A 288,358-nucleotide genomic window follows, 5' to 3' on the forward strand; every position below is an offset into this window, starting at 1 on the left:
TGTGGTGAGAGTATGTTAATTATTGTATATTACTGACTGGATGTTATATCAGATTGCTAAAATAACATTACTAATAAATATAATTAGATTAGATAAATGTAGTATTAATAAATAAATTATATATAAATTAAAATTAATTAAATTAATACAGGCTAAGTGATAGAAGTTATATTAATATAGATTTTAATTATTTAGTATTTCGTGTGCGGTTGTGCAGGGCCCTTGCACCGACCACACCTTTAATGACTAATTAAAACAAAGAAGATAAAATACATTAAATAGATATAAATATATGCAATAGATAGCTGTAATAAATTGATGCAATGGATTGATCCAATAGAGATTGATGCATTAAAAAATTCATGCAATAAAAATAAATGCAATAAAAATTCATGCAATAAAAGAACAGCAGTCCCTAATTGCAGCAGCTGGAGATGAAGCTCTATGTGAAAGAATATTTCTTAATTCCTCAGGGAGGTTCCAGAAGTTGCAAATGGAACTTAGCTGATATCTAGCCCAATCAGCTAAGTCCCATTTGCAACTGCTGGAACCCCCCTGTTTTGGGACCACTGTTCAACCTAGGAGCACACACTTTCGCACGAGGAAGCGGCTCCGTAACCTTTACAGCACATCCACCGCTCACCTGCACCCGCTCTATCCATCGGCCAGACGCAGATCTGTGCCAGCCTCCGGACCATCCAAGTACAGCCTCCCTCCAGCGCAGAACATCGGCTCCACGGCATTACCGGCTCCCCGGCATCCACCAACTCCCGGTACCTAGATCCTGAGCCAGCGCAGGGCAGATCCCAGGTTTTTTCCACCAGGCCAGCTGCCGAGCTGTGCCAGCCTGAGAAGGAGAAGGACCATACTACAGATCGGAGCGCATCAGGGAAGCGGTGAGCGGTGCTGTGCACCAACAACTTTCTTATGTACTTGGACACAGTTGCTACAACTGTCCTCTGTTAAAACTGCTACAATTGCAACATTAACTTCTTTATAAATATCAACTTACCCAGTGGAGGATTGGAATCATTCTTTGTGTAGCACTTTGAACTTCCTATTTATTGTATAGCACTTTGAACTCTGCATAGCACTTTGAATTTTGCTACAGTGCACAATCATTGAGGAATTAAGAAATATTCTTTCACATAGAACTTCATCTCCAGCTGCTGCAATTAGGGACTGCTGTTCTTTTATTGCATTAATTTTATATTGCATTTATTTTTTATTGCATGAATTTTTTATTGCATCAATCTCTATTGGATCAATCCATTGCATCAATTTATTACAGCTATCTAATGCATATATTTATATCTATTTAATGTATTTTATCTTCTTTGTTTTAATTAGTCATTAAAGGCGTGGTCGGTGCAAGGGCCCTGCACAACCGCACACGAAATACTAAATAATTAAAATCTATATTAATATAACTTCTATCACTTAGCCTGTATTAATTTTATATATAACTTATTTATTAATACTACATTTATCTAATCTAATTATATTTATTAGTAATGTTATTTTAGCAATCTGATATAACATCCAGTCAGTAATATACAATAATTAACATACTATCACCACATCCCGACACCAGACCATTAATCACTACATATCCCATCTTGACATCCCACATAGAATATTAGCATATGAGTATCTAGAGGTCTGTATCTCCATATATTTTCCTATATTATACCTAGACATGTAGGGTTAACGTGTATCATACAGCACCTCGATACTCATTCATCACCTATTTAGTGTGAGCCCCCACCTCCAATTTCATTTTCTTTGTTTTAAAAATGTCCTACCATTTGGCAGCTAATCAGACAACGATTAGATAAGTCCACCAGAGTATGATGGACATGTGACAAGGCTTCTGCTTTCTCAGTGTTATAGATAATAGCAGGAGGGAAAGGTAATAGCCCAGCTCACATAGTAAATGTAAAGAGAAGACCAGAACCGGCGCCTCGTGTATTACCCTCAGAGACCAGAGGAAAGGGTCTGGTGGATGACCCAGGAACCATATAGATGGCCGCTCACCTTTAGGAAGAGTAAGCCTCTCACCCCAGTGAAAATGAAGTATTACAGATCTGGAGTCGCTGCTCAGACTTCTGGGTCACAGGAGTAAGCGAACTGCTGTCCTTATGCAAAGATAGGAAATTAACAGAAGAAAAAGACCCCTGTAGGTTAGTGCTACAGACTCCCAGGTAAGAATGCAAGTAGACCAGGTAATGACCAAGTAAACCGTTCATTGATCAAAAAAAAAAACTAAAAAAAACTGGTGATGATGCGCTTCTGGAGGAGCCCTCCCTTCCTCAGATCAGATACAAAGTAGTTAACAGTAGCCCACAAAGATAATGAAAAATTGGCACAAAATACACAAAAAGGGGCATTGCTAAATGATGTCATAGCACACAGAAACATTCAAACAGTAAGATACAGTCATTTCAATGCAGTATTATAACAACATCTAAGCTTATCAGTGAAATACATACTCACAGGGAAACAATATGTAAAACAATAAATAAATAACATTAGATTCGAGGGAGAAAGGTAGTCAGCTGAGCGCTGACTACCTTTGTGGGCCACTGTTAACTATTTTGTATCTGATCTGAGGAAGGGAGGTCTCCTTCTGAAATGCGTCATCCCCATTTAAAACAATTTTTTTTATCAATAAACGGTTCTGCTAAGAACCTTTGTACCATTACTTGGTCTACTTGCATCCTTACCTGGGAGTCTGTAGCACCATTCTACAGGGGTGTTTTTCTTCCCGTAATTCCACACATAGTAAATAGGATGGAAAGAACCAAGGAGGGAGGGCTGGGAATAGAGAGCAGAGCAATCTACTGGAGAGAATCATATAGTGGGAGATTTATCAAACCCTGTATAGAGGAAAAGTTAACCAGTTGCCCCTAGCAACCAATTAGATTGCTTCTTTCATTTTTCAGAGGCCTTTTAAAGCATTAAAGAAGCAATCTGAATGGTTGCTTTTGCAACTGTTCAACTTTTCCTTTGCAAGTTTTGATAAATCTCCCCCATAGGCTGTGTACAGGTACACAGAAATAAAAAGTTTAAACACCATATTGTACCGGCTGTACAAGCAAAATAATTCTTTAATAATAAAAAAAATAAAAAATAAATACTTTTATGACAGATTTTTTTTAGCAAAATAAATACAAAATTAGAATTAAAAAACATATTTTCAAAGTTGTCCACAGCCTTTAAGGAATCCAAAAATAAAACAGGATGATAGGGTTCAACTATTGATGAATCTTTATCACCTACCTTGCACATATGCCTATCTATATACTTCAAGTAGAATTGGCAATAACCTCTCTTGATGCTGCTTAAAAAATGCATAAGGGATATCACCAACACCTGTAGCCTTCTCGTTTGACGTTTTCACGGTCCAAGGTTCTTCCCATCCTTTTCTATTCTCCTCAGAAGTTAGTGGGAAAGCAAAATCCTTTAAGAAATCATTATCTAAATTAACTCCTAATTTTAAATTAAATTTATACAATTGATCATACAAACTGGCAAATTCTATAAGAGATGTCTATATAGTAGGAATAAAACACAGATTTATTTCAGTGGATTCTATGTGGGAATAAATGGTTGCACAGAGTCACAGTGGCTTTGGTCTAAAATGATCAGTCTATATGTGACAACCTGTTTAACTTGGACCATAGATTTTATGACTATGGCTTACTGCGTTACCTGTGTGGAATGGATTGACCCCTCTTCTGTCTTTTTATGACCCCCCCCCCCCCCCCCCAGGTTCAGCATTTCTCTGGGCCTTTCTGACTGATGTCACGAGCCTTTCCTGGGATTTCCCCTTTCCCAGGACTTGTTTGGCTGGAGACAACATATGATCACAGAAGGATTGGCTTCCTCTCTTCTTGTCTGAAATGCAAGCCCCCTAATGATGTGCACAGTCAAGCTGTATGTGGTGGTGGGGTGTGTGGTGCAGGGCAGATGTTGTTACCCTGGGGGCAGATGGTATTGACCCCTTGTATTCGTGATGCCAGGGCGTGGTTTAGCCTATAACCACTCAAAGGTATACCGCTGGATTCTGGGCTAGGCACGGGGACAATAAAGACTCCGACGCCAAGTTACGGACAACAGTAGCTTTACTGAGGGTAGACAATTGGTAATGTCTATACAGTGCAGCTTGGGCCCAAGAAGGTGACCAGTGACTCAGAGATCTTGCAGGCTCACTGGGACTTGTAGTAGGACTGGGTATTTTAGTGCAGGCCAGGTTAACTAGTTATTTGACTGGTGACAATTATTGCAGGTTTAGCTTACTTGAACTTGACTGTGGCTGCAGACTGGGCTTGAGGCCTCCAATGCTCTGGACACACACACACTGAGACAGCTTGACTGCACTGGACCTCAGCAACAAGAGAGAGAAGCTAGCTCCACCCAATGCTTAAATGGGGGAGACTAGCAGGGAGCCCATAGGTCACCCTTGTGGTCAGCTGTTCACTGATACCTCCTGGGTAACAATCACATGGTACATTTTATAAAAGGTATAACACATCACTTTATTACAAAACATATGTACAAATGAAACAACTACAGGGGGCGGGACACTAAAGGAGGCTGCCTGACAGGACAGCAGGAGCACAGGGTAACACCTCCCATACTGGGCCACCACAAACTCACCCTCTTAATTACAGTCGCCCTCAACGCCCAGTCCTGGAGGGCTGAGGACCGTTTGGACCACTGGTGCCAATGGCAGTTCCACAATGTCCTTTCCAGGTTTGATGACAAACAAAAATGAGTCCATGTGGTATGGTGAATGTCCAGACATGCTCTTAAACATATGAAGGGAATTTTGACCTTGTAACTGCTCTCTTGACACACTCCAACAACAATATGCATAACAATTATATACGACTTTTCGGATTGGGCTGCCGAAGGCTATCTACCCAGTGCCTTGGCTGCTGGGGTCCTTCAGTTCTACACACTTCCCCATAGAACTCAATACATTTTACACTGGACAATAAAATTACCTTGACATTTTCACCTGACATTGTGACTGTACATGTTCTGTTTAGATATCAGGAATACCTACTGGCCAGTAAAGTATCCTGGACACGTGTACATGAGAGAGAACATTTAGACACATTTCTACACACATTTAGAGCTAGGGGTCCATGACAGGTGACTCAGGATACCATTTTTCTTGAACGACTTTCCCCTTGTCGCTTGATGGCAGAAGACCAAATGGATCTGAGTCCCAATCTTCAGAGGTGAAATAAGCGAGGGGGATTTGTGTGGGATTCTTGGGTCTGGTGACGGCTGCTGCCCATTCCCCTCACAGGCTCTGTACAGGGGTGTATTCTACAAACTCCCCGCTCTCTAGGGAGTGTAGAGATGGAGGGAGGTAGTCTCTCTTCACTGTTCTCCCGTTGACTAGAATAGTACCACCTTGGTGGCAGTCCATTAATGGGCCATACCCCTTCACTCTTTTTAATTTGATGACTGTGGCTCTCCGCCACTCTAGGGGTGGCTTTCCCTCTTGGGGTTGTTCTAGCCTTCTGATGTACAAGGCTTCAAGGCTCTTAGTGTCCTGCTGCTGGACTTGATGGACTTGATAAGGCATGACTTGAGGGCCATACTATCTTCTCCTCTGCGCCCTTAATTCTACCATGATGGCAGCCACTTCGGTCTCCCGTTTAGCCTTCTCTGCCTTGGCAGTTGGGACAGAAGGATGTGACTTCCCTGGCTGGGGTAGGAGAAGATGCCTCAAGAACTGGATAAGTGCCGGCTCGTTGCCAAATAACAACTTGGGTAGCAGTGGTGACTGGGGACATGCTGGGGGCTGCTGGTGCTGGACCTGGGGCACTGGCTCTGGACTGGGGGTAGATGGAGGGGTGGAGGTGCGGCCTCGGCCAGGGTACCCACTTCTGACTCCTCCGTTTAGATCTCCGCCCAGGATCCCCAGGTCCGGTGATGGAGTGACAGCCTCACCGGCGACGGTTGTCGTGAGGACTTCTGCATACCTTCCGTCTGAGTCATAGGCCAAAACCCATCGTCCTCGGGCAAAGTAACCTTTAGGTGGGGGTCTTCGGCCCCGATGGAGAATCTCTGCAAATGATCTGCTAGCTCCTGGAACATCTGCAAAGAGGCTGCAGCAACTTGTCGGGCCTCTGGCGCCATCTTGGGACTCTCTGCACGTGTAGTCGGTTGCGCATCCACCATCTTCTTGCTCTCACCAGGAACTTCTGCAAGACTAAAGAGGTCTTGCTCAGCTCCACTTCTTATACCGGTCTCCAGCAAAATGGCCACCAGACGGAACTTCGTCATCAGCAGGGCCCGGGACTGGAAGTGACTCAGCGGTGCGTCCTCTTCTTCCGCCCCCTTGGCAACAAGTGGCGGACCTTTCAAGTTTCACTTGGGACTAGGAACTATGACTTGGCTTCCACACCCAGGGCGGGACACTGGCCATGTCGGGATCCTTTTGCGCACTTTTCTGCCAACAGATTAACCCTTTCAGGTATGGTGGTAGACATCTTGGCACGTAACATCAATTCAGTACAAATTTTGCACATAATGTTCAGGGCTTCAGGGTTATCCTCAATAGCAGATGACAGTCTTTTCTTCACCTCCCCCTCTATTTCACAAGCGCCTCGAGTAAAACACATTCCACTGAAAAAGTCCCGTACTCATTCTGGTGCAAACTTTATTCGCATCGGCATGCGATTTTTGCAGACAGTATTGGACACAGTTCAGACTAGGGGGGGACTTGCGGCATAAGGCGCACACCCGTATCCTGTTCGTGGTGGCGGGGTGTGTGGTGCAGGCAGATGTTGTTACCCTAGGGGCAGATGGTATTAACCCCTTGTATTCGTGATGCCAGGGTGTGGTTTAGCCTATAACCACCCGAAGGTATACCACTAGATCCAGGGCTAGGCACGGGGGGCAATAAAGACTCAGACACCAAGTTACGGACAATGGTAACTTTACTGAGGGTAGACAGTTGTTAAAGTGTTCAGCTTGGACCCAAGGCGGTGACCAGTGACTCAGAGACCTTGCAGGCTTGACTGGTGACTGACAATTATTGCAGGTTTAACTTACTTGCACTTGACTGTGGCTGCAGACTGGGCTTGAGGCCTCCAATGCTCTGGACACACACACTGAGACAGCTTGACTGCACTGGGCCTCAGCAACAAGAGAGAACAACAACACTGAAGGAGGCTGCCTGACAGGACAGCAGGAGCACGGGTAACACGTCCCGTACTGGGTCACCACATGTATATGCTGTTACGCTGGCAATCAATGCATCCCCTGATTTCTGCAGACAGTTGAAATCACATGACGCTGAGGAGACGCATTGAACACAGGTGCGGGGCATGTGCAGCTGGAGCGCACACATCATCAGGGGGAAAAGGAAGACAAGAAGAAGCCGAGCCCCCTGTGATCAGCTGTTGTCTTAGGCCAAACAAGACCCCGGAAAAAGTTTCAGGCAACAGCCATACAGAGGAGTGTTGAACCTGGGGGCCATGAAAAGATTTAAAAAAAAAAAAAGGTTTAGGGGCATGATACTAAACATGCATCAGGGGCATGATACTAAACAGATAAAAAAAAAAAAAACTGGAATATCCCTTTAAGGGTGGCTTTTCTGTTAACTGTTTCCTTTTGACTTTAATATAGCGTGACAGCACATGTACAGTTATTTCTCACCTAAAATTGGGGACAAGGCACCTCTTTACACTAGAAAAGCAAAGAAGTGATCTAACTGGTTGCCATGTATATTTTATACAGGAAATCACCTAGTAACTTACTGTTTGTATGGAAATACCGTATTAATAGGCGTATAACGCACAGTTTTAAAACCTAAATGTAAGGCAAAACCTTACCTGTGTGTTATATGCTGGTAAATGTTCTGGTCACTGATTTGGCTGCTGTGGGCAAACACTGCTTTCTCCATTCTTCATTTTATGTTTTCTATATTCCCTTACCTGGCCATGCTCCCACAGGCTCAGGCTAAGGTTCAGCCTGGTCATGTGGACTGTGCGGCCACATGACCTGCCGGCTACTCTGTGCAGCATCCGGGAGCCACCGCTGGTCACTGGTCTAAAGTGGCTGCGGAAGAGATGCTGAACTTTAACAAGCAGCCGATGCTGCGGCCACACTAACCAGTGACGTCCCTGACACTGTGCAAAGGAGCCGGCAGGGATGTCGATCATGATTCTTTACTAGCCGCACAGTCCACATGACCCGGCTGACCTTAGCCTGAGCCTGTGGGAGCATGGCCAGGTAAGGGAATACAAAAAACATAAAATTTAGGGGGGGGGGTGGGGGGTTTCATAATGAGCAGGGTGGGAGAATAATGAACAAGGGGGAGGAATAATCAGCAGGGGGGAATGATGAGCAAGGGGGCGGGTTGATAATGAGCAGGGGGGAATAATGAGCAGGGGGGGGAGAATAATGAGCATGGAGGGGCAATAATCAGCAGGGGGGAATGATGCGCAAGGGGGGGATAATGAGCAAGGGGGGCAATAATCAGCAGGGGGGAATGATGAGCAAGGGGGTGGGTTGATAATGAGCAGGGGGGAATAATGAGCAGGGGGGGAGAATAATGAGCATGGAGGGGCAATAATCAGCAGGGGGGAATGATGCGCAAGGGGGGGATAATGAGCAAGGGGGGGCAATAATCAGCAGGGGGGAATGATGAGCAAGGGGGCGGGTTGATAATGAGCAGGGGGGAATAATGAGCATGGAGGGGCAATAATCAGCAGGGGGGAATGATGCGCAAGGGGGGGATAATGAGCAAGGGGGGGCAATAATCAGCAGGGGGGAATGATGAGCAAGGGGGCGGGTTGATAATGTGCAGGGGGGGATAATGAGGAGAAGGGAATGATGAGGCAGGGGGAATCACATGGGGAAAGAAGGCACACAGGAGATCAGAGGGGGGGGGGGGGGGGTTAATGTGGCACAGGGGCTGATAATAGGAGAGGAATGATGTGGCACTGGGGGAAACCAACCGGACAGGGGGAATCAAAGTTGGGGGATGATGAGGCATTTAGTTCAGAGCTTCCAAGTCATTCATTTTACATTTATTTTTTTTCCTCATATTTCCCTGTGAATATGAGGGTGCATGTTATACGCCGATAAATACGGTATGCATAATTTAACCTACATATAATAGTGTGGTTGACTTTTACTGGCAGCTTTAAATTCCATAACATACCACTCACACATGACCTATGAAAACTGTGAAATGTAAACAGGCACAGTCAAAAAAAATTCAGAATGTTAATCCATTTCTTGGTAATGCATACTTAAGAATATGTGAGCTTTTTTAGACACAGTAGGGCCAGCAGTAATAACAGATAAATACAGTATAGAAATTAGGTCATAGTGAGGGTTGTCATTGTAGCAGATGTGCCACTTTCCCTAGACTGTGGGTGTAAGCAATTAGTTTGCGGTTATTTAGAATACACAATCACTAGAGGACTTGGTCCAACAAATGATCTAAGCATGTAATGAAAATGAACCAGAACTTTAAAAACAAAGAAGCAGAACATAGCACCAGACCAATCCACCGTGCTCTTGGCATTAAAAAAAGGCTAACACTTTACCGAAACGTTGCATTTGGGGAGCCAATAAATTATAGCAATTTCTATATGAAACTAAGTCTAATATTACTGGTGCACTTGTGACGTGGCCTTGGATTTCTTTTGAACCAAAACTTTATATATCCCTTAGCAATGATTTTCTAACAGCAGGGGCGTAACTAGAGTCCAGAGGGCCCCTGCGCATATTTTAGACCTACGCCTCCACAGCAGCACTATTAGGGTATGCAGCAAAAAAAGTTAATATATATATCTATATATCTATATATATCTATATCTATCTATCTATCTATCTATCTATCTATCTATCTATATATATATATATATATATATATATATATATATATTATGTGTGGTAACCCAGTACAGGAGTTGAACCCCTGTACCCTTGCTGCCCTATCAGGCAGACTCCATTCAGTGACCCCTGGGCCCCCCCTTCCCCCTTCACCTATGTGCCCTAACCAGTTAAGCAGTGCCTATGTTCTGTATTGTAATGTACATATTTTGTTATATACCTTTAAGTAATGTTGCTATGTGTTGTAACCAAGGAAGGTACCCGTGACCATGTGACCTACAGGGTGACCTATGGGACCCCTCCAGAGTCTCCCCCATATAAACCCTAGGAGGAGCTAGTTAGTTTCAGTTTAGAGCATGCTGAGCTACAGTGAGGTCAAATCCAGAGAGAGTGCCTGGTTTCCCGAGGAGGCTTGAAGCCTTCCACGCAGCCATGTATCCAAAAGTCCACCGCCCCACAGGTAAAAGTCAAAACCTGGTAAGCTACAAATGGGGTGAAGTCCGTCTAGTCAGTCCCAGTCAAGTCAGTCAAGATTTATCTGTGTCAAGTCAGTGTGGCCCTACATCAAATTGTCCAAGTCCACTACAAGTTCCAGCTAGCCCTAAAGTCTCTGAAGTCACTGATCTCCTCCTTGGGCCTGGCTAAGTTGTTTAGACTGTTAGACCTGTCTAACTCAGTAAAGCTGCTGTTGTTATTTGCCCCCGTGCCTAGCCCAGGATCCAGTGGTATACCTTTGTGTGGTGAAGAGGTTAAACCACGCCCTGGCATCGCGAACACAAGGGCTTAATGCTATCTGCCCCTAGGGTAATTCCATCTGCCCTCATGACACCATCACAACTTTTGGCATCCTACGAACAGGATACGGGTGTACGCATTATGCAAACAGTACCCCCCCCCCCCCCCCCCGTCTGAACTGTGTCCAGCATTGCCAAAAATTTGCACGCAGTTGCGAAAAGAAATTGCGCCAGAAAGTGTACGGGACTTTGTCAGTGAAGAGTGTTTATTCCGAGGCACTTGTGAAATAGAGAGGGAGTTGAAGAAAAGTCTGCTATCTGCCATTGTGAACAGTGCAAAGTCCGTGAAAGAGTGTGGGAAACACTGGTCCGGTGTTTCCCACACATGCAAGCGGTCGCAGCTCCACCCCCCGGAAGTCCCCTGTGGTGACACCTTTTTAATCCAGCAAGCAGAAACCAAAGAGCCACCCTATGTTGCACAGTGGAAGATTTTTCTGAACGGACCTAAACGGGAAGTTCCCTGGGCGCAGCCATATTGGAGGTTACGGCTGTTACCCACAAAGTCCACGCTGCATCGCAGGCTCTGCAAACACCACCGATCACCGGTATAAAGTCTCCAGTACCTGAATTTATCATTACTGTCTGCTGAATTTTCCGCAAGTCTGGTCGGAAGGCTGCTCATCACAGAGTACCGGCAATCAACAGCGCACTCAAAAATCAACATGATGTCTGAACCCAGAACCCCTTCATCTCCAGCGGCGAAGTTATCACCTGCTCAAGTAGCCAGGGTCCTGCCCCCCCTGCCTCCAGCCAGCATCAACAGTCCTGGTGTTTCCACGTCTGCACCGGTATTCATGGGGAACCCTGTTTTTCTACTTATAATGGAAATCCATTCACCCTGAGGGATTTCAAAGGGGGGATTCAGAGTTTGTCTTTTACTCTTTACTTCCTAACCAACAGTTGCAACTGTTAACGGGACAACTCCAGGGACCAGCACTAGAGGAAGTCCGGGACTGAGTTAGAGGAAGTTTGTACTCCCCTTACATCTGTTCAAGAGCAACTAGGGGCAGTAGCCAGGCCTATACCATCACAGTCCCCTGTCCCCGCCCCAGTGCAACCCACTTTTCCAGTCACCACAGCCTTAGATCTACAGATTGTTAGGCAGGACATTGAGCAACTGACTAAGGCTGTTAAGGAGCTTGCCACCTGGCCTACTCCACCTGACCGTGAACCACCCTTGCCTAGGAAACCTGCCCCTGCTCCTGCTACCCGCAATCCCAATTACCGTAATCCTCCACCCAATAGATATTCAGGGACTCAGAGACCTTTCTGTACCTATTGTAACAAGCCCGGCCATTGGAAAATGCAGTGCTAGGATTTAAAACGGATTCACCCTGAGGTCGAGGACCAGCCTTCAGGAAAACAGTCACCAGGTCCAACCCCCGAACTACCTAACTCAGGACTCACACTTTGTCGCCTCCTGCCCCTTTGTGAAAGTTATTGTGGAAGGTGTACCTTTAGAGGCATTAATAGATACCGGGTCACAAGTGTCTACCATATCTAACCGTGTTTGCTACCAACATTGGGATGCTAGTTTATTGTGTGAGCCTAATGATGTTAATTTCAGAGTAGATGCAGGTAATGGGCAACCAGTCCCCAGACATGGATACTGGGAGCCAACCATTCAATTGGGAGAGCATATACTTACCGGGCAGGGAGTGATTGTAACTAATGTGTCAGATAAGGGGTCTTCTGAGTTTATATTATGAAAAATAGTTTCACTGAGATATTAGATGCCTTGTATGCTTCTCTTCCCCATATGTCCCCTTCAGACCAGCGGGCTGTACAGCACCACTTGAAATTTCTACAGGCGGAGCAGAAGTTTGCTAACAAGCAAGGGGAAATCTGCAGAGTACGAGTTCAAGATAATCGGTCGGTGACCAGGGCCAGATTAAGGCTGCCTGGAAGACAGAGCACTTCGTTATGATGGATTATTGATAGTTATTAGACTATTAGACACTGTGGGTGTCACAGGAGTCAGGCCCCTGTTCAAATAAAATGGTCTGCATGGTTTAAAATCACTTCAGTTCAGGTCACTCTTTCCAGCTGTTGCAAAGCTACAACCCCCATTATAGGAGTTGTAGTTTTGTAACAGCTGGAGCCTCAAATTGGGGAACAGATTCATCCATTATTACAGCAAAACTTAGAAGTGAAGAGAGATCTAATGGGACAGTCAGGAGAATACACAAACATAAAACGACTCACAGGAGACGTCTTCTCTGTTGTCTTTCCTTTTCTTCTTCATCTGGTCCAGACGCCAGGTCTTCTTCCAGCTCCATCTTCCTCTGTAAATTTCGACACCTGGACATCATTGGTTCCTCACTCTGCCAGCCGCTCCTCATCCTCTGTATAAAGACAACAATCATTATAACCCTTCAAGAGACTGTGCTTCCTAAATATAATACTGCCAAACCCTGTGCACCCTGTATATTATACTGCCAAACCCTGTGTACCCTGTATATTATACTGCCAAACCCTGTGTACCCTGTATATTATACTGCCAAACCCTGTGTAACCTGTATATTATACTGCCAAACCCTGTGTACCCTGTATATTATACTGCCAAACCCTGTGTACCCTGTATATTATACTGCCAAACCCTGTGTACCCTGTATATTATAGTGCCAAACCCTGTGTACTCTGTATATTATACTGCCAAACCCTGTGTACTCTGTATATTATACTGCCAAACATCATGCCCTCGAAAAATAATACTACCACACACTGTGTCTTCCGTAGTGTGCACAGAGCAGCAGCATCCCATTGAAAATAAGCGAAATTCTGCTGGCGGAAGTTTGTAGTGTGGACGAGCCCTAATTCCCCCAGACCCCTCTGTCCTCCTCCAGACTCCTGATCCCACAGACCCCTAAGGCTAGGTTTCCCCCTTTTTTTTTTACCTGCAAAAAAACAGAACAACTGCTACTGCTTTTTCCTGTGTTATGGTAATTTTTTGGCACTTTTTTCTTGTGCTTTTGCCTTCTCTGGAAACTTAGCCATAAGGAATAGGGGAGGACTAAGGCTGAGTTTCTGGAGAAGGCAAAAGCATAAGAACAAAAATGCCAAAAATTACCATAACACAGGCTTCAACACTCCTGGTCCTTCTCCACTATTCCACTTTTCTGCACCCCCCCCCCTCAGTCCCTTCACCCTCCTCTGCCCCCTTTACCAAACCACCACTTACCTTACCTCACCCCACCTCACCCCCCCAAACAACCTCACTTCAGCGAGCCCCCAACCTTCCAGCCCCCACCCCACAAACCTACACCTTACTTTGTAGAGAAGACACGCAGTGGTGTCTCCAGCTTTTATATTTTGGGGGGGGGGGGGGCACTGGGGGACAAAATTAAGGGGGAGGGGCAATTATAAAGCACTATATGCTGTACATGCCACCAGGATATAATAGTGCAGGACACTGTTCCACCAGGATATAATAGTGCCGCACACTGCACTGCCAGGATATCATGGTGCCATATGCTGTGCTGCCAGGATAAAGTAGTGCCACACACTGTGCTGCCGGGATATAATAGTGCCACACACTGTGCTGCCAAGATATAATAGTGCCACACACTGTGCTGCCAGGATATAATAGTGCCACACACTGTGCTGCCAGGATATAATAGTTCCACACACTGTGCTGCCAGGATATAATAGTGCTACACACTGTGCTGCCAGGATATAATAATGCCACACACTGTGTCACTAGGATATAATAGTGCCTAACACTACACTGCCAGGATATTATGGTGCCATATGCTGTGCTACCAGGACATAATAGTGCCATATGCTGTGCTGCCAGGACGTAATGGTGCGACACACTGTGTTGCTAGGACATAACGCCACACAACGTACCCAGGACTTAAAGAGAAACTGACAGACTGTTCACCTGCACTAAACCCAATACACTGGGTCATAGTGCAGGTGAACTGGACTAGAAAAGGGTATAACGTACATACATTTGTGAAGTAGTTTAGAAGATATTGTCCCCTGTAGATTAAATGCAGAGCAGCTTTGTGGGCAATGGAGGCTGCTCCTGCTTCCCAGCCTCCTCCTGTATGAAGCGCTAGGCCTGCCCATTATTTGTATATTTATTACTATTCACTCTCACGTCATAGTGACTAGTGAATAGTAATAAATATACACTCACTATATACATGTCATCAGACATTATATATCCATGTACACATCACACATTATATATACACTCACTATATACATGTACTCATCAGACATTATATATACACTCACTATATCCATGTACTCATCAGACATTATATATACACTCACTATATACATGTACTCATCTCACATTATATATACACTCACTATATCCATGTACACATCACACATTATATATACACTCACTATATACATGTACACATCTCACATTATATATACACTCACTATATACATGTACTCATCTCACATAATATATACACTCACTACATCCATGTACACATCACACATTATATATACTCTCACTATATACATGTACACATCTCACATTATATATACACTCACTATAAACATGTACTCATCTCACATTATATACCGTATACACTCACTATATCCATGTACACATCACACATTATATATACACTCACTATATACATGTACACATCTCACATTATATATACACTCACTATATACATGTACACATCTCACATTATATATACACTCACTATATCCATGTACTCATCTCACATTATATATACACTCACTATATCCATGTACACATCACACATTATATATACACTCACTATATACATGTACACATCACACATTATATATACACTCACTATATCCATGTACTCATCAGACATTATATATACACTCACTATATCCATGTACTCATCAGACATTATATATACACTCACTATATCCATATACACATCAGACATTATATATACACTCACTATATCCAGGTACACATCACACATTATATATACACTCACTATATACATGCACATATCACACATTATATATACACTCACTATATACATGTACTCATCACACATTATATATACACTCACTATATCCATGTACACAGCACACATTATATATACACTCACTATAGGCATGTACACATCTCACATTATATATACACTCACTATAGACATGTGCTCATCAGACATTATATATACACTCACTATATCCATGTACTCATCAGACATTATATATACACTCACTATATACATGTACACATCACACATTATATATACACTCACTATATAAATGTACTCATCACATATTATATATACACTCACTATATCCATGTACTCATCACACATTATATATACACTCACTATATACATGTACTCATCACACATTACATTACAAGCACCAATACACTTACATTTTCCCCACATTGAAGTCAGAATCAGGTCTATGTCCTCCCGGAGGCTGCAGACTTCCTCCCCATACTCTACACCAGCAGATGGAGCCATGCAGTGCAGACGGGGCCAGCCGAGGGGGAGGGGGCTTGTTAAGGAAGCACAGCCAGGATCTCCTCTTAAGGCGGCAATACAACTGTGTTGTGAGATCTTTTTGATACAGTCTGCTGCCTGTGATCTCCTTCCCTCGGTCCACTGGCACCATGGAAGCTGCAGGAGGGGACCCTCAGGGTTTTTACTTGGGGGGGGCACAGCATGATGTAGGGGGGGCCTTGGCACCCTCTGGTCCCTCCTTAGTGATGCCACTGAACAGCTGTAGTGAGACTCTGGGGGCAGTGGTGAGGATCCCCCTCCTGCTGGGAGCACAGCTGGGGCAGGGATAAGCCGGTGATGTCAGCAGTGTCCCTGCCCTGGCTTACTGTGCATGAGGCCCGGTGAGTGCTGCACACACAGTATACATCCACACACACAATTATAATACCCCCGCCATCCTCCTTACCTGCGGCCGCCATGAAGGGATGATGGCTGCTGTTGGGGGCTGACTTCCGCCCTTAGTCAATCTATACAGGGTGCCTCCAGCTGCTTCACCACTACAACTTCCAGCTTGCCCTGACATCTATTGGCTGTCAGGGCATGCTGGGAGTTGTAGTGGTGAAACAACTGGAGGCACCCGGTGTTGAAAACAATATCTTTGTTAAGGTAGCAACTTGCTACCCTGAACCCCGCTGTGCAACCCGCTCTAACCGTCTCGCCCCCCCCCCCGCCCCCGCCGCGCAAACCCCTCTACCCCCCCCCACCCCGAAAATCCCTTACCGAAGTGCAAGGGTGCAGGACAGTCCTGAGGCAGCAGCAGCGGCACGTATCTGCTGGGAGGCGGGGCCGGCATGCGAGGCCAGGGAGCCAATGCACACATCCTCTGTGCTCTGTGCTCTCAGCGCTCACTCCCGCCTGTCTGATTGACAGGCAGCGAGCGAGCACTGGCTGACTGAATTAGGACCGATGGCCCGGCCGGCATCAGTCCCAATTCAGTCGTGACGTCATGGCAGGCTGCAGCTTGCCACTAGGAGGGAGACCCCTAATTGCTGGTTTTCAAATATAAAATAAACTATTTTAAAAAAAATTTTTAAATAATGAAAGTATATTAGAGATATGTTGTAGTACTACATCATATTAAAAAAGAAGGTTGTTTACAGTGCTCATTTAAGGACTGAGGGCATATGGGTACGCCATGGGAATTCCGGTTCCCGCCGCTAGCCGGTCGGGGACCGGACCGGGATGCCTGCTGAAATCATTCAGCAGGCATCCCGGCACATCACATGGGTAATTTTTTGGCAATTCCGTTCCCCGCCGCTCACCAGGCGGGGATCGGAGTCGGATGCCTGCTGAAATCATTCAGCAAGCATCCCGGCAGAGTGCCGAGGGGGATCCTGAGGATACCCCATATCGGCTATCGCCGCAGATCACCGGTAAATACTAACCGGCGGTCTGCGGCAATTCTGGGTCATCTGGATCACATGTGACCCGATGACCCGGAAAATGATGATGATCGGTGGTGTAATATACACCACCGATCATCATCCGTACAGTACTGGGGGGCGGCACTGTTGCAACCCCCCCCCAGTACAGCAGTGATTGGGCGGCCGTAGTGACCGCACCAATCACTGCAGTATGGGGAGGGGGAGGTGGGTGCAGGAGCATGCTGCTCCATTCTGCCCACCATTTCACAGAGATCTGGTGTGCAGGATGGAGCCCCGTGCTGCCATCACCCCCCTCATACTCTAAAAAGTGCCCCCTTGCCCCCTTTCTGTGGCCCCTTGGCACAGAAAGCAGTCAGAGAGGTAAAGCATTAGATCAAGTAAGGACAGTTAGGGGTTTTGGAGTACCACCTGTAGGTGTCTGCAGGACCGCAGCACCTTTAACTGCATGACCCCGGCCCTACAGGGTCGCTGCGGTCTGCCCCCAGTGTTTTTTGGGGGCGCAGACCTTTTTTCTTTTTGCTAAATGTGTGGCGGGCTCTCTTAGCTATAAAAGAGTGGTCTGTCACCATTAGCTAAAGCCCACCCATCGCTGATCAGTCCCATAGTACTGATCAGCGATCAGCGATTTTTTTTTGTGGTGAAGGCGCTTTTTCAGGGATTAAATGGGCACTGTCAGATACAAAAACTTTTGATATGTTGTAAAGCATGCACAACCAATAGGTTTTGCAATTGCTTTCATTAGAAAATTTTCAGTGTTTCATACTGAAAAAGCCAGCCAAACGCCACCATCTATAAAAGCCACATGCCGAGACAAGTGAAGCTCAAACTTGGTAATAGTAAGACACAAAGCGCCACCGCTGCTGCGCAAGATTAGCTTAAGATTAGCTAATTACAGCTTCAGCATCAAGTACAGAAGTGGCAAGTCAAACGTCAATGACGATGTACTGTCTCGGATGACCCCCGGCGAAGAACCACCTGTAGAAGACGTGTGGGAAGATGTGGAGATGCCCCCATTTTATCAACAGTTTGTGAACCAGAATGTTGTGACCGCCCTCATGCACAGGTCCAAAAGGGTTAAAGAAGAACTGTACACCTGGAAGACTCTCCAAGATGAAAGTCAAGTTATGGGGGATCTGTTGGACTACCTTTTGGCAAAAAAGTTACCAACCAGTCTAGGCTGGGCCCAGTGTGACTAAGAGTTGAAACGCCTGTGGTGACGCCTGAGGAAGTGACTGTGCACAAAGGACTGTTGTACCGAAATTCTTTGGATCCGGTCTCTGGTGATTGACTTCATCAGATTCTGGTTCCCCGAAGAGATGCTGCGATGGTCCTCAACGCATATCATGACCAGTCGGGACACTTTGGAGTCCACAAGACCAAAGCCACTGTCAGGTGAAGATTCTATTGGATTGGAATGCACAGCGACATTGAGAAATGGTGCAGTGAATGTTCTGTCTGCAATGTCATCAAGAAACCAACAAGCACCCCTCCATTCCATCCAGAGTGACAGACCCAACCAGTTGGTCGTTCTAGACTATGTGAAATTGTCTCCTACCCGATCGGGTATACTCATGCTCTCACCATGGTGGTTCATTACTCCAAGTATATTGTCGTGGTACCTGTCAAAGATCTCACAGCCAAAACAACAGCCCAGATGTTCTGCTCTAAATGGGTGCAAACCCTTGGATGTCCTGAGTCTGTCCTATCTGAAACGGCCTATATGAAACGGCCTTTGAGGCCCAACTCTTCCAAGAACTATGTCAATTCCACAACTACAAGAAAGCCCGAACTACCGCCTATCACACTCAGGGGAATGAGCTCTGTGAGCACATCAACCAAGTCTTTATCCATATGCTGCAAGCAGCCTCTGTGTCAAGACAAGAAGAATGGCCCATGCTATTGCCTGAATTACTGGAGATTTACAACAATACAGTACATTGCTCCACTGGGTACACCCCTTCTATTTGATGATGTGACGACACGGGCAACTGTGTCGTTCAGGTTACAGGCTCCCATCAACAACTCTCCACAAGCATACCTCGAGTGGGTTTCTGACCATCAGAGAAGGATTCAAGAGGCCAAAAATTTTTTTAAACAAAATGCTAACCTTGTAGAAACTGATGATTTCTCTTGGATGTAGTGTGCCTTGTAGATGGTATGCGCCATGCTCAGAAACTCCACTTCCAGGGATTGCATGCTTTGAGATGGAGAACTTGTACTCTCCCCAATGAGATCTTACTGTAATTCTGTGTTGGGGGGATATATATACCAATATTTGGTATGCAATAACTACTATATCGGGGATACATAACTTACTGTTTGGTGTTTAATAACTACGTGGTACTTAATGGTGAGATTGGAAACACATGTTACCTTGTGGTATATAATAACCAATAGAAATAAATGGATTGTATCCCACTTATGTATGGATTGTTCATCAGTTATGGGAAGATAACATAATCAACATAGAGGTGTGAAACTATAAGGGATCTGAGAGCAATAATATTACTACAATTATTTCACCTTGTTGTACTTCCCTTTTTTGTACACACTTGCATAATTATTTACTAATACACTTCCTGATACACTATAGTTATTAACATTTTCTATACATATATACCATAGTTATTTACCACCTGCAAGGTATTAACTAATACTTATGTTAATTCTTATGTGTATATAATGTGGAGGAGGTTTGGGAAGCACTTAACCCCTGAGGAAGTCGCCTTTGGGAGCGACGGAATGCGTGGGGTCATCTGTGACCCCGTCCTCTTGCTGACCCAATCTCCATATGGTCCAGTCCTCCATCTTTGGAACGCTTGTCTCAGTCATACATTATTTGCAAGTGTTATAGGTCATGTCAGTGTATACAAGACATTTGTTGTTGTTTATATGCTGTATGTCTGTGGGGTGGGGGGAAGCTGCCTACTATTGTGGGGGAACTGCTGACCTAATGTGGGGGGGAGCTGCCTACAAACTTTGAGGGAGCTGCCTAATATTGTGGGGGGAGCTGCCTAAAATTGTGGGGGAACTGCCTACTATTGTGGGTAACCTGCCTACTATTGTGGGGGAACTGCCTAATATTGTGGGGGAAATGCTGACCTAATGTGGGGGAGCTGCCTACAAATGTGGGGGGAGCTGCCTAATATTGTTGGGGGAGCTGCCTAATATTGTGGGGGGAGCTGCCTACAAATGTGGGGGGGAGCTGCCTACAAATGTGGGGGGAACTGCCTAATATTGTGGGGGGAGCTGCCTACAAATGTGGGGGGAGCTGCCTAATATTGTGGGGGAACTGCCTACTATTGTGGGGAACCTGCCTACTATTGTGGGGGAACTGCTGACCTAATGTGGGGGGGGGCTGCCTACAAATGTGGGGGGAGCTGCCTAATATTGTTGGGGGGAGCTGCCTAATATTGTGAGGGAACTGCCTACTATTGTTGGGGGGAGCTGCCTACTATTGTGGGGAACCTGCCTACTATTGTGGGGGAAATGCTGACCTGATGTGGGGGAGCTGCCTACTATTGTGGGGGAGCTGCCTACTATTGTTGGGGAGCTGCCTACTATTGTGGGGGAGCTGCCTATTAATGTGGGGGAACTCCCGACCTAAAGTGGGGGAGCTGGCAATCTAATGTGGGGGAATCTAATCTAATGAGCGGAGCGCTGCATTTTACCAGAAGACGGGGAGAAGTCATTTTCGGTTTCGGTATCAGTTTCGGCCGGACAATTTTTTTTTTTCGGTTTCGGTTCTGAAATTTCCATTTCAGTGCACCTCTAAGTTTTAACATAACTTTATTCTTTCATGAGTTATTTACAAGTTTCTGATTACTTATAAAATGTGTTTAATGTGCTGCCCATTGTGTTGGATTGTCAATGCAACCCTCTTCTCCCACTCTTCACACACTGATAGCAACACCGCAGGAGAAATGCTAGCACAGGCTTCCAGTATCCGTAGTTTCAGGTGCTGCACATCTCGTATATTCACAGCATAGACAATTGCCTTCAGATGACCCCAAAGATAAAAATCTAAGGGGGTCAGATCGGGAGACCTTGGGGGCCATTAAACTGGCCCACAACGACCAATCCACTTTCCAGGAAACTGTCCATCTACGAATGCTCGGACCTGACACCCATAATGTGGTGGTCACCATCTTGCTGGAAAAACTGGATAAAGAGGGAAACACATCATCATGTAGCAATTTTGCATATCCAGTGGCCTTGAGGTTTCCATTGATGGACCCACTATCTTTGTACCCCATCTACCATACCATCAATTTTTGTGTTCCAACAGTCTTGGGGGGATCTATCCAATGTGGGTTAGTGTCAGACCAATAGCAGTGGTTTTGTTTATTAACTTCACCATTCACATAAAAGTTTGCCTCATCACTGAACAAAATCTTCTGCGTAAACTGAGGGTCCTGTTCCAATTTTTGTTTTGCCCATTCTGCAGCACCTGAAACTACGGATACTGGAAGCCTGTGCTAGCATTTCTCCTGCGGTGTTGCTATCAGTGTGTGAAGAGTGGGAGAAGAGGGTTGCATTGACAATCCAACACAATGGGCAGCACATTGAACACATTTTATAAGTGGTCAGAAACTTGTAAATAACTCAGGAAAGAATAAAGTTACGTTAAAACCAAGTGCATCATTGTTTTTCTTGTGAAATTCCCAATAAGTTTGATGCGTCACATGACCCTCTTCCTATTGAAAAAACAAAAGTTGGATTTAAAATGGCCACCATGGTCACCACCCATCTTGAAAAGTTTCCCCCCCCCTCACATATACTAATGTGCCACAAAAAGGAGGTTAATATCACCAACCATTCCCATTTTATTAAGGTGTATCCATATAAATGGCCCACCCTGTATATATATTATTTTTCAATTTTCTATTAATGATAATATTACATACCTATGCACCCCTAGACAATTTTCATACATTTAACACCAGTATAGAAGGGGCAAATATATTTACCATTCATATTTCCAATTCATAAGGCCAATATTAGAAAATATACCAGTATACAGGGGACAAATAATAATGCCACACCATGAAAACATATCACCACATAGTTACTAGATGATACTACCATGCTGTTACTGAATAAAATCCACTATATAAGGACCAATATATCCCCTAACCCCCCCCCCCTCCCTCATAAAGTGACCCATATAGTGATATATACCAGCTTTATGCAGGTTCTGAATACCATACGACTAATCACAGGTGGTGTCTTTTCTAATCCATCTTACACTTTTCCTTTTCTTCTCCATATAGACCAAACTATCATAAAGATTTTCCCTGGCCATGACATGTAGTTTGTCTCAGCAGAATCTGGTGAAAAATTTTTTTTGGCTTCTCGTTCCAGCACTCTCCTCATCTCTGTACAAACTCTCCATCTATATTGCATCACACAGTAACAGTGCCCACTTTGTTTCACCATATAGTAGTTAGATATCCTTTGTGCCCCCAAAAAGTAGTTTTAAGGTTACTCTGTGGCCCCATACTGAAGTTAGGCCCCCTCTGTGTCCCATAATGTAGTTAGGCCCCCTATGTGTCCCATAGAGTAGTTAGTACTCTTTCTGTGTCCCCGTACAGTAAATAGGCCCAGTTCTGTGCCCACCAATAGTAATTAACCCCCTTCTATGTTCCCATATAGTAGTTAGGTCCCTACAGTGTGTTCCCATAAAGTGGATAGGCCCCTTACACTTCCCTATATAGTGGATATGCCCTCACAATGCTCCATATAGTAGATATGGCTCTGTGCCTCCAATATAGTGTATAGGCATCTACCCCCAATGTAGAATTAGGCCCTCATATGTGGCCCAATTAAAAAAAAACAAAAAAAAAAACACCACTTCCCCACTGCTCCTCTCTGCCTCCCCGCAGGTCTTCTCCTTTTTCAGCAAACAGTGCAGCCAGCAAAGAGAGAACTTTCAACTATCTGTGCATTGTAATGAAACTCACACAGCTAAAGTCATTGCTTGTCTGGAGATCCCTCTAGTTTAGGCTGCCACCCTTGTGACCCCCTAATGCTATGCCACTGTCTTACAAGTTGGGACAAGTATTAAGTTACAAATTGAATAACAAGGTAGTCATGTTTTTCATGTCCTTCACTGAAAGAAAAACAAACGTGCATTATGCAATAGGGAACACTGACTAACCACAACAGTATGCATTGTGCCAGCTATGATTAAAGCATTTAGCCAACTTGCTCATGGGAGTTGGCAAACAAGTTATAAATGCCAGTATGGGTGTGTTCCTATTTATTGAAAGGTAGTTTTTGTGCAAGCCTTACGATGTTTCATTTAAAGAGATTAAATGTACCTGAATATAGTACTTTATGGCTGAGGTCTACCCCTGGCACACACCCCTTAGGGATTAGCACAAAAAGACTTGCTTGTATTCAATGAAAAAAAATGCAAAATGCCAAGAGGGCATTAACTATCATTAAACTCTTTGTTGGTAACTTGTCTCACAATCATCAAATTACTCAGTTTCTAGATGCCACCCAAATCTTTTCAACCTCTCAGACTCCTTTAGTATGGAATGTTGGAACTCCTTGATTACCTGGAATATTGACACTAAATGACACTTGCACCATGGTGACCTGAAATAACATCATTTCATGATCTACTTGTAAAGAATCCATAATTATATCCATAATGGAAGGAATTATTTCACAAAGACCTGCTGCAAATAGTGTTATTACAAGAGGAGTCCACAGAAAGCCAAAAAATGTTATGTAAAATTACATGGCAGCCATTTAAATGTTAAACAAAGACATGCCAAGTCTGTTGGGCCCCCCTCTGTAACACTCTTATGCCCTAGTCAGGCATATGGACATGAGTTGTCATCTCGAGAGGAAAAAACCTACACAAACCAACCTTCTTTTTTAATATTTTTTTCTGTATTCCTCTTCATACATACAATAACAATGAAGCATCATGGACCGGATCTTCTGAAGCGCTAAATGACAGATTATTAGGATGATGGATTTTTGATTGTTATGTATGCCTAAATGTGACGATTCCATAAAAGCACTGTTTTAAGTATCTGCATGCTACGTAATGTTTAGTGACTACAATATGGTCCACCATGAACCTCATGTCATTTTTAACAATGCAGAATCCATAAAGCATACCTCTGTCCCAAAATTCACCAGGAGATGCAGAGTGGAGCTTGTGGAGTAAAGTACTGGAAGTCCCATATACTTGCATGGGACTTGAAACAAAAACCCATATTTTATATAAGGGTGTAGGTAAGGGTTAATTTAACTATCATATCTTTTTATTTGACATATAAGTAATATGTGTACCAGGTATTAATGAAATATCTCCAGCCATTCGGAATTTATGTGGGAACATACATTTCCCATTGATTTTCATGGGACTTTAAACAAAAACCCCAACCCTCACAAATGGGGGTAGTTAAGGGTTAAATTAAGTATCTTATATTTTAAGTGTACATATAAGTAACATGTGACAAAGTATTATCGAAATATCTCCAGCCGTTTGGAAGTTATGCAGTGACATATATTTCCCATTGACTTGTATTGAACTTTAAACAAAAAACCCGTCCTGGCAAATGGGGGTGAGTAAGGGTTAAATTACCTATCCTATGTTTGTTGTTGACATATAAGTAACATGTGTGCCAAGTTTCATGTTAATATCTTTAGCCGTTTGGATGGCTAAAATATGCAAATGAGTTCTTTAGGTGCAATGGGGGTGTGGCTTCATGAGCAGAGCGGGTGATGCAGGCGAGCATACCAGTGCTCCTGTACATGGAACCATATCCTCAGGGCACTTACATTTTTTTTTTTTGAAAATTCCTTAAAATGCTATTTATTAGAAAACGCAAGATTGAATCACAAAAAGAAAGAAAGGCATGTTCACTGCAACATGCCCTATTCATCCATAGAAACATGTTATTAGGCATGATTGGTCATAGATTGCATCAGGGAGTTTTCCATCATATAAAGTGGTGGTATATTGCTATATCTAACTGACAGGACCCCCACCAATTTTTAATTGAGGGGTGGAAGTAATTTACATGTGGTTGTGAGGTAAATAGGGACTAGGGACTCAGACCCCCCAATATAGTGGTGGAGACCCTAGCAATCATATAGTTATTACCTATCCTGTAGGAGTAAGGGAATTATTATTATTATTATTATTATTAATAAAAAGTGGCAAACCCCTTTAACTTTTTCAGCAATTTGTGGTACACTAGCCTTTCTGTAGGATCAAACAAGATGGACTAGATTTCACTTCTCATGCGTGTCAGTGATTCTTAAGCTTCCAAAATGGTATCACTGGTTCACTAATTGTCCTTCCTTGTATCGCTTTTGGTAAGTTATAACCATTGCATTTGCATATATCAGGAATAGTGTTGCTCGCGAATATTCGCAATGCAAATTTTATTCACGGATATAGCACTCGAATATCGAATGTTCGCGAATATAGCACTATATATTCGCAATTACGAATATTTGTTTTTATTTTTTTTATTTTTTTCACAGTACACATCACAGTGATCATCCCTCTCTGCTTCCAGCTTGTGCGGTGTAAAGAAGGCTCTATTACTACTGTGTGAGACTGGCGTGCGAGTTTTCGCATATGCCAAAATTTGCATATGCTAATTTTCGCATATGCTAATTTTTGCAAATGCTAATTTTTGTATATGATAATTTCTGTAAATGCAAATTTTCGCATATGCGAAAATAAAACGCGAATATTAGGAATATGCGAATTTAGCGAATATATGACAAATATTCGTCCAAATATTCGTGAAATATCGCAAATTCGAATATGGCCTATGCTGCTCAACACTAATCAGGAACACCCCAGAAGGCATGCTGTTTTGAGGATGCTCTAACCCAAACATCTAGCCACCACAATTTGGTCCTTGTCAAAGTTGTCCAGATCCTTACTCTGACCAACTTACACTGCTTCCAACATCAACTTTAAGAAGTAACAGCTCATTTGCTGCCTAATATAACCCACCCCTTGACCCGGTGCCACTGTCACAAAATGATGTTATACACTGCGCCTTTCAGTGTTTTTAATGTTATGGGGCTGGTTCGGTGTATGTGTACATTGCTTTCTCTGTACTTTGAGCCATTTCTCCTTTTTTGTGCTTGGCACATTTCCACCAATCAGATCACTTGCTTGTTTTTATTGTAAGTTCTAACCATGTTGATTCCAAGAAAACAGATTTCTTCGAAAATATTGCATATTTAGTCTACATTAGCACACATAAAGTTACCTATTTAATGTTTGCTTCTGTCTTTCAAACATAGCTTTAAAAGTGTGTGACAGCTTTGAGAACTTGATAAACCGTGCTGAGTAACATTTTATAATTCAGTTACAGGGAACACCTAAATACCTTGGTTTATCACTTGAAAAATGCAATAAATAAATAAACATATAAGTTAATAAATAAATACGTAAATAAATAAGCGCATACATAGCTGACATATTGCATTTGTTGCAGCATCACCTGTACAAAATACAACAGCTCTCCTGATCTGTTTTTCAGTAAATACTTGCATTCCATGTGAAATAACAATTCTGGAGCATCTTTTTTTATAGCTCTTTGATGTGCTGTTCATCTGGTATTCCTTCTGGTAATGTATGACTAAGTTGTTAACTAAGCTCGACTATTCAGTTTGGTGCATATCCCAACACAGTCCAAGACGTTCAGCACTAAGAAAGCAGTGTGAGACTGTGCGGGGGCATGCCCTATTCACAAACAGGATGAGTTTTCAATGCAGAATTCTGAGAAAAGAATCTCAACAACTGTTATTTTATGAGGAATGCAAGTATTAAACAAACATGTACAGAGTGCTGGGCAGTCCTATTTAAAGCTAGATGCTATTCAAAATCCAGGTGTAGCTTTGTTAACCCAAAAATCACGTTAGCAAACTATTATCCAGTGAGGTTTTCGGGTTTTACCCAGTTTACCTGTCCTTGTCATTCAAGGTACACTGTGGTCACCAGTGACATTTTTTTTCTGACATATCTCTGCTAGGCTAAGAAATCAAAAACAGGTTTTTACATTGCAGAGCCACAAGTACAGGTAGTCAAGAATGCAAACTCAGCAGTGACTGGCATGTTCCCCTGCCTGCCTATCACATGGAGGAATCATCTAAAGCAGCACTACACTCTGAGCAAGGTTGCCTACAGTCTGTAATAATAGCACAGAAGAAGCCATAATAAAAGATAGGCTGGAGTAGTTTGTTCATGTTACGATGCTGGATGTGGGGGAGCGGAGTCTAAGGTGCCATTGGTCTTCACCAAAGCCCGCCGCAAGGCAGGATGGGCTTGCTGCGGCAGGTGACACCCAGGTCGCTACCCCCAACACAGCTCGACCACACAGGTAGCTGGGCAAGATGAGGTACTAGAGGATGAGGCAGAAGCGTAGTCAAACTTAGCAGGAGGTCAAGGCAGGCAGCAATGGTGCATAGTCAAATAACGTAGCAGGAAGGTCTCGATACACAGGGAGAGGCAAGCAGGCATAAGGAATGCTTAATCTCAGGCTAGGTGCACTGAAGATCCGGCAGGTAAGTGGGAGAGGAGCTGGCATAAATAACGTATGGGATGGACCAGACACCAATTAGTGGTGCGCTGGCCCTTTAAATCTAAAGCAGGTGCCGCGTGCGCCCTAGGAGGCGGGGGTGTGCGCACGGGGAAGCAGAGAGCTAGGCAGTAGGAGGTAAGCAATGGACCGCAATTCGCATGCACCCACGTGCAGCGATGCGAATCACGGTCCCAGAAGGAGCTGGAGATTGCGGGCGCTCACGGTCAGGGTGCGGGACCGGAGAGCTCGCCGTGACAGTACCCCCCCCCTTTTGGTCTCCCCCTCTTTTCTGAAGACAAAAATTTGTGGATAAGGTCACAGTCTAAAATATTGTCCTGTGGCTCCAAAGACCTTTCCTACGGGCCAAATTCTTCCCAATCCACTAGGAAAAAATGTTTACCTCTGATAAACCGAGGTACCTGAGATGGGAGTAGGTGAGATGTTTTTATTTGAAAAGCGGTTGTGGATGGCAGGTTTCAAGAGGGAGACATGGAAAGAATTTCGGGATCCAGAGTGAGGACGGCAGATGGAGAGAATCTTGATCTTATAAGGACCCAGATTGCGAGGGCCCAGTTTATAACTGGGTACCTTAAAGCAGATATACTTTGAAGACAGCCAGACTCCATCACCAGGAGAGAACTCGGGAGGAGATCACCTTTTCTTGTCCGCTTGAGACTTTGTACATGAAGTGGCATACAATAGGGATTGACAAGTCTTCTGCCAGATGGTAGGGAAATTCCGAATTTGCTCATCAACCACAGGAACTCCGGAGGAAGAGGACAAGGGAAGAGGAGGATGAGGATGAAGCCCATAAACCACAAAGAACGGTGATGACCCAAAGGATTCAGAGTCTCTATGATTGTATGAGAACTCTGCCCAAGGGAGTAGATGTACCCAGTTATCTTGACGAGAAGAAATGAAATGACGGAGATAAGCTCCTAAAACCTTATTCCCCCTTTCGACCTGTCCATTGGATGGAAAAATCCAACTTGGAGACGAGAGCAGAGAGCTCTCCAGAACTTGAAGACGAATTGAACACCTCGGTCGGATACAATATGAGAAGGTAATCCATTAAGTCGGAAAATATTGCAAAGGAATAGCTTGGCAAGCTGCGGTCCTGATAGTAAACCTGGTAGAGGCACAAAATGAGCCATTTTAGAGAATCGGTCCGCTACAACCCAAATGACCATATTGCCGCCAGAAGAAAGGTCAGTACTAAAGTCCATAGCAGTATCGGTCCAAGGCTGCTGTGGCACTGGCAAAGGCTGTAGTAGACAAGCAGGCTTGGAATGGGGGGGGTCTTGTCCCGGGTGCAGTTTGAACAAGAACGGACAAAATGAACAACATCCTGCTTTAAAGTAGGCCACCAGTACTGTCGGGACATGAGCTGCAAGGATTTACGTATTCCGGCATGACCAGCTAGAAGAGAGGAATGACCCCATTTCAGGACTCGGGGCCTTAAACAAGGAGGTATGTAAGTCTTCCCAGGAGGCAAGTGCTGAAGACATGCTGAGGCTGCAGAGATGAGACGATCAGGAGGAATAATATGTTGAGGATGGGATTCCTGGTTGTCACGATGCCGGCTGGCAGGTAGTGGATCCTCTGTGCCAGAGAGGGATTGGCGTGGACCGTGCTAGTGGACCGGTTCTAAGCCACTACTGGTTTTCACCAGAGCCCGCCGCAAAGCGGGATGGTCTTGCTGCGGCGGTAGTGACCAGGTCGTATCCACTAGCAACGGCTCACCTCTCTGGCTGCTGAAGATAGGCGCGGTACAAGGGAGTAGGCAAAAGCAAGGTCGGACGTAGCAGAAGGTCGGGGCAGGCAGCAAGGATCGTAGTCAGGGGCAACGGCAGAAGGTCTGGAAACACAGGCAAGGAACACACAAGGAACGCTTTCACTGGCACTAAGGCAACAAGATCCGGCGAGGGAGTGAAGGGGAAGTGAGGTGATATAGGGAAGTGCACAGGTGTAAACACTAATTGGAACCACTGCGCCAATCAGCGGCGCAGTGGCCCTTTAAATCGCAGAGACCCGGCGCGCGCGCGCCCTAGGGAGCGGGGCCGCGCGCGCCGGGACAGAACAGACGGAGAGCGAGTCAGGTAGGGGAGCCGGGGTGCGCATCGCGAGCGGGCGCTACCCGCATCGCGAATCGCATCCCGGCTGGCAGCGGAATCGCAGCGCCCCGGGTCAGAGGACGTGACCGGAGCGCTGCCGCGGGGAGAGTGAAGCGAGCGCTCCGGGGAGGAGCGGGGACCCGGAGCGCTCGGCGTAACAGTACCCCCCCCTTGGGTCTCCCCCTCTTCTTAGAGCCTGAGAACCTGAGGAGCAGACTTTTGTCTAGGATGTTGTCCTCAGGTTCCCAGGATCTCTCTTCAGGACCACAACCCTCCCAGTCCACTAAAAAAAAATTTCTCCCTCTGACCTTTTTGGCAGCTAAAATTTCTTTGACCGAGAAGATGTCCGAGGAGCCGGAAACAGGAGTGGGAGGAACAGACTTGGGAGAAAAACGGTTGAGGATGAGTGGTTTGAGAAGAGAGACGTGAAAGGCATTAGGGATACGAAGAGAGGGAGGAAGAAGAAGTTTATAAGAGACAGGATTAATTTGACACAAAATTTTGAAAGGACCAAGATAGCGTGGTCCCAACTTGTAGCTAGGGACACGGAAGCGGACATATTTAGCGGAGAGCCATACCTTGTCTCCAGGGGAAAAAACGGGGGGAGCTCTTCTTTTCTTATCCGCGAACTTCTTCATGCGTGATGAAGCCTGTAAGAGAGAATTTTGGGTCTCTCTCCATATGATGGAAAGGTCACGAGAAATTTCATCCACAGCGGGCAGACCAGAGGGCAAGGGAGTAGGGAGGGGGGGAAGAGGGTGACGGCCGTACACCACGAAAAATGGGGATTTGGAGGAAGACTCAGAGACCCTGAAGTTATACGAGAATTCGGCCCATGGGAGGAGATCTGCCCAGTCATCCTGGCGGGAGGAAACAAAATGTCGCAAATAATCACCCAAGATCTGGTTAATCCTTTCTACTTGTCCATTGGACTGGGGATGATATGCAGAAGAAAAATTTAATTTAATCTTGAGTTGTTTACAGAGAGCCCTCCAGAATTTAGACACGAATTGGACGCCTCTATCCGAGACAATCTGCGTAGGCAATCCGTGAAGACGAAAAATGTGTACAAAAAATTGTTTAGCCAACTGAGGCGCAGAAGGAAGACCAGGAAGAGGGATGAAATGTGCCATTTTGGAGAATCGATCAACGACCACCCAAATAACAGTGTTGCCACGGGAAGGGGGTAAATCAGTAATAAAATCCATACCAATCAGAGACCAAGGCTGTTCGGGGACAGGCAGAGGATGAAGAAAACCAGCGGGCTTCTGGCGAGGAGTCTTATCCCGGGCACAGATAGTGCAGGCTCGCACAAAGTCCACAACATCCGTCTCCAGAGTCGGCCACCAATAGAAGCGGGAGATGAGTTGCACAGATTTCTTGATACCCGCATGACCTGCGAGATGGGAGGAGTGACCCCATTTGAGGATTCCGAGGCGTTGGCGAGGAGAAACAAAGGTCTTTCCTGGAGGAGTCTGCCTGATGGAGGCAGGAGAAGTGGAGATCAGGCAGTCAGGTGGAATGATGTGTTGCGGAGAGAGTTCAACTTCTGAGGCATCCGAGGAACGAGAGAGAGCATCGGCCCTAATGTTCTTATCGGCAGGACGAAAGTGAATCTCAAAATTAAATCGGGCAAAGAACAGAGACCACCGGGCCTGGCGAGGATTCAGCCGTTGGGCAGACTGGAGGTAGGAGAGGTTCTTGTGGTCGGTGTAGATAATAACAGGAGAACTTGATCCCTCCAGCAGATGCCTCCATTCCTCAAGTGCTAATTTAATGGCTAGAAGCTCTCGATCCCCGATGGAGTAGTTCCTCTCCGCTGGAGAGAAGGTCCTAGAGAAAAAACCACAAGTGACAGCATGCCCGGAAGAATTTTTTTGTAGAAGAACAGCTCCAGCTCCCACTGAGGAGGCGTCAACCTCCAATAGGAAGGGTTTGGAAGGGTCAGGTCTGGAGAGGACGGGAGCCGAAGAAAAGGCAGACTTGAGTCGTTTAAAGGCGTCTTCTGCTTGAGGAGGCCAGGACTTGGGATCAGCATTTTTTTTGGTTAAAGCCACGATAGGAGCCACAATGGTAGAAAAATGTGGAATAAATTGCCTGTAATAATTGGCGAACCCCAAAAAGCGTTGGATAGCACGGAGTCCGGAGGGGCGTGGCCAATCTAAGACGGCAGAGAGTTTGTCTGGATCCATCTGTAGTCCCTGGCCAGAGACCAAATATCCTAGAAAAGGAAGAGATTGGCATTCAAACAGACATTTCTCAATTTTGGCATAGAGTTGGTTGTCACGAAGTCTCTGAAGAACCATACGGACATGCTGGCGGTGTTCTTCTAGATTGGCAGAAAAAATTAGGATATCGTCCAGATATACAACAACACAGGAGTATAACAGATCACGAAAAATTTCATTGACAAAGTCTTGGAAGACGGCAGGGGCGTTGCACAGTCCAAAGGGCATGACCAGATACTCAAAGTGTCCATCTCTGGTGTTAAATGCCGTTTTCCACTCGTCCCCCTCTCTGATGCGGATGAGGTTATAGGCGCCTCTTAAGTCCAATTTAGTGAAGATGTGGGCATCTTGGAGGCGATCAAAGAGTTCAGAGATGAGGGGTAAGGGGTAGCGGTTCTTAACCGTGATTTTATTAAGACCGCGGTAGTCAATGCAAGGACGTAGGGAGCCATCCTTTTTGGACACAAAGAAAAATCCGGCTCCGGCAGGAGAGGAGGATTTACGGATAAAGCCCTTTTTTAGATTCTCCTGGACGTATTCGGACATGGCAAGAGTCTCTGGGGCAGAGAGAGGATAAATTCTGCCCCGGGGTGGAGTAGTGCCCGGGAGGAGGTCGATAGGGCAATCATAAGGCCTGTGAGGAGGTAGAGTCTCAGCTTGTTTTTTGCAGAAAACATCCGCGAAGTCCATATAGGCCTTAGGGAGACCGGTTACTGGAGGAACCACAGAGTTACGGCAAGGGTTACTGGGAACCGGTTTTAGACAGTTCTTGGAACAAGAGGACCCCCAACTCTTGATCTCCCCAGTGGACCAATCCAGGGTAGGGGAATGAAGTTGAAGCCAGGGAAGTCCAAGGAGAATTTCCGAGGTGCAATTGGGGAGGACCAAAAGTTCAATCCTCTCATGATGAGATCCGATGCTCATAAGAAGGGGCTCCGTGCGGAAACGTATGGTACAGTCCAATCTTTCATTATTTACACAATTGATGTAGAGGGGTCTGGCGAGACTGGTCACCGGGATGTTGAACCTGTTGACGAGAGAGGCCAAAATAAAATTTCCTGCAGATCCAGAGTCCAAGAAGGCCACTGTAGAGAAGGAGAAGGCAGAGGCAGACATCCGCACAGGCACAGTAAGACGTGGAGAAGCTGAGTAGACATCAAGGACTGTCTCACCTTTGTGCGGAGTCAGCGTACGTCTTTCCAGGCGGGGAGGACGGATAGGACAATCTCTCAGGAAGTGTTCGGTACTAGCACAGTACAGGCAGAGGTTCTCCATACGGCGTCGTGTCCTCTCTTGAGGTGTCAGGCGAGACCGGTCGACCTGCATAGCCTCCACGGCGGGAGGCACAGGAACAGATTGCAGGGGACCAGAGGAGAGAGGAGCCGAGGAGAAGAAACGCCTCGTGCGAACAGAGTCCATATCTTGGCGGAGTTCCTGACGCCTTTCGGAAAAACGCATGTCAATGCGAGTGGCTAGGTGAATAAGTTCATGTAGATTAGCAGGAATTTCTCGTGCGGCCAGAACATCTTTAATGTTGCTGGATAGGCCTTTTTTGAAGGTCGCGCAGAGGGCCTCATTATTCCAGGACAATTCTGAAGCAAGAGTACGGAATTGTACGGCATACTCGCCAACGGAAGAATTACCCTGGACCAGGTTCAACAGGGCAGTCTCAGCAGAAGAGGCTCGGGCAGGTTCCTCAAAGACACTTCGGATTTCCGAGAAGAAGGAGTGTACAGAGGCAGTGACGGGGTCATTGCGGTCCCAGAGCGGTGTGGCCCATGACAGGGCTTTTCCAGACAGAAGGCTGACTACGAAAGCCACCTTAGACCTTTCAGTGGGAAACAGGTCCGACATCATCTCCAGATGCAGGGAACATTGGGAAAGAAAGCCACGGCAAAACTTAGAGTCCCCATCAAATTTATCCGGCAAGGATAAGCGTATCCCAGGAGCGGCCACTCGCTGCGGAGGAGGTGCAGGAGCTGGCGGAGGAGATGACTGCTGAAGCTGTGGTAGTAACTGTTGTAGCATAACGGTCAGTTGAGACAGCTGTTGGCCTTGTTGCGCTATCTGTTGTGACTGCTGGGCGACCACCGTGGTGAGGTCAGCGACAACTGGCAGAGGAACTTCAGCGGGATCCATGGCCGGATCTACTGTCACGATGCCGGCTGGCAGGTAGTGGATCCTCTGTGCCAGAGAGGGATTGGCGTGGACCGTGCTAGTGGACCGGTTCTAAGCCACTACTGGTTTTCACCAGAGCCCGCCGCAAAGCGGGATGGTCTTGCTGCGGCGGTAGTGACCAGGTCGTATCCACTAGCAACGGCTCACCTCTCTGGCTGCTGAAGATAGGCGCGGTACAAGGGAGTAGGCAAAAGCAAGGTCGGACGTAGCAGAAGGTCGGGGCAGGCAGCAAGGATCGTAGTCAGGGGCAACGGCAGAAGGTCTGGAAACACAGGCAAGGAACACACAAGGAACGCTTTCACTGGCACTAAGGCAACAAGATCCGGCGAGGGAGTGAAGGGGAAGTGAGGTGATATAGGGAAGTGCACAGGTGTAAACACTAATTGGAACCACTGCGCCAATCAGCGGCGCAGTGGCCCTTTAAATCGCAGAGACCCGGCGCGCGCGCGCCCTAGGGAGCGGGGCCGCGCGCGCCGGGACAGAACAGACGGAGAGCGAGTCAGGTAGGGGAGCCGGGGTGCGCATCGCGAGCGGGCGCTACCCGCATCGCGAATCGCATCCCGGCTGGCAGCGGAATCGCAGCGCCCCGGGTCAGAGGACGTGACCGGAGCGCTGCCGCGGGGAGAGTGAAGCGAGCGCTCCGGGGAGGAGCGGGGACCCGGAGCGCTCGGCGTAACACTGGTCTCGTACATCTGAGGTTCTGGAGAGAGCATCAGCAAAAAGATTCTTCTCAGCAGGGCGAAAGTGGATAAAGAAATCAAATCTGGAGAATAACAGAGACCAACAAACCTGTCGGGGGTTGAGACGATGGACAGACTGGAGATAGAGCAAGTTCTTGTGGTCTGAATAGATAGTTAGTGGATGTACAGAGCCTTCCAAGAGTTGATGCACATATAAAAAAGAAAAAGGGGAGAGGGAGAGACAGATAGGAAGCGCAACTTGTGCCGTTACTCCGGTGGAAGCCAGTGCTGGTAAAGTAACAAGGTTATGCTAACCTGGGGATGTTTTACACAGAGTACAACATCTAATAGCGCATATCACCCAATTCCAGGGTAAGAAGCCAGGAGCTGCCCGAGGAGAATCCCATGTTGGAGATGATCTCTGAACGGTAGTGTGAAGCTGAAGGTATTCCGTGAGAACGGAGAGAAAAAAACCTTGTAGCAGCGCTCACTAGGCAGTGTTCTTGGAATAGAAACAGAAGGAAGGTATATCTTCAATGGTAAATAACCGATACGGACAAGTAAAATTTTAAAAACGAAGTGTGGTTTAATGAATCAAATGAAAGTAACGGACTACGCTTTGCGAGGGGCGGGACCCCCTCTTCTCCCACAAGGAGCAACGTAAGTCTTCCCATGAGGCAAGTGCTGAAGACATGCTGGGGCTGCAGAGATGAGATGATCAGGAGGAATAATATGTTGAGGATGGGATTCCTGGTCTCCTACATCTGAGGATCTGGATAGCGCATCAGCCCAGAGATTCTTCTCAGCAGGGCAAAAGTGGATAAAGAAATTAAATATGGAGAATAACAGAGACCAACAAGTCTGTCAGGGGTTGAGACGATGGGCAGACTGGAGATAGAGCAAGTTTTTGTGGTCTGAATAGATAGTTAGCGGATTTACAGAGCCTTCCAAGAGGTGATGCCATTCTTCTAAGGCCAACTTTATGGCCAAGAGCTCACGATCTCCGATAGTATAATTTCTCTTCACAGAGAAGAAGGTCTTCGAGAAGAATCCGCAGGTTACAGTTCTTCCCTTAGAAGATTTTTGCATTAAGACTGCACCTGCTCCAACCGAAGAAGTATCTACTTCTAAGATAAAGGGCTTGCTGGGATCGGGTCTAGATAAAACAGGAGCAGAAGTGAAGGCAGACTTTAACTGTTTGAAAGCTTCTTCAGCCTCTGGAGTCCAGACCCTAGGATTAGAAGTTTTCTTGGTAAGTGAAACGATGGGAGCTACCAAGGTGGAGTAGTGAGGAATAAACTGCCGATAGTAATTAGCAAAGCCAAGGAAGCGCTGAATAGCTTTCAAACCAGTGGGGCATGGCCAATCCAGAACTGCGGACAACTTGTTGGGATCCATTTGAAGACCTTGACTGGTGACAATATACCCCAGGAATGGAAGGCTGGTTTTTTTAAAGGTACACTTCTCAAGTTTAGCATAGAGATGATTTTCGCGGAGACGCTGTAATACTTGGCGGAGATTAAGGCGATGAGACTGGACATTGGGCGAATAGATGAGTATGTCGTCCAAGTAGACAACGACACAGGAGTAAAGAAGGTCACGAAAAATGTCATTGACGAACTCCTGGAAGACTGCTGGAGCATTACAAAGTCCGAATGGCATCACAAAATACTCGAAATGTCCATCACAAGTATTGAATGCAGTCTTCCATTCATCCCCTTCATGGATGCGAATCAAATTGTAGGCCCCTCGTAGGTCAAGCTTGGAGAAAATCCTAGTACCACGTAGCGTAGACAATCAAATAACTCAGAGATCAATGGAAGTAGATAGCATTTTTTTACAGTAATTTTATTCAGGCCGCGGTAGTCGATGCAAGGTCGCAAGGACCGTTTTATTTCTCCAAGAAGAAGAATCCGGCTCTAGCAGGAGAGGATGACTTTCTGATAAAACCTTTCTTTAGATTTTCTTGTGTACAGTTAGACATGGCCATAGTTTCTGGAACAGACAAGGGGTAAATTCTGTCCTGAGGAGGTGTGGTTCCAGGCAATAAGTCAATAGGACAATCGTAAGGACGATGTGGAGGTATAACTTCAGCTTGTTTCTCGCTGAAGACATCAGCAAAATCCTGAAGAAAAGACGTCAGACCAGGCAGAGAGGTGGAAGGAGACACCAACTTGGATGGAAGGGTATAAAAAAAGTTGTTATAGCAGTAAGTTCCCCAACGAAGTACTTCTCCAGTCAAGATGTGGGGCATGTAGTTGTAACTAGGGAAGGCCTAGTAGAAGAGTGGAGGTACAATGTGAAAGTACATAGAAGGACAATTTTTCCTTATGCAGAACTCCAACTTGCATAGACAAGGGTTCTGTGCGAAATAAGATAGTACAGTCCAGATTTTCTTCGTTGACCGAAGAGATGTACAAAAGCTTCAGAAGGCGTGTTACTGGCAGAGAATACCTATGCACTAATGAGGCATCGATAAAGTTCCCCGCAGAACCAGAGTCCAGGAAGGTCAGAACAGAGATAGTCTCTTTGGAGAATAGAGACAGCTGGACCGTCAAATTCAAACATGGAGAGGAGGTATTCACACCTAGGGAGGCCTCTCCTACAAACTCTAGGTGTGAGTGTTTCCCTGTGACTGTGGACGCAGAGGACAATCTCTGAGGAAATTATCTGTACTGGCGCAGTATAATTAGAGGTTCTCAGCTCATCGGCGGGTTCTTTCCTGCAGGGTCAGGCAAGACCGATCCGCCTGCATAGCCTCCACATCGGGAGGCATCGTAGAAGGTTGCGGTGGTTGCTGGAAGACGGATGCCAGACGAGGAAAGCGCCGAGGTCGTGCAGACTCCCTTTCTTGTCGAAGTTCCTCATGTTGTTCAGAGAAACGGATATCTATCCGAGACGCCAACTGTATGAGTTAATTCAGGGTAGCGGGCAATTGGTTGTGAGAGCATCACTGCGGTCCCAAAGCGGAGTTGCCCAGTCCAAAGCCCTTCCAGTTAGGAGACTGATGATGAAGGCCACCTTTGCTCGTTCCGTAGTGAACTGTTCCGCCATGAATTCAATGTGCATGGAGCCGCGACAGGACTTGGGATCCCCCTCATATTTCTCTGGAAGTGACAAGCAGAGTTTTGTTCAAGAAGAGACTGCAGCAGTGGGAGGCAGCACTGGAGCAGAAGGAGGCTGAGGCTGTTGCGGCTGTTGTTGAGCAGTTAGCAATTGCTGCATCATGGCGGATAACTGGCTCAACTTCTGTACCTGCTGGGCCAACTGCTGTGACTGGAGCGCCACGATAGAAGCGAGATCCGGATTATCTGGCAGTGGGATCCATGGCCGGATCTTGCTGTTACGATGCTGGATGTAGATCCAACTAACCTGTGTGGTGATGACTCGGACTATATCAGGGAGCAGAGTCTAAGGTGCCACTGGTCTCCCACCAGAGCCCTCTGCAAGGCAGGATGGGCTTGCTGCAGCAGGTGACACCCAGGTCGCTTCCCCCTCGACACGGCTCGACCACACAGGTAGCTGGGCAAGACGAGGTACCATAGGATGAGGCAGAAGCGTAGTCAAACTTAGCAGGAGGTCAAGGCAGGTGGCAAAGGTGCGTAGTCAAATAACATAGCAGGAAGGTCTGGATACACAGAAAGAGGCAAACAGGCAAAAGGAACGCTTAATCTCAGGCTAGGGGCACTGAAGATCCGACAGGGAAGTGGGGGAGGAGCTGGCATAAATAATGTATGGGATGGACCAGACACCAATCAGTGGTGCGCTGGCCCTTTAATTCTAGAGAAGGTGCCACTCGCGTGCCCTAGGAAGCGGGGGCGTGTGCGCGGGGAAGCAGAGAGCCGCGCAGCAGGAGGTAAGCAACGGGACGCGATTCGCATGCGGCCGCATTCCGCAATGTGAATCACGGTCCCAGCAGGAGCTGGAGACGGCGGTCGCTCATGGTCAAGGTGTGGGACCGGAGCACTTACCATGACAGTTCAGAGTATTGTTATTGCATCATTGTCATTTTACATTTCACAGAACAGTCCGCTAATATGTTCATATTAAAGAGGATCTGTAGCCAACCCCCCAAAAATGAGATTTTGTCATTAAACAGCTTAGGGGTCCCTGATTAAACTTTTTATAGTTTTTTTTTTTTATACGCCCTTCCGTACTTGAGGTATGTTGGTTTATAGTTTCTCTGAAAAATTAGGGAATCAGTCAGATGGGTGTGCACTTAATTTTCAAAATAGGAGTTGATAAAGTAATGGATGAGATAATACAGTAAAGGAGTGTGAATGTTTAACATTGATGGGAGTATATGGATAATAAACAACCCCTGAATGTATATTTCCACCCATCAAATTATATTCACTATTGTTAAGCCCATTGCGACCCATGACGGATCTGGTCCGTCATGGTGCCGCTCAGAGTGCATGGAGTGGGCTCCTGACTTAAGCTCGCTCCATACCTGGTGATCCCCAGCAGATATCAGTAGCTGGAGGGCTGCCACCAGTAATAGCCGGCATGCAGCAATTTCCCTAGCCAGCTATTAATCCTTTAGATAGCCACTAAAGGGAGCTTCAACCCCTTAACGACGCAGGACATAAATGTACGTCCTGGTGAACTGGTACTTAACGCACCAGGACGTACATTTAAGTCCTATACATAACCGCGAGCATCGGAGCGATGCTTGGGTCATGCACACCAGGTCCCGGCTACTGATAGCAGCCAGGGACCCACCGGTAATGACGGACATCCGCGATCACGCGGATGTCCGCCATTAACCCCTCAGATGCCGTGATCAATACATATCACTGTATTTGCAGCATCGTGGTCACAAAAATGGATGATTGGATCGCCCGCAGCGCGATCTTGGGAGCCAGAGGAGAATATCCTGGACCGTGACTTAATTCAGAACTTCTTAAGTCCCAAAAAGAGGGGGAGACACAGGGGGGGTATTGTCATGTCTCGCGCTCCGGTCAGACTCCCCGGCTATGAGCATTCTCTCCTATCTCCTCCTGTCCCTGGCAGTGCTGCGGTTCGCATTGCGGGACACACCCGCATGCGAATCCCGGACTGCCGCTCACCTGCCTCTACCTTCTTTGGTCATGTCCTTCTGTCCTGTGCGGGGCACGCTCGCTTGTGTGTCCCCGCCTCCTAGGGGACACGCACACCAACTCTTTTAAATTTAAAGGGCCAGTGCACCAATAATTGGTGCTTTGCAGAATCAGTCCCTATTTAGTTCTGGCACTTCCTGCGGCTCGCTGCCAAATCTTTGTGAGAAAGTGTATTTTGTGTCTAGTCTTGCCCTGTATCTGATTCCCTGCTACGTATACTGACCTTGCTCCTTTGCCGCCTGCCTTCTGACCTCCTGCTTCGTGACCTGACCTTGCTCCTGTGCCGCCTGCCTTCTGACCTCCTGCTTTGTGACCTGACTTTGCTGCATTGCCGCCTGTCCTGACCTCCTACCTGTCCTGACTATGTCTGAGTCTCATCCTACCTGTGCCACATTATACCTTGGCTGCCTGTAGGGACGAGTCGTATCCCGCTTTGAGGTGGGCTCTGGTAAAAACCAGCAGTATCTTAAACTCCACTCCCTGGTATGGCCCAAGCCATCTTCCTCAACAGGTCACCTACCATTTTGGGGGTTGGCCACAGGTATTCTTTAATATTCTCAAATGTAGAAAAATCTAATCTACATAATTCATTTTGATTTTCAATATGTCTGTACAGTTATATCCTTGTACATCCAGCTGCTCTTCTTTGAGGTGGAAAAAACAAAGTCCCAGATTACTAAAACTTTTGTATAAGTATGAGAGTATGAGAAACTGTTCCTCATCAAAGGATGTGACTTATTGGAAAGCGGTTCTATGCGCAATGGAAAAGAAAGCCGGCTTATTATGTTGCCCATAATATGAAATAACATTTTCTTCATTCTCACATCCTAGTGCATGAGAGTTGCTGGCACATGAGCTATGCTATTATAGCAAACCGTAAGCACGGCTCCCTCGTTACACTGGGAAGAGCGGCGTACGTGCTCTGAAACAAAAGCAAAGCACTCATGTGACCACTGACCACAGGCTCTCACGCACTAGGACGTGAGAGTGAAGAAAATCATCATATTCATAATTTGGACAGAGATATCAAATCATGTTGAGGAGGCAAGAGAGCTTGGCAACCTGGATCCCTGCCTCCATTGCACTCAGAAGCACTTTGGCAAAAAAAAAAAAAATAAATAAAAAAAAAGTAATGTGGGGACATTTGGGAACTTTGTAACTACTGGACCAATTTATGTAAGTACTTTAATGTGTTGAGTTTAGTGCAGGTGAACAGCCTGTCAGTTTTCCTTTAATATCTTCAAGCACTTTATAATTGACAACAGACCACATTCTGTCTATTGTCCAGTAGTTATAGAATGAGATATGCTCAGGTGATTCTCATATTTTCATATTTTAAGGGCTTCAAATAATCAGAACCACACTGATCCTGTGGATAGATGATACGTTATAGTCTTAGGATAAATCCTTTTAAAGTGTTATCCAGCAAAAGAAAAACAAAGTTAATTGCGTCCAAAAACAACACCACATCTGTCCATAGATTGTATGTGGTATTACAACTTGGCTTGATGAAACTGAGCTGCAAACCATACCCAACCTACAGGTAAATGTGGTGCATTTTTTCTAATGTTGGATAACCCCTTTAACCCTGAAAAACTAATGACATTTTTTGATTGAAAGAGCTTTATTTTCCGTTCAGTCATTACAAGTCGTACAATAAATTACAGTCACACAAAGCATGATAGTACAATACACAGCAAAGGTTCCCTAAGCTATACATCGCACACCATGCTACTCTAACATTCAGCTCAATCCTGCAATAGAAAGGCACAAGCGATCGAACAAAAACCAAATAATACAATCTGTGATCGGGGTAGGGGTGTGGGCGACTATGTGGGGGTAGGGAGGGGGCGGATCACAGGGCCAAACTGCTGGGCTGTATCTTCAGGGAGACATGGGAGAAGGAGAGGGGTCTTCACTCCTCTTCTTCCTCATCAACAGCCGAGCTGTCCAAGATGGAATAGTCTCTAAGCAGGTTCTTGATGAACCTGCGACAGTCCCGGACGGACATGTTTTCCCTGTTGATCACGAGGCGGTTCCTGGCAAGCCACACTGCGTCCTTAAAACAGTTCATAAGGCGCCAGGCCTCCTGGATGGCCTCCACGTCGTGGGTCCCAGGGAACAGGCCGTAAAGCACCGAATGGTACAATAGGCAGCTCCTGGGCACTGAGTCTCTGAGATCATGTTCTAGGGCATCCAACAGACCCTGTGCAAAGGGGCACTGCCAAAACACGTGCAAAGATGTTTCCTCCACGTAGGGGCACCGGGGGCAGTACCGGGTCTTGCACAGGTCGGGGGCATGCATGCATGAAAAACTAATGACATAGCTTTATTAATTTCACTTGGATAGCTTTTAAATCTAAACAAGATTAGTTTAGACTGTAGAGTTATGTCTCTGTACAATACTTCCCTCGTGAATAAGAGAGAGTTAATAGCTCCTGGCTTCTATATTCTGGAGTCCTACAATTCCTGGAAAGCTATAAGAAATCTGAAAACAATTCAGAGCCTGTATATACACAACACGGCAGCAGCTGCACACTGTATACAAAGCCTGCTTGAGTTCACACAAGTGTAGACTAAAGACCAGAAAGCAATGTAGAATACATTACAGAGAAATTAAAATGATGAGGATTGTCTCATTAATGGTAACACTTCTTCAGCTCTATCTGTTTTAGGAATCACATTATATGAGGACACTGCGCTATTTTTAACAAACTTTTGGACTTTATTGGTGAAAATGGATACAGATGTGTTGGTTATTTTTACCAATATATGTACATATATATATATATATATATATATATATATATATATAACCTTAAAATGGCAGCTAAGGATTTACGCATAGGGAATATTATTAAAGGGTTACTCAAGTAGAAAAATATTTTTTGAAATCAACTGGTGCCAAAAAGTTAAACAGATTTGTAAATTACTTCTATTTAAAAATCTTAATCTTTCCAGTACTTATCAGGTGCTGTACTGTATACTACAGATGACGTTTTGTAGTTCTTTCCAGTCTGTTCCCAGTGCTCTCTGCTGACACCTCTGTCCATGTCAGGAACTTTTCAGAGCAGGACAGGTTTGCTATGGGGATTTTCTCCTGCATTGGACAGTTCCTGGCATGGTCAGAAGAGAGCACTGTGGTCAGACAGAAAAGAAATACAAAAAGAAAAGAACTTCCTGTGAAGCATACAGAAGCTGAGAAGTACTGGAAGGATTAGTATTTTTAAAAATAAGTAATTTACAAATCTGTTTAACTTTCTGGCACCAGTTGATTTAAAAAAAAAAATGTTTTCCACTGGAGTACCCCTTTAAGACCAGACCATTGATGTGAAATGGGGGAGTTTATACTACTGCTCATTAAACAAGGAAGCAGAAAGCCTTTCTCAGTCACAGTAGTTTCCGTCAGAACAGGCTCACTGCTTTCTAATCTGAGGAACGTTTTGTGCTGCCTTTCATTCTAATATGCATTAATATGAGCAACTTTTTTAATGGCCTGATCCTCACCTGAAAGGAGGGGTGTGGGGAGCAGGGATGGGAGCTCTGCTTTTGAAGAGTGTGACAAGATGTCACAGTTACAAGCGAGAAAGGAACTGATATGGAGAGATCTGTGCCCTAAGGCTAATAACATTATATTAGTAAGTTGCATTATTATACTAAATATTACCTTACACTTTAAAGGGGTACTCCGGTGCTTACACATCTTATCCCCTATCCAAAGGATAGGGAATAAGATGCCTGATCGCGGGAGTCCCGCAGCTGGGGACACCCGGGATCATGCACGCGGCACCCCGTTTGTAATCGGGCACTGATTACAAACGGGGTGCCGCGTGCTTGATCCCGGGCGTCCCCAGCTGCGGGACTCCCGCGATCAGGCATCTTATCCCCTATCCTTTGGATAGGGGATAAGATGTGTAAGCACCGGAGTACCCCTTTAAGGCTATGCAGGAGATTTGGAGTTCTGGATCACAAAAATGGAACACTGGATGCTATAAAGATAAATTAAAGAAAATTAGGATTACTGCTTTTTAAGAAGTTGGTGAGTGCCATGTGATTCGTCTACACCCTTAAACTAAAAAATGTAATGGAGTCTGTGAGCTCATTTTCCCATTTATCCATGCTACAGACTGCATTGGATATATGTTACAAAATTAAGAATGTTACAATGTGATATGAATGGGATGATTTACAAGATTACAAGATTATTTATTTTTTCCATAGGTGCAAGTGTCCAGAAGGCAGGCCTGAGCTGCTTAAGTGCCACAGCATTGCATGCCCCATTGCCCCCCCCCCCTCCCTTCCTCCCTTTCTATCCTAACTGTCGTTTGGAGTAGGATTATGACTGGACTCAGCACTTTCATATCCTGAACTATAGGAGGTGCTAGTAAAGCATACAGTTGGGTTCATCCGCAGACAATATAAATTGTAATTCTATAATTTTTTGCAGATTTGTTGGTGTGAAAGAAATAACTGCAATGTAAAAATGTCAGAGCTTTATTATTGAACAATCTAGAACTACATGGTGAGCCAGTTATGACACATAATGCAATTTAAGTGCTGGTGTTCATTAAATATTACATTTACATCTTTTTAACAGGACTATGCCTACATATACACAGGGCATTAAACTTTGTTCATAAAGAATGTTACTTTAACCTTTTAGCACTGAACTGCTGTACTGCATCAACTCTTTATCTTATGAATAGATTTACCTCCATTGCTCTCAATCGCAATTGCTATACACTTGTAAAATGAAATAGTTCATTGTTGGCATACATTCTTATATATCTACTGTAGCAACACACAATTGCAGTAGATTTAAATATTGATGCTTTTTAAATGCTTCTATTGTCAAGACCTTTAAGCTCAAGGACAGTGATTGTATTAGACATTTATAAAATTATGTAACATTAAAGATGTAATATTTACAAAAGTATGAAAACATTTTTTTAAACAGAAATAATGCTAAATGTTGATATATCTGAAAATTAATTAATTTGGAGATCTTTATATCAGAACATATTTAACTTTAGATGCAGAGAAGTATTTTTGCAATTATTATTTCAAGCTTATTATTATTAGCTATCAGTGCACAGAACCAAGTCGAAGAGAAAGGTGAACAAGGTTATGCTTTATTAAAAATCATATTGTAGATTCAATGTCACAACTGGAAAGTTGTATTTGAGAAGGCAACTGTGTTCATTGGCATCAGAGATCATTCTTAGATGTTGTGATTAATAGGAATTTTAGCATCTAGTCAGTTATTTGAAAGGTGCTGCGTCTGTCAAGGTTTTGATCAGCACACCCAGCATGAAATTGTAGGGTGCCAATTGGTTGTTATGGTAGCCCAAGGCCTTCTGAAGATCTTCATGGATGCCTTGACAGATCTGATAGTACAGCCCCAATTAAACAATTCAAAGCAATGCAACAATATTGCATTGAAATTTATAAGCAATTGATAGAGCAAATTAGGTCAATAAAAAAAAAAGTTAAAAGAACAGCTTTAAAAAATATTAAAATGAAATCTCCCATTCCTAACTTTTAGCCAAGAAGAATGTGCAAACATTTCCCCATCTAGACGAGGAAAGCTGGTTGAGATGTACCCCAAGAGACTTGCAGCTGTAATTACAGCAAGTATTGACTTACTAAGGACCGAATTCCTCATGAATCTCCGCACAGACATTCCAGCTTTCAATGGGATTCTGCTGCTCTGTTCACATGGCAGAAATTCTGGCGTCTGCAAAAACATTGAACCTGTGAAAGGAAATGCATTGCCTTCTATGAGACTAGCACCGCTGTCTGTGGAAATGTTCCTTGTGGACATTCCACCATGGGGGAGTGAATATGCACCAAACAGATGTCAACTTTTTTGCTCTCATTATTGTTTGTCTCACAATAAAAGATATTTGGCACTTTCAAGGTACTATGCATGTTGTGTTGATTAAATGGTAAAATTCTATTTAAATCCCAGTTTGTAACACTAGCAAAATGGGCCAAAAAAAAAGTCCATGGGGCTGAAAAGTTATGCAAGGCACTGTATAACATAGCTGCAACAATGGCCCTCATTTACAAAGACTGGGGTGTCGGTTAGGTTTTTTTCAGTGTACTCGTCTTTTTTCCTTGTGATTTACTAATCTGTCGCATGTGTCAGGTTTTTTTGTGTCGCACGATATTAAATTCTGTCGCACGGGAATAAAAAGTGTTGCACTGGAAAAATAAAAATGAAACCAAATAAATAAAGTAAAGTTACTCTGCACAAGGATGTAACTTTACATTCATGATTGTTAATGGGTTAACAACCCAAAAGTTTTTTTTTAAATATATATATTAAAAAAAATGTATATATATGTATGTATATATATAAATAAAAAAAATCTATTACATAATTTAATCATTAAAGCATTAAGGGGTTAAAAATGCTTTTAAAGTATAAACCAAGTAATTTAATCATGAACCACAATGGTCAGCTGTCCCTTCCTCAAAAACACTCCATTTTTCCATTTTCACTCGACCCCTGGGCTGTCGGTTTTTCAGAGTTGAGAAATCACACTTTTTTCACAGTGATTTCACAATTACTCCGAGTGATTTTTCCATTTTGTCGGGTTAACGCCCATTTTTGAGTAAACCCCGCCCATTTCGTAGGTTAAATTAAACTCTCCGAGTGTTTTCGAAAATGTAGGTTGTGCGCCTAAATTTTGGGCGCAGATTTGGTCGCACGCGGGATGCAACCAAATTTTGGGCGCAATAACCGAGAAAAAACGTTGGTTCTCCTTTAGTAAATTAGGGCCAATGTGTTTCATTACTCTTTTTTTTTAATCAACTGGTGCTACAAAGTTAAACAGATTTATAAATTACTTCTACTTAAAAATCTCAATCCTTCCTTAGCTGCTGTATAAGTGATTCACAGGAAGTTCTTTTCTTTTTTAATTTATTTTCTGTCTGACCACAGTGCTCTGTGCTGACACCTCTGTCCATGTCAAGAACTGTCCATAGTAGGAGCAAATCCCCATAACAAACCTCTCCTGCTCTGGACAGTTCCTAACATGGACAGGCAGAGCACTGTGGACAGACTGGAAAGAACTACACAACTTCCTGTGGAGAATACAACAGCTTATAAGTACTGTAAGGATTACGATTTTAAATAGAAGTAATTTAAAAATCTGTTTAACTTTCTGGCATCAGTTGATATAAAAGTAAATGTTTTCCAGTGGAGTACCCCTTTAAGTAATTCTGGGAGATGTATATTTAAATCGTGAAAACTTCTTTAACACCTTCCCATTCTGTGGCAACTGGTATATCTGATTATTATACTGGAATTTCTCACAATGCGCTACAACAGTGGTGTCTGTCGCAACAGGCTAAAAACTTACTGGGTGGAGGGGGGAGGTATGGGGGTGACACCATTTTCTACCGCACCGTGTGACACCAACCCTAGCAACGCCACTGGATATGTGTATAGTTTGTTTTGTCTGACCCTTGTTGTTTGGAGGAAGTCTGGTAGTTTCAGCAATTTCCTGCTCATGCTGACCCCCCTCCCCTTTTTTTTTTTTTTTACCTTGCAGAGTTTCATTGATCGTTTAGTCATCATGCGGATGGGTTCCGTGATTTGAGCCTGCCTTCTCTGTTCCGCCTCCCGCTGCCCATCTGTTTATTATTCATACTTTCGTTCTGTGATCCTCCTTCTCTACCCACGGACATGATCACATGATTCTATAGCCTCGTTTTCGCTCAACCAATGAACATTCCGTAAAGTAATGTGACTTTAGAAAGCCTCGTTTTAAAAAACTCTGCGAGGTTTCTGCGAAAGTCATGTGACTTTTCAGCCTGGTTTATGCAATCAAATGATGCTGCCAGGCTGTGATGTGAATTTTGTGCTGCACCAATAACGCATCGTGCGCAGCGCATGCGCAGGTGCATGAAGCTGTTCCATGGTGGCTAAAGGAGGATCACGTGTTACGAGCCAATAAAAACAAGACAGCAACAGGGATGGGGAAGAAAAAAAAACACAGATGGTGGACTAAGTAATAAAGGAGGGCAAGCCAGGGGTGGACACCAAAAGGGAGTAGGAAAGGCCAAAGATGAAAAAAGGGAGGACGGACGGGAAGTATGGGAAATGTAGTTTCACCTAGCCCACAAACAGGAAGGAAGGGAAAGGAAACAAAAAGACGAACGCTATGTCAACTGAGGTAAAAAAAAAAAAAAAAGAAAAAAAGCACAAAAAGGTGACAAAAGGAACAGTGAGGCAGCTACAATACACACAACCATGAAAGCAAAATAATAAGAGCGGGGAAGTACCCCTTTACAGGGAACCTGTCATTATTGAAAAAAGTATATGAAACCAACAAGAACACAAATAAATTCTATAATACCACTTAACTGTGTCCTGAAGAGCTTAATTCGATTAAAATTAACTTTTAAACTGTCCCGTGCTGTATACTAATACCCCATAACTTGTCTTTGGGGTGGGCAGCTCCTGAGAACTAGTCACGGTCTACTGAGACATTATTGACCAGCCAGAGAGGCTGACATAATCCACTCTGTAGTGATTACAACCATGACAACGTGACTAGTTCTCGGGAGCTGCCTGCCCCAAAGACTAGTTGTGGGGCATTAGCATACAGCACAGGACAGTTTAAGAGTACATTTTCTGAACATTGTGGGATTAGGTTGAGCTCTCCAGGACACCATCAGGCACAGTATTATAAGAGGTGATATGTGTTCCTGTTGCCTGATTACGGGTTTCCTTAACCTCATCTCGACCCAGCTCTCCATTTACTCAGCTTCAACTCTCTATTTGCACTTTGCATCTTTCCTTCAATATTGTTGTTTCCCTCCCCAAAAGTCCTTAGTTTAAACACTTCTCCAACCTTCTAGCCATCTTCTCCCTGAGGACAGCGGCATTCTCCCCATTTAGGCACAACACATCCCTACAGTAGAGTCTGTAGCCAACAGAGAAGTTGACCCAGTCCTCCATGAACCCAAACACCTCACTTTCCTTCCTCTGTAGTGTAGCACATGGTACAGGTAATATTTCTGATAATACTATCTTAGAGGTCCTTGCTTTAAATTACAGTTTTTTTGTTTGTTTATATAGTGCAACACATTATTAAAGAATAATGTAGAGGTGCTTGTGTATGCCTTGTGCTTACCTTTATCTGATATGACATAGGTTAGGATTCATATTGCATACAATTTCATGACTGAAATGACATGATAATGCTGTCTACATTTCCCATGCATCCTCTGGCTTTGCAGAGAGATTGGGTGTGGCGCCTGATCACTGCACCAGGTCATTTAATTGAGTTGCTGGAATTTACCCAGGTGGGTGGAATGTGGTCAGATTGCATTATGTCATTATGTAACCTTTGAAAAGTAGCAAAATGTTTGCCTGATCTCCCTCCATTTAGTAGGTGGCATCCTGTAGATATATATAGATATATATAGATATATATATATATATATCCATAGGAAAGGACGGCAGCACACAGAAGTAATCAATCCAGGTGAAGTTTTATTTCATCCCCAGGCACAATACAAAGATGCTATGTTTCAACGGTCTCACATCGACTTTCTCAAGCATGCTTGATTGATCACCTGGATTGATTACTTCTGTGCTTCTGTGTGCTGCCGTCCTTTCCTATGGATATCTTTGTTTTGGGATCTCTAACCAAGGCCCAGATGATGGTGTGCACCGATTGACTTTTTTCATATTTTTGGATGTGCTGTTCTTCTTTCATATATATATATATATATATATATATATATATATATATATATATAACATGAGGAAATGTCTGGAGAGACATTGGGCCTTATTAATGACGGATCCAATACTGAAGCACTACATAACACTGAAAGCCACTATGACAGCTTGAAGATCACATAGCCTGAGGGATATATTGCTTAAAAGTGAGTATATACCATCCAATACACCCAATGTTTTTGGATCAGGAGGCCCAAGGAAAGGGTGCATGCCATGTGGGCATTGTATTGCATGCCCGAATGTAGAAAGATCTAATAATTTTTCCAATTCCTCAGGCTCCAGAACCTCCGCTCGAAGATCACATGTCAAACTAAAGATGTAATCTACTATGCCACCTGCCCGTGCTCCAAGATTTCGGGATGACATCGGGATGAAAACTCGTGCCTTAAAGGTACATGTTAGAGAACATGTGCAGGATATAAAATTGAGTGAGTCGGATTATATAAAACCTATCCCGCAACATTTTTAGAAGTTCCATAGGAGTGATCCCTCTGTATTGAGAATTAAAGCAATTGACTGCATAGATTTAGGTTTACGTGGGGGCAAGGTTGGCAAAATATTGGCACAGAGGGAGAGTAATTGGATCTGGACTTTGAATATGTTACATCCCCGGGGTCTCAATGACATGTTGGCATTGTCCCCATTTATTTGACCACTTTGTCCTCCAGTAGGTTGTTTTTAATTATGTGTGTTATTCAGTTATTAAAATTTGTTTGTATGGACCTATGAACTCTTCTGCATGCCGCTTCTACTCCTGGATGCAGCCCCCTCTCTCGGATTCCTATACCCATCCGTGGATGATTGGATTTTTGTAATCTTTTTACGGTGATCATGCATTTGATGTATGTGTTAATCTCCTTTTTCTTTCTTCTTTTCTCTTGTTCTTCTCTATTTCTATTGTCATTTTTTCTTTTCACTTTTCTTTTTCTCTTTTATTGTACCTGGACCCGAATTTATTTTACATTATTTGTACACTATTATATTCACGTATATATAATTGGTTTATATTTTATCATTATGTATTGTGATATATTATTTTTGACACTTCATTCACTTATTATTACACATTTTTTCTGTGATACAATATTTGGATTTCACGTGTGACACGTAATACCACTTTTATGATCATTTTTCATACTAAGTATGTGGATACTATTTATATTGTGAAGCTTGTAGCCTTCTTTTTGGGCACTTTATAATGCTTTCTTTGCATATTTGTTTGGATCTATCGTAATGCTTTTACATACTGTTCTCATGTTAGCTTCTTTTTGGTCCTGAGGGGTCACCCTGTTTTCTCTTTCCCCCATCTGGGTGGAGGTCCTCTTTTTATCTTCTATGTTTTTTATTTATCAATAAAGATTTGCATATTTTCTCTAATTTACTAAATTTTTTGTGATAAACAATTTATGTTTTGGGAGCTCATATTGATAGCAATTCATTAGTATATAGGACTATCTCTTAGAGGGACTCATTTTATCCCAGGTAACATTAGATTAGCATTGTTATGTGTTTTTGCCCCATACTCATAGTTGTCTGGTAATTCTCTATATATACACAGGGCAAAAAGGTGCATTATAAAATCTGCCAAATTCATGACAAATTTGACAATTCCATGACAATTTGATAAATGTATTATTGACATAAGGGAAAAAGTGCAAGCTAGAAAAGTGGAGTGAAAAAGGCACAAAACGATACATTACTCTTTATGTTTATCACAAGGGCCTCCGTTTTCATTATCGGTGGTCCCATCTGTGAACCCCTAATCCTGTAACTATTTGGTTTCATAAAAGAGAAAAATAATTGGAAGCCTGTAAAAGTAGAAAGGAGCTTTGTTCACCATAAAGAGATTTAACCCCTTAAGGACCACAGGTTTTTTCATTTTTGCACTTTTGTTTTTTCCTCCTCACCTTCTAAAAATCATAACCCGTTCAATTTTCCACCTACAGACCCATATGAGGGCTTAATTTTTGCACCACCAATTGTACTTTGTAATACTATCAATCATTTCACCACAAAATCTATGGCAAAACCATAAAAAAAAATATTTGTGGGACTAAATTGAAAAAAAAAAACATTTTGGAACTTTTTGGGGGCTTCCGATTCTACACAGTGCACTTTTCAGTAAAATGACGCCATATCTTTATTCTGTAGGTCAATACAATTAAATTGATACCCAACTTATATAGGATTGATTTTGTTTTACTTCTGTTAAAACAGTATAACTTTTTGAACCACGGCAATGTGTAGGGCTCATTTTTTGCGCTATGATCAGTCGTTTTTATCAGTACCATACAAAGTATACGGAGTGACCAAACAATTTGAATTGTTAAACAATTGAAATAGGAGCCTAAATTTTTTTCAGACCAATCTCCAAAGGTAATTGAAAATTTTAAAGAAAAAAATTGAGGTAGATTCATATCTGGTAAGATCAATGCTCATTGGTTTACTGTTCTTGACAATCTGAGAAGTAAATCAATGAATTTTGGTCTATTAATAGAGGTAAAAAGGATATCTGAGTAGTATGACTTGTGCAGAAAGCATTTCTTCGTGGGCCATTGTACCAAGATATGATTCAACTTTGAAAAAATGGAAAACAAAAGTCTGAACATTTTTAATAGGTTGTCTAGTATTTTTTTTGTGTCTCCTTCAGACAAAAATTGGTAGAATCTCAAAGATAATTAGAACATATAGAATCAGTCCCTGCTAGATGAAACAGCATATGCTTTTTTTCCAGGGTCAAAACACAAAATGAGCACACAGATCAATAAAGTGTAAAAAAATGTTTTAATAAAAAAAAAAAAAATCCATTAAATGTTATAATTTTTTAAAAGTACTAAAATAAAGCAAAAACCTATATAAATAGGGTATTGTTTTAATCATATGGACCTAATGAATAGAGATAATGGCCCAGATTTATCAAAGAATGTCTATGGTAGAGCTATTTTCCCACGTTTATTTGGGTGGTGGGTTTGACTAGCATGCATCTTATTTATTAAGAAGGTGCAGCAGGATGATGAATTTTGCGCAGCTCTGCTGTGGTGGGAAAAGCTCTACCACATACACTTTTTCTAGACGCTTGTGAGGGATGGAAGTAGACACTTTCCTGGGTCCTGAATTTGGAAGGTTAGGTTTTTTTACTTACTTTCACAGAGCTGCCGAGACATTTTTACTTGCATTTTAGACGCTACAATCAAATTTGATTGCAGTGTCTAAGGGGTTAAAGCCAGGCATCACCGTGATCGGTGATGTCTGGCATAAGAGATGGGTCCTGGTGACAGATAGCCGCCAGGACAATCCAGCTATGACCCAAGCTCAGCTCCTGAGCATGTCATAGAAGGGGAGTTGGACGCTGTCGTACACAAGAGGTTAAAGGTTGAATTGCGGAAGGTAGAGGTGATTCTCACACCTACTGGTAGGTGGTGTAGCTTTGTGCTACCCCACCTTCTATGGGTAGACAAAAAGAGTGAAACTGTCTATATTAAAAGTTGCATAAAAGTAGCAAAATTTCCTGCTTGCGCCTGAACCGTGCCAAAACATAGACAAAAAAATGCTCTAAAAGCAATGATAAATCTCCCCCTGTGTAATTTTTACCAAAAAGTGCACTGCGTAGAATTGGAAGCCTGCAAAAGTTTAAAAATGGCTTTTTTTTTAAATTTTTACCCAAAATGTATACAGTATATATATTTTTTTGTTTCACTGTAAATTTGGTGGTAAAGGAGTGTTATCTTACAAAGTTTAATTTTTGGCGAAAACTAGCCCTCATATGGATCTGTAGGTGGAAAAATGAAAATGTTAAGACTATTAGAAGGCAAGGAGGAAAAAATTTTTTTTTCCCTTAAAGGCGTTATCCACCATAAGGTGATTTTAGTACGTACCTGGCAGACAGTAATGGACATGCATAGGAAGGATCTGCGGTTGTCTTGGGGCTAAATGGCTATGTTGTGAGATTATCATAACACTGTGGCTAGCTTTTTGTGAACTGGTATTTCCTGAGTTTTTCTTTTTTGCCAACAAATCCCATAATTCCATTTTCCTCCCTCCCACACATCAGCCACCCCACCCATTGAAACATAAATGACCTGCATCCATTCAAAAGACCTGTGGTTTTCAATCAGGGTGCCTACAGCTGTTGCATTAGTTGCAGATTGATATCTCTCCCACTGAGCGATCCCTCCACCCATTGAAGCAGACAGTCTCCCTGTCATCAGCTGTGAGTCAGGTCTCGGCGGCATTGCAACCTGGGAAAAACCTGAGAAAAATATGCTGTTAAAAATAAATATTGGGGTGAAAATCACAGAAGAATTGTGAGAAAACCATCACACACAGGTACAGACACTATATTATGAACTACACTAACTTTACAGCCCCTGTAGCATAGTCAAATAAAAAAAATCCTGGAATACCCCTTTAAAGGGTTAAAGCCACCCCACTGTAGTTTTGCAACATATGGAAGCACGTTGGTTGTGGAACGCTGCTTTGGCAAGGCACTGTTCCACAACCAGGGTGCCTCCAGATGTTACAAAACTACAACTCCCAGCATGCCAAAGGCTGTCTGGGCATGCTGAGAGTTGTAGTTTTGTAACAGTTTAAAGGAGTAGTCTAGTGTAGACTATTTCTCCTCTGTTGTGCCCAGGCTGAATAAAAAAAATGAAAATAAACTTTCACTCACTTCCTGCATTTCCCCAGAGCGCCGCTACAGCTGATCGGTCCTCCGGTCCCGTCTTCTTCCTTCTTTCATGAATAGTCTGCACTATACTACTCCTTTAAGGTACATTGGTTTGGGAACACTACCTTAGCTGGAAGCTGCTCCCTTTCTATAGTAAAGATGCCATTGAGGAGGTACAGGTACTCCCTGGTGCGTTAAGTCTTAGATGGAAAAGTCGTACCTGTTCCTCCTCACCACCATTTTTATTATAGAGGGGGAGCAGCTCCCAGTCAATGCTGTGCGTCTTTATCTTTTATGACAGCTTAAGTTACATTGTTTGGGGAACACTGCCTTAGCTTGGAGCTGCTCCCTCTCTATAGTAAAGAGGTGAGGAGGTACAGGTACATTTTTCTATCTGGGACTTAACGCACCAGAGCGTACCTGTACCTTCTCACCAGCATCTTTTCTCCGTCTATAGCTTCTAAGGCAGTGTTCCACAACCAATGCACCTCCAGATGTTACTACAGGCCTTCCAGGTATAGTGTTTCTAGTCAGTGGTGATGGTGGTGGTGGTCATGGTATGGCAGTATTATATGTCCCTACCGGTAACACACATAACTAGCAGTGTGCACCTATGCACGTGTTTCATTTTGTTTGGAGATGCTGACCATTTTTTGTACTAGTATTATTGGTAATACTGGTCTTAGTTTTGGTTAGATATGGCCAGTAATAGTTTGGCGGAAATATGTATGATGATAATATTCATCCCTGTATACTGGTATTATTGGTAATATTGGTCTCAGTATACAGGATTTGATCAGTAACAGTATGGTGGTGGAAGTTGTGTGATTGCTGCAACCACACTGTACAATTGCCTGCTGGTAGTAGGGAGTATATTGAAGGAGGAGGCTGTGCGCGATTGGGTGTGAATGAGGGCGTGGCTAGAGGAGTGACTGGGGTGTGGTTAGAGGACGTGGCTTGGGCTATGGGTTCTAGCCCCTGGTCTTTTGGAGACATAGTAAAACCCCTGCTGCTAAGTGGGGGGGGGGGGGGGGAAACTTCTAAAATCCTTGACATTTGTTTTCCACAAATAATGATTTTACCTTTCTGAAAGAAGTGCCCTCTTAAGAACAATACATGTAACAGCTTTTTCTATTTCAATTATTTCTGACCATAGAATTTTAGATTTCATTGTTCTAATAATTTATATTCCTATAGCACCTATATATTTGCAGTACTTTACAGGATTATTGTTTCATACCACAGTATATCACTCATTTTAAGATACTTCAGTCCTTCCAGGGAAATAATTAAAGAGAGCCGTTTGTATGCAGGAAATGTAAGAATGTAAAGCTGCATAGTGTTACCACTGTCATATGTAAAATAATACAGGGCTGATTCATCAGCTGTTACTGGGAATTCCTCCGCTACAGTTATATGTTGCCCTAGCAGCAGTTGCCATTTCCTAGAGAATGGATTCCTAGAAAAAAGAAAAGGCCTAAGTTCCCTAGAAACATTAAACTAACACATGGGACCTTTAAATGGAAGAGCAGACATTTCACTGGTTTACCCTTTATCATTTCCTGATTTCCAGGAAAAACTGGCATGATTCACTAAAACAGATTATTTTACATGACGGATCAACCATGGAAATAATGTCATATTTCAGTGAAAAGTGCACTCTTTTTCCATCTCTGAGAGAGTTAAAGGCGTGTGATTTAATGGGAGAACAGAGAGACTTCCAGCATCTGCAGCATTTCCACCACTTCATAATGGCAATCATTTAGATCATGTCTTGTTACATTACATTTGTGATATTTGTCATTGTCATATCAGGCAGATTTCAGGACTCTGTAGAGGTGACATGAGCATGCGTTTATAGGCAAGTAATAAATTATAATGTTTATCAGGATAAAAATTACATCCGTTTAAAAACAAATGTGTACAGGACAATGTTATAGCGGTGGGGCATTAGTCTGTTATTTAGAAATTATGCTTTGGTTTCTCCCATTGTTGGGGATAGCTTGGTCTGAAGAACCTTACACAAGTAGTATTACATTTATAATAAGTATAAGTGTTAGTGCTCACAAAAGTGTCTACATGAAACAGATGGGTACTGCTCAGTCTGGAAAGCGCATGCAGAGCCTAAGTCCTGAGGACAAGTCCCTGCCCCCACGTCGGCGATCGCTGCAAATCGCCGGCGATTTGCGGCGATTCCGGGTCATATGGGACTCCGGTGACCTGGTAATCCGGAAAATAAGGGGGATCGGGGTTGTGCAAGACACCCACGATCCCCCTGAAGGGATAAGAGTGAGGTGGCCGACGGTGACTGGCGCCAAAGGTCCACTTCCCATTGGCAGCGGGCAGCGATCGGCGGCAGCAGAGGACGGCGATACGGCTCCCTGGATCCTACGGAAGCTAGTGCTTTGCCTAGCAACACCTGGAGGGCTACAGTTTGGAGACCACTTTACACTGGTCTCTAAACTGTAGCCCTCCAGATGTTGCAAAACTACAACTCCCAGCATGCCCAGACAGCTGTTTGCTTTGTGGGCATGCTGGGATTTGTAGTTTTGCAACATCTGGAGGGCCACAGTTTGGAGATCACTGTGCATTGGACTCTAAACTGTAGCCCTCCAGATGTAGCAAAACTGCAAATCCCAGCATGCCCAAACAGCAAACAGCTGTCTCGGCATGCTGGGAGTTGTAGTTGCGTACCTCCAGCTGTTGCATAAATACACCTCCCAGCATGCCCTTCGGCGATCAACTCCCAGCAGGAGTACAGGAGTACAGGGTACATTCACATGGGTGGGTTTACAGTGAGTTTCCTGCTTCAGTTTGAGCTGCGGCAAATTTTTCGCAGCAGTGCAAACTCCTAGCGGGAAACTCACCATAAACCCCCGCCAGTGCGAATGTACCCTAAAAATACTACACTACAATAACACATAATAAAGGGTAAAACACTACATATGCACCCCCTTATACTGCCCCCCCCCCCCCAATAAAAATGAAAAACGTGTCGTACAGCAGTGTTTCCAAAACGGAGCCTCCAGCTGTTGGGAAACAACAACTCCCAGCATTTCCGGACAGCCACTGACTGTCCAGGCATGCTGGGAGTTTAGCAACAGCTGGAGACACCCTATTTGGGAATCACTGGCCTATGTCCACCCCTATGCAATCCCTAATTTAGTCCTCAAATGCGCATGGCGCTCTCTCACTTCGGAGCCCTGTCTTATTTAAAGGAAACAATTTAGGGCCACATATGGGGTATTTCTGTATTCGGGAGAAATTCCACTACAAATTTTGGGGGGCTTTTTCGCCTTTTACCCCTTATGAAAAGGAAAAGTTGGGGGCTACACCATCCCATTAGTGTAAAAAAAATTACACTAACTTGCTGGTGTTGCCCCATACTTTTTATTTTTACAAGCGATAAAAGGAAAAAAAGACCCCCAAAATTTGTTACGCAGTTTCTCCTGAGTATGGAAATACCCCATATGTGGGCGTAAAATGCTCTGCGGGCGCACAACAAGGCTCAGGAGTGAGAGTGCAATATGTGCATTTGAGGCCTAAATTGGTGATTTTCAAAGAGGTGGCTGATTTTACAGCGGTTCTGACATAAACGCAAAAAAATAAATACCCACATGTGATCCCATTTTGGAAACTACACCCCTCACGGAATTTAACAAGGGGTATAGTGAGCCTTAACACCCCACAGGTGTTTGAAGAATTTTCATTAAAGTTGGTTGGGAAAATGAAAAAAATATATATTTTTCACTAAAATGCTGGTGTTACCCTAAATTTTTCATTTTCACAAGGGAAAATAGGAAAAAAGCCCCCAAAAAGTTGTAACCCCATTTCTTCTGAGTAAGAACATACCCCATACATACAGCAAAATATGTGGCCCAAATTCCACAGAAGGGAAGGAGCGCCATTGGGCTTTTGAAGAGAAAATTTGTCCGGAATTAAAGGCCACGTGTGTTTACAAAGCCCCCATAGTGCCAGAACAATGGACCCCCCACATGTGACCCCATTTTGGAAACTACACCCCTCATGGAATGTAATAAGGGTACAGTGAGCATTTACCCCCCACAGGTGTCTGACAGATTTTTGGAACAGTGGTCCGTGAAAATGAAAAATGGAATTTTTCATTTGCACAGCCCACTGTTCCAAAGATCTCCTTCAAACGCCAGTGGGGTGTAAATACTCACTGCACCCCTTATTAAATTCTGTGAGAGGTGTAGTTTCCAAAATGGGGTCAGATGTGGGGGCGTCCACTGTTCTGGCACCACGGGGGGCTTTGTAAACACACATGGCCCCTGACTTCCATTCCAAACAAATTCTCTCTCCAAAAGCTGACCATTGTAGTGCGCCAGCAGAGCACTTGACGTCCACACATGGGGTAGTTCCATACTCAGAAGAAATGGGGTTACAAATTTTGGGGGGCATTTTATCCTATTACTCCTTGTAAAAATGAAAATTTTGGGGGGAAAAACGCATTTTAGTGAAATTCTTTTTTCCATTTACACATCCAACTTTAACAAAAAGCAGTCAAACACCTGTGAGGTGTTAAGGCTCACTGTACCCCTTGTTGGGTGTAGTTTTCAAAACAGTATGCCATGTGTTTTTTTTTTTTTGCTGTTATGACACCACAGCGGCTTCCTAAATGTGACATGCCCCCCATCCCCCCCCCCCCCCCAAAAAAAAAAAAAACATTTCAGCAAAATTCACTTTCCAAAATCCCATTGTCCTTACCTGAGAGAAATTGGGTTACACATTTTGTTGGATTTTTCTCCTTTTACCCATTGTAAAAATTCAAAAACCAGGTCTACAAGAACATGTAAAAATGGAGATTTTGAATTTTCTCCTTTACTTTGCTGCTATTCCTGTGAAACACCTAAAGGGTTAACAGACATTCTGAATGTCATTTTGAATACTTTGATGGGTCCAGTTTTTTAATGGGATCATTTATGGGGTATTTCTAATATGAAGGCTCCTTAAATCCACTTCAAAACTGAACTGGCCCCTGAAGAATTCCGATTTTGAACATTTTGTGAACAACTGGAAAATTGCTGCTGAACTTTGAAGCCCTCTGATGTCTTCCAAAAGTAAAAACATGTCAACTTTATCATGCAAACATAAAGTAGACATATTGCATATGCGAATCAATATATAATTTATTTGGAATGTCTATTTCCCTTACAAGCAGAGAGCTTCAAAGTTAGAAAAATGCTAAATGTTCAAATTTTTCATGAAATTTTGGAATTTTTCAACAAGAAATGATACAAATATCAACGAAAATTTTAAAACTATGTTAATGTAGAATATGTCATGAAAAAATTAACTCGGAATCAAATTCATAATTAAAAGCATCCCAGAGTTATTAATGCTTAAAGTGACAGTGGTCAGATGTGCAAAAAATGCTCTGGTCCTTAAAATGAAAATGGGTTGGTCCTTAAGGGGTTAATGTCTAAACCTTGGTAAAAAAAAAAAAAATGAGTCCATCTTTAAGTGGAAATGTCCAAATTGGGCCTAATAAGCCTATTTCCCTCCCAGTGTAATGTGGCTTGTTAGTGTTACAAGGTCTAAATGAAAGTGTGAATGGAGAGTAGGTGTCTTAAATTTGGTGTTAACATCCTTATTCTATCTAATATTGGTTACTGGAAGTTCAACATGGCACCTCAAGGCAAAGAACTCTTTGAGGTTCTAAAAAAAAAAAGAATTGTTGCTCTTCATGAAGATGGCATAGGCTATAAAAAGAAATCCAAGACCCTGGAACTGAGCTGCAGCATGGTAGGAAAAACCATACAGCGTTTTCACAGGACAGGTTTAACTCCGAACAGGCCTCACCGTGATCGACCAAAGAAGTTGAGTGCACATGCTCAGCATTATATCCAGAGGTTGTCTTTGGAATATAGACGTATAAGTGCTTACAGCATTACTGCAGAGGTTAAAGGGGTGGGTGAGGGTTCAGCCTGTCAGTGTTCAGACCATACGCTACTCATTGCATCAAGTTTGTCTTGCCTAGAGCAGAGCATGGTGGTGGGAGTGTCATGGCCTGGGGCTGCATGAATGCTGCTGGCACCGGGGAACTACAGTTCATAGAAGAATACATGAATGCCAACATGTACTGTGACATACTGAGACAGAGCATGATTCCCTCCCTTTGGAGACTGGGCCACAGGATAGTATATCCACATAATGACCACACGCACCTCCAAGATGATTACTGAGTGAACACAGCTTAAAGGTGGTTCTACAAGCTCTTGATTCATGGGGGAGATTCTCAAAGAATTTTGTGCCAAAAAAAAATCCATTTCGTGCCAAAATTGTGGCGCAAAAAGTATCGAACACATTTTCAAAGACCTTTGCGCCACTGTTTACACTGTTTACGTCAATTTAGTAAAAGTGGGCGTGTTCACGTATATTGTCTGCTTTACATGATATTTTCAAAGCCTGTGAGACCAGATTACATCAAAAATATGGTGCAAATTTATATATATATTTTTTTTTTTACTATTTATACATATATTTTTTTTAAATCATTTTGGAATAATGTTAAATAAATAAATATTGGGGAAGGAGGGCGGTACTTGAGGACGGAGGGTGTACTTGTACGCCCTCCATATTAGCGATCACCGCTGCTCCCAAGGCGGTAATTGGAACGGGATGCCTGCTGAAATCATTCAGCAGGCATCCTGTGGCAATGCCTAGGGGAGGTCCTGAGACCCCCCAATAATGGTGATCACCGTGATTCGCCATTCATTTCTGACCAGCGAATCATGGTTATTCCAGGCTGATCGGGTCTCTGGATGACCCAATTGCCTGCAAAAAAAAAAGGGTGATCCGTGCTTCATGAGACAGCACCTATCACCCTGAAGGTCCGGAGTGAGGTGGCAGGGGTGCCATCTGCTCCAATCCCCTGCCATTGGTTGGTCGCAAGCGACCGACCCATAGCAGATGTTGGACGGGGGGTTTGAAAGGTTACTTAGCTCCTGCCACTGATCTCTCCCACCGCTGCTCGCCACTCCTGTACTGGTTCCCCCTGATCTGCCCAGACTACCATAGGTGGGCAGAGCGGGAGTAACCAGTACAGGTGTGGTGAGCAGCGGTGGGAGCGATCAGCGGCAGCAGGTGGCATTTAGGTCAGGCGGCAATCAGAGGTGCGGATGCACACTGTGGCCTTTCCGATGTTACAAAACTACAACTCAAAAACAAGAAGAATACTGACACTAAACGGGAGACTGGGAATAAAAGGGTCAAGAATAAAAGAAAACCAATATGGATGAATAAAAATGTTAAGGGGGCAATAAATGACAAAAATAAAGCATTTAAACTACTAAAAAAGGACGGTAGTGAAGAAGGATTAAAAAGCAAAAATTATAGTGAATAAATAGAGAAAAATGTAAAATATGTAAAAAAAAAAAAAATGATAAAAGCCGCAAAAATAGAGACAGAAAAAATCATTGCCAAAGAGAGTAAAACTAACCCCAAAATGTTCTTTAACTATATAAATAACAAAAAGGTTAAAAATGAAAGTGTAGGCCCTTTAAAAAATTATGAGGAAGAAATTATAGACGGGGATCAGGAAAAAGCAAATATATTAAACAAATTATTTTCCACTGTATTCACCGAGGAAAATGAAATGCCAGGTGAAATACAGCGAGATAAGGTAAACTCCCCAGTACAGGTCACCTGTCTAACCCAGGAAGAAGTACAGTGCCTCATAAAAAAAAAATCTAAGTAGACAAATCACCAGGTCCAGAAGGCATTCACCCCCGTGTTCTAAAGGAATTAAGTCATGTAATAGACAGACCCCTATTTTTAATATTCAGGAACTCTATAGTAAGAGGGACTGTTCCACAGGAATGGCACATGGCAAGTGTTGTGCCAATATTTAAAAAGGGGTCAAAAGGTGACCTCGGGAATTATAGATGTGTTAGTTTAACCTCCATTGTATGTAGATTGTTTGAGGGTTTTCTAAGAGATGCTATTTTGGAGTATCTTGATAAAAATAAATGTATGACCCCATATCAGCATGGCTTTATGAGGGATCGGTCCTGTAAAACTAACCTGATCAGCTTTTATGAAGAGGTGAGCACCAGACTGGACCAGGGGCAATCGCTGGATGTCGTATATCTGGATTTTTCCAAAGCATTTGATACGGTGCCACATAAAAGGTTGTTGCAAAAAATGAGAAGGATTGGGCTGGGGGAGAATGTATGTAAGTGGGTAAGTAACTGGTTCAGTGATAGGAAACAGAGGGTGGTTATTAATGGTACTTATTCTGATTGGGTGACTGTTACTAGTGGGGTACCACAGGGGTCCATCTTGGGTCCTGTTCTATTTAATATATTTATTAATAACCTTGTAGAGGGGTTGAATAGTAAAGTAGCTATCTTTGCAGATGATACAAAACTCTGTAAAGTGGTCAACACTATAGAGGACAGTGCACTGTTACAAATGGATCTGGATAGGTTGGTGGTTTGGACTGGGAAGTGGCATATGAGGTTCAACACTGATAAATGTAAGGTAATGCACATGGGCAGGAAAAATCCGGGCTGGGATTATGTATTAAATGGGAGAACACTTGGGACGACTCACGTGGAAAAGGACTTAGGGGTCTTATTTAATAGTAAATGTAGTGACCAGTGTCGGGCAGCTGCTGCCAAGGCAAATAAAATCATGGGGTGCATCAATAGGGGGCATAGATGCCCACGTCAAGGAAATAATTCAACCACTGTACAAATCACTAGTCAGACCACACATAGAATATTGTGTACAGTACTAGGCACAAGAAAGATATAGTGGAGCTGGAGAGGGTTCAAAGACGGGCAACCAGAGTAAGACGGGCAACCAGAGTAATACGGGGAATGGAAGGACTACAGTACCCAGAAAGATTATCAGAATTAGGGTTATTTAGCTTAGAAAAAAGAAGGCTTAGGGGTTAGTACAGAGATCTCTCCCATGATCTATTTATACCCAGGACTGTATTTATAACAAGGGGGCATCCTCTACGTTTAGAGGAAATAAGGTTTCTACACCAGCACAGACAGGGGTTCTTTACAGTAAGAGTAGTGAGACTGTGGAATTCTCTCCCTGAGGAGGTGGCCATGGGGAACTCTGTAAAAGAATTCAAAAGGGGTCTGGATGCCTTTTTGGGGAATAATAACATTGCTGGTTATGTATACTAGATTTATAGGGACAGAAAGTTGATCCAGGGATTTATTCTGACTGCCATATTTGGAGTCGGGAAGGAATTTTTACCTATAGTATAAGGGTTTTTTGCCTTCCTCTGGATCAACTCAGTAGGGACTTGATGGACTCTGGTCTTTTTTCAACCTTATGAACTATGTAACTCCCAGCATGCCCGGGCATCTGTTGGCTGTCTGGGCATGCCGAGAGTTGTAGTTCTGCAACATCTGGCCCTTCAGATGTTGCCGAACTACAACTCCCAGCATGGCTGGACAGTCAAGGCATGCTGAGAGTTGTAGTTTTGCAGCATCTGGAGGGCCACCGTTTACAGACCATTATGCAGTGGCCACATCTATTTTCCAACGTGTTTTAAAGGAGTACTCCCGTGGAAAACTTTTTTTTTTCAATCAACTGGTGCCAGAAAGTTAAACAGATTTGTAAATCACTTCTATTAAAAAATCTTAATCCTTCCAGTACTTTTTAGGAGCTGTATACTAAAGAGAAATCCAAAAAAGAAATGCATTTCCTCTGGTGCCATGACCACAGTGCTCTCTGCTGACCTCTGCTGTCCATTTTAGGAACTGTCCAGAGCAGCATATGTTTGCTATGGGGATTTTCTTCTGCTCTGGACAGTTCCTGAAATAGACAGCCGAGGTCAGCAGAGAGCACTGTGGTCATGATATCAGAGGAAATGCATTTCTTTTTTGGATTTCTCTTTAGTATACAGCCCCTAAAAAGTATTAGAAGGATTAAGATTTTTTAATAGAAGTGATTTACAAATCTGTTTAACTTTCTGGCACCAGTTGATTTAAAAAAAAAGTTTTCCATGGGAGTACCCCTTTAAAAAGTGTTGCAAAACTGCTAATTTAGGTGCAAGAATTAAACATTTTGGCGCCCAAAAAAAAAGGTATTTTCAAAGGGAGACAAGAGCCAATTGAAAATATGAGAAAAAAAATTAATAGTAATCGTTTAGCACAACGTACAAATACAGCAGTTTTTTTTAAATCTCCCCCAGTGTCTTTCTATTTTCTCTTCATTTTTGTTAATTAAATAATAACACATTGGAATCTGTTGTGTTCTGTTGTTCTTCAGAGGTTGTATTTACCAAATTTTATAACCTTCCAAGAACTAGATTTTATTTCATCATGTCCCAATACCCAAAATTCAAAGAGGGTGTATACATAAACATTGTGAGCACACACACATATCACATTATACAGTAAACATTACGTAAATGAATATATAATCACAAAAGAAAAAGAAAAAAATCCGGCACTGTCTCTTTAATCCTAGTAGGTGATACATGCAGTAATGGAGTGAGTGTTTGCAGTTAGGTTTGGTCCTGTGAGTGGTGCTACACGCCGAACAATAGAGAGCATAATGGAATCACATAAAGAAGGAAGCAGAGAAACTCACCTAGTCAAAGACGGTATAGCTTGTCAGGTCACGATCAAGCGACGTAGAAGCGGGGAGGCGGAAGGTGGAACGGGGGGGAATCAGACATCGGGCCACAGCCGTATCGCAGCTTATGGTGCCAAACGGCTGTGGCCCGATGCCTGATTCGCCTCCCCGCTTCTACGTCGCTTGATCGTGACCTGACAACCTGTACCGTCTTTGACTGGGTGAGTTGCTCCGCTTCCTTCTTTATGTGATTCCATTACGTAAATGAAACCAAACAAAAATGGCAGAATTGCAGTTTTTTTCACCCCAAAATTATTATTATTTTTTTTTTCAGTTTTTTTAATACATATGGTAAAAGGATACAAAAATGGTACCATTAAAAGTACAGCTCATACTACAAAAATAAGGCGCTTTTATATGGCAATGTCGATGAAGGAGAAAACTAAAAGGACAAAACAAAAACTGGCTGCATCCTCAAAAGGTTAAGATGATTATTTATTTCGATAGTACAGGCTATTTAAAACTATATTTTTACTCTACAAACACAAAGAAACCACAAATAATTCACACACACACATAGCACGCAGTTAAGGTCAGATTTAGTAAAACATCAGACTATAAAGCAAGTATATGATACTCGTGGGGAATAAAATAAATCAAGTTCTATTACCTCAGACTGTAAAGTGAGAGGAACATGGCTTTTTCAACCATTCCATTACAATTCCCTATATGTTAGGTTGAACATCTATTTCATAATATGAATTTACACTGAAGACCTCAGAGTACAGGGCAGATCAGTAGCAGTCTTCCTGGAATTTAATGTTTTGAGTGTTTATGCCTGAATATTTGAGAGGCACGCCTGGTAAAGTAAAGCTGTTAACACAATCATTTGGCTGAGTCCACCTGGCGCGTGACAGCTGCATACACATTGCCCTCCCAAGCTGCACCATTTCTTTCAAAGGGAGCATTTAAGGTCAGATGACTATACGGAGTCCTGAGGAGCACTATATGCTCCATACCTGCTATGCACATACTGTTTAGCATTGTTGCTATAGCCTAGAGGAGGCATTGTAGAAGTTGTTTATGAATTATGCTTTGGATGCGTCAATTATGGGGGAAAAAAATTGTATAATATGGATGCATGGATTCCCCTTCCAGGATAGGTGTCTGATAGAAATATCCTCAATCAGCTTAAAAGTTTCCCTTGACAAGCAATTCAACACCAAAGAAAGATCTCACAAAGCTACTGGTGATCTAGAGGAGGATGGAGGTTCTTAAGGGGGTTATTCAGGAATAGAAAAACACAGCTAATTTCTTTCAAAAACGGCTCCACCTCTGTCCCCAGGTTGGGTGTGGTTTTACAATTTGGCTCCATTCCCTTCAATAGAACTGAGCTTCAGAACCACATCCATCCTGGAGACAGACGGGGAGTGGGTTTTCATACAAAGTAGCTCTGTTTTTCTATTCCTTGATAACCCCTTTAATGTCTCTAATGAGGATTGCTAGAGAATCTTCCCTCAAACAGATGGTTGATAGCTGAGAGGTGTACCTTCAGAGTTGAAAATTTGAATCCTCTGTCAAATACTTCTTGCAGGAACTTGGAACAAATTTAGCTTTTGCTTTGTCTTTTTTTAATCTCCATCAGCACCTGAGGAACAAAAGAGAGAGGAAAGTAGGCATAAACCAGATTGTGACTCCAACTGATGGGCAGCATGTTCAAGAAATCAGGATGGTGCGAGCGAGCAGAACCTCCTGACTTTCCTGTTGGTTCGTGATGCTAGGACATCTATATATGCTACAAAGAAAATGGTAGACTGAAATAGATGTAAAACAGACATAATCTTTATTGAAGTCACACAAAAGCACAAAATGCTAAATAAAAACACATAAAACGCACAGAACAACACAGCAAAAAATACTCACAGGTAGATGGTGGAGTCAACTGGGTGGAGAAAGGAAGATTTTCCTCCCGGGATGCCAGATAAAATAATATATGAGAATAAAGTACTGATGATGTAAGGGTAAAAGCTACTGAATGTGTGTATTGCAATATAAAGATCCCGGCAATGAAAAAGTGCCACAGTGCATATAAGAAAATCAGTAAAGCACATTTGTCATAAGTCAGGATCTATTGTACACTCCCTTGGCCACAAGTGCATCTATGCTCATAAAATATATGGGCAGATGACAAACAATAAGCAAGCTGGCAAACTATGTCTCCCCCACAAATGTAAAAAAGTCCCCCCAGTGCAGAACACATTACCTGTGGGTCACACAGAACGTGGCTGAGCCAATCCGCTTTGTTGTTGGCATGTAAACCTGGGTATCTTTTTAAATGTATTGACTCACATAATATCACATCATAATAAGATCACATGTCATTTTTAGCTTAAAGTGCATTACGTAAAGATGCCCGAAAGTTGAAAAACTTAATTTTACTATGTATTCTCCTGGCGACTTCTGAGCTGAAATCTGCAGTAAAAGCCAAGGTCTCTGCACATGGCATAGCCTTGTAGCAAGCTCATACAGCAGGAGGCATCTGCACAAATACACCAAACACACAGCCTATTTTAAGTAAATTGAGTTTGCTTAAAGTGTACCTGTCATTTGCTAAAACTTTTAATATAATGTAGATTATAAAATTAAGTTTATATTTGTCACATACACTGGTTTAAAACATTTAAATTTTTGGGTGAAAAATGCTGTCTTTTCCCTGCAGTTATTGCTTGTGTGGGGACAAAATACAGGAATTGTGGACAGGACAAGCACGGCTCTGTGCATGCTCCTGGCTTCTCAATCATCCTGCTTTGTGAGTCAGAAGCGTGTCACAGAGCCTTACTGCACAGAGCCCTGCTTGTCCTCACTGCACAGAGCCATGCTTCTCCTCAGTGTACAGAGCCCTGTTTGTCCTCAGTGTACAGGGCCCTGCTTGTCCTCAGTGTACAGAGCCCTGCTTGTCCTTAGTGTACAGAGCCCTGCTTGTCCTTAGTGTACAGAGCCCTGCTTGTCCTCAGTGTACAGAGCCCTTCTTGTCCTTAGTGTACACAAGCCCTGCTTGTCCTCAGTGCACAGAGCCCTGCTTGTCCTCAGTGCACAGAGCCCTGCTTGTCCTCAGTGCACAGAGCTCTGCTTGTCCTCAGTCTACAGAGCCCTATTTGTCCTCAGTGTACAGAGCCCTGCTTGTCCTCAGTGTATAGAGCTCTGCTTGTCCTCAGTGTACAGAGCCCTGCTTGTCCTCAATGTACAGGGCCCTGCTTGTCCTCAGTGTACAGAGCCCTGCTTATCCTTAGTGTACAGAGCCCTGCTTGTCCTCAGTGTACAGGGCCCTGCTTGTCCTCAGTGTACAGAGCCCTGCTTGTCCTTAGCGTACAGAGCCCTGCTTGTCCTCAGTGCACAGTGCCCTGCTTGTCCTCAGCGCACAGAGCCCTGCTTGTCCTCAGTGCACAGAGCCCTGCTTGTCCTCAGTGCACAGAGCTCTGCTTGTCCTCAGTCTACAGAGCCCTGTTTGTCCTCAGTGTACAGAGCCCTGCTTGTCCACAGTGTATAGAGCTCTGCTTGTCCTCAGTGTACAGAGCCCTGCTTGTCCTCAGTGTACAGAGCCCTGCTTGTCCTCAGTGTACAGAGCCCTGCTTGTCCTCTGTGCACAGAGCCTTGCTTGTCGTCAGTGTACAGAGCCCTGCTTATCCTCAGTGCACAGACCCCTGCTTGTCCTCGGTGCACAGAGCCCTGCTTGTCCTCAGTGTACAGAGCCCTGCTTGTCCTCAGTGTACAGAGCCCTGCTTGTCCTCAGTGTATAGAGCCCTGCTTGTCCTCAGTGTACAGAGCCCTGATTGTCCTCAGTGTACAGAGCCCTACTTGTCCTCAGTGTACAGAGCCCTGCTTGTTCTCACTGCACAGAGCCCTGCTTGTCCTCACTGCACAGAGCCCTGCTTGTCCTCAGCACACAGAGCCCTGCTTGTCCTCAGTGTACAGAGCCCTGCTTGTCCTCAGTGTACAGAGCCCTGATTGTCCTCAGCACACGGAGCCCTACTTGTCCTCAGTGCACAGAGCCCTGCTTGTCCTCAGTGTACAGAACCCTGCTTGTCCTCAGTGTACAGAGCCCTGCTTGTCCTCACTGCACAGAGCCCTGCTTGTCCTCACTGCTCAGAGCCCTGCTTGTCCTCAGCCATAGCATAGCATTGATCAATGTTATCGGTTCTTTCACAGAGCTGCTGGGATGTTTTTATTTTAACATTTTAGATGCTGCGATCAACTTTGATTGTGGCATTTAAGGGGTTAATGCCAGACATCACTGCAATCAGTGATATCTGGTAGGGATGTAAGAAAAAATCGATTCTCGCGATAATCGCGATTTTTCATTTGCCGATACAGAATCGATTCAAAATATTTTTGAATCGATTCTTTTAGGGATGTGGAATTTTTATCTGCGGACGCCCGGAACAGCATGTCCTGTCCTGGGAATCAGGAGATAAAAGTTCCACATTTGTGGAGCCGGGCAGGCCGGATCTGACACGGCTATGGAGCGGGCTCCGACTCGTGCCCACTCCGTACTATGCGACCCCCGGCTGATTTCAGTAGCCGGGGGCCGCCGCTAATAGCCAGCATGCGGCAATCGCCGCGGCTGGCTATTAAAGGAGTATCCGGTGCGCACTTTTCTCATTTTATCCTATCCAGGCTGCAAAATAAAACGCACTTTATCTTACCTGCCAACGAGCCCGCGGAGCTCCGGTACAGGTGTTCGGTCCCCGGGCTGTATTCTTCTTACTTCCTGTTAGTCCGGCACGTCACATGGAGCTTCAGCCTATCACCGGCCGCAGCGATGTCCCGCCTCCGCTGGTGATAGGCTGAAGCTCCATGTGACGTGCCGGACTAACAGGAAGTAAGAAGAATACAGCCCGGGGACCGAACACCTGTACCGGAGCTCCGCGGGCTCATTGGCAGGTAAGATAAAGTGCGTTTTATTTTATTTTGCAGCCCGGACGGGATAACATGAGAAAAGTGAGCACCGGAGTACTAGATCGCCGCTGTCAAAGCTGACAGCGGCGTCTATTGGGATCTATGAATGCTCCCAGGTGGGCGATATATCGGGATATATCGCGATGTATCGTCACCTAGACGGTATCGCGATATATCGGGATATATCGAATCGCCACACTGGTATCGCGATTCGAATGGAATCGCCAAATTCTTGGCGATTCACACCCCTAATATCTGGCATTAGCCACAGGTCCTGGCAGCTGATAGCTGCCGGGAACACCCCGCTGAGGTACAACCTACGTCCTTAAGTGGTTAAAGAGTTTATGGTGGACATCAGCGTGATTGCCAATTGCCGCCATTGGTTGTAATAACAGCCATCATTAACAGTCCGCGCTCGCATCATAGACAGAAGTATATTTGAGGAAGTACAGCTTAAGTTTAGACCATTACTTGGGTTAATGTTCACCAAAATTTTATGCCAGAATTGGGTGCGTATACTCATACTCATGCCACCCCCCTTGCCTCCAAAGCCATTTCCCTTAAGGTGAAACAAAATGAATTTTAAAAAACACAAAGTATTGTTAAAGATTTACTCATTACATATTTTGCTATCACAATTTGATTATACTTTTGGGAAAGAATTGGAAATTTTCCATTAAGGCCAATATACAACAACAATAGATAACAAAAATAATTACAAATATTTAAAAGCAAGTTTTCCCTACAATAATTTCCAGCTTCCCAGAAGTCATTTTGCCAAGGACTACCCTAATTCCTTGATTTTTTTTTTTTTTTTTTTTTTGATTACTTAAAAGCTCAGTTCTTGGAATTTCTAACACACTGATTTTCTTGGAAACAACCTATTGGTGTAATTGTAAGAGTACAGCCATACAGTGTGTGTCAGTACTTAGAAATGCAAACACTTCATTTTGTTAACATGCAGTAAGAGGTTCCCGTAAATTTTCCTTCTGTACTTTTGTTTACCCTTGTTTTTACGTCTGTTGTTTTAAATGGAGATATTTGGGTTTCAGATTATATAATGCATTTTTCTATAGTATAGTGTTTAGGTATTTTTTGCTAAGTATATTTTGCTTTGTGTTATTATTAAAATATAACTTCATTAAAAATATCATAAATGTGCATAAACGTTTGTCACCATGGGAGGAAATCGACAATGAAGAACCCAGAACAAAAAACTCCCATAGATGTGGCAAAGGAAGATAAACAACAATAAACAGTGCAACAATAGCAAATGTGTGGTCTGATTATTATCCAAAGATTACTAAAATTCCAAAGTGTCAGTGTAAGTAACAGATCAATGCCACTTAAGAAGGTCATAAAGAAAAACAATACACCATGAAGAAAAACAATACTCCATGGCAATACCCTGGAAAAGATCACAGCAGAGGACAGGGACAGCTAGGGGAAGACAAATAAGATTAACATAGGGAGCGAATGAGGGAAGGGGAAGGAAAAATCCCACATACTTTTAAGGACTAAGGGACAGGAACTTAAGAAGCAGTCTTCTATTAGGTGATCCACAGTTAACCGCATTGTGTCAAACTATGCCTGAGAGAGCCTAAGAAAACCCGTTGGTCATAATCCATTTGACTTTATTCTTAACAAACTCCAATGGAATCGATTAGGTCTTCCAGAAATGGCCAACTTTGCTGTCAAGAAGACAAAATTAATTTCCTCAACCCCGATCTCTTTTGAAGATTAGTACCCATACCCATAACAGAAGAAATGAGATGGTAGATTCTAACCCATTACCTATGAACATGTAAACATTCCCACAAGACACGGGGCATAGTTTCTCTATTAGTCCACTTTCTAAAGCACAATGGCAAGACAGATGTCAGGAACCGGACTGGTATGCGGGTAGGATACGGGTAGTGGATCCTCTGTGTCAGTGAGGTGATGACGTGGGCCGTACCAGGGGACCGGTTCTAATAAGTTACTGGTTTTCACCAGAGCCCGCCGCAAGGCGGGATGGACTTGCTGCGGCGGTAACTCCCAGGTCGTATCCCCTGATAGCGACTCAACCTCACTGACAGCTGAGATAGGCGTGGTACACAAGGACAAGGCGAAGGCAAGGTCGGATGTAGCAAGAGGTCAAGGCAGGCGGCAAAGGTTCGTAGTCAGGGGCAACGGCAAAGGGTCTGGATACACAGGCTAGGGATACACACAAAACGCTTTCTCAGGGCACTAGGGCAACAAGATACGGCAAGGACAGGAAGGGGAAGTGGGTTTTTATATGTTTAGCACTGATTGGACCAGGCACCAATTAGTGGTGCACTGGATCTTTAAATTTCATAGAGCCGGCGCGCGCGCGCCCTAGAGAGCGGGGCCGCGCGCGGCGGGATGGAAGTGAAGGGGGATGTGGCTGGTAAGTGACATGGGATGCGATCCGTGAGCGGGCACATCCCGTCCCGCGGATCGCGTACCCTCCGGTGACAGAGGAGCAGTGCTCGCGTTCAGCGGCGCCGACCGGAGCACTGCAAGCAGAGGGACGCTGCGAGCGCTCCGGGGATGCAGCGGGACCCGGAGCACTCGGCGCTACAGTACCCCCCCCCCTTAGGTCTCCCCCTCTTTTTGGAACCCAACAATTTACGAATGAGTTCCTTGTCAAGGATATTGGCCTCGGGTTCCCAAGACCTCTCTTCAGGGCCAAAATTCTCCCAATCAAAAATAATTTTTTTTTTACCTCGGACGACCTTGGAGGCGAGGATCTCCTTGACAGAGAAGACATCAGAGGAGCCAAAGACAGGAGCAGGAACAGTGACCTTGGGAGAAAAGCGGTTAAGTATGAGAGGTTTGAGAAGAGAAACATGGAAAGAGTTAGGAATACGAAGAGAAGAAGGAAGATGGAGCTTGTAGGAGACGGAATTGATTTGATTTTTGTTTTTTAAATGGCCCGAGGTACCGAGGACCAAGCTTGTAGCTAGGGACATGGAAACGGATGTATTTGGCAGAGAGCCACACTTTGTCACCGGGGGCAAAGACAGGAGGAATTCTTCTCTTTTTATCAGCATGTCTCTTCATGCGAGATGAGGCCAGTAGGAGCAACTTTTGAGTTTCCTTCCAGATAGAGGAGAAGTCTTGTGTCAATTCATCTACAGCAGGGACTCCAGATGAAATGGGAATGGGGAGGGGGGAAGCGGATGACGGCCTTACACCACAAAAAAATGGAGATTTGGAGGAAGATTCAGAATTTTTGAAGTTGTACGAGACTTCAGCTCCGGGCAGAAGGTCAACCCAATCATCTTGGCGGGAGGAAACAAAATGTCGCAGGTAGTCACCAAGAATCTGGTTCACTCTTTCCACTTGTCCATTGGTTTGCGGATGATAAGCAGAAGAAAAATTTTATTTGATTTTTAATTGACTGCAAAGTGCCCTCCAAAATTTTTAGACAAATTGAACGCCTCTATCAGAGACAATATGCGTGGGAAGCCCGTGGAGATGAAAAATTTGGAGAAATTTTTTTTTGCCAATTGAGGCGCAGAAGGAAGGCCTGGAAGCGGGACAAAATGAGCCATTTTGGAAAAGCGATCAACGACCACCCAAATGATAGTGTTGCCATGAGATGAAAGAAGGTCAGTGATGAAGTCCATAGCTATATGGGACCATGGTTGTTCAGGCACAGGCAGAGTAAGGAGAAGACCAGCAGGCTTCTGGCGTGGAGTCTTGTCACGTGCACACACTGTACAGGCCCGTACGAAATACGTCACATCTTTCTCCAGGGAGGACCACCAATAGTGTCTGGCAATTAACTGTATGGACTTTTTGATTCCAGCATGACCAGCCAGGTGGGAGGAATTACCCCATTTGAGAGTTTGGAGGCGAAGACGTGGAGGAACATACGTTTTTCCCGGAGGAATTGGCACCAGAGAAGCAGGAGCAGAGGAGATCAGACACTCTGGAGGTATGATGTGCTGAGGAAGAGCTTCGGATTCTGAGGCATCGGTGGAACTTGATAGAGCATCTGCCCTGACATTCTTGTCCGCAGGGCGAAAATGAATCAGAAAATTGAAACGGGCAAAAAACAACGACCATCTAGCCTGGCGAGGATTTAAACGCTGGGCGGACTGAAGATAAGACAAATTTTTGTGGTCCGTGTAGATGGTGATGGGATGAAGGGACCCTTCCAGAAGATGTCTCCACTCTTCAAGTGCCAACTTAATGGCCAATAATTCACGGTCACCTATAGAATAGTTTTTTTTTCAGGAGGAGAAAAAGTTTTGGAGAAAAATCCGCAAGTGACGTTTTTTCCCTTGGCGTTTTTTTGAAGAAGGACGGCTCCGACTGAGGAGGCGTTAACCTCAAGGAAGAAAGGCTTGAGAGAATCTAGCCTGGACAAGACTGGTGCAGAGGTGAAGGTGGCTTTGAGGTGGTTAAAGGCTTCCTCCACCTGCGGTGGCCAAGATTTCGGATTAGCATTTTTCTTGGTCAATGCTACAATAGGAGCAACGATGGTGGAGAAGTGGGGAATGAATTGACGGTAATAGTTAGCAAATCCGAGAAATCGTTGGATAGCTCGCAGACCAGTGGGGCGTGGCCAATCTATTACCGCCGATAGCTTGTCAGGGTCCATTTGAAGGCCTTGACCGGACACTATGTATCCCAGGAAGGGTAGACTGCTGTGCTCAAAGAAACATTTTTCAATTTTGGCATAAAGTTGGTTTTTGCGTAGGCGGTCATGGAGGCGGACATGGAGGCGGTGTTCGTATAGGTTGGGAGAAAAAATGAGGATGTCATCAAGATAGACTACCACACAGGAATACAGCAAGTCCCGAAAAATCTCATTGACAAAGTCCTGAAAGACTGCAGGGGCGTTGCAAAGCCCAAAGGGCATGACAAGGTACTCAAAGTGTCCATCTCTAGTATTGAAGGCGGTTTTCCATTCATCGCCTTCTCGAATACGGATGAGATTATAGGCACCCCTGAGATCGAGCTTGGTAAAAAAATTTGCTCCCCGCAGGCGATCAAATAGTTCTGAGATGAGAGGCAGAGGATAACGGTTCTTTACAGTGATTTTGTTAAGACTGCGGTAATCAATGCAAGGCCATAGGGATCCATCTTTTTTGGCAACGAAAAAGAAGCCTGCTCCTGCAGGAGATGAAGATTTTCGGATAAAACCCTTTTTAAGGTTTTCTTGTATATATTCAGCAATCCTGGGAAAATCCTGCCTCGGGGTGGAGTAGTGCCAAGAAGCAAATCAATAGGACAGTCAAAGGGTCTGTGTGGCGGTAAGACTTCTGCTTGCTTTTTAAAGAAAACATCAGAGTAGTCCTGATAGGCTTTAGGAAGGCCCGGCAATGGTGTGGCGAAGGAGACTTGACAGGTAGGAACAGACTTGAGACATCGTTTGTGGCAGGAAGATCCCCAACTTTTAATGTCCCCAGTGGCCCAGTCGAGGGTAGGTGCGTGACGCTGGAGCCAGGGCAGACCAAGAAGAATTTCAGAGGTACAGTTGGGTAATACAAAAAATTCAATACTCTCATGATGGAGATCTCCAACGCTCATGAGCAGAGGTTCTGTGCGATAACGCACGGTGCAGACCAGTCTTTCTCCATTCACAGATGAAATGAAGAGAGGTTTGACGAGATGGGTAACAGGGATATTGAATTTATTGATGAGAGAGGCTTCAATGAAATTTCCTGCTGAACCTGAGTCCAGAAAAGCCACAGCGAAGAAGAAAGTATTGGTACTTGCAGGTAGAGAAATCCGCACAGGTATAGTCAGACGTGGAGAGGATGAATTCACACCTAGTAACGCTTCCCCCACGTTAACTTGGTGCGCGCGTTTCCCTGAAGCGGAGGACGAATAGGGCAGTCCTTTAGGAAATGTTCAGTATTAGCACAGTACAGGCACAAATTTTCATTTCTGCGGCGAGTCCTCTCTTCTTGGGTCAGGCGAGACCGATCCACTTGCATAGCCTCCTCGGCGGGAGGCACAGGAGTAGGTTGCAGTGGACTCTGGAAGAGAGGTGCCAAGCGAAGAAACCGCCTGGTGCGAACAAGATCCTTTTCTTGGCGGAGCTCCTGGCGTCTTTCAGAGAAACGCATATCAATGCGGGTGGCCAACTGGATAAGTTCAGACAGGGTAGCAGGAATTTCTCGTGCGGCTAGAACATCTTTGATGTGGCTGGATAAATCTTTCTTGAAGGTCGCGCAGAGGGCCTCATTGTTCCAGGCGAGTTCAGAGGCGAGGGTACGGAACTGCATGGCATATTCGCCCACTGAAGAGTTCCCTTGGACAAGATTCAGAAGAGCCGTCTCGGCTGAGGAAGCCCGGGCTGGCTCCTCAAAGACACTGCGTACTTCGGAGAAGAAGGACTGGATGGAAGCAGTGGCAGGATCGTTGGGGTCCCAAAGCGGTGTGGCCCAGGACAAGGCCTTTCCAGACAACAAACTGACCACGAAAGCCACCTTAGACCATTCTGTGGTGAACTGGTCTGACATCATCTCGAGGTGCAGGGAACATTGAGACAGGAACCCTCAGCACATCTTAGAGTCCCCATCAAATTTCTCAGGAAGAGACAGGCGGACTCGAGAGGTAGAAGCGTCAGCTCGCACTGGAGGGGAAGCTGGAGCTGGTGGAGGAGATGATTGACGCTGTGGAGGATGAAGCTGCTGGAACATGGCGGTCAACTGCGACAGCTGTTGTCCTTGTTGGGCGATCTGTTGAGGCTGCTGGGCAACCACGGTGGTGAGGTCAGCGAGACTTGGCAGCGGCACCTCAGCGGGATCCATGGCCGGATCTACTGTCAGGAACCGGACTGGTATGCAGGTAGGATATGGGTAGTGGATCCTCTGTGTCAGTGAGGCAATGACGTGGGCCGTACCAGGGGACCGGTTCTAAGAAGTTACTGGTTTTAACCAGAGCCCGCCGCGGGATGGACTTGCTGCGGCGGTAACTCCCAGGTCGTATCCCCTGATAGCGACTCGACCTCACTGACAGCTGAGATAGGCGTGGTACACAAGGACAAGGCGAAGGCAAGGTCGGATGTAGCAAGAGGTCAAGGCAGGCGGCAAAGGTTCGTAGTCAGGGGCAACGGCAAAGGGTCTGGATACACAGGCTAGGGATACACACAAAACGCTTTCTCAGGGCACTAGGGCAACAAGATCCGTCAAGGACAGGAAGGGGAAGTGGGTTTTTATATGTTTAGCACTGATTGGACCAGGCACCAATTAGTGGTGCACTGGCCCTTTAAATTTCATAGAGCCGGCACGCGCCCGCCCTAGAGAGCGGGGCCGCGCGTGCCGGGATGGAAGTGAAGGGGGATGCGGCTGGTAAGTGACATGGGACGCGATCCGTGAGCGGGCACGTCCCGTTCCGCGGATCGCGTCCCCTCCGGTGACAGAGGAGCAGCACCGACCGGAGCGCTGCAAGCAGAGGGATGCCGCAAGCGCTCCGGGGATGCAGCGGGACCCGGAGCGCTCGGCGTTACAATAGATAGAAAAACCTTGTCCGGCTGGAACCAGATACCATCTCAGGAGCACCTTCCAACCTGTCTCCATTAGGAAAACATTAATAGAAAGCTTTGCAGTTGTAAGCAACATCTTAGCCCAATCAGAAAGCTCAATGGTTTTCCCAACATCTGTCTTCCAATTGGACATATACAAAAGTTTCTCAGGGGAAACCATGAGTTCTCCATATATAGCAGAGATGAGGCCTCTACTACCTTTTACTTCTATAACCTTCTTAGGCGTAATGGTTCTGTTGCCTTTTCAGTTATTAGCAATTATTAACCATGTGACTGTCAGTATTTTAGTTGTCATTATTTTTATATTCAGGGTCAGTTAGTCAAAGCCAACAGGTAAGGCTGTATGCCGGATTTTCTTAAGGGATGAGACTGGGGAGAAAAATGAATTAGGAAGCTTTGGGTGATGTCAGAGTATTGTGCATGCTACTTGTCCCCCATTGCCATAACTCCTACTAAAGGTGGCTGTTCGTTATCAAGGAGAATGTACTGAGGCTATCTTATGAGTCTTAGCACTAGAAAAGAAGACTTGCTGACTAGTGTTGCTCGCGAATATTCGCAATGCGAACTTTATTCGCGAATATCGCATATTTGCAAATTCGCGAGTATTTGCAAATATAGCACTATATATTCGCAATTACGAATATTCGTTTTTTTTTTTTTTTCACAGTACACATCACAGTGATCACCCCTCTCTGCTTCCAGCTTGTGTGGTGTAAAGAAGGCTCTAATACAACTGTGTGAGACTGGCGTACGAATTTTCGCACATGTGAAAATTTGCATATGCGAATTTTCACTTATGCAAATTTTCGCATATGCAAATTTTTTGCATATGCAACTTTTTGTTTATGTAAATTTTAGCATATGCGAAATTTCGCATATGCAAAAATAAAACGCGGATATTACGAATGTGCGAATTTACCGAATATATGCCGAATATTCGTCCATATATTCACAAAATATCGCGAATTCGAATATGGCCTATGCCGCTCAACACTATTGCTGACTACTACTGCTGTTAGCATGTGTTCTCAGCACAGCAGCTGTAGGACAGTCTGTACTATACAGCAGATGTGGTTGAGCACAAAATGCAACACTGCCTGTTTTCAAGGAGAAAAGCAGTCTTATTTTCTGCTCAACAAAGGATGTTGTACAGAACGCAGCCTACAGTTTTATTGTTACCATGTACATGTACAGGAATTAATTCTACATAATTGTTGGATAATACCACAATACTTCTACTACATAATATTTCCACAACATGACCACACATTACTACTACATAGTGACTGAATGGTACAATCATACTATTACTAAATAAATATCGCTATACAAAGACCGTCATTACCACAAGCCGGTCACCATGTAGTAGTACATACAAGTATCAAATGTGTTCTGAAGACTGTACAAATGTTAAAATTACAGGTACAGTTCTTTCATTCATAACTCATCTCTGCAGAGTTTGCTGCCCAGTCTTCTTTGGCTCCTCACTATCTACACAAACTAACTTACTATCTTGTTTCTTCACCCAATATTGTGTTTGCTGCTGTCCCAGTTTCCCTGATAACTAACCCTCCAAAAATAGTGCCAAATGGATAATGCTCCAGATGGTAATGGTGCCCCCTGCACAGTAACAGTGCCCATTTAGTTCCCTTTCGCATTAATAATGTTAAAATCCCTCTTAGTGCCATACGTACAGTTAAAGTGCCCATTTAACCCTTTGAGGACACAGCCAATTTAAATTTTTGCTTTCTCATTTTCTCTTTCTTTCTTCTTTCATTAGCCATGTCAGAGAAATGTCAGTTTTCTCTGGCTTGTTTTTTGCGAGACAAATTGTACTTTGTAATGGCACTTTTCCTTTTTCCATAACATCTATGGTAAAACCAAAAATATTATTAGTACAGTGAATTTGAAAGCAAAATGCAATTTTACAGCTTTTGTGGAGTTTCACTTACGTAGTACACTATATGATCAAATGAAAATTTAGTCTTTATTATGTGGGTCAATATGTTACCATATCCACTTTATATAACTTTTGTTTTATTTTAGTAGTTTAAAAAAATTCTTTAACCCCTTAAGGACTCAGGGTTTTTCCGTTTTTGCACTTTCGTTTTTTCCTCCTTACCTTTTAAAAATCATAACCCTTTCAATTTTCCACCTAAAAATCCATATTATGGCTTATTTTTTGCGTCGCCAATTCTACTTTGCAGTGACATTAGTCATTTTACCCAAAAATGCACGGCGAAACGGAAAAAAAAATCATTGTGCGACAAAATCGAAAAAAAAACGCCATTTTGTAACTTTTGGGGGCTTTCGTTTCTACGCAGTACATATTTCGGTAAAAATTACACCTTATCATTATTCTGTAGGTCCATACGGTTAAAATGATACCCTACTTATATAGGTTTGATTTTGTCGCACTTCTGGAAAAAATCATAACTACATGCAGGAAAATTTATACGTTTAAAAATGTCATCTTCTGACCCCTATAACTTTTTTATTTTTCCACGTATGGGGTGGTATGAGGACTCATTTTTTGCGCCGTGATCTGAAGTTTTTATCGGTATGATTTTTGTTTTGATCGGACTTTTTGATCACTTTTTATTCATTTTTTAATGATATAAAAAGTGACCAAAATACGCTTTTTTGGACTTTGGAATTTTTTTGCGCGTACGCCATTGACCGTACGGCTTAATTAATGAAATATTTTTATAGTTCGGACATTTACGCACGCGGCGATACCACATATGTTTATTTTTTATTTTTTTTACACTGTTTTATTTTTTTTATGGGAAAAGGGGGGTGATTCAAACTTTTATTAGGGAAGGGGTTAAATGACCTTTATTAACACTTTTTTTTTACATTTTTTTTGCAGTGTTATAGGTCCCATAGGGACCTATAACACTGCACACACTGATCTCTAATGCTGATCACTGGCGTGCATTAACACGCCTGTGATCAGCATTATCGGCGCTTGACTGCTCCTGCCTGGATCTCAGGCACGGAGCAGTCATTCGTCGATCGGACACCGGGGAGGCAGGTAAGAGCCCTCCCGGTGTCCGATCAGCTGTTCGGGACGCCGCGATTTCACCGCGGCGGTCCCGAACAGCCCGACTGAGCAGCCGGGTCACTTTCACTTTCACTTTAGAAGCGGCGGTCAGCTTTGACCGCCGCTTCTAAAGGGTTAATACCGCACATCGCCGCGATCGGCGATGTGTGGTATTAGCCGCGGGTCCCGGCCGTTGATTACCGCCGGGACCGACGCGATATGATGCGGGATCGCGGCGCGATCCCGCTTCATATCGCGGGAGCCGGCGCAGGACGTAAATATACGTCCTGCGTCGTTAAGGGGTTAAAATGTTAATAGTTTAATTAAAAAAAATTATATATGTATATAAAAATATGCTTGAATATTCATATTCTGTAACCTCTGCATGTGTTAACTTAAAATAAGTCAAAAATTGGGAAAAAAAAGGTTAATTTGAGCTTTTATTTGGTGAGAGGCTGTTAACCCCTTAAGGACCAAGCCCATTTTCACCTTTAGGACCAGAGCATTTATTGCACATCTGACCACTGTCATTTTAAACATTAATAACTCTGGGATGCTATTGCTTATGAATTTGATTCCGAGATGATTTTTTCGTGACATATTCTACTTTAAAATAGTTGTATATTTTCTTGGTGATTCCAAAAATTCAAAAATTTCATGAAAAATGTGAACATTTTGTATTTTCTAACTTTGAATCTCTCTGCTTGTAAAAAAAAATAGACATACCAAATAAATTATATATTGATTCATATATACAATATGTCTACTTTATGTTTGCATCATAAAGTTGACATGTTTTTACTTTTGGAAGACATCAGAGGGCTTCAAAGTTCAGCAGCAATTTTCCACAAAATTTTCTAAATTGGAATTTTTCAGGGACCAGGTCTGATTTGAAGTCTATTTGAGGGGCCTTCATATTAGAAATACCCCATAAATGACACCATCATAAAAACTGCACTCCTCAAAGTATTCCCAGTAATAGCAGCAAAGTGAAGGAGAAAATTCAAATTCTTAATTTTTTACACTCACATGTTCTCGTAGACACAGTTTTTGAATTTTTACAAGGAGAAAAAGACCACCAAAATATGTAACACCCTTTCTCTCAAGTACGGAAATGCCTTGTATGTGAATGTAAAGTGCTCTGTGGGCACAGTAGAGGGCTCGGAAGCGAAGGAGCAACAATGGGATTTTGTAGAGTGAATTTTGCTGAAATGGTTTTTGGGGGGCATGTCACATTTAGGAAGCCCCTATGGTTCCAGAACAGGGGAAAAAATAAAACACATGGCATACTATTTTGGAAACTACACCCCTCAAGGCACGTAACAAGGGGTACGGTGAGCCTTTCAGGGGTACTCGATGGAAAACTTTTTTTTTTTAAATCAACTGGTGCCAGAAAGTTAAACAGATTTGTAAATTACCGTATATACTCGAGTATAGGCCGAGTTTTTCAGCACGATTTTTCGTGCTCAAAACACCCCCCTCAGCTTATACTCGAGTGAACTCCCCCACCCGCAGTGGTCTTCAACCTGCGGACCTCCAGAGGTTTCAAAACTACAACTCCCAGCAAGCCCGGGCAGCCATCGGCTGTCCGGGCTTGCTGGGAGTTGTAGTTTTGAAACCTCCGGAGGTCCGCAGGTTGAAGACCACTGCGGCCTTCAACATCATCCAGCCCCCTCTCACCCCCTTTAGTTCTGAGTACTCACCTCCGCTCGGCGCTGGTCCGGTCCTGCATGACTGTCCGGTGAGGAGGTGGTCCGGTGGGATAGTGTTCCGGGCTGCTATCTTCACCGGGGAGGCCTCTTCTAAGCGCTTCGGGCCCGGCCTCAGAATAGTCACGTTGCCGTGACAACGACGCAGAGGTGCGTTCATTGCCAACGTAATTCTGCGTCATTGTCAAGGCAACGCCTCTATTCCGGGCCGGAAGCGCGGAGAAGAGGCGCCCCCGGTGAAGATAGCAGCCCGGACCACCTCCCCACCGGACCACCTCCTCACCGGACAGCCCTGCAGGACCGGACCAGCGCCGAGCGGAGGTGAGTACTCAGAACTAAAGGGGGTGAGAGGGGGCTGGATGATGTTGAAGGCCGCAGTGGTCTTCAACCTGCGGACCTCCGGAGGTTTCAAAACTACAACTCCCAGCAAGCCCGGACAGCCGATGGCTGCCCGGGCTTGCTGGGAGTTGTAGTTTTGAAACCTCTGGAGGTCCGCAGGTTGAAGACCACTGAGGGCGAATGATGAGAAGAGGATGATGAAGGGGGGGTGTGGGGATGATGAAGGGGGGTGGGGATGATGAAGGGGGGGGGGGGGTGTGGGATGATAAGGGGATGATGAAGGGGGGATGTGTGGGATGATGACAAGGGGATGATGAAGGGGGGATGTGTGGGATGATAAGGGGATGATGAAGGGGGGATGTGCGGGATGATAAGGGGATGATGAAGGGGGGATGTGTGGGATGATGACAAGGGGATGATGAAGGGGGGATGTGGGATGATGACAAGGGGATGATGAAGGGGGGATGTGTGGGATGATAAGGGGATGATGAAGGGGGGATGTGTGGGATGATGACAAGGGGATGATGATGAGGATGTTAATGACGGGTCTGGATGATGACAGGGGGGGATGAGGTATTTCCCACCCTAGGCTTATACTCGAGTCAATAACTTTTCCTGGGATTTTGGGTTGAAATTAGGGGTCTCGGCTTATACTCGGGTCGGCTTATACTCGAGTATATACGGTACTTCTATTAATACTACAGAGGAAATTATTTTCTTTTTGGAACACAGTGCTCTCTGCTGACATCATGACCACAGTGCTCTCTGCTGACATTTTAGGAACTGTCCAGAGCAGCATATGTTTTCTATGAGGATTTTCTCCTACTCTGGACAGTTCTTAAAATAAACAGAGATTTCAGCAGAGAGCACTGTGGTCAAGATATCAGCAAAGAGCTCTGTGTTCCAAAAAGAAAGGAATTTCCTCTGTAGTATTCAGCAGGTAATAAGTACTGGAGGGATTAAGATTTTTTAATAGAAGTAATTTACAAATCTGTTTAACTTTCTTGCACCAGTTGATTAAAAAAAAAGTTTTCCACCGGAGTACCCCTTTAACACCCCACAGGTGTTTGACAACTTTTCATCAAAGTCAGATGTGTAAATAAAAAAAAATTTCACAAAAATGCTGATTTTTTCAAAAATGTACCATTTTTACAAGAGGTAATAGGAGAAAATGCCCCCCAAAAGTTGTAACCCCATTTCTTCTGAGTATGGAAATACCCCATATGTAGATGTAAAGTGCTCTGCGGGCAAACTACAATGCTCAGAAGAGGAGGAGCACCATTGGGCTATTGGAGAGATAATTTGTTTGGAATGGAAGTCTGGGACCATGTGCATGTACAAAGCCCCCATGGTGCCAGAACAGTGGACCCCCCCACATGTGACCCTATTTTGGAAACTACACCCCTCACGGGATGTAATAAGGGGTGCAGTGGTGCAGTGAGCATTTCAATTTTTCATTTTCACAGACCACTGTTCCAAAAATCTGTCAGACACCTGTGGGGGGTAAATGCTCACTGTACCCCTTATTACATTACATGAGGGTGTAGTTTCCAAAATGTGGTCACATGTTGGGGGGGGGGTTCATTGTTCTGGCACCATGGGGGCTTTGTAAATGCACATGGCCCTCAATTCCATACACATTCTCTCTCCAAAAGCCCAATGGCGCTCCTTCTCTTCTGAGCCCTGTAGTGCACCAGCATAGCCCTCTACTTCCACATATGGGGTATTTATATACTCAGAAGAAATGATGTTACAAATTATGGGGGGCTTTTTTCCTATTTACCCTTGTGAAAATGAAAAATTTGGGATAACACCAGCATTTTAGTGAAAAAATTAAAAATTTTCATTTTCAATTCCAACTTTATCAAAAATTCTTCAAACACCTGTGGGGTGTTAAGGCTCATTATACCCCTTGTTACATTCCATGAGGGGTATAGTTTCCAAAATGGGGGTCACATGTGGGTGTTTTTCTTTTGCGTTTATGTCAGAACCGCTGTAACGATCAGCCACCCCTGTGCAAATCACCTCAAATGTACATGGCGCTCTCACTCCTGAGCCTTTTTGTGCGCCTGCAGAGCATTTTGCGTCCACATATGGGGTATTTCTGTACTCAGAAGAAATAGTGTTACAAATTTTGGGGGTCTTTTTTTCTTTTTACCTCTTGTGAAAATGAAAAGTATGGGGCAACTCCAGCATGTTAATGTAAAAAAAAAAAATTTTTTTACAATAACATGCTGGAGTAGACCCCAACTGTACCTTTTCATAAGGGGTAAAAGGAGAAAAAGCCCACCAAACTTTGTTAGGTAATTTCTCCCGAGTACGGAAATACCCCATATGTGGCACTAAACTGTTGCCTTGAAATACGACAGGGCTCAGAAGTGAGAGAGCACCATGCACATTTCAGGCCTAAATTAGGGATTTGCTTAGGTACCGACCCGGATGTTTTGCAACAGCTGGAGGCTCCGTTTTGGAAACAGTGCTGTACGAGACGTTTTTCATTTTTATTGGGGGGGGGGGGTAACTGTGTAGGGGTATATGTATATGTAGTGTTTTACTTTTTTATTTTGTGTTAGTGTAGTGTAGTGTTTTTAGGGTACATTCACACAGGAGGGGGTTCACAGCGAGTTTCCCGCTGCATCTCAAACTTGCAGGGAGAAACTCGCTGTAAACCCCCTCCCTTGTAAATGTACCCTGTACATTCACATGGGGGGAGTACAAACCTCCAGCTTTTGCAAAGCTACAGCCCTTTGACTATTTGTGCTTGCTGGGAGTTGTAGTTATGCAACAGCTGGAGGCACACTGGTTGCAAAACACTGAGAGTTTGTTACTTAACTCGGTGTTTCCCAACCCATGCGCCTCTAGCTGTTGCAAAACTACAACTCCCAGCATGCCCAGACAGCCGGAGGGCATATTAGGAGTTGCAGTTATGCAACAACTGAAGGAGAACAGTTTGGAGACCATGGTGTCCAAACTGTAGCCCTCCAGATGTTGCAAAACTTCAACTCCAAGCATGCCCAGACTGTCCAGGCATGCTGGGAGTTGTAGTTCAGCAACATCTGAAGGGCCAGATGTTGCTGAACTACAACTTGCATCATGTCTGGACAGTCTCAGCATGCTTTGAATTGTAGTTTTGCAACATCTGGAGAGCTACAGTTTGGACACCACTGTATAGTGGTCTCCAAACTGTGCCCTTCCAGATGTTACAAAATTACAATTCCCAGCATGCCCTGACCGTCTGGGCATGCTGAGAGTTGTAGTTTTGAAACATCAGGAAGGACACAGTTTGGAGACCACTGCACAGTGGTCTCCAAACTGAGGCCCTCCAGATGTTGAAAAACTACAACTCCCAGCAAGCCCAGACAGCCAACAGCTGTCTGGGCATGCTGGGAGTAGTAGTTTTGAAACTCCTGGAAGTAGCAGTAAAGATCACGTTACAGCGATCTTCACTCCTGCCTCTGACGCCGCCGCTGCCTCTAATTGCCTGCCGGTCCTCCAAGCAGCCTGCTCCACTCGCCGGTCCCACATCTTCCAGGTATCTGCCGCCCATCCCCATGCCTCAACGGCACCTGCAGCCATCTTTCCCCGCTCTGCCCGGACTTCCAGGGGCAGGCAGAGCGGGGTTCTCAACTGCTCTGCCTGCCCGGTGAGCGGCAGGGTCTGGAATTCCCACAGGGGTACAGGTACGCCCTTGGCCCTTAAGTACCAGGACGTCAGGGCGTACCCATATGCCCGTGGTTGTTAAGGGGTTAAACACATCTTTATATATATTTTCTTTTAACAAATTTTTTAAAGTCTCCTATCCCTTTATAAGCAATCACTGAATTGTTTATACTGATCAATGCAATGCATTGGCCTGTTGCGATTGGCACTTTGCTAGTACAATTTGCCAGAAGAAGGGTCAATGGGTCAATAATGCTGGAATGGAGGCCTAGTAAAGTCCTTCACCTGCCATATTCACTGATCAGCACATCATAATGCGAGGGTGTTGTCACCAGGAACCCCTGATACATGCCATTTGGACCTTTCAATGACACCATTGCTAATCAGCGTGATTGCTGATGTCAGTTATTTATGTTCCATTGGCAGTTGCCATCTATGCACCAAGCTTAGCTCCTGCGATCGTTTCATATTCCTTAATGGAAAGCTTGCTGTACATGTATGACATTAGTTGTCAAAGGGTTTAAAGTGTTCACACAGTAAATGCGCTCCTGAAAAAAAAATGTATGCATATTTGCATACCTTATTTCAATGAAGACTAGAGCAGCTCAGGCTACAGACATTTCTGCCATCAATGGCATGGCTCAGGAGGGCACAATGACCTCTTAGCATCACTCCAGCCTGTGTCAAGTTTCTAGACGTTTAAGGGTGCATTCACACGTGTGTATTTTTGCTGCAGATCTGCTGCAGATTTGCTTCTGCAGATTTGCTTCTGCAGATTTTGCTGCCCAATTAAAGTCAATGGACAGCGAAATCTGCAGCAGCAAGATCTGCAGCAAAAATACGCACATGTGAACCCACCCTAAAGAAGTAAATTACCCAATTTGTGTAGCTCTCACTGATTTTATTGGGAATTGTGCAAATGCAAAATCAAAAACATTTCCAGTATCTTGTAAAACCTTTTTTTATTGGACTAACATAATTTTGTAGAGACAAGCTTTCGGGATTCCTTCTTTTATCAAGTCAAAAGCAAATCTAAGCTCACAAGCAGAAAATACAGGTTTCCTCTCAAGTTAAGACAATGGATGTGGAGAATTCACACTAAGATAGGCCATAGATTGTCCAGATATAGGAACATAGACTACATAGAGAAGGATTAGAAAAAGGGGGAGGGAGGGGGGAGCAGGGGAGAGACTGGTAATTAAGCAGGACATAGTGAGATGCAAAAGAGAAGATCCTCTGTTGAATCCTCTGTTTTTGGAATAAAAAAAAACAGTATAATTTTAGCTTCAAATGTCTTTCTCTCTTGTGTGTTTTTGAAATTCCCTCAGTATCCTGATTGTAAGGTCATGTATGGAATGGCCTGTTTGGGTAAAATGGTGTCCAACTGGGGTGCAGTAGTCATTTTCTTTATGGCGGTTGATGGAATGTCTGTGTAGATTCATCCTTTCGTTGAGTTTCCGGCTGATTTCGCCAATCTAGCATCCCATGTCACACTTGGTGCATTGTATTATGTAGACCACATTTGGGGATGTGCAGGAGTATAGTCCCCTAATGTTATATGTCTTGTTGTTGTGGGTGACTTCGATCTTGGTTCAGATATGTTGGCAGAGTTTACAGCGAGGTTTGGTGCAGGGTTTGGTCCCATTGTCTGTGTCTGTTCTTTCTGTAGGTCATTTTCTGCTGACCAACTTTTGTTTTAAATTGTTTGGTTGTCTGAAGGCCAAGATGGGAGGTTCAGGGAAGATTTCTTTTTGCATCTCATCTTCCACCAATATTGGCTGCAGGTCCTTGATAATTTTTCAAGGGCCGGATTGTATCTGGCTACCAGTGGTACGCGTGGTGATGGTTGTATCTCTCTGTATTGTAAGTGTATTTTCCTATTGATTATTCTTGGTTTGTATCCTTTTTGTTTGAATTTCTCAGACAGTGTTTGTAGACGCATGTCTCTGTCATCAGGGTTGGAGCATGTGCAATGATACCTGGTAGCTTAGCTGTGTATGATGCCTTTCTTTGTGTGTGAAGGATGGAAACTGAATTTGTGTAGATAGCTGGATCGGTCTGTGGGATTTCTGTACACAGAAACTGGATTTATGTAGATAGCTGGATCGGTATGTGGTGTGAGAAGGTGAAAGGTATCGTGGTGGATGGGCGATATGTGTCACCAAGGCTCCTGGCTTTGGTGAAGTAAGAGTCGGAATTCATTCAGTGTCTGTGCTGCGATGCAGACTGACACTATGGCCGGGACAGCTCTTACTGGGAATGACCAAGTGCAGGGTGGGGGTCATTCCCCACAATCCAGGCCGCCTTTTGTCGGCCTTAAAGGCAACCTGTTTCACCAGCTGATGGGCATTGCTAGTTCCAGCTCACACTGCTAGAGAGAGCCAAGAGTGGAGTTCTTCCCTACGTTTTGCTCCAAGGTGGGAAGCTGGTGAGCATCCTGCCTGGAGGCCTGGAAAAGACTTACTTGATGCCGCATGGCATGGTCTGAGGTGTGAACCTTTGTTACGTTTTCCTTTGTTCTGCATTTAAAGACTGTTTGCTGTGTGATAAGTGTGAATAAAACACTTAACTTTGATTTGGAAAATACTGCTTCCTTGCCTCTATACTGCAACTGAACCTATTTGCAAGAGCGAGTCATCACAGTCGGTTTTCTGTACCTGTTTCCTCCCTCCCCCTTTTTCTTATCCTTATCTATGTAGTCTATGTTACTATAGCTGGACAATTTATGGCCTATGTTAGTGTGAATTCTCCACATCTATTGTCTTAACCCCTGCATATTTGTGAGAGGAAACCTGTGTCTTCTGCTTGTGAGCTTAGATTTGCTTTGGACTTGATAAAGGGAGGAATCCCGAAAGCTTGTCTCTACAAAACTCTGTTAGTCCAATAAAAAAGGTATTACAAGATACTGCAACATTTTTTGATTCTGCATCACTGGACTAATACAGCTACTCAAAATTACTAAACATAAATATATATATATATATATATATATATATATATATATATATATATATATATAGACAGATAGATATATGCAAAATCATAGGATGTTGCAGTATCTTGTAATACTTTAGTGTTATTTCTCCACATATGTTGTTTTAACCCCTGCATACTTTGTGAGATGGAACCTGTGTGTTTTCTTCTTGTGTGCTCAGAAATGCTTTTGACTTTATAAAGGGAGGAACCCCGAAAGCCTGTCTCTTCTGTTAGTCCAATAAAAAAGGCATAACAAAATACAGCAACATCCTATAATTTTGCATTTGCATCACTGGACTAATACGGCTATTCCTTACTACTGACATCACTGCATAATTAATTACATCATTCATATATAGTAATGTAGTATTCAAAGTGATCACACACACATATATATATAAAAAAAGCAATACATGAAAAAAATGTGCCCAGTGAGACGCCATAGAGGTGATTCAAATACAAACATACAATAGTTTCTTAGCAAAAGAATACAAAGGCACTCACCCACTGTACTGTGTCTTCCTCTTTATTTTCAGTGCAGATACATACAGGTATACGGCGGCTGCATGCCGCTAGCTGTGAGTAGACGCCAGTGCGCTCAAAGTGGTTACAGCTGCTTCTTTCCTTACGGAACTTCAACAGACAAACAAATGGTCTGTTGAAGTTCCGTAAGGAAAGAAACAGCTGTAACCACTTTGAGCGCACTGGCGTCTACTCACAGCTAGTGACATGCAGCCGCCATATTCCAGTATGTATCTGCACTGAAAATAAAGCGGAAGACACAGTACAGTGGGTGAGTGCCTTCGTTTTCTTTTGCTAAAGATTTGCACACACCTGAAGTTTTTGCACGAATGAGCACCTCTACACTCTGTGCATAAATAGGTTTTTCCAGCCAGGAAGCTATCATATCCTCACGAAGAAGACATATCTGCAGTGCCTGCACCTTTGTCTTTCCAGTATATATATACAAACATACAATAGTGTCACTTTATTAAAAACAGCATTAATATGTGTATTGCAGACGTGGTTACAGTATATTAAAAGGAGGAGCTGGATCGGGAGAACATCCTACTCACCAATTCAATATATGTATAGAATAGACTGAGAATATACTAAATATGCTAGTCCCAGTCCACAAATACAGTTAAAGGGAATCTGTCATCAGTGTCACCCGCACTAATCTGTACTTTTTTGAAAAACTTTGGGAAAGCAGCTTCTTTCTTGCCACTCTGCCAAAAAGCTCAGATTTTGAAGTGCCACAGTGATGGTTAACCTTCTGGAAGTTTCTCCCATTTGCACACAGGATCTTTGGAGCTCAGCCAGAGATACCAATGGATTCTTGGTCTTCTCTCTTACCCTTCTCCCCCAATTACTTTACTTTAGAAAGAGTCATGGTTGCTGAAAACTTTGTCCACTTAAAAACTACAGAGGCCACTGTATTCTTCGAAACTTTCAGTGCAGCAGAATTTTTTTGTACCCATTTCTAAATCTGTACCTCCACACAGGCCTGCCTCTGAGCTTTGCAGCAGTTTTTTACCCTCATGGCTTGCTTTTTGCTGTGATGTAAATAGGCATATGTGAGACCTTATATAGACAGGGCTGTGTCATTGCAAATCCTGTCCAATCAACTGAATTTACCACAGGTGACTCCAATCAAGGTGTAAAAACATCTGAGATAATCAAGAGAAATGGGAGGAGCCAGAGCTAAATTGTCATAACAATGTATCATAGCATAAGGTTTGAATACTTATCTCCATTCAAAATGTTTCTTTTTAATACATTATTCTGCTTTCACATCGTCATTATGGGGGATTATTTTAGCACAAAGCCAAAACATAACAAATGTAAAAAAAAAATTAAAAAATGAAAGGGTCGGAAAACCTTCCAAATGCATTTTATATCCCCTGATTATGTAGCTGAAATAAAATATTAGATGGAATATTGAATTGCAGTCTAAAACTTGGAATGTATGTGAAATAACAGCTAAAAGGTCATTGTAATGTTACTTCCCGCTGGTTGACATTCCTGTAATGTCCTTTCGTTTTGTTTCTTGGGCAGCAGCCAAATATTGTAAGTCACAGTAGGGAAAGCTCTGTAAACTGTGTAGATATTTTTAACTGATTTAAATAATATAGCAGAAAGAGAGGACACACAGTGGCCAGAGATGGGAAGGAAAAACAGATTCCTGCCTCCTTTCCTCCATGCAACAATTCATTTGCAAAAGAAACTGAAATCTTTGAGGGGGGAGGAAAAAAAATCACAATAACCTGGTTGCATAAGTGTGCACACCCTCTTATAACTGGGGATGTTCAGAATTAAACAATCACATTCAAATTTATTTAAAAAAAAAAAAAAAAAGAAGTCATTTAAAGTGTCTGAGAATAATCGCAAATAAATTTCAGCTGTCCCAGTAGGAATTTTCTGAATTGCTTAGATGCATCTCATAGCAAAAGCTGTAGTCCGAAGAGAGCTTCCTAAGTATAAAAGAAATGTAATTTTTGAAATATACCAATCAGGAAAAGAGTACAAAAAAATGACCAAAGCAACAGGTATACCACGGAACATAGTAAAGACAGTCATCATCACGTGGAGAAAATATGGCACAAAAGAGACATTAATAAGAACTGGATGTCCCTCCAAAGTTGATAAAAAGAGGAGAAGAAAACTGGTCAGGGAGACTTCTAAAAGGCATACTGCAATATTATAGAAATTGCAGAAATTTCAGGCAAATACTGGCGGTGTGCTACATGTGACAAAAATCTCCCATACGTTTCATATGTATGGGCTATGGGATAGTGTGATAAGATAGAAGCTTTTTGTCCATAATTCCAAAAAGTATCTTTGGCACAAAAACAATACTGCAAACCCTCCAATGAACATCATACCCACAATGAAGCATGGCGGTGGCAGCATCGTGTTTTGGGATGGTTTTTCGTCAGCTGGAACCGGGGCCTTATGGTTAAGGGAACTATGAACAGTTCCAGAAACCAGGCAATTTTGGCACAAAATGAAGAGGAAGTCAACCTTTCAGCACAACAACGACCCAAAGCACACATCTAAATTCACAAAAGCATGGCTTCCCCATAAAAGGATTAATGTTTTGAGCTCAGACCTTAATCAAATTGAACATCTGTGGAGTGACCTGAATAGGGCTGTGCACCGAAGATGCCCATGCAATCTGACAGATTTGGAGTGCTTTTCCAAGAAAGAGTGGGCAAATATTGTCAAATATTGTCAAGATGGACCATGCTAATTAAAAAAAGGCAGATTTTTGTAATAAAATCAAATGGTGTTTCGACAAAGTATTAGTTTAAGGGTATATGCACACTTTTGCAACCTGGTTATAGCGTGTTTTCTGTTTTTTTCTTTCCCCCCCCCCTCAAAGATTTCCCAACAGAAAGGCTGTTTGAGTCCCGCCAGGAGCAGGTGAATTGTGCACTAGAGATAGACAGGTGGTCTGTCGCAAGAGGACAGGCATCCAGAAGGGGCTTTAAGAAGCTCAGTGTGAGCCAAAGTGATGAGAAGGGACCTCAGTATATATATATATATATATATATATATATATAAATTGCCCTTGGAGGTTAGCTAGGGTTTAAGAAGTGGTAGACTTTTGTTGTTTTCATTTCTGCTATCATCTAAAAACTGAATAAAGCTTTTTTTTTTATCGCTATTGGCGTTTATGCTACTTATTTGGCACTTAGCACTACAAGCTGCTTCGTTTGATGCTAAAATACCTCCCAAATTTTATATATATATATATATATATATATATATATATCATACATCTCATCTTGTTTATGATTTCTAGTAAGAGCCTTAAGTAGCACATGGTATGATCTATGGATTAGAAATGAAATGACAGCTCACGCGATAACAATTATATTCATACGTGTTGTCATTCAATGCAAGGGAGCTTTGCATTCATGATACGACATTAAGACAACTGTGTTGCATAGTGATTAAGATGTCTGTTTCATTTAACAGTCATTAGAATGCAGGGAGAGAATTCTGTATTCTCATCTAAGATTGAAGTAATGATCGACCTCCAGCAAGGAAAAACATCAAAGGGTTTCTTGTTAATGGTCATAATTACAGTCATGGCCATAAATGTTGGCAACCCTGAAATTTTTCAAGAAAATGAATAATTTATAACAAAAAGAATTGCAGTAACACATGTTTTGCTATACACATGTTTATTCCCTTTGTGTGTATTGTAACTAAACCAAAAAGGGAGGAAAAAAAGAAATTGGACATAATGTCACACCAAACTCCAAAAATGGGCTGGACAAAATTATTGGTACCCTTTCAAAATTGTGGAAAAGTAAGATTGTTTCAAGCACGTGATGCTCCTTTAAACTCCCCTGGGGGCAAGTAACAGATGTGGGCAACATAAAAATCACACCTGAAAGCAGATAAAAAGGAGAGAAGTTAAATTAGTCTTTGCATTGTGTGTCTGTGTGTGCCACACTAAGCATGGACAACAGAAAGAGAAGAAGAGAACTGTCTGAGGACTTGACAACCAAAATTGTGGAAAAATATCAACAATCTCTTGATTTGCCTTTATCCACAGTGCGCAACATAATCAATAAGTTTGCAACCCATGGCACTGTAGCTAATCTCCCTGGGCGTGGACAGAAGAGAAAAATTTATGAAAGGTGTCAATGCAAGTTCCAAATATATTCAAGCTGTCCTCCAGGCTCAGGGAGCATCAGTGTCAGCGCAAACTATCCGTCGACAATTAAATGAAATGAAACGCTATGGCAGGAGACCCAGGAGGACCCCACTGCTGACACAGAGACATCAAAAAGCAAGACTACATTTTGCCAAAATGAACTTGAGTAAGCAAAAATTCCTTCTGGGAAAACGTTTTTTGGACAGATGAGACCAAGATAGAGCTTTTTGGTAAAGCACATCTGTCACGATGCCGGCTGGCAGGTAGTGGATCCTCTGTGCCAGAGAGGGATGGCGAGGACCGCGCTAGTGGACCGGTTCTAAGCCACTACAGGTTTTCACCAGAGCCCGCCGCAAAGCGGGATGGTCTTGCTGCGGCGGTAGTGACCAGGTCGTATCCACTAGCAACGGCTCACCTCTCTGGCTGCTGAAGATAGGCGAGGTACAAGGGAGTAGGCAGAAGCAAAGTCGGACGTAGCAGAAGGTCGGGGGCAGGCGGCAAGATTCGTAGTCAGGGGAGATAGCAGGAGTTCTGGTACACTGGCTTATAAACACACAAAACGCTTTCACAAGGCACGATGGCAACAAGATCCGGCAAGGAAGTGCAAGGGAGGAGGTTAGATATAGTCAGGGACCAGGTGGGAGCCAATTAAGCTAATTGGGCCAGGCACCAATCATTGGTGCACTGGCCCTTTAAGTCTCAGGGAGCTGGCGCGCGCGCGCCCTAGAGAGCGGAGCCGCGCGCGCCAGCACATGACCGCAGGAGACGGGAACGGGTAAGTGACCTGGGATGCGATTCGCGAGCGGGCGCGTCCCGCTGTGCGAATCGCATCCCCAACGGCCGAGACAGAGCAGCGCTCCCGGTCAGCGGGACTGACCGGGAAGCTGCAGGGAGAAAGACGCCGTGAGCGCTCCGGGGAGGAGCGGGGACCCGGAGCGCTAGGCGTAACAGTACCCCCCCCCTTAGGTCTCCCCTTTTTTTTGTCCGGTGACTGCCTCCCCTGGGATGAGGACACCGGGAAGGAATGTATGGTTTCCTCAATGGCAGGCAGTACAGCAGGAGTAGGAATGGGGAGGGATGGCAGAGGGCGAGACCTGGCACGGGGCAGTGTGACACCAGGACGAGGGTCATGAGGGGATACAGAGGTTTGCCTGACGGGACTGGGAGGGGGGGAGAGGCATTTCCTGTGGCAGGCAGAGTCCTTAATGACCTTAGGGGGAGCGGATACAGGAGGAACCACAGGGTCACGGCAGGGATTACTGGGAACCGGTTGAAGGCAGTCCTTGGAACAAGAGGGACCCCAACTCTTGATCTCCCCAGTGGACCAATCCAGGGTTGGGGAATGGTGTTGAAGCCAGGGTAGTCCAAGGAGAATTTCGGAAGTGCAATTAGGAAGGACAAAAAATTTAATTTCCTCGTGATGAGGTCCGATGCACATTAGGAGGGGCTCCGTGCGGTAACGCACGGTGCAATCCAACCTGGCTCCGTTGACCGCAGAAATGTGGAGTGGCTTGACAAGACGGGTCACCGGAATGCGGAATTTATTCACTAAGGACTCCCGAATAAAATTCCCAGAAGCTCCAGAGTCCAGGCAGGCCACGGCTGAGAGGGGAGAGCTGGCTGAAGTAGAGATCCGAACAGGCACCGTGAGACGTGGAGAAGCCGACTTAGTATCAAGAGACGCCACACCCACGAGAGCTGAGTGCGAGCGTGCGTTTCCCAGGTGTGGAGGACGGATTGGGCAATCCACCAAAAAATGTTCAGTACTGGCACAGTACAGACAAAGATTCTCCTCCTTACGGCGATTCCTCTCTTCCAGGGTCAGGCGAGACCGATCCACTTGCATGGCCTCCTCGGCGGGAGGCCTAGGCGCAGATTGCAGTGGAGACTGTGGGAGAGGTGTCCAGAGATCTAAATCTTTTTCCTGGCGGAGCTCTTGATGCCTCTCAGAAAAACGCATGTCAATGCGAGTGGCTAGATGAATGAGTTCATGAAGGCTAGCAGGAGTCTCTCGTGCGGCCAGAACATCTTTAATGTTGCTGGATAGGCCTTTTTTAAAGGTCGCGCAGAGAGCCTCATTATTCCAGGATAGTTCAGAAGCAAGAGTACGGAATTGTATGGCGTACTCGCCAACGGAGGAATTACCCTGGACCAGGTTCAGCAGGGCAGTCTCAGCAGAAGAGGCTCGGGCAGGTTCCTCAAAGACACTTCGAATTTCCGAGAAGAAGGAGTGTACAGAGGCAGTGACGGGGTCATTGCGGTCCCAGAGCGGTGTGGCCCATGACAGGGCTTTTCCAGACAGAAGGCTGACTACGAAAGCCACCTTAGACCTTTCAGTAGGAAACTGGTCCGACATCATCTCCAAGTGCAGAGAACATTGCGAAAGGAAGCCACGGCAAAACTTAGAGTCCCCATTAAATTTGTCCGGCAAAGACAGGCGGAGGCTAGGAGTGGCCACTCGCTGCGGAAGGGGTGCAGGAGATGGTTGTTGCTGCTGAAGCTGAGACTGAACTTGCTGTAGCTGTGACTGTTGCTGCTGTTGCTGTGACTGGAGCTGCTGTAGCTGCGACTGGAGTTGCTGTGTCATGGTGGTCAAGTACGACAGCTGGTGCTCTTGTCGGGCGACCAATGTAGGGAGGTCGGCGGCAGCTGGCAGAGGAACTTCAGCGGGATCCATGGCCGGATCTACTGTCACGATGCCGGCTGGCAGGTAGTGGATCCTCTGTGCCAGAGAGGGATGGCGAGGACCGCGCTAGTGGACCGGTTCTAAGCCACTACAGGTTTTCACCAGAGCCCGCCGCAAAGCGGGATGGTCTTGCTGCGGCGGTAGTGACCAGGTCGTATCCACTAGCAACGGCTCACCTCTCTGGCTGCTGAAGATAGGCGAGGTACAAGGGAGTAGGCAGAAGCAAAGTCGGACGTAGCAGAAGGTCGGGGGCAGGCGGCAAGATTCGTAGTCAGGGGAGATAGCAGGAGTTCTGGTACACTGGCTTATAAACACACAAAACGCTTTCACAAGGCACGATGGCAACAAGATCCGGCAAGGAAGTGCAAGGGAGGAGGTTAGATATAGTCAGGGACCAGGTGGGAGCCAATTAAGCTAATTGGGCCAGGCACCAATCATTGGTGCACTGGCCCTTTAAGTCTCAGGGAGCTGGCGCGCGCGCGCCCTAGAGAGCGGAGCCGCGCGCGCCAGCACATGACCGCAGGAGACGGGAACGGGTAAGTGACCTGGGATGCGATTCGCGAGCGGGCGTGTCCCGCTGTGCGAATCGCATCCCCAACGGCCGAGACAGAGCAGCGCTCCCGGTCAGCGGGACTGACCGGGAAGCTGCAGGGAGAAAGACGCCGTGAGCGCTCCGGGGAGGAGCGGGGACCCGGAGCGCTAGGCGTAACAACATCATTCTACTGTTTACCGAAAATGGAATGAGGCCTACAAAGAAAAGAACACAGTACCTACAGTGAAATATGGTGGAGGTTCAATTATGTTTTGGGGTTGTTTTGCTGCCTCTGGCACTGGGTGCCTTATATGTGTGCAAGGCATCATGAAATCTGAGGATTACCAACGGATTTTGGGTCCCACTGTACAGCCCAGTGTCAGAAAGCTGGGTTTGTGTCCAAGATATTGGGTCTTCCAGCAGGACAATGACCCCAAACATATATCTAAAAGCACCCAGAAATGGATGGCAACAAAGCACTGGAGAGTTCTGAAGTGGCAGCAATGAGTCCAGATCTAAATCGCATTGAACACCTGTGGAGAGATCTTAAAATTGCTGTTGGGAAAAGGCGCCTTCCAATAAGAGAGATCTGGAGCAGTTTACAAAGGAAGAGTGGTCCAACATTCCGTCTGAGAGGTGTAAGAAGCTTACTGATGGTTATAGGAAGTGACTGATTTCAGTTATTTTTTCCAAAGGGTGTGCAGCCTAATATTAAGTTAAGGGTGCCAATAATTTTGTCCAGCTAATTTTTTGGAGTTTGGTGTGACATTATGTCCAATTTGCTTTTTTTCCCCTCCTGTTTTGGTTTAGTTCCAATACACACAAAGGGAATAAACATGTGTAAAGCAAAACATGTGTTACAGCAATCCTTTTCTGTGAGAAATACTTCATTTTCTTGAAAAATTTCAGGAGGGCCAACATTTACGGCCATGACTGTATAAAAGAGCTGAAGCTAAATCAATACTCCTGCTAAGTTCCTAGTACTTGAATCCATGCCGTACCAAAGGTTCTATTTATGTTTTAGATTTACACAATATTGATCTTACTTTTTCTGTTTCACATTATAAACACTATAGTGCCAAACACATGTCTGTTAACTGTTTGCAAGATCAAATCTGATGATGCAAGTGAAGGAGGACACTGGATAAGCATGTAAACAGGATACATTGAAGAAGCTGACTGTCCAAAAGCAGTGACAGAATTAGAGGTAGCGACTGGTGGCCCACACTACTGTATGTGCATCTCGCCTCTCTAGTTATTACCCAATTATCTGGACCAGTAATAATAAAAAGAAGTTATACTCATCTGCCCTGATTCCCCCCCCCCCCCCCCCCACACACACGCACACATACACACCTCTAATGCTGCTGTTTTGCCAGCACCTGTTCGTCGCTGATTTAGAGGTGGCAACCGGTGGCCCAAACTACTGTATGTGCCTCTCACCTCTCTGTTATTACCCAATTATCTCGTACAGTAATAATAAAAAGAAGCTATTCTCATCTGCCCTGACCCCCCCCCCCCACCACCACCTGTAATGCTGCTGTTTTGCCAGCACCTGTTCTTCGCTGATTTCTACTTTTTCCTGCTTCCTTTCCTTCCTGAAGACAAAACCAAGCTCTGTCAAAACAGCTCTGTCAAAACAGCAGTGGTGGAGGACTTGGTAGACATTCCTATTTTCTCTTTATCTTCTTGCACCCAGAAAATGATCAGTGGATATATATCATATTCCTTCTTACATTGATTGGATTCCAATACATGAAAGATATATTTCTAGTATAGTATTTGGGGGGTATTGAGCAGTGCTGAAGGTACAGTATTGAGGCACCTAGGGAATCATAAAGCACAATATTGATGGTAGCAGCAGGATGGCAATATTAACACCTTAAGGACTCCAATTTTCATTTTTGCTCTTTCATTTTTTTCCTCCTCCCCTTCTAAAAATCATAACGCTTTCAATTTTGCACCTACAGACCCATATAAAGGCTTGTTTTTTGCATCACCAATTGTACTTTGTAATGACATCACTTATTTTATAACATAATTTGCGGCAAAACAAAAAAAAACTTATATGTTGGGTAAAATGTAAAAAAAAACGCAATTTTGCAGCTTTTTAGGGCTTACGTTTCTACGCAGTGCACTTTTCAGTAAAAATGACACGTTATCTTTATTCTGTAGGTTCATATAGTTACAAGGATGCCCAATTTATGTAGGTTTTATTTTATTTTACTACTTTAACCCCTTAACCCTTTAAGGACCCAGCCAATTTTCACTGTAGGACCCGGCCATTTTTTGCACATCTGACCACTGTCACTTTAAGCATTAATAACTCTGGGATGCTTTTACCTTTCATTCTGATTCTGAGACTGTTTTTGTGACATATTCTACTTCATGTAAGTGGTAAAATTTTGTCGATACTTGCATCATTTCTTGGTGAAAAATTTCAAAATTTTATGAAAAAATTTAAAATGTTGCATTATTTTTACTTTGAAGGTCTCTGCTTATAAGGAAAATTAATATTCCAAATACATTATATATTGATTCACATATACAATATGTCTACTTTGTGTTTCCATCATAAAGTTGACATGTTATTACTTTTGGAAGACCTCAGAGCGCTTCAAAGTATAGCAGCAATTTTCCAATTTTTCACAAAATTTTCAAAATCGAAATTTTTCAGTGACCAGTTCTGTTTTGAAGTGGATTTGAAGGGCCTTCATATTAGAAATACAACACAAATGACCCCATTATAAAAACTGCTCAAAGTATTCAAAATGACATTCAAAAGGTTTGTTAACCCTTTAGGTGTTTCACAGGAATAGCAGCAAATTGAAGGAGAAAATTCAAAATCTTAATTTTTTACACTGGCATGTTCTTGTAGACCCAGTTATTGAATTTTTACATGGGGTAAAAGGAGAGAAATATTCCTAAAATGTGTAACCCAATTTCCCTTGAGTAAGAAAATACCTCATATGTGTATGTCAGGTGTTCAGCGGGCGCAGTAGAGGGCTCAGAAGGAAAGGAGCGACAGTGGGATTTTGGAGAGTGAGTTTTTCTGAAATGGTTTTTGGTGGACATGTCACATTTAGGAAGCCCCTATGTGCCAGAACAGCAACAAAAAAAAACACATGGCATACTATTTTGGAAACTACACCCCTCAAGGCACGTAACAAGGGGTCCAGTGAGCCTTAACACCCCACAGGTGTTTGACGACTTTTTGTTAAAGTTGGATGTGTAAATGATTTTTTTTCACTAAAATGCTAGTTTTCCTTCAAATTTAAAATTATTACAAGGGATAATAGGACAAAATGCCCCCCAAAATTTGTAACCCCATCTCTTCTGAGTATGGAAATACCCCATGTGTGGACGTCAAGTGCTCTGCTGGCACACTACAATGCTCAGAAGAGAAGGAGCGCCATTGAGCTTTTGGGAAAAAAAAGTCAGGGGCCATGTGCGTTTACAAAGTCCCCCGTGCTGCCAGAACAGTGGACCCCCCGACATTACCCCTCACAGAATTTAATAAGGGGTGCAGTGAGTATTTACACCCCACTGGCGTTTGACAGAACTTTGGAACAGTGGACTGTGCAAATGAAAAATTAAATTTTTCATTTTCACGGACCACTGTTCCAAAAATCTGTCAGACACCTGTGGGGCGTAAATGCTCACTGTACCCCTTATTACATTACGTGAGGGGTGTAGTTTCCAAAATGGGGTCACATGTGGGGGGGTCCATTGTTCTGGCACTATGGGGGCTTTGTAAACACACGTGGCCTTCAATTCAGGACAAATTTTCTCTTCAAAAGCACAATGGCACTCCTTCTCTTCTGAGCATTGTAGTTCGCCAGCAGAGCACTTTACATCCACACATGGGGTATGTTCTTACTCAGAAGAAATGGGGTTACAAATTTTGTGGGGGCTTGTGAAAATGAAAAATTTAGGGTAACCCCAGCATTTTAGTGAAAAATTTTATTTTTTGTCATTTTTCCATCCAACTTTGAAGAATTTTAATTAAACACCTGTGGGGTGTTAAGGCGCACTATACCCCTTGTTACATTCTGTGAGGGGTGTAGTTTCCAAAATGGGGTCACATGTGGGTATTTCTTTTTTTGCGTTTATGTCAGAACCGCTGTTAAATCAGCCACCCCTGTGCAAATCACCAATTTAGGCCTCATATGTACATAGTGCACTATCATTCCTGAACCTTGTTGTGCACCCGCAGAGCATTTTACGCCCACATATGGGGTATTTCCGTACTCAGGAGAAATTGCGTTACAAATTAATTATTATTTTTTTTCCTTTTAATGCTTGTGAAAATAAAAAGTATGGGGCAACACCAGCATGTTAGTGTAAACATTTTTATTTTTTTACACTAACAGGCTGGTGTAGCCTCCAACTTTTCCTTTTCATAAGGGGTAAAAGGAGGAAAAAGCCCCCCAAAATTTGTAGTGCAATTTCTCCCAAAAATGGAAATACCCCATATGTGGCCCTAAACGGTTTCCTTGAAATACGACAGGGCTCCGAAGTGAGAGAGCTCCATGCGCATTTGAGGACTAAATTAGGGATTTCACGCTGTATCCTTTATGGTAAAAATGACACATTTTCTTTATTCTGTGGGTCAATACGATTAAAATTATACCCATGTTATATGCCTTTTTATAATTGTACCGCTTCAAAAAAATCTCAAACTATTTTAATCACCCATAACCTTCTCATTTTTCCATATACGGGGTGGTATGAGGGCTCATTTTTTGCGCCATGATCTGTAGTTTTTATTGTTAACACGTTTGCTTATATTTTACTTTTTATTAATTTTTTTTTTTTAAGATAAAATTTGACAAAAAAGCAGCAATTTCAGATTTTTTTTTTACGTTTATGCCGTTCACCATATGGGATAATTAACAATAAATTTTGATAGTTCACACTTTTGCGCAAGCTTTGTTGGGGTAAAATGGATAAAACGGATGATTGAAATTTTTATTGGGGGAGGGGATTTTTCAAATTTGTTCTTTTTCAATTTTTTTCAAATTTTTTTTTTTCACTTTAATAGTCCCCATAGGGGACTATTTATAGCAATCATTTGATTACTAATACTGTTCAGTGATATGCATAGGGCATAGCACTGATCAGTGTTATAGGCGATCTTCTGCTCTGGTCTACTTGATCTCAGACCAGAGCAGAAGACCCCAAGAGAGGGACGGAGGCAGGTGAGGGGACCTCCATCCGCCATTATGGAAGATCGGATCCCTGCGGCAGCGCAGCGGGCAGATCATCCATTTAAAGAACTGCACAGATGCATCTGAGGAGTTAATAGCTGACATCCCATCTGCTGATAGCAGCTGGGACCTGCCGCGCATGACGCTAGCACACTAGGAGGGGTTTGAGTGGAAATAGGTGAGGCCAGGGGGCTCTTGCTTTATTTGGTTTGGGAGCCCGGAGTGTTTTCAGCCTGCCCCTGGATATAACTGAACTGTAATCACTTATTCAGTCCACAGGGCCTGTGAAGAGTTGGTATATACTGCTTTGTGGTCACTGTATAGGGGTAATATTCGTCTGTATTTAGTATTTTGTATTCAGTAACAGTATAGTAGTATCATCTTATCTATAAGTTAATATTGATTGATAATAGTCATAGTGTGATGCTAATATTTCGGCCTTGCAAAGTGTTATTGTCTGTAATATTGGTCTTTGTATAATGACACTGTCTACAGTACAGTACATGAGTTGTTGATGTGATATTTCATCACATGGGGCCCCACTTTTCATGCTGCCCAGGGCCACACTCTTAAACCAGCCTTTCTGCTCAGACTTCTTGTAAGAATTGTTTGTAAGCTTGATATAGCCTCAATTTCTTTGGCGGAATGCATGTTCTCTGACATGTCATTGCAATTGTCTCTTAGTAATACCAACATGCATTTTTTGGCAGGGGCATGTGGCAAAGTAGATTACATTCTCAGTATCGCATGTTATTTGATGTGTAATCTTAAACTGTGCTCAGTCAGCCTGATAGGATCTCAAATCACGGATGGCAGCCTTGGCATCAGCAGTTGACTTTGGAACAGCCGAGGAGAGATGTCATGCTGCAGGCTGTTGTCCAGATGAGTCAGCCCCTTTAATAGAATTATTTTTTTTCTTGTTCTAACAATGATTTAGAAGATGCACTCTAGGTTTCCCATGTCAAATAAGTGGAAATAACTGAAAAAGAAATAATAATAATAGATTCATTATTCTACCACTTTAAGTTCCCTCTCCATTATTTTATCTCTTATGTTTTTATTCAATAAATATTGCTCAAGGAATCTTATTTCTATAGTGCAGCAATGCTCACAATGAGTCTAGTACAACACCATATTATAGAAGAACACCTAGGAAAAGCAAAAGGCATCTCATTGATATCATAATTGTATGTAACATTTTTACAGTTTAACCCCTTAAGGACCCAGCCCAAATATACCTTAAGGACCCGGCCATTTTTTGAACATCTGACCACTGTCACTTCAAGCAATAATAACTCTGGGATGCTTTTACCTTTCATTCTGATTCCGAGACTGTTTTTTCGTGACATATTCTACTTTATGTTAGTGGTAAAATTTTGTCGATACTTGCATCATTTCTTGGTGAAAAATTCCAAAATTTGATGAAAAAATTGAAAATGTAGCATTTTTTTTAACTTTGAAGCTCACTGCTTGTAAGGAAAATGGATATTCTAAATAAATTATACATTGATTCACATATACAATATGTCTACTTTATGTTTGCATCATAAAATTTACGTGTTTTTACTTTTGGAAGACATCAGAGGGCTTCAAATTCAGCAGCAATTTTCAAATTTTTCAAAAAATTTTCAAAATCGGAATTTTTCAGGGACCAGTTCAGTTTTGAAGTGGATTTGAAGGGCCTTCATATTAGAAATACCCCACAAATGACCCCATTATAAAAACTGCACCCCTCAAAGTATTCAAAATGACATTCATTCAGCGTTTTAACCCTTTAGGTGTTTCACAGGAATAGCAGCAAATTGAAGGAGAAAATTCAAAATCTTCATTTTTTACACTCGCATGTTCTTGTAGACCCAGTTTTTGAATTTTTACAAGGGGTAATAGATGAAAAATCCCCCCAAAATTTGTAACCCAATTCCTCTCGAGTAAGGAAATACCTCATATGTGTATGTCAAGTGTTCGGCGGGTGCACTAGAGGGCTCAGAAGGGAAGGACCGACAATAGGATTTTGGAGAGGGAATTTTGCTGAAATGGTTTTTGGGGGGAATGTCACATTTAGGAATCCCCTATGGTGCCAGAACAGCAGAAAACCCCAACATGGCATACCACTGGACGTAACAAGGGGTCCAGTGAGCCTTAACACCCCACAGGTGTTTGACGACTTTTTGTTAAAGTCGGATGTGTAAATGAAAAAAAAAAATTTTTCACTAAAGTGCAGTTTTTCCCCCAAATTTACCATTTTTACAAAGGGTAATGGGAGAAAATGCCTCCCCAAATTTGTAACCCCATCTCTTCTGAGTAAGGAAATACCACATGTTAGGACATAAAATGCTTTGCGGGCGAAGTACAATGCTCAGAAGAGAAGGAGTCACATTTGGCTTTTTGAAAGCAACTTTTGCTGAAATGTTTTTTTGGGGGCATGTCGCATTTAGGAAGCCCCTGTGGTGCCAGAACGGCAAAAAATACCCACATGGCATACTATTTTGGAAACTACACCCCTCAAGGAACGTAACAAGGGGTCCGCTGAGCCTTAACACCCCACAGATGTTTGACGACTTTTCGTTAAAGTTGGATGTGTAAATGAAAAAATTTTTTTTTTTTACTAAAATGCAGTTTTTCCCCTAAATTTTACATTTTTACAAGGGGTAATAGGAGAAAATTACCCCCAAAATGTGTAACCCCATTTCTTCTGAGTATGGAAATACCCCATGTTAGGACGTAAAATGCTCTGCTGGCGAACTACAATGCTCAGAAGAGGAGGAGCGCCATTGAGCTTTTGGAAAGAGAATTAGTTTGGAATGGTAGTCAGGGGCCATGTGCGTTTACAAAGCTCCCCGTGGTGCCAGAACAGTGGAACCCCCCCACATGTGACCCTATTTTGGAAACTACACCCCTCACAGAATTTAATAAGGGGTGCAGTGAGTATTTACACCCCACAGATCTTTGGAACAGTGGGCTGTGCAAATGAAAAATTTTATTTTTCATTTTTACGGACCACTGTTCCAAAAATCTGTCAGACACCTGTGGGGCGTAAATTCTCAATGTACCCCTTATTACATTACGTGAGGGGTGTAGTTTCCAAAATGGGGTCACATGTGTCGGGGGTCCATTGTTCTGGCACTATGGGGGCTTTGTAAACACATGTGGCCTTCAATTCCGGACAAATTTTCTCTACAAAATCCCAATGGCGCTCGTTCTCTTCTGAGCATTGTAGTTCGCCCCAGAGCACTTTAAATTCACATATGGGGTATGTTCTTACTCAGAAGAGATGGGTTTACAAATTTTGGGGGGCTTTTTCCCTATTTCCCGATGTGAAAATGAAAAATTTAGGGTAACACCAGCATTTTAGTGAAAAAATATAATTTTTTTTCATTTTCCCATCCAACTTTAATGAAAATTCGTCAAACACCTGTGGGGTGTTCAGGCTCACTATACCCCTTGTCACGTTCGGTGAGGGGTGTAGTTTCCAAAATGGGGTCACATGTGGGTATTTTTTTTTTTTGCGTTTGTCAGAACCGCTGTAAAATCAGCCACCCCTGTGCAAATCACCAATTTAGGCCTCAAATGTACTTGGTGCGCTCTCTCACTCCTGAGCCTTGTTGTGTGCCCGCAGAGCATTTTACGCCCACATATGGGGTATTTCCGTACTCAGGAGAAATTGCGTAACAAATTTTGGGGGTCTTTTTTTTTCCTTTTACCGCTTGTGGAAATAAAAAGTATGGGGCAACACCAGCATGTTAGTGTAAAATTTTTTCTTTTTTTACACTAACAGGCTGGTGTAGCCCCCAACTTTTCCTTTTCACAAGCGGTAAAAGGAAAAAAAGCCCCCAAAATTTGTAGTGTAATTTCTCCCGAGTACGGAGATACCCAATATGTGGCCCTAAACTGTTTCCTTGAAATACGACAGGGCTCCGAAGTAAGAGAGCACCATGCGCATTTGAGGACTAAATTAGGGATTGCATAGGGGTGGATATAGGGGTGTTCTACGCCAGTGATTCCCAAACAGGGTGCCTCCAGCTGTTGCTAAACTCCCAGCATGTCAGTGGCTGTCCAGAAATGCTGGGAGTTGTTGTTTTGCAACAGCTGGAGGCTCCGTTTTGGAAACCCTGCCGTACAAGACGTTTTAAATTGTTTATTGGGGGGGGGGGGGACAGTGTAAGGGGTGTATATGTAGTGTTTTACCCTTTATTAGGTGCTAGTGTAGTGTAGTGTTTTTAGGGTACATTCACACTGGCGGGTTATGGTGAATTTCCCGCTAGGAGTTTGCACTGTGGCAAAGAAATTTGCCGCAGCCCAAACTTGAAGCAGGAAATTTACTGTAAACCCGCCTATGTGAATGTACCCTGTACGTTCACATGGGGGGCAAACCTCCAGCTGTTTCAAAACTACAACTCCCAGCAGCATGTACTGACAGACCATGCATGCTGGGAATTGTAGTTTTGCAACAGCTGGAGGCACACTGGTTGGAAAACCTTCAGTTAGGTTCTGTTACCTAACTCAATATTTTCCAACCAGTGTGCCTCCAGCTGTTGCAAAACTACAACTCCCAGCATGTACTAATCACCGAAGGGCATGCTGGGAGATGTAGTTATGCAACAGCTGGAAGTACCCAACTACAACTCCCAGCATGCCGAGACAGCTGTTTGCTTTCTGGGCATGCTGGGAATTGCAGTTTTGCAACATCTGGAGAGCTACAGTTTTTAGACCACTGCACAGTGATCTACAAACTGTGGACCTCCAGATGTTGCAAAACTACAACTCCCAGCATGTCCAGACAACAAACAGCTATGTGGGCATGCTAGGAGTTGTAGTTTTGCAACATCTGGAGGGATATAGTTTAGAGACCACTGTATAGTGGTCTCAAACTGCAGCCCTCCAGCTGTTGCAAAACTACATATTCCAGCATGCCAAACAGCTGTCTGGGCATGCTGGGAGTTGTAGTTTTGCAACATCTGGAGGGCTACAGTTAGAGACCACGGTATCAGACTGTAGCCCTCCAGATCTACTTACCGGTTTCCGTAGGATCCCGGCAGCCGTCCTCTTCAGACGCACGTGACGCCGCCCGCCGATCAACGTCGCCGCAGCCTCCGGACGGGTAAGTGGACGTCGGCGCCCGGTCCCCTTTGGTTCCCCGTTCTGCCCCGCCTATTGTGGGTGGGCAGGACGGGGAAAACGAAAGTTAACCCCCCCGCCCCCGGTCTGCTATTGGTCGTCGCCTCTGACGATCAATAGCAGACCAATAGCAGGGATAGGAGGGGTGGCAACCCTGCCACCTCACTCCTATGCCTACAGGGGGATCGTGGGTGTCTTAGACAACCGTGATCCCCCTTCTATTCCGGGTCACCGGGTCACAATAGACCCGTATGACCCGGAATCGGCGCAAATCGCAAGTGTGAATTCACTTGCGATTTGCGCCGATCGCCGACGTGGGGGGGTCTGATGACCCCCCTGGGCATTTGCACGGGGTGCCTGCTGATTGATATCAGCAGTCACCCCGGCCCGGTCCCGCCCGGCGAGCGGCGGGGACCGAAATTCCCACGGGCGTATGGATACGCCCTGGGTCCTTAAGTACCAGGACGTCAAGGCGTATCCATACGCCCTAGGTCCTTAAGTGGTTAAAAAATTCCCCTTTATACTGTAAAAGACCAGACCAAACTGACATACTAGATTAGGCCTAATGCAGGGCCTAAGGGGGTAATGAAATTCCCCTCAGGAAGAGTCCCAGTCTATAGGGCTCTCCTGCAGGACTCCCCCCCTTTCTTATCAGCTACACCTTATATAAATGCATTGTAAATGTATTGTACATATTGTTCATTATGTATAAAGGTTGTACAAATGTATAAAATGTATAGGACCTTCCTGGGTCATGTGATACTGTCATGTGATGTACCCAGAGTTCCCTACAGGCTTGGCAACCAATGGGCTTTAGTCCAGCCCCCTAGTATATAAGGGGCTGCCTAAATTCTCTCTCTTCTCTCTTATCTCCTGGATCCAAAGCAAGCAAAATCTCAGCATATACTATCAAATTCATCTCATCTAGGCCAAAGCCTAAGGAACCACTTCAAAACATGAGTTATCAAGCTACAATTATCTACAATTCCTAGTGACTACTATTCAACTCAAGCATATAATTAGTAGCACAGTGGCCTGCATAAATCTCAATACTACAAGTCCCAGCAAGCCTGTGAGGTATCCTGCATCTTGGTTGCCTCTAGAGAAACTGCATAACTGTAAAGACTGTTCCATAAGAAGTTTAAAGAGTACCTGTCATCAACAAAAACTTTTAATATGTTGTTCATAATCATTAATGAAGGCATATTGTAATATATCTTCATTAAAAAATATTAATATTTATTAGTGTTGCTCGCGAATATTCGCAATTCGAATATTATTCGCGAATATCGCATATTCGCGAATTCGCGAATTTCGCGAATATAGCGCTATATATTCGTAATTACGAATATTGTTTTTTTTTTTTTTTTTTTTTTTCACAGTACACATCACAGTGATCATCCCTCTCTGCTTCCAGCTTGTGTGGTGTAAAGAAGGCTGTAATACTACTGTGTGAGACTGGCGTGCAAAAATTCGCATATACGAAAATTAGCATATGCTAATTTTCGCACATGCGAATTTTCGCATATGTTAATTTTCGCATACGCGAATTTTCGCATATGCGAAAATAAAACGAGAATATAACGAATATGCGAATATTCACGAATATATGACGAATATTCGCCCATATATTCGCGAATATTCGCGAATTCGAATATGGCCTATGCCGCTCAACACTAATATTTATACCAGTTTTTTCATTTTATACTTTTGGCCACTAGGGGTCTCTCTTCTATGCCTGGTCTGCAGGCAGCTTCCTATGCTTTTCATAGTAAGTGTACAGCTTTTAGGACTAATGCTGAAAGGGCACTGGTCCTTCCACAGGAAGTTCAGTACTCTCAGCTCAGGACTCGCACCCAGCCTGGAGCAGCACTGTGAGCTACAAGCCTGCACATGCCTCTCATATAACAGAGGCCAGTCACCTTCCCCTCCCCCTGCTCTGTGTTCTCCCAGCCCCTCACCACACGTTATCTTATACATTGTATTATCTCACTGCACTCCCTGCTCTGTGCCCCCCCCCCAACATTCATCTTAATTACTGCCTCTGTAATTGCTCCCACCGCCCCTGGTTCTCAGCATTGACTTTTTAGTGCAGAGAGACACAGGAGAAAGAGAGACAGAGGCTGCCGTCCCTCCCCTGTACTTAATCTGTATGCACACTGCAGAGCAGTGTTTCTCAAGCAGGGTGCCTCCAGCTGTTGCAAAACTACAACTCCCAGCATGCCTGGACAGGCTTTATGTGACATCATGCCTGCCGGGACCCGCCTCCTTCCACCCCTCAGAAAGACAGTGCTCCTGAGCTAATGAAGAGGGATAAAAAAGGTATTTCCACAGCATTTTAAACCTCAATAAACACAGGGATAGGCATAGTTAGAGTAAGGGACAGAAGGGGAGGGGGATCAGGGAAAGTTTAGTTGATGACAGGTACTCTTTAAGTAAAAGTTCCAGTTATTTGCACAATTCCTGCTGTGGACATTCCTTTATTGCCTGCCGTTTTTGGGCTGGTTATCGGCATAGCCTTCTACAGAAAACAATCATATCCGGGCGTCACGACAAATCAGGGGTTAATAACACCTTACCCCACAGGGTTAATACCACCAGCCCCTGCTACACCGTTGCAACACCCCGGGCACCACAATAGCATATGGAGTGTTTCTCTAAATAACCTAATCCAGTTCTACAAAATATGACTATAAGTTGCTACATGATGAAGAACCATTATATTGCATATAAGGTCATGTTTGTTTGCCGTGGTGTTTTGAAATCGGTACAACCCCACAACAAACTTTCACACTACTACTGGAGCTAGAATTTAATAATAGATGTGCCACAAACCACCGCAAAGATGCAAATGATAAACAGTTATTCCAGAACTGCTTTGTATAGTTGTGCCAAACATTAGACGTCACACACAGAAATATCTATTGCCAGTATATTATGAACTATCTTTTTCTAATAAACATCAACAAGGATAAGCTTGAAAACAGAAAGCCTCCATAAACTTCCACCTTAATTTATAACAACTGCAGAGGGTTTGTTGAAAACTGAATTTCCACAGAAGACGACGACCAATCCATCAACCAGACCTCTTCTTGGAAAGACTTTCAGCTTTGGCCTGACATATAAGTTAGTAGACAAGCACACAGCACAGTACAGCCAGGTTCTCTAGTAAAATTCAGGTTTTATTATACTTGCAAGAGTTTTAAAACTCAATTAGGATCAAAGGCTTTTAAGGAACACCCAACAATTTTTCACAGCCTTGGTGTTTTGCCTTCTCTGACTTCTTCAGGGGTAGCTTTCATTCCAAGTTGTGAGACCAAAACTGAATTTCTGAGTTTTCCTGGCAAGTTTAAAGCCTGCTTAGGCTGTATATGTGAGAGGTGCGGAAGTATCTCAACCCCCTTGCACGTGAATGTGGGGCGTCAGGAGTTGTGGGTGGGAGCAGGGGTATATAACACCCCTGCCTCCTACTGGAGGGGTGTTCGTGATGTTTGCGTAAGCAGGAAGTGGTGCTTCTCCATGTGCGGATAAGGGCATCCAGGGGGTAAGAGACGGTTTCCGGCATTCAGGTATGCAGCAGGGTGCTGTTGGGTTACAATTGGGGACGCGTCTGCCTGCTGGACGCACAGGTTTTCCACTTGGCGCCTGTGTTCCACGGCGGGTGTATTGAATTTCCTGCCAATCCTCGGCACTCCGGTGCCCAGCGGTGGTGGTGCCTACACCGGGTGTCGTGGTCCTGGCTTCCGGCGCAGCCCGTCAGCTGCCTCGGTGCCAGATGCTGGGATGCGTGTCACCGTTGTCACACGGAGCATGTGACTGTGTGTTGGGTCCAGGGGGGGAGCAGAGGAGCTTGGGGGCCGTGGTGGTAAGTCTGGTGGGGCACCATAATCATGTGCTGTGTATCAGGGCTCAAGACTATCCAGCTACTCTCACCATGCTTGTCCGGGCATGCTGGATATTGTAGTTTCTCAACAGCTGGACATGGCCGTCATTTTTAATGTTCACTGCTTGCCCTGAGGGTTATTGTTTTGGGTGCAACAGACTGCAGGGTCAGGACCTGATAAGTTAGCGTCAGGGCCTGTTCCAGCAGAACTGCGTGACTCATGGGCTCGTTTCCGTTTCCTATAGATGACTGCAGCCAAGACGGGCTAGGTATAATTTATAAAGTATAACTCGTCTTTAATAAATAAGATAACATGCATTGTCCACGTGAATATAGTGAAGTGTAAAGAATAATTCTGTCTAGAGGCTGAAGACTGAAGTCTATGCTAGATACATCTCAGAGCAGAGGGTTTGTTACAGGGTCTAACCCTACACTGATTCCGCATTCATCCGCATCAGATTTTCTTTGCAGATGTGAAAATCTGAGGCATACCTTTATAGCATTTATTCATATCTTCATAACGTTTCCCGTACATATCTTAAAAGCAGTTATTTCCGCACATACGTTCATAGCATTAATTTCTGCACAGGCTTTAATAGCATTCATTTCCGTAAACATCGTCAGAACATTATTTTCCACACATGCCTTCATAGCATTCATTTATTCCCGCACATAGCATAAATTTCCTTACATACCGTCATAGCATTTATTTACGTACATATACATACTGTCATAGAATTTACTTCCGTACATATCGTCATAGCATTCATTTCCGTAAACATCGTCAGAGCATTATTTTCCGCACATGCCTTCATAGCATTCATTTCCGCATATGCCATCACAGCTTTTTTATTTTGTAGATGTCTTCATGTGCATGCGCTAATGGCATTTACACGGTCAACATGCTTATAATACTTATTGGTTGTATGGTCACTAGATCCATACTATTCTTACGCTCTTGGCATTTATACTGGTCACACACACAACTGCTATACTGTTTCACGGGTAGGGCATCTTCACTGATTGTACAGTCATGACCTGCATACTGTCCGTACGCTCATGGTTTAATTTCATACGCTCATGGCACACTGCTTGTACGCTCATGGTATGTTTTACGGTTTACACAGCTTTATATAGTACATTCGTTCATAGTATTTATCTGGCCATACGCTCATGGCATTTTATACTAGGCAAGCTCATTTATTCTGTTAACCTCACGATACTCATACTCCCATACGCTCACAGGGTTTTATACTGTCCACTTTCTAATGGCTTCATGCTGTTTATGTTCTTGGCATTGTATACGGTGTTACGTGCATGGCATCCACATGGTTCATACTTTCTTGGTATTAATACAGTTTCAGACGCTCAAGGAGTTCATACTGTTCATGCGCATTGTATTTTGTACTGTTCATGGCATTCATACTGCTCATGGCATTTTAAACGGTTCATGCGCTCATGGCAGTTATATCGTTCACACGCTCATGGCTTTTCTTTTGTTCACACGCCTATGGCATTTATACCGTTCATACGCTCATGGCATTTATACTGAATACTAATCACACGCCCATGGCATTTAAACTGAGCATACACTCATGGCATTTATACCGAATACTGTTCACATGCCCATGGCATTTATACTGATCATACGCTCATGACATTCATAATGCTCATACGCTCGTGGCATTTATACCGTTCATACGCTCATGGCATTTATACTGAATACTGATCACACACCCATGGCATTTATACTGAGCATACCCTCATGGCATTTAAACCGAATACTGTTCACACGCCCATAGCATTTATACTGATCATACGCTCATGACATTTATACTGCTCATTCGATCATGGCATTTATACAGTTAATACACTTATAGTATTATACTGTTTCCTACATGGTGGTTTTCTGTCCTCACGATTATGGCATTTATACTGTCCAAATGCTCATAGCATGTATACTGTCTTTCGTTTATGGAAGTTATACTGTTCATTCGTTCTTGACATACTGTTCTCCCGTTCATAGCTTTTATACTATTCACACGTTCTCAGTAACTACACTGTTCATACGCTCTCATTGGTCATACGTCCATAGTATTCATGCTGCACATGCGCTCTTGGCATTTGTGTTCATGTGTTCATGGCGTTGATACTGCACGTGTGCTCGTTGCATTCTGCATTTGTGCGCCTATGGTGTTGAGCTGTTCGGATGCTAGTGGCATTTGTGCTGTGCATACGCACATAGTATTTCTACGCAAAGTGATCGGTATCTATGCTCTGCATACATTCACATAATTATAATGTACATATGCCTGTTGCATCTATACGGCACATACGCTCGTAGTTTTATACTAGGCACACGCTTACAGTATGTATACAGTACAGACGGGCATAGCTTATACGGTACTTATTGGTATACATGCTCTTAGCTTTATACAGTACTACGTTCACAGCATATATACAGTTTTATAGGCGCATAGTATTCATATGGTACATTACTGCATAGCATTCCCCGGGCATACATTCGCAATATCTATATCTGTAAGTACTGATAGTTTTGTACGTCATTTACACTGTGCAGTCATATGCAGCATTTTACTGTACACAGGTTACCAGCCTTCTGATGAGTCATACGTCCATGACTCCACACAGGTTATTGTTACTGACATGTCTTCAGAGCAATAACATTAAGACACATAGGAGGTTGTTTTACCCGGTATGCCTGCCACGTCTGCAGGGGGAGGCCCCACGCAGGTTATTGTTACTGACACGTTTTCAGAGCAATAACTTTACGACACATAGGTGGTTGTTTACCCGTGATGCTTGCCATGTCTGCAGGGGGAGGCACCACACAGGTTATTGTTATCTGACATGTCTTCAGAGCAATAACATTTAGACTCACAGGTGGTCGTTCACCCGTTACGCCTGCCATGTCTGCAGGGGGAGGCACCACACAGGTTATGTTACTGACAAGTCTTCAGAGCAATATCTTTACGACACATAGGTAGTTGTTTACCTGTTATGCCTGCCACGTCTGCAGGGGGAGGCACCACACAGGTTATTGTTACTGACAAGTTTTCAGAGCAATAATATTTTGACTCATAGGTGGTTGTTTACCCGTTATGGGGGAGGGGGAGGCTTTATGCTGGTTACCGTTACTGACACAGCTTTAGAGGAATAACTTTACGACATATAGGTGGTTGTTTATTCTGCATGCCTACAACATTGGCAAGGGGAGGCACCACACAGGTTCTGGTTACTGACACATTTTTTCAGAGCACTAACACCACAACACATACATGGTGGTTACCCATTATGCCTGCCACGTCTGCTGGGGATACACCACGCAGGGTTGTTACTGACATGTCTCCACAGCTATCATTCATCACACGGATGACGTTCACCTAGTAGTGTCTGCCACGTCGGCACTATCATAGGCACAAAGGTACGCAAGACCGGACCAGCCTGAGGGCACGATGGCTCATGCATGGGGCTGTAGTGTCTACAGGTACGTTCGGTTTGCAAAGACTTGTCATGTCTACAGACATGATGGCAATGAAGGGATGCCACTCCCCAGTCCAGTGGAGTCAGGAAGTGGGCAGTTGGGGTATGGCTCATTCTTCAAGTAAGGTGTTTTTGGATGTTGTTTAATCTACAGGCAATATGGCGCCACAAGGCTGTTACCACCAAAGGTCAGTCGGGTAGTGGTGGTTGCGTCTCATCTTGTTAACAGTTCTATTTTGCCACTTAATAGCAGAAACATGGGGAGCTCCATTAGTCCTGACAGGTTTATAGTGTTTTCACTCTTGCCCTGATGTCTTAGGCTAAATAGGAAGATATTAGCTAGTATGTCAACCTGACCCGGTTTAAGTGCCTGCCCGTTTTTAGGTCAGAGTAGGCATGACTATCACAGCTCTTCTCGGCATCAATTTCTAGGCCAGTCAGTTCGCAGTAACTTCACTTCTGTCTTAAGTTAGAGTTAAATCTTGGGTTTTGTGTTAGGGTAGGGGTATCGCTTCATGATTATAACATTTATTTTCGTTACCAGATTGACTTTTTGCCCACTAAAGGCGTGCCCTCTGTCGCGGTCATTGGGCCTGAACACAAATATGGTAAATGTGCATAGCTAATGCAGTGTGCAGGAGACCTTTGAGTAGGTAGATTGTACCTAATACCAGTATATTTTTCTCAGAAGAAGATAGATTTGTTTGTTAAACAAATAAACAGTTTCTAAAAAAATGAGTTCCTATCAGCTTAGACATTTGACATTTCTTCCTAGTATAGGAAAAACAAATTTGTTCAGTATGGACCCTGAAACCTTGTTGTAATTTTGCTTTTTTGGTTCCTTGATAGTGAATGTCATCTGGCTTTATTTGGTGCTTCACACTGAGATTTTTCCCTTCTAAATTTCTTCCCAGAACTGATTAATGCCGCATGGACTTCACAGAATCTTCTGTTCCAGGGCTGCTAATGATAGCGGCTTAATGAGGCCAAATCCTTCAGTAAAAGAATAAATCTGAGCCAGTCTTTTCCTAGAAATATAAATGGCATAAGAATTCATGAGAAATTGATGAATGTTTAGGTGCTTTTATATGCCTTTGCCAATGTATGTAGACAGCTCAGGCACAACTAGACATTACAAGTAGATTATATAATCAAAGAAGGCTGCATTGTCAATTATTGAAACAAATTATGTATAGGACTACACAAATCTCCATTCACAAACATAAACTGTACTGGTAATAAATACAGGTAGCAGCAAATATGTCAACATTAGGACTCCTAGACCATTTTAATAGACAGCCATTTGACCTATTAACATACAGATCTTATGCAAATTTTTCTTCTAAGCACCTTCCTCACACCCATCTAACAATCAATCACATGTGTACAGTCTCTTCAGAGAAAGAGCCCCCTGCTGCCCGTATATGGTACATCTATATATATAAAACTCAACGTGTGTGTGTGTGTGTGTGTATGTATGTATGTTCCACAACCACGTCCAAACAGATAAAAATATATTAACATGAAACTTGGCACACATGTTACTTATATGTCAACAACAAACATAGGATAGGTAATTTAACCCTTACTCACCCCTATTTTCCAGGACGGGATAGGAGGACGGGATATGAGGACGGGATATGACAATAGGAGAGGAGGTCGGGATGGGAGGTTGAGATAGGAGGTCGAGATAGGAGGACAGGATAGGAGGACGGGATAGGAGGTCGGGATAGGAGGTCGAGATAGGAGGTCAGGATAGGAGGTCAGGATAGGAGGTCGGGATAGGAGGTCGAGATAGGAGGTTGAGATAGGAGGACGGGATAGGAGGACGGGATAGGAGGTCGAGATAGGAGGTCGAGATAGGAAGTTAAGATAGGAGGTCGAGATAGAAGAACGGGATATGAGGAAGGTATATGAGGTCGAAATAGTAGGACAGGATAGGAGGTCAGGATAGGAGGTCAGGGTATGAGGACGGGATATGGGGTTGGGATATGACAACAATATATGAGGACGGGATATGAAGTCAAAAGCTTCCTCTGTTGATTTTCCTCCACAACAAGGATTAGGAAGGAAAAACCGGGCAACACCAGGTACTCAGCTAGTATAGTAATAATACTCTGGAGGGGGTTTGTCTTTGGTTACATGCTTTTGGCCCACAGTCCAAAATAGAAAGTTAAGGTACAGACCTGGATCTACACAATGTCTGATGTAGTTTCTACACAAAAAAAAACCACTTCGTCCTATGTTTCAACAATGTTTAATAAAAGAGGAGGGGACCAGTGAATGGAGGATACATTTGGTCCATAAGGTGACCACAAGTATCCTTTTTTCCCATTCAACTTATTAGTAAAACGTAACTTATTGCCAAAACGAGTTTAAAATATATCCAATTGTAAATAATATATCAACAATGTTAAACTGACATAATGTAGATAATGTGGGTCTCTACCTACACATAGATCCACTTCCTTACTGACCTATAGAGTATCAGCTATGACAGACTTCATAGTTGGCAATTTTTAAAATGTATTTCTGTCTTTGACAGAGGCTTTTTTATTTTTTTTTTTACTATGGGCTATTTGTCATGATGTGGCTTGCCATGGGTCAGAGTTTAGCATAATATAAAAAAAAATGTTCCCAAATATTTCCTGTATACTTTCTTACTATAAGGGTCATACAGTGAGGACAATATAGAGAGAGTGGATTGCCATCAACAATCAATTTAGACATCATTTGCAGTAAAAATTGCATTCTTTTTTTTTTCAGATCGTCCCTCACGACAGCACCACATGTTATTGCCCCCTATCTGCATAGGAACAGGAAGCACAAGAGAGGTTAAAAGGCACCCCCCTCCATACCCCCTCAGTGTTTCCTGTTCCTAGGGAACTGGGGCGCAGAGAGGTTCTGCACCTGTGATTTTTGCGGGCTGTAGGTGGTGGAGCTCAGATGGGGTGAGTCGGTTGCTGTGGCCTCCCTCACCATAATCCTGTACCGTGTCGCGGCCTGTTTTTTCTGGTGCCTCTCCGGTCCCACTCTCAGTATCCTGCGTTGCTCTGGGAGTTTATGCAGGGGACCTAATTCAGCTGGCCGGCCACTGGTGCCCTGGTCGCTTCCGGATTTTGCTGGCGGGGACGTTGCGCGCGTGCGTGCATGTGACACGGCACGCGCGTACGTCCTCCAGGATTGGCCGGAGACCGGAAGTCCGGGCATCATGCTCCCTCCGATTGACTTGCATTGAGGGGGTGGGGCATGACGTCACACAGGGGCGGAGTCATGACATCACAATACTCCGGCCCCGTGGTCATCACGCTGCACACTCGGAGCCTCCAGCACTGCAGAGAGCTTGCAAAGGTGAGTGCTGAATGACACATTGCGGGGGTCCCCAGCGGCGGGATCCCAGAGATTAGACATCTTATCCCCTATCCTTCGGATTGGGGAGAAGATGTATTAGGGCCGGAGAACCCCTTTAATGCTGTCAGAAATGCTATGAACATTCCTAAAACTGCAGAATCTACTTCTATCCAAGATCTTATGTTTCAGGATTGGAACCTAAAAAACAACAGGTTTTCACTGTTCACGACACTATTAAGGATCTTATTCTTGAGGAATGGAAAGAACCTGAGAAAAAAAACTGTTACTTTCCAAGGAATTCTGTTCCAGATTTCCGTTTAATGAGAAGGAGACAAAATTATGGAACAAAATTCCAAAAGTTGATGTAAAAGTATCTAAAGTGGTTAAGAAGACGTCTTTACCATTTGAAGATAGCTCTCAACTAAAAGATCCTTTAGATCGGAAGATGGATGGATCATTAAGGAAATTGTGGGACTCTGCTCAGATCAACCCTAATATTGCTACTACTACAGTAGCAAGATCCTTGTTCATCTGGTTGGAGGAATTAGAAAAGCATCTGGTCAATAAGACCTCTGCAGAAAATATGTTGTCCTCTGTACCTATTTTAAAACTTGCTACAGCTTTCTTAGTTGACGCCTCGAGTAAGTCGGTAAGAATGCAGGGATGTGGAATTCCTATCGCCCGACGCCAGGGACATGTAGTTCCAGGCGCCGGACAGTTGAATTTTTCATAGATTTAGCCCTGTATCGGGCAAGCAGGGACAGACCGACTTCCCCCTTATTTTTCTTTAATGCCGGTGTGAGGCGCAGGAGCCGAAGCAAGTCTGCACCTCACACCGGCGCTCAGGGTGTATGGAGGGGCGGCGGCCCCCAGCTGATTTCAGGAGACAATTAAGCCACGCCCCCTCATCTCCCTCCCGGAGGATGGAGAGCACAGCTCTGCATAATACAAGCAGACAGGAGGAGAATGAGGACGTGCACGGCTCCTCCCCTCCCTGTACACAGCTCCTCCCCTCCCCTGCTCTGTCTACACAGGACCTCACTTATCACGGGGAGGTTTCAAGTTTTCACGGGGGAAAATACTGAGCAGGGGGAGGGGAGAGGATGTGTGTGTGAAGGAGACTCTACTGCACGGGCTGTGGATTTCACCTCACACCGGCTCAGATGAGGAGGCCGAGCATGCAGGCGGCGGGAAGGGTGGTTGTATATGTATGTAATGTATGATTAGGGGGGTGTATCAGCGGCAGGTGTATGTATGATGTGTGCATGTGTATGTGTCATGTGTATATATGATGTGTGTATGTTATATATGATGTGGGGTGGGCAGCGGCAGGTGTATGTATGATGTTTGCATATGTATGGTGTATGTGTTATGTGTATATATGATGTGTGTATGATTTGTGTATGTAATGTATGATGTGGGGTGGGCAGCGGCAGGTGTATGCATGATGTGTGCATATGTATGGTGTATGTGTCATGTGTATATATGATGTGTGTATGGTGTCTTTGTATGTGTGATGTGTGTATGTAATGTATGATGTGGGGTGTGCCGCGGCAGGTGTATGTATGATGTGTGCATATGTATGGTGTGAGTGTATGTGTGATGTGTATATATGATGTGTGTATGGTGTATGTGTGATGTGTGTATGTAATGTATGATGTGGGGAGGTGTATCAGTGGCGGGTGTATGTATGATGTGTGCATATGTATGGTGTATGTGTCATGTGCATATATGATGTGTGTATGTTGTCTGTGTATGTGTGATGTGTATATATGATGTGCGTATGGTGTATGTGTGATGTGTGTATGTAATGTATGATGTGGGGTGGGCAGCGGCAGGTGTATGTATGATGTGTGCATATGTATGGTGTGAGGGTATATATGATGTGTATATATGATGTGTGAATGGTGTATGTGTGATGTGTGTATGTAATGTATGATGTGGGGGTGGGCAGCGGCGGGTGTATGTATGATGTTTCTATGTATTATGTATGTATGTAATGTATAATATAGGGGTCAGTGGCCGGTGTATGTATATGTGTATGTATGATATGTGTATGCATGTATGTTTTGTACAGGGGCGGACTGACAAGTGCATATCTAATTTTTTTTATTTATTTTTAGTGGCTTCTGGCCACCCGCACTAAATTGCACCACCAGAATCCCGCCCCTTCATACTCGCCTGCCGACCAAGAGCCCCACAGATGCACGCAAACACGCCCGAACCAAAACTACAACTTCCAGCATGTTGCACCATAACGTAAACTGTAGAACTATAAAGTGCAACATGCTGGGAGTTGTAGTTTAGGTTCGGGTCAGCTGCAGAGCCATAGGCTGCATCAGGGCATGCTGGGTGTTGTAGTTACTAACTGCAATTCCCAGTATTCCTTGACACAGCCTATGGCTCTGCAGCTGACATGAACCAAAACTACAACTCCCAGCATGTTACACAATAACCTTAACTGTACTACTATACAGTGCAACATTCTGCAACAACCACAGAACCATAGACTGCATCAGGGCATGCTGGGTGTTGTAGTTATCTAGTAACTAAATGCAACGTAATGACACATAAATTAGAGTAAATAAAATGCACCACACTAACTGGAGAAGCAGAACCCCCCCCCCAGTAACACGGCGTTGTTCAGTGATTTCCAATCAAAATACTCCATGTATAAGTCCCTATTAATACTGAAAAATTGTGATTAAAATATTTTAAGAAGTGCGTATATACGTGAATAAGCACCTTTCCTAATAAAGGTTCCGATAGTAAATGGTTCCGATAAAAACTACAGATCACGGCACATAAGATTACCCTCATACATCCCTGTATATGGAAAAATTTGAGTTATAGGGGTCAGATGGGGGGGGGGCTTGCCTCGGGTGTAAAAGGAGCTAGCTACAGCTCTCCCGCCGCTAATAGCCTGACATGCTGTGATCACCGTGGCCGCTATTAAACCATTAGATCACCACTGTCTAAGTTGACAGCAGTGTCTAAAGGGATCTTATAACCATCCCTGGTGGTCTAGTGGGGTGGACTATTTTGGTTGAAATTATTTTATCTACCAGGACAAGTGGATTTTCTTGAGGGACAAGTAGATTGTGTTCCGCTTTAGTCCCTTGGACAAGTAGTTTTTTTTTTCCACACCCCTGGAATGGCTTCTAGATCGGCGGTTTTATCCAACTCAGTCAGACGAGCCTTATGGCTTAAAAACTGACAGGGGGATTCTACCTTAAAGAGCAAACTTTGCGGTATTCCTTTCCAGGGTAACACTGTGTTTTGCCCAGTTTTAGATAAAATCCTGGAACAAGCTGCTGACAGGAAAAAGGTCCTGCCTGAGGAAAAATCTACCAAACAAAAAATTTATTTTCGTTCCTTTTCCAAGAACAAGCAGTATAAAGGAAAGGGGAAATCGGGTAGATGGAGTTACCCAAAGGGAGGCAAGAGCAGGGAATTTTTGCTTAATGACGGTCTTCAGGTGGGGGGAAGACTTGCCAGGGGGCGAACATTTGAAAAAATCTGTTTATTCTGAACTCTCTGGAGTTTGGCTGCAGAATCAAGTTTGCCTTCCCTCTAGGATCAAAAGATGCAAATTTAAGGCTCTGCTCAGGTATAAAAGATCTGTTATCCCTTGGCCCTTGGTGCTATCATTTAGGTTCCTCAGCAAGAACGAGACCTAGGACATCATTTCAACTTGTTCCTAGTTCCGAAGCCCAATGCTTCCTTCAGGACCATTATAAGGTATTAAACAAATGCATTACATAGAAAAGGTTCAAATGGAAACGTTGATGTCTGCCATCCCACTAATCCAGAAAGATGCATGGCAACTATCAACTTGAAAGATGCTTATTTCCATCTTCCTATCTTTGAGCCTCATCAGAAATATCTTTGTTTTGCAGTCCTAATAGACAAAAAAGTCTTTCATTACCAATTCCTCCCTGAGACTAGAGGGGATCACCATCATTCCCTACCTAGACGATCTACTGATTAATGCCAATTCTTATCACCTTCTCTCTCTTCATGTCCAGTGGACAGTGTCATGCCTGCAAGACTTAGGCTGGATAATAAACTTCCAGAAGTCGGATCTCTCTCCCTCAAGAACCAAGAGATTTCTAGACATGATCCTGAATTCAGAGGTACAGAAGACCTTTCTTCCAGTGGAAAAAGTATCCTCTATTCAGAAGATAAAATAGGTAATGCAAAAGAAAACTATTACCTTGAGGGAAGCCATGTCCCTGCTGGGGTCCATGACATTTTGCATACTGTCATGGTCCGGATTAGCGGCTGGTGAGGACACTGGAGGTGGATCCTCTGTGCCACAGAGGCGATGACGTGGGTCGTACTGGGGAATCGGTTCTAAGCAGTTACTGGTGTTCACCAGAGCCCGCCGCAAAGCAGGATGGACTTGCTGTGGCGGTAACTACCAGGTCATGTTCCCCAGTAGCGACTCGACCTCTCTGGCAACTGAGACTGGCGCGGTACACAAGGACTAGACAGAGGCGAGGTCAGACATAGCAGAAGGTTAGGGCAGGCAGCGAGGTTCGTAGTCAGGGGCAACAGCAGAAGGTCTGGGTACACAGGCTAGGGAACACACTATAATGCTTTCTCAGGGCACAAGGCAACAAGATCCGGCAGGGACAAGAAGGGGAAGTGGGTTTATATAGTGTAGGGAGGTGATTGAACTGATTGGACCAGGCACCAATTAGCGATGCGCTGGCCCTTTAAATCTTATAAAGACGGCGCGCGTGCCCTAGGGAGCGGGGCCGCGCGCGCCGGGATGAGACAGACACCGGAGGAGGAGGGTGAGTAGAACGGGGCGCGATCCGCGAGCGGGCCTGACCCGCTGCGCGGATCGCATCCCCGCCGGCACGAACACAGCAGCGCTCGCGGTCAGAGACAGAGACCGGAGTGCTGCCGTTACAGTACCCCCCCCCCCCCTTAGGTCTCCCCCTCTTTTTGAAGCCCAGGAACCTATGGATGAGCTCCTTGTCAAGAATATTGTCCTCTGGCTCCCAAGACCTCTCTTCGGGGCCACAATTCTCCCAGTCAACAAGACATTTTTTTTTTACTTCTGACAACCTTGGAGGCGAGGATTTCTTTTATCGAGAAGACGTCAGAGGAGCCAGAGACAGGAGCAGGAATGGTGACCTTGGGGGAAAAGCTTTTAAGAATGAGAGGTTTGAGAAGGGAAACATGAAAGGAGTAGGAATGCGAAGAGAAAGAGGAAGATGGAGCTTGTAGGAGACAGAGTTGATTTGACTTTTGACTCTAAATGGCCCGAGGTAACTTGGATCCAGCTTGTAGCTAGGGACACGAAACCGAATATATTTGGCAGAGAGCCAAACTTGGTCACCAGGGGCAAAGACAGGAGGAGTTCTTCTCTTCTTATCAGCATATTTCTTCATTCGAGAAGAGGCCAGTGAGAGCGACTTTTGAGTCTCTTTCCAAATCGAAGAAAAGTCCCGGGTCAATTCATCTACGGCAGGAACTCCAGATGAAGTCAGAATGGGGAGGGGGGGAAGCGGGTGACAGCCGTACACCACAAAGAATGGAGACTTGGCGGATGACTCAGATTTTTTGAAATTGTACGATAATTCTGGGTAACAGGTTGACCCAATCGTCTTGGCGGGAGGAGACAAAATGTCACAGGTAGTCACCAAGGATCTGGTTCACTCTCTCCACTTGTCCATTGAACTGTGGGTGGTAGGCGGAGGAAAAATTCAATTTAATCTTCAATTGGGTGCAGAGTGCTCTCCAGAATTTTGAGATGAATTGAACGCCTCTATCAGAGACGATATGAGTAGGCAGTCCGTGGAGACGAAAAATGTGCAAAAAGAATTGCTTCGCCAACTGTGGCGCAGAAGGGAGACCAGGAAGCGGGACAAAATAAGCCATTTTGGAGAATCGATCAACGACCACCCAAATGACAGTGTTGCCATGGGATACAGGAAGGTCAGTGACGAAGTCCATCGCTATGTGTGACCAAGGCTGTTTGAGCACCGGCAGAGGAAGGAGAAGCCCTGCAGGCCTCTGGTGAGGAGTCTTGTCACGTGCACAGACAGTAAAGGACCGTACGAACTCAGTCAAATCTTTTTCAAAGACAGGCCACCAATAATGTCTGGCAATCAACTGAATGGATTTCTTGATTCCAGCGTGACCCGCCAAGTGGGAGGAATGACCCCATTTGAGAGTCCGGAAGCGAAGACGTGGAGGGACATAAGTTATTCCTGGAGGAACTGGCACCAGAGAAGCAGGAGCAGCAGAGATCAGTCACTCAGGAGGGATGATGTTTTGGGGAGAGGCTTCAGCTTCCGTGGCATCGGTGGAACGTGATAGGGCATTCGCCCTGACATTCTTGTCTGCAGGACGAAAATGGATCTGGAAATTGAAGCGGGCAAAAAACAACGACCACCTTGCCTGGCGAGGATTTAAGCGCTGGGCGGACTGTAGATAGGACAGATTTTTGTGGTCAGTGTAGATGGTGATAGGGTGAAGGGATCCTTCCAGGAGATGTCACCACTCCTCTAGTGCAAACTTAATGGCCAGCAATTCACGGTCACCAATACCGTAGTTCCTTTCAGGAGGAGAAAAAGTTTTAGAGAAAAAAACGCAAGTGAAGTTTTTTCCTTTAGCGGTTTTTTGAAGAAGAACCGCCCCGGCTCCTACCAAAGAGGCGTCTACCTCAAGGAAGAATGGTTTCAGAGGATCGGGCCTAATCAAGACTGGGGCGGAGGCGAAGGCGGCCTTAAGGCGAGTAAAAGCTTCTTCCGCTTGGGGAGACCAGGATCTAAAGACGTCAGCAAAGTCCTGGTAGGCCTTGGGAAGACCAGGCAGTGGAGTAGCGACGGGGACTTGGCTGATTGGTACAGATTTAAGGCAATGTTTGTGGCAGGAAGCGCCCCAGGACTTAATGTCCCCAGTGGTCCAGTCGAGGGTAGAAGTATGTCGCTGGAGCCAGGGCCAGCCAAGCAGAATGTCCGAGGTACAATTTGGCAAAACAAAGAATTCATTTTTTCTTGGTGGAGTACTCCAACAGACATGAGTAAGGGTTCTGTGCGGTAACGCACGGTGCAGTCAAGATTCTCTCCGTTTACAGATGAGATGAAGAAGGGTTTGAAGAGACGGGTAACTGGAATATTAAATCTGTTGATGAATGAGGCTTCAATAAAGTTTCCTGCAGAACCAGTGTCCAGGAAGGCCACCGCAGAGAAGGAGGAGTTAGCAGATGGAGAAATCCGCACTGGAATAGTCAGGCGTGGAGAGGAGGAATTCACACCTAATTCACCGGTCCACTTGCATAGCCTCCTCGGCGGGAGGCAGAGGGGTAGGTTGCAGAGGACTCAGGAAGAGAGATCCCAAGCGAGGAAACCGTCGGGTGTGAACTAGATCCTTTTCTTGGCGGAGCTCAAAGCGTCTCTCCGTGAAACGCATATCTATGCGGGTGGCCAACTGGATGAGTTCAGGCAAGATAGCAGGAATTTCTTGTGCGGCCAGAACATCTTTGATGTGGCTGGATAAACCTTTCTTGAAGGTCGCGCAGAGGGCCTCATTGTTCCAAGCTAGCTCAGAGGCGAGGGTGCGAAACTGGATGGCATATTCGCCCACTGAAGAGCTCCCTTGGACGAGATTCAGAAGAGCCATCTCGGCAGAGGAAGCCTGGGCTGGCTCCTCAAAGACGCTGCGTACTTCGGAAAAGAAGGACTGGATTGAAGCAGTGGCAGGATCGTTGCGGTCCCACAGCGGTGTGGCCCAGGACAAGGCCTTTCCAGATAACAAACTGACCACGAAAGCCACCTTCGACCATTCTGTGGGGAACTGGTCCAACATCAATTCAAGGTGCAGGGAACATTGGGACAGGAATCCGCGGCACATCTTAGAGTCCCCATCAAATTTCTCTGGAAGAGACAAGCGGACTCTAGGGGTAGTTGCAGCAACTCGGAGTGGAGGAGAAGCTGGAGCTGGTGGAGAAGATGGTTGACGCTGGGCAGGCAGAAGCTGCTGGAGCATGGCGGTCAACTGCGTCAGCTGTTGTCCTTGTTGGGCGATCTACTGGGACTGCTGGGCAACAATGGTAGTCAGATCAGCAATACTCGGCATCTCAGCGGAATCCATGGCTGGATCTACTGTCAGGGTCCGGACTAGTGGCTGGTGAGGACACTGGAGGTGGATCCTCTGTGTCAGAGAGGCGATGACGCGGGTCGTACTGGGGAATCGGTTCTAAGCAGTTACTGGTGTTCACCAGAGCCTGCCGCAAAGCAGGATCGACTTGCTGCGGCGGTAACTACCAGGTCGTGTTCCCCAGTAGCGACTCGACCTCTCTGGCAGCTGAGACTGGCACGGTACACAAGGACTAGACAGAGGCGAGGTCAGACGTAGCAGAAGGTCAGGGCAGGCAGCGAGGTTCGTAGTCAGGGGCAACAGCAGAAGGTCTGGGTACACAGGTTAGGGAACACACTATAACGCTTTCTCAGGGCACAAGGCAACAAGATCCAACAGGGACAGGAGGTGGAAGTGGGTTTATATAGTGTAGGGAGGTGATTGAACTGATTGGACCAGGCACCAGTTAGCGGTGCGCTGGCCCTTTAAATCTTAGAAAGACGAGACAGACACCGGAGGAGGAGGGTGAGTAGAACGGGGCCCGATCCGCGAGCGGGCCTGACCCGCCGCTCCGATCGCGTCCCCACCGGCACGAACACAGCAGCGCTCGCGGTCAGAGACAGAGACCGGAGCGCTGCTATTAGCAGAACGCCGCAAGCACCCCGGGGAAGCCGCGGGACCCGGAGCGCTCGGCGTTACACATACCAGCAGTACCCAGGTGTCAGAGTAATTCCAGAACTCTTCACTTACAAATACTGAAGACCTGTGATCGCTCTCAGTTCTCTCTAGAGAATGAAGGTACCTCTCATTGTGAAGAAATCCCTAAAATGGTGGCTGAAGAAAGAAAATCTTCTTGTGGGGATTCCATGGATTTCTTATCCATCCATGTCCATAACAACAGATGCCAGTCTGTGGAGCTGGGGAGCTGTGGTGGGAGATCTCCAACTTCAGGGTTCCTGGTCTCAAGAAACCCAAACTTTTTCCTCAAATTATCAAGAGTTAAAGGCAATATTCAAAGCTTTAAAAGCTTCAAGAAAACTAATAGAGGGTTTTCATGTAAAGGTCTATTCGGACAATACAACAGCAGTGGCCTTTATTATTCATCAGGGCGGAACAAGACACACTCCTCTGAAGATGCTGGCAGAGAAAATATTTATTTGGGCAGAACAAAATGTGTTATCCCTTTCTGCAGTACATCTGAAGGGAATAGACAACCCAGTGTTGAATCCAGGTGAATGGTTCCTGAATTCTCAAGTTTTTCTCTCTCTGACTAAAATCTGGGGCCTTCCGGAGATAGACCTATTTGCTCCATCGAGTCCATCGATTCTTCTCTCTCAACCCAAGAGAAAACCCGGAGGTGATGGATGCTCTTCAACAAGTGTGGTCATTCAATCTAGCATACGCATTTCCACCAATTCCTCTAATCATGAGAGGATGGGGAAAATGTATCTTCATAGCCCTGATGTGGCCAAAAAGAAGCTAGTACAGTCTTTTAAAAGAACTCACCTTTGTGGAGCACATTCTTCTTCCTCAGAGGGACGTTCTATTGTGCCAGGACCCTATATTCCACAGAGATCTAAAGGATCTTCAGCTGTCAGTCTGGTTATTGAGAGGCTCATGTTGGAACAAAAGGGTCTTTCTAAGAAAGTGGTATACACCCTTCTAAAAAGTAAAAAGGATTCTACATCTTCCATTCACCTTAAACAATGGAAACATTTTTTGTCATGGTGTGGCCCTTCTCCTCCGGATCTTCTTATCCAGATATTCACAGAATTTCAGATTTCCTGCAGGACAGTTTTGATTAAGGTTTATCTTTGAGTACACTTAAAGTTCAGACAGCAGCACAGGGCTGTTTTTTTATGTCAACATAGCTGAACAAAGGTGGATCCCAAAAAAAATTTCAGCAGCATCCAGACTAAGACCAAATGTAACACTCATGTTTCTGAAGAGAGGAACCCCGGTGGATGTGGATCTGCTGGACCTGTGTGGCAGATGACCGTACCAGGGAGCAAAGTCTAAGGTGCCGCTGGTTTTCACCAGGGCCCGCCGCAAAGCGGGATTGACTTGCTGCAAAGCGGGATTGACTTGCTGACTTGCTGCTGCTGAGGAGCAAGGTCAAGTCACAAGAGATCTGATACACGGCAAGGCAATACAGAGGAACGCTTTCTCAAAGGCACAAGGCAACAAAGATCCATCAGGGTAGAGGAATTTGTAAATGAGCCACAGGTGGATTACACTAATGAGCTTACTGGCCCTTTAAATATTAAAAGCTCTGGCACGCGCAATGCGGGTCCCAGCCCCGTCGGCAGCAGAAAGTAAGGGGACCATGCGCTAACGGCCAGCGTGTGTGGCCGGAGCGCATAACGTAACACCAAAGATATCTAATCTTAGTTCCCTTGGGATTTGAACCTTGTATTATCATCTCTAACTAAAAGTCCCTTTGCAATCCAACACACACCTCCAACAAAATGTCAGGATCAAGCACGGCGCTGGGACTCTTCAAGGTTAAAAGGATTTACTACCCATAATGCAACGCATTTCACGGTAACTCCGCTTCATCAGGATACCTGATGAAGCGGAGTTACTGCAAAATGCGTTTGCTTGATCCTGACGTTCTGTTGGAGGTGTGTGTTGGATTGCTGTTTATTGTACCAGGAATGGCTGCAGGTCCTCGCATGCTCATCCTCATCACGCTGTTAGCATAGTTGTACGTGGATAGTACAACCACTGTTGGTGAGCACCAGTCAAACTTGTCTTTTAATTTATGTTTTATAAACGGTATCACACTAAGGAGCGCTTGTTCCCTCTGTTTTAGTAAAAGTCCCTTTGAGCCTTTAGCGGGATCAAGTTTCTTACCTGGAAAACTGTTTTTCTAATGGCAATAACATCTGCCAGAAGAGTGAGTGAAATCCAAGCTTTATCCATTGATTATCCTTACCTTACAGTACTTGATGATAAAATCATTCTAAAAATCAAGCCTGCCTTTCTCCCGAAAGTCCTATCCAATTTTCATAGATCTCAATGCATAATTCTCCCCTCTTTCTGTGCCAATCCCAAGAACAAAAAGGAGGAGGAGTTTTATAAATTGGATGTCAGGAGAGTGGTTTTACACTATCTGGAGACTACTAAGACCTGGAGGAAAGACTCTAACCTTTTTGTTCAATATCAAGGACCAAACAGGGGGAAGAAAGCATTAAAAAACTAAATTTCCAGATGACTCAAGTCTGTAATCAGTCAGTCATATACTGCTTCGGATCAAGATGTTCCGGTAGGCATTAAAGCTCATTCCACTATGGCTGTTTTAGTCTTCTGGGCCGAGAGAGCTTCGGCCTCTTAGAATAGATATGCAGAGCTGCTACATGGTCTTGTCCGCACACTTTTTTCAAGCATTATAAGCTGGATGTGGCTTCTTCTCAGGATCTTGGATTTGGCCGAAAGGTGCTGCAGGCTCTGGTCCTTTCATAAATCTACATTTATTTGGTATGTCTCATGTGGTGCTGTCATGAGGGACGATCTAAAAAGTCGGAATTATAACTTACCGATAATTCAGTTTTCATGAGTCCATCACGACAGCACCTATTTATTCCCACCCTTTATTTAATTTCCCTCTTGAAAAAGGGAAACCGAAACGATCGTAGGGGTCGGTCGCAGAGTTTGCTATCCCACATGGGTAGGTTACACATTGACTTTCATTGAGTACTTGGATATGTTGTCCCCACTATCATTGTATTTCACTATGCATTCCTAGACCTGGCTATACATCAGCCCTAGGTTATATTATTGGTTAATCTTTATGTGTCATTATGCAGCACTTGTATGGATAGCCCACAGTGGCTAAATTGTTTTATTCCATATATTGCTATATATAGTGCGTGGACATTTTTATGTACTCATTTGTATGTACTATTCTTACTCTGCGCCAGATATTCTTGTGTTGGATTTCTATTGCAATACTTCACTTTTTTGCATCTACATGTTTTTTATGTAAAACATTTCATACTTATACTTAAGGTGGTGTTATAACTCCAATTTCTCTGTATACATATATTTATGGAGTTTCCCTGTCCTTGACAGGACTAGTACGCACTCCCCTATGGGTGTCACTGGGGCACATGGGAGTGTGTGGTGCATTTTTTTAGGACTTTGGTGTTCATTCTTATTTAATATATGTATTTGTATATTTAATAACTGCACTATCACTGACAGTCGGACACACTAGTGTCCCTTAGCTATTTTTGCAGAAAAATCATAAACTATGTCATTGAGCTAAAACCATTTGTTTATTAATTTCTTTTTTAAAAGGAATTAATAAACGAATGGCTTTAGCTCAATGAAATAGTTTATGATATTTAACCCCTTAAGGACGCAGTAAATTTTCACCTTAAGGACGGAGCCATTTTTTGTAATTCTGACCACTGTCACTTTAAGCATTAATAACTCTAAGATGCTTTTACCAATTATTCTGATTCTGAGATTGTTTTTCGTGACATATTCTACTTTATTTTAGTGGTAAATTTTCGTTGTTGCTTGCATCCTTTCTTGGTGAAAAATCCCAAAATTTCATGAAAATTTAGCATTTTTCTAACTTTGAAACTCTCTGCTTGTAAGGAAAATGGATATTCCAAATAAATTTTATATTGATTCACAAATACAATATGTCAACTTTATGTTGGCATCATAAAATGGACATATTTTTACTTTTTGAAAAAATTAGAGGGCTTCAAAGTAGAGCAGCAAATTTCAAAATTTTCATGAAAATTGCAAAATCTGAAGGGACAGATGTTACAGAACTATAACTCCCAGCATGCCTAGGCAGTCTAGGCATGCTGAGAGTTGTAGTTTTGCAACATCTGGAGGGCTACCGTTTGGGCACCACTGTAACAGTGGTCTCCAAACTGTGACCCTGCAGATGTTGCAAAACTGCAACTCCCAGAATGCCCAGACAGCCTTTGGCTTTCTGGGCATCCTGGGAGTTGCAGTTTGGCAACCACTAGGAAGGCAGCAGTAAAGATCGCTTTACTTCCACCTCCCTTGATGCTCCATGCCGTCGCCTCCCTACCTGCGCCGCTGATCTCCACTGATGCCACCGATGATCGCAGGTCCCCACTGCATCTTCTTCTCAGGTACCGGCCGCCATCTTCTCCCCCCCTTTCTGCCCAACATCCAGGGGTGGGCAGAGTGGGGGGTTTCCATGGAAACCCCCCATCTTCAACTGCCATTGGTCAGCACTCATTGCTGACTAATGGCAGGGTATAGGAGGAGGTTGCAGCACTGCAACCTCGCTCCTATCCCATAGGATGATCGGGGCTGTCACTGACAGCTCCGATCATCCCTACTTTCAGCCCGAATAGCAGAAAATCGCATGTCTGAATTGACTTTCGATTTCCTGCGATCGCCTACATGGGAGGTCTCAGGACCCCCCTCGCCGATGTACCGGGATGCCTGCAGAATGATTTCAGCAGGCATCCCGGTCCCCAACCGACTAGTGGCGGGGCCCGGAATTCCCACGGGCGTATCCATACGCCCTACGTCCTTAAGGACTCAGGATGCAGGGCGTATGCATACACCCTGCGTCCTGAACAGGTTAATAACTGCTCTCTTAGTGATTTATAAACACTGAGGGGGTATGGACGGAGGGGCCTTTTAACCTCTCTTGTGCTTTCTGTTCCTATGCAGATAGGGGGCAATCTCATGTGTTGTTGTCGTGATGGACTCATGAAAACTGAATTATCGGTAAGTTATAATTCCGACTTTTTTCTATAAATCCAGAGTAACCCTTTTAATCCAGACCAGACCTCAAAATTTACAACTACAAATCCCAGACACTCATTACCTCAATACATACTAGGTTAAGAAGATGTGCTATAAAAATCTATATAAAAGAGCAGATGCTGACTTTTGGATTTTCTGCCTCATTATCAAGCAAAAAATGCCTTAAGGAAGCATACTATACAAGTTGTGCATGACTGCCAAATATATAGGCCTTTAATAATTATTTGAAGCTGGCAATTATCCAGCCTCAGCATATCAGTCAAAGTGTTTCCAGGAAATTAACGCCTTCATATTTCTATAAAAATCCTAGGAAGGCATATGCTATAGTATATTTTATGTAATCAAAGCTTGCTAACAAAATGAGCTGCTCTTATCATGCCAGAAATATGTTTTCTTACCCCATTATGTCTTAATAAGTAAAGACATACGTTGAACTACCCTGTGATCCTGGGAAACTCTGTATAGGCTATTCATAGAAATGTTGAAAGCTTTCCCTGAATTCAGTCCAGTTATCTTTGTTAGAATCAATGGTTGCTTTTTTCCTCTTGAAATGGATATTTCAGTTTGTCTCGTCTGCACAACTATTTAACCCCTTAATGACCACAGACGTATATTTACGTCCGTGGCTGGCTCTCGTTATGTAAAGCGTGCTCAGCTCCTATCAGCAACCAGGACACGCGGCTAATACCGGACATCGCCGATCATGCTGATGTCTGGTATTAACCCTTTAGACTAAACTGGGAGAAATCCCTGCCAGTTTGCTCAGCTGAGATGACAGCAGGAGGCACCTTACTGTCACGATGCCGGCTGGCAGGTAGTGGATCCTCTGTGCCAGAGAGGGATTGGCGTGGACCGTGCTAGTGGATCGGTTCTAAGTCACTACTGGTTTTCACCAGAGCCCGCCGCAAAGCGGGATGGTCTTGCTGCGGCGGTAGTGACCAGGTCGTATCCACTAGCAACGGCTCAACCTCTCTGGCTGCTGAAGATAGGCGCGGTACAAGGGAGTAGACAGAAGCAAGGTCGGACGTAGCAGAAGGTCGGGGCAGGCAGCAAGGATCGTAGTCAGGGGCAACGGCAGGAGGTCTGGAACACAGGCTAGGAACACACAAGGAAACGCTTTCACTGGCACGATGGCAACAAGATCCGGCAAGGAAGTGCAGGGGAAGTGAGGTGATATAGGGAAGTGCACAGGTGATAATACTAATTGGAACCACTGCGCCAATCAGCGGCGCAGTGGCCCTTTAAATCGCAAAGACCCGGCGCGCGCGCGCCCTAGGGAGCGGGGCCGCGCGCGCCGGGACAGGACTGACGGGGAGCGAGTCAGGTACGGGAGCCGGGGTGCGCATCGCGAGCGGGCGCTACCCGCATCGCGAATCGCATCCCGGCTGGAGGCGGTATCGCAGCGCCCCGGGTCAGTGGATCCGACCGGAGCGCTGCAGTGAGGAGAGTGTAGCGAGCGCTCCGGGGAGGAGCGGGGACCCGGAGCGCTCGGCGTAACAGTACCCCCCCCCTTGGGTCTCCCCCTCTTCTTAGAGCCTGAGAACCTGAGGAGCAGACTTTTGTCTAGGATATTGTCCTCAGGTTCCCAGGATCTCTCTTCTGGACCACAACCCTCCCAATCCACTAAAAAAAAGGTTTTCCCTCTGACCTTTTTGGATGCCAAAATCTCTTTGACGGAGAAGATGTCTGAGGAGCCGGAAACAGGAGTGGGAGGAACAGATTTGGGAGAAAAACGGTTAATGATAAGTGGTTTAAGGAGAGAAACGTGAAAGGCATTAGGAATACGAAGAGAAGGAGGAAGAAGAAGTTTGTAAGAGACAGGATTAATCTGGCACAAAATTTTGAAAGGACCAAGATAGCGTGGTCCCAACTTATAGCTAGGGACACGGAAGCGGACATATTTAGCGGAGAGCCATACCTTGTCTCCAGGGGAAAAAATGGGAGGAGCTCTTCTTTTCTTATCCGCGAATTTCTTCATGCGTGAAGAAGCCTTTAAGAGAGAATTTTGGGTCTCTCTCCATATGATGGAAAGATCACGAGAAATTTCATCCACAGCGGGCAGACCAGAGGGCAAGGGGGTAGGGAGGGGGGGGAAGAGGGTGACGGCCGTACACCACGAAAAATGGGGATTTGGAGGAGGATTCAGAGACTCTGAAGTTATACGAGAATTCGGCCCATGGTAGAAGATCTGCCCAGTCATCCTGGCGGGAGGAAACAAAATGTCGTAAATAATCACCCTGTCACGATGCCGGCTGGCAGGTAGTGGATCCTCTGTGCCAGAGAGGGATTGGCGTGGACCGTGCTAGTGGACCGGTTCTAAGCCACTACTGGTTTTCACCAGAGCCCGCCGCAAAGCGGGATGGTCTTGCTGCGGCGGTAGTGACCAGGTCGTATCCACTAGCAACGGCTCACCTCTCTGGCTGCTGAAGATAGGCGCGGTACAAGGGAGTAGGCAAAAGCAAGGTCGGACGTAGCAGAAGGTCGGGGCAGGCAGCAAGGATCGTAGTCAGGGGCAACGGCAGAAGGTCTGGAAACACAGGCAAGGAACACACAAGGAACGCTTTCACTGGCACTAAGGCAACAAGATCCGGCAAGGGAGTGCAGGGGAAGTGAGGTGATATAGGGAAGTGCACAGGTGAACACACTGATTGGAACCACTGCGCCAATCAGCGGCGCAGTGGCCCTTTAAATCGCAGAGACCCGGCGCGCGCGCGCCCTAGGGAGCGGGGCCGCGCGCGCCGGGACAGAACAGACGGAGAGCGAGTCAGGTAGGGGAGCCGGGGTGCGCATCGCGAGCGGGCGCTACCCGCATCGCGAATCGCATCCCGGCTGGCAGCGGAATCGCAGCGCCCCGGGTCAGAGGACGTGACCGGAGCGCTGCCGCGGGGAGAGAGAAGCGAGCGCTCCGGGGAGGAGCGGGGACCCGGAGCGCTCGGCGTAACAGTACCCCCCCCCTTGGGTCTCCCCCTCTTCTTAGAGCCTGAGAACCTGAGGAGCAGACTTTTGTCTAGGATGTTGTCCTCAGGTTCCCAGGATCTCTCTTCAGGACCACAACCCTCCCAGTCCACTAAAAAAAAATTTTTTCCTCTGACCTTTTTGGCAGCTAAAATTTCTTTGACCGAGAAGATGTCCGAGGAGCCGGAAACAGGAGTGGGAGGAACAGATTTGGGAGAAAAACGGTTGAGGATGAGTGGTTTGAGAAGAGAGACGTGAAAGGCATTAGGGATACGAAGAGAGGGAGGAAGAAGAAGTTTATAAGAGACAGGATTAATTTGACACAAAATTTTGAAAGGACCAAGATAGCGTGGTCCCAACTTGTAGCTCGGGACACGGAAGCGGACATATTTAGCGGAGAGCCATACCTTGTCTCCAGGGGAAAAAACGGGGGGAGCTCTTCTTTTCTTATCCGCGAACTTCTTCATGCGTGATGAAGCCTGTAAGAGAGAATTTTGGGTCTCTCTCCATATGATGGAAAGGTCACGAGAAATTTCATCCACAGCGGGCAGACCAGAGGGCAAGGGAGTAGGGAGGGGGGGAAGAGGGTGACGGCCGTACACCACGAAAAATGGGGATTTGGAGGAAGACTCAGAGACCCTGAAGTTATACGAGAATTCGGCCCATGGGAGGAGATCTGCCCAGTCATCCTGGCGGGAGGAAACAAAATGTCGCAAATAATCACCCAAGATCTGGTTAATCCTTTCTACTTGTCCATTGGACTGGGGATGATATGCAGAAGAAAAATTTAATTTAATCTTGAGTTGTTTACAGAGAGCCCTCCAGAATTTAGACACGAATTGGACGCCTCTATCCGAGACAATCTGCGTAGGCAACCCGTGAAGACGAAAAATGTGTACAAAAAATTGTTTAGCCAACTGAGGCGCAGAAGGAAGACCAGGAAGAGGGATGAAATGTGCCATTTTGGAGAATCGATCAACGACCACCCAAATAACAGTGTTGCCACGGGAAGGGGGTAAATCAGTAATAAAATCCATACCAATCAGAGACCAAGGCTGTTCGGGGACAGGCAGAGGATGAAGAAAACCAGCGGGCTTCTGGCGAGGAGAAACAAAGGTCTTTCCTGGAGGAGTCTGCCTGATGGAGGCAGGAGAAGTGGAGATCAGGCAGTCAGGTGGAATGATGTGTTGCGGAGAGAGTTCAATTTCTGAGGCATCCGAGGAACGAGAGAGAGCATCGGCCCTAATGTTCTTATCGGCAGGACGAAAGTGAATCTCAAAATTAAATCGGGCAAAGAACAGAGACCACCGGGCCTGGCGAGGATTCAGCCGTTGGGCAGACTGGAGGTAGGAGAGGTTCTTGTGGTCGGTGTAGATAATAACAGGAAAACTTGATCCCTCCAGCAGATGCCTCCATTCCTCTAGTGCTAATTTAATGGCTAGAAGCTCTCGATCCCCGATGGAGTAGTTCCTCTCCGCTGGAGAGAAGGTCCTAGAGAAAAAACCACAAGTGACAGCATGCCCGGAAGAATTTTTTTGTAGAAGAACAGCTCCAGCTCCCACTGAGGAGGCATCAACCTCCAATAGGAAGGGTTTGGAAGGGTCAGGTCTGGAGAGGACGGGAGCCGAAGAAAAGGCAGACTTGAGTCGTTTAAAGGCGTCTTCTGCTTGAGGGGGCCAGGACTTGGGATCAGCATTTTTTTTGGTTAAAGCCACGATAGGAGCCACAATGGTAGAAAAATGTGGAATAAATTGCCTGTAATAATTGGCGAACCCCAAAAAGCGTTGGATAGCACGGAGTCCGGAGGGGCGTGGCCAATCTAAGACGGCAGAGAGTTTGTCTGGATCCATCTGTAGTCCCTGGCCAGAGACCAAATATCCTAGAAAAGGAAGAGATTGGCATTCAAACAGACATTTCTCAATTTTGGCATAGAGTTGGTTGTCACGAAGCCTCTGAAGAACCATACGGACATGCTGGCGGTGTTCTTCTAGATTGGCAGAAAAAATTAGGATATCGTCCAGATATACAACAACACAGGAGTATAACAGATCACGAAAAATTTCATTGACAAAGTCTTGGAAGACGGCAGGGGCGTTGCACAGTCCAAAGGGCATGACCAGATACTCAAAGTGTCCATCTCTGGTGTTAAATGCCGTTTTCCACTCGTCCCCCTCTCTGATGCGGATGAGGTTATAGGCGCCTCTTAAGTCCAATTTAGTGAAGATGTGGGCACCTTGGAGGCGATCAAAGAGTTCAGAGATGAGGGGTAAGGGGTAGCGGTTCTTAACCGTGATTTTATTAAGACCGCGGTAGTCAATGCATGGACGTAGGGAGCCATCTTTTTTGGACACAAAGAAAAATCCGGCTCCGGCAGGAGAGGAGGATTTACGGATAAAGCCCTTTTTTAGATTCTCCTGGACGTATTCGGACATGGCAAGAGTCTCTGGGGCAGAGAGAGGATAAATTCTGCCCCGGGGTGGAGTAGTGCCCGGGAGGAGGTCGATAGGGCAATCATAAGGCCTGTGAGGAGGTAGAGTCTCAGCTTGTTTTTTGCAGAAAACATCCGCGAAGTCCATATAGGCCTTAGGGAGACCGGTTACTGGAGGAACCACAGAGTTACGGCAAGGGTTACTGGGAACCGGTTTTAGACAGTTCTTGGAACAAGAGGACCCCCAACTCTTGATCTCCCCAGTGGACCAATCCAGGGTAGGGGAATGAAGTTGAAGCCAGGGAAGTCCAAGGAGAATTTCCGAGGTGCAATTGGGGAGGACCAAAAGTTCAATCCTCTCATGATGAGATCCGATGCTCATAAGAAGGGGCTCCGTGCGGAAACGTATGGTACAGTCCAATCTTTCATTATTTACACAATTGATGTAGAGGGGTCTGGCGAGACTGGTCACCGGAATGTTGAACCTGTTGACGAGAGAGGCCAAAATAAAATTTCCTGCAGATCCAGAGTCCAAGAAGGCCACTGTAGAGAAGGAGAAGGCAGAGGCAGACATCCGCACAGGCACAGTAAGACGTGGAGAAGCAGAGTAGACATCAAGGACTGTCTCATCTTTGTGCGGAGTCAGCGTACGTCTTTCCAGGCGGGGAGGACGGATAGGACAATCTCTCAGGAAGTGTTCGGTACTAGCACAGTACAGGCAGAGGTTCTCCATACGGCGTCGTGTCCTCTCTTGAGGTGTCAGGCGAGACCGGTCGACCTGCATAGCCTCCACGGCGGGAGGCACAGGAACAGATTGCAGGGGACCAGAGGAGAGAGGAGCCGAGGAGAAGAAACGCCTCGTGCGAACAGAGTCCATATCTTGGCGGAGTTCCTGACGCCTTTCGGAAAAACGCATGTCAATGCGAGTGGCTAGGTGAATAAGTTCATGTAGATTAGCAGGAATTTCTCGTGCGGCCAGAACATCTTTAATGTTGCTGGATAGGCCTTTTTTGAAGGTCGCGCAGAGGGCCTCATTATTCCAGGACAATTCTGAAGCAAGAGTACGGAATTGTACGGCATACTCGCCAACGGAAGAATTACCCTGGACCAGGTTCAGCAGGGCAGTCTCAGCAGAAGAGGCTCGGGCAGGTTCCTCAAAGACACTTCGGATTTCCGAGAAGAAGGAGTGTACAGAGGCAGTGACGGGGTCATTGCGGTCCCAGAGCGGTGTGGCCCATGACAGGGCTTTTCCGGACAGAAGGCTGACTACGAAAGCCACCTTAGACCTTTCAGTGGGAAACAGGTCCGACATCATCTCCAGATGCAGGGAACATTGGGAAAGAAAGCCACGGCAAAACTTAGAGTCCCCATCAAATTTATCCGGCAAGGATAAGCGTATCCCAGGAGCGGCCACTCGCTGCGGAGGAGGTGCAGGAGCTGGCGGAGGAGATGACTGCTGAAGCTGTGGTAGTAACTGTTGTAGCATAACGGTCAGTTGAGACAGCTGTTGGCCTTGTTGCGCTATCTGTTGTGACTGCTGGGCGACCACCGTGGTGAGGTCAGCGACAACTGGCAGAGGAACTTCAGCGGGATCCATGGCCGGATCTACTGTCACGATGCCGGCTGGCAGGTAGTGGATCCTCTGTGCCAGAGAGGGATTGGCGTGGACCGTGCTAGTGGACCGGTTCTAAGCCACTACTGGTTTTCACCAGAGCCCGCCGCAAAGCGGGATGGTCTTGCTGCGGCGGTAGTGACCAGGTCGTATCCACTAGCAACGGCTCACCTCTCTGGCTGCTGAAGATAGGCGCGGTACAAGGGAGTAGGCAAAAGCAAGGTCGGACGTAGCAGAAGGTCGGGGCAGGCAGCAAGGATCGTAGTCAGGGGCAACGGCAGAAGGTCTGGAAACACAGGCAAGGAACACACAAGGAACGCTTTCACTGGCACTAAGGCAACAAGATCCGGCAAGGGAGTGCAGGGGAAGTGAGGTGATATAGGGAAGTGCACAGGTGAACACACTGATTGGAACCACTGCGCCAATCAGCGGCGCAGTGGCCCTTTAAATCGCAGAGACCCGGCGTGCGCGCGCCCTAGGGAGCGGGGCCGCGCGCGCCGGGACAGAACAGACGGAGAGCGAGTCAGGTAGGGGAGCCGGGGTGCGCATCGCGAGCGGGCGCTACCCGCATCGCGAATCGCATCCCGGCTGGCAGCGGAATCGCAGCGCCCCGGGTCAGAGGACGTGACCGGAGCGCTGCCGCGGGGAGAGAGAAGCGAGCGCTCCGGGGAGGAGCGGGGACCCGGAGCGCTCGGCGTAACACACCCAAGACCTGGTTAATTCTTTCTACTTGTCCATTGGATTGAGGATGATATGCAGAAGAAAAATTTAATTTAATCTTGAGTTGTTTACAGAGAGCCCTCCAGAATTTAGACACGAATTGGACGCCTCTATCCGAGACGATCTGCGTAGGCAACCCGTGAAGACGAAAAATGTGTACAAAAAATTGTTTAGCCAACTGAGGCGCTGAAGGAAGACCAGGAAGAGGGATGAAATGTGCCATTTTGGAGAATCGATCAACGACCACCCAAATAACAGTGTTGCCACGGGATGGGGGTAAGTCAGTAATAAAATCCATACCAATCAGAGACCAAGGCTGTTCGGGGACAGGCAGAGGATGAAAAAAACCAGCGGGCTTCTGGCGAGGAGTCTTATCCCGGGCACAGATAGTGCAGGCTCGCACAAAGTCCACCACATCTGTCTCTAGAGTCGGCCACCAATAGAAGCGAGAGATGAGTTGCACAGATTTCTTGATGCCCGCATGACCTGCGAGATGGGAGGAGTGACCCCATTTGAGGATTCCGAGGCGTTGGCGTGGAGAAACAAAGGTCTTTCCTGGAGGAGTTTGCCTGATGGAGGCTGGAGAAGTGGAAATCAGGCAGTCAGGAGGAATGATGTGTTGAGGAGAGAGTTCAACTTCAGAAGCATCTGAGGAACGAGAGAGAGCATCGGCCCTAATGTTCTTATCGGCAGGCCGAAAGTGAATTTCAAAATTAAATCGGGCAAAGAACAGAGACCACCTGGCCTGGCGAGGATTCAGCCGTTGGGCAGACTGGAGGTAGGAGAGGTTTTTGTGATCGGTGTAAATAATAACTGGAAATCTTGATCCCTCCAGCAGATGCCTCCATTCCTCAAGTGCTAATTTAATGGCTAGAAGCTCTCGATCCCCGATGGAGTAGTTCCTCTCCGCCGGAGAGAAGGTCCTAGAAAAAAAACCACAAGTAACAGCATGCCCGGAAGAATTTTTTTGTAGAAGGACAGCTCCAGCTCCCACTGAGGAGGCATCAACCTCCAATAGGAAGGGTTTAGATGGGTCAGGTCTGGAGAGCATGGGAGCCGAAGAAAAGGCAGACTTGAGCCGTTTAAAGGCGTCTTCCGCTTGAGGAGGCCAAGACTTGGGATCGGCATTTTTTTTGGTTAAAGCCATGATAGGAGCCACAATGGTAGAAAAATGTGGAATAAATTGCCTGTAATAATTGGCGAACCCCAAAAAACGTTGGATGGCACGGAGTCCGGAGGGGCGTGGCCAATCTAAGACGGCAGAGAGTTTGTCTGGATCCATTTGTAGTCCCTAGCCAGAGACCAAGTATCCTAGGAAAGGAAGAGATTGGCATTCAAACAGACATTTCTCTATTTTGGCATAGAGTTGATTGTCACGAAGTCTCTGAAGAACCATACGGACATGCTGGCGGTGTTCTTCTAGATTGGCAGAAAAAATCAGGATATCGTCCAGATATACAACAACACAGGAGTATAGGAGATCACGAAAAATTTCATTAACAAAGTCTTGGAAGACGGCAGGGGCGTTGCACAGGCCAAAGGGCATGACCAGATACTCAAAGTGTCCATCTCTGGTGTTAAATGCCGTTTTCCATTCATCCCCCTCTCTGATGCGGATGAGATTATAAGCACCTCTTAAGTCCAGTTTGGTAAAGATATGGGCACCTTGGAGGCGATCAAAGAGTTCAGAGATGAGGGGTAGGGGGTAGCGGTTCTTAACCGTGATTTTATTAAGACCGCGGTAGTCAATGCAAGGACGTAGGGAGCCATCTTTTTTGGACACAAAGAAAAATCCGGCTCCGGCAGGAGAGGAGGATTTACGGATAAAGCCATTTTTTAAATTTTCCTGGACGTATTCAGACATGGCAAGAGTCTCTGGGACGGACAGAGGATAGATTCTGCCCCGGGGTGGAGTAGTGCCCGGGAGAAGGTCGATAGGACAATCATAAGGCCTGTGAGGAGGTAGAGTCTCAGCTTGTTTTTTGCAAAAAACATCCGCAAAGTCCATATAGGCCTTGGGGAGACCGGTTACTGGAGGAACCACAGAGTCACGGCAAGGGTTACTGGGAACCGGTTTTAGGCAGTCCTTGGAACAAGAGGGCCCCCAACTCTTGATCTCCCCAGAGGACCAATCCAGGGTTGGGGAATGAAGTTGAAGCCAGGGAAGTCCAAGGAGAATTTCAGAAGTGCAATTGGGGAGGACCAAAAGTTCAATCCTCTCGTGATGAGATCCGATGCACATTAGGAGGGGCTCCGTGCGGAAACGTATGGTACAGTCCAATCTTTCATTATTTACACAATTGATGTAGAGGGGTCTGGCGAGACTGGTCACCGGGATGTTGAACCTGTTGACGAGAGAGGCCAAAATAAAATTTCCTGCAGATCCGGAGTCCAAGAAGGCCACAGTAGAGAAGGAGAAGGCAGAGGCAGATATCCGCACAGGCACAGTAAGACGTGGAGAAGCAGAGTAGACATCAAGGACTGTCTCACCTTTGTGCGGAGTCAGCGTACGTCTTTCCAGGCGGGGAGGACGGATAGGACAATCCTTCAGGAAGTGTTCGGTACTAGCACAGTACAGGCAGAGATTCTCCAAGCGGCGTCGTGTCCTCTCTTGAGGTGTCAGGCGAGACCGGTCGACCTGCATAGCCTCCACGGCGGGAGGCACAGGAACAGATTGCAGGGGACCAGAGGAGAGAGGAGCCGGGGAGAAGAAACGCCTCGTGCGAACAGAGTCCATATCCTGGCGGAGCTCCTGACGCCTTTCGGAAAAACGCATGTCAATGCGAGTGGCTAGGTGAATGAGTTCATGTAGATTAGCAGGGATTTCTCGTGCGGCCAGAACATCTTTAATGTTGCTGGATAGGCCTTTTTTAAAGGTCGCGCAGAGGGCCTCATTATTCCAGGATAATTCTGAAGCAAGAGTACGGAATTGTACGGCATACTCGCCAACGGAAGAATTACCCTGGACCAGGTTCAACAGGGCAGTCTCAGCAGAAGAGGCTCGGGCAGGTTCCTCAAAGACACTTCGAATTTCCGAGAAGAAGGAGTGTACAGAGGCAGTGACGGGGTCATTGCGGTCCCAGAGCGGTGTGGCCCAAGACAGGGCTTTTCCAGACAGAAGGCTGACTACGAAAGCCACCTTAGACCTTTCAGTGGGAAACTGGTCCGACATCATCTCCAAGTGCAATGAACATTGGGAAAGAAAGCCACGGCAAAATTTAGAGTCCCCATCAAATTTATCCGGCAAGGATAGTCGTAGTCCAGAAGCGGCCACTCGCTGCGGAGGAGGTGCAGGAGCTGGCGGAGGAGATGATTGCTGAAGCTGTGGTAGTAACTGCTGTAGCATAACGGTCAGTTGAGACAGCTGTTGGCCTTGTTGCGCTATCTGTTGTGACTGCTGGGCGACCACCGTGGTGAGGTCAGCGACAACTGGCAGAGGAACTTCAGCGGGATCCATGGCCGGATCTACTGTCACGATGCCGGCTGGCAGGTAGTGGATCCTCTGTGCCAGAGAGGGATTGGCGTGGACCGTGCTAGTGGATCGGTTCTAAGTCACTACTGGTTTTCACCAGAGCCCGCCGCAAAGCGGGATGGTCTTGCTGCGGCGGTAGTGACCAGGTCGTATCCACTAGCAACGGCTCAACCTCTCTGGCTGCTGAAGATAGGCGCGGTACAAGGGAGTAGACAGAAGCAAGGTCGGACGTAGCAGAAGGTCGGGGCAGGCAGCAAGGATCGTAGTCAGGGGCAACGGCAGGAGGTCTGGAACACAGGCTAGGAACACACAAGGAAACGCTTTCACTGGCACGATGGCAACAAGATCCGGCAAGGAAGTGCAGGGGAAGTGAGGTGATATAGGGAAGTGCACAGGTGATAATACTAATTGGAACCACTGCGCCAATCAGCGGCGCAGTGGCCCTTTAAATCGCAAAGACCCGGCGCGCGCGCGCCCTAGGGAGCGGGGCCGCGCGCGCCGGGACAGGACTGACGGGGAGCGAGTCAGGTACGGGAGCCGGGGTGCGCATCGCGAGCGGGCGCTACCCGCATCGCGAATCGCATCCCGGCTGGAGGCGGTATCGCAGCGCCCCGGGTCAGTGGATCCGACCGGAGCGCTGCAGTGAGGAGAGTGTAGCGAGCGCTCCGGGGAGGAGCGGGGACCCGGAGCGCTCGGCGTAACACTTACCTTGCTCTTCGCTGTCCGATCAGCATTTGATTGTGCCAAGCCTGTGATCCAGGCTTGAGCAATCGATGCAGATAACACTGATCAATGCTATGCTATGGCATAGCATTGTTCACTGTATGCAATCTAAGGATTGCATGTAACAGTCCCCTATGGGGACTAAAAAAAAAGGTGTAAAAAAAGTAAAGAAACATTTTTTTTTTTAAGGGTGAATAATTGTGATTTAACCCCTTCCTGGATAAAAGTTTGAATCACCCCCCTTTTCCCATAAAAAACAAAAGTATATATAAACAAAACCAAAAATAAACATATGTGGTATCGCCGCGTGCCTAAATGTGCGAACTATAAAAATATGTTAATTAAACCGCACGGTCAATAGTGTACACATTAAAAATTCCACTAGCAATCTACTCGTAAAAGCCTTAGTAAATGAGGCCCAGTGTGTTTTATCTATTTATAGTGGTGTGGTATGGAGTAATGTGCGCAGTACTGGAGACCGTATCTCCAGAAGGATATAAATACTTTAGAGAGAGTTCAGAGAAGATACTAAACTAGTAACAAGACTACAGGATAAAACTTACCAGGAAAGGTTAAAGGATCAACTGGTGCCAGAAAGTTAAACAGATTTGTAAATTACTTCTATTAAAAAATCTTAATCCTTCCAGTACTTATTAGCAGCTGAATACTACAGAGGAAATTCTTTTCTTTTTGGAACACAGAGCTCTCTGCTGAATCACGAGCACAGTGCTCTCTGCTGACATCTCTGTCCATTTTAAGAAATGCCGGAAATGCTGGGAGTTATTGTTTTGCAACAGCTGGAGGCTCCGTTTTGGAAACACTGCCGTACAATAGGTTTTTCATTTTTACTGGGGGGACAGTGTAAGGGGTGTATATATGTAGTGTTTTACCCTTTATTATGTGTCAGTGTAGTGTAGTGTTTTTAGGGTACATTCACACTGGCAGGTTACGGTGAGTTCCCCGCTAGGAGTTTGTGCTGCGGCGAAAAATTTGCCGCAGCCCAAACTTGAAGCAGAAAACTCAGTGTAAACTCACCCGTGTGAATGTACCCTTTACATTCACATGGGGGGGAGGGGGGGCAAACCTCCAGCTGTTTCAAAACTACAACTCCCAGCATGCACTGACAGACTGTGCATGCTGGGAGTTGTAGTTTTGCAACAGCTGGAGACACACTGGTTGAAAAACCTTCAGTTAGGTTCTATTACCTAACTCAGTATTTTCCAACCAATGTGCCTCCAGCTGTTGCAAAACTACAACTCCAAGCATATACTGATCACCGAAGGGCATGCTGGAAGATGTAGTTATGCAACAGCTGGAAGTACGCAACTTCAACTCCCAGCATGCCGAGACAGCTGTTTGGGCATGCTGGGATTTGCAGTTTTGCAACATCTGGAGGGCTACAGTTTAGAGACCACTGCTCAGTGATCTCCAAACTGTGGCCCTCCAGATGTTGCAAAACTATAAATCCCAGCATGCCCAGACAGCAAACTGCTGTGTGGGCATGCTGGGAGTTGTAGTTTTCCAAGATCTAGAGGGCCACAGTTTAGAGATCACTGCAAAGTGATCTCCAAACTGCAGCCCTCCAGCTGTTGCAAAACTACAACTCCCAGCATGCCCAGACAGCAAACAGCTGTCTGGGCATGCTGGGAGTGGTATTTTTGCAACATCTGGAGGGCTACACTTTAGAGACCACTGTACAGTGGTCTCAAACTGTAGCCCTCCAGATGTTGCTAGGCAACTCACCGGCTTCCGTAAGTTCCAGTGAGCCAGCCGCACAACATCCCCGCCCGCCAATCACCGCCGCCCGCAACCTCTGGATGGTAAGTGGATCTTCTGCCGCCGGGGGTCTGATGACCCCCCTGGGCATTTGCGCGGGGTGCCTGCTGATAGATATCAGCAGTCACCCAGGTCCATTCCCCGCCCGGCGGGGACCGAAATTCCCACAGCAGTATGGATACGTCCTGGGTCCTTAAGTACCAGGAACCCAGGGCATTTCCATACGCCCTAGGTCCTTAAGGGGTTAAGGACCCGGGGTTTTTCCGTTTTTGCATTTTCGTTTTTCCTCCTTACATTTAAAAAATCATAACTCTTTCAATTTTGCACCTAAAAATCCATATGATGGCTTATTTTTTGCACCACCAATTCTACTTTGTAATGACATCAGTCATTTTACCCAAAAATATAAGGCGTAACAGAAAAAAATCATTGTGAGACAAAATTGAAAAAAAAAAAAAGTATTTTGTAAATTTTGGGGGCTTCGGTTTCTTCACAGTACATTTTTCGGTAAAAATTACACTTTCACTTTATTCTGTAGGTCCATATGATTAAAATGGTACGCTACTTATATAGGTTTGATTTTGTTGTACTTCTGAAAAAAATCAACTACATGCAGGAAAATTTATATGTTTAAAATTGTCATCTTCTGACCCCTATAACTTTTTTATTTTTCCGCGTATGGGGCAGTATGAGGACTAATTTTTTGCGCCGTGATCTGAAGATTTTAGCGGTACCATTTTTGTATTGATAGGACTTTTTAATCATTTTTTCATGATATAGAAAGTTACCAAAAATGCACTATTTTGGATTTGGAATTTTTTTGCGCGTACGCCATTAACCTTGCAGTTTAATTAATTATATATTTTAATAATTCGGACATTTCCGCACGCGGCGATACCACATATGTTTATTTTTATTTACACAGGCTTTTTTTAAATGGGAAAAGGGGGGTGATTCAAACTTTTCTTAGGGAAGGGGTTAAATGATCTTTATTCACTTTTTTTTTTTTTTTGCAATGTTATAGCTCCCATAGGGGGCTATAACACTGCACACACTGATCTTTTACAATGATCAATGGTTTCTCATAGGAAACCATTGATCAATGATTCTGCCGCTTGACTGCTCATGCCTGGATCTCAGGCACTGAGCAGTCATTCGGCAATCGGACACCAGGAGGCAGGTAAGGGGACCCTCCTGCTGTCTTACAGCTGTTCGGGATGCCGCGATTTCGCCACAGACATCCCGAACAGCCCCCTGAGCTAACCGCCAATGATTTACTTTGAACGCTGCATCTAAAGGGTTAATAGCGCGGCAATCAGTGCCGCGCGCTATTAGCCACGGGTCCCGGCCGTTGTTAGAGGCTGGGACCGACTCGCTATGACGCAGGGTAGAACGGCAGCAGGCTCAGGACGTTCATTTATGTCATGGGTCCTTAAGAGGTTAATGTGCCAGGAACATGAGGAGACCACATGACGGTACAGTGACACAGCCTGGAGGTAACAGAAGCATGAGGAGACGATATAGTGGCTGAATGACACAGCCTGGAGTTGGCGGCAGCATGAAGAGACCATATAGTGGCTGAATGACACAGCCTGGAGTTGGCGGCAGCATGAGGAGACCATATAGTGGCTGAATGACACAGCCTGTAGGTGGCGGAAGCATGAGGAGACTATATAGTTGCAGAATGAGACAGCCTGGAGACTTTAACAGGAACAAAATGGTACACCACTCAGATGTACTTATGTGGTGTGCACTTATGAGGGGAGGACAATGTGCTCCAGTACGCTTAAAACAGTATTTGTTTACAACACCAGCAGGTGTGTACTTTTGGCTGGCCTTTCACAGTATCTACGCCCCTAAGACTTTAATAGGAACAAAATGGTAAATCACTTAGATGTACGCACAGGACAATACACTTTTAGTGCTCTGCTCACCCTAACTGGCCAGCTACTAGTAGCTTTTCAGTTGTTGTACACACCAGTGCTGCAGCACACAGTCACTGTGTACTACACCCAAAATTGCACTCTCTCTCTCAATCTCACTCCCTTTCTTATCAGTGCTTCTAGGCTGGATTTGGGCTTGAGGTGAATCGCTGCTGTAAAAAAGCTTTTCTGTGCAACACACTGCCCTCTGTCCCTCTCTCTCTGCAATAGAACGCTGATGTGACTGGGAGGTGAATTGCTGCCGTAAAAACACTTTTCTGTGCAACACACACTGCTGTCTGTCCCTCTCTGTACTAGAATGCTGAAGTGACTGGCCGCAAGATGGCTGCCAATTATATAGGGCCGTGACATCACAGGGGTGGCTGGCTGCTGATAGGCTGCATGTGATTCAGGTTCATTCTGCCTACCTGCCTTGCCTTCCTGCCTTCTCAGGATTCCTTGCCCCATGCCCTCACATGTGGATCTGCCATTTTAGATGCCCGGCCCCTGGAGCCTGGCCCAAAGTAAATGGAGTTTAATGAAGCAATTCACGCGATCGAATTGCGGCGATATTCACATTCATTACGAATCAAATTTTTCCTGAAATTCGTATTTGACAGATTCGATTAGCTCATTCCTACTTGATATGCCCCTGCTATATATGATAATTTGTCCTTGTAGTTGTGTGTGCACTTGTGCTTGATATAAAATGGTGAGGGTGTGATGAGGGCAGATGGAATTACCCTAGGGGCAGATGGCATTAACCCCTTGTGTTTGTGATGTAGGGCATGGTTTTACCTCTACCCCACCCGAAAGTATACTGCTGGATCCTGGGCAAGGCACGGGGGCAAATAATGACTCCAACGCCATTTTACGGAACAATGGCAGCTCTTTACTGAGTCAGACAGGTGTAACAGTCTGTACAGCTTGGCTAGGCCCAAGAAGGTGACCAGTGACTTCAGAGACCACAGGGCTTGCTGGGACTCATAGTGGACTTGGACAATTTGATAAAGGGCCACGCTGACTTTAGACAGACTTGACTTGGACTGACTTGACTGAGACTGACCATGACAGACTTCACCCCGTTTGTAGCTTACCAGGTTTTGACTTTCACCTGTGGGGTAGAAGACTTGTGGAGTTGTGGCTGCACGGTAGACTTTGGGCCTTCCTAGGACACCAGACACTCTCTCAGGACTTGAACTGACTGTAAATCAGCAAAGACTCAAAAGACCAAGAGGAAGTTCCACCCAGGGCTTATATGGGGGAGACTCTGGAGGGGTCCCATAGGTCGCCCTGTAGGTCACATGGTCAATGGTTCCTTCCCTGGTTACAAAACATAGAAACATTACTTAAAAGTACAGAACAAATTATGTACATTGCATTGGATAACATTTACATGGTTTAACTATTCAGGGCACATAGGTGAAGGGGAGGCCCAGGGGTGACGGAATGGAGTCTGCCTGACAGGGCAGCAATGGGCTGTACTGGCCCTGTACTGGGCCACCACATAAATAGAAATTTGTAACAACACTAAGACAATGATTGGTGTTGAATGAATACATTCTTTGTATTGCTCTCGAAAATAATAATGAATCCGTGGAAACCACAGAGAAAGGATCTTGTGATTCTGTATGGAGCCATGGACTCCTTTTAATCCTTGATAAAAGTAATACGGTTGATTGTTTACAGTAAACAGTGAAGGGGTGTACATAAAGCAGCACAAGTAAAATTTTTAGCAGGCTATCTTTAGTAACTGTGTCACTGAGTAATAATGACATGTGAAACGGTGGTCACATGATGAGTCTAACTATTTACTTTCATGATTGATAAGTCCTTTTGAACTCTTTTATGAATGTTTCCTCTTATCTCTGAATAGTAACATTATGTTCCCCATTTCACCAGAGTGGATCTCTCTTGTCATCTACAATTGTTATGAGATTAATCGGATCTGTGTGCTAAACCCCCACCAACAAAGGGGTTACAGGCTGAGCACTGTGAGGTAGAATTATCAAGGGATTTAGAGGGGAGGGGGTTTGCTTACAAAAGTTGCACAAAAAGTCGCACGTGCGCGTAAGCAATTTTTGGTGCTACTTTTGTGGGTAAGCATAAAGTACCAATCAGCCCTACTTAAGCAATTTTTCAGTTTTCACTTTGCAGTGGTCAGGAATTTATTAAGTGCGAAAGTTGCAAATGTAAGCCAGGTCAGACCTGGCTTACAAACTTGCCTTTGACAGCGACTTTTGTGCGACTTTTTACACAGCTCTGCTCCCCGGCCACCCGCCCTCATCTACCACCCAGCCGCTAGTTATTGCAGAAATACAACTCCTAGCATGCCCGTACATTCAGGACATGTTGGGAGTTATAGTTCAGCAGGTGGTAGATATGGGTGGGTGGCCGAGGAGCTGAGTCAGCCGACGGGAATATGAAATTACAGCACTGTAATTTCATATTTCCCGGGCAGCCAATCACAGCTGCCACTTTCAAAAGTGATTTATGTGTTTTTTGTGAGCCAAATGTATCAACCGCCTGTGATAGTATAATAAATATGTAGCACATAAGCAAAACCAAAGTAAAAAAAAAAAATTACCACAGAACTCGCTTACCAAAGCAAACATGATAAATGTCCTTCTGTCTTTAGTTTTTTCCTTTGAGATTTCTGCATATGCATGGTATATAGAAATATAATTACAGTGGTCCCTCAACATACAATGGTAATCCGTTCCAAATGAACCATCGTTTGTTGAAATCGTTGTATATTGAGGGATCAGTGCAATGGAAAGAATAGGAAGTCATACTCACCTGTCCCCGCCGCTCCAGACACGTCACCGCTGCCCTGGATGTCGCCCTCCATCTCTGTCGCCGTGTCCCCAACGCTCCGGACGTCTCTGCTTCCCCGGGATCCTCGCTCTCCGTCACCGCCATCACGTCACTATGCACGCCGCTCCTATTGGATGATGGGACGGCGTGCGCGGCGACGTGATGATGACGATGGAGAGCGCCAGCGATGCAGAGGATCCCGAAGAGGACTCTCCGGAGCCCCGAGGACAGGTAAGAGACCATCACCGGAGCACACGGGGCACGGTAAATGGCTATCTGGCGGCAGCTGAAGCAGTCTGCGCTGCCGGATAGCCGTTTATACCATGGTCCTGACATACAAATACATCGTATGTTGATGCTGCCTTCAACGTGCGATGGCCTCTGAGAGGCCATCGCATGTTGAAATTATTGTATGTCGGGGCCATAGTAGGTCAGGGGGTTACTGTATTGCTCTAGTACATTGATCAACAGACTTAGGCCAAATGCATACAGTCATATAATGGGAAAAAAAACACCGGCAAAAAACGCAGGGTGGGTAGGGAACATCGCTCCCGAAAAACGGTGCACCCGCAAAAGCAAGAGGTAATGACTGTACCTATTTATAACCTTTCTAGGTGTTTACGGGTGCTCAGCTATCTGTTCTATCTAAAGGCTTAAGTTTTTCCCCATCCTGCTGTCTGGATGTGTTTAGGACATTACTGGACGTTAATAGATTTGCAAGAAATATTACCATAAGAAAACATTTCTTTGCTTGCCGAGATGATCTTTGTGATATTTCTATTATGTCTGATAATGTTACAAGTGATGGTATAAATATGAATAATTTGCAGCATAATCACTTAGATGGTATGTCTCGTTATATTGATTTGGGATCAGACGGAACCATTGGCTTCAATTTTTTGGAGCTCGTGGCTCTGTCGGATCTCCAACAGTTGGCAGAAAAAACTACAACATCACAGTTACCTGTATTTCACACTCCTAACCCCACTTTTTACCATCATGTCCCCCACCACCACCTTGGACTGGTTCCAAGAGTGTGTTGAACGTGACCTGATGTCTCTTTCCAGGAGTACCTCAGGGGATGGTAAGAGTTCTAACTACACAATTTAACAGTTGAGGAGAGGACAGCAACAACTAGGGGACATGGAAGATGTTATTATTCGTCAGGCGGATAACGGGGGGAGCTGTAGTCATTGTAGACAAGGGTCTGTATTACAAGTTGAATAACTGTATGTTGAATGATTCCAATACATACAGGCACTTGTCCAGAAATCCAACTAATGATTTTTAGAAGGGAATTAGAAGAGTTTATTAATTCAGGGGTGATACATGGCTTCTTTTCTGAAAAGCAGACTGAATATCTTCTTCCCTCTGACCCTAGTATACCCATCTTTCATTCCCTTCCCAAAACACATAAAAATGTACCCCCCCCATCCTATAGTGCCCGGCATAGCCTCCCTTAACGAAAGACTTTGTTCTTGGGGTGATGCTATGTTACCGCCTCTTATTCCACAAATTTCGGGGTATTTCAAAAATACCAAACACTTGTTTGGTATGCTGAATGGAGTGAAATGGGAGAATTGTTTTTCCTGGGTCAAGGCGGACGTGACCTCACTGTATTCGATTATCCCCCATGGTTTGACGGCACTTGTGTTGCTTGGTTTCTTGACACCTATTCACACTATGCCAGTGATCTGCAGAGTTTCATTGTATGGACGATTGATTTTTTATTGATCCATAATTTTTTTATGTTTGACAATGAATTCTATCTGCAGACAACTGGCGCGTCTATGGGGACGAAGTTCTCCCCCTCTGGCCAACATTTATATGTGTTGGTGGGAGAAGGGGACTTTCTTCTCCCCAGAGAACCCTTTCATGTCATCTATCTATTGGTACAGTCCCTATATAGATGATTTGCTGTTTATATGGAAGGCTGATATAGCAACTATACCGGAGTTCTCCATGTACCTTAAAGAGGCACTGTCATTGTTAAAAACTTTTCATATATTGCAGGACTCATTATAATATGACATTTCACAATATACACCTGTTAAAAAATTTTTTATTTTCACCTGAAATTCAAGCTCAAAATAGCCACCAGTAGGGGTCGCCTGCCTTTTAGCTAGACAGACTACCGTACTTTAACAATCATTTAAATCAATACAATGTGTATTTAGCACAATAGATTTTAGCTATTTTTGTATTCTCACAGTTAAATCCTTATATGGGTGGGAGCTCTCGCCGGTCTGGCACCACAGGTGTGATTCAACAGGTGTGGACTAATTTGGCGTGTATCCTCCCCCTCATAAGGGATAGAATGGCAGTCTTACTGTTGTATGAGTAAGGCCGGGTGCCACTGGCCGAAACGCGTCACCACCATGCATTATTGTTGTTCTGGGTGCTTGATGAAATAAACTGCACAATCTGCTTTGATTATACTGCGCTGGACTTCCATTCTTTGATCCAGTCATATAATGAGTTTGGTTTGTATGAGGCTGTAATAAGGCATGGGTACCCCAGGTATGTAGATTTTTTCCCTAGCAATGGTTGGAGGTAAGACAAGCTCCATATATATGGAACAGATGGTACAGCCACTGGTTGTACAGCAGCACATAAAGTCCCTATGGACTTTATTATGTACATGCCCTACTGTGTGCAAACTGATCAAGCCATTAAAATACATACAACTCAACTTTTTCTGCACAACAACCTGTCACACCTTCACTGTTTTGTTGATATAAATAATAAACATTGTCAAAATAACAAGGAGTAAAAACAGAATTGTGGGCAATCCAGAAACATATTATGACATCCTGTTCGGAATGTAGAAACACTAATATCTTGGCAACCATTCTAAGCCTCTCAAGAAGGAAGATTTAGTGTCTCTCATTCATCAAAGTTTTCTTTTGAAAGGCTAGTTGAAAGAGATTTTTTTTTCTTTGCATTTGCTTTCGTGCGCTTAATTTATCAAAATGTCGCACGGGATTGAAAAATTTGGCGCACAAAAGCAAAACTTGGAAAACTCCCCTCAGAAAGCAAGTTCTTATCAAACTGTGCATGTAGTTTATATGTATTAAAATAAAAACAAAAACATAAATTGTGTATCCTTGTAACCGTATGGACCTACAGAATAAGGTGTCATTTTTAACTAAAAGTGCACTGCGTAGAAATGGGAGGCCACAAAAATTACAAATTGGCGCTTTAAAAAAAAAAAATTTAACCCCAAAGATATTTTTTTCTTTTGGTTCGCCGCAGATTATATTATAAAATAAGTGATGTCATTACAAAGTAGAATTGGTGACGCAAAAATCAAGCCCTTATATGGGTCTGTAGGTGAAAAATCAGATTTTTATAGGGGAAGGAGTAAAAACTGAAAATGCAAAAATGAAAACTTGCTGCATCCTTAAGGTGAAAATGGGCTGAATCTTTAATGGGTTAAATGAGTTGTCTTGTGAAAAATAACTAATCCCTTTTCCAAAGGATATGGTATAAGTTATAGATTGCAGGGGTCCGGGCGCTGGGACCCCCTGCGACCTCCTGCACGGGGCCGAAGCATTCGACTGAATAGGGGGTGTGCCAATCCCCGTATAGACTGACGTGCCCCTCCATATACTCCAGCTTCCTGCGGGGTATACGGGGAGAGGGAATATGTTAGAGCGCTCATACCCCCGCGATCTCTAACGTATGCCCTATCCTTTTGATAGGGTATAAGTTTATTTTCACTGGACTACTCCTTTAATGTTAGATTGTAAAATTATGGACATTTACGCATGCAGCAATTTCACATATTTGTTTAATTTAGTTTTTTTTTTTTATTTAATGGGAGGAAAAAGGGAGTGATTTTAAATTTTATTTAGTGTAGGGTTTAATCACATTTATTACTAACAATTTTTTTGGGAAATTTTGTAAATTTCCCATAGGGCAGTTAATTCCACACAGTGCGCCTCCAGTTGTTGCGCATGCCCAGACAGGGAAAGGCTGTCTGGGCATGCTGAGAGTTGTAGTTTAGTAACAGCTGCAGACACACTATTAAGAAATAACTGCCCTATGGAAACTATTCAGATACTGATCAATGCTATGCTTTAGGAGCCTATAGCACAGCAATGATTAGTGTTATCGGTGCTCCATTACTACAGCCTGCTAAGGCTGCAGAATTATTGGGGTGCCGATAGGACGAGCTGGTGTGTCAATACCACTGGAAAGTGACATCGAGCAAACTTCCCTACATAGTGGTCAACAAGATTTTTGCTGTTGCTCGAATTCTGTCAAAAAGTCGGATAATTTGATTTGGTGGATTTGTGACAATTTATGCGACAGAGATAAGCAAAAAAACACCACTACCTGCTTTGATAAATTCCCCTCAAGATCCTTAATGCTTTCATTTCCACACTATTTTGATGCCCATCCAACATAAACATCACCATCTTTGAACTCGATGGACTCTTTTTTTTTTTTTCAACATTTCAAACTATCTTACAAACTTTGTTTAAAAAAAGGATGGGGCATTCATTTAAATAATGGTTTATATACAGGAAGACATTTAATGAGCACATATGAAAGCTTTACTTTATTTCACCATTTTTAATTTACTAAAATATTTCTTGTTTTATAATCCTAATGTGTTTGCTTCCTACCCAAGATGTTTCATTCCTAAAGACACACTTAGGCTGGTATTCCACTTGTTTTTTTATTTCTTTTTTTTTTTTTAAATGCCAAGAAAAACGCAAATCCTGCCGCATGGCGTTTTTTCGGCCAAAAAACGCTGCAGCCAGATGTTAGCTGTAAATCAATGAGAAATTGTAAAATTCTTTTTCCACTTGGCATTTTTCAGTTTGGCGTTTTTTAATCTTTTTGCCGTTTTTTTCACTCTTTTTTGGCGCTTTTCAGCTTCTTGGCGGTTTTGTAAAATTGCAGCATGTTGAGCATATGGTGTTTTTTTCCCTGAAATCGTGGCGTTTTTCTCTCATAGAAGTCTATGGAAGTAAAAAAAAATGCCAAGAAAAACGACATGTGGGTTTTAACTTTGGCCTTTTTGCAGACAGTTTTTATTCTCTTTTGGACTTTAGCGATCCAAAAAAGTGATGGAGATATCTTTTTTAATAAAATTTTGCAGGGTACCATAAAAAAAAAAATAAAAAGATACAGTAGTGATGGAAAAATTGTATTTAACAAAATGTATCTTTTTTATAACAAAATTTTTATTAATTTTTAAACAAGGATCAATTTATGTAAAAATATAGCCGACAATAATAAAAATGTAGTGTGTGCGTGTTTTTCACTTTATTTTCTTTATTTTTTAGGTGGTACTACTACTCCCAGCATGGATCGCACACTGTTCCATAACGTGAGTAGTAGTACCTGTACTAATTGACAGATCGCCCCGGGTTCCATTGCAATCCTTCTGTATAATGTATAGATGCGGCTAGCCGCTCTTCTATGGTCCCCTGCATTGACTTATATATACACCTATTCATATTTTCTGCAGAGAGCTGTGATTGGCCAGATGGTTCCAGCCAATCACAACTTTCTGTGGGAAATATGAATAGGTGTATATATACATCAGTGCTGGGAACCATAGAAGAGCGGCCGTCCGCATCTATACATTATACAGGAGGATCACAGTGGGTGTCAGGAGGGACATTCGCTGTGATCTTTCCTTAACTGCAGGTACTACAGCTCCCAACATGGAACAGAGTGTGCTTTATGATGGGAGTAGTAGTACCTGCAGTTCAGGACAGATCACAGCGGGTATCACTCCTGACATCCGCAGTGATCGTCCTATCTATTGCAGAGATGCGGAGCGGATTTCTCCTGCGCTCCGCATCTCTGCACTATACTCCGGCCAGTGATATAAATAGAAGATCACTCATTCATATTTCCCTCATAGCTGTTATTGGGTGCAACCATCTGGCCAATCCCCACTCTGGGCGGAAAATATGAATGAGTGATGTTCTATTCACATCACTGGCCGGAGTATAGGGCAGAGATGCGAGCGCTGTATAGAGCTGCTCCGCATCTATATATTATGGACGATCGTATGTCTAATAATATGTCTAATAATACAGGTACTACTACTCCCATCATGGAACAGTCTGTTCCACGCTTGGAGTCGTAATACTACCTAAAAAATGTTTACAAAAAATAGAGAAAAAAGTGAAACACATACACTTTATTAAAATTTAATTAAAAGTTCATCATAAAAAATAAAAATTTCCTTAAATAAATTTTTTCCCATCCCTACTGCATCTTTTTTTTTTTTTTGGTACCCAACACATTTAGAAAAAAAATGTCAAAGGGACCAAGAATGCAATTTCAACTCAAATGCAAAAATGCCAGAAAAAACGTCAGACACAGGACATTGCACTGGTGTTTTTTTTCGCGTTTTTTTTATTGAAAAAAATGCTGGAAAAAACCCTAGAGGAATTCCAGCCTTATAGAAGCATGCTGTCACATAGCAGTCTTCATTAGCTCTGTTTTCTTTAAAAAAAAAAATTTTTTAACTATTACAAGAATAAAACCATGTGTTCTTAAAGAAAGGATGAACACATTACCATATTTTTAGAGCTAATAAAAACATATACAAGGAGCCAGTTTTGTTTCGATTTTTTAGCATCCACAAGAATTTGCACAAGAACAAGAACTAGGCAGCAGAGAACGATTTCTAGATGCATTGGTTAGTTGGCTATGGAGATTTGTCCACCTTCAATCTAAACCTATTTGTCCACCTTCAATCTCACCTATTTAAAGCACTGGATGAGGTTTATCTAAGGCCTCGTTTACATTGCCGTTGGACTCCACTATTCGGAGTTCTGTTGGCAATCCATACAGAACAACAGGAGATTAGCGGAGAAAAAAATAGCGCAAGCACAATTTTTTCCTCCACTTAATTCCAGTAAAATTACCGGATCACCGGCGGGCCCCATGTAAGTGAATGGGGTCTGTCGGGACCTGGTAGTAGCCATTTGCATCCAACCCGTTTCAGGGTCCGAATGGCTCAAAAAAATAAAAAAAAAGACGATCAGACCCTTAATGTGTCAAATGCGAAAGGCAATGTGAACCTAGCCTAATCTGTAGCATTGGGAAAGTGGAAAGGTTGATCACATTGATACTTCCTTTCTCCAAAGGCAAATAAGAGATTAGTTGCACTAGTTTTGATTAAGCTCTTTAAAAGAATTTGCAACCAGCAACCACTCTTATTAATTATTCCATTAGAGTATTTTTAATTTAGCTGTATACAAAAACATTATTATATACGGCAAAAAAACGTATATGTTGTAAACAATTTTTTTTATAATGTAAAGTGAAGGGGGACACGGATGCTTGTGTATGCACCTACAAGGTCTGAGCTCAATAGGTGTTCCCTATGAAACTGTTCTCGCTCTCCTAGCGTCTATCAGCATGGTACTACACCACAGAGACTGTAACCAAGGTGCAGCAGCTGCATTAAACTAGTACACATAGGCCTGCATGAAGACTGCATGCGCAAAATGGTAAGACACTTTTAATGAAGATGATTTGCATATTTCTTCCACTTTCCTATTTTAGATACACTGGGGCAAAGAAAACATATTTTCAAAGGTGGTGTACATATTCTTTAATATCTACTGCAATGTACTAGCTAAACAATCTCTCCTATACATTTTTATAGTGTCCAAGAAGTTGTGTGTACTTCAACTTTCACACCACTCAAGGAGATAAGGACATTCTCGCAGGTAATTCCCAGGTCGCTAACCCCAGAGTAGTCACCAACAGGTCTTGAAGGACAATCAAGTAAGGCAGATTCCAGGTTACCCCCTCGGTATCTTCCCTCAGAGGGCTGCTGGATGGCATGTTGAGTTCATCTGATCATATAATGCTCATCAAGCAGCAGGTCAGCTCCAAGCCCCTAAACCTGCCCGAGTCCTGTACACCAGTCACTGTGTCATCCTGTCAGGAGTGCTAGCATCGCACACAGACATTAAGGGGGAGATTGCCTTCCTGACATTTTATTGGCGGAAATTTTGTGCAAAATGTTTGTGCAGTAAATTTTTGCGCAAAAATGTTGTGCAATTTTAAAATAGACAACTTTGACACAAATGACTGTAAAAACCAGTGATTCATTCTTGAAAAAAATAAAATAAAAAAAGGCTGTGAATTGGCTGCACACAGACACATATTGATAACTCTCCCTCTGAGCCCTGCGACAGAGAGGCTAAACATGGTGACTGGTGACTACAGATTAGAACTGGGAAATTCATGAGAGAAGCTGTCGCTACTTTCTCAGTCTTTATATATCTCAGAAGTGTGCACATGTTCTTGTTTGATTCCTGACTTTACCTCTGTTTCATCTCCCAAATCAAACATATTTTTCCCTGGTGAAAGCCGAGTGTGTTATTTAAGCTAGTTGAAATCTCCAGATGTACAGAAGATTAAATCCATTACATACCTTTTTTCCCAGTCTACCCAGTCATTATTTAAGTTCATTCTAAAAAATGTTTTTTATCTGGCCATGTACCAATAATACATCTGACCAACACAAGAGCCTTTTACTCACACAGGACTATAAATGCAAAAGTCATTGTTATGTCATAAAATCATCTGAGCATTCCAACAGGGAACAGTCTGCTAATCTCCATCATAATCTTTCATAACTGAACAGAACAAGTTCTTGCTAAGAACAAAACATTCTACTGTACTGTTGTAAGCGCCTATCACTGTATTTAGTGACACAAATTATAGATAAAAATAAATGGTATATATTTGGTCAGATTTTTAGCATAAAAAACTACCCTATCATAGTAGCCAGGGAGTGAAGTGCACTACCACAGGCTTCACTGGACTATACCTAGGGATCAAAACTTTTGATATTTCTGCATGTCTGACACCTCAAGGGTCATCTCTTGCACAGCAGAGGTGTCAATTGCCTTGGCACACTGTAACAGGCAATGTGTGTAAACCCGTTGTCCTACCAAACCAGTTTAACTTGACCATTAATGCTGGTCCAGGATGTGGGAGCTTAACTTCAGTTGCTAGAGGATACAAGGTTACTCCACAAGCATGGCCTTGGTGTGGGTAGCAGTGGACCAGATGGTAATGATGTATGGCCCCAGGGAAAAAGTAAGTGTTGTAAGCAGGTCTGGTCAAACACAAATCAGGCAGTAGGGTACAATAGGAACAGGCAAAGGTGGAGTCATAACAACCAAAAAGGTCAAGGATAGAAGCAATGGTTCAGAGTCAACAATCCAGGTCAGCAACAGGAGAGACAATACAGTACAGGGATTAGGTGGAGATAGAAAGAAGGAAACAATTAAAAACATAGGAGAGTTGGATCAAAAACAGAACACCTCTGCTAATGGACACTAGGAACCACATATTCAGGCATGAAGGAGATGGCAGAGCAGGCTTAAATAGATTCTGCAGAGCTGTCATAAGAATTGGACAAATTAAGATATATGAACTGACCCTCTAAATCCCAGCAAGAGTCTGCTTTCTGGTAGCCAATCCAGGAACTGCAGAAATTAGCAAAAGCAAAGCGGCAACCAGGAGCACAGAACAGGGTGCCAATATTACATATGTGTTCATGTAGCCATATTGCTCAAAAAAATAAAGGGAACACTAAGATCTGAATGAATGAACTAATCGTATGAAATACTTTCGTCTTTACATAGTTGAATGTGCTGACAACAAAATCACACAAAAAATATCAATGGAAATCAAATTTATCAACCCATGGAGTTCTGGATATGGAGTCACACTCAAAATCAAAGTGGAAAACCACACTACAGGCTGATCCAACTTTGATGTAATGTCCTTAAAACAAGTCAACATGAGAATCAGTAGTGTGTGTGGCCTCCACGTGCCCGTATGACCTCCCTACAATGCCTGGGCATGCTCCTGATGAGGTGGCAGATGGTCCCCTGAGGGATGTCCTCCCAGACCTGGACTAAAGCATCTGCCAACTCCTGGACAGTCTGTGGTGCAACGTGGCATTGGTGGATGGAGCGAGACATGATGTCCCAGATGTGCTCAATTGGATTCAGGTCTGGGGTACGGGCATGCCAGTCCATAGCATCAATGCCTTCGTCTTGCAGGAACTGCTGACACACTCCAGCCACATGAAGTCTAGCATTGTCTTGCATTAGGAGGAACCCAGGGCCAACCATACCAGCATATGGTCTCACAAGGGGTCTGAGGATCTCATCTTGGTACCTAATGGCAGTCAGGTTACCTCTGGCAAGCACATGGAGGGCTGTGCGGCCCCCCCAAAGAAATGCCACCCCACACCATTACTGACCCACCGCCAAACCTGCCATGCTGGAGGATGTTGCAGGCAGCAGAACGTTCTCCATGGTGTCTCCAGACTCATGTCACATGTGCTCAGTGTGAACCTGCTTTCATCTGTGAAGAGCACAGGGCGCCAGAGGCGAATTTGCCAATCTTGGTGTTCTCTGTCAAATGCCAAATGTCCTGCATGGTGTTGGGCTGTAAGCACAACCCCTACCTGTGGACGTCAGACGTCGAGTGGACACATTTTGCAGGGCTCTGACAGTGCTCCTCCTTGCACAAAGGTGGAAGTAGTGGTCCTGCTGCTGGGTTGTTGCCCTTCTATGGTCTCCTCCATGTCTCCTGATGTACTTGCCTGTCTCCTGGTAGTACCTCCATGCTATGGACACTATGCTGACAAACACAGCAAACCACGTTGCCACAGCTCGCATTGATGTGCCATCCTGGATGAGCTGCACTACCTGAGCCACTTGTGTGGGTTGTAGACTCCGTCTCATGCTACCACTAGTGTGAAAGCACCGCCAGCATTCAAAAGTGACCAAAACATCAGCCAGGAAGCATAGGAACTGAGAAGTGGTCTGTGGTCATCACCTGCAGAACCACTCCTTTATTGGGGGGTGTCTTGCTAATTGCCTATAATTTCTACCTGTTGTCTGTTCCATTTGCACAACAGCATGTGAAATTGATTGTCAATCAGTGTTGCTTCCTAAGTGTGATTGACCTGGAGTTACATTGTGTTAAGTGTTCCCTTTTTTCTTTTGAGCAGTGTACATATGATTCCCCAATGATAAGCAGCTCAAATGGCCCCACAAAGGTGCAGATATAATAACATAAAGTAAGTACAATATACTCAAAACCCTTACCTTAAGGGCCAGTGCAGTTTTCTCTAAAATTATTCAACCAATGAAAAAGTGATGAGTAATCTTAGCAAAATGCTATCAGTTTATCAGATGGGAAAAACTCTTTCATCTAATGTGCTTACAGAGGATCAGTCAGCATTTTTACATGTCTGGTTTTAGAAAATATTTGTGTAGCATTCCACATATAACAACAATTCGGAACACCTTTTCTTAGAATTGTACTGTTTCTCTTTTATTCGTCCATGACATGTATGATTAAATCAAAAATTTGATGTTACTATTCCCCTTGTCAGAAAATTGAGCGCATAAGCAGGCTGATTCTTTCATTATTGATTAAACAGTGGTAGACTGTGTAGCAGTCATGCACTTCCATTGTAGGCAGGCCACGCAGTTGCTATGGGGTAATGTCTTATTAGGATGCAGTTTCAGTGCTGCATGCTCTAGTAGGCCACAGGTAATTTTTTACGCTTGCAGCCCAAAGTGATCTTAACAGCATGGAATATCTGTTTTTTGGCACATCATCAAAGGGGTACCCGGCCCTGAGACATCTTATCCCCTATCCAAAGGATAGGGGATAAGATGTCTCACCGCGGGGGTCCCGCCGCTGAGGAACCCTGCAATCTTGTATTCACCACCCACCTGTTTGAGCTGCACGCAGCGGTGCCAGCTCACAAACAGCCGGGTGGCGACCATGGGGCCGGAGTATCGTGACGTCATGACTCCGCCCCCGTGTGACATCACCCCCGCTATGCTAGCCTATGGGAGGGGGCGTGTCGGCCGTGGGTAGCTCAAACAGGTGGGTAGCAGCTCAAACAGGTGGGTGGCGAATACAAGATTGTGGGGGTCCCCAGTAGTGGGACCCCAGCAGTGAGACATCTTATCCCCTATCCAAAGGATACTGGATAAGATGTCTCAGTGCCGGAGTACCCCTTTAAGTAGGTACTTCAACAAGGTAGGTCACTTCAACAATCCGGAGGTAGTACAAGCTAAACACATTCTCTCACAGCTCTGTGCCTTGTGACTGAGATGAACACTCAGACCTCAACTGATCAAAACTTTTGAAAACTTACTAGGCATTATTAGTGTAGGAATGGAGCATTATTAATGGCTATTGAGGGGTTAACTACTGTGTAAGCCACAGTGACTGGGATAGACGAGGTGAGTATGGTGTTTCTTTTTTTTAAATCTTCCTGATGGCAGGGGAAAACTACCTACTGGGGGGACTATCTACAGGGGAAAACTACCTACTGGGGGGACTATCTACAGGGGAAAACTACCTACTAGGGGACCTATCTACAGGGGAAAACTACCTACTAGGGAACCTATCTACATGGGAATACTACCTACTGGAAGCCTATCTACAGGAGGAAACTACCTACTGTGGGCATATGTTCAGGTAGACACTACCTACTGTGGGCCCATATACTGAGTAAACTACCTACTTGGGGCCTGTATACTCCGGAAACAACCTACAGTACTATCTACTGGGGTGTCAAATTTACAGGGGGAAACTAGCTACTATATGGCATATCGACAGGGGGATTTACCTACTAGGGGCCTGTATACTAGGAAAACTACCTACTTGGGTACCTACTGTGCATACTGAGGAAACTACCAACTGGGGCACTTGTATATTAGGGATACTTCATACTGGTGGCACCTAACTAAAACAAGGGGAATACTTAGACTTCGCACCCAAGTTTGGTCCAAAGTCAAAGCAGTAGGTGGCACAGCATGTCCACACCAATTTACTGACACCGGATGTAACTGCACTTTAAAGGTAAAAGGTTTTCAAAGACTGTGTACGGCTGGTATCTACCATTGTACAGGCACTTTGCAAGAGCTATTGCTCCATGTATATTTGTTTTTTTTAATTGTAACCCCCTTCCTCCTTTTTGAGAAAATCCGATATAGGCCTCTGCAGCTAAAAGTCAGATTTGGCACCTGTTAATAAAGGACAGAAAGACAAAAATTAAACCCGCAGTCCATTCAATGACATCAGGAAAGAAAGATGCTGTTTTATAAGCAATCCAGTCACATAAAAAACAAACACGGGTGTTTTAGCATTATGGGTGCATCAGGTGTAGAGCTAGAGGCTCCCAATCAAAACTCTAGAGTAATATCCATATATAGAACACCAAACAGCACCAAACTCTTTTTCTTTTTCAATGCTTTATCTTCATTTCATCATAAATAGTAATTCCATTACATATTCGGTACAAAAAAAGATAAATATCACCCGTGTGCAGATCGATCACTTTACTGACATTTAATGGACTCGGCTTGTCTCGTAAAGTCCATTGCTCCCACCGGAGCTTCCATGTCCTCCTGCCGATTATCCAGCCTTTCCTCCAGATGACAGAACAGAGCACACACGTCTATGTGCCCCGATAGCAACGTTTCAGGATTGCTCCCTTTTTCACGCCTACAATAGTGCACCCTTCAGCAAATTACATAGCACGCCACTCTCGCGATATGTTATGTCTATAATTAAAAACAAATACACAATGTTAACGATTCTATAAAATAGCAATACATTTCCCAGAAAAGCATTAAAGTTACAGTTTTCATTAATCCCATTTGGGGCAAGCGCTTTTAATTTAGTTATCCAAAACACTTCTTGTTGCAATGTTTTCTTTTTAACATATTCTTCATTGGGGCCCGTGACTTCCTCTACTACCATCCATTTCAGTTCACATACTTGATGTTTGTTCTCAAAAAAGTGTCTAGCGACACTAGTTTCACCATATTTGTCACCTCCAATTTCTTTCTCTACCTTTTTAGCATTATTCCAAATGGCACTTTTATGTTTGTTAATTCTGACCTTTACTGCTCTCATCGTTTGGCCAATATAAATCTTGCCACATGGACATTTTAAAAGATAAATTACTTGGAATTACAGGAAAACCAACCACGAATCGGGTAAGTCTGTCCTGTCACTGGGTGTGTGATTGGATCCCCTTTCAATATGCTGCTGCAAGTTCCTTTATTTTTAGCATGTTAAAAAGTCTGTCTGGATTTGTATTTCTTTCTAATGTCAGCTCTCGCTAGTATGTGTGCAGACATGTGTGTGCTCTGTTCTGACATCCAGAGAAATCCATGAAGTGTCAGTGAAACAATCGATCTGCACATGGGTAATATTTATCTTTTTTTGCACCGAATATGAAATGGAATTACTATTTATGATGAAATTAAGATAAAGCATTGAAAAAGAAAAAGGGTTTTATAAGCAATACCACAGTTTGGAGCAGAGGACAATCTTACTGCAAGCAAAGCAGTAAAACAATCTTTAATCTGTAACAACAGTTACCCAATGAGACATAATAAAATAGCATTGCATGAAATTAGACCAATAAACAGTCATAAACAGTCGTAAAGCTACATTATGAATCCCAGTCATTCATTCAAGTTCTTAGTCAATGCCAACTTCAAAAGGTTGTTTAAAGATTATCCTTACAGCACAGGGGTTGATGAAAATATTAGGGCTTTCAGTCAGTGTCAGCAGCAATTCAAAAACAATAAAAAAGAAGCAAGTGTAGCAAGACAGCTGAGCATGCGCTACCCCCCCCCCCCCCCCCCTTTGCAGGCTCTCGCGTCGCGGACATGAGAGTGTAGATTTTTGCATATTTAGGAAGGGGGCAGGCCAGCGGGAAGTATTAATGAGGCAGGGGAGCTGGGCGAGCTGGCTCCCCACCACCATTGTGCAAAGTTACGCAATAGCTGCAGTAGTATAAATGGCCAGAACTCAGGGAATACTTTGTCAATAAATGTAACCCCTCTTTTAGAGCTCTTTATCCACACTATAACAAAGTATAATGGTTTAAGTGCGGGTAAACTAGCGGTCAGTTTTGCTTTAAAATGTCTACCACAGGGCCAGCCAATATATCGAACAATATATTGCAAAAGAGCTATCAGCATTTGTTTTGCTTCCATCAATGCATAAAGTACAAATACATTAACAAAACATGCCCAGTAAACGTGTCCAAGTTCAGTACTAGCAGTCTTTTGTACTTGTCAGAACCCTTTACAGCACCTGGTTGTTAAAGGGGTATTCCAGGAAAAAACTTTTTTATATATATCAACTGACTCCAGAAAGTTAAACAGATTTGTAAATGACTTCTATTAAAAAATCTTAATCCTTTCAGTAACTTATGAGCTTCTGAAGTTAAGGTTGTTCTTTTCTGTCTAAATCCTCTCTGATGACACCTGTCTCGGGAAACGCCCAGTTTATAAGAGGTTTGCTATGGGGATTTGCTTCTAAACTGGGTGTTTCCCGAGACAGGTGTCATCAGAGAGGACTTAGACAGAAAAGAACAACCTTAACTTCAGAAGCTCATAAGTACTGAAATGATTAAGATTTTTTAATAGAAGTAATTTACAAAACTTTCTGGAGCCAGTTGATATATAAAAAAAAATGTTTTCCTGGAATACCCCTTTAAATAAATTAAAAGTGCTACTGTCAATTAAATTTAGATATGTCACATAGACAGTTCAAAAGTTTTGATTGGTTGGGGTCTCAGTGCTGAGACCCCAACCAATTACCAATTACTATATATGGCTGAGTGAAGCATGTGACTGTGTGCTCCTCTCCTTGGCTTGCCATACACTTACCATAGAGCTTGTCTTCTGCAATGAGTCAGATTGAATGGTAAGGCAGGGAGATTAGCGCACAGAAGGTCAATGTGAGAATAATCTCTTTCTTATTTCTTTGCCAGTAACATCCCCCCCCCCCCCCGTCCCCCCTTAATCCAGACCAAATTTCCTGTGACAAAGTTTCAGTTTTTCCATATATTATGCATACTGGCCATCTTCTCTGAGAGAACCATCTCTATAAAAGACCACATTTCCATGAAAATGTGGGTGGTTATGTCATAGAAGTTTTACTTTGTATCAAAAGTAGTGAGGCTGCCTCTTGATACGTACACATACTTTAAATAGAAAATAAAATATATGGAAATGATGCTAAATATAACATTTGCTGATTTCATAGCCAATATTTAACCACAATGCCATGAGATGATTTTAGCACGTAGAGCAATAATTCCAGGGCACTTTTTCCCCTTTGGTACTACTTAAAGATTTATTTTAATGTCTCTTTCTTCGAATGTTGACTCAGAGCCCTAGGTTGAATAGGAAGTGTCAAAGAGATAACCACTATTGTAAAGTCTTTTTATTTTGGAAATCTGTGGTGACCCAAGATCATAGACTTCACCCATGTCATCTTCTCACATGAATCTTTGACCTATCAGACCTTTTTCACTAGATTTCCCAATAAATGTAAAAATTTACTGCATCCTACAAATGGACATACAATTACATCCTATAGGTAGTGTCACGCGTAGTGTAACAGTGGTCACCAAACTGTGACCCTCCAGATGTTGCTAAACTACAACTCCCAGCATGTCCAGACAGCCTTTGGCCACAAACCTCCTCTGTCCTTGAGCCTGTGCCCCATGCTAGTATGAGTCCCCCTGGCGCTCATACTAGTGAAGCCCCCCTACCAAGATCACTGGTACATCGTAGCGGAGAACTTGTCTGGACTCAGCCAGCGGACCACAAGCCCGTTATTCCTGAGTTTGTTGGCGACTCAGGAATCAAAATTAACATTGTCGGGTTCACTGAAATTGACTTTTTCGGTAATTTTTTCAGTGACGACTTTGTTAATCTAATGGTTACACAGACGAATCTGTATGCCCAACAGTTCGTCGCCGCTTACCCGGGCTCACTTTTAGCTAGACCCGGCGGCTGGACTCCAGTCGAAGCAGCCGAAATGAGAACCTTTTGGGGCCTCGTGCTGCATATGGGTTTAGTTAAAAAACCCAGTGTCAGGCAATATTGGAGTGGGGACGTCCTTTACCAGACACCCCTCTACAGTATGGCCATGACACGTCCCTGGTTCGAGGCCATTCGGAGATGTTTGCATTATGCTGATAACATATGGACGTAGAGTGAGTATTTACTTGCCAGAACCCAGTGGGATATGATGTAATCAGCAGTTTAACCTCTTCAGGACATAGGGCGTATGGATACGCCCTGCATTCCGAGTCCTTAAGGATCGAGGGCGTATCCATATGCCCGTGGGAATTCCGGTCCCCACCACTAGCCGGTTGGGGACCGGAGCCGGATGCCTGCTGAAATCGTTCAGCAGGCATCGTGGCATATCGCCCAGGGGTGTCATTATGCCCCCCCATGTCGGCGATGGCCACAGATCGCTGGACAATTCAGCCCAGCGATCTGCGGCGATTCTGGGTCAATCGGGTCTCCCGGTCTCTGACGGCCCCGATCAGCCATAGCCAGCAGGGGTGAGGTGGCACTGGTGCCACCTAACGATCGCCCTGATTTGTCGGCCGGTTTACCGGTCGACCAATCAGGGCACCTGCTGGGGGTGTCACTCCCGCAACCCGCTCCGCCCCTCTTCCGGAGGACGTGAGCGGGTGCGGGAAGAAGACCCCCGGCCGAAATATTACTGTGTCTTATGGATATTTGATAGCTCAAAAGTAAATTGCTGATCTAAACACCCAATTATTTATATATGAAAATGAGGGAAATTGTTAGGGGGGGCCTAAACTTTTGCATAAGACTGTACCTGTTAGGCTAAGTTTCCACTTGGTTTTTCTTGTCCTGCATTTTTTTATTTGAAAAAAACGCAAGAAAAAACGCAAGAAAAAACGCCAGTGCAATTTCCAGCGTCTGGCGTTTTTTCTGGTGTTTTTTCATTTGTGTGGAAATTGCATTTTTGGCCCCTTTGGCGTTTTTTTTTTTTTTGGTACCCAAAATTTGTTGGGTACCAAAAAAAAAAAAAAAATGGATGCAGTAGTGATGGAAAAAAAATTATTTAACAAAATTTATATTTTTTATAAAGAAACTTTAATTTTTAATAAAGTGTGTGTTTCACTTTTTTTTCTCACTTTTTTTGACATTTTTTTAGGTAGTACTACTACTCCCAGCATGGAACACCCTCTTCCATGATGGGGCTAGTAGTACCTGTACTAATAGACATATCGCCCGATGAGATTGTCCATAATATAGCAGAGATGTGGAGTGGCTGTATACAGCGCTCACATCTCTACACTATGCTCTGGCCAGTAATGTGAATAGAACATAACTCCGCCCAGAGAGGGGATTGGCCGGATGGTGGTAGCCAATCACTGCTCTCTGAGGGAAATATGAATGAGTGATGTTCTATTCACATCACTGGCCGGAGTATAGTGCAGAGATGCGAGCGCTGTATAGAGCCGCTCCATATCTCTGCAATAGATAGGACAATCACAGTGGGTGTCAGGAGTGATAACCGCTGTGATCTATCCTTAACTGCAGGTACTACTACTCCCATCATGGAGCACACTCTGCTCCATGTTGGGAGCAGTAGTTCCTGCAGTTAAGGAAAGATCTCAGCGGATGTCACTCCTGACACCCACTTTGATCCTCCTGAATAATGTATAGATGCGGCCGGCTGCATATATACGTCAGTGCAGGGGACCATAGAAGAGCGGCAGGCTGCATCTATACATTATACAGGAGGATCGCAACGGAACCCGGGTGTGTGTTCCATGCTGGGAGTAGTAGCACCACCTAAAAAAAAAAAAGAATAAAAAGTGAAAAACACACACATTTTTATTATTGTCGGCTACATTTTTAGGTCCCTGCCCGCCCACATAATATAATCCCTGTTTAAAAAAAAAAAAAATGTCATTATAAAAAAGATAAATTTCGTTAAATACAATTTTTTCCATCACTACTGTATCTTTTTTGTTATTTTTTAATGGAACCCAACGAAATTTTATTAAAAAAGGTATCTCCGTCACTTTTTTGGACCGCTAAAGTCCAAAAGAGAATAAAAAACCGCCTGAAAAAATGCCAAAGTTAAAACCCATATGATGTTTTTTTGGCACTTTTTTACTCCTGATTTCAGGGGAAAAAAAGGCCAGTGGCTCAACATGCTGCGATTTTGCAAAACCACCAAGGAGCTGAAAAACGTTAAAAAAAAATTTGTGAAAAACCACCAAAAGGATAAAAAAAAAGCCAAACTGAAAAACGCCAAGTGGAAAAACAATTTTGCAATTTCTCTTTGATTTACAGCTAACATCTGGCCGCAGAGTTTTTTGGCGGAAAAAACGCCATGCAGCAGAATTGGCATTTTTTCTTGGCGTTTTTCAAAAAAGAAAACAAGTAGAAACGTAGCCTTAGGCTAGAATTCCACTGAGGTTTTTGCCCTGCGTTTTTTAGGCTTAAAAATGCCAGAAAAAACTGCCACTGTTTTTCCTTGCGTTTTGGCGTTTTTACCTTTGTGTGGATTTTGGCCTTTTTTGGCCCCTTTGGTGTTTTTTTCCCAAAAATGTTCCCAAATTTTTTTTTGTAATGAAATTTTAATTGATTTTTAATAAAGTGTGTGTGTTTCACTTTTTTTCTCTCTATTTTTTTACATTTTTTTAGGTACTACTACTACTCCCAGCATGGATCAGACTGTTCCATGATGGGAGTAGTAGTACCTGTACTAATAGACAGATCGCCCCGGGTGTCAGTCCTGACACCCAATGCGATCATCCATTATATAGCAGAGATGCGGGCAGCTCTATACAGCGCTCTCATTTCTGCACTATACTCCGGGCCGGCCAGTGATGTGAATAGAACATCACTCATTCATATTTCCCGCCCAGAGTGGTGATTGGCAGGATGGTTGCAGCCAATCACAGCTCTCAGAGGGAAATATGAATGTTCTATTCACATCACTGAGATTTATTCCCCAGACCCTGCAGTCTATACATCCCCAGCCTGTGCACTTTGTCATCCTCCTGTTCTGTTCAGTGAACACAGGCAGAGCAGGGGGAGGGGAGATGAGGAGACGTGTACATCCTCTCTCCCCTGCTCTGTCTTCTTTCTCCCATGCAGACCTGCATCCTCCAAAGTCAGAGCAGGGAGAGGGGAGATGAGGGGGGCATGTACCTCCTCTTTTCCCCTGCTTTACCCTCCCCCCAGCTCTAACTTCAGAGATCTGAGGGGAGGAGCAGAGGCAAGTCTGCACGGGGCACAAATTTCCATCTCACACTGTCCATAGTGTAGAGATGCGGAGCGCAGGAGAAAGCCGCTCCGCATCTCTGCAATAGATAGGACGATCACAGCGGATGTCAGGAGTGATACCCACTTGGATCTGTCCTTTAACTGCAGGTACTACTACTCCCATCATGGAGCACACTCTGCTCCATGCTGGGAGCTGTAGTACCTGCATTAATAGATAGATCGCAGCGAGTGTCACTCCTGACATCCGCTCCGATTCTCCTGTATAATGTATAGATGCGGGGGGCAGCTCTTCTATGGTCCCCTGCACTGACGTATATATATACACATATTCATATTTATCACAGAGAGTTGTGATTGTCTGGAACCATCTGGCCAATCACAGCTCTCTGTGGGAAATATGAGTAGGTGTATATATACGGCAGTGCAGGGGACCATAGAAGAGTGGCCACCCGCATCTATATATTATACAGAAGGATCACAACAGGCGATCTGTCAATTAGTACAGGTCCTTAGTGCTGGGCGGTATACCGGTTCATACCGAATACCGAAATTTTTGTGCTGCACGATATGAATTTTTCCCATACCACAATACCGGTTGGGCCCCTCCCCCTCGGAAATGAATGAATTATCAACCCAGCGCTGCACTGTCCCCACATCGGGGAACTAATCATTTGTGACCCATGAGTGCTGTTCTGCCCCCCTCCCCCCAATTAATTATCAGACCGCATTGCGCTGTCCCAATCGGGGTACTACTCACATGTCACCCGCAATCGCTGCCCTCCTCGTACTCCTGTTTGTTGCGGCTGCAGGCGCTGGAACTCTGTACTGTATCCCTATGCCCGGGCTGCAAAAGATAAACAAAATAAACTTTAACGCACCTTCCTACGTTCCCCTTTCAGTCCAGAGCTGCTTCCTGGGGACGGGAACGTCGGAGAGCCGTCAGTCTATCACCGGCCGCAGCGATGTGCACTGGCTGGCTTCTTACATGACAGTGGGCTCAGCCTATCACCGGCCGAGGCGGTACATCGCTGTGGCCGGTGATAGCCTGACGGCTCTCCGACGGTTCTCGTCCCCAGGAAGAGCGTGAGTCCGACGTAGGAAGGTGCTGGGTTGTTAATTAATTTGGGGGGGGGGGGGGGTGAGAAGAAGAACAGCGCTCGCGGGTCACATGATTTGGGGGGGGGGGAGAAATACCGTTATATACCGTGGAACCGCCATAAGTTACAAAAATACCTTGATGCACATATTTGGTCATACCGCCCAGCTCTAGTACTACTACTCCCATCGGCTACATTTTTTGTGCCCTGCCCGCCCACATAAATTGATCCCTGTTTAAAAATTTATAAAAATCAAAAAGATGCATTTCGTTAAATACAATTTTTTCCATCACTTCTGTATCTTTTTATAATTTTTTTTTAATGGTACCCTACGAAATTTTTATAAAAAAGGTATCTCCATCACTTTTTTGGATCGCTAAAGTCCAAAAAAGAATAAAAAATGTTGGCAAAAACGCCAACATGGCATTTTTTGCTCTCCCATAGACTTCTATGGGGGGAAAACGCAACGATTTCTGTGCAAAAAACGCCAAACTAGGTTTTGTTGGGCGTTTTGAAAAAGCAGCCTCTGAGCCCAAAATTGCTGAAAAACGACAAAAGGATTTAAAAAAAACGCCAAACTGAAAAACACCAAGTGGATCTGGCATTTTGCAGTTTATTACTGACTTTCAGCTAACATCTAAGAAAGAAGAAGAAAAATATGTACAAATGAACTTTTTTATCCTTATTAATGAGGTCTATTGGTGGAAAAACTTCACAAGCCTAGAGGGGGCTATAACATAGGGGGGAAAAAAGTGGGAAAAAAGTTACTAATGGTGAATTAACCCCTTCCCTTATATAAGTAAGAATCACCACCCTTTTCCAATAAAAAAAAATAAAAAAATATGTAAATAAAAATATGTGGTATCGCTGCATGCGAAAACGTCCGAACTATAAAAATATCATTACTTAAACCACACGCTCAATGGCGTACACACAAAAAAAATTCCAAAGTCCAAAATAGCGTATTTTTGGTCACTTTTTATAGCACAAAAAATGAATAAAAAGCAAACAAAAAGTCAAATCAAAAGTCCGATAAAACTAAAGATCACGGCGCAAAAAATGAGCCCTCATACCGGCCCATACGCGGAAAGATAAAAAAGTTATAGGGGTCAGAAGATGACAATTTTAAACATATAAAATTTCCTGCATGTAGTTATGATTTTTTCCAGAAGTCCGACAAAATCAAACCTATATAAGTAGGGTATCATTTTAATCGTATGGACCTACAGAATAAAGGTAAGGTGTTATTTTTACCGAAAAATGTACTGTGTAGAAACAGAAGCCCCCACAAATTACAAAATGAATTTTTTTCTTCAATTTTGTCGCACAATTAATTTTTTTTCTGTTTCACTGTGGATTTTTTGGTAAAATGACTAATGTCACTGCAAAGTAGAATTGGTGGTGCAAAAAAAAAAAGCCATAATATGGAATTTTAGGTGCAAAATTTAAAGGGTTATGATTTTTTAAAGGTAAGAAGGAAAAAACCAAAGTGCAAAAACGGAAAAACCCTAGTGGGGTTAATATTATTGGGTTAAAAAACCTCACGAAAAGAGCATTTCATTGCCTGCATTCCTTTTTTACAGTCATGGCTGTTAGAATGCAGACTAGAAATTCATCAGGTCCAGAAATTCTGCTAAAAATAGTCAACCCCTTTAATAATGGATAAGATACAGTGTGACATACAGATCAAATACATATTCTGTCCAGGTGAACACATCCAATATGTTTCATTAGGATTACAGAGGGATATTAGAGCCGAAACCGCACAGTGTATCCACAACACTACCGCAGCCGCACCCCGCATCCACAATAATGTATTGCACAGTACTGCAGCCACACTGTACATCCACAGCACTACCGCAGAGTACTGTGCATCCACAATAATGCATAGTACTGTACATCCACAATACCGCATAGTACTGTGCATCCACAATAATGTATTGCATAGTACTGCAGCCACACTGCACATCCACAGCACTACCGCAGAGTACTGTGCATCCACAATACTGCATAGTACTGTGCATCCACAATACCGCATAGTACTGTACATCCACAATACTGCAAAGTACTGTGCATCCACAATAATCTATTGCATAGTACTGCAGCCACACTGCACATCCACAGCACTAATGCATAGTACTGTGCATCCACAATACCGCATAGTACTGTACATCCACAATACCGCATAGTACTGTGCATCCACAATAATGTATTGCATAGTACTGCAGCCACACTGCACATCCACAGCACTACTGCATAGTACTGTACATCCACAATACCGCATACTACTGTGCATCCACAATAATGTACCGCATAGTACTGTGCATCCACAATACCGCATACTACTGTGCATCCACAATAATGTACCGCATAGTACTGTGCATCCACAATACTGCATAGTACTGTGCATCCACAATAATGTACCGCATAGTACTGTGGATCCACAATACTGCATAGTACTGTGCATCCACAATAATGTATTGCATAGTACTGCAGCCACACTGTACATCCACAGCCCTGTATCGCAGCCGCACTGTACATCCACAGCCCCGTATCGCAGCCGCCCTGTACATCCACAGCCCTGTATCGCAGCCGCACTGTACATCCACAGCCCTGTATCGCAGCCGCATTGTACATCCACAGCCCTGTATCGCAGCCGCACTGTACATCCACAGCCCTGTATCGCAGCCGCACTGTACATCCACAGCCCTGTATCGCAGCCGCATTGTACATCCACAGCCCTGTATCGCAGCCGCACTGTACATCCACAGCCCTGTATCGCAGCCGCACTGTACATCCACAGCCCTGTATCGCAGCCGCACTGTACATTCACAGCCCTGTATCGCAGCCGCACTGTACATCCACAGCCCTGTATCACAGCCGCATTGTACATCCACAGCCCTGTATCGCAGCCGCACTGTACATCCACAGCCCTGTATCGCAGCCGCATTGTACATCCACAGCCCTGTATCGCAGCCGCACTGTACATCCACAGCCCTGTATCGCAGCCGCATTGTACATCCACAGCCCTGTATCGCAGCCGCACTGTACATTCACAGCCCTGTATCGCAGCCGCACTGTACATCCACAGCCCTGTATCACAGCCGCACTGTACATCCACAGCCCCGTATCGCAGCCGCACTGTACATCCACAGCCCTGTATCGCAGCCGCACTGTACATCCACAGCCCCGTATCGCAGCCGCCCTGTACATCCACAGCCCTGTATCGCAGCCGCACTGTACATCCACAGCCCTGTATCGCAGCCGCATTGTACATCCACAGCCCTGTATCGCAGCCGCACTGTACATCCACAGCCCTGTATCGCAGCCGCACTGTACATCCACAGCCCTGTATCGCAGCCGCATTGTACATCCACAGCCCTGTATCGCAGCCGCACTGTACATCCACAGCCCTGTATCGCAGCCGCACTGTACATCCACAGCCCTGTATCGCAGCCGCATTGTACATCCACAGCCCTGTATCGCAGCCGCACTGTACATTCACAGCCCTGTATCGCAGCCGCACTGTACATCCACAGCCCTGTATCACAGCCGCATTGTACATCCACAGCCCTGTATCGCAGCCGCACTGTACATCCACAGCCCTGTATCGCAGCCGCACTGTACGTCTATACTACTGTACCGCACCGTCTTCCACACTTCTGTACCGCACGTCACTCAGGTGCAGTTGTGTTAGACGCACACATGAGGCAGCAGAGAGCAGCACTCGGAGAAGCTGGTCACGTGGGCCGATTCCTGGAAAGTTCCTGGAAAGCGGCCTTTGCATTTACCAGATATGGGGAGGGAGACAGTCAAGGAGATCACAGACGGGGGAGGGAGGCTTTCGCACAACCAGGGAATGGGGAGGTGAAATCACAACTAGCACACAAACAAAGCCACGTTACTGCTGCAAGGAGCGGCGAGCTGATGGACGTATCTGTGTCCCGCCACGGAGCCCGGGCAGTGACTGAGGAGGTGACCCGCATGGTCTGTGTGTATGTGTGTGCCCGCTCCTGCTGCTCTCACCTCAGCCGCACTGTGCTGCTGGTGCGCGCCTCCACACCTGCACGTCCAACCTGTACCGGGGAGCGCGGATAGGTGCGGAGCAGGGAGAGCGGAGGAGGAGGCGGCTGGGGTCGTGTGAGGACTCGGCGCTCTGATGTATAGTGAGGTGTGCAGGATGTATACGGGGAGATGTATAGTGAGGGATACTGGCTGTATACAGGGAGAATAAAGTGAGGTGTACTGGCGGTATACAGGGAGAGAATAGTGAGGTGTGCAGGATGTATACGGGGAGATGTATAGTGAGGGACACTGGCTGTATACAGGGAGAATAAAGTGAGGTGTACAGGATGTATACAGGGAGAGAATAGTGAGGTGTACTGGCGGTATACAGGGAGAGAATAGTGAGGTGTGTAGGATGTATACAGGGAGAGAATAGTGAGGTGTGCAGGATGTATACAGGGAGAATAGTGAGGTGTGCAGGATGTATACAGAGAGAGAATAGTGAGGTGTGCAGGATGTATACAGGGAGATGTATAGTGAGGTGTGCAGGATGTATACAGGGAGATGTATAGTGAGGTGTGCAGGATGTATACAGGGAGATGTATAGTGAGGTGTGCAGGATGTATACGGGGAGATGTATAGTGAGGGACACTGGCTGTATACAGGGAGAATAAAGTGAGGTGTACTGGCGGTATACAGGGAGAGAATAGTGAGGTGTGCAGGATGTATACAGGGAGAGAATAGTGAGGTGTGCAGGATGTATACGGGGAGAGAATAGTGAGGTGTGCAGGATGTATACAGGGAGAGAATAGTGAGGTGTGCAGGATGTATACAGGGAGAGAATAGTGAGGTGTGCAGGATGTATACAGGGAGAGAATAGTGAGGTGTGCAGGATGTATACAGGGAGAATAGGGAGGTGTGCAGGATGTATACAGGGAGAATAGGGAGGTGTGCAGGCTGTATACAGGGAGAGAATAGTGAGGTGTGCAGGATGTATACAGGGAGAATAGTGAGGTGTGCAGGATGTATACAGGGAGAATAGTGAGGTGTGCAGGATGTATACAGGGAGAATAGTGAGGTGTGCAGGATGTATACAGGGAGAATAGTGAGGTGTACAGGATGTATACAGGGAGAGAATAGTGAGGTGTGCAGGATGTATACAGGGAGAATAGTGAGGTGTACAGGATGTATACAGGGAGAGAATAGTGAGGTGTACTGGCTGTATACAGGGAGAGAATAGTGAGGTGTGCAGGATGTATACGGGGAGATGTATAGTGAGGGATACCGGCTGTATACAGGGAGAATAGTGAGGTGTGCAGGATGTATACGGGGAGAATAGTGAGGTGTGCAGGATGTATACGGGGAGATGTATAGTGAGGGATACCGGCTGTATACAGGGAGAATAGTGAGGTGTACAGGATGTATACAGGGAGAATAGTGAGGTGTACAGGATGTATACAGGGAGAATAGTGAGGTGTACAGGATGTATACAGGGAGAGAATAGTGAGGTGTACTGGCTGTATACAGGGAGAGAATAGTGAGGTGTGCAGGATGTATACAGGGAGAGAATAGTGAGGTGTGCAGGATGTATACAGGGAGAATAGTGAGGTGTGCAGGATGTATACAGGGAGAATAGTGAGGTGTGCAGGATGTATACAGGGAGAATAGTGAGGTGTACTGGCTGTATACAGGGAGAATAGTGAGGTGTACTGGCTGTATACAGGGAGAATAGTGAGGTGTGCAGGATGTATACAGGGAGAGAATAGTGAGGTGTACTGGCTGTATACAGGGAGAGAATAGTGAGGTGTGCAGGATGTATACAGGGAGAGAATAGTGAGGTGTGCAGGATGTATACAGGGAGAATAGTGAGGTGTGCAGGATGTATACAGGGAGAATAGTGAGGTGTGCAGGATGTATACAGGGAGAATAGTGAGGTGTACTGGCTGTATACAGGGAGAATAGTGAGGTGTGCAGGATGTATACAGGGAGAATAGTGAGGTGTGCAGGATGTATACAGGGAGAGAATAGTGAGGTGTGCAGGATGTATACAGGGAGAGAATAGTGAGGTGTGCAGGATGTATACAGGGAGAATAGTGAGGTGTGTAGGATGTATACAGGGAGAGAATAGTGAGGTGTGCAGGATGTATACAGGGAGAGAATAGTGAGGTGTGCAGGATGTATACAGGGAGAGAATAGTGAGGTGTGCAGGATGTATACAGGGAGAGAATAGTGAGGTGTACTGGCTGTATACAGGGAGAGAATAGTGAGGTGTACTGGCTGTATACAGGGAGAGAATAGTGAGGTGTGCAGGATGTATACAGGGAGAGAATAGTGAGGTGTACAGGATGTATACAGGGAGAGAATAGTGAGGTGTACAGGATGTATACAGAGAGAGAATAGTGAGGTGTACAGGATGTATACAGGGAGGGGATAGTGAGGTGTACAGACTGTATACAGGGAGGGGATAGTGAGGTGTACAGACTGTATACAGGGAGGGGATAGTGAGGTGTACAGACTGTATACAGGGAGGGGATAGTGAGGTGTGCAGGATGTATACAGGGAGAATAGTGAGGTGTACTGGCTGTATACAGGAAGAGAATAGGGAGGTGTGCAGGATGTATACAGGGAGAGAATAGTGAGGTGTGCAGGATGTATACAGGGAGAGAATAGTGAGGTGTGCAGGATGTATACAGAGAGAGAATAGTGAGGTGTACAGGATGTATACAGGGAGGGGATAGTGAGGTGTACAGACTGTATACAGGGAGGGGATAGTGAGGTGTACAGACTGTATACAGGGAGGGGATAGTGAGGTGTGCAGGATGTATACAGGGAGAATAGTGAGGTGTACTGGCTGTATACAGGAAGAGAACAGTGAGGTGTACAGACTGTATACAGGGAGAGAATAGTGAGGTGTGCAGGATGTATACAGGGAAATAGTGAGGTATACTAGTAGGGGATAGTGAGGTGTGCTGGCTGTATACAGGGAGAGGATAGTGAGGTGTACAGGATGTATACAGGGAAATAGTGAGGTGTGCAGACTGTATACAGGGAGAATAGTGATGTGTGCTGGCTGTATACAGGGAAATAGTGATGTGTGCTGGCTGTATACAGGGAGAATAGTGAGGTGTGCAGGCTGTATACAGGGAGAATAGTGAGGTGTGCAGGCTGTATACAGGGAGAATAGTGAGGTGTGCAGGCTGTATACAGGGAGAATAGTGAGGTGTGTAGGATGTATACAGGGAGAGAATAGTGAGGTGTGCAGGATGTATACAGGGAGAGAATAGTGAGGTGTGCAGGATGTATACAGGGAGAGAATAGTGAGGTGTGCAGGATGTATACAGGGAGAGAATAGTGAGGTGTGCAGGATGTATACAGGGAGAGAATAGTGAGGTGTGCAGGATGTATACAGGGAGAGAATAGTGAGGTGTGCAGGATGTATACAGGGAGAGAATAGTGAGGTGTGCAGGATGTATACAGGGAGAGAATAGTGAGGTGTACTGGCTGTATACAGGGAGAGAATAGTGAGGTGTACTGGCTGTATACAGGGAGAGAATAGTGAGGTGTGCAGGATGTATACAGGGAGAGAATAGTGAGGTGTACAGGATGTATACAGGGAGAGAATAGTGAGGTGTACAGGATGTATACAGAGAGAGAATAGTGAGGTGTACAGGATGTATACAGGGAGGGGATAGTGAGGTGTACAGACTGTATACAGGGAGGGGATAGTGAGCTGTACAGACTGTATACAGGGAGGGGATAGTGAGGTGTACAGACTGTATACAGGGAGGGGATAGTGAGGTGTGCAGGATGTATACAGGGAGAATAGTGAGGTGTACTGGCTGTATACAGGAAGAGAATAGTGAGGTGTGCAGGATGTATACAGGGAGAGAATAGTGAGGTGTGCAGGATGTATACAGGGAGAGAATAGTGAGGTGTGCAGGATGTATACAGAGAGAGAATAGTGAGGTGTACAGGATGTATACAGGGAGGGGATAGTGAGGTGTACAGACTGTATACAGGGAGGGGATAGTGAGGTGTACAGACTGTATACAGGGAGGGGATAGTGAGGTGTGCAGGATGTATACAGGGAGAATAGTGAGGTGTACTGGCTGTATACAGGAAGAGAACAGTGAGGTGTACAGACTGTATACAGGAAGAGAACAGTGAGGTGTGCAGGATGTATACAGGGAGAGAATAGTGAGGTGTGCAGGATGTATACAGGGAAATAGTGAGGTATACTAGTAGGGGATAGTGAGGTGTGCTGGCTGTATACAGGGAGAGGATAGTGAGGTGTACAGGATGTATACAGGGAAATAGTGAGGTGTGCAGACTGTATACAGGGAGAATAGTGATGTGTGCTGGCTGTATACAGGGAGAATAGTGAGGTGTGCAGGCTGTATACAGGGAGAATAGTGAGGTGTGCAGGCTGTATACAGGGAAATAGTGAGGTGTGCAGGCTGTATACAGGGAGAATAGTGATGTGTGCTGGCTGTATACAGGGAGAATAGTGAGGTGTGCAGGCTGTATACAGGGAGAATAGTGAGGTGTGCAGGCTGTATACAGGGAAATAGTGAGGTGTGCTGGCTGTATACAGGGAGAATAGTGAGGTGTGCAGGCTGTATACAGGGAGAATAGTGATGTGTGCTGGCTGTATACAGGGAGAATAGTGAGGTGTGCAGGATGTATACAGGGAGAATAGTGATGTGTGCTGGCTGTATACAGGGAGAATAGTGAGGTGTGCAGGCTGTATACAGGGAGAATAGTGAGGTGTGCAGGCTGTATACAGGGAAATAGTGAGGTGTACTGGCTGTATACTGGCAGGGATTAGTGAGGTGTACTGGCTGTATACTGGCAGGGATTAGTGAGGTGTACTGGCTGTATACTGGCAGGGAATAGTGATGTGTGCTTACTGTATACAGGAGACAGGGCTGGTGAGGACACGGCAGGTTGTGGGGCCTGTTCCCAGACGGTCAGGGATGCTGCTCATATACTCGGAGATAACATGGCAGTGAACAGAGCGGCCAGCAATATGTCTTGTCACACAGCACAAGAGCACTGCTACATGTACACTCCATAGAACAGGCTTATAGACGGACGCTTGTATACAGGCACCTGCAGTCTGGAATGAGCAGCGGCTCCACCAGAGACCTGAATAATGCCTTTGTCTTCCCGGCTATAAACCACAGGATGTGATCGTGCGATATTATGCAGGATGTCACGATTATATATGGGTAATCGCACAAAGAAATTCGGACAAAATGGTTGTAAGCCAGCTGTTTTTCCATGGACGAGAGCTCGAATAGAATAGATTTCTGTCATACCTAGAGTTAGTGTGCTAAAGGGAGAGCATAAAGCGGGGATCTGGCTTGTTATTTGTAAATAGTGCAGATGAGTGGAAACACTGTATAAATGAATGTGTATGTATATAATCTTATACATCTGCCTGTTCTTGGATAGTGTGCTGCACCCCCTGCAGTATGGGAGCTCTGATCCTATTCTTATTTATGAGTCTGGTATATCAGACACTGTGGAATGAGGCTCCGCCAGGTGTCTGAGCTTCACATTCACATATGTCACGTCTGTATGTGCAGTGGCAGGAATAAAGTGACAGCTATATATATGTTACAGATGTATGGTGCTGGAGCAGGTTCTGTTGATCCAATGTGAGATCTGTATATCCGTAATGAGTATCATATATATAGATTGACATAAAATCTGTGTATTAGCAGCTCTAGTAATAAATAACATGGTGACTGGTGTATATATAAGGACTGCCCGGACAGGAGTTCTCATACTAATCCCTGCTGTCTTCTGTTTTTCAGGAACGAATAAACCACCAGCAAGGAAAAGCAGATCCTGATCTTCCATTTGCACCACTTCTCCACCACTTTATGGGAATAACAGTGATATGTGGTAACGTGGGTCAGCATTGCACCCTGGAATAAAATTGCAGCCCCCAGAGTGTGACCAAGAAGAGTAGAGCTGCTGCCAATGACCCTGAGATCGCCTGATACTGCTGACAGCACTAGTACCATAGATAGCGAAGCTGGCCACCGGGGGACCCCATCTGGGGACACTCACGGAAACACAGGCAAGGACGAGCACATTGCAATGTCTTTAGGAGAGCTCCGAAGGTCAGGTGAGTTGGTCACGCTCCCCCGTGCCCATTACAAGATTGTTGTAGATGGGAATCATTATGAACTATTATAGCAGATTGTTGTAACATTTCGAATGCCGGAGATCATCTGTCAGTTTGCTGGTACTTGAGTGAAGTGTATGGGTGTTTGGATATTGGCTGGTATACAAGCTGATAGAAAGCATGAACAAGGCGTATGATGGGATGCAACATATTGCCAGGCTGACACCTCACCTTTGTCCATCACAGACCTATCTGGTTTGTAAAATGTTTATTTGTTAGTTGTAGTGTGTGCATCCAAAAAGCTCTGGTCAGAAATTACCTTTCGATTCTGTATTTGTGAATTCTGTTGGCAGAGGCTAAACAAGGAAGTGCCAAGTTTACCTCACAAAAGGTGGAACCGTCCTGTGCAGCAATACTGGCACCAGAGAGGTTTTTTCACCATGTATAAACGGTCATTTATTCAAAACAATGGCATTTATCAAAATGTATACCAGACTGTTACAATGTATCCCTGACCTGTACTGCATGATGTTTGTTGCTTAGTTAGAACTTACGAGCCAAAGCCCTTTAAAGCACCTTTTTGTAAGAGGTTCAGTCGGCTCTTGTGATCTGTCTGTTTTAGTAAATACTTGTATTCCACGTGAAATAACAATTACCGTATATACTCGCGTATAAGCCGACCCGAATATAAGTCGAGGCCCCTAATTTCACCCCAAAAACCCAGGCAAATAAGCCTAGGGTGGGAAATAAATCACCCCCATCCCATGTCATCATCACCGCCTGTCAATCCCTTCATCAGTGGTCTTCAACATGTGGATCTCCAGATGTTGCAAAACTACAACTCCCAGCATGTCCAGACAGCCATCGGCTGTCCGGGCATGCTGGGCGTTGTAGTTTTGAAACATCTGGAGGTCCACAGGTTGAAGACCACTGCGGCCTCCTTCATCATCCAGACTCCCCCTTTAGTTTTCTACTCACCTCCCCTAGGTGGGAAGGAAGGGTGAGCTGGTCTGGGCCATCTATGCTGCAGGGACCATCCGGTGGGGAGGGTTAGTCGTTCCAGGCTGTCCATCTTCACCAAGAGGCCCTCTTCTCCGGGCCGACCCCGAACTAGTGACGTTGCCTTGATGACGACGCACAGGGACATCACGGACATCTGCTGCGCACGGAATTCCCTGTGCGTCATCGTCAAGGCAACGTCACTAGTTCGGGGCCGGCCCTGAGCAGAGAAGAGGGCCTCCCGGGGAAGATGGACAGCCCAGAACGACTAACCCTCCCCACCGGATGGTCCCTGCAGCATAGATGGCCCGGACCAGCTCACCCTTCCTTCCCACCGAGGGGAGGTGAGTAGAAAACTGAAGGGGGGTGTCTGGATGATGACGAAGGCTGCAGTGGTCTTCAACCTGCTGACCTCCAGATGTTTCAAAACTGCAACTCCAAGCATGCTGGGAGTTGTAGTTTTGCAACATCTGGAGGTCCGCAGGTTTAAGACTCTGAGAAGGAATTGACAGGCGGAGAGTTCACTCGAGTATAAGCCGAGGGGGGCTTTTTCAGCTTAAAAAATTGTCGGCTTATACTCGTGTGTGTGTGTGTATATGTATGTATATGTATGTATGTGTATGTATATATATATATATATATATATATATATATATATATATGTGTATATATGTATATATATATATATATATATATATATATATATATATATATATATATATATATATATTATATATATATATTATATATATATATTATATATAATATATATAATATATATAATATATATATATATATATATATATATATATATATAAATTTTTTTTTTTTTTTTTTTCCTTTTAGAAATTTCTGTTTATACTGATGTCTGGTTGTTACCAGTTGTGGGTCTGACCCTTCTTCATTAATGCCAGTTCTGATTGGATAGATCTAGACAGTGTAGGGACATGCACTCAGCTGGTAACACCCATATGTCAACTTATTAAAGAATTTCTAGGCGGAATAACAGGAAAGCAGAGAGTTATGAGAATAGATTGTCTCCAGAATAATAATTTCAATAGGTAAAGAAATACTGACATGGTTGCAACATGAATGCAAATACACAAAAAAATACAATAGCACGCTGCAAACGTATAGCTATATGTAAACATTAAACATATAAATTTTTTGATCTACACTACTGCTATACCTTGTATACATATAATATTGAGGTCCCGGTGTGCATTTTGATCCAGTTGTGTGGGTCTACCTACTGCCTTCGTATCTGACATTATATGGTAATGCTTTACATTTGGAACATTTTGAGTAACGCACTGTGCTGTATAAATTAAGTTATCCTTATTATTTTGGTCAGTACAATTGGGTTTATACAGTTAAACAATTTTTAGAGTGCTACATTCAGAGAGCTACAACCTCTTCTGTTCATTTATTTTTTGGCATAGTGTGCCAAAAAATATTTATTTATTTTTGTTTAATTTTATTTCACTTAATTAAAAAAAAAAAAAAAAAAAAAAGCCACAAAGCTCCCCATCTTAAAAAGCACCTGTCACCAAATAAAATTTTCTAAAATAACTCGGGCTATGTTCTCTAACTATTCCTAACACTCCTCCCACCCTTAAAAAAAAAAAATTCAGATCTTTAACCTGTTCAGGACGCCGGGCGTATGCATCCCGAGTCCTTAAGGACGTGGGGCGTATGCATACGCCCGTGGGAATTCCGGTCCCCGCCGCTAGCCGGTTGGGGACCGGACCGAAATGCCTGCTGAAATCATTCAGCAGGCACCCCGACACATCGCCCTGAGACCCCCCCATGTCGGCGATCGCAGAAAATCGCATGTAAATTCAGACATGCGATTTTCTGCTTTTCCGGGCTGATCGGGTCTCTGGTGACCCGATGATCGGAGCTGTCAGGGACAGCCCTGATCATCTTGAGGGCTAGGAGTGAGGTCGCAGAGCTGCGATCTCCTCCTATCCCCTGCCATTGGTCAGAACTGATTCTGACCAATGACAGAGCAGGACAGTGGGTTGCCATGGCAACCCCCCGGTCAGCCCACCCCTGGATGTTGAGGGGATCGTGGGAAGAAGATGGAGGCCGGTACCTGCAGGAGAAGATGCCTGGAGATCTCCGATCGTCGCTGGAGACTGCTGGATCCTGGGTTAGGTAGGGAAACTACAGTGCGGGGGGAATTGAAAGTGAAAGTAAAGTGATCTTTACTGTGGCAACCACTAGGAAGGCCAATCTGCAACTCCCAGCATACCCAGACAGCCTTTGGCTGTCTGGGCATGCTGGGAGTTGTAGTTTTGCAACATCTGGAGGGTCACAGTTTGGAGACCACTGTTACATTGGTGCCCAAACAGTAGCCCTCCAGATGTTGCCAAACTACAACTCTCAGCATGCCTGGACTGCCCAGGCATGCTGGGAGTTGTAGTTCTGTAACATCTGTCCCTTCAGATTTAGCAATTTTCATGAATTTTTTGAAAATTGCTGCTCTACTTTTAAGCCCTCTAATTTTTTCAAAAAGCAAAAATATGTCCATTTTATGCTGCCAACATAAAGTGGACATATTGTATTTGCGAATAAAAATAAAATTTATTGGGAATATCCATTTTCCTTACAAGTAGAGAGCTTCAAAGTTAGAAAAATGCTAAATTTTCATGACATTTTGGGATTTTTCACCAAAAAAGGATGCAAGTAACGCTGAAAATTTACCTCCAAAATAAACTAGAATATGTCACGAAAAAACAATCTCAGAATCAGAATATTCGGTAAAAGCGTTTTCGCGTTATTAATTCCTAAAGCGACGGTGGTCAGAATTGCGAAAAAGGGCTCAGTCCTTAAGGTGAAAAAGGGCTGCGTCCTTAAGGGGTTAAAAATCTCTGTAATCTATGTATACCTGTTATTCTTGCTCACATAGTGCAATCAACCAACAGGAGAGAGTGGGCTTTTTAAAGCAGGCATGACATCACTGAAGCCTGCTGGGGACCACTTTCGCCCTCACATGGTTGCAGTGCTGTGACGAATAGAAGACCTCAAGCTCTGTGCAGCTTTCAGTGAGGCTCTGTGCAGCTTTCAGTGAGGTCTGTGCAGCTGTCAATCAAGCTCAGGGCAGGGAGAAACACTTCCTGAGTTTGGTCTCCTGCCAGGCCGGGAGGTGACCAAACTCACTGCATTAATTGTGTCAGGGAACAGAACAGAGCCACAAAGTGGCCATTTTTTCTATTACATTTTAAACATTTACGTTGATTATTTTAAAAGCAAGTGAATGGGAAAGTGTCTGCTAATTACACAAGGAACACTATATTAAAAGGTTAATTTGGTGACTGGTACTCTTTAAACATTTTGGTCGCCACCCCCCCCCCCCCACAATTAGACATTCCTGTGGATAGTGATAAATTGTCAAAGGGGTATTCCAGAATTTTTGTTTGACTATGCTACAGGGGCTGTAAAGTGAGTATAGTTCATAATATGAACTCGGGTAGAAGACAGACATGGTCGCACATCTACAATCTTGCATAATGATCTGATTGCTTCTCAGCATAATATCAAAAACTAACAGATTGTTAGTATACATTTTTGATCAAAAAGTACAAGCCCACTCGCCACGTCAAGGCCACCTATTTAGAGTGGGTCCCTAACGTCCCTAGCATAAAATGGCGCAGCACTGGGCGGCGACCACCACCGCCGCGACACCAGTAGTTTATAATATAGTGTCTGTACCGGTGATCTTTGCCGCAATGTTTATTTTTAACAGCAAACAAAATGAGTGTCGTCTAAGGTTTTCTCAGGTTGCAGTGTGGTCCAAGACATTACCTTACTGGTCAGGTGTTCAAAGAAGCCTGTCTGCTTCAATGGGTGGCAAGGAGATCATTCTGAAGTGAATAGTAGTTTTGCAACAGCTGGAGGCACCCTGGTTAGAAAACACTGGTCTCTTGTTCACAGCACCTCATGCAAGGCAGCACACCTGTGGTTCAATGGGTGGGGTGGCTGATGTATGTGAGGGAGAAAAGTGACATCACACTTACAAACAAGGAATTCTGGGACTTGTAGTTAAAGGGAGGAAACTCCAACAGGAAATAGTCGTTTCACAAAAATAAATTAGTAGCGTTATGCTGGACTCGCAACACAGCCATTTAGCCCCAAGACAAGCATGATCCTTCCTAAGCATGTCCATTACTGCCTGGCTGGTAAGTACTCAAATCACCCAATAAGTGCTGGATGGCTATTCAGCACTTAACAATTTATCGCTATTCAGAGGCATGTCTGATTTTTGGGGGGGAGGGGGGGGGGTGGGTGCTGAATGAGAGAATTCGTAGATGGTACTGGGAGAATAAGAAAATCCAAGTGCAGAAAATATTGGTCTGTTTTTATCCGTGACTAGAAATAGCATATTTTTAGCAATTATTGGTATACATGTCCATACAGTAAGTAGCTTTATATTCTAAATTCATGTGATATTGCTACTACTTAACGTTTAATTTTTAGTTTTAGATTTTTAGATATAACCAAGATGAATTGAGGTATTGTTTTATAAAATGAAAGCAGATTAAATGGGTTGTCTGGTAAAAAAAAAAATATATATTTATATATTATCTCCTATCCACAAGATAAGGCATAAGTTTGTATATAAGATTGTGGTTCTACCTCTGGGGCCTCCCACAATCTCCAGAACAGGGCTCTAGTTCTTAAAGCGTGGGCTGTGGGGGGCATGCTATTTATTTGTATGGGAGCACTGAAGATGCCAGAATGCTGTACTCTGGTATCTTCAGTCAGATACTCATCTCCTCTCTGTGGATAGGGGATAGGATGTTTGTCACCGGACAACCCCTTTATGTAATATGTAAGAGCACTCTACATTTTTTTTATTTTTTAATGCCCATCTTGTATATTTTAAAACTTCTTACCTCCTGGGGTGCCTCCAGTATCGTGCTCCAGTTTTTTTTTTTTGGTAAGGCAGAGCGTGGAAATATCCGAAATATTAAATTATAATGTTCCCGTATGGTGAACAGTGTAAATTTAAAAAATACCAAACACCAAAATTGATGAAAGTGATGAAAAAGTTTCAAAACAAAAAATGGTAACGCTAAAAACTACAGATCATGATGCAAAAAATAAGCCCTTGTATATCCCCACATACAAAAAAAATAAAAGGGTTATAGGGGGTCAAAATAGGAGAATTACATATCCGTTTGCACTGCGTAAATGCAAGACCCCCCAAAATGAGAAGTTGCATTTCATTCCCTGGGGGGGGGGGGGAATATATAATATGTATATATAATTTCCTCCCCAGGGAATAAAATGTGTGTGTGTGTGTGTGTATATATATATATATATATATATATATGTATGTATGTATATATATATATATATATATATATATAATATATATATAATTAGGGATTGACCGATATCGATGATTTTTTTTTTATTGATTTTTTTGGGGGCTGATACCGATAATCTGTGGAGGTTAGGGCCAATAATTTATACCGATATTCCGGTATAATTTACCGGCTATTTATTACCCCCGGCGACACCGCTGCAGATCATTGATTTATAATTGCACCCTCCTGAGCTGTCACTGTGCACACTGATGGTGACGTCGCGTTGAGGACGCCACAGGAGCCAGAAGTAGCGTGGGCACCGGGAACAGGTAATTATAAAACCGGGGATGGGGGAGGCAATGGGGTAGGGGCGGCGGTCTCTGGCCGGTGCGGTCGGGGGCGTTGCATTATTGGATTACCGGTATGGTAATTACCGATAACGTCCAAAATCGTGAATATCGTCCGATAATATCGGCCAAACCGATAATCGGTCAATCCCTAATAAATATTTATATATTATATATATTTTTTTTTTTTTTGCTTCGCTGTACATTTCATGGTAAACTAAAAGGTGTCATTACAAAATCGAATTGGTCCCACAAAAAACAAGCCCTCATATGGCGCTCTGAATGGCAAAATAATGGCGAGGATAAAAACGAAAATTCAAAACAAAATTGCATGTGTCCTAAGGTCAAAATGGGCTGCGTCTTTGAAGGGGTTAAAAAAGTGATCTTAAGTGATCGAATAGTAGCAGTACCATGCCAGAGCACAAAGGAAGAAAGTAGGGAACAGTGAAAAGTCCTCCTGTATGAAGATTCTCTAGGGAGGTGGCACAATAATCCCATTATTAAATCTCCTTTTTATATAGGTCTTCTGGTTCCAGTCTTATGATTCATTGATGCTTTTATTGCCTGCTGATCATGGGACTTGTGCATGAGTTGCCTGACAACTTGCATAATTGTAAACTCATCAAAATAAATATCGAGGGACATGTTCCTTTTGAGTTACAGTAATACGTTTTATGGTCTCGTAGAACACTAAATTACCCATGATGAAGCAGTTAATGGGATTTGTTGGTACGTATTATCTTGTTCCATAAATTTAGAATATTTACAATCCCAAGGAAACAGGAATAAGTAGCTTAACCCCTTCCTGCAAAATCAGGTATGTGTACGTGGTGATTAGGGATGACTTCCCGCATCACCACCACGTACATGTACCTGATGAGAATGAACTGTCACAGTGCCGCCGCCACTGTCTGAAGCGATCGGTGGTGAGGAGGGTCCCATCGGAGGAAGCCACCCGCGGGCACTCAAGATCGGAGCTACGATCCTGAGTTAACCCTGTAGTCACTGAGACCGCAGCGTCTATTACACAGGCCTCCGTTGTCATGGCAACATGAGCGATCAGTCCCTACCTAAGGTAGGGACTGATCTATCCTATGCCTGTCAGTACTGACACACAGGCATAATTCAATGGAGTACAGATGTGTACTGCATTGAATTGTGTATAATAGTACAATGGCACCAATGAAAGAGTCAACTTGTCTCCCAAAAATATTTTTGCACCCCAAAAATATCCTTAACTGAAAGGATGCCCCAAAATCCACACAGCACACCTTCATTTCTGAGGCCTGTGTGAGAGACACAACATATGGAATATATCTAAATACGTCAGAATTCGGGGAATAAATCTTGAGTTTTATTTCTTTGTCAACGTCTACTGTGCTACAGAAACAAAATGGAATAAAATGAAAAATCTACAAAAAATACAATTTTAAAATTCCGCCTCCACTTTGCTTTTATTTTTGTGAAATGCCTAAAGGGTTAATAAACTTCTTTTAATGTCATTTAGACTACTTTAAGGGGTGCAGTTTATAAAATGGGGTGATTTTTGGGGGTATCTAACATAAAGGCCCCTCAATTCTACTTCAGAACTGAACTGGTCCCTGAAAATCAGATTTTGCAATTTTCTTGAAAATCAGGAAAATTACTGCTAAATTTATAAACCCTCTAACAGTCTAAGAAAGTAAATGTTTATGAAATAATGGGAACATAAAGTAGACATATTGTAGAAGTGAAATTAATCATTACTTTGGTGCGACACATGGCTATTTGTCGTACGAGCAAAATATATCAAATCTAGAAAATGCAAATGTTTTTTTTTTTTTTTTTTTGTGTAAAAAAAAAAAAAAAAAAAAGAAGCTAAATATAGGAATAAAAATATACCCCTAATGTAAAGTACACTGTCATGAAAAAACTCTCAGAATCATTTTCATAAGTGAAAGCATTCCAAAGTTATTACCAAATAAGTGGACGCATGTCAGATTTTGAAAATTTGCCTTGGTCATTAAAGGGGTACTCCTGGAGGAAAACTTTATTATTTATTTATTTATTTATTTATTTTTAAATGAACTGGTGCCAGAAATGTAAACAGATTTGTAAATGACTTATTAAAAAATCTTTACCCTTCCAGTAATTCAGTTATTTTTAGCAGCTGTATGCTACAGAGGAAAAACTTTTCTTTCTGAATTTCTTTTTGTCTTGTCAACAGTGCTCTCTGCTGACACCTCTGTCCATGTCAGGAACTGTCCAGAGCAGCATAGGTTTGCAATGGGGATTTTCTCCTGCTCTGGACAGTTCCTGACACCGGCATCAGGTGTCAGCAGAGAGCACTGTGGACAAAAAAGAAATTCAAGAATAAAAGGATTTCCTCTGTAGCATACAGCTGCTAAAAAGTACTGGAAGGGTAAAGATTTTTTGATAGAAGTCATTAACACATCTGTTTAATTTTCTGTCACCAGTTGATTTAAAAAAAAAAATAAAAATCCACTGGAGTACCCCTTTTAAGGTCAAAACAGGCTATTGAGTAAAGGGGTTAATCTAGGATAGAAAAAAAATCTTACTGTACTGCAGTTATCTTATGATAGATTTAGCAATCCTCCAGGCTGGCTTGTGTGAGGTGTAGGTATAAATGGCTTTAATCGGGAAAATTTTTTTTTTTTTTTTTATTTTTTTTTTTACTGGACTACTAATGTTCTTAATTTAATATTACAACTTCTCAAAAAATCAAAATGCATAAAAAAGATTGCAAATAGTTTAACATACTGCATCAAAATGACAATATTTACAGTGCAAGAGTTGTGCTTTTTATTTTTTATTTCTTTACTAATTTTCGTTTTATATATGACTTGTATTGTCAGTGTAATTTTTACTGTTATGTTTATGCTATATATAATTTAATTTTGACATATCCGTTAAAAATGGCAGTACATGCATATGTAATTATGTGTTTTTTCAGTCTTTTTCATTTAAGTCTTTTATATGTCACCTAGAACTGCAAAATATTGGAATGCCAGTGAGAACCAAACCTGCATATCCTTTTATTATGGACTCAGTTAACTCCTGTTGCAGCTATGTTACCCTTTTAATGTTTGTTAGGCTACATTTACACTGCCGGTTGTCTCCGGTAGTGTGAAGCCTGTTATTTTTAGATTGCAAATAGCGGGAGAAAAAATAGTGCTTGCATCATCTTTTTCTCCCGCTATTCTATCTTAAAATAACGGCGTCTGACTATAATTTTTTTTAGCTAATATAGTATTATTTCCTTTTGGAAATTCCAAAAAAAATCTTTGTTGTGTGGACCTGGCTTTAAACTGGTTCTCCGGAACTGAAAAAATAAAAAAAATCTGCTTGCTTTATTTTTTATTTTTTTTTCAGAAACAGCGCCACATCTGTCCATGGGCTGTGTCTGGTTCTGCAGTTTAGCCCCATATGAGCTCTGTACAGCAATACGCTAAACAAAAAGCTGATTTTCATTTCTTTTGTTCTAATTCTGAACCACCCCTTTAAAGACCTCAGAGAACCTTTTATTGTATTTTTAAAACTTATAAACTAACCATAACTAACAGAGCATAGGAAACATCATTCTGTTATTAAGTTTCAGGTAAATGTGGGATGGTAATAGTTTTATAGTAGTATCAGATTGGTGAAAGATCGTTCCAGAACTTGAAAACGAAAGTAAGTTGACTGCTACTTCCCAGAGACCGTGCAAGTATGACCAGCAAGCAGTGACAGGAGTGTTAAACAAGTAGTAAACTCATGGGTCAGATCAAAGGTACACATTTATTTGCGCTTAGCTTATGAAAACCTCAGGTTTTTAATTTTTTTTGCAAAGATTCTGCAGTTTAATCACACATTGAAACTCCTCCTGACCTACCACAGGACCCATCTTTATTATTTACGACATGATAAACAATGTATGGCTTGAACTTTATATCACTCTATTTTTATTTTGTGTGTCAGATTGCCTTTTCTGTAGCTTGTATTCCACTCATGCTGCACACCCCGGATACTTTGTGTAGCTTATTACCTTAAGCAGATTTATGTAAAATGGCAGAAGACCTCTGACTGCTTTATAATCTAGTTGAAACCATTGTCAAGTGTGTTGTTTCCGTATTCATCCTGGGAGTGGTGCATAACATTGTATCGTAAAGTAATTGCTGTCAGCTTTAATGTACTATATGAGAGGCCGAGGTCATGTTTGCCCTCAGGAGAATTAAATGCCTGGAATTGGCTTGAAATACGTAGTACTGCGAGAACATTTTACTTAAGGTGATCTCTTTTCCTTTTTCCAAGTAATGCTTTCATATTAAAGAGTCTTAGCCTATTTCTTGGAAGTTGAACACATCTTTATTGAATGAGTCTTGTCTTGTGTTTAACTGTTCATCTTTTATAGGCGGTGTTAGAGACCTGGCATTTTGCAGTGTGTTGTAGAATAACAGGAGAGGGAAGTACAGCTTTGTAAAGCACGTTTCAGTTACATCATTGTGGAAAAAACACTGTACGCCGTTTATGCAATAGCTTATTTTTCCAACACTTCAGTGAGGTTAGCCCATGCAGTTTATAATGTACATGCAGTTTCTAATTTTATGTTGATATGGATAATACACAATTGTTGCATAAATGCTAGAATTTATTTTCCTGTTAATAATTAAACTTAAAAGGGATATACATATTTATTACAGATCATGCTGGCGATTATTTAGAAATGGGTCTAACTCCAGTCATGGGACGTGCAGATGTTTGCTCACATACGTCTGTTTTATGTTTAAAAATAATAATTATTGCATTACTTATTTCCTTATTTTTTTTTTAACATGCTCTCTTGTCTCCCGTGCATACACTGGTTGAGCTGAGAGAATATGGTTAAAGCATTGGCTTTGTAGAGCTTTTTGTGTGTGCCATATGCTTATCTTGTTTTTGCATTTCCCGTGACTCCTCTGGCTTTGGATGGGGCATTTGATCACTCCAGCTGGTCATCTCCTCAGACTGCTACTGCTTGAGATCACCCAGGTGAACTAATTAGACTCATAATGTCAATTCACATTGTGCATTTTAAATACAATTTTTTATTTTTGTTACTCAGTTTAGAGAAATATAACTAGAGATGAGCGAAGTTAGTGATTCGATTCGTCGCAAACCTTGCGGCTCAGCAGTTGCTGACTTTAGCCTGCATAAATTAGTTCAGCTTTCAGGTGCTCCGGTGGACTGGAAGACTCTCTCCTAGGACTGTATCCACCTTTTCCAGCCCACTGGAGCACCTGAAAGCTGAACTCATTTATTCAGGCTAAAGTCAGCAACTGCCGAGCCGCGAGGTTCGTGACGAATCAAATCATTGTAACTTTGCTCATCTCTAAATATAACCATGAGGCAAAAATATAAAAGTTAAATTGGCAAAACTTATCCTTTTCATAACTTACAAATACTTAAATATTTTAATCCAACCCAGCAACTTCCTGCTGATCGGAGACAAAGAAAAAAAACAAAAACAGAGAAATAATAATAAAAAAATGAATAATATCTATCTATCTAAATCTATATGTATGTATGTACAATCATGGCCATAAATGTTGGCACCCCTGAAATTTTTCAAGAAAATGAAGTATTTCTCACAGAAAAGGATTGCAGTAACACATGTTTTGCTTTACACATGTTTATTGGCGTTGTGTGTATTGGAACTAAACCAAAAAAGGAGGGAAAAGAGCAAATTGGAAATATTGTCACACCAAACTCCAAAAATGGTCTGGACAAAATTATTGAAACCCTTTTAAAAATTGTGGAAAAATAAGATTGTTTCAAGCATGTGATGCCCCTTTAAACTCACCTGGGGGCAAGTAACAGGTGTGGGCAATGAAAAAATCACACCTGAAAGCAGATAAAAAGGAGAGAGGTTCACTTAGTCTTTGCATTGTGTGTCTGTGTGTGCCACACTAAGCATGGACAACAGAAAGAGAAGAAGAGAACTGTCTGAGGACTTGAGAACCTAAATTGTGGAAAAATATCAACAATTTCAAGGCTACAAGTCCATCAAGAAGTTTGCATTATCAAGAAGTTTGCAACCCCATGGCACTGTAGCTAATCTCCCTGGGTGTGGACAGAAGAGAAACATTGATGAAAGGTGTCAACGCAGGATAGTCCGGTTGGTGTATAAGCAGCCCCAAACAAGTTACAAAGATATTCAAGCTGTCCTACAGGCTCAGGGAGCATCAGTGTCAGCGCAAACTATCCGACAACATTTAAATGAAATGAAACGCTATGGCAGGAGACCCAGGAGGACCCCACTGCTGACAGAGACATAAAGAAGCAAGACTACATTTTGCCAAAATGAACTAGAGTAAGCCAAAATCCTTCTGGGAAAACGTCTTGTGCTTTTACTAAATAGCTCTATCTGTCCACATCATTCTACTGTTTACCGAAAACGGAATGAGGCCTACAAAGAAAAGAATACAGTACCTAGAGAGAAATATAGTGGAGGTTCAATTGTTTTGGGGCCGTTTTGCTGCCTCTGGCACTGGGTGCCTTGAATGTGTGCAAGGCATCATGAAATCTGAGGATTACCAATGGATTTTGGGTTGCACTGTACAGCCCAGTGTCAGAAAGCTTGGTTTGAGTCTGAGATCTTGGGTCTTCCAGCAGGACAATGACCCCAAGCAGACCTCAAAAAGCACCCAGAAATGGATGGCAACAAAGCGCTGGAGAGTTCTGAAGTGGCCATCAATGAGTCCAGATGTAAATCCCATTGAACACCTGTGGAGAGATCTTAAAATTGCTGTTGGGGAAAGGCGCCTTCCAATAAGAGAGATCTGGAGCAGTTTGCAAAGGAAGAGTGGTCCAACATTCCAGCTGAGAGGTGTAAGAAGCTTATTGATGGTTTTTAGAGATGAGTGAAGTTACAGTAATTCAATTCGTCACAAACTTTTCGGCTAGGCAGTTGCTGACTTTAGCCTGCATAAATGAGTTCAGCTTTCAGGTCCTCCGGTGGGCTGGAAAAGGTGGATACAGTCCAAGGAGAGAGTCTCTTATGGTTATAGGAAGCGACTGATTTCAGTTTATTCATTCTTAAGGGTGTCCAACCAAATATTAAGTTAAGGGTGGCAATAATTTTGTCCAGCCCATTTTTGGAGTTTGGTGTGACATTGTGTCCAATTTGCTTTTTTTTTTTTTTCCCCTCCCTTTGGTTTAGTTCCAATACACACACACAAAGGGAATAAACATGTGTATTGCAAATCATGTGCTACTGCAATCCTTTTCTGTGAGAAATTTCAAGGTACCAACATTTACGGCAATGACTGTATGTGTGTGAAAAATGTGTATAGATTTATAAATTAAAAAAATTCTGTAACACATTTCTTGTGTCTCTTATTTCAGACCCTCCTTGCACATCAGGAGGTGATGCCGAAGGCCATTTTTCTAATAGTTAGCAAATGTGCCTAAAAAATCTATGAATAATATTGAACCAATAGATTGAACAAATAGATTGAATAATTCAATATTGAACCAATAGATGGTTACTGCTTTTGGGAGATGTATCTAACATTAGTAAAGACTCCAGACAATTGACTACTGTGGATTGGACCCAAATCCTCCTGCCAATATTGAATACTCTTAAATTAAATCATTCTGTATACTACAGAGAAATTTGTGAAGTTCTTTTCTGTCTGACAAAAGTGCTCTCTACTGACACCTCTGTCCGTGTCAGGAACTGTCCAGAGCAGGAGATGATTTCTATGGGGATATGATACTAATCTGGATAGTTCCTGACACGGACAGGGGTGTCAGTAGAGAGCAGTGTTGTCAGACAGAAAAATTCACAAATTTCACACAGCAGCTAATAAGTACTGGAAGGATTAAGATTTTTTTAATAGAAGTCATTTACAAATATGTTTAACTTTCAGGCACCAGTTGATTTGAAAACATTTGTTTTCTACTTGTTTCCACCGGAATTCCCCTTTAACCACTTAGGGACCCAGGGCGGTCTCGCTCCCTGGTGCTTAACCCCTTAACGACGCAGGACGTATATTTACGTCCTGCGCCGGCTCCCGCGATATGAAGCGGGGTCGCGCCGCGATTCTGCATCATACCTCGTCGGTCCCGGCGCTCATCAACGGCCGGGACCCGCGGCTAATACCACACATCGCCGATCATGGCGATGTGTGGTATTAACCCTTTTTAGAAGCGGCGGTCACAGCTGACTGCCGCTTCTAAAGTGAAACTATCCCGGCTAGTCAGTCGGGCTGTTCTGGACCGCCGCGGTGAAATCGAGGCGTCCCGAACAGCTTACAGGACACCGGGAGGGCCCTTACCTGCCTCCTCGGTGTCCGAACGACGAATGACTGCTGATCACAGGCGTGTTAATACACGCCAGTGATCATCATGAGAGATCAGTGTGTGCAGTGTTATAGCACTGCAAAAAAAAAAGTGTTAATAAAGGTCATTTAACCCCTTCCCTAATAAAAGTTTGAATCACCCCCCTTTTCCCATAAAAATAAATAAAACCTTTTAAAATAAAAATAAACATGTGGTATCGCCGCGTGCGTAAATGTCCGAACTATAAAAATATATCATTAATTAAACCGCATGGTCAATGGCGTACGCGCAAAAAAATTCCAAAGTCCAAAAAAGCGTATTTTTGGTCACGTTTTATACCATTAATAAGTGATCAAAAAGTCCGATCCAAAAAAAAATCATACCGATAAAAACTTCAGATCAAGAGTCCTCATACCGCCCTGTACGTGGAAAAATAAAAAAAAAGTTATAGGGGTCAGAAGATGACATTTTTAAACGTATAAATTTTCCTGCATGTAGTTATGATTTTTTCCAGAAGTACAACAAAATCAAACTTATATAAGTAGGGTATCATTTTAACCGTATGGACCTACAGAATAAGGTGTCATTTTTACCGAAATATGCACTGCGTAGAAACAGAAGCCCCCAAAAGTTACAAAATGGCGTTTTTTCTTCAATTTTGTCGCACAATGATTTTTTTCCGTTTCGCCGTGAATTTTTGGGTAAAATGACTAATGTCACTGCAGAATTGGTGACGCAAAAAATAAGCCATAATATGGATTTTTAGGTGGAAAATTGAAAGGGTTATGACTTTTAAAAGTTAAGGAGGAAAAAACGAAAGTGCAAAAACTGAAAAACCCTGAGTCCTTAAGGGGTTAAGGACCCAGGGCATACCTGTATGCCCATGGGGATTTTGGTCCCCGCCGCTTGGGGACTGGACCGGGATGCCTGCTCAAATCATTCAGCAGGCATCCCGTGACAAAGCCCAGGGGGGGTCCACCCTGGGTACACCCCTATGAAAAGCCCTAATTTAGGCCTCAAATGCGCATGGCGCTCTCTCACTTCAGAGCCCTGTTGTATTTCAAGGCAACAGTTTAGGGAGAAATTGCACTACAAATTTTGGGTGGCTTTTTCTCCTTTCACCCCTTATGAAAAGGTAAAGTTGGTGTCTACACCTGCATGTTGGTGTAATTTTAAATTTTTTTTTTTTTTTCACACTAACATGCTGGTGTTGCCCCATACTTTTCATTTTCATAAGAGGTAAAAAAAGAAAAAGACCCCCAAAATTTGTAACACAATATCTCCCAAGTACGGAAAATGCTCTGCAGGCGCACAAGGCTCAGGTGTGAGAGCGCAGTATGTACATTTGAGGCCTAAACTGGTGATTTGCACAATGGTGGCTGCTGGTTACAGCGGTTCTGACATAAACGCAAAAAAAAAAAATACCCACATGTGACCTCATTTTGGAAACTACACCCCTCACGAACGTAATAAGGGGTATGAGCCTTATGCCCCACAGGTGACTGACAGATTTTTGGAACAGTGGTCCGTGAAAAAGAAAAATGTACATGCTCACTGCAACCCTTGCTACGTTGCTTGAGCTGTGTAGTTTCCCAAATAGTGTGCCATGTGGGGTATTTTTCGCTGTTCGGGCACCATAGGGGCTTCCTAAATGCAACATACTCTTTCACTTTCCAAAAGCCTAATGTCGCTCCTTCCCTTTTGAGCCCTCTAGTGCACCCACAGATCACTTTACATCCACATATGAGGTATTTACTTGAGAGAAATGGAGTTAAAAATTTTGCGGGACATTTGCACCTATTACCCCTTGTGAAAATAGATATGGGGTAACATAAGCATTTTAGTGCAAGAAATTAAAATTTTCATTTTCACATCCAACTTTATTGAAAATTTGTCAAACACCTGTGGGTTGTTAAGGCTCACTGTACCACTTATTACGTTCCTTGAGGGGTGTAGTTTCCCAAATAGTATGCCATGTGGGGTGTTTTTATTTATTTATTTATTTTTTTGCTGTTCTAGCACCATAGGGGCTTCCTAAATGCAACATGCCCCGCAAAAACCATTTCAGAAAAACTTGCTCTCCAAAATCCCATTGTCTCTTCTTCACTTTTGAGCCCTCTACTGCACCCACAGAGCACTTGACATACAAATATGAGGTATTTCCTTACTCGAGAGAAATTGGGTTACAAATTTTAGGGTGATATCTTATGAAGATTTTGAATTTTCACCTTCACTTTGCTGCTATTCCTGTGAAACACCTAAAGGGTTAACACACTTACTGAATGTCATTTTGAATACGTTGAGGGTTCAGTTTTCATAATGGGGTCCAATTTGTAACCCCATTTCTTCTTAGTAAGAATATGTGGATGTAAAGTGCCCTGCTGGTGAACTACAATGCAGGAAGGAGCGCCATTGGGCTTTTGGAGAGAAAATTTGTCCGGAATTGAAGGCCACGTGTGTTAACAAAGCCCCCATAGTGCCAGAGCAATGGACACCCCCCTCCCCCCCCCACATGACCCCATTGAATGTAATAAGGGGTACAGTGAGCATTTACGCCCCACAGGTGTCTGACAGATTTTTGGGTCCGTGAAAATGATAACTGTAATTTTGCTTCTATTCCAACCAAATTATCTCTCCAAAAGCTCAATGGCGATCCTTTCATTTTAGTGAAAGAAAAAAAAAATTCATTTACACATCCAACTTTGTTGTCAAACACCTATGGGTTTTTAAGGCTCACTGGACCCCTTGTTACGTTCCCTGAGGGGTGTAGTTTCCAAAATAGTATGCCATGCTGGCGTGTTTTTTTTTTTTTTTTTTGTTTTTTTTTTTTTTTGTGCTGTTCTGGCACCATAGGGGCTTCCTAAATGTGACATGCCCCCCAAAAACCATTTCAGAAAAACTTGCTCTCCAAAATCCCATTGTCTCTCCTTCACTTTTGAGCCCTCTAGTGCACCCGCCGAACACTTGACATACAAATATGAGGTATTTCCTTACTCGAGAGAAATTGGGTTACAAATTTTAGGGTGATATCTTATGAAGATTTTGAATTTTCTCCTTCACTTTGCTGCTATTCCTGTGAAACACCTAAAGGGTTAACACACTTACTGATTGTCATTTTGAATACTTTGAGGGGTGCAGTTTTTATAATGGGGTCATTTGTGGGGTATTTCTAATATGAAGGCCCTTCAAATCCACTTCCAAACTGAACTGGTCCCTGAAAAATTCTGATTTTGAAAATTTTGTGAAAAATTGGAACATTGCTGCTGAACTTTGAAGCCCTCTGGTGTCTTCCAAAAGTAAAAACATGTCAACTTTATAATGCAAACATAAAGTAGACATATTGTATATGTGAATCAATATATAATTTATTTTGTATGTCCATTTTCCTTTTAAGCAGAGAGTTTCAAAGTAAAAAAATGCTACATTTTTCATCAAGAAATGATGCAAGGATTAACAAAATGTTACCACTAACATAAAGTAGAATATGTCACGAAAAAACATTCTCAGAATGAAAAGTAAAAGCATCCCAGAGTTATTAACCCCTTCAGGACCAAGCCCATTTTGGCCTTAAGGACCAGAGCGTTTTTGCACATCTGACCACTGTCACTTTAAACATTAATAACTCGGAATGCTTTTAGTTATCATTCTGATTCCGAGATTGCTTTTTCGTGACATATTCTACTTTAACATGGTGGTAAATTTTTGTGGTAACTTGCATCCTTTCCTTGTGAAAAATCCTAAAATTTGATGAAAAATTTGAAAATTTTGCATTTTTCTAACTTTGAAGCTCTCTGCTTGTAAGGAAAATGTATATTACAAATAAAACATTTTTTTATTCACATATACAATATGTCTACTTTATGTCTGCATCATAAAAGTGACGAGTTTTAACTTTTGGAAGACACCAGAGGGCTTCAAAGTTCAGCAGCAATTTTCCAATTTTTCACAAAATTTTCAAACTCACTTTTTCAGGGACCAGTTCAGGTTTGAAGTGGATTTGAAGGGTCTTCTTATTAGAAATACCCCACAAAAGACCCCATTATAAAAACTGCACCCCCCAAAGTATTCAAAATGACATTCAGTCATCATTTTAACCCTTTAGGTGTTTCACAGGAATAGAAGCAAAGTGAAGGAGAAAATTCACAATCTTCATTTTTTACACTCGCATGTTCTTGTAGACCCAATTTTTGAATTTTTACAAGGGGTAAAAGGAGAAAATGTATACTTATATTTGTAGCCTGATTCCTCTCGAGTAAGCACATACCTCATATGTCTATGTAAATTGTTCGGCGGGCGCAGTAGAGGGCTCAGAAGGGAAAGAGCGATAAGGGGATTTTGGAGAGTACGTTTTTCTGAAATGGTTTTTGGGGGGCATGTTGCATTTAGGAAGCCCTTATGGTGCCAGAACAGCAAAAAAACCTCACATGGCATACCATTTTGGAAACTGGACCCCTTGAGGAACATAACAAGGAATAAAGTGAGCCTTAATACCCCACAGGTGTTTCACGACTTTTGCATATGTAAAAAAAAATTTTTTTTTTCACTAAAATGTGTGTTTCCCCCCAAATTTCACATTTTTCCAAGGGTTAATAGCAGGAAATACCCCCCAATATTTGTAACCCCTTCTCTTCTGCGTATGGAGGTACCCCATAAGTTGACCTGAAGTGCACTATGGGCGAACTACAATGCTCAGAAGAGAAGGAGTCATATTTGGCTTTTTGAGAGCAAATTTTGCTCGGGGGGCATGTCACATTTAGGAAGCCCCTATGGTGCCAGAACAGCAAAAAAAAAACACATGGCATACCATTTTGGAAACTAGACCCCTTGAGGAACATAACAAGGAATAAAGTGAGCCTTATTACCCCACAGGTGTTTCACGACTTTTGCATATGTAAAAAAAAAAAATAAATTTCCACTAAAATGTGTGTTTCCCCCCCTAATTTCACCTTTCTGCAAGGGTTAATAGCAGAAAATACCCCCCAAAATTTGTAACCCCATCTCTTCTGCGTATGGAGGTACCCCATAAGTTGACCTGAAGTGCACTATGGGCGAACTACAATGCTCAGAAGAGGAGTCATATTTGGCTTTTTGAGAGCAAATTTTGCTCGGGGAGCATGTCGCATTTAGGAAGCCCCTAAGGTGCCAGAACAGCAAAAAAAAACACACATGGCATACTATTTTGGAAACTAGACCCCTTGAGGAACGTAACAAGGGATACAGTGAGCATTTTCCCCCCACTGGTGTCTGACAGATTTTTGGAACAGTGGGCTGTACAAGTTTTCATTTTCATGGACCACTGTTCCAAAGATCCGTCAGACACCTGTGGGGGGTAAATTCTCACTGCACCCCTCATTACATTCCGTGAGGGGTGTCGTTTCCGAAATGGGGTCAGATGTGGGGTTTTGTTTTTTTTGCGTTTGTCAAAACTGCTGTAACAATCAGCCACCCCTGTGCAAATCACCTCAAATGTTCATGGTGCGCTCTCCCTTCTGGGCCTTGTTGTGCGCCCCCAGAGCACTTTGCGCTCACATATGGGGTATCTCTGTAGTCGGGAGAAATTGCGTTACAAATTTTGGGGGGCTTTTTTCCCTTTTACCTCTTGTGAAAATGTAAAGTATAGGGCAACATCAGCATGTTAGTGTAAAAAAAAAAATAATTTTTACACTAACATTCTGGTGTAGACCCCAACATTTCCTTTTCATGAAGGGTTACAGAAGAAAAAGCCCCCCAAACCTTGTAACGCAATTTCTCCCGAGTACAGCGATAACCCATATGTGACCCTAAACTGTTGCCCTGAAATACGACAGGGCTCCAAAGTGAGAGCGCCATGTGCATTTGAGGCCTAAATGAGGGATTTGCATAGGGGTGGACATAGGGGTATTCTACGCCAGTGATTCCCAAACAGGGTGCCTCCAGCTGTTGCAAAACTCCCAGCATGCCTGGAGAGTCAACGGCTGTCCGACAATACTGGGAGTTGTTGTTTTTCAACAGCTGGAGGCTCTGCTTTGGAAACAGTGGTGTACCGGACGTTCTTATTGGGGGAGGGGGGCTGTGTAGGGGTATGTGTGTATATATAGTGTTTTTAACTTTTTATTTTATTTTGTGTTCGTGTAGTGTAGTGTTTTTAGGGTACAGTCACATGGGCGGGGGATTACAGCGTGTTTCCCAGCGCAAAATTTGCTGCATCTCAAGATGGGGGGGGGGGGGGGGGGGGAGGGGCTTGGGGGGGTTGCATCAGCTGTTGCAAAACCACAACTCCCAGCATGCATGGTCTGTTAGTGCATGCTGGGAGTCATAGTTTTGCAACAGCTGGAGGCACACAGGTTAGGAAACACTGAGTTAGAAACAGACAATGTTTCCCAACCAGTGTGTCTCCAGTTGTTGCAAAACTACAACTCCCAGCATGCCCAGACAGCTGAAGGGCATGCTGGGAGTTATAGTTCGGCAACATCTGAAGGGCCAGATGTTGCTGAACTAAAACTCCCAGCATGCCTGGACAGTCAGTGCATACTGGGAGTTGTAGTTTTGCAACAGCTGGAAGAGCACAGATTGGAGACCATTATACAATGGTCTCCAAACTGGGGCCCTCCAGATGTTGCAAAACTACAACTCCCAGCATGCAGGGTCTTTTAGTGCATGCTGGGAGTTATAGTTTTGCAACAGCTGGAGGCACACAGGTTAGGAAACACTGAGTTAGAAACAATGTTTCCCAACCAGTGTGTCTCCAGCTGTTGCAAAACTACAACTCCCAGCATGCCCAGACAGCTGAAGGGCATGCTGGGAGTTGTAGTTCGGCAACATCTGAAGGGCCAGATGTTGCTTAACTAAAACTCCCAGCATGCCTGGACAGTCAGTGCATGCTGGGAGTTGTAGTTTTGCAACAGCTGGAAGAGCACAGATTGGGGACCATTATACAATGGTCTCCAAACTGGGGCCCTCCAGATGTTGCAAAACTACAACTCCCAGCATGCCCAGACAGCCAAAGGCTGTCTAGGCATGCTGGGAGTTGTAGTTTTCAGACTCCTAGAAGCAGCAGTGAAGATCTTCACTGCTGCCTCTGAGGACTACGTACTTACCTGCCGGTCCCGTCGCTGCTCGTCCACGTGGCCGGTCCTGCCGCTGCTCCTCGGTCCTGCCGCTGCTCCAGGTAAGTCCGCCGGTCCCCACGTGTTCCCCCCCCGAATGGCGCAGGTCCCCGCGAGCCCCTGCAGCCTTCGTCCCCCGTTCTGCCCGACTTCCAGGGGCGGGCAGTGCGGGGATCTGAACTTTCACCCCAGATCACTGTGATTGGTCCACAGGGACCAATCACAGTGATCGCTGGCCAGGACCATCAATGGATGGTCCTGGGGGTGAAGCAGAAGTTGTCCCCTGCTGGAAACAGCGGGACTTCTGCCAGTTAACCCGTGCGATGCTGCGCATCGCCGGGTTAACTGAATGTCATTTATAAACGCCGGGATGCGCGAACGCACTGCACAACCCGGCGTTTATATAGGACATTCTGCGGGAAGGGGTTAATGCTTAAAGTGACAGTGGTCAGATGTGCAAAAAATGCCCGGGTCCTTAAGGTGAAAATAAGCTGGGTCCTTAAAGGGGTACTCCGCCCCTAGACATCTTATCCCCTATCCAAAGGATAGGGGATAAGATGTCAGATTGCCAGGGTCCTGCTGCTGGGGACCCCCAGGATCTCGTCTGCGGCAACCCGCTATCATTACTGCACAGAGCAGACTCGCTCCGTGCGTAATGACAGGCAATACAGGGGCCGGAGCATCGTTACGTCACGGCTCTGCCCCCTCGTGACGTAATGGCCCTCCCCCTCAATGTAAGTCAATGGGAGGGGGTGTGATGGCCACCACGCCCCCTCCCATAGACTTGTATTGAGGGGGCGGGCCATTATGTCACGAGGGGGCAGAGCCGTGACGTAACGATGCTCCGGCCCCTGTATTGCCTGTCATTACGCACGGAGCGAGTGTGCTCTGTTCAGTAACGATAGCAGGTTGCCGCAGACGAGATCCTGGGGGTCCCCAGCAGCGGGACCCCGGCAATCTGACATCTGATCCCCTATCCTTTGGATAGGGGATAAAATGTCTAGGGGCGGAGTACCCTTTTAAGGGTTTAATCTTCCTGATGTGAACTGGAAAACCAAAATAGCTGGTACAGATATTCTTAATTCACTACTGGGATTACCTCTACAACAAGTTGTTGAGGAGCCAACCCGGAAGAAGGCTTTTTTAGATTTAGTATTCACAGATGGGGATTCGGTATCCGACATAACTGTAGGTGAAAGCTTAGGAATCTAGTGATTACTAGTCAGTGTGGTTTAACCCCTTAAGGACGCACGCAGAGTTTTTCAGTTTTTGCATTTTCATTTTTTCCTCCTTACCTTTTAAAAATCATAACCCTTTCAATTTTCCCCCTAAAAATCCATATTATGGCTTATTTTTTGCGTCACCTATTCTACTTTGCAGTGACATTAGTCATTTTACCCAAAAATCCACGGCGAAATGGAAAAAAAAATAATTGTGCGACAAAATCTACGAAAAAACGCCATTTTGTAACTTTTGGGGGCTTCCGTTTCTACGCAGTGCATATTTAGGTAAAAATGACACCTTATTATTCTGTAGGCCCATACGGTTAAAATGGTACCCTACTTCTATAGGTTTCATTTTGTCATAACTACATGCAGGAAAATGTATACGTTTAAAAATGTCATCTTCTGATCCCTATAACTTTATTTTTCTGCGTACGGGCCGGTATGAGGGCTCATTTTTTGCGTCGTGATCTGAAGTTTTTATCGGTACCATTTTTTGTTTTGATCTGACTTTTTGATCACTTTTTATTAATTTTTTAATGGTATAAAAAGTGACCATAAATACGCTTTTTTGGACTTTGGAATTTTTTTTTTACGTGTACGCCATTGACCGTGCGGTTTAATTATATATTTTTATAGTTCGGACATACCACATATGTATGTTTACACTGTTTAATTTCTTTTATGGCAAAAGGGGGGTGATTCAAACTTTTATTAGGGAAGGGGTTAAATTGGCTGCATTTACATTACGATTTCTCCATCCGACTGGAGTACACAATTTTTATAACTTAAAATCGTATGAAATCGTATATAAAGTCGGATCCATTGACCTCCATTAAAAAATCTGATCCATTACACACCGATTTGATCCCCATCCGATTTGATCCGCATCTGATTTCACACGATTTTTGTTCAGGTCTGAAATCGTGGTCAACCCCGATTTCAGACCCGAACAAAAATCATGTGAAATCTGATGTGTTTAATGGATCCGATTTTTTTTTTTTTTATTTATTTTTTTTTATGGAGGTCAATGGATCCGACTTTATATACGATTTCATACGATTTTAAGTTATAAAAATCGTGTACTCAGGTCGGATGGAGAAATCGTGAAGTGAATGCGGCCTAACACTTTTTTTTTTTTTGCAGTGTTATAGCTCCCATAGGGACCTATAACACTGCATACACTGATCTTTTACACAGATCACTGGCGTGTATTAACACGCCTGAGATCAGTGTTATCGGCACTTGACTGCTCCTGCCTGGATCTCAGGCACGGAGCAGTCATTCGCCGTTCTGACACCGAGGAGGCAGGTAAGGGCCCTCCCGGTGTCCTGTAAGCTGTTCGGGACACCGCGATTTCACTGCGGCTGTCCCGAACAGCCCGACTGAGCAGCCAGGATACTTTCACTTTCGCTTTAGACGCGGCGGTCAGCTTTGATCGCCACGTCTGAAGGGTTAATACAGGGCATCTCCAAGCAATGGAGATAGGGAAATCTAGAAGATTAGGCAGAAAGAGGCCAAGCAAGTTATGAGTTTCTAAAGTGCAGGCAGAAGAGAAACTAGCTCAGTGAAGAAAAGAGATAAGACCTTCTTCAGATATATAAATAAAAAAAGGAAATTAAAACAAGGAATAACGGGGTTAAAAACACAGGAAGGAAGATATGTAGAAGATGATAAAGGGATAGCGGACTGCCTCAAATATTTCTGTTCAGTTTTTACAGAACAAAAAGAAGGAAAAGGACCTCAGTTAGGGAGAAAGATTAATAAATCTTTTTATGCATGTTTACAGAGAATGAGGTTCTAAGTCAGCTGTCTAAAGTTAAGACAGATGTCATATGGGCCTGATGGGATACATCCAAACATACTAAGAGCTTAGCTGTCTATTAGCAAAATCGTTAACAGATTTATTTACCCAATCACTGGTAATAGGAGTTGTCCCAGAAGATTGGAAGTTAGCAAATGTTGTCCACATTTGTAAGAAAGGTAGTAGAGAGGAATCGGGCAACTATAGGCCAGTAAATCTGACATCAATAGTGGGGAAATGGATGGGAACTCTACTAAAAGATTTTTTTTTTATATTAATTATATTTAAAAAAAAATGTCTATTATGGAATATCTAAAATCCTATGGATTGCAAGTTGAAAAACATTGGTTTAAGTCAGGGAGATTATGTGAAACTAATCTTATAGATTTTTTTGATTGAGTGACTAAAATAATAGATGGTAGAGGGGCAGTAGACATCACATATCTAGATTTTAGTAAGGCTTTTGACACTGTCCCATATAGAAGACTTATCAATAAACTACAGTCATTGAGCTTGGGCTCCCATATTGTTGGATGGGTTAGGCAGTGACTGAGGGACAGATGACAGAGGGTTGTAGTTAATGAAGAATATTCAGAGCAAGGTCTTGTTACCATTGGGGTACCTCGGGGATCTGTATCTGGACCCATTTTGTTTTCTATCATTATCAGTGATATTACAGATGGTAAGGTATGTCTTTTTGCTGATGACACAAAGATTTGTAACAGGGTTAATATTCCTGGAGGGATACACTAAATGGAAAAGGATTTGGGTAAACTAGAGGAATGGTTAGAACTCTGGCAACTAAAGTTTAATGTGGATAAGGGCAAGCTAATGCCTCCTGGGACGTAATAACCCTACACTGACACAGTCCTAACTTCAGTATCTGAGAAAAAGGGATTTAGGGGTCATTATTTCTCAATGTCATAGAGCAGAAGGGAAATGCTAGCAGAATGCTTGGATGTATAGGGAGAGGTATAAGCAGTAGAAAGAGGGAAGTGTTCATGCCGCCATACAGAGCACTGGTGAGACCTCACTTAGAGTATTGTGCGCAGTACTGGAGGCCGTATCTCCAAAAGGATATAGATACTCTAGAGAGAGTTCAGAAAAGAACTACTTAACTAGTACATGGATTGCAGGATAAAACTTACCAGGAAAATTTAAAGGACCTTAACATGTATAGCTGGGAAAAAAGAGACAGAGGGGATATGATAGAAACTTTTATACAGAAAGGGAATCAACACAATAAAGGAGGAGAGCATATTTAAAAGAAGAAAAACTACCACAAGAGGACATTGTTTTAAATTAGAGGGGCAAAGGTTTAAAAGTAATATATAGGTTAGAGACTTTTAACTTTCTGAACAAGATCTGAGATTATAAGGGTGCATTTGTCATGAAGATGATGGCAACAATAATAATGGACAGTTTATTATTATTATAATTTTGTTCTTTGGTTAAAAATGTATCAGTGTCATATTTTAACCCATTAAAAACCAAGCCCATTTTCACCTTAAGGACCAGTCCAATTTTATTTTTGCATTTTCGTTTTTCCTCCTCACCTTCTAAAATCCATAACTCTTTTATATTTCCATCTACAGACCCATATAAGGGCTTGTTTTTTGCGTGACCAATTGTACTTTGTTATGAAACCTCAGATTTTACCATAAAATGTACGGCAAACCCAAAAAACTATTTTTTAGGGAAGAAATTTTAATGAAATCCACAATTTTGTACATTTTGGAGGGTTTCATATTCACACTGTACAATTTACGGTAAAAAATACGTGTTCTTTATTCTGTGGGTCAATACGATTAAAACCATACCCATGGCAAGATACTTTTATATTTTTGTACCGCTTAAAAAAAAAATCTAAAACCTTTTGTACAAAATCAGTAACCTAAAATCGCCTAAAATAACTTTATAATTTTTCCATATATAGGGCGGTATGCGGGCAAATTTTTGCACCGTCATCTGAACTTTTTATCGATACCACATTTGCATACATTAAACTTTTATTTCATTTTTTTATAAAAAAAATGTAATCAAATGTGACAGCAGCATTTTTGGACATTTTAAATTTTTTATGTTTACGCCGTTCACCGTACGGGATCATTAACATTATAATTTGATAGTTCGGACATTTACCCACGCGGCGATACCAAATATGTTTATTTAAAAAAAATAATAATTACGCTTTTTGGGGGTAAAATGGGAAAAACTTTTTTTTGATCAGTATTATTGGCTATCTCCTGCTCTGGTCTGCTCGATCTCAGACCAGAGCAGGGGATGCCGGGAGAAGGCCGGAGCCAGGGGAGGGGACCTCCGGCCACCATTACAGATGATCAGATCGCCGCGGCAGCGCTGCGGGCGATCCAATCATCTATTTTATTATGCGCATTGCCACAGATGCCATGATCTGTACAGATCATGGCATCTGAGGGGTTAATGGCGGACATCCGCGCGATCGCAGATATCGGCCATTACCGGCGGGTCCCAGCTGCTGATAGCAGCCGGAACCTGCCGTGTATGACGTGAGCACCGCTCCGATGCTCCTGGTCATACACAGGATGTAAATATACGTCCTCGTGTGGGAAATACTGCCAAACCAGGACGTACATTTATGTCCGTGGTCATTAAAGGGGTTCTCCGGTGCTTAAACATCTTATAGGGGATAAGATAGGGGATAAGATGCCTGATCACGGGAGTCCCGCTGCTGGGGACCCCCGGGATCATGCACGCGGCACCCCGTTTGTGATCAGTCCCCGGAGCGTGTTCGCTCTGGGACTGATTACCGGCAACTACAGGGCGGGCGGCGTGTGACGTCACGCTCCGCCCCTCAATGCAAGCCTACTGGAGGGGGCGTGATAGCTATCACGCCCCCTCCCGTAGGCTTGCATTGCGGGGCGGAGCGTGACGTCACACGCTGGCGCAGGCTTGACGTCACACGCCGCCCGCCCTGTAGTCGCCCGTAATCAGACCCAGAGCGAACACGCTCCGGGGACTGATTACATACGGGGTGCCGCGTGCATGATCCCGGGGGTCCCCAGCGGTGGGACTCCCGCGATCAGGCATCTTATCCCCTATCCTTTGGATAGGGGATAAGATGTTTAAGCACCGGAGAACCCCTTTAAGGGGTTAAATACAGCATCTGCCTGAGCATCAAAAATATTGTTTACCATCCAGTGGTGAAAGAATGCGAAGGGTAAAACAAGAGCTGCATTCGGTTATCTGCCTCCATCTTGTGATGCATCATTTCAGTGAAAGTGATGTCCATTGTTGCTTTATTTGGGGTTAGCATGCTGTGCATTGTTATTGCTGGGTAATGCAAAAGATACTGGCTATTGGTGAACCAAGGGAACTATGGAAGTCAAATGTTTGAGAAATATTGTTTACTAGTGTTATGTTTTCTTTATGTGCAAGTTCACAAATGTCATGCATTCCAGCTGTTGACGTTTACACTGAATTTGATATTACTTTTTTTTTTTTTTTGACAGGCTGGTACTGGGGCCACATGACAGTCAGCGAGGCCAAGGAAAAACTGCAGGATGCCCCTGAAGGCACTTTTCTTGTTAGAGACAGTTCACATACAGATTACCTCTTAACTATCTCTGTGAAGACCTCAGCAGGACCAACAAACCTGCGCATTGAGTATAGGGAGGGGAAGTTTAGGTTGGACTCTGTCGTATGTGTACGCTCCAGACTGAAGCAATTTGATAGTGTCGTCCATCTTATCGAGTATTATGTTCTACTGTCCAAGAACAAGAAAATTGAGACAGAGACTCTTCCCAACAGGACAGTGCACCTTTGGCTAGTTAAGCCACTTTACACATCTACCCCTTCTTTACAGCACCTTTGTAGAATGGCTGTCAACAAATGCACGGACAAGATCCATGAACTGCCTTTACCCATGAGATTAAAGGAATACATAACAGAATACCGTTATCATGTGTAGACATTTCCTGTTTCATGCCTGCAGCATCAGAAATAAAAGTGTAAAACTTCCAAATCTAGCCAAATAAGTTAGAGGTTGTCGGTTCCAAGGAGTTTATATCGCATCATTTTATTTCAAGTAATTGTCATAGGACATATCGTGTCTTAGAATGAATCATTTATGGTATGACATTTTCTCCATACCGTGCCTAAATGAGACTCTGTGGAACAAGAATTTGTGATTCCTTAAAATGCACAATGTGGTTTTGTTTTGTTTTTTAGCAGTACTCCCAATTTTTTTTGTTATTAAGGCAGTGGATGGTGAAAGAAGAGGCAATTTAAGGTCTTTCTACCTGGGATATTCTGGCTAACACTCTAATTTTGGTTCTGTTAAAATGACTGTCTCGAATCAAAAGTGGCTCTGGTGGTCATCGTAAAGCTGACCACAGAGAAGGGGAAAAGAAATTTGGTAGCAGTCAAGTCATGCTCTGCCTCAACCAGCAGAATTAATCAGATTAAGATTTTGGTGGAGAACATCTTGAACATTTAGGTTCCTAGCCAAGTACTATGTAATGACTCTTGCCTTGCAGTGGTTTACATTTGTATTACAATGGGGCCCATCATAGCTCACATATATTACTTGAGCAATGAAAAGCTCAGTCTAAAATGCTGTTTTGACCACTAGTGTCAGAATGAAATGCGTGCTATTTGTTCCTGCACAGAGTAATGCTGTTGGATTCAATTCTAATGAAACTATAATAATTTGTTAAAGTCAGCATTTATGTTGGCAGCAGTTACCACTAGCTATTGTCACTCTTTTGACTATGTTAGGCTGGTTCTCCCAAGCCTTTCTGGTATAAGAACATATATAGTTAAAAGCATCGACCATACTTGTGCTGCAATGTGACTTCCTGGCTCATTTGCAGACTAGGAGATTATGTGAGATTAGACAACGCATCCTTATCCACAAAGGATGCTGGAACATGGACTGCATTCCCAGCATTTTTGTGTAAGGAAATGTAACAACTCTTCGTTGAGATTTGTTTCACTAATATAATAAGTGCACTGTTTAACAGCAATTTATGAGCTAACTCTCAATCTCCTAACATGAAAGAAGTGACAAAACTATTTCCAATGATCTGATTTAACCACAACCAGAGTGAAAAAGTTTTTAAAATGTAGGTTGGAAATGTGAAGGGGTTACCTTTTAGTTATAGTAACATCTCATTTTTCCTTTCCAGTAAAGTTTATAAATAAGTCCCAATGTATGCCATGAGATAAATCCTCATTATGTACGCATTTCTTACCATGCGGTAAATGCAGCCAAAAGAACAAAATAAATGGCAGATGTGTTTACATATGATATGTACTCATAGTAAAGTAACACAGCCAAAGTATCACAGTGTGCCAAAGATTGCAGAGCTCCGTCTTGGAGAATAGTTTATGGGATCAAATTGTATCAAGGCTCTGATGCCATTTTCTCCACGTCTGTATTGTATTCCTCCACGTGTGTACAATGAGGCCACTTTCACACTTTTGTATTGTGCATCAAAATTTGTAAACCAAAACTAGGAGTGATTCCAGAACAGGGTAGAGGGACACACTTTTTATTATATATATATTTTTTTTGTTTGACGTCAAGTTTTGCCTAACAAATACTGATTAATAATACTGACCAAAATATGAAAGTGGCCTATAGGGAGATAACTAAAGCTCTATTCAGATTTCGTCACACGTGGTAGGAAAAAACGCCGCTATTTGTTTTTATGAAAAATGACGGACCCTTTTAGCAGAACCAATGTAAACCATAAGTTAGTGAGGTCTATTTGGTGCCTGTCGCTGCATTATGTTTTCTATTTTGTAAACTTATACCATGATGCAGATGTTAACAGAGCCTTAGTTCAAACCCAGATGCACCTACACATTAAGAAATTCACCTAGATACATAATAAAACATAGAGACAATGCACAAAAGTTTCAGTAGTGGAATTTAGACATTTATGTGGAAAAGCTTTAGTATAGCACTGGTGTATTTAATCTTTCCAAAGTAAGCATCACACTGTGTGGGTTTCATATTTAATCCATACAGATGAAGTTAAAGGAAACTCCACTAAATGGTACCCCCATAAGTTTTAATGTGGTCAAAACTTGCATTAGATGCACAGAAAGTCATACTGCAGTACTATAGTCCTGGACTGCGCTAAGTTTATGCTCACACATGGGAGATATGCTGCATTTGTTGAAACTATGCCTATTTTACTTAAACAGGGAAATCAAAATCTACAAAAAAAATCCAAAACATATCCCCTACATGCCTTAAAGAGAGAAAACACTGCTATATGTTTGGGTAACATCGAGGTTCACTTACTTTGGAGTCTAGCTGGAGTGAGTAAAGCTGTAAATTACACCTGCTACAGATTCATAAAAAAAAGCAAAACCAATGCATTTCCTGTATTTGTATAATCTGTTATGAAAGAAAACTAATTTATGTAAAATATGGGGGCCTTCATATCTTACTCCCACTTTATTTTTGAGGGTTGTAGAGTTTGAAGAGGACCTGTGGCCAACCTCTCAAATTTAGATTTGACGGTCATAAATTAGCTTTGGGTTCCCTGATTACATACCTTTTTTAATACACCCTCCCGTTTCTAAGGGTTTATAGTTTGTATAATAATTCAAAGAATCGGTCAGATGGGTATAAACTTAATTTAGAAAATAGGAATACATATCACCTGATGGGTGAGAATATAAAGTCATGGGTTGTGAAGATTTTACATTGTGGGGCTTGTATACCTATTACACACCCCTGGATGTATAATTCCCCCCCCCCTTCACCTGATATTCACTCCTATTATTAAAATTAAGTTCACACTCATCTGGTTGATTCTATAAATTATCAGAAAAACAATAAAACCACGTATCTCGGGAATGGAAGAGTGTATCAAGAAACTGTAAAAAGATGATCAGGGCACCCAATGCTTTTAATGATAAAGCGATATCCTTTTTGGGGGTCTGGCCAAATGGCCATAGTGTTATGGTATTTTACTTTCAATATAGAGCCAATTCAGAACCCAATGTTGCTAGTCTTGCTTCCTTCAGATCAGGTTATATATAAATGTTCTTATTATGATTGTCTCTGACTGAATGCTCCTCCATGCACTGATCTCAGGGAGGGTGCCCAGCGAATGTAAACATGTTACAACAGCATGTTAAGGCAATCCTCCTATTTGTGTATTTGGTAAATGTGACAATGGGAGGTTTGGTAAGGAAAATCAATACCTTTTAAAGAGGTAAACATTTTTTTTTTTTTTTTTTTTTATGAACTGGTGCCAGAAAGTTGAACAGATTTGTAAATTACTTCTATTTAAAAATCTTAATCCTCCCAGTACTTATGCTCCAGATGAAGTTTCTTTTTTTTCTGTCTGACCACAGTGCTCTCTACTGACTCCTGTCCATATCAGGAACTGTCCAGAGTAGGAGCTAATCCCCATAGCAAACCTTTCCTTCTCTGGACAGTTCCTAACATAGAGGTGTCAGCAGAGAGCATTGTGGTCAGAAAGAAAGAGAAAAAAAACTTCCTGTGGAGCATACAGCAGCTAAATGCTGGAAAATGTAAGATTTTTAAATAGAAGTAATTTACAAATCTGTTAACTTACTGGTACCAGTTGATTTAAAAAAGAAATTGTTTTCCAACGGAGTACCCCTTTACTAATGCCTATTGTTTAAGAATAACCATGGCACACTTCACAGTTATGCACTTATGTGGATGAGAGGCTGGTCTGACTTACAAGACACACAACCTAGGGGAACGCTGGGAGTGGTTCAAAGACATAGCTTATGTTCCATGACTATGTCTTCTAACTTCTGTCTTACAGGAATTAAGTATTCCCTTTACTGTTTCTGGACATACAAATAGTTAATTCAGTAAATGTATATGGACTTTTCAAAGTAATATACACACTCCTTGTTTTATGGGTTACACTGATTTTGCTAATAACGGTTTTCTGTTCTTAATACTTTCACATACTTATTTTATTTGAAGTCCTGTAAAAGTTTAATTAAGTTCCAGGTTGTAAAGTGTGGAACATTTGTGTATTAAATGGTGACAATGAATACTGAAAGCCTGCTGCTGTCCAACAAAATCTATTGTTGTGACACTTGGCCTTATGTTTTTTGTTTTTTTCCAGAGCATTAATAAGTGGTTGGCGGAGGTTATCAAGGTGCTATAAATGCCACCATTGTTGCACTCTGGCAGTTTACATACAAGATGTCAATGAGCAGTTAGTGCATTGGGTGCAAAACCAACAACACTTCTACAGTCAGCAGTGCTGAGCATTCTAGCAACACCACTGACTGGAGGAAAGTAGTTGACTGAAAGAGACATACAGGCAGTGCTTAAGAAGAGCCCTTTTAACATGGCCAATAGCAACCCCCAAATTCCAGTTAGAGGGAAGCAGTACGGCAGCCGTTACATCCACTGTTTTAACAGCCAATCAATAGAACATTTAATAGATGTCTCTGTTACAGTTAATGTGGTCATAAAGTAATAAGCTGAATAATGAGTGGAAGTAGCCAGAACCATACAATTGAAAGAGGGCTTACAGGTTCAACTATACGGTTCTAGAATGGTAAGTAATCCTGCTGGTTTTTATGTCTAACAGAAAATGCACAAGTCCTTATGTCACTGTAATGAACTTTGCCATCTTAGTACCCTGGCACTAATCTGCTGTCTGAATTCTATTTCCATGTAGACTAAATTATGTTTCAAAATTCCTACAAATGTCTGTATTTCTTGCCAATTTAAGGACTCTGAAGACCCCCCCCTAATTTGGCTAGGTATGCAGCCTGGGTGGATAAGCAGCCAAATGAGTTTTGCAGTGCATTTGGATGTGGGTTGGTGCTTCTAAACAATTCCCTCTGCAGAGTTTCATCTCATAGTCCCCTTAATGGAATCATTTTCTCCCAAACTCTTCTTGCCTTCTATGCTCACTAGATATATGACATTATGCTAGTTGTGTATTTGGTTTTTAATTTTCAAAGTTGTAAGGTAACTCCTAGGTTGTAAATGGATAATCTCTTTAGGCTCTGTTTACACTAGTAGTGTTGAGCAATATTTACAGTAAATTTGGCCGAACTTGAATCTGGTGGGTTGGTTGTTGATTGCTTAGCACTTTAAAAACAGAACAGATTCATGCAGACTAAAGCAATCAACAACCAAACTGTCAGATTTGGATTCAACCAAACCTTCTGTAAATTCACTTAAAGGGGTACTCCACCCCTGGCATCTCATCCCCTATCCAAAGGATAGGGGATAAGATGTTAGATCACTGTGGTCCCGCTGCTGGGGATCCCGGGGATCGCCGCTGCGGCACCCCACCATCATTACTGCGCAGAGCAAGTTAGCTCTGTGCGTAATGACGGGTGATACAGGGGCCGGAGCAGCGCGACGTCATGGCTCCGCCCCCCATGACATCACGGCCCGTCCCCTTAATACAAGTCTATGGCAGGGGGTGTGACGACCGCCACGCCCCTCCCATAGACTTGTATCGACGGGGGCGGGCTGTGACGTCATGAGCGGCGGAGCCGTGATGTAACTATGCTCCGGCCCCTGTATTGCCCGTCATTACGTGCAGAGCAATCTCGCTCTGCGCAGTAATGATAGCAGGGTGCTGCAGCGGCGATCCCCGGGGTCCCCAGCAGCGGGACCCCGGCGATCTGACATCTTATCCCCTATCCTTTGGATAGGGGATAAGATGTCTAGGGGCGGAGTACCCCTTTAACCCTACACACTGGCATTAACTCATTGTGTTGGTGTTAAAGAACGATGCACAATTTATGATAATGACCTATTGACTTTAATGATATTTTTCTCATAACAAATGCCATCATTTGTATCTGTTTCTCCATTTATCTGTGGGAAGAATGGAAACCTCAGAGGTGCCATTAACATGAGTGAAATCTGAATAGATACAATTACTAACATGATTCCTACTCTTTTTGTCGGGTTTTGCATCTAAATTCTGTCGCACGGACCATGTGACAGAAAAAACCTGACAGAATAAGAACCTGACAGAATCAGAAAAAAAAAAACTACAAAATGGGTGTGGTTTTTGGGGAAAGGGGCGTGTTCTCAACATTTCATCCAAAATCACTCGTCTTTTCTGAAAATCATGTGAATTTTCTGGTAAGAAAACCCTACACTTTAAAACATGTATAAAGTTTCCAAAAGCGGAGTAAATTAGTAAATACCATGGAAAAAAAAATGTCGGAATGGCAAAAAACATAAAACATACACTCCAATCTTAGTAAATCAGAGCCATTATCTCCTTTCAATCTCTAAGAAAAGGGTTCACCTTACAGATGTTAATAGAGCCTTGCCCTTTGTCCACAAGTGTAAGTAAACCAAACTGGAGGTCCCCTTTACATTATTGTATAGACCCTAATGCACTTTTCTATTAATGCATTTATAATTGTGGATCTGAAGGATGTGTTTTAACTGCAAATTTTCAGTGTATTGTTGACATCTGCTGGGAATAGCAGCAGTTGCTTTTACTGTCTACAATGTAGGACATCTTTTTATATATATATATATATATATATATATATATATATATATATATATATATATATATATATATATATATAATATATATATATATATATATATAAACCAGATTATTTAAGTGTGTACTATCTAATGTAAGAATGAAATGGAAATTTGAATAAAAAAAATATGCAGAAACATTAACGCTCTTGTGTGTTTTTTACAAGTGACAATAGTTTTGGAACCAATTCATGGAAGAAAGACTATAATCTCTATAACCACATGCACTGAATCTACATTACTGCTATGCTTACGTATATGTTTCACATCTGATGTTTATCTGAAAATAGTTGGAGCTTCTCTATTTAAAGGGCTGCCTGACATTATGTATCAAATGCGTGGACCTCATGCTTTCAATTTTTTACAGTTCATGGAATTTTAAAGGAATTTCTCATTTTTTTGTCATGTATGTTAGCTGCTATCTTTTCAAATACACTGCTCAAAAAAATTGAGGGAACACTAAGATAACACATCCTAGATCTGAATGAATGAACTAATCGTATGAAATACTTTCGTCTTTACATAGTTGAATGTGCTGACAACAAAAATCACACAAAAATTATCAATGGAAATCAAATTTATCAACCCATGGAGGTCTGGATATGGAGTCACACTCAAAATCAAAGTGGAAAACCACACTACAGGCTGATCCAACTTTGATGTAATGTCCTAAAAACAAGTCAAAATGAGGTTCAGTAGTGTGTGTGGCCTCCACGTGCCCGTATGACCTCCCTACAATGCCTGGGCATGCTCCTGATGAGGTGTAACTCCAAGACAGTCTGTGGTGCAAGTGGAGTTGGTGGATGGCGCAAGACATGATGTCCCAGATGTGCTCAATCGGATTCAGGTCTGGGGAATGGGCGGACCAGTCCATAGCATCAATGCCTTCCTCTTGCAGGAACTGCTGATACTCCAGCCACATGAGGTCTAGCATTGTCTTACATTAGGAGGAACCCAGGGCAAACCGCACCAGCATTTGGTCTCACAAGGGGTCTGAATATCTCATCTCGATAGCTAATGGCAGTCAGGCTACCTCTGGCAAGCACATGGAGAGCTTTGCGGCCCCCCCAAAGAAATGCCACCCCACACCATTACTGACCCACCGCCAAACCGGTCATGCTGGAGGATGTTGCAGGCAGCAGAACGTTCTCCAGAGCGTCCCCAGACATTGTCATACGTGCTCATCTGTGAAGAACACAGGGCGCCAGTGGCAAATTTGCCAATCTTGGTGTTCTCTTGAAATGCCAAACGTCCTGCACGGTGTTGGGCTGTAAGCACAACCCCCACCTGTGGACGTCGGGCCCTCATACCACCCTCATGGAGTCTGTTTCTGACCGTTTGAGTGGACACATGCACATTTGTGGCCAGCTGGAGGTCATTTTTCAGGGCAAAAAAACTAAAAGTTTTATATATGCAAATATGGTAAAATACAGATGACGGCGCAAAAAAGGAGCCCTCATACCACCCCATATACGGAAAAATGAAAAAGTTATAGGTGGTCAAAATAGGGAGATTTTATATTACTGATTTTGTTCAAAAAGTTTGAGATTTTTAATGGTATTGACCCACAGAATAAAGAAAACATGTAATTTTTAACATAAATTGTACAGCTTGAAGACAAAACCTTCCAAAATTTGCAAAATTGCGGTTTTCTTTTCAATTTCCCCACACAAATAGTATTTTTTATTTTGCCATACATTTTATGGTAAAATGATGGTCATTACAAAGGACAACTGGTCGTGCAAAAAACAAGCCCTCATACTTGTCTGTGGATGAAAATATAAGAGTTATGATTTTTAGAGGGACAGGAGGAAAAAATGAAAATGCAAAAATAAAATTGGCTGCGTCCTTAAGGTCAAAATGGGCTTAAGGGGTTAAAATATTTTTAACAAGCTAAAAGCATGTGCAAAGAGCTAGTACACTATGCGGATTCATTTCCTTTCCATGTTATAAAAATGACCTGGCATGTGTGTGACCCTGATAAGTTGCAAAACTATCAGAAATGTGGAAATTCCTTAAATTCTCTTACTTTTTGTATGAATCATATCCAGTGAAAACTACAGGGTGGGCCATTTGTATGGATACACCTTAATAAAATGGGAATGGTTGATGATATTAACTTCTTGTTTGTGGCACATTAGTATATGTGAGGGGGGAAACTTTTCAAGATGGGTGGTGACCATGGCAGCCATTTTGAAGTTGGCCATTTTGAATCCAACTTTTGTTTTTTCAATAGTAAGAGGGTTATGTGACACATCAAACTTATTGGGAATTTCACAAGAAAAACAATGATGTGCTTGGTTTTAACGTAACTTTATTCTTTCATGAGTTATTTACAAGTTTCTGACCACTTATAAAATGTGCTGCCATGCTGCAAATTGTGTTGGATTGTCAATGCAACCCTCTTCTCCCACTCGTGCTGAAAAACTCTGCTTATACTCTAGTATATACGGTATTCAATTCAAAGCCAGGAACAGGTGATAAATGGAGCACACGCTTAAAGGAAAAGGCAGAGACTTCAGTTATCCAATCCATAAAAATAAAAAAATAATAATAATTTAAAAGCTGAAGGTGTGAACACAGCCTTAGGCTTTATTGAAGATTAATGGTGCATTTTGGTCAAAACTCAGCTGGACAGCAGGAGGGGGCCCTCTCTCTATTCTTGGGATGAGATATTGTTTCAGCAATCAGACATTTATGGCATATCCAATCAATATTTCATAGTTGTCATTAGAGTGCAATAGGTGTACCAGCAGTCCAAAGGGAAAAAAGTAAGCATTTTGTTAATTGTTCCAAATTACAAACTTTAAATGTCTCCAATCATTGTTTATGCTCTTGAGAAGATTTTGTGATTCCACATAGGAGAGTGACCTCTCTTGACAAAATGGCATAACAATCATGAAGGTAAATGTAACGAGTAACAAAAGTAAGTTAAGGTATGTAGGATACCGTGTTTCCCCGAAAATAAACCTTACCCCGAAAGTAAGCCCTAGCAGTATTAGGGGGGGCCAGGGGTAATCAACTGGCGGACCGTGGTCCAGATCCGGACCGTGGCCGCCACTAATGCCCGCAGACCCGACCCCCCCCCCCCTCCTTTGGCTGGTCCCATATCTATCTATCTATCGTACCTTCATACCGTACAGAAGCTGCAGCGGGACCTCCTTCTGTTCCTTAGCAGCCGGGCCAGGGACGCTGTCACTTTAAAACGTCGGTGCATGTGCACGGCCGAAGTCACGGACGTGTCCCTGCCCCCGGCTGCTAAGCAACAGAAGGAGGTCCCGCCACCGCCGAGAGCTCAGCTTCCGTATGGTATGAAGGTGTAAGGTACTGTAGTTTATTATGGCAGAGGGGTGGGGGGGCACTGTAGGAGTGTGGAGGACGACGGGGGAAGGGGAGGATGGGGGGCTGTAGCAGTGTGGAGGATCGGGGGCTGTAGCAGTGTGGAGGATGGGGGGCTGTGGGAGGATGGGGTGGCTGTAGCAGTGAGGAGGATGGGGGGGGCTTTAGCAGTGTGGAGGGCTGTAGCAGTGTGAAGGATGGGGGGGCTGTAGCAGCGTGGAGAATGGGGGGCTGTGGGAGGATCAGGGGCTGTAGCAGTGTGGAGGATGGGGGGCTATAGCAGTGTGGAAGATGGGGGCGGTGCGGCATCCTCCACATTGCTACAGCCCCCCATCCTCCCACAGCCCCCCATCCTCCACACTGCTACAGCCCCCCATCCTCCACACTGCTACAGCCCCTGATCCTCCCAAAGCCCCCCATTCTCCACGCTGCTACAGCCCTCCACACTGCTAAAGCCCCCCCATTCTCCACACTGCTACAGCCCCCCATCCTCCACACTGCTACAGCCCCTGATCCTCCCACAGCCCCCCATTCTCCACGCTGCTACAGCCCCCCATCCTCCACACTGCTACAGCCTCCCATCCTCCCACAGCCCCCCATCCTCCACACTCCTGCAGCCCCCCCATAAATAAATAAGCCCTACCCTGAAAATAAGCCCTAGTGTGTTTTTTGGGACTAAAATTAATATAAGACCCGGTCTTATTTTCGGAGAAACACGGTAGGTAAAAATGTAAAATAAGCGAAAAAGCAAACGATGTAGTGGTTAAGTCCCAGAAAAAGCAGTGCAATTGTAGAGACATTTCTAAATTGTTCTCATTGCAGATTATACAAAATGATTCCAACTATAGCGTAGATGCCAAGTACAAAAATACAGTTTTTCCTGCAGTTGTGGTGATGCCAGGAATACCTCTCACCGCTAATGCCTAGGTATGTGAAAAACAAAAATTGTTAAGTAGCTGTCCTGTTTACTGATCATGTTTATGCTGGTTTTTGCAGAGCAGAAAATATAAACAGACTATATAATATGGCCATGTGTGGAATTGTCATTAATGGCATTAAACAGATGTTGCATATGTATTTTTTGAGTTTAAATTTTAATTTCATATGTTAATGTTTAAGAAAGTTTGTGCACTTGAGTGTATCCACCATATATTTAAACTATCACCAGCAGTACTAGACAAAATAACAAATTGTGGAATGAATGTAGGCAATTATTTATTTATTTTTCCATCTGCCTCCACAATATTAACCCCTTAAGGACTCAGCCCATTTGGGCCTTAAGGACTCAGACAATTTTAATTTTACGTTTTCATTTTTGCCTCCTCGCCTTCAAAAAATCATAACTTTTTTATATTTTCATCCACAGACTAGTATGAAGGCTTGTTTTTTGCGCTACCAGTTGTCCGTTGTAATGCCATCACTCACTTTACCATAAAATTTGTGTGGGGAAATTTAAAAGAAAACCGCAATTTTGCAAATTTTGGAAGGTTTCGTTTTCACGCCGTACAATTTATGGTAAAAATGACATGTGTTCTTTATTCTTTGGGTCAATACGATTAAAATGATACCCATGATTAGATACTTTTCTATTACTGTTGTGCTTAAAAAAAATCACAAACTTTTTAACCAAATAAGACCTATAACTTTTTCTTTTTTCCATATAAGTGGCAGTATGGGGCTAATTTTTTGCGCCGTGATCTGTACATTTTATTGATACCATATTTGCTCATATAAAACTTAATACATTTTTTATAAAAAAAAATTGGAATAAAATATGTTATAAAAAAGCAGCTATTTTGGACTTTTTTTTTAACGTTCACGCCGTTTACTGGTATCATTACCATTTTATTTTAATAGTTCAGATATTTATGCACGCGTCGATACCAAATATGAATATAAAATATATATTTTTTTTTTTACACTTTTTGGGAGTGAAATAGGGAAAATGGGAATATTTACGTTTTTATTGGTTTTTCCAATTTTTTTTTTTACTTTTCATTTTGTTTACCTTTTATATTTACACTTTAATAGTCCCCATAGGGAACTATTTATAGCAATCATTCGATTGCTAATACTGTTCAGTGCTATGCATAGGACATAGCACTGATCAGTGTTATCGGTCATCTTCTGCTCTGGTCTCGATCGCAGACCAGAGCAGAAGACCCGTGGAAGGCAGCGGAGGAAGGTGAGGGGACCTCCGCCTGCTGCTCTGGATGATCGGATCACTGCGGCAGCGCTGCGGGCGATCAGATCATCCATTTTAGTGACTGCGATGCTGCAGATGCCGTGATCTGTATTGATCACGGCATCTGAGGGGTTAATGGCGGACATCCGCGATCCATTACCGGCGGGTCCCTGGCTGCTATCAGCAGCCGGGACCTGCCGCGCATGACCCAAGCATCGCTCCGATGCTCCCGGTTATGTATAGGACGTAAATGTAAATCCTGGTGCGTTTAGTACCAGTTCACCAGGACGTACATTTACGTCCGGCGCATTAAGGGGTTAAAACTTTAAAGTATCTCAAAACTTTTTCCAAATATAAATAGGTATCATCTAACTATACAAATCTTAATTGTTGACCTAAAACGGTTTACATGTTAACTTTTGGTGTTTGGGAATAAAAATAAAAAAAACACAAAAAACAAAACAGAATTCAACCATTCAATATGAAACCAACCAGTAACAAAATATATATATATACATATTTATTGTGACAGTGTGGCAAGGAAAGGGTGTATTTCCCTAGCTAACCCTGGAGAAACCTCCACCTGTGGCCTAATTATTGAGGTAGCAGAAAGGGGAAGTGTGTTTAAAAGGAAGTCAAACAGAATAATCTGGGCTCTCCCTAGAAGACAGCAAGGTGGCTGTAGGGAGAGGCAGGGGTCCTGCTGAGGAACACACAGCCAGAGCTGTGAGTGGCCCCAAAGAGTGGTGTGGACAAGACACACAGCAAGAGGTTGCAAATGCTGTGTGTGAACCGTGAGTAGAAGGTTGCAGGAGGCATAAATTTAACAGGCCGGGAAAAGCCCACCAGTTGATAGACAGGGCATGCTGGATTGTCTAGTTAGTGACTTGACGGTCTAGGGTTTTGTTTTGTTCCTGTATTATGTTTTTATTTATCCTGCAACCTGTCTAATAAAGCTGGCGAGGGGCCAGACTTGAAGTGGAAACATGTCTTGTGGCTGTGTCAAGGACAATCCCAGAGCTATCCACAGGCAGAAATCCTTACAATATATTTACTTTAAAATGCTGAGCTATGTAGATTGTACACTAAATATATTCTAATCCCTAGAAGGACTAGAGGGAAAAAATAAAAATCTTGACATAAGGTTTCAAGAAAGGGTTAAGGTGAAAGTAGAATCACTGTTCTCTCAGTACCGCTAAATAATTGAAGGCCAGGTGCAGACAGTGCACAGTATGCACAATTGGAACATTGAGGGGAGAGATCACTGTATGTGTAAAGGAGCCAACTGGTCCTCTTTGTAAGGACATCTTATAGAGCCTCATTGGCAGATACTCTTTAAATCTATTTGTTTTCAATTTGTCCAATTTGTTTGTCTCCGTTTACATGCATGCTCAGAATTGGATAGCTGTGGCCGATGACTGAATGTTTGGGATACATATTTGAATAATTCTTTCACCACTGAAATATCTCTTCACTTTATGTAACTAGTGTACGTCAGTTGCTGCGTTGTTGCCACGTCTGAAGTGAACATTTCATGTGTTTGATCTTATTATCTTAACAAAATGAATGATGTGCTTATTTCTAATAATTCTATCTCTGATGTGACAGCTTGAAATGTAAAATGTGCTGTGAATTGAATTCTGTAATCTTTCACGCCCTTCTCGTGTCTACTAAATTCCTAGAAAGAGCTATTTTAGGATTTGCGTAGTTTAAGCCATGATAAACAGTAGAGTTGATAAAAAAAGAGGCTTCTGTTGCTTTATACTGTACTGTGTCTCTTAAATGGACTTTTTGACACAGTTAAATAATATTATTCAATCCCAAGAAAGTCAGGTTTGTTTTTAAAGCTAGGCTGCAGAAACTTGCATATATATTTCTATGAAGCTTTGGAATTATATTAAGCATACATAGTTTCCCCCCTGACTCCTTTTAAACAATTTTCCCCTCTCTAGAAAACCCCTGTATGGGATGCACTGTGAGGCAGGGGAGAAAACTATGCTTATGCTGCCTTTTTTTTGCTCAGCCTATGTCCCAGTCCAGTTAGGTATTACAGCAACGTAAAAATAGGTCAGCTCAACCCCCCCCCCCCCCCCAAAGAAAAAAAAAAACAGCTGGACTCTTATACATGGGATTGAAAGATGCCCAAAGTGTCCAGTTTTTTCAGTATATGGAAATTCAGCATCACTGTTGTGTGTACAGCCAATCTCGTTCTCACTTAAAGGAAAACTGTCACATTTTCTCCGGCACTATCCACTGGTATTGGTAGATAGTTCAGGAGACTCTGATTAAAGTGAGCCCTACCTTGGTCTGATCCGTTCGCCCGCACTTGTAGTTTTAATCTCTGTGTATATCCGGCTGTAACTGGCAAAGGCGGTGCTTCTGCGGGCTAACTGACACTGACGTCAGCGCCGCTCATGAATATTCATCACTCCTGTTCTCCCTCTCTTCGCCACTCCTAACCAGAGGGAGGGATGAATATTCATGAGCGGCCCGCAGAAGCCCCGCCTTTGCCAGTTACAGCCAGATATACACAGAGATTAAAACTACAATTGCGGGCGAACGGCGGCGCAGATCAGACCAAGGTAGGGCTCGTTTTAATCAGCATCTCCCGCACTATCCACAAGTACATGTGGATAGTGCGGGAGAAAATATGTGACAGTTTTCCTTTAAATCAATAGGAGACAGTTAGCAGGCAGAAAGGACTGATGTAGAAGAGGAACGGATGTGGATTTTTCAGCCAAATCAGTGATAAAGACCTCTTTTCCAATAGCCCTTCTTTAACCCTTTTCCCTTCAGCGATTTTTGCCATTGTTATAACTCCTCATCTTCTAAGAGTCATAACTCCTTTTTTCATATACAGAGTCAAATGATGGCTTGTTTGCTTGTTTTATGTGGGAAAAGACAGCAATTCTTTTTTTTCCTCATCACCTTCTAATAGCCATAGCACTTTTATCTTTCCACCTACAGACCCATATGAGGGCTTGTTTTTTGTGCCAAGAATTGTACTTAGTAATGACATCACTCATTTTAACACAAAATCAACAGCTAAAATTTTTGGGGGTGCATTTTTCGGTAAAAATAACATTTTTAAATAAGAATTAAAATTGTCCTCTTCTGACCACTAGAACACTTTTTTTTATTTTTCCATATACAGGGATTTATGAGTGCTCAATTTTTGATCTGAGATCTGTAGTTTTTATCATACTAGTTTTGATGGGACGTTTTGATCACTTTTTCCCCCCAACTATATGAAGTGACCAAAAATCTGCAATTCTGGAATATCTTTTTTTTGTTTCATTAATTTTATATTTTATTTTATTAGTTCAGACATGGCGAACATGGCGATACTAAATATGTTTTTTGTTTACATTACAGGAATTGTAGTTTTGCAACAGCTGGAGGCACACTGAATGGCAAATGCTGATTTTAGTATAGGGTGTATTAGCACCTTAACCCCTTAAGGACTGAGCGTTTTTCCATTTTCGTTTTTTTTTTCTCCTTACCTTTAAAAAAAATCATAACTCTTTAAATTTTGCACCTAAAAATCCATATGATGGCTTATTTTTTGCAAAATTGTCATCTTCTGACCCCTATAACTTTATTTTTCCGCGTAAGGGGTGGTACGAGGGCTCATTTTTTGTGCTGTGATCTGAAGTTTTTACAATACCATTTTTGTATTGATCGGACTTTTTGATCGCTTTTTTGCTCGCACGCCATTGACCCTGAGGCAATGTTTTACTTTCCCTTTAGACGTGGCGATCAGTGCCACGCGCTATTAGCCATGGATCCCGCCTGTTGTTAGAAGCTGGGCCCAACCCGCTATGGGCCCACATTATAGAACGGGAGCGGACTCAGTATGTACAGGTACACCCTGAGTCCTTAAGGGGTTTAAAGAGTACTCCACTCCTAGACATATTATCCCCTCCCTATCCATAGGAAAGGGGATGTGTCTGATCACTGTGGGGCCAGCTGCTCGGCCCCCCCACGATGTCCTTCCCGGCACCCTGGTAAACCGCATGCATGGAGCGATCTCTGCTGGAGCGATCTCAGCCTGAAGCTGTGGCTGCAAACCCCCTCCATATATGTCTATGGGAGATCCGGAGATACGCAAATGCTGTATCTCGGTCTCTTCCATAGACATAAATGGAGGGGATGTGACTATCACAGCCACTCCAAAGCCTAGCACAGTATGCGTTTCAAACATAAATGAGATTGCAGAGGACCCAGCAGTCAGACCCCTTGCAATCATACATCTTATACCCTATCAAAGGGGTTATCCAGCATCACACTTGTCCTCAGGTTGGGTGTGGTTTTGTAGCTTAGTTCTACTGAAATGAAAGGAGCCAAAATGTAATACCACACACATCCTGCAGACGGGTGGTAATGTTTTCTTAAAAAAATTAGCTCTGGATAACCTCTTTTAAAGCTCTGATGAAGGCTGGAGAAAAAGGGTTACATGGGATGAAATGTCATTACATTTTGCATTAGCACATCCTTGACCTATCCTAAGCAATGCATCACTTTCATCTGCAAGCATTTCAGGTTCATTGGGGACAACCTTCTTCAATGTCCCATGGACAAGCTAAAGCTTCTGCACATTTTCCTTGATGGCAAGTCACACGTACTTTCATTAGAAAACAAAAATGTTACCAAATACAGTGAGTAACTATACAACAGCTCACCCATTCTGCCTGACTAGCACAATGGACCGGTGCATAATGATACCCCGTATATGAACATTGGAAGAGCAAGGAGTCCAGTGCAGGTTCTTATGCTTTTAAAATCACAAGAACCTGTGCTGGACTCTTTGCTCTTCCAATGTTCACAGTAAATAACTGTATTCTGTAATACGGTTTTCTGATGCTTCTTCATTTTATCTTCAAAAATATAATACTGAAAAAAATGCTAAAGAATTTAATTTACTATAAAACCTACTATAGGTACAAATGCCTTAGGAAAGTGAAATTGACAGCATAGAAAGAAAACCTCTGGGGAAATTATATGGTTATGTAATTAATATGTGCTACCGGACATTGGTTGTCATTCCTGTGGTCTATTTTATTTACCATGAGGTCATTTACATTGAGTTATGCATTTGTTCTTGGCAAAGGCTAACAGTGAGTGTTGCATATTATATCCCCATAAGTCTTTGGCTACGCAACAGGTGCACATAAACAGCAGCTCACAGTCCTTGCTCTTCTAGGAACTCCCACCCATCCAATTAAGCCATATGTTGGCCAGATCCGTGGGCAGGCTTATGATAACATCACTTATTTTCAGCATTGGATTAGAGGAATGAATAAATATGACTTGCTGTATTAATACAAACCTTTTATTTCTAAGAAATGCTTGTTGCTGTTGGGAAAGTGCCACTCCTGAAAACCTAGCAGATACATTTCTATGAATAATTTAAAGCACTAAACCTAAACTATTCAGCTTATAAAAAGAGCTGATATGAAAATGTACAGTACCTTAATGTTTCTGGTCCTCAGAATGGGAAGAAACTAGTGATCATGGAGTGAAGAACGCTTGAATTAGCCTTTCCATAGCCCAAAATGGAATGGTAGCCGCGGTACAGGCAAATACAAAAGGCAGTGTCTCGGACTTTCCTTTGTTAAACAGATCAGTACACTGCAGAGACAGGCCAGACTGGTTCTGTGGCTCCACAAAAACATTAGGCAAACCTCAGACAGGCAGGTCGTTTTTAGTAAGAACTCCAAAAATAAATCTGTCCATTTTTTGTCAATAACTGGGGAATGTTAATGCAGCAAGGGTAAACCTGGAGGATAAGATTAGCAGAGTCTGGCAGGACAATTTCTTCCTCATGTTGACCAACTTAAAGCCTTAGAGGGGTAGTGAGGAAGTGTATAGGCCCTGGAAGCTGATATCTATTAACAGATGTCGCTACCAGCAGCTTCTTCAGACGGGTAGTAGGTAACTGGGCTTAGTTAATGAAATTCCCAGAAGTGCTGGAATCCAAGAAGGCGGGTGCAGAAATGCAGGTTTTCCCCTTAGTCAGGGTCAAATGAATATATGGGGAGATTTATCAAAACCTGTGTAGAAAAAAAAGTGGTGCAGTTGCCCATAGCAACCAGATTGCTTTTTAAATTTTTAAGAAGGCCACTGAAACATGAAAGAAGCTATCTGGTTGCTATGGGCAACTGCTCCACTTTTTCCCACACAGGTTTGGATTAATCTCCTCCATATCTCCTCCATAGAGCTTGAGAGTCACCTTTATTACCCGAGGTCACTTTTCCTATAGACCTAAGGGACTAAGGTTTCTCCGCCTTGACAGAGCAGTTGCGCACAATGGCCCTCATTTACTATGGCAAACCCGACATGCTAGAGTGACTAGAGCGTCCAAGGAGACAGGGAGATCCCTTCCATCCAGCTTATCTTTTATTTGGTCATAAAGGCCCTCCCAGAAAACAGCTTGCTGGGCTTTATCGTTTCAGGACAGTTCTCCAGCCAGGGTCCGGAACTGAATAGTGCATTGTCCCACAGTCATAGGGCTTTGTGGCAGGCGAAGGAGAATGGAAGCTGCGGATAAGGCACAGCCTGATTACTCAAAGGCTGCATAAAAAAACTACCAAGAAAACCTGTAGATTAGAAGTCTCTGGACCGCATTGCTCCCTTAGAGGGTTAGCTTAGGCGACTGCTTCTCCAGATAGCAGGGAGATGATGAATTCCACTTTTGGTCATTCAGATGGAACTTGTTACCATGTAACTCAAAAGAGGATCAGGACCTAGTTCAGGAATCCTTTGCAGGACTTCAGATCACCACAATACTGTGGAGACGACGGTAGCTGGACACTGGAGTCGCCAAGGTGTGCAACAGGAATCGCAGAAGTTCCTGACCTGTGGTGTAGCAGGTGCACACATAGCATCCAGACGAGCAGAAATCGTGTTCAAGCACTGCAGCAAGACATCTTGGTGGTCGTTCTGGCGTCATAGCTCTCAATCCAGATCATGCACAACAGACTTGCACTTGCCAGCAGGGTCCATAGCCTGAGCAAACTGTAATTCCCCAACGGATGTGGACCCGCTGTGCCACTTACCACTTTGGGCCAAACTTGGAAGCGGAGTCTAAGTGTTCCCCTGGTTTTCTCCCTTTATCCTGCCCTAGGATTAGGAAGCTGGACTTAACCACAGGGGAGACACTAAGCCGCTGCCACAAGAGTGGACCCGGTAAGTGGCAGCTGGCCAGAATGGCCTGGTGCCAAGCACTGGGGACACAGGCAGGTAGAGAGAGCTGACACTGGAGATAGATGATCACAGCAAGCTGAATCAGATGCAGCAGAGGTGACCAGGGGAATAGCAGAGCTGGTGCTGTTAAAACAGTAGAGCTGAATAGCTCAGGTGTAGCTAGATGCCACTTAGAGGCGTGGTCAACATTCCTTGTCATACACTGAAGTAGTAGACAGGAGCAGGCATAGACGAGGGATCAGGCAGAGACGAAGTCAGGAAACAGGCTTAGGTCAGGAACACTGATATACAGGAGCAATGCAGACAGGAACCTTTGCTATAGTAAACTACAATGTTGCTCAGGCACCACAGGAATGGAGGAGTGCTCTCTTATACACTGTGCTTGGCAGGGATTGGAGGAGGATCCAATAGAGTGCACACTGGACCTATAAGTTTCAGTAAGTGCTTGCATGCAGCCCCTAGAGAGCAGAGGGAAAACTGCAGCAATGGCTGAAGCAGCAGAAGAGAGTCCAGCGGTGAAAGGCCAGGGTACACAGTAGAGACATGGCCCAGAGAAAGTCACCTGACACAAGTAAGAGCCAGGACACAGTACGCCGGTGCTTGCCATCACTGCTGCTGTAACTTTCTGCCTGCCGGTGACAGCTCTGAGGACCACAACCTGTATATGTGACTGGTTAACTCCAAACTGTGTTCCTTTGGTCTCTAGTAAAGGATGATCCCTTGTCTCAGTCTGACACAAACCCCCCCCCATGGATAAATTGGCGGTTAAGCATGCACGAATCCTCTTTATTTCTACTATGGGACTGCTGAAAAAAGAGGAACATGTGACTAGTGAAGGTCCCACCAGCATTCAGACCCCAACCTATCAGATACTTATTGCCTCTTCTGTAAATAAGTGCTTAATTATAATATTAGGATAACTACTTTAATATTCTTCAAAGGGGTTGTGTAGATATTGACCTTATGTCAAACACTATCCTGCACCTTCTAAAAAGTCAAGAAAGTAGTTGGTGGCTACCTCTTAAAAAAGTTGTCTCATTTTGACTTCTCAAGCAGGCAGACAAACAAAGGAATAGCTTTTGGGCCAGAAATGCGCAATTGTTACCATTTTAATGTAAACTTTGGAGACCAATAAATGTAGGCCATTATTTTTCTTTGCAGAGGTTCACCTGTTAACTAAGTAGAGATGCCCTCATCTGATCTCTTTATCTGTAAGATCTTATTGACAATAAACACCTTTCATAACTCCTAAGCAGGTTGGGATTACAAGCTGTAATTATAAGAAGATCTAACCTCTGAGCCAAGAATTATACTGATTGAGTATACTGTAAAAGTAAGATGCTGCTGGCAACTGCTGAGCATGGATATCACCTCCACTAAGTGTGTCGACAGAGGAAAATGGCATTTATTGAAGACAAGACTAAAATAGGCAAAAATGTGCAGTACCAAACGCTGGACCCCCCCCCCCCCCCCCCCCAACCATCAAATATCTGGTGCTCAGACTGTACTATTAATTATGACTATTGAGATGTAAATGTGGAGCAATTTTGTACTCCAAGAGAGATGTGACCCACACTCAGGAGGGAATTTCAGTATGGAATTAATAGAGCTGAGTAAGACGCTCTCATAATGTGAATGAAGTCTATATAAAAAACAATACCCACATCAAACATAAATGAAACAAAAATACATGCAATAAGAAATACAGGCAATATTTGATAAATAGAAGGACACTTATACTAGTATACAATTTTTTTTTATTTTTTTTTTACAAATGCAGAAACTAGAAAAATAAAATGAAATGAGAAAATATGTTACATTAGCCACATTCACAATTTGTGCATGTACAATATTAAGGCTAGTTCACACTTACAAACTTATGGACAGAAAAATTCCGTCCGAAGCTTGAGTGCGACCTGTGTGGACTAAATTAGTTGGCGCTAGGACCGCGTGGACATTGCTGTCGCTATTGGTAGGAATGTCTGCAGAGTGGATTCTACCTAAAGAATGGACAAAGCCATTTTTTTGGCAGCGGAATTCAGTGGCGGAATGAAGTGTGCACTGTGCAGCAGAATCCCATTGTAGCAATGAGACTGTTATTATACAATGAGACTGCTGTATTGGAATTTTTGACCGAAATTCTTAGCAGAATCGAGTGGTATTGAGTAAAAATGCTATGACAATTAAGAAAAGATTTAATTTCATCAAGTGAAATAATTTTTACTGTTAGAAAAATCCTGTGCATTGTTTTGCAAATGTGCATGTTTTGCCTCTGCATGTATATAAATCCTTAAATGAAAACTAATAAAAGTAAAACTAATAATAGATTCTATAGTGCACTACAAGAAACTATTCTGCAACCATAATCCAGTATAAAACATGTATACCCTTTCTTTATATCCCCACCCTAAAACTCAACTTTTATTTATGTTTTAGAAACAGTACTGGTATAACAGAAAATTGAAAACACCAGTGTCGCCAGTCACTAATAGATACGTAATATCACTGTATTTGCTATCACTTGGGCTCACGGCCCATAGACATAGAAAATGTGCTTTTACATCAAATATCACCGTTTTTTAACTGCAGTCCAAACAACAGATCATAAAAATGGATTGGTGACATGGATTTAATAAAAAACTTAGACACACAGCCCCCCTGACATGTTTCACACCTCAGAGCTTCATCAGAGGTCTGGGCTAATGGCCCAGACCTCTGATGAGTGAAAGATGTCCTGTACAGTTGAAAAATTACCCTTTTCTCCACATGGGTACTTGATTCATAATCCAGTATGGAATCCATGCATAATATCGGCGGCTTTAAATGAAGAGATAAAAATAACAGGGGGCGTTCCCTGATGAGGTGTAAATGCTGGTGTATACCCTTCACCACACCCAGGTGATATACCGACCTATTTTGGATGCTGCACCGAAGTTGGCAGCAAGTTGTGTAAGTAAAGGTAGATGCGATAGTTGGCTGCTGCTCTCTTACCGATATCGGACACCAGTGATGGTGACTGATGGAGACAGACGAAAGACTAAATGGGGTAAAGAAACCGGTTTAGCAGAAGCGCTGCACAACTGTAGCCATGAAGAAAAGAGAAGAATCGAGCAGTACATGACAAAATAATTTTTATTGATAGAATTCGGGACAACGCGTTTCGACATACCCTATTGCCCTCCTCAGGTCCACTTGTAGTTCCCAAATGTTGATAATGTTCTATTCTGGGTCATTGGTGGTGGACGTTCCGTCTCTTGCTGTGCTGTGGCGGTCTGTGGCAGCGTGCTGGGAGCGCGCATATTGGCAGTGCAAGATACATAATATCAGAAGATTGATTTTAACAATTTTTGCGAATGGCAGAATTTCTGCCATTTGTAAGATTGTTAAAAAGCTTTCTGAATAAAAAGGAAAAATAAGCCATGTGATCATAACCTCACAGTGGTTTCAGCTTGAAACATGGTAGCTATTTATTCCCATTTAGAAATCTTTTAACACTGCAATGATGATCTTCAATTAAACATTATTGCTACAGGCCAATAACATACAACAATTACTACCAAACAAGAACAGAATTAATCAGATCACACTTACAGTTGTAGTATAAAAATCCACCCAAAAGTGTGTGCTAGTTGGAATTTATGGAAGAGACACTAATATATTTCTGGGTCATCAATTCATTTCACCAATGAAACCAGATTTACCAGTTTACCAGGCCTGGAGCCTACAAAAAAATGTTACTTACACGGCACACTGTTTTGTTCATTCTCTTTATTCATGCATGCTGAACAGGTAAGTAAGCTCTACCTGGCTTCATATCATAACCGAGTCATTTAGATCTCTTCCTGCTGCTCTCCTTCCTCTCTCCCCCTCATGCTGTTTGACTAGAACACTGAGTAAATCTGCAGCTGCACCCCCCCCTCCTCCCTGCCTTCTATGTACTGCTCCCCTTTTTTTTTAATCAAGAAGTTTCTATGACAGACTATTGGCAGGAAAAAGAGCACTACAGGTTACTGGAAAGTAAAGATAATGCCCCTTTAGTAAAATAGAATAAAATATTTCTTGTAGTCTTATAAACTACCAGTATAAATCATTCTGGTGATCAGTACACTTTAAATGTTGATAATTCCATTGCTATCACCTCTATTTATATTTAAGTAACGCAAAAATACACTTGTAGGACCTCAGTTTTTTTTATCCTTATGTCATTTTTACACCAGTATTTTGGTCAGTACTTTGGAACAGTATTTGTACACTAAAACCAGGAGTGGAACCTACACACACACACAAAAACTATAAGAAAAGATTTGTATTTCTTATGCATACACAAACTTTAAAGGGGATATCCACCATAAGGTGATTTTAGTATGTACCTGGCAGACAGTAATGGACATGCTTAGGAAGGATCTGCGCTTGTCTTGGGGCTAAATGGCTATGTTGTGAAATTACCATAACACTGTGGCTAGCTTCTTCTGAATTGGTATTTCCTATTTGACTTTTTTTTACTACAAATCCCACAATTCCATCTTCCTCCCACACATCAGCCACCCCACCCATTGAAACATAAATGAGCTGCATCTATTCAAATCAGTGTGGTTTTCAATCAGAGTGCCTACAGCTGTTTCATTAGTTTGCAGATTGATCGCTCCACCCATTGAAGCAGACAGGCTCCCTGTCATCAGCTGACTAGTGAGTCAGGTCTTGGCCACATTGCAAGCTGGGAAAAATGAGACAACAGTCATTTTGTATGCTGATAAAAATACATATTGGAGTGAAATAAAAAAAAATACCCCTTTAATATATATATATATATATATATATATATATATATATATATATATATATTGTAAGGAACCGTCCTCGGGGATTCACTCTGGGATCGTCCTGGACTATGCCACAGGATGCGTTTCTTCTCAATAAACCAGCAAACAAACGTTTATAATGCAAATCTGGCACCTTGCCAGTTTTATTAGACAGGTTGCAGGGAAAAAAAATAAACAAAAATCAGGAACAAAACAAAATCCTAGACCGTCTGGTCACTGACTAAACAGATCAGCTTGTCCTGACTAACAATCGCTGAGCTTCCCTCAGCCGGTTAAACATATGTCCTCTGCAACCTTCTACTCACAATTCATGTCACTCTCTTTGAGCCACTCATAGCTCGGGCTGTGTACTCCTCAGCAGGCTCTGTCTCTCCCCTACAGCCCACTTGCTGTCTCCTAGGAAGAGCTCAGATTAGACTGACTCTCCATCTTCTATACACACCTCCCTTCCCTCCTGCCTCCTTAATTAAGAAGCAGGTGATAGATACTTCAGGGTGAGCCAAGGAAATACACCCTTTCCTTGCCACCTCATCACAATATATATATATATATATATATTTATTTTTTTTCATGTCACATAGAAACATAAATGTGTTGGCAGACAAGAACCATTTGAACCATATAGCCCGCTCAATATTCTGAATACTATGAATGGTCCCTGGGCCTATATTATATGAAGGATAGCCTTATGCCTAAACTCCTTCACTGTATTTGCAGTGACGACTTCTGTAGGAAGGCTATTGCATGCATCCACTACTCTCTCAGTAAAGTAATACTTCCTGATATTACTGCATAAACCTTTGCCCCTCTATAATGTAAAACTATGTCCTCTTGTGGTAGTTTTTCTTCTTTTAAATATACTCTCTTCCTTTACCGTGTTGATTCCCTTTATGTATTTAAAGTCTCTATCATATCCCCTCTGTCTCTTCTTACTTCCAAGCTATACATGTTAAGGTCCTTTAACCTTTGCTGGTAAGTTTTATCCTGCAATCCATGTACTAGTTTAGTAGCACTTCTCTGAACTCTCTCTAGAGTATCTATATCCTTTTGTAGATACGGCCTCCAGTAGTGCGCACGATACTCCAAGTGAGGTCTCACCAGTGTTCTGTACAGCGGCATGAACACTTCTCTCTTTGTACTGCTAATACCTCTCCCTATACATCCAAGCATTCTGCTAGCATTTCCTTTCTGCTCTATGACATTGTCTTCCTACTTTAAAGTCTTCTGAAATAATTACTCCTAAATCCCTTTCCTCAGATACTGAGGTCAGGACTGTATCACATAGTCTATATTCTGCCCAAGGGTTATTACGCCCCAGGTGCATTATCTTGCACTTATCCACATTAAATTTCAGTTGCCAGAGCTCTGATCATTTCTCTAGTTTACCAAATCCTTTTCCATTTGGCAGATCCCTCCAGGAACATCAACCCTGTTACATATCTTTGTGTGATCAGCAAAAAGACCAATATCTTACTATGGATAATGATATTAAACAAAATTGGTCCCAGTACAAATCCCTGAGGTCCCCACTGGTAACAAGACCTTGCTCTGAATATTCTCCATTAACTACAACCCTCTGTTGTCTGTCCCTCAGCCACTGCCTAATTCAACAGGGGACAGTACAGAGATCTCTCCCATGATTTATTTATACCCAGGACTGTATCTATAACAAGGCGACATCCTCTATGTCTAGAGGAAAGAAGGTTTCTACACCAGCACAGACGGGGGTTCTTTACTGTAAGAGCAGTGAGACTATGTAACTCTCTCCCTGAGGAGGTGGTCATGGTGAAGTCGGTAAAGAAGTTCAAAAGGGGCCTGGATACATTTTTGGAGAATAATAACATCGCTGGTTATGTATACTAGATTTAGAGGGACAGAACGTTGATCCAAGGATTTATTCTGATGCCATATTTGGAGTCGGGAAGGAATTTTTACCTCTAGTATGAGTTTGTTTGTTTTTTTTAACCTTCCTCTGGATCAACTCAGTAGGGACTCATTAGGGTTATAGGTTGAACTTGATGGACTCTGGTCTTTTTTAAACCTTATGAAATATGGGAGTCCAAGCTCAATGACTGCAATTTATTGATAAGTCTTGTATGTGGGACAGTGTCAAAAGCCTTACTAAATCTAGATACCCAAAATCCACTGCACCTCCACCATTTGTTAGTCACCCATTTAAATTGTTAGTCACCCATTTAAAAAATAATAATCAATAAGATTAGTGATATGATCTGCCTGAAGTTAACCCATGTTGTTTCTCATTTTACAGTCCATGTAACAACGTTCCAAGTGAATTGCAACAAACTTTCACAAATTGTTGTAGAAATTCTCTTCTCTTAAGTAAGTATTCAAATGCTGTCCATATACCTACCAAATGAGTGTCAGGGTCTATTGCCATGTATATACTACAGACCATTATGAAGAGCTTCTCAATTTGGTTACGTTTAATATCTTTTGCTATTCTTGTATTGTGTAATACTGCCATCTAGTGGTATGCTTTGAAATAATGTGTGCTCTCTAGTAACCCTATCATGTGTTTTATGATGTTTTAGAATACAAATCAGTAGAGAAACGTATCCAATCATGATAGAAACCTAAAAAGAAGGAAAAACATGTATGACGTGCATGTCTGTTGTAACTGGATTACCATTGTTGGAATACAAACAATCTGTAGAGAAATATTTGGAAGTATGCTGGATTTTGTTTATACAACCAAACCATCATACTTTGCCGATTTTTCTATCAGCTGTTTATTTGCTCCAGCTGTATTCAATGATTTATTATAATATCTATTATATGTACTATTTATATTTAACCTGTTCCGGGTGTAAGGTACGCCCTTGCGTCCCAGTGCGGGTAGTGCAGGAGCAGTGCTGGTGAGTGACCAGCATGCCCTGCTCTGCAATATCTAGTCCTCCAGATGTTGCAGAACTACAACTCCCAGCATGCCTTTACTCTCTCGGCATACTGCGAGTTGTAGTTCTGCAACATCTGGATGGCCACAGTTTGCAGATCACTGCACAGCGGTCTCCAAACAGAGCCCTTCTAGATGTTGCAAAACTACAACTCTCAACATGCCCAGACAGTCCATGCATGCTGGGAGTTGTAGATCTGCAACATCTAGCCCTTTAGATGTTGCAGAACTACAAAAACCAGCATGCCTGGACAGTCTGGGCATGCTGGGAGTTGTAGTTTTACAACACCTGGAGGGCCACAGTTTGGAGACCACTACACACTGGTCTCCAAACTGTGCCCCTCCAGATGTTGCAAAACTACAACTCCCAGCATGCACGTACACATCATACAATCTGGGAGTTGTAGTTTTGCAACATCTAGCACACCAATGGGGAAACACTGAGTTAGTCTGCCACTATATGTCCAGGCATGCTGGGCGTTTTGCACCAGCTGGAGGCACCCTGTTAGGGAAACAATGCCGTAGGGTAATTTTGGTGGAGGAGGCAAGCATCATGCTTGCATCTGGGTCCGCCCCTAGCAAATCCCTAATGTAGGCCTCAAATGTGCATGGCGCTCTCTCACTCCGGAGCCGTCGTATTTCAAGGCAACAGTTTAGGGCCATATATGGGGTGTTAACGTACTTGGGAAAAATTGTGTTACAAATCTTGGGGGGCTTTTTCTACTTTTACCCCTTATGAAAAGGAAAAGTTGGGGGCTACACCAGCATGTTCGTGTAAAAAATGTTTACACTAACATGCTGGTGTTGCCCCCATACGTTTCATTTTCACAAGAGGAAAATTGAGAAAAAGACTCCCAAAATTTGCAACGCAATTTCTCATGAGTACGCAAATGCCCCATATGTGGACGTAGAGTGCTCTGTGGGTGCACAACATGGTTCAGGAGTGAGAGCCCACCATGTACAATTGAGGCCTAAATTGGTGATTTGCACAAGGGTAGCTGATAGTTGCAGCGGTTCTGGCATAAACGCAAAAAAAAAAAAAAAAAAATCACCTACATGTGACCCCATTTTAGAAACTACACCCCTCACGGAATGTAACAAGGGGTGCAGTGAGCATTTACACCCCACAGTTGTCTGACAGATTTTTGAAACAGTGGTCAGAGAAAATTAAAAAAGGAGATTTTTTAACACTTACCGTAAAATCTCTTTCTCAAAGGATCCATTGGGGGACACAGATCGTGGGTGTATGCTGCTGTCTCTAGGATGTGTGACACTATGGCAACAAAAACAGTTGGCTCCTCCCAGCAGGATATACCCACCTTCAGGCTCTGAGCCAATCAGTTTAAGTTCCAGAGCAATAGGAGGAGACTAACAGGTCAAGAAAAACCCCAAACTGTCCGAGAACCAGAAGAAAAACATAACTGAACACACCCTCGGACAGAGAACCAAGTAAAATCCCAAATGGGTGGGAGCTGTGGGACACAGACCGTGGGACGTACCAAAGCCGTCCCTTGGGTGGGCAAATAAGCAGTCAGGCAGACGGCCGTTCCACTGCCGCCTGCAACACTTTACGGCCCAGACTAGCATCAGCCGATGCGAAGGTATGAACTCGGTAGAACCTCGAGAAAGTGTGCAAAGACGACCAGGTAGCCGCCATGCAAATCTGTGAGGCCGAGGCTCTATTCTGGAGAGCCCAGGATGCCCCAACAGAACGGGTAGAATGAGTCACAACCCTGAAAGGAAGAATCTTCTCCTTACAGCGATAGGCCTTCGAAATGGCAGACCGAATCCACCGAGAAATGGTGGCCTTGGAAGCAGGTTGTCCCTTGCGACGAACTTCCGTAAGGACGAAAAAGGAATCACACTGACGAAACGAAGAAGTGATGGAGAGATAAGACCGAACAGCCCGAACTACATCCAGCTTGTGTAGTAAGCGCTCCTTAGGATGAGAAGGAGCAGGACAAAAAGACGGGAGGACAATGTCCTCATTGAGATGAATGGCCAAAACCACCTTAGGCAAAAAGGAGGGATCTGGCTGGAAAACCACCTTGTCTTGGTGGATCACCAGAAATGGGGAACAGCAGGAGAGAGCTGCCAATTAAGACACCCTCCGGATGGAGGTGATAGCAACAAGAAACGCCACTTTCCAAGAAAGGAGGCGGAGAGACACCTTTCTAAGGGGCTCAAAGGGTGCACCCTGGAGGGCACTCAGAACCAAATTCAAGTCCCAAGGGGGAGAGGGTGACCGATAAGGAGGAACAGCATGCGTCACTCCTTGAAGGAAAGACATGAGAATTAGAAGCCAGGGGCCGCTGGAAAAGAACAGTAAGGGCCGAAACCTGACCTTTAAGGGAACTGAGAGACAACCCTATTTCCAACCCCGACTGCAAAAAGGAGAGAAGACGGGGAACCGAGAAAGTTACCGGAGAGAAGTCTTGAGCTTCACACCAACGAAAATAAGACCGCCAAGTACGGTGGTAAATTCTTGCAGAGGAGGGCTTCCGAGCCTTAAGCATGGTGTGAATAACTTGGGAAGAGAATCCGCGGGCCCTCAAAACTGCGGTTTCAACCGCCACGCCGTCAAATGCAGCGACTGTAAATTGGGGTGGCAAAGAGGACCCTGAGAGAGCAGGTCCGGACAGAGCGGAAGGCGCAGTGGAGTGTCGTTCAGGAGCCTGACTAAGTTGGCGTACCACGACCTTCGGGGCCAATCTGGAGCTACCAGAATGGTGGGGACGTCCTCTGCCTTGAGCTTCCTCAGCACCCTGGGAAGGAGCGGAAGAGGAGGGAACAGATAGGGTAGGGCAAACCCCGCCCAAGGAATCACTAGGGCATCCACGGCCAGAGCCTGAGGGCCCCGGGACTTGGACACAAAAGGAAGGATCTTCCGATTGTGCCAGGACGCGAAGAGGTCGCAGAGTTGTGCGAAGACCTCTGGATGTAGAGACCACTTGCCGGGGTCGGGTGAGGACCGACTGAGGAAGTCCGCTTCCCAGTTGAGCACCCCCGGAATGTGAATCGCCGAAATGGCCAGAACCTTGCTCTCCGCCCAGGTGAGAATCTTAGTCACCTCGGCCATGGCTGCCGAGCTGCGAGTGCCACCCTGTCGATTTATGTACGCCACGGCCGTGGCGTTGTCCGACTGAACGCGGGACTCCCAACAGGATGGGACTGAAGACGGGACTCCCAATGAAGAAGACAAAGAAGAATCGCCCGTAATTCTAATATGTTTATCGGAAGAAGGGTCTCCTGGGGAGACCAGAGTCCCTGAACCGTCCAATCCCTGAACACGCCGCCCAAGCCCGACAGGCTGGCATCCATTGTAACAACCTGCCAGTGAAGGGGAAGAAACAACCGCCCTTGGAGAAGAAGGGGGGAGCGGAGCCACCAGAGCAGAGACTGACTGACCCTGCGAGGGAGAACAATCTGACCATCGAGGGACAGAGGAGACCTGTTCCATCGGGAAAGAATCGCCAGTTGAAGGGGGCGGTAATGAAACTGGGCAAAGGGTACGGCCTCCATAGTTGCCACCATCCGACCCAGGACTTCCATACAAGTGCGGATGGAGACTGATACCCGGGACCAAAAGGGAGCGGACCCCCGACCGGAGCGCCAGACGTTTGTCCGGCGGAAGACAAATCTGGGCAGAGGCCGTGTCGAATTGAAGTCCCAGGAAGGTTAGAGACTGGGTAGGGCGGAGGACTGACTTGTCCCAGTTGACCATCCACCCGAAGCGAGTCAGAGTGTGGAGAGTGACGTCCAGATTCTCCAGAGTCTGGGCTCTGGTTGGAGCCTTGATGAGAAGGTTGTCCAGATAGGGTATCACAGAGATTCCCCTCGACTGTAACAGGCCCATCACTGGCGTAAGGATCTTTGTAACGACCCGAGGAGCCGTGGCTAGACCGAAGGGGAGAGCTACAAATTGAAAGTGTCCCTCCGGAACCGCAAAGCGGAGGTACCGATGATGGCCTGGGAATATTGGCACATGGAGGTAGGCATCCTTGATATCCACTGATTAAAGGAACTCCCCTTGTTCCAGGGACGCCACCACCGAACGGAGAGATTCCATTCGGAAGTGGTGGATGAGAAGGTGATGGTTGAGACGCTTGAGGTCCAAAATTGGACGCACAGAACCGTCCTTCTTGGGAACCACAAAAAGATTTGAATAGAAACCCCGAAACCGTTCCCCTGGAGGAACGGAAACAATAACCCCATGAAGAAGCAGAGACTGGAGAGCCGCTCGAAATTGCTTCGCCAGAGGGGGAGACCGGGGGGCCCGGGAGCGAAAAAAGCGATCCCTCGGAAGGGAGGCAAATTCGATTCAGTAACCGTTGGACACCACATCCCTGACCCAAGAGTCCTGAATGTGAGAGGTCCAAATGTCTTGATAAAACAAGAGATAACCTCCCACCCGAGAAGAAACCGCGGGTGGGGGCCTCACTTCATGCAGAAGTGGGCTTGCGGTTGCCTGATTTGGGCGCAAAGCGGCCGGACCGTTTGGAGTCCGACTCCCAAGACGGGCGTGCCCAGAACGAGGGAGCCTTCCTGTCCCGCGAGGGCACCTGCCCGGACCCTTTGCTGGAGCCAGAGGTCTGAAAGGACCGCAAGGAAAAGGACTTCCTTTGGGAAGTAGGGCGAGCCTTATTTTGAGGTAACAAGGAACTCTTACCTCCCATTGCCTCAGAGATAATTTCATCAAGGCGTTTGCCAAAAAGACGGCCGCCCGTAAAGGGAAGCTCAGTGAGAGACCTTTTGGAAGCGGCATCCGCATTCCAAGCTTTAAGCCACATAGAGCGGCGGAGAGCCGCTAGGTGACCTACAGCAAAAGCAGAACAACGGGCTGCCTGCATGGAAGCTGTGTACAGGAAGTCCCCATCTTTAGAGCATTGGAGAGCCAGAGCAGATAGATCCTCCTGGGGGATCAAGCTAAGATATCCTGATGGAGCTTTTGGCACCACTCCGCCAGGCCCTTGGACACCCATATCGAGGCGAAGATGGGAAGAAGAGAAGAGCCAGCTGCTTCAGTGGAAAACTTCGCAAAAGATTCTACCTTCTTATCCGTGGGATCCTTGAAGGCAGCGGCGTCTGCCAGAGGCAGTGTAGTCGCCTTAGAGATCCAGGAAATTGGTAGATCCACTGAGGGAGGGGAAACCACCTTAGTGACAAGGTCCTTGTCAAATGGATAACGTTCTTGAATTGTCTTGATTCCCGGAAACCTGTTGTCTGGATGTTTCCATGCGGTTTCCAGAATGTTGTCAAAGTCAGCGTGAGAGCTGAACCTTTGAAGTGCTGGCTTAGCATGATGAAAGGATACTCCTGGATTGACATCCGAAGATCCTGGGTCCTCTAAGTGAAAGATGTCTCTTAGGGCTGTCACCAAAGAGTTCACCATTGCAATTGAGTCCGGGCGGTCCTCTGAGTCAGATGCCGGCTCGGAAGCCTCGTCCACCAGTTCACCAGGGGAGTGAGAATGAGTAGATGCAGTCCTGGAGGGGGGCGACCCTGACCGAGTACGCGGCTCTGGCGTGGCAGAGCGGCGACTCAGAGAACGTCCTTTAGAGGAACGACGTTTGTGCCCAGATGACCGGTGGGGTGGGACCCACGAGGGGAACGCTTACGTCTATCTGAAGACTCAATGGAAGAGTCAGACGAGGCACCCCTAGGACACTTGTGAGAGCGTGAAGTATGTGGAGACGAGGAACGGGCCCTTCCAGAGGTCCTGCACAGGGAAGACCCCTTCAAGGCGGACACCAGTTCCCGGGAGGCCTCAGCCACCGAACGGGAGACTTTGGTCAAGTCAGCCATATAATGGGACAGGGAAGAAACCCAGGCTGGTGGAGTGGCTGAACCCACCGGGACCGAAGGGACATCAAGGGGTCTGGGGGAGCAGTGAAGCAGGCAGGGCAAGTGGGCTCAGCAGAGCCAGACATCTTGGTATTACAGTGCTTACAGAGATAGTAAGTCACGGAAGTTCCAGGTTTCTGTTTAGAGGAAGGAACAGCTCTGGATACGGACATAATGTAGAAAGAAAAAAGGCGATAGGAACTTTCTCACCCTAGTCTGTGTCCCCTGTCAGCTGCAGTGAGGAAACTCGCTCTGAGCAGCTAGAAAGAGAGTGAACAGGCCAGCCAATAGGAAGAGAGGAGCGTGCCTGAATTGGAGGCTGCTTCGCGTCTTTGAGAGCTCCTAGCCCTGTGGGTGGAGCTATAGACGGCCTTAAAGAACTGTCATGGCACCCGCTCCTTGTCCCGAGCGCACCAGATGGCAGTTTATGCGCCCGGGGAAGAGAGCGGACGGACAAAGCGCCGGCAGAGACTGCCGGTGAAAGAGAAAGTAAGCCGGCACTTAAGCACCCGGCAGTGCCGTGGCTATCAGCCGCATATAAGGCGCTGCCGACAAAACGAAAGTAAACCGGCACTGAGAGCGTCCGGCCCGATACAGCGCCGGACTGACAGCCGCATATAAGGCGCTGATATGGTAGCACAAGCACACACGCCCACACATATAAGTGAAGTGCACCAAGCACACACACACACACAAGTGCAGTGCCCCATAAAAAATGCCCCCTCAGGTGCCACTGCTCCCCCAGAATAAAGTACAGCCCTTGCATAGGCTAGCCCATAAAGTGTAGGTGGGCCAAAACAGGTGGTCTCCAGAGGTTGCGAGTTCGTACCTATGGAGAATAAAGGGGGAAAGTACTTACCTCAGTCAGAAGAACTTACCTAAAGGAGTCCTCAATGAAGTCTTCAGTCAGCTATAGTTACCTGCATCACGCCTGGCTGCTATGCGCGAGCGAGGCGAGCAGGTAAATAGGGGACACGGACCCATGAGGTACCACCCAAGCGCTGACTGTTGGCGAAGGGGGGTTAACAGCGCATATACGCAATGTTTGTGCCCCCTCACTCGCAATGGACTCACTGGGGAAACAGGGAACCGCATTCCCTGAGTCCCCACCTGAAAACAGAAAAGAAAAGGAATAAAAAACTAACACGTCCCTAACTAGGAAAACAAAAAAACAGAAGACCTGGTCTGGAGCAGTCCAGACCATGTCCACCTCCTTCAGACACTATGCTTAAACTGATTGGCTCAGAGCCTGAAGGCGGGTATATCCTGCTGGGAGGAGCCAACTGTTTTTTTTGCCATAGTGTCACACCTCCTAGAGACAGCAGCATACACCCACGGTCTGTGTCCCCCAATGGAGCCGATAGAGAAATTTTATTTTTCATATGTAAAGCCCACTGTTCCAAAAATCTGTCAGACACCTGTGGGGTGTAAATGCTCACGGCACCCCTTATTACATTCCATAAAGGGTGTAGTTTCCAAAATGGGGTCACATGGGGAAGGGTGTCCACTGTTCTGGCAGCATGGGGCTTTGTAAATGCACATGGCCTTCAATCCACCAAAATGCTCTCTCCAAAAACCACGTACGTCATGGGTCCTTAAGAGGTTAAAGAGGCACTGTCATTATGAAAAACGTTTTTTATTTTGTAGTACTACTGATAAGATGACTTTTTTTAAATACGGTATACAGTATAGGTATCCAGTATAGGAGATCACCATTGCACCACTACAGCCATCAGCTGTTCCTAAACTACAACTCCAGTGATGGGAGTTGTAGTTTTGTAACAGCTGGGGGTACAATCTTTGTAAATCTCTGTTTTAGAGCTGTGTATTCTCCAGCTGTGTGCCTCTAGCTCTTGCAAAACTACAGACAAAGGATGTGTGGGCATGCTTGGAGTTGTCGTTTTGCAACAGCTAAAGGCAACACTGCTCTAACACAGTGCTTTACAAACACTGCAGCTCCAGAGCTGTTGCAAATCACAACTCCAAGCATGCTTGAACAGCCAAAGCTTTCTCTGACTCCTGAATGACAAAGAAGCTGATCAGACATTCAGGAGTCTGTGAAAGCTGAATGGCAGACATAGGGACATCTATGTTGATTATCATCCAGTTTTACAAGGAACAGATAGAAAATGTATGCATAAAAACTACTGTGCAGTGATTTGCATACTGCCAGGCTGCTCCCAAACTCAGAGCAGATGAGTCACCACAGTGAGGGAGAGAGATGGACACGCCTCCTCCACAAGGTGAGAACACAAAGCAAGTGAGCAAGATATAAATGCTAATTCTAACCTGTATATGGGCCTCTGAAAGAAATTAACCATCCTCCCGGGGGTCGGCCTGGCGTCAAATCTGGTCCTCTGGCGGCGGTTCATTGATGACATTATTTTTATATGGAATGGATCGAAATCACTTTTAAATGAATTTTTTAATGAATTTAAATAAAAATTAATTTTATCTCACTTTCACACCTATTTTTAGTGGCTCGGAAATTATCTTTTTGGACCTTACAATTTTTATTGAGGACTACACCATACGAACCAAAACCTTTAGAAAAACTACAGACAGCAATAGCTTTATTGATTTAAATAGTTCCCATCTTCCCTTGTGGCTTAAGAACATCCCCAGGAGCCAGTTCATTAGGCTATGTAGAAATTGTTCAAATCTGGATGAATACAAAATGGAGGCACAGGCTTTACAAAAATACTTTTTACAAAAGGGGTATCAAAAAGACATGCTGACCAAAGTGGCAGAACAAGTGGAAAGCATAGATAGAGATACCCTGCTTGTTAAGAAAAGTGCAATAGTTTGTGAAAATAACCCAGAAAATTTAAGGATACCCATAATAACAACATATAATAATCAAAGTAACTTTTTAAAATCAGTAGTCCGGAAACATTGGGAAATTTTGAAAGAGGATAGTGTTGTTGGTCAATTACTACAAGATCAACCATCATTCATATTTAGGAAAGCTTCTAATATAGGGAATTTGGTGTCACCCACTGTAAAAAATAATAAAATAACTGAAAAACATAATTTTTTCAAGAGCCAGGTTTTTTTTCCCATGTCGCTTGTGCAAGGGCTGCAAAAAAACAGCAAGTAAGAGATCTGGGATGGCTCCTTTAAGTGTTCCATCAAATCATACATTAATTGTAAGTCAAAAGATGTTATTTACAGTATAGTATGTCCGTGCGATAAAATGTATGTGGGGAGAACCAAACGCTTCCTATACACAAGGATTGGGGAGCATATATACAACATTGAACGGAAATTTTTGGGGCACCCACTGTCTAAACACTTTGTGGAGAAGCAAAATGCATCATTTGCACAAGCGGACTTTTTTGGCATTGAAAAAATAAAAAAAACACTGGAGGGGAGGAGATCACATAGCAGCCATGTCCAGAGCGGAAAGCCGCTGGATATTTAATCTGAACACTTTATCCCCGTTTGGTTTAAATGCAGATCTGGAATTATTCGGGTTTCTTTGATAGAATATTTATAGGACAATAATAATACAGAGAAGGAACTATTAATAACCATTGATTATAGTGCTATAAAGGATACGTATTATCAGGATATTCACAAATTAATTCCTTTGGGATGTGCATTATGGATATGTATCAGTAGGTTAATTGCTTATGTATTCCTGTAGGGAAAATATTTATGTTATCAGGACATTCGTATATTAACCTTTTTTGGTGGAATACTCTATGTAGTGTTTTCATCACTATCATTTTCTACATTATGCACATTTATTCAGTTCAGACTGTGCGTTTTTGAGGGAGCGTTTTTTGTGCGTTTTTTGCAGGAACCGTACTTGGACATTGCAGCATGAAAGATGTAAATCATAGATACAAAATATAAACTTTGTTTTAAGGATGGCCCAAAAATTATCTATATTCACCAAGTCAGTTACGTTCTGGGCAAAGATATAGTAAGTACAATGTAGCTTGCATATGGAAGTCTTAGGATCTTTGGGACCCTGATCCAATGTCCGATCATTGAATGGGAATTGGCATAAATAGCTGTAACCTGCCCGCACACTTCATCTCTGACGAAGATCGGCGTTCCGATCGAAACGCGTTAGATGTGTTTTGGCCCTCGAGCCCTGCAGTACACAGTGACGTCACGCACAGCATTCAGGTCACAGTTCGCCATCTGAAAGCCAACAGCATGGTAGTACCAGTGAGACGCTTTCGGCCGGAGCAGATCTCCCGGTGCATACACCCGCTGTCTATCCCAAGCATCTCCAGCATCCTCCAGGACTACAGGACTATTTCCAGCATTATCAGTACCGCCCGGAAACCATCGGAGCGAACACATCGCCGAACTTACAGGTACGATTTCATCTGAATCTAAAGGCACGCTATTGAATATAAATACCAGCGCTATCAATTGTAATAGGGAACGGTCCGCACCCTTCCACCAGCATTTATTGACACAGCGCACCTAGGATTATCAGGTGTGCACGGTGTATATACCGTGATTTCGAGTACTCTCATTGAGTAGTTTTATATTCTGTTTCACGCAGTGTTCCCCTCTGTGAACTACCTCGGTATCCTTGATTAATCTCTTAGCTGCACTTCCAGTTACCGATATCGCTGCTGAATCCAGGATTAACACAGTACAATTTACATGATTGTAATTATCTTTTCAACTTAACATAATAACGTTACATTGTTGTTACTAGTGAAGAGTGTATCTCATTATTGCAATCTTTTTTTCTTATAATAGAAACAGCACACCATTGAAGGGGTTTGCCGTAACTACTAGTGTGATTTCTATTCATCATCCACTCCAGTTCTTCCTCCTGTAAGTGGAATTATTCTATACCCTTATTTGTGCGCCGACACACACACTCTTTCCTGCATTTTAGTTTACATTTTTTGTGGGTACGGGCCAGGACCCACAAGTGTGTGTCTGGGCAGCCATAGTAGGGATACCATTCTTGCGCTAAGTATATATTTCTATTCAAGATATAAATGCTATTTGTTAAGGATATATAGGTCGTAGACACATAAAAATATGTACATGATCGGGATTAGATACTGAGTAACATCACTTTTTTAGGCACTATGACAGGTATGCTTTAAGGGGTTAATATTACAAATAATAATTAATATTTCTAATACAACCTGTTATAAGGTTAGTTGTCATATGACTGTGTGTATATAACTGTTCAGATAAGATAGTATATTTTCTAAAAAATAATAATAATAAATAAACACTTTGTGCGGACCCATAATTTGTGTTTGAACAAAAAAATTTGACATGTTCCATCTTGTCCTGTATTAAAAAGATGTTCTCCCCTAAAAGCTTGGCTTTGGTAAAATGAAAGCTGAGCTGTGATTGGTTGTTATGGGCAAAACTAGACAATTTAGGTCTCCGGTTGATTGATAAATTATGGCCAATATTGATTTACCCATTAAACGTATTCCTTTAAAGAAGCATTGCAGTGGGAGGTGTGCCCACACTAAGAAGGGCTCACAGCCAGTCCAGGAATATTGGAAAAAGACTCTCTAGCAACCATGGCAAGGGATGCTGCAGAGGGCAGGATGGTGTCTTAGCACGCTGAAAACCCTGATCCGACACCTGAACCAGGACCAGTTTGGTGCAGTAAGAGGGGTTAACCTCTAAAAACAAGTCATGCTTGAATTAACTAATGGGGGTTCATTTGTGTAATTTATTGTAGGCCAAAGCTAAAAGCAGGGATTGTCCTGTCAGTAGAAGAAAGTGCACAATCACTTGGTATATCAATAAAGTGCTGGATCAAAAGTCCCCTACCATTTTTAAAAAACATAAGGTAAACGTAAGGTTAGAGATGAAGTCAGGTCATCGATTCCTGTTTAGCTGTCTTACATCCTGACTCTTCTTTCCTAGAAGAGCAGGAAGGCATGTCTCTCTTTTCTATAGATGAGGTCGGCCCTCTAATCAAGGTAGTCCGAACAGTGATAAAGGGCCCATTCACACAGCAATGTTTTGGTACCCAGAGCACTTAAGCGTAAATATACTTTTGAAGAAAAGGACTTGGATACCTGGTAGGGATCGACCGATATCGTTTTTTTAGGGCCTGTACCGATAATCGGTGGAGGTTAGGGCCGATAGCCGATAACTTATACCGATATTCCGGTATAAGTTATCGGCTATTTATCCCCCCGCAACACCGCTGCAGATCATTGATTTAAAGCGGGCGCTTTAAATCAATGCACTGCAGTGGCTTTTGCGGTGCCATAGGCCGCCGCCGCCACCACCCGCTTCTCTCCCCCTACCTGTCAGGGTGGTCCGGGCCATCCATCCTTCCTGTAGTGTCCGGTGGCATTCCGGGTGTAGGGTGAACCGGTCCGGGCTGTCCTTCTTCTCCGGAGGAGCTCTTCTCCCCTCCGGGCAGGCTCCGGACTAGTAACGCAGCATAGACGCCACTGCGCAGTGACACCCGTGCGCAGCGACGCACCTGACGTCACGGCGTAGCGGCGTCTATGCAGCATACTAGGCCGGAGTCTGCCTGGAGTGGAGAAGAGCACCCCCGGATAAGGACAGCCCGGACCGGTTCACCCTCCACCCGGAATGCCGCCGGACACTACAGGAAGGATGGATGGCCCGGACCACCCCCATTACGGGTAAGTTTAAATTTTTTTTATTGACTCAGAGGATGGGGGAGGGGCTCGACCGGTATAGCGGTATGGGCAAAAATCCATACCGTGGGAGAAAAAAAAACGGTATCCGGTTCATACCGATATACCGCCCAGCACTATGGTGGGGGGTGCGACGTGGTGCGGTGGGTCGGGGGGGGGGGGGGGGCGGTCGCGGTGGGGCGGTAATTGCGACCGATAATGCCTAAAATCGTGATTATCGGCCGATAATATTGGCCATACCGATAATCGGTCGATCCCTAATAGCTGGGATGTCCAAACACAACTATCAGAAATAGCTGTACATTTTATTTGCACCACTTAGGGGTGCATACAAATTATTGATTATTCTTTTTAGAGAGTAAATTGGAAAATAAATCCACTGTTTATTTTTATGTCATGGGCTGCACAGTATATCATATTCATTTTATTCTATGGGTGAGGCAGAGGGGCACCGCTGCAGTTTACCACATTCTATGCAACTCTAAGTCCATTGACATGTACAAGGCACTCAAAAGACAGAAACAAGGCTCTTGCGCCTTCTGGCTGTGATGAAAAACTTCAGTCTATATTCATGCATACAAGTATGGATGATGGGGGAGACAGCACCGATCAGATCAGCATGTGCAGGTGATCATCCGGGAATGCCAACCCGGAAAAGCATGCAGAAATTCAGAAGGGATACAGCACCAAATAGCTGAGGACTCAAGCTGGTAGATGGAGCAAGGTTTTATTTGCCATCCATGTGCAACGTTTCGGCAATAAACTGCCTTTTTCAAGCCTGCTTGAAAAAGGCAGTTTATTGCCGAAACGTTGCACATGGATGGCAAATAAAACCTTGCTCCATCTACCAGCTTGAGTCCTCAGCTATTTGGTGCTGTATCCCTTCTGAATTTCTGCATGCATACAAGTAGTTACATAGGACTCCTGACACAGTCGTGTCCTGTCTTAGCCAGTAAAAGAGCTGGTAGGTCCTGCTCTGAGCATTCATCGTGGAAGCAGAAAAACATAAGAGGCTAGGTAAGTATTGATTTTTTTTCAATTTTCCCCAGCTCCAGCAGCAAAATACACTGTATATAGAAACACATCTAGTCTGCTCAATATTCTAAATACTATCAATGGTCCCTGGCCCTATCTTATATGAAGAATAGCCTTATCTCTATCCTATGCAAGCTTAACCTCTAGAGAACACAAGATTTTTTCATTTTTGCACTTTTGTTTTTTCCTCCGCACCTTCTAATAATCATAACGCTTTCAATCTTCCACCTAAAGACTCATATGAGAGTTTGTATTTTGTAATTACATCAATAATTTCACCACAAAATCTACTGCACAACCCCAAAAAATTATTTGTGGGGCGAAATTGAAAAAAAAAAAAATAAATACCCTGCCATTTTGTACCTTTTGGGGGCTTCTGTTTCTGCAATGTGCACTTTTCTGGAAAATTGAAAACCTTATTTTTATTCTGTGGGTCCATACAATTACAATGATACTCAATTTATATAAGTTTTATTTTACTACTTTAAAAAAATTATAACTTTTGTACAAAAAATAGTATTTTTATACTATTCTTATACTAATTGTCCTCTTCTGATCCCAATAACTTTTATCTTTCAGTATATGGGGACGTAAGGGGCGCATTTTTTGTGCTGTGATATGTAGTTTTTATCGGTATAATTTTAATGGGACCTTTTGATCGCTTTTTATACATTGTTTTATAGTACATGAAGTGAGTAAAAAGATGCAATTCTGACTTTGGCTTTATGTACACATCATTGACCGTGCGGTTTAATTAATGTTATTTTTTAATAGTTCGGACATTTTCACACTAGGCGATACCACATGTTTATTTTCGTTTACATATTTTTATTAGAAAAATGGTAAAAGGGGGATGATCCAAACTTTTATTAGAGAAAGTGTTATTTCACATTTAATAAGTTCTTTTTTTACATTTTCCGCAATTTTTTTAAAGTCCTTATAGGACATAGTACAGCAATAATTAGAGTAATCAATGCTCTATTGGAGCATAGGAGCACTGATCGGACCACGAGAAGGCAGGTAAGGGCCCTCCAGCCAAACTCTCAACTGATCGGGATGCCAAGATTTTACCGCAGGTGTCCTGATCAGCTGCTACAAGCATATGTTTTTAATCTTAGACGTCAACGGTGATGTTTGTCATTAGCTACGGGTCCTCCTGAGCGAGCGTCATAGAAAGTATCTGTTATATCCCACACAAAAAAAGTTATGTTACTCAGTGCCTAATCATGATGATGTACATATACAGTGGGGCAAAGAAGTATTTAAGCTAGGTTTACACAGCAAAATCTGTGGGTAGAAAGTTTCCGCCCGGAGATTCCGAGTGCGGCCAGCACCGACTGAATCAGTGGGTGCTAGGACCGCGCGGACACTGCAGTCTCCATTAGACTGTAATGTGTTCTGCGAGTATTTCCGCCTGAAGAATGAGCAACGTTCACAAATTCCGAAGTGTGAATTTGTGAACGGAAACCCATTCACTATACTATACATTTTAGTAAGCAGAATTTCTGCCTGTAATTTCAAAGCGGAATTGCAGGCGGAAATTCCGTAGTGTGAACCTAGCCTTAGTCAGCCACCAATTGTGCAAGTTCTCCTACTTAAAAATATGAGAGAGGCCTGTCATTTTCATCATAGGTATACTTCAACTATGAGAGACATAATGAGAGAAAAAAAAAACATGAAATAACATTGTCTGATTTTTAAACAATTTATTTGCAAATTATGGTAGAAAATAAATATTTGGTCACCTACAAACAAGCAAGATTTCTGTCTCTCACAGACCTGTAAAGTCTGTCCTCCACTTGTTACCTGTAATAATGGCACCTGTTTGAACTTGTTATCAGCATAAAAGATGCCTGTCCACAACCTCAAACAGTCTCACTCCAAACTCCACTATGGCCAAGACCAAAGAGCTGTCAAAGGACACCAGAAATAAAATTGTAGACCTGCACCAGGCCGGGAAGACTGAATCTGCAATAAGCAAGAAGCTTGGTGTGAAGAAATCAACTGTGGGACCAATTATTAAAAAATTGAAGAAATACAAGATCACTGATAATCTCCCTTGGTATGGGGCTACACGCAAGATCTCATCCCATGGTGTCAAAATGATCGGTGAGCAAAAATCCCAGAACCAGACCTAGTGAATGACCTGCAGAGAGCTGGGACCAAAGTAACAAAGGCTACCATCAATAACACACTACGCCGCCAAGGACTCAAATCATGCAGTGCCAGACGTGTCCCCCTGCTTAAGCCAGTACATGTCCAGGCCTGTCTGAAGTTTGCTAGAGAGCATTTGGATGAACCAGAAGAGTATTGGGAGTATGTCATATGGTCAGATGAAACCAGTAGAATTTTTTGGTAAAAACTCAACTCGTCGTATTTGGAGGAGAAAGAATGCTGAGTTGCATCCAAAGAACACCATACATACTGTGAAGCATAAAGGGTTGAAAGATCATGCTTTGTGGCTGTTTTTCTGCTAAGGGACCAGGACGATTGATCCGTGTAAAGGAAAGAATGAATGAGGCAATGTATCGTGAGATTTTGAGTGAAAACCTCCTTCCATCAGCAAGGGCATTGAAGATGAAACAAAGCTGGGTCTTTCAGCATGACAATGATACCAAACACACCGCCCGGGCAATGAAGGAGGGGCTTCGTAAGAAGCATTTCAAGGTCCTGGAGTGGCCTAGCCAGTCTCCAGAACTCAACCCGATAGAAAACCTTTGGAGGGAGATGAAAGTCCGTGTTGCCCAATGACAGCCCCAAAACATCATTGCTCTAGAGGAGATCTGCATGGAGGAATGGGACAAAAAAGCAGCAACAGTGTGTGAAAACCTTGTGAAGACTTACAGAAAAAGTTTGATCTCTGTCATTGCCAAGGGTATATAACAAAGTATTGAGATTAACTTTTGTTATTGACCAAATACTTATTTTCCACCATAATTTGCAAATAAATTCTTTAGAAATCAGACATTGTGATTTTATGGATTTTTTTTCTCTCATTACGTCTCATAGTTGAGGTATACCTATGATGAAAATTACAGGCCTCTCTCATCCTTTTAAGTGGAAGAACTTGCACAATTGGTGGCTGACTAAATACTTTTTTGCCCCACTGTGTCTAGCACCTATATTTCAAATACCTTCTTTCTGTTGCTCATTTGGTTTGTCATTTTTTGTTCTTGAAGGGGGCGTGTCCTCACTCTTCATGACTTATCTTCCTCCCTGAGTCATCTGTGTAGTGCTGGTTTTCTTCATCCAATCACTGCAGGCTGCTTTGTCACCTCCTCCTCTCTATTTTCATGTTGCAGTCGGATAGGACAGGAGTGAGCACAGATAAGTTCTAGTCCCATCCTCACTTACTGGACTTTGTCCCTGTCTGTGCTTCAGCTTGGACAAAGATCATGCTGTAGCTGGACAGGATGACATTCTAAATGGTATGGGGACTCAGAGTGGTGTTTTTTTAGAAGCCATGATTTCAATAAAAAGGAAATAAAAGGTATATTAGAAAAGTCAATGTTTTGCCAAGCTGTCTAAACACTAACAGTTTGTGCAGTAAGTTGGGTATGGGGATGGTTGAAAGTCATGAAAAAAGGGATTTTATGCACAAATAATTGTACATTGCAGGCCAACAAGATGGTTGGGTCCAGGCATGCACCAACCAGTTTATAAATTTGGGGCTACTACATGTTAGGTGATTTTTTTTATTCTGCAGAGCAGCAGAGTTTCTGTGCATCAGAAACCCCCACTGATAAAACATTAATGGCCTCTGCTAAGGATAAGTCATCAATATTGAAACCCTAAAAAAAAAAAAAAAAAAACTTTAAGGGACCATAATTTATTAATGAATGTATTCCACAAGTACAAACTAGGGCTGGAGGACATTTTATTATTAGAAATGTAATATATAGTATATGATTGATGCCTCTGCAATATGTGTAAATTATGACCTCTATAGAAAGACAAGTACTGGCCGCAGGCCTAGACTAACATTAATAACTAAAAGCTCCAAATGCCTAATTCTAGTGACTGAAAATTACATTTACTGCAGAACACATAACCAAAGAAGAAGAGAGGATTTGGGGATGAGTTAGTTTGTACTGGGGGGCCATAAATAAAGGGGTTGAAGTGTCACCTTATATATGTAAACATAACAGCTGCAGCTCTATGTTAATCTACGTGTCCCAATGAGACACCTATAGGTTATTTGATCAATGTCTAGACTGTGTCTAGTGCTCTTGTGCAAATGCTAAGAATATCAGTGCTCACTCCATGTAGATACACGAACAGCAGTCAAACCACTCACCACCTACCATGATGAATATCTCTACTCAACAAAAGGTGTGAAATGCTGTCATCATTTCTTAAAGAAACTGTTCTAGGAAAAGTTCCTACAACTACTTCTGTGCAACGTTGTAGTCTTGGTACCTCATTTAACCACTTGAAGGGGTTATATCAGATTAGATAAACATGTGTCTGAGCTGCAATAGCACAAGCAGCCTATGGACAAGAGTGACGCTGTTTTGGCCTTAAGGACCAGACCAATTTTATTTTAGCATTTTCGTTTTTTCCTCCTCACCTTCTAAAAATCATAACTCTGTTATATTTCCATCCACAGACCAATTGTACTTTGTAATGACATCACTTATTTTACCATAAAATGTACAGTGCAACCAAACAAATATTATTTATGTGGAAAAATTGAAAAGAAAACCGCAATTTAGCAAATTTTGGAAGGTTTTGTTTTCACGCTGTACACTTTACGGTAAAAATTATATGTTTTCTTTATTCTGTGGGTCAATACGATTAATATGATACACATGATATATGCTTTTCTATAATTGTACCACTTAAAAATAATCTAAAAAAAAAATAAAATCTAAAAAAATTAGTATGCTTGAGATTTATTACTTTCTCATTTTTCCGTATATGGGCCGGTATGAGGGCTAATTTTTTGTGCCATGATCGGTAGTTTTTATTGGTACCCCTTTTGCTTAGGTTTTACTTTTTATTAAAAAAAAATTTAATAAAATGTGACAAAAAAGCAGCAATTTTGGACTTTTCATTTTTTTACGTTTACACCATTCCCAGTACGGCATAATTAACAATATATTTTAATAGATCAGACTTTTACGCACACGGCGATACCAAATATGTGTATAAATTGTATCTTTTTTATGCTTTTTGGGGGTAAAATGGGAAAAACAGACGTTTTACCTTTTTATTGGGAGGGTATTTTTCAATTTTTTTAACTCTTTTATTTTCCTTTTTTTTTTTTTTTAACACTTTAATAGTCCACATAGGGCATAGCAGTGTTATCGGCGATCTTCTGCTCTGGTCTGCTCAATCTCAGATCAGAGCAGAAGACCCGGGAGACAGTCGGAGCCAGGTGAGGGGACCTCCGGCCGCCATGCTGGATGATCGGATCCCAGCGGCCGCGTTGTGGGCGATCCGATCATCCATTTAAAGTACCGCACTGCCGCAGATGCCGTGATCTGTATTGATCACGGCATCAGAGGGGTTAATGGTAGACATCTGCGCGATCACGGATGTCCGCCATTACTGGCTGGTCCATGGCTGCAGATAGCAGCCGGGACCTGCCGCGCATGACGTGAGCACCGGTCCGGTTCTCACGGTCATGGCAGAGCGTAAATGTACGTCATGGTGAGTTAAGTACCACGGCACCATGACGTACATTTATATCCATTGTTGTTAAGGGGTAAAGGACCAGACCAATTTTATTTTTGCATTTTCATTTTTTCCTCCTCGCCTTCTAAAAATCATAACTCTTTTGTATTTCCATCCACAGACCAATATGAAGGTTTTTTTTTTTTGCGTCACCAATTGGGATTTGGACTTACATCCCTCATTTTACCATAAAATATACGGCGCAACCAAACAAATATTATTTATGTGGGAAAACTGAAAAGAAAACCGCAATTTAGCAAATTTTGGAAGGTTTTGTTTTCATGCTGAACACTTTATGGTAAAAATTACATGTTTTCTTTATTCTGTGGGTCAATATGATTAAAATGATACAAATGTTATATACTTTTCTATAATTGTACCGCTTAAAAAAAATCTCAAGCCATTTTAACAAAATTTGTATGTTTGAAATTGCCCTATTTTGACAACCTATAACTTTCTTATTTTTCTGTATATGGGGCGGTATGAGGGCTAATTTTTTGTTTATGTGTGACATACCGTATTTATCGGGGTATACCACGCACCGGCCTATAACACGCACCCTCATTTTACCAAGGATATTTGGGTAAAAAAAGTTTTTTACCCAAATATCCATGGTAAAATGAGGGTGCGTGTGTGCGTGTATACCCCGATACACCCCCAGGAAAGGCAGGGGAGAGAGGCCGTCGCTGCCCGCCTCTCTCCCCCTGCCTTTCCTGGGGTCTAGAGCGCTGCTGCCGCTTCTCTCCCGCTGGCTATCTGCGCCGCTGCCCGTTCTCTCCCCCTGACTATCGGTGCCGGCGTCATGCGCATAACAACGACGCAGGGGAAGCACGCCGGAGGCCTGCAGCAGCGCGGACCCGACCCAGGTAATTATGCCACCGGGGATGGGGGGAGGCAACGGGGCAGCGGCGCCGGCAATGGGTGCCACTGCCCTTTCTCTCCCCCTGGCTGTCGGCGCAGCTTCTCTCCCCCTGGCTATCGGCGCCGCTTCTCTCCCCCTGGCTATCGGTGCCGGCAATGGGGCGCCGGTACAGATAGTCAGGGGGACAGAACGGGCAGCGGCGCCGATAGCCAGGGGGAGAGAAGGGCTGGCAGCAGCGCTCTAGACCCCAGGAAAGGCAGGGGGAGAGAAGCGGCCAGCGACGGCCTCTCTCCCCCTGCCTTTCCTGGGGGTGTATCGGCGTATAACACGCACATAGACTTTAGGCTAAAAATTTTAGCCTAAAAAGTGCGTGTTATATGCCGATAAATATGGTATTTATCATACTATCACAGGGGGTTGATAAATTTGGCTCACATAAGTAAAAAACAATAAATCACTTTGGAATACCATTTTTTCAGCACACATAAGCAAAAACTAATAAATGACTTCAGAACACTTTGTAACCCACCTTAAGTCACAGCTGTGAAAAAAGATGTGCGATATATATATATATATGTGTTTATTACCCGCACATCTTCCGCCCACCCGTGCTGCACCACAACTCCCAGCATGTCCTTACTGTAAGGGCATGCTGAGAGTTGCAGTCGGGCTGCGTGGGCGGGTGACGAGGAAGCCAGGGAAGTGGGCGGCATTGTGCTCCGCTCCCTGGCTTCTCAGTGGGGGAGAACTTCATATTTCCCTCTGGTAGCTGGATCAATCACAGGTCACCCCGGGAAATATGAAATTACAGTGCTGTAATTTCATATTCCTGTCAGCCGGCTCCGCTCCCTGGGTTACCTGCCTGCAAGCTGTTGGGACTACAACTCCCAGCATGTCCTCACTGTAAGGGCATGCTGGGAGTTGTAGTCCTGCAATAGCTAGCAGGTGGGTGGTAGATGCGGGCGGGTGGCCGTGGTGACTTTTTGTAAAGCTCCGCTTCCTGGCCACCCGCTTGCATCTACCACCCACCCACTAGCTACTGCAGGACTACAACTCCCATCATTCTCTTACAGTGGGGATATGCTAGGAGTTGTAGTCCAAACAGCTTGCGGGCGGGTGGTAGATGAGAGCGGGTGCCGGGGAGCTGAGCTGTGCAAAAAGTTGCACAAAAAGTTGCAAATGTGACTTTTTGTGCAACTTTTTAAAAATGTTGTCAAAAGCAAGTTTGTAAGCCAGTTCTGACCTTGCTTACACTTGCGACTTTTTGAAGAGGGTTTGCGACTTTTATTTGCTTACATGCGACTTTCGCACTTGATCAATTCCCGACCACTGCAAAGAAAGAACTGAAATTTGCTTAGGTAGGGCTGATTGGTATTTTTTGCTTACCCACAAAAGTCGCACAAAAAAATTGCTTATGAGCACGTGCATTTTTTCTGCGACTTTTGTAAGCAAAAAAAAAACAAACAAACCTCTAAATCCCTTGATAAACCTCCCCAATGGTGTGTAGCCTTTATGACATTCATATTGATATATATGTTGGCAGTTGGTTTGAAGAGTATAGAGCGGACTTAGGAGCTTCCCATACAAAGTGAGTACTGGCTGCATTTTGCAGCTAACACCCACTGCTAATGACGGACATAAATGATCATGACTTCGGTCATTTAATCCCCTACTTGCTGCGATCAATAGCGATCACAACATTCGGGAGTTGTCAGACCTTCTATCGGCACCTCCACAATGGAATCACAAGGTGTTGAGAAATGGGGGTACTGCAGGAGAGATCTCGGGAATCTCCAGCGGCAGGACCCCCGCAATCAGACATATTTTCCCCTATCCTTTGCACAGGGGATAAGATGTCTAGGGGCAGAGTACCCCTTTAAGCTCCCCCTGCACACCAAGGCTGCCGCCTAAGCAAGGAGGATAACGGGACCACGGATCGGGGATAGGTAAATATCGTTATCATCGTCACCTGCACTACACACCTGCCAACAGGATAGTGCGGGTGACACTGATGTCAGTTTTTTCTTTAACAGGGGACATACTATTCTACCTACTTTTACGGTGTAGGACACCAAGGGGGCATTATTATAGTTTGGGGGCCTATAGATGGGCACATTGTGTAGAGAATGGGAGAGGATACTGGAAAAATGCAGAGTCTAAGGCTATGTTCACACGGAAGAAAATTCAGCAGCAATTTTCCAAATTTTCACAAAATTGTCAAAATCGGGAATTTTTCAGGGACCAGTTCAGATTTGAAGTGGATTTGAGGGGCCTTCGTATTAGAAATACCCCATAAATTACCCCATTATAAAAACTGCACCCCCCAAAGTATTCAAAATGACATTCAGAAAGTGTGTTAACCCTTTAGGTGTTTCACAGGAATAGCAGCAAAATGAAGGAGGAAAAAGAAGAAAAAGACCCCCAAAATTTGTAACCCAATTTCTCTCGAGTAAGGAAATACCGTATTTTTCGCCGTATAAGACGCACTTTTTCTTCTCCAAAACTGGGGGGAAAAAGTCGGTGCGTCTTATACGGCGAATACACCCCTATCGCGGCGGTCCCTGCGGCCATCAACAGCCGGGACCCGCGGCTAATACAGGACATCACCGATCGCGGTGATGCCCTGTATTAACCCTTCAGACGCGGCGATCAAAGCTGACCACCGCGTCTGAAGGGAAAGTGAAACTAACCCGGCTGTTCAGTCGGGCTGTTCGGGACCGCCGCGGCAGTCCCGAACAGCCCGACAGAATAGCAGGGTTAGTGCTTACAGGACACCGGGGGGGGACCTTACCTGCCTCCTCGGTGTCTTCTCCGTTCAGGGATCCCCTGTATGCCGGCGCTCTCCTTCCTCGTCATCACGTCGTCGCGTACGTGCGTCGGCGTGCGTAACGCCGTGATGGCGGCGACGGAGAGCAAGGATACCCGGCCGGCAGCAGAGACGTTCCAGAGCGACGGGGACACGGCGACAACGATGGAGCGACATCCAGGGCAGCGGTGACGGGTCCGGAGCGGCGGGGACACGTGAGTATTACCTCCTCCTGCAGTGGTCTTCAATCTGCGGACCTCCAGATGTTGCAAAACTACAACTCCCAGCATGCCCAGACAGCCAACGGCTGTCCGGGCATGCTGGAAGTTGTAGTTTTGCAACATCTGGAAGTCGGCAGGTTGAAGACCACTATTGGGTTCAAAATCTTTATTTTTTTAGATTTTGCCCCTAAAAATTGGGTGCGTCTTATACGCCGGTGCGTCCTATAGGACGAAAAATACGGTACCTCATAGGTGGATGTCAAGTGCTCTGTGGGTGCACTACAAGGCTCAGAAGTGAAGGAGCGACAATGGGATTTTGGAGAGTAAGTTTTTCTGAAATGGTTTTTGGGGGGCATGTCACATCTAAGAAGCCCCTATGGTGCCAGAACAGCAAAAAAAAAAAAAAAAAAAACAACAAGGCATACTATTTTGGAAACTATACCCCTCAAGGAACGTAACAAGGGGTCCAGTGAGCCTTAACACCCCACAGGTGTTTGATGACTTTTCATTAAAGTGTAAATTCATTTTTTTTTTCACTAAAATGCTGGTTTAACATTTTTGCAAGGCGTTATAGGAGAGAATGCCACCCAAAATTTGTAACGCCATCTCTTCTGAGTATGGAAATACCCCATGTGTGGACGTCAAGTGCACTGCGGGCGCACTACAATGCTCAGAAGAGAAGAAGTCACATTTGGCTTTTGGAGAGCAAATTTTGCTGAAATGGTTTTTGGGGGGCATGTCGCATTTAGGAAGCCCCTATGGTGCCAGAACAGAAAAAAAACCACATGGCATACTATTTTGGAAACTACACCCCTCAAGGAACGTAACAAGGGGTATAATAGGCCTTAACACCCCACAGATGTTTGACAAATTTCTGCTAAAGTTGGACAGGAAAATAAAATGTTTTATTTTTTTCACTAAAATGCTGATGTTACCCCAATTTTTCATTTTCACAAGGGATAATTGGAGAAAAAGCCTCACAAAATGTGTAACCCCATTTCTTCTGAATATGGAAATACCCCATATGTGGATGTAAAGTGCTCTGCGGGCGAACTTCAATGCTCAGAAGAGAAGGAGTGACATTGAGCGTTTGGTGAGAGAATTTGGTTGGAATAGAAGTCGGGGACCATGTGCGTTTACAAAGCCCCCGTGGTGCCTGAACAGTGGACCTCCCCCATCCCACATGTGACCCCATTTTGGAAACTACACCCCTCATAGAATTTAATAAGGGGTGCAGTAAACATTTACACCCCACTGGCGTTTGACAGATCTTTGGAACAGTGGGCTGTTCAAATGAAAAATTACATTTTTCATTTTCACGGACCACTGTTCCAAAAATCTGTCAGACATCTGTGGGGTGTAAATGCTCACTGTACCCCTAATTACCGTATTTATCGGAGTATACCACGCACCGGCCTATAACACGCACCCTCATTTTACCAAGGATATTTAGGTAAAAAAAGTTTTTTACCCAAATATCCATGGTAAAATGAGGGTGCGTGTGTGCGCGTGTATACCCCGATACACCCCCAGGAAAGGCAGGGGGAGAGAGGCCGTCGCTGCCGGCTTCTCTCCCCCTGTCTTTCCTGGGGTCTAGAGCCCTGCTGCCGGCCCTTCTCTCCCCCTGACTATCTGTGCCGGCGCCGACAGCCAGGGGGAGAGAAGGGGCAGCGGCACCAATAAAATAGACAGGTGGATCGGCACTACTCAGTCTGTGATCATAGGACTCGTGGAAAAAGGGTAACTGGTTAGGCTGCTTCTGTGAAACCTTGGTGGTGCTCTGACTGAACGTGATGCAGTAGTCTTATAACAGTAGAATAAGAAAAAAGTCGGCGACTCACCGGAGCTGATTTTCAAGCAGTTTCTTCTTTATTAGTACTCACATGCATGGGGAGAGAAAAGACGTACAGGGGGTACAGCTGTCTGGCGGCGCCGACAGCCAGGGGGAGAGAAGGGGCAGCGGCACCCATTGCCGGCACCGCTGCCCTGTTGCCTCCCCCCATCCCCGGTTGCATAATTACCTGTTGCCAGGGGTCGGGTCGGCGCTGCTTCAGGCCTCCGGTGTGCGTCCCCTGCGTCGTTGCTATGCGCTGCACGGCGCGGCACATGATGTTAGTGCGCCGTGCCGTGCAGCGCATAGCAACGACGCAGGGGACCCGACCCCGGCAACAGGTAATTATGCAACCGGGGATGGGGCGCCGGCACCGATAGTCAGGGGGACAGAACGGGCAGCTGTGCCGATAGCCAGGGGGAGAGAAGGGCCGGCAGCAGGACTCTAGACCCCACGAAAGGCAGGGGGAGAGAAGCGGGCAGCGACGGCCTCTCTCCCCCTGCCTTTCCTGGGGGTGTATCGGCGTATAACACGCACATAGACTTTAGGCTAAACAATTTAGCCTAAAAAGTGCCTGTTATATGCCGATAAATACAGTACATTATGTGAGGGGTGTAGGTTACTTACAAAATGGGGTCACATGTGGGGGGGGGGGTCCACTGTTCTGGCACTATGTGGCTTTGTAAACACACATGGCCTTCAATTTCGGATACATTCTGTCTCCAAAATCCCAATGGCGCTCCTTCTGTTACATTCCGTGAGGGGTGTAGTTTCCAAAATGTGGTCACATCTGGGTATTTATTGTTTTGCGTTTGTCAGAACCGCTGTAAAATCGGCCACCCCTGTGCAAATCACCAATTTAGACCTCAACTGTACATAGTGCGCTCTCACTTCTGAGCAGTGTTGTGCGTCCGCAGAGCATTTTTTGCCCACATATGGGGTATTTCTGTATTCAGGAGAAATTGCGTTACACATTTTGGGGGTCTTTTTTTCCTTTTACCGCTTGTGAAAATTCAAAGTATGGGGCAACACCAACATTAGTGTAAAAATAAATTTTTTTACACTAACATGCTGGTGTAGACCCCAACTTTACCTTTTCATAAGGGGTAAAAGGAGAAAAAGCCCCCCAAAATTTGTAACGTAATTTCTCCCGAGTACGGAGATACCCCATAAGTGGCCCTAAACTGTTTCCTTGAAATACGATAGGGTTCCAAAGTGAGAGAGCGCCATGCACATTTGAGGCCTAAATTGGGGATTTGAATCCGGCACAAAAATACCCCACAGCGGTGTTTCCCAAACAGGGTTTCTCCAGCTGTTGCAAAACTCCCACCATGCATGGACAGTCAGTGGCTGTCCGGCAATACTGGGAGTTGTTGTTTTTCAACAGCTGGAGGCTCCGTTTTGGAAACAGTGCCATACAAGACTTTTTTTTTTTTTTTGGGTGGAGGGGGGGGGGGGTGTTTGTGTATATGTAATGTTTTACTTTTTATTTTGTGTAGTGTAGTGTAGTGTTTTTGGGGTACATTCACACGGTCGGGTTTACAGTGACTTTGAGCTGTGGCGGAAAATTTGCCGCATCTCAAACCTGCAGCAGAACTAGCTGTAAACCCGCCCGTGTGAATGTACCCTGTATATTCACATGTGGGGGGGGCCAAACCTCCAACTGTTGCAAAACTGCAACTCCCAGCATGCACTGACAGACCATACATGCTGGGAGTTGTAGTTATGCAACAGCTGGAGGCACATTGGTTGCAAAATACTGAGCATGTGCAGTCTCTCAGTGACTGCTGGGAGTTGTATTTTTGCAACACCTGGAGGCACACTGGTTGCGAAACAACTGAGTTAGGTAACAAACTCGGTTCCACAACCAATGTGTCTCCAGCTGTTGCAAAACTGCAAAAATCAGCATGCATTGACAGTCGAAGGGCATGCTGAGAGTTGTAGTTTTGCAACAGCTGGATGCACACTGCTACAACTCCCAGCATGCCCTTTGGTAGTCTGATCATGCTGGGAGTTGTAGTTATGCAACAGTGAATGCACACTTTTTCATAGAAAAAATGTGCCTCCAGCTGTTGCAAAACTACAACCCCCAGCATGCACAGACTACCAAAGGGCATGCTGGGAGTTGTAGTTGGAACTCCAGCTGTTGCAAAACTACAACTCCCAGCATGCCCTTTACATGCTGCAAGTTGTTGCTAAGCAACAGTAGGTGAACAGGCCTCACCTCCTGCTGTATTCTGCCGCCGGGACCGATCCTGCTGCTCCTGTCACCGCCACCGAACCTGAGGGGACCCCCGCCGGACCAGGGCAAGGTAGGAGACCCCTGCCGGCGCCGATCTCCGCTCCGATTGCCGTCCCGATCACCGCCCAGCAGGTCCGTGATTGGTCGGTCGTTCCGACTGATCAGTCACATGATCGTAAGGCTGCACCCGTGCCACCTCACTCCTTCTGGGTATGGGTGAATGGGGCTGTCTCGGACAGCCCCATTCACCCTTTTTTTCCAGGTCACCAGAGACCCGATTGACCCGGAATAGTGGAAAAATCGCAGGTATGAATTGACCCACGATTTGCCGCGATCGCCGACATGTGGGGTCTCAGGACCCCCCTGGGCGATATGCCGGGATGGCTGCTGATAGATATCAGCAGTCATCCTGTCCAATCACCGTGTCTGGAAACGCAGTGATTCAAGAAAGCTGTGCCGGCGCTGTGCACCAAGTACTTCTTAGCAGCGCCGTACATTTACGGCGCATGTCCTTAAAGGAGTACTCCAGTGGTGAACAACTTATCCCCTATCCTAAGGATAGGAGATAAGTTGCAGATCGTGGGTGGTCCGACCGCTGGGGCCCCCCGTCATCTCCTGTACGGGGCCCCGACAGCCCGCGGGAAGGGGGCGTGTCAGCCACCGCACGAAGCAGCGGCCGACACGCCCCCTTCGGCAATCTACGGCCCTGCCATAGAGCTGTATTGAGGGGGCGTGTCTGTCAACGCATCGTGCGGTGGTCGACACCCACTATCTGGCCGGAGAGCCTGGCCCCAGCGGTTGGACCCCCTGCGATCTCAAACTTATCCCCTATCCTTAGGATAGGGGATACGTTTTTCACCACTGGACTACCCCTTTAGGGGGTTAAAATATAATGTTAATGATCCCGTACGGTGAACAGCATGAACGTAAAAGAAAAAAAAAAAAGCCAAAATTGCTGTTTTTTTTTAAACATTTTATTAAAAAATAAATTTGATAAAAAATGTATTAAACGTTTTATATATGCAAATGTGGTATCAATAAAAAGTACAGATCACGGTGCAAAAAATGAGCCTCCATATCGCCGCTTATACGGAAAAAGTTATAGGTCAGCAAAATAGAGGGATTTTAAACGCACTAATTTGGTTAAAAAGATTGCGATTTTTTTAAAGTGGTACAATAATAAAAAAGTATGTAATCATGGGTATCATTTTAATCGTATTGACCCACACAATAAACAAAACATGTCATTTTTACCGTGAATTGTACGGCGTGAAAACGAAACCTTCCAAAATTGCGGTTTTCTTTTCAATTTCCCCACAATAGTATTTTATGGTAAAATGAGCAATACCATTACAAAGGACAACTGGTCACACAAAAAACAAGCCCTCATACTAGTCTGTGGATGAAAATATAAAAGAGTTATGATTTTTAAAAGGCGAGGAGGAAAAAACGAAAACATAAAAATAAAATTTGCTGAGTCCTTAAAGGGGTATTCCAGGCAAAACCTTTATATATCAACTGGCTCTGGAAAGTTAAACAGATTTGTAAATTACTTCTATTAAAAAATCTTAATCCTTCCAATAGTTATTAGCTTCTGAAGTTTTCTGTCTAACTGCTCAATGATGATGTCACGTCTCGGGAGCTGTGCATGATGGGAGAATATCCCCATAGGAACTGCGCAGCTCACGGGACGTGAGTCATCAGAAAGCAGTTAGGCTGGGTCCACACTACGTTTTGTCCCATACAGGAGCGCATACGGCAGGAGGGAGCTAAAACCTCGCGCTCCCGTATGTCACCGTATGCGCTCCCGTATGTCATTCATTTCAATGAGCCGACCGGAGTGAAACGTTCGGTCCGGTCGGCTCATTTTTGCGCCGTATGCGCTTTTACAACCGGACCTAAAACTGTGGTCAACCACGGTTTTAGGTCCGGTTGTAAAAGCGCATACGGCGCAAAAATGAGCCGACCGGACCGAACGTTTCACTCCGGTCGGCTCATTGAAATGAATGACATACGGGAGCGCGAGCTTTTAGCTCCCTCCTGCCGTATGACGTACAAAACGTAGTGTGGACCCAGCCTTAGACAGAAAACAACAAATCAACTTCAGAAGCTAATAACTATTGGAAGGATTAAGATTTTTTAATAGAAGTAATTTACAAATCTGTTTAACTTTCCGGAGCCAGTTGATATATAAAAAAAAGTTTTGGCCTGGAATACCCCTTTAAGGCCCAAATGGGCTGTAGTCTGCAAACTGTGGACCTCCAGCTGTTGTAAAAAGTAGAACTCCAAGCATGCCTGGACAGCGCTGGGAGTTGTAGTTTTGCAACAGCTGGAGGCCCAGATTATGATGGAGACCACATAGCGGGTAAAACATGTCATTCTCCGTTGTTCCCTACAAAACATGTCACCTTCTCCCGGTGTACACATAAGCAGCAGGTAGAGAGATCACCGGCTATAACATCACGAATCGTAACAGCTCCATTACCGGATGCGCTCACACGTCTTCCGGTTGTCCCGCCTCCTGACATCATGGCGGCCTCCATGCTGAGCCGGTGCAGGGTGGCTCTCGTTAGCTGCCGTGCTGCCCGCTGCTCGGTTCTTGGCGGGATTTCAGGCAGAAGCAGCACAGGTCACGTGGGAGGTAAGAGCTGACGGGAAGCGGCTGTGCCGGTGTGACCTTCTGTGTGACCTTAGGTCGTGTCCTGCAGCTTGCACAGGGGTCTACACATAGAACATAAAGGGGGCTCCCCTCTAGAGCAGTGTTTTCCAAACAGTGTGTCTCCAGCTGCTGCAAAACTACAACTCCCAGCATGCCCGGACAGCCAAAGGCTGTCCGGGCATGCTGGGAGTTGTAGTTTTGCAACAACATGAGACACACTGCTTAGAAAACACTCCTCCAGACCCTGAAGGGGCTGCTATGTCTACCATGCAGCTCAGTGTTTCCAAATCAGCGTGCCTCCAGCTGTTGCAAAACTGCAACTCCCACTATGCTGGGAGTTGTAGTTTTGCAACAGCTGCAGGCACGCTGGTTTGAAAACTGATATAGACTACATCTCTTTATAAAAAAAAAAGTCTGTTCTTGGTTCACACTATGATTGTGCCTGCTATGGCAGGTATAGGTCAGCACCCTATCAAAATGGGATTCTGACATATGCGCACATACAGGAACAGGCCCCAGAGACTTTACCTTCAGGTTATTTTCAGGACCTATATGTATTTAGGCAAGGAACCTAAAGCACAGCAAACCACAAGTCAGAATGTAGCCACTAGCTGACTACATTAGGGCTATATAACTCTAAGTCATGCCTGTACATATATATATATAATTTTTTTTTTTATTATCCCATTTTTTTTTTACAGGTTGCTGACCTATACCTGTACAATCATGGTGTGAACCAGGGGTCTCCAAAATGTGTCTCTCTATATATCTTGCAGAACTACAACCTCCAGCATGCCCGGACAGCTGTTGGGGGATCAGTCTAAAGCTGCATTCATATCTCATTTTTGCAATCCGGTTCCCTTGTCAGTTTATAAATTATTTTTTTTGTTAACAAAAAACCTATGTCTCAAAACCGGACCGAACCGTATATACCGCTGTACATTTTTAAACCGTATACGGTGTGAAAACAGATGTCTGGTTGCATACAATTTAATATGTTTAAAAAAAATGGATACAGTTTTATATTTGTCCTTAATTAAAGTTCTTCTTGTTCTATTTGTGGGAAGAACTATTAGAGTGTACTGCGCATGTGCAAACTGCAAAACCGTATTGTGCAAATCGGATGGAACCATACGCACATACGGTTCAGTACGTTTTTTTATAAACGCATAAGGGTTGTATCCGGTTTTTCACCCGGACATAAAAGCGTAGTAGACTACGGTTTTCTGTATGGGAAAAAACGGATGAAACCGTAAATGATGTAAAACGCACACAACCGGATGCTACAATTGGCATACGGTTTTCTATGAAATGTCTATATATACGGTTTGCAATACGGTTCCATACTTTTTTTTTTTTTTCACTGAATCCGGATGCGGGAACCGTATTGCAAAAACGAGATGTGAATGCAGCCTTATGGTTATTTTTAAACTCGGGGCTTGACACACTTGTTATAAATCTAAGGGCCAGCAAAAATAAGTTAAGAGGCAGGATGCCACACATATCGGGATGTCACGCAACGCAAAGAGATGTTGTTTGATGTCATATGATCGGTCATTACTGTCCCCTAATCTCTGTGTGTCAGTCATTACTCTTCTCTCATCACTGTGTCACATTCATTACTCTCCTCATCTCTACCTGTGTCAGTCATTACTGTCCCCTCATCTTCTTATCCCTGTGTGTCAGTCATTACTGTCCCCTCATCTTCTTATCCCTGTGTGTCAGTCATTACTGTCCCCTCATCTTCCTATCCCCGTGTGTCAGTCATTAGTCTCCCCTCATCTTCTTATCCCCGTGTGTCAGTCATTAGTGTCCCCTCATCTTCTTATCCCTGTGTGTCAGTCATTACTGTCCCCTCATCATCTTCTTATCCCTGTGTGTCAGTCATTACTGTCCCCTCATCATCTTCTTATCCCCGTGTGTCAGTCATTACTGTCCCCCCATCATCTTCTTATCCCCATGTGTCAGTCATTACTGTCCCCTCATCTTCCTATCCCCGTGTGTCAGTCATTACTGTCCCCTCATCTTCCTATCCCCGTGTGTCAGTCATTACTGTCCCCTCATCTTCTTATCCCTGTGTGTCAGTCATTACTGTCCCCTCATCATCTTTTTATCCCTGTGTGTCAGTCATTACTGTCCCCTCATCATCTTCTTATCCCTGTGTGTCAGTCATTACTGTCCCATCATCATCTTCTTATCCCTGTGTGTCAGTCATTACTGTCCCCTCATTATCTCCTTATCCCTGTGTGTCAGTCATTACTGTCCCCTCATCTTCTTATCCCCGTGTGTCAGTCATTACTGTCCCCTCATCTTCTTATCCCCGTGTGTCAGTCATTACTGTCCCATCATCTTCTTATCCCTGTGTGTCAGTCATTACTGTCCCATCATCATCTTCTTATCCCCTTGTGTCAGTCATTACTGTCCCCCCATCATCTTCTTATCCCTGTGTGTCAGTCATTACTGTCCCCCCATCATCTTCTTATCCCCGTGTCAGTCATTACTGTCCCCTCATCATCTTCTTTTCCCTGTGTCAGTCATTACTGTCCCATCATCTTCTTATCCCCGTGTGTCAGTCATTACTGTCCCCTCATCTTCTTATCCCCGTGTGTCAGTCATTACTGTCCCCTCATCGTCTTATCCCTGTGTGTCAGTCATTAATGTCCTCCCCTGTTATACCTCTAGCAGTTGAAGTCCCCCCCAAAAAAAATGGTCAATCCTTATTGGATTATTGGATTTGTCAAGCAATGATTTAAATGAGTAATCACCATCAGAAAAAAACAACTACTACAGTATTTACTCAAAATAGATAATATCTTATTGAACATAAATGCAACACACACATTTAAAAGCAAGAAGATGAAAAGTTTTTAAAATAAAGGCACTGAGATAACCACTACAGAAGAGATGTAGTGAGACTGCAGAATTACATGGAATACAGGGTAATACACATCCACGGCATGAAAGAAGTATGTTCATAGAGTAAAAGTACATCCAGAGATACAATAAATACATCAGGAGTAGACTGCATAGGGTACTAACTCAGGTTAGTGGAAACACGAAAAGCTAGCATAAACAGAAAATACAATACATCCTGCCATGTATACTGCCAGAAACCTCACCACTTCTTACCCCAACGTTCGTTTCGCCTGTGCTTCGTCAGGGGGTGTGTATGCTGTTAAAAATGAACATGCAGAGCAAAGATCAGAAAAGAATGCGAGACCAGCCATCAGAGACAGGTACAGACACTATATTATGAACTACACTAACTTTACAGCCCCTGTAGCATAGTCAAATAAAAAAAAAAAAAAAAAAACTGTACTCCCCCCTTTAACAAATGTGGAATTGTGTGAGCTATTAAAATCTAATTTTATTGGTCCACATGGTAAATTCTATAAACTAGAAAGAAAAAAAAATGGCAAACTTGCAGATTTTTGGTCACATCACACACCAGAGAAGGTGGAATAAAAAGCCATAAACAGTCCCATCTACCCCAAAAGGGTACTGATAAAAACTGCAGATCACGGTGCAAGAAATGAGCAAGGACACAGGTCTATAAGCAAAAAAAGTAACATGGGTCAAAACATGGCAATGCAAAATAAGTAGTATATAAGTAGCCTGTATAAGGCCCTCACACAATTCTGTTGGTGGAAAAATAAAAACATTGGGGATTCTAGTAGGCAAAAAGTAAAAAAAAATGAATTTTTTTTTATTTTTTATGTGGTGTAGATATTTTCTTAAGTCAGTGGGAGATGGATTTTCATTGAATTACTCTGACCTGCATTTGTAAGTGGGTGCAGATTTCGTGTCCATGTTCACATGATCTTACACCATATTTTATTCCTTCTAGAACGACTGTGTTGAAAACCCGCAGTTAAAGGGGTACTACCGTACTAACAACTTATCCCCTATCTAAAGGATAGGGGATAAGTTGCCTGATCACGCGGGGTCCCGCTGCTGGGAACCTCATCTAACATCCGCTACGGGTCTGATGACGGGGCCGGTGATTGTGATGTCACAGCTCCGCCCCCCGTGTGACGTCACGCTCCGCCCCTCAATGCAAGTCTGACAGCTGTCTTGCCCCCTGCCATAGACTTACATTGAGGGGCAGAGTGTGACGTCACATGGGGGCGGAGCCGTGATGTCACGATACTCCTGCCCCGTGATCGGCAGTCATCAGACCCGGAGCGACCATTGCTCCAGGGCCTGATGCAAGCGAGGTGCAGCGTGTGAGATCCTTTAGATAGGGGATAAGTTGTCAGCACGGTAGTACCCCTTTAAAGGGGTACTTCTCTGCCCCAACGTTCAGAACATTTAGTCCCGAACGCTTGGAGCAGGCGGCGGGGGTTGGGACGTCACTGCCACGTCCCTTGTGACATCACATCACTCCCCCTCGATGCAAGTCTATGTAAGACTTGCATTGAGGGGGCGTGGTGTCACGTCACGAGGAGCGTGGCAGTGACTTCAAGACAAGCGTTCTAAACGAATGTCGGGTAATGCAGAGATCACGGGGGACCCAGAGGTGGGACCCCCACGATCAGACATCTTATCCCCTATCCTTTGGACATTCCTTACATTTGAGTGATCTGACGCCGCTCGGACCAATTGAAAATGCTCTGTCCTATAGATGGAGTGCATTTTCGGGTGGAAAACAAGTCTATTGTTTCTGCAAAAGCCGGGATCTGGATTTCAGTGTCGGAAACATCTCCCGCAGCAGTTCTGCTGTGTGCACAGTGCAGGAGGGTCTTATTGAAATCAATGGGCCTCTGCTGCAGCAAAATGTCCGTGTGGACATTCCACTATGTGAACCTAGCCTTAGGTTTTAGATCCCGACTGACAACGAACGGGGAGAAAAGCGTCAGTGTCTGGACAGCAGCCAGTCAATTCAAGCAAATATGGAAGGGACTGATATAACCCCTGGGTGATTTAGTGTGATGTCTGGGTGCTCTAATCCCAGTAGTAACACAATGAAAAAAGGGAGCTCACACACTATAATACTGCATCAATTCTTCTTCTTTATAAATATTCTTCAGAAATACAAAAATACAGCAGAACAATATAATCACCCAGTGTGTAACAGAAAAGAAACATCTGCAGGTAGTTACTAGGAGAGTTCGTCGGCTTTCGAAAATTCCATTTGGAGCTCCACTGCTTGCTTCTTTCGCCGTCTCCATTCACCAGAAGGACAGGTAAGAACGTGTGCTACGTTTCAGAGGCTGTCACGCCCCCTCCCATAGGCTTGCATTGAGGGGGCGGAGCGTGACATCACACAGGGGCGGGGATGTAACGTCACAATACTCTGGCCCCATGATCAGCAGTCAACAGACCTGAAGTGAACATGCTCCGGGGGCTGATGGTAACGGGGTGCTGTGTGAAAGATCACAGGGGTCCCCAGCGGCGGGACCCCCACGATCAGGCATCTTATCCCCTATCATTAGGATAGGGGATAAGATGTCTTAGGGCTGGAGTACCCTTTTTAGTACAAACTTCAGTGGTCCCTTAACATACGATGGTAATCCGTTCCAAATGAACCATTGTTTGTTGAAACCATCGTATTTTGAGGGATCCGTGCAATGTAAAGCATAGGAAGTTATACTCACCTGTCCCCGCCACTCCGTACCGTCACCGCTGCCCCGGATGTTGCTCTCCATCGCTGTCTCTGCGTCCCCAGACGCTCCGGACGTCTCTGCTTCCCCGGATCCTCGCTCTCCGTTGCGGCCATCACGTCCCTACGCACGCTGCTCCTATTGGATGGCGGGATGGCGTGCGCGGCGACGTGATGACGACAATGGAGAGAGCTGAAGATGAAGCTCCGGAGACCCGAGGACAGGTAGGAGACCATCACCGGACCACACGGGGCACCGTAAATGGCTATCCGGTGGCAGCTGAAGCGGTCTGCGCTGCTGGATAGCCGTTTATGCGATGGTCCCGACATATAAAAGCATCTTATGTTGGTGCTGCCATCGCATGTTGAAATTATCGTAGGTCGGGGGGGGTCACTGTATTTTATACATATATTTAATCTGATTTGTCTTCTGCTATGACCACAGTCAAGTCTGTATATGGTGATCATAGTGAAACAGCTTTTATTTTGTTATAATTTTTTTCCTCTTACCAATTATTAGCACTACACTGGCATTCATATGATTGGGGTAGGGAAATAAACTCCTAACACAGCAGTAGAAATATTCTATATTTTACATGACCTTGTAGTCTTAGGTTTGCCCTAATGAATTTGTCTTTCACAGACCATCACATACTTCGTGGAGGATCTTCCTATTCTGCACTACCTGAGGATTACAATTGGTATGTATTCTGAGTAAATTTACAAATTGCTGTGTATTACATTGTGACTACAACTGTTTTTTTTTGTATATATACACCACATAAGGCCGGTTTCACAAAAGCATATTATGGTAGCATTTCTGCGTTTGTACGACTGACACAAGTGCTAGTCTGATCAGGAGTCTGCTCATTATAACACATGCAGTCAGGACAGGATTTGCAACCACAATCGCTGCATCCTTATTAGAACAAAAGCTGTGGAAAAAAACTAAAAACTCAGCTTCTGCCTAGAATGTCTTGTAATATGAGGCACAGTTTAACAGGGACATATGCATTATGACCTTGGACTGAGGATATACGGAATCTCAGTAAGTACACCTCTCACACTTTTTATTATATGCTTTCATGTGACAACACTAAAGAAATGCTACAATGTAAAGTAGTGAGTGCACAACCTGTAAAAGTGTTAAATGTTGTGTTCCATCAAAATAACTCAAACCTTGGTAACCTTTAGCAAGGCAGTGGTTGTATTGTAGGTGTGTTCAGAGTCATTGTCTTGTCAGAGTACTGACCTGTGGCCCAGTCTCCCTAGGGACAGGATCATGCTCTTCCTCAGTATGTCACAGTACACGTTGTTATTCATGGTTCCCTCAATGACCTGTAGCTCCCTGGTGCCAGCAGCATTCGCGCTGCCCCAGACCATGACACTCCCACCACCATGCTTGACTGTAGGCAAGACACATTAGTCTTTGTACTCCTCACCTGGTTGCTGCCACATATGCTTGACACCATCTGAACCAAATACGTGTTTCTGGCAACACTCATGTCTGTTTCTCAAAGACAACCTCTGGATATGAGGCTAAGTATGTGCACTCAACTTCTACAGTGGACCATGGCTAGGCCTGTTCTGAGGGGAACTTGTCCTGTGTACCCACAGTTTCAGGGTCTTGGCAATCTTGTAACCTAAACTATCTTTTAGGTAGAGCAAATATATATATTTATTTATTTGTTAATTTTTTTTAGATCCTCATAGAGTTCTTTGCCATGGGGTGCTATGTTGAACTTCCAGGGACCAGTATTAGTGTGTGAGGGATAACACAAGATTTAAAGGAAATCTTTCATCAGTGTCACCTACACTAACCTGCCGTTCTGTGCTGTGGTTCTCTCACAATCTTCCTCTGTATTTTCCATTCTGGGACAGACTTGGAGCATGGGCGGAGCTTAGTGACGTCACCGCTGTTGTTTGCTAACTGAGGTGTACTCACTTTTGGGAGATATTGTACAGTGGGGATCAAATGTTTGGACACCCCAGGTAAAAAAATTTATTAATGTGCATAAAAAAAGTGAAGGAAAGATGGAAAAATGTCCAAAAGGCATCAAATTACATATAAGACATTCTTATAATATGTCAACAAAAGTTAGATTTTATTTCCATCATTTACACTTTCAAAATAACAAAAAAAATGGTGTCTGCAAAAGTTTGGGCACCCTGCAGAATTTATAGCATGCACTGCCCCCTTTGCAAAGCTGAGACCTGCCAGTGTCATGGATTGTTCTCAATCATCATCTGTGAAGACCAGGTGATGTCAATCTCAAAAGTTTTAAAGGCCCAGACTCATCTGACCTTGCCCCAACAATCAGCACCATGGGGTCTTTTAAGCAGTTGTCTAGAAATCTGAAACTGAAAATAGTTGACACTCACAAAGCTGGAGAAGGCTATAAGAAGATAGCAAAATGTTTTCAGACGTCAATATCCTCTGTTCGGAATGTAATTAAGCAATGGCAGTCATCAGGAACAGTGGAAGTTAAAGCAAGATCTGGAAGGCCAAGAAAAATATCAGACAGAACAGCTCGCAGGATTGTGAGAAAAACAATTCAAAACCCACGTTTGACTGCACAATCCGTCCAGAAAGATCTGGCAGACACTGGAGTTGTGGTACACTATTCCACTATAAAGAGATACTTGTACAAATTTGGTCTTCATGGAAGAGTCATCAGAAGAAAACCTCTTCTATGTCCTCACCACAAAAATCAGCATTTGAACTTTGCAAATGAACATATAAACAAGCCTGATGCATTTTGGAAACAAGTTCTGTGGACTGATTAAGTTAAAATTGAACTTTTTGGCCAGAATGAGTAAAGGTACGTTTTGAAGAACAAGGGGAACAGAATTTAATGAAAAGAACCTCTGTCCAACTGTTAAGCATGGGGGTGGATCAATCATGCTCAGGGAACATCTCATGAGAAGAAGGAAAAATGTATTCAATAAAATTTCAGCAAATTTTGGATACTAACTTGATGCCATCTGTGAAAAAGCTGAAGTTAAAGAGAGGATGGCTTCTACAAATGGATAATGATCCTAAACAAACCTTGAAATCCACGGGGGATTACATCAAGAGGCATAAACTGAAGATTTTGCCATGGCCTTCACTATCTCCTGACCTCAACATAATTGAAAATCTATGGATAGACCTTAAAAGAGCAGTTCGTGACAGACAGCCCAGAAATCTCAAAGAACTGGAAGACTTTTGTAAGGAAGAATGGGCAAAGATACCTCAAACAAGAATTGAAAGACTCTTGGCTGGCTACAAAAAGCGTTTACAAGCTGTGATACTTGCCAAAGGGGGGCGTACAAGATATTAACTCTGCAGGGTGCCCAAACTTTTGCAGATGCCATTTTTTTTTTATTTCTGTTATTTTGAAAGTGTAAAAGATGGAAATAAAATCTAACTTTTGTTGACATGTTATAAGAATGTCTAATCTGTAATTTGATGCCTTTTTGGAGATTTTTCCATCTTTCCTTGGCTTCTTTATGCACATTAATAAAAAAATTTTCCTGGGGTGCCCAAACTTTTGATCCCCACTGTATATAATAACCTACTACCGAAGTTGCAGCTGCACACAACCCTCAGTCCAAGGGCATTTCTATTAAACACTTCTGTTGCATTCTGTGCTGCCTAATGCCCTAAGTGATCAGTGCCAGGCTTCCAGGTGACTACAGCATACCTCAGAAGTCATTAGGGGCCACCACTCGGTAGTCCGGTGCTGTCTGTTCAAGACAAGTATTGTGTGTGTGTGTGTGTGTGTGTGTGTGTGTATATAGTAAGCATTTGCTGTTATATACATTACTTTGTGCCCTATACAGTATTGCCAATAGCCATGCATTTACATTGTATGCAATGTGTAGAGGTACCAAACTTTTAAATGCTTGTGTATTGCATTACAAATATCCTGAGCAGTTATCTATCCTTGTGACATTGTCTTTTATAGCTTTCAAATTGGTCCTGAACCCTGTTTCCTAATGATTCGATTTTTTTTTCGTCTTTTCTTTCTTCCTTCACCTCCTGCCTCTGCCACCCATGTTTAGTGAAGTAAAGCTTGCCCAGACATCAGATGGGAAAACCATTGTCTGCTACCATCCGACAGTAGATATTCCATATGAGCACACCAAGGTAACTGTTGTCTATTAGCCCATCAATAAAGCTAATGCAAAATTTTCACCACCTGCATGCAGCATATTAAGTTCATACACCCAGAAAATTTTCCAATGTATTTGGCATACAATCATGTGATATGATGGTTGCATCCTGCAGTCTTAGCTGCATTGAAAAGCATCATCTACATGTGTATACAAAATAAAAATAATGGATTGTCTGGGGACCTTTACATTTTATGTGTGTGTATGTATATAATTCATAGCGAGGTGATAAAAAATAAATAACATACTCTCCTACAAAGTCTACACCCCCCGACCCAATCCCTGCCCATCACTGCTGTTCCCAGCTGAGCAGACACTGCGATGTGTGAGTCGCCACGCACATGAGCAGTATACTCGCACATCGCGGCAGCTCTTGGCCTAGCTCATAGAGCACATCGCTTCAATGTGTCTGCTTGGCGTATTGCCACTCCGAGCAGGCACATGTAAAGGCCGCATACAGAGGTCCTTCAGCGGCAGATCGTCAGCGTAAAATACACTGTAAATCCGCTTGTCTGAATGTACACTTAAGGCCCCTTTCACACTGCAGTTGCTCCCTGTCGAAAACTGCCATTGAAGTCTCATTTTGTTTTTTTATTTTGCGCCTTTAACAGCCGTTCTCATGACTGGCAACAATGGGTCCCAGCAGCTCCCATTTACTATTATGGGGGTCGACGGAAATAGCGGGAGAAAAAGATAGCACAAGCAGTAATTTTTCTCCCACTATTTCCCCGGGCTCCCCCAACGGCCGTCACACTGCCGTGTGCTGACGGCAGTGTGAAAGAAGCCTGAGGCTGATGTTTTGTTTTGCATTGCTCGCTTTGGCATTTTTCCCAAGTGCAGCATGACCTAGACATGGCTTTTTTTTTCTTCAGGCATTTCTCCGTTGGTTCCAATGCTTGAAAAAAACAGGTCTAAAATGTTTAGAAAATAAAATAGCCCAACTAAATAAAAATGCCCAAAACAGTCCTGCTGAGCATGTTGTATGGCAGGCATTATCTGTCAAGAAGACAAAATGAAATCCAGGGAACTTTGATCATACCAATATTAGTGAATATTTGAACACTAAACATTATGACCTACATGGGAACAAAGAAATCTTTGTATTTTTTATTTAATTTAAAAACCTGTGACACAAGTCTCATTGGGGTCAGGAGCAGGGAGTGGGCCTGCTGCAGCTGTCTGATCGGTGCCTTTAACATTTGAGGGAAGTGTTGGTATTCAGAATGTACTGCCCAAGAATAATTCAGAGCCTCAGAGTCTTAAAGGGGTTGTCCAGGAATAGAAAATTGGAGCTAATTTCTTTCCATAACAGTGCCACCTCTATCACCTGGTTGTGTGTGGTATTACAACTTGGCTCCTGTAACTTCAATAAAACGGAGCTGTAATACTACACACAACCTGAGGAGGAAATCAGCTCTGTTTTTCTATTCCTGGATAACCCCTTTAATTTCCTGCTACAAGGCCTTACAATCTAGTTGGTTGTGATAAATTCAGATCTGAAAGTCATATCTGGGAGTGCAGAAACAGCATTCTTGAAAAAACTAGAATCTCATCAGCTATGTGATAACTTTCCAGCCTATCCCTCGGGTAGATCCATTACATAACCAGGAGGAATCGCATGAGCAAGTTCTAAAAGGCAGACTGTACGAAACAGAAGGTAAACGAGCACCAACCATGGAAGAGCTGAGCAAATTGTTCTACACCACGAAGCACCGATGGTATCCAGTTGGACAGTAAGTGAAAAATATGCCTATTACCTATGACTGTATACAACGTACAAAATACACGAGTAAACAATGTATACTTGTTCCATTCGTGGTGGGGTATTGTTGATTTTTATAAAGGTATTACCTTGTAGAATTTATAGATCAGGTTTACCATTGAAAACAGATATCCATCAAATATCTTTTAGAAATCTGTTCTTATAATATTTATAGGAGGGTGGACCTTGTGTAAGTAGATATGGTAAAACTGGCAGACCCCCATCAAAGCAGTGTGGTTTATCAGTGCCCATCACAAAGGGTATAGCTCTGTTATAAATAGAAGGCATGACTCTTGTTTGAATAAAGCAGCAAGCATTCTCTTGTGTCACTTTACTCATACATCAATATTGTACTCATTTCCCATGCATATAGTGGCCCTGATTTACTAAGAGTGGAGTGGAGTTTTCTTTGTGGGTTTTATTTCCCTACACTTTGCTTTTTTTCCACATGCTCTAATCTGTCGAGTTTTCCTCAGCTGTAATCCACCACACTTTCTGCGGAAAACTTAGTAAATATGTTAGGTTTTTGTGAAAAGTCAAGGAAACGCCCACTTTTCCAGGTGGCCACGCACCTTTTTTGGGTTTTCTAAGTAAAATGGAGAGCTAGTCGGGTTTTTATCAATTCTGGCGCAATGCAAAACGTGTCTGGTTTACAATAGTAAATCATGGCCAGTGTGTTTTCAAAGCTTGCTGAACGGAATTGAACGAAATTTTAAAACAGACATTCTTAAAACACAGAATTCTGCTGAAATTCAAGCCCCACTGATTTCAATGGACTTGTGCGGCGGAGTTCTGCAAAATAAAAGACGGGGACTTTGGAATGGGACTTCGGAATCCCATTCAAATCAGCAGGCATCAAATTCCTGGCTGAATTTTTCTGTGGAATTTTGCACAGAAATTCTACTGTCAGAACATACCCTAATAGGGTGTAGCACTTGTGACTTGATATTGAGTAGTCTGCTGAATATTTTAATTAGAGATGAGCGAACTTACAGTAAATTCGATTAGTCACGAACTTCTCGGCTCGGCAGTTAATGACTTTTCCTGCGTAAATTAGTTCAGCTTTCAGATGCTCCGGTGGGCTGGAAAAGGTGGATACATTCCTAGGAAAGAGTCTCCTAGGACTGTAGCCACCTTTTCCAGCCCACCGGAGCACCGGAAAGCTGAACTAATTTATGCAGGAAAAGTCATCAACTGCCGAGTCGAGAAGTTCGTGACGAATCGAATTTACTGTAAGTTCGCTCATCTCTAATTTTAATCTACAGAACAGGAAGTGTAAGCCTTTAAAGAGAATCTGACACCACCCTGTTCACCCACACTAAACCCAATATACTGGGTTATAGTATGGGTGAACAGCGTTACAAGTAGGGGTCACTTACTTAAATCTGATCAGTATATGCAGAGTTCTGGCACTGTCCTATTTAGCTGCATGGCGCTCCAGCACACAATGGAGGCAGGAGCCGGATCACCGAGCTCTCCTACCTCCATTTTCTCTGTCCACCCTGCCTCCAAGATCAATATGATTAGCCTTTAAGTAAAAATAAAAAAAAGATATCTATCACCATCAAAAGTCTGTTTAATTTACACTTAAAGGGTAGCTCCCACCATCCTATTTATTTTTTTTTGCTAGCCCGTCTGTCTGATTGACAGGCAGGGAGCGAGTGCAGCCTAACTGAAAAAGGACTGATTGCCAATCCAAAATCAGTATTTTTTCAGTGGCCGGTTTTTAAATGTAAATTAAACCTTTTTAATGAAAAAAAAATAATAAAAGTATATTAGAGATATGTTGTAGTACATAAGTACTACAACATATCAAAAAATAAAGTTGGTGACAGTGCCCATTTAAATTTACATTTACAATCCACAGGACAGGCATAATACATTTCATCTACCCCACTGTACACAAATCACTGTGTCTCGAACATTCTTCACCACGGATACAGTCAGTAGTTAACAAACAACAGATTTAAGAGCCTCATGTGACCCAATATCAATACTTTAGAGGAATCAGTGGTTTTCTGGGTGTCATAGGCAAACTCCAATATATCAAATGCCTTGTCCAGTTAACCCTTGTCATACTGTATGAAAAATTAAAATAAAACCAAAAAAAATACTTAAGCTACAACAAAAGCAGTAAATTGCATTAACAATGATACATAAACAATAAAGCTACAACAAAAGTAATGGTACCTAAATTCATACCTATAATTAAGAACTTTGGGGAGCCTAGTATTTAATTTCATTATCCAATAAGCTTCCGTCGTCCAGAGTTGTACGTATCCTAAGGGTGCGTTCCCACACGGCGTATACGCAGCGTATTTCACGCTGCGCAAAACTTACGGCAGCAGTGGGAAATACGCTGCGTATTCCTTGCTCACTATACACACAGGGCTTTCCGGTGGCAGCCCTATGTGTGTAGTGAGTTTTGGAGACGGAGCCGCTCATCAGTCACGCCAGCACACAGCCCCGCCTCCAAAACTCACTTGGAAGAAAATCCATGATGAAGAGAGCCTGAGAGGCTGGAAACACGTTGATCTGTGCACACTTTATTATGCCTGTCTGTGGATCTTAAATAAAAGTGGAGGACTGAACAGACTTCTGCTGGTGCTGTACATCTTATCCATTCAATATACCCCTTCCGCCCTAATATATTTTACATCTGTACATACAGATGCTGGCTAAAGCAGCTTTGTGCCCTGTTTCCTCATAGCAGGGTGCTCACTCCTATTTTACATTTATAATTACTTTGTTACTATGTAATGTTAAAGTACTGCAGAATATTTTGGTGTTGCATAAAAATTATTAAAGATATTTTAATATCTGAATTTCAGATATCATAGAAGACGAATGAAGAAAGACCATCCTAAGGATCGCTAAGTTTGTGATTCTTCCTGTATGACCTCATTCCACACAATATTGTCTCTATTTAGCTGAACAAATATAAGCAACAATAAATATTAAATTTTTCTTAACCTTCTCATACAGTGTACTTGATAAGCTATATTTTGTATTGATACTTGCTCATCTCATTACTATTGGGACATAATTGTTAAATGTCAAATTTAGTCTGAACAGAATGTTTTTGCTCAGTATATGCAACTTGGAAGTTGCGTTGCATATCTTTGCAACCTACATGCTTTCCATAACTCCTATTAATATCAACAGAAGTTAACCCCTTAAGGACCAGGCCATTTTACACCTTAGGACCAGAGCGTTTTTTGCACATCTGACCACTGTCACTTTAAACATTAATAACTCTGGAATGCTTTTACTTATCATTCTGATTCCGAGATTGTTTTTTCCTGACACATTCTACTTTATTTTGGTGGTAAATTTTCGGCGTTACTTGCATCCTTTTTTGGTGAAAAAATCCCCAAATTTCATGAAAATTTTGCATTTTTCTAACTTTGAAGCACTCTGCTTGTAAGGAAAATGGATATTCCCAATAAATTTTATTTTTATTCACATATACAATATGTCTACTTTATGTTGGCATCATAAAATGGACATATTTTTGTTTGTTTTTTTAAATTAGAGGGCTTCAAAGTAAAGCAGCAATTTTCAAAAATTTCATGAAAATTGCAAAATCTGAAGGGACAGATGTTACAGAACTACAACTCCCAGCATGCCTGGGCAGTCTAGGCATGCTGAGAGTTGTAGTTTGGCAACATCTGGAGGGCTACTGTTTGGGCACCACTAACAGTGGTCTCCAAACTGTGACCCTCCAGATGTTGCAAAAGGCTTTCTGGGCATGCTGGGAGTTGCAGTTTGGCCTTCCTAGTGGTTGCCACAGTAAAGATCACTTTACTTTCACTTTCAATTCCCCCCTACCTGACCCAGGATCCAGCAGTCTCCAGCAATGATCAGGGTCTCCAGGCATCTTCTCCTGCAGGTACCGACCTCCATCTTCTTCTTGACATTTATGGGAATACCCTTTTAGTGGCCTGTCCTACTGACATCTCTAAGACGCAGGCTGTTCACTCTAATGTGGCTGAAAGAAGGGGCCCCTCTTTTAGGGGTAACCATTATATTTATCTTCGAGAATAAAAAAAAAAAGTAATGACAGCAGGAAGTCAGATTTTAAAAAGTAGCCTTAACTGAATAAGACCCATGCACAATTCTTGCTTATACGATTGCCTTAAGAATAGAAGTACCCAGTGTCTAGTGTGAACACTTTGTCATGTTCTTAAACAACTTTACAGGAATCATTTAACAACTTAACGGCCACTGCCATTTGGGAATACTGTTATAAAAGGGTGTACTTTGTCTGCAACATTGTTTAGGAAGGTGGTATATATTAAAGCAACATCCACATGAATGTCAGAACATTGGTTCTGCTTGCCTTCTTCCCATATTGCATCCGGGTAACTTGTTTTTTTTCTCCAGGTAAGCAACAGATACTCAATCAGATATCCAGGTAACCTAAATCATCAGACCTGGCCTCCTTCTTCCATTATTCATTCATGTTCATGTGCCTGTTTTAGGTGCTTTCAGCAGTAGAAGGAGATCAGCAGATGTTTCTGCTGCAGGATTCACGACTCTGGCATCCGCAGACACATTGAACCTGTTCAATGGTTCTGCAGGTTCCGCTCTGAAATGCGTTACTGTTGATGTATTGTAGCCATAGTGCCAGTGAAACAAACAAATGTGCGAAAAGTCTGCCCATATTTTCCTGGCTGACATTCAGCATAATTTAAGTAGTGTCAATATAGCCTAATACTGATAAGCCTGTATTAGGTACATATTAATGTGGCCATATGGTTAAGTAAGTTATATAATTAAAACTGAACAATTTAGAACATGTACAAACATCATCAGAAAATATTAAAAAAGGAGCATCATGATCATACAAAGGCAAAGCTAGAAATTCCTTATAAATTCCTGCTACTAATTCCACCATAGATAATAAATAGCTTAAAGGAGTACTCCAGTGCTGAAAAACATATCCCCTATCCTTAGGATAGGGGATAAGTTTCAGATCGCGGGGGGTCCGACCGCTGGGGCCCCCCGCGATCTCCTGTATGGGGCCCCGGCTCGCTGACAGATAGTGGTCCACCGCACAAAGCGCCCCCTCAATACATTGCCAAAGGCAGTGCCCCGTACAGATTTGTAAATTACTTTTTATTTAAAAATCTTAACCCTTCCAGTACTTATCAGCTGCTGTATATTCCACAGGAAGTTCTTTTCTTTTAGAATTTTCTTACTGACCACAGTGCTCTTCCTATGGGGATTTGCTTCTACTATGGATAGTTGCTAAAATGGAGGTGTCAGTAGAGAGCACTGTGGTCAGACAAAAAGGAAAATCAAAAAGAAAAGAACTTCCTACTGTAGAAAACAGCAGCTGATAAGTACTGGAAGAATAAGATTTTTAAATAGAAATAATTTACAAATCTGTAACTTTCTGGCACCAGTTAATTTAAAATAAAAAAATGTTTTCCAGTGGAGTACCCCTTTCACATAGCAATGTAAGAGGCCAGTGATTGTCTTCCAGCTACAATAGGAAGGAATAAGAGAAAGGTCTAGTATCATTATTTATAGTTATGTTCAAAATATGTAAGCCATAGTCCCCATATCTGATTATACTTTGACATCTTGCTTTGTCGTATACATCTTACTTTTTTGTATGAGTCGGTTAAACACACTTCTTGATTGTCATTAATTGAGAAATCGAGGGGATTATGTTTATGGAGTTTTAAAAACAAAGTCTCACACAGGGCAAGAACCACTCAGGTTTGAGGCTGGGTTCCCACATACGTATTGTGCCATTCGACCAACTATCATGCATCAAAACGATTTTCAACATGTTTTACCTGTGAAATCTCTAAACTGCATACATTTTTGATAAAACGTTTGGTTTTGCCACACAGCAATTGGTCTACCACTAATTTTAAAGTCTTAGGATGCTCGGTACTTTTGGTTTTAAAAACGTCTTACAAAATGTGTTTATGCTTTTAATCTCATTTGGATTTACGCTAAATCCTACAAGCAGATCCCAAGCTCTCATGTCATCCTTCGCTGGTTTAAGGGCTAAATACAAGGCCCCCATAATGTGGCAGGATTCCGCAGAAGCACAGTATACCAACAGTAAAGGATTTTGAACACTGTCACTAGTAGACTACATTTGGTCCATCGAAATCAATGCATATGTCACAGGTACAAGACGGTATATGTCCCAATCTGTCATTTGATTTATTCTAGAATTGTGGGTTGGTTGTCCGATGTGAATTTAGCCTTAGAGAGGAACCACATGGAAAATATTTGTTAATACTGTCGTCTAAGAGACTGCTGCCTGTTTGACCCATATAGGACACAGTTTATTTTTATTTTTTATTTTTTTTATTTTTTTAAGAACGGGATGGAGCACAAAGGCAATGTGAACATTGCCTAACTTTTTTTTATTTTTACAGATATGCGGGCTAATTTTATTATTACATTTTTTTCTGGTATTCTGAAATCAGTAATCCTGGATTTAATTTTTAATTTTTTTGTGTTTAACATTTATGCCATTTACCACACAGTTTCTTTTACCTTATATCTCAATAGTTCGGACATTTATTCAGGCGGCGATACCAAATATGTTTCTTTTTATTTGCATTATTAAGGGAGGGGCTTATTCACATTTATTAACTTTTTCACTCTGCTTCTGAGAAGAAAGGCATTACTGCAAAATCATCTGTATCGAACAAGAATTATCAGTTAAGGTGCAGAATGGAAACTGGAACATTTAGGATTATTATAAAATATAGGTTTGAAATTAGAAAAATACAACAAATTCTTAATATGGTTATCATTAAAACTTGATTTAAACAATAGTTGTTTTTTTTTCTAATGACACTTTCCCTTAAAGGGGTGCAGAACATCTTATCCCCTAGGATCCCGCCACTGGGACCCCCACGATCTCCTGCCCGGCACCCTGGCTCTCTCTATGCACAAAGTGCCGTCTGCTTCCCTACACAGATTACTGCCCACCACAGCACAAAGCTGTATAGGAGAGCCAGAGATACATGATGTACGCTGTATCTCCAGCTCTCCCATAGAGATACATAGAGGGGTGCGTCGGCCACAGCTTTGTGCCATGGTTGAAAATAATCCATGCCTGAAAAGAGCCAGGGTGCCGGTCAGGAGATCACGGAGGGTCCCATCCAGGCCCGTCGCTACAGGACAGGCAAACCAAGCAATTGCTTGGGACCCCGAGCTGGCTGGCGGGCCCCGAGCAGAGCCAGTGCTTGCCCGTCCTGTAGCGACGGGGAAATTCCACCCATCACCAGGGCCGGACAAATGTCAGAATTTTTTTTTCAAATAAACTCACTTGCAGCTTTGGAGTTCTTCTCACCTCACCACAATCACGCTTCCCCCACCCCCGCTGCACTTGGTATCTTCCCTCAGCCCCGGAGTCTTCTCTCAGCCATCTGAGCAGGAGGAGGGGGAGGAGAGAGCACAGAGCTGTGAGGAGAGGAGACCGTAGAGGCTGTACAACATGGGGCCTGACTAAAGTAGGTGTCCCTGCTGTATATATATGTGTATAAGCATGTGTGTGTGGATATATAGATATGTGTGTGTGTGTACATATGTGTATGTCTATGTACTGTGCCTGTGTGTGTTACTTCTGTGGATGACTATAGATAAACTGCATGTGTGTATCTATATCAGTGTTTCCCAACCAGGATGCCTCCAGTTGTTGCAAAACTACAACTCCCAGCATGCCCGGACAGCCAAAAGCTGTAGTTTTGCAACCTCTGTAGGCATCCTGGTTGGGGAACACTGATCTATTCTATTTGTGTGTGTATGAAGCATGTATAGTATGTAATGTGTACAGTGTGTATGAAGCATGCATGTACAGTATGTAATGTGTACAGTGTGTGTATGATGCATGTACAGTATGTAATGTGTACAGTATGTGTGTATGATGCATGTACAGTATGTAATGTACAGTGTGGTGTGTGTATGAAGCATGTACAGTATGTAATGTGTACAGTGTGTGTGTATGATGCATGTGCAGTATGTAATGTGTACAGTATGTGTATGAAGCATGCATGTAGTAAGTAATGTGTACAGTATCTGTCTCTGTATGATGCATGTACAGTATGTAATGTGTACAGTGTGTGTATGATGCATGTACAGTATGTAATGTGTACAGTATGTGTATGAAGCATGCATATACAGTATGTAATGTGTACAGTATGTGTATGAAGCATGCATATACAGTATGTAATGTGTACAGTATGTTGTGTGTACGATGGATGTACAGTATGTAATGTGTACAGTATGTATGAAGCATGCATATACAGTATGTAATGTGTAGTGTGTTTATAATGCATGTACAGTATGTAATGTGTATAGTATGTGTGTGTATGATGCATGTACAGTATGTAATGTGTAGTGTAGTGTGTGATGCATGTACAAGTATGTAATGTGTACAGTATGTGTATGAAGCATGCATGTAGTAATGTGTACAGTATCTGCCTGATGCATGTACAGTATGTAATGTGTACAGTGTGTGTGTGTATGATGCATGTACAGTGTGTGTGTATGATGCATGTACAGTGTGTGTGTGTGTGTGTGTGTATGATGCATGTAGTGTGTGTATGATGCATGTAGTGTGTGTGTGTGTGATGCATGTACAGTGTGTGTGTGTGTGTGTGTGTGATGCATGTACAGTGTGTGTGTGTGATGCATGTACAGTGTGTGTGTGTGTGTGTGTGTGTGTATGATGCAT

At 43.7% G+C, this 288,358-nt stretch overlaps 2 protein-coding genes and 1 long non-coding RNA gene across 15 annotated transcripts; 2 read left to right on the forward strand and 1 right to left on the reverse strand.

Annotated features, from left to right (window-relative positions):
- Window positions 1–50,512: 50,512 nt before the first annotated feature.
- Window positions 50,513–216,499, forward strand: SOCS2 (suppressor of cytokine signaling 2). 11 transcript variants are annotated; one of them, XM_056574331.1, is made up of 5 exons: window positions 118,134–118,164; window positions 132,338–132,394; window positions 158,507–158,570; window positions 181,924–182,240; window positions 210,809–216,499. In XM_056574331.1, exons 4-5 carry the CDS (start codon window positions 182,093–182,095, stop codon window positions 211,264–211,266), a joined length of 606 nt encoding a protein of 201 aa, XP_056430306.1. In that variant the 5' UTR covers window positions 118,134–118,164; window positions 132,338–132,394; window positions 158,507–158,570; window positions 181,924–182,092; the 3' UTR covers window positions 211,267–216,499. The 11 variants fall into 11 exon arrangements, with proteins under 11 accessions (XP_056430313.1, XP_056430306.1, XP_056430305.1 ...); XM_056574330.1 differs by lacking the exons at window positions 118,134–118,164; window positions 158,507–158,570 and adding an exon at window positions 118,526–118,564; XM_056574338.1 differs by lacking the exons at window positions 118,134–118,164; window positions 132,338–132,394; window positions 158,507–158,570 and adding an exon at window positions 50,513–50,571.
- Window positions 164,160–176,226, reverse strand: LOC130369281 (uncharacterized). Of its 2 annotated transcripts, none has more exons than XR_008892711.1 (3): window positions 176,123–176,226; window positions 171,757–171,843; window positions 164,160–164,465 (listed from the first exon to the last, which is right to left on the reverse strand). It is a non-coding gene; the product is annotated as an uncharacterized LOC130369281 (long non-coding RNA). The 2 variants fall into 2 exon arrangements; XR_008892710.1 differs by lacking the exon at window positions 176,123–176,226 and adding an exon at window positions 176,002–176,100.
- Window positions 216,500–267,805: 51,306 nt separating the features above from the next.
- On the forward strand, window positions 267,806–282,622 carry MRPL42 (mitochondrial ribosomal protein L42). 2 transcript variants are annotated; one of them, XM_056574343.1, is made up of 6 exons: window positions 267,806–267,826; window positions 271,281–271,356; window positions 274,366–274,423; window positions 277,770–277,854; window positions 279,456–279,613; window positions 282,474–282,622. In XM_056574343.1, the coding sequence occupies exons 2-6, from the start codon at window positions 271,290–271,292 to the stop codon at window positions 282,517–282,519; spliced, it is 414 nt and encodes a 137-aa protein (XP_056430318.1). In that variant the 5' UTR covers window positions 267,806–267,826; window positions 271,281–271,289; the 3' UTR covers window positions 282,520–282,622. The 2 variants fall into 2 exon arrangements, with proteins under 2 accessions (XP_056430318.1, XP_056430317.1); XM_056574342.1 differs by lacking the exons at window positions 267,806–267,826; window positions 271,281–271,356 and adding an exon at window positions 267,950–268,102.
- Window positions 282,623–288,358: the final 5,736 nt, after the last annotated feature.

Source organism: Hyla sarda, chromosome 4, assembly GCF_029499605.1.
Source record: "Hyla sarda isolate aHylSar1 chromosome 4, aHylSar1.hap1, whole genome shotgun sequence".
NCBI lineage: Eukaryota > Metazoa > Chordata > Amphibia > Anura > Hylidae > Hyla > Hyla sarda.

Coding starts and splice junctions, on each gene's coding strand:
- MRPL42 (XM_056574342.1), top strand. CDS start 267,991: ATGGCGGCCTCCATGCTGAGCCGGTGCAGGGTGGCTCTCGTTAGCTGC. Junction 274,424..277,769: donor CTACCTGAGGATTACAATTG/GTATGTATTCTG, acceptor ACCCATGTTTAG/TGAAGTAAAGCTTGCCCAGA. Junction 277,855..279,455: donor TTCCATATGAGCACACCAAG/GTAACTGTTGTC, acceptor ATAACTTTCCAG/CCTATCCCTCGGGTAGATCC.
- SOCS2 (XM_056574338.1), top strand. CDS start 182,093: ATGACCCTGAGATCGCCTGATACTGCTGACAGCACTAGTACCATAGAT. Junction 182,241..210,808: donor AGGAGAGCTCCGAAGGTCAG/GTGAGTTGGTCA, acceptor TTTTTTTGACAG/GCTGGTACTGGGGCCACATG.